General features: G+C 41.3%; 12 protein-coding genes across 16 annotated transcripts in view; 5 read left to right on the top strand and 7 right to left on the bottom strand.

Annotated features, from left to right (window-relative positions):
• Nucleotides 1-6,868: 6,868 nt before the first annotated feature.
• foxo6b (forkhead box O6 b) lies at nt 6,869-49,149 on the bottom strand. Its single transcript, XM_061093228.1, has 2 exons — nt 48,652-49,149; nt 6,869-8,566 (listed from the first exon to the last, which is right to left on the bottom strand). Exons 1-2 carry the CDS (start codon nt 49,147-49,149, stop codon nt 6,869-6,871), a joined length of 2,196 nt encoding a protein of 731 aa, XP_060949211.1.
• Nucleotides 49,150-66,473: 17,324 nt separating this feature from the next.
• LOC133026415 (replication protein A 32 kDa subunit-like) lies at nt 66,474-70,564 on the bottom strand. The gene is made up of 9 exons (XM_061093312.1): nt 70,561-70,564; nt 70,319-70,362; nt 70,111-70,212; nt 68,337-68,450; nt 68,173-68,244; nt 67,953-68,060; nt 67,553-67,645; nt 66,969-67,066; nt 66,474-66,558 (listed from the first exon to the last, which is right to left on the bottom strand). The coding sequence occupies exons 1-9, from the start codon at nt 70,562-70,564 to the stop codon at nt 66,474-66,476; spliced, it is 720 nt and encodes a 239-aa protein (XP_060949295.1).
• Nucleotides 70,565-71,637: 1,073 nt separating this feature from the next.
• On the bottom strand, nt 71,638-89,040 carry pdik1l (PDLIM1 interacting kinase 1 like). The gene is made up of 3 exons (XM_061093073.1): nt 88,959-89,040; nt 86,584-86,879; nt 71,638-77,096 (listed from the first exon to the last, which is right to left on the bottom strand). The coding sequence occupies exons 2-3, from the start codon at nt 86,866-86,868 to the stop codon at nt 76,356-76,358; spliced, it is 1,026 nt and encodes a 341-aa protein (XP_060949056.1). The 5' UTR covers nt 86,869-86,879; nt 88,959-89,040; the 3' UTR covers nt 71,638-76,355.
• A 5,037-nt stretch (nt 89,041-94,077) lies between these two features.
• Nucleotides 94,078-104,678, bottom strand: LOC133026414 (protein lin-28 homolog A-like). Its single transcript, XM_061093311.1, has 4 exons — nt 104,669-104,678; nt 103,464-103,609; nt 100,230-100,408; nt 94,078-94,300 (listed from the first exon to the last, which is right to left on the bottom strand). The coding sequence occupies exons 1-4, from the start codon at nt 104,676-104,678 to the stop codon at nt 94,078-94,080; spliced, it is 558 nt and encodes a 185-aa protein (XP_060949294.1).
• A 6,632-nt stretch (nt 104,679-111,310) lies between these two features.
• Nucleotides 111,311-121,091, top strand: maneal (mannosidase endo-alpha like). The gene is made up of 4 exons (XM_061093272.1): nt 111,311-111,815; nt 112,745-112,854; nt 119,202-119,278; nt 120,455-121,091. Exons 1-4 carry the CDS (start codon nt 111,311-111,313, stop codon nt 121,089-121,091), a joined length of 1,329 nt encoding a protein of 442 aa, XP_060949255.1.
• Nucleotides 121,092-128,324: 7,233 nt separating this feature from the next.
• On the bottom strand, nt 128,325-136,811 carry sf3a3 (splicing factor 3a, subunit 3). The gene is made up of 17 exons (XM_061092656.1): nt 136,613-136,811; nt 136,446-136,493; nt 135,767-135,819; nt 135,488-135,593; nt 135,327-135,399; nt 133,847-133,938; nt 133,665-133,747; nt 132,882-133,020; nt 132,708-132,776; nt 132,534-132,601; nt 131,373-131,480; nt 131,208-131,277; nt 130,926-131,090; nt 129,068-129,178; nt 128,829-128,919; nt 128,684-128,739; nt 128,325-128,587 (listed from the first exon to the last, which is right to left on the bottom strand). The coding sequence occupies exons 1-17, from the start codon at nt 136,706-136,708 to the stop codon at nt 128,510-128,512; spliced, it is 1,506 nt and encodes a 501-aa protein (XP_060948639.1). The 5' UTR covers nt 136,709-136,811; the 3' UTR covers nt 128,325-128,509.
• Nucleotides 136,812-138,403: 1,592 nt separating this feature from the next.
• On the top strand, nt 138,404-200,410 carry LOC133025546 (ubiquitin-conjugating enzyme E2 E2-like). Its single transcript, XM_061092235.1, has 6 exons — nt 138,404-138,553; nt 141,370-141,567; nt 147,538-147,588; nt 187,753-187,885; nt 194,340-194,487; nt 200,243-200,410. Exons 2-6 carry the CDS (start codon nt 141,377-141,379, stop codon nt 200,338-200,340), a joined length of 621 nt encoding a protein of 206 aa, XP_060948218.1. The 5' UTR covers nt 138,404-138,553; nt 141,370-141,376; the 3' UTR covers nt 200,341-200,410.
• An 8,962-nt stretch (nt 200,411-209,372) lies between these two features.
• ube2e1 (ubiquitin-conjugating enzyme E2E 1) lies at nt 209,373-225,450 on the top strand. 3 transcript variants are annotated; one of them, XM_061092233.1, is made up of 6 exons: nt 209,373-209,436; nt 210,344-210,505; nt 210,914-210,964; nt 222,341-222,473; nt 223,412-223,559; nt 225,059-225,450. In XM_061092233.1, the coding sequence occupies exons 2-6, from the start codon at nt 210,351-210,353 to the stop codon at nt 225,154-225,156; spliced, it is 585 nt and encodes a 194-aa protein (XP_060948216.1). In that variant the 5' UTR covers nt 209,373-209,436; nt 210,344-210,350; the 3' UTR covers nt 225,157-225,450. The 3 variants fall into 3 exon arrangements, with proteins under 3 accessions (XP_060948216.1, XP_060948217.1, XP_060948215.1); XM_061092234.1 differs by lacking the exon at nt 209,373-209,436 and adding an exon at nt 209,534-209,747; XM_061092232.1 differs by lacking the exon at nt 209,373-209,436 and having other exon boundaries at nt 209,974-210,505.
• Nucleotides 225,451-227,801: 2,351 nt separating this feature from the next.
• Nucleotides 227,802-230,183, bottom strand: nkiras1 (NFKB inhibitor interacting Ras-like 1). 2 transcript variants are annotated; one of them, XM_061092231.1, is made up of 4 exons: nt 230,044-230,183; nt 229,733-229,833; nt 229,131-229,372; nt 227,802-228,044 (listed from the first exon to the last, which is right to left on the bottom strand). In XM_061092231.1, exons 2-4 carry the CDS (start codon nt 229,824-229,826, stop codon nt 227,802-227,804), a joined length of 579 nt encoding a protein of 192 aa, XP_060948214.1. In that variant the 5' UTR covers nt 229,827-229,833; nt 230,044-230,183. The 2 variants fall into 2 exon arrangements, with proteins under 2 accessions (XP_060948214.1, XP_060948213.1); XM_061092230.1 differs by having other exon boundaries at nt 229,733-230,183.
• Nucleotides 230,184-232,867: 2,684 nt separating this feature from the next.
• Nucleotides 232,868-235,831, top strand: rpl15 (ribosomal protein L15). The gene is made up of 4 exons (XM_061092229.1): nt 232,868-232,926; nt 233,802-233,983; nt 234,076-234,212; nt 235,481-235,831. The coding sequence occupies exons 2-4, from the start codon at nt 233,812-233,814 to the stop codon at nt 235,784-235,786; spliced, it is 615 nt and encodes a 204-aa protein (XP_060948212.1). The 5' UTR covers nt 232,868-232,926; nt 233,802-233,811; the 3' UTR covers nt 235,787-235,831.
• Nucleotides 235,832-244,386: 8,555 nt separating this feature from the next.
• Nucleotides 244,387-253,038, top strand: nr1d2b (nuclear receptor subfamily 1, group D, member 2b). The gene is made up of 8 exons (XM_061092225.1): nt 244,387-244,790; nt 247,036-247,245; nt 248,134-248,222; nt 248,753-248,897; nt 249,619-250,334; nt 250,683-250,868; nt 250,992-251,202; nt 251,492-253,038. Exons 1-8 carry the CDS (start codon nt 244,772-244,774, stop codon nt 251,686-251,688), a joined length of 1,773 nt encoding a protein of 590 aa, XP_060948208.1. The 5' UTR covers nt 244,387-244,771; the 3' UTR covers nt 251,689-253,038.
• Nucleotides 253,039-256,317: 3,279 nt separating this feature from the next.
• thrb (thyroid hormone receptor beta) overlaps nt 256,318-288,358 on the bottom strand; it is a 110,888-nt gene continuing 78,847 nt past the window's right edge. Inside the window, exons 3-11 of one of the 2 annotated variants that reach the window (XM_061092226.1) lie at nt 282,763-282,835; nt 280,884-280,934; nt 267,273-267,373; nt 267,028-267,175; nt 265,982-266,187; nt 264,787-264,873; nt 264,297-264,443; nt 263,475-263,733; nt 256,318-262,792 (exon numbers count right to left, since the gene is read on the bottom strand). In XM_061092226.1, coding sequence (XP_060948209.1) covers nt 262,551-262,792; nt 263,475-263,733; nt 264,297-264,443; nt 264,787-264,873; nt 265,982-266,187; nt 267,028-267,175; nt 267,273-267,373; nt 280,884-280,934; nt 282,763-282,769 — 1,248 coding nt within the window. In that variant the 5' untranslated portion in view covers nt 282,770-282,835 and the 3' untranslated portion in view covers nt 256,318-262,550. The remainder of the gene's footprint in view (nt 262,793-263,474; nt 263,734-264,296; nt 264,444-264,786; nt 264,874-265,981; nt 266,188-267,027; nt 267,176-267,272; nt 267,374-280,883; nt 280,935-282,762; nt 282,836-288,358) is intronic. The other variant, XM_061092227.1, reaches the window with a different exon arrangement.

Below are 288,358 nucleotides of genomic sequence, written 5' to 3'. Positions count from 1 at the left end.
ACCACTATTAAGGTATATTATACTGCAAGTAACCATAGCAACAATGCTTCTAATTGAAGTGAAAGTGGCGATCCTTCTTTCTTTTACTCTCTTTCTTTTTTTCTAAGTAGCCACGGAATACACTCAGCAGAAGTTAGTTACAGTATTCTTATTGTAAAGTATTCTGTGAAATATCGCTCACTGAGCTTAAGTAGTTTCTATACTTGAATTTCAACAGTTTAACAAGCTCATAAAGTGACGACATGCAAGATTCATTCTCGCCTATACTCGAGCTCCCCCTACAGGTGGGATACATAATTCATACAAGTTGCGATCTAAAGATCCCAATGATCCCAATGAAATGCTAACCATCTAAACCTTTATTGAAATAGGTTTACCTGGCTTATGACCATTACCTAGCAAGTTGGACAATTTCACCGTCACAGCCCAAAGTTAAACAACCTTATCTTTTCCTTTTCTTTGATTGCTCCGATAATGTCCTGAAGCTAGTTGTCTCTTATATTTACCTGCTTGCACCGGCTCTGGTTGCTGGTGTGAGACGTATGCTGTAATGTTCCAACACGGTACACCAGAATTACATAGTGCTGTGCGGGAATACAGGGGGCGCTGTGGCATTGAGAGAAATGCCATTCTCCCATTTATAAGTTTGTGTGCCATCAAAGTAAAATACCGTCCTGCTTCAACATTACTTTTTACTTATTTAATCTGTTATGAAGTACATGATACACATCTGTGATTTCAAATACTTACTCCATGTTTTGAATTGCTGACACTATTTGGACTTGTTGAAAAAGGGGCAAAATAACCACTTTACATAAACAGCCACGCTGAAGCAATGACAATGGGGTTCTTCTTTCTAATGGGGATGATATGCAATAGCTTTAGAATCATTTAACATGTATGTTTCGACAAAAAAAAATGAGGAGAGTTCTTTAGGCACTTCTTTAGGAGTCTTTATTCTATATCATAAATGTAAAATATTGTGTATAACAAATTAGCTCTGAAGTCAAAACTCTTAATTTTGAATGTGAACCAATTTACTTCAAAATATGTTTTGATTTCAACAGTGAAATTTTTTTGGCTGAATTAGCATTTAATACATGCAGTTACAGCAGAGGTGTGATTTCCTGCTGTTACAAACAACAAGCGCACACAGCAAAAAATCTCTGTCTACAGTCATTCAGGACTGAAGAACCTCCAGTCCCGCTCTTAACCATATGACATCTACCTGTCATCACACACAACTGGTCACAACGCATGAACTGTACGCAGCAACACAACGTTCAGTGACTTCATGTGTGGAGACAAATGCAGTTAAATGATGGTTAGCTGCTGGCTAGACCATCCTGAGCACGTCATCAACACTTTATCATGCTATGGAGGGAAATAAACAGGTGTATACTCTTCTCTGTCATTAACTCAGAGCTTCCTGGTGATCAACACAAAATGCCAGGTGCAAAACGCATGCATTTTTATGTCTGTAGCTTTAATTATGAAGCACAAATGACTGACTATTGAGACTGAAGACAGGTGGCTGTTTTTGACAATTTTAGATTCTTTTTTGAAGCAGTTTGTTTTGTGAAGTAATGAAACTAAAACGAGTTACAGACATTAAAGTGGACAGAATAATGACAGTGTATTAAATGTGTGGAGATTGATGTGATTCGATGTGAGAGAATTATTAGCACAGTACAGCCGTGTTTATAGGCAGAAATTAGTGCTTTGTCCCTCTATAGGTTTCTCCTGAGAGCTGAAACCTCCCAACCTACAGGACAAAAACCGTGAACAGAATAGAGGTTTGAGTTTTTTCATTTAATGTTGGTAATGTATATTCATGATCTTTTTCTGAAAAGATGACAGAAGAGCTGTCAAAGAAAAGACAGTAAAACAGCAAATTGGGTCTTTGTGTTTCAGTATTTGTTTTTTTCTGTTGTAAGATTATAATCATCAAACGTGCACTATAACAATCTCAACATAATTCATTTTTTTACATTCATTTATTAAACTACACCACTGGATTTCAATTCCAAAAGAAACTGATTTTGCAGTCACAGTCTCAGGTTTCAGTGAAAAATTATTCGTGTTCCTCTCTAATATTTACTGACAGACCCTCCACATTATGCAGCACCATACAGTCTATGCAGATGCAGACACCAGAACAGAGCTCGCATATCAGCCTACAACCTTTGTCAGATCACAAAATGCCATATCCTGTGAAATATGGGGACGTCTCTGAACTAGCTGCTGAGGAACTTGGGAGATTAGGGAGGAAAAGTGCATTAAGATGCTCCGGTTGTAAATATATACGAGGAGGGAGCGAGTGAGAGGGAGAAGGAGTGTAGGTTTTTAAGTTGCTGTCACCGGGCTGTCACCATGTCTGTCAGAACAGATCCATCACGGCTCTGACACGTCGAGCTTCACATTTGCATGGAGTGCAGCAGGAGCTTGTCCTTATTATGCATTCTGTCTCACACTAACCTCCCTCTCTCTACCAGATGAACTAACTAGCATCCGAGAGGCATATTTTATAGGATGGCATGAGCTGGGGATGATGGAGAGCTGTTCTTGGTGTCTGACAGCGTGTGAGTGTGTGTGTGTCTGTGTGTAGCTCTGAAGGGCGCCATCTTCCCAGGTGTACAATGATCAGCCATCTTGTCAGGTGAGCTGCTGCTAACTAACCATGTGGAGCTGTGGCTCTCTCTGTGCAGGCTGACAGTAACCAAGGTGAGGGGGCGGTGAGGACACAGTCATGTGTGTGTGTGTGTGTGTGTTTGTGTGTGTGTGTGTGTTTATGTGTGTGTGTGTGTGTGTGTGTGTGTGTGTGTGTGTGTGTGTGTGTGTGTGTGTGTGTGTGTGTGTGTGTGTGTGTGTGTGTGTCTGTGTGTGTGTGTGTGTGTGTGTGTGTCTGTGTGTGTGTGGCACAGTATGGCAGTGCAGATGCAGTCAGTCCCTCAGTGAGGAAGCCTCCACTGGGACAGACACAGCTGTGGCACGGCATCGGGTTGCTAACGAGCCTTATCACACAGGCGCTAGACTAGACGCACACACACACACAGGATACACACACTGATACACACACACACACACACACAAGCACACACACTAATATACACTCAGATGCTCACAAAACTGAGGCATGGGGTGATAGTACACTGGTGTGTTAATCACATACACATTGATAACACAAATGCATGGAAAGAAACAAACATGCATATATATATATGCCAAAAACTGCACATCATACACACACTAACACACACTTGCACATTGTCTCATCAACATACATACACACGCTCAAAAAACACCCAATTACATGCAGCTATGCATACACTCAAACCCGGTTACATGAACATACACACTCATGTAATTAATCTATATACAGTATCGATTTAGTTACACATATGTAGACACTCACCTACACTTTATGTGCACACACATGCATACACACTACAACTGATGATGAACCCTGTGCCGTATCACAACCACTGAGTCAGTTAAGTCAATACATCAGCTCATAAAGTGTTAATGGGAAAACAACAGGACCTCAGAATTCACATTCTTTAATATAATCCCATTTGATCTACAATGTTGTTTCTCCCATCATTTCTTAATGCAATATACCACTGTATTCACAAGGTTAATTGCAAAGATCTCGGCAGTAGAAGGTTGTCAGTAAAAAATGTAAAATGTTCAGAACAGGTTGAAAACAGACCTCTGGATTGGTTACACTTTCGGCAAACTGTGAAATTACTACTTAAACTGCTCATTGTAAATTCACATATCACAGCCTGGAGTCTTTGTCAAACTGACCACAATACTGTATTTTTAACACATGAAGTTGTCCTGAGTGATTAAAAATCATTCCAGAATGTTTAGGTTCATTCTGTTTCAGTGTTACCTCCAAATAAAGTGGTTGGGACAAAGTGGATAAAGGTAAAGTTCACCGAGAAATGAAAATTTACTCATTATCTACTCATCACTATGCCGATGGAAGGATGGGAGAAGAGTTTGAGTCCACAAAACCATTTTGGAGTTTCAGTGGTTGCAGCCAATTCCAATAAAATTGACCTAAGAGTTGATTCTCTATGTAATAAAACATCACAAATATAAAACAATAAAATACCTCCATACTGCTCCTGTGGTGTCATCCAAGTGTTCGTAAGCCCCAACCTTCAAATTCAACTTGAAATTACGTCATTACTAACTTTGTGATGTATGATTTTGGCTGCATAATTATCAATAAATCTTACTTGACATTATGTGTGCCTGATGGAAAACAAGTTTGGTAAGACTTCATTTACAGGAGAAACAAGGTTTTCACCTCACAGCAATGCACATCAGGGTATGAAATAACAGAGACCCACAAAAAACATTTATGTTCTTATTTGTTTTTTATTTTACGGTCACCAGATGAGCAGATACATCATTTTAAAAAACAACTTGATATTTGCAAAAAAATTATAATACAATTTTTCTCAATATAGAATATGTACAGAATGAAATGTAGTCAGACTGAAAAAAGCATTCTGCCTCTTTGTCAGCGAGAAGAGAAAGCAGTGAGGGTCCTCCAAGACCAATCTCCCTAACCAATAAATATAAACTGTATATATTAATGTATGCTGCACTCAGCCAGGCATGGACAATACCAGGGCAAGTTAGTTCTCAACAATATTCCCTTAATCAGTTCTTGTACATCACTGTGCTACAAACGCACACACACTCGCACACCCACGAGAAGCTTAACACACAAATGCACACAGGCCAGAGAACAAATTACAGTTGGGTTACAATAATGGGCCATCTTAACTCATGAAACAGAAAAAGAGAAAGCAAAAGAATTGTGTATGGAAATCCTCCTCATTGTCCTTGATCAGGAGGGAGAAGTGGCTTTCTTGTCAAAGCTCGATGGAGCTGGCTGAGTAGCACTTGACATTTGGCCCGATTCAAACAGCCAATTCTACACAAAGCTACCGAGCTGGAAAATCTCTCCCAGTCTCATAGATCCTGTCGACTCATCTCGCTCCCTCCCTCCCATTCACACTCTCACCGTATCTGTCTACCTTTCTTCTCTCTCTTGTTCCTATTCTCTCTATGTTGAGTGGGACAGGTGCCAGGACAAGGTTTGGCGATTGGCCAGTTTGCCCGTTTTCCCCCCCAGGGAATCAGGAAAAAAAAGATGCACAGGAAATCTCTTATCCACGCTGTATTGGAACAGGACAGACAATTGCACAATCACGGAACAAGCACCAGAAAAGCCAACAGCAAAGAAAAACTACGACCTGGACAGGGTGGGTAATGCTTGTTAAAGGGGTTGCTTGAAGGACACTGTAAGCACACCGCTCGCCAGCCGCTTTACCTTGTCACTGGGCACCACCGCTCACAAACTGCCCTCCTTGAGCTTTGTAGGGGGAAGAATTATGACTTTGTGCCAATGAGCGAATACACACACTTGCATAAATCATCCATCTTGTTTGGCGGTTAATTACTCTTGTTTACCCTCCGAGTAACCTCGGGATTGGGCGGCGCGATAGGAGGGAGCCTGGGAAGAGGAGATAGCACCAAATAGTAATCTGCTGACGGTGTTCATCAGTGTGCAATTTGCAGGAGTAAAAGCACATAGCGGGCTTGAACCTGGGTGTTAGTGAATTAGACAGGGTTGCCTGGGGTCTGAGGACGGCAGCTTCATCAACATCCTGGCCTGACCACTGCTGCTCACTAAGCTGTTCTGGGGTCAGCCGGTGAAGGAGTCTTGCTGAGGCAGCCCAGTGCAGGCCAATCAGAAAGCTCCTCAGGATGTACAGCAGGCTCTGATCGTTGCTTATTTCATTATGGGGAAAGCTACATAAATCCACAAAATGGAGAGGAAGAGGCACTGAGGGAATATTTGCATTTCTCCTCTCCTATCGTCTCCCCTCAATGCCCCCCCCCCCCCCACCCAACTACCTCTTTCAATCCCTCCGCCATTTAGTGCAGAGTGACTTTAATCATCACTTTCGCCAAAACACATTAAGCTGGTGTGTCCGGAGCTGACGAGAGGGAGGGGGGGTTGAAAAAACACAAAGTGGCGCATTAGATTTGCAATAGTGATGCATCACTCTGGCATTACTTTGGAGATTAAAGAAGGGACGTTGCATTTCAATGGAGTGGTGCTGATGGTTGCCTGATGGATGACTGTCCTCCTGCCCGGGAACAAACAGGAAACACCACTGTCCAACCCAGGGAGGGAAGTCACACTAACCCCGGAGTTTGCTTCTTTGCTTTACTTCTAGTTTCTTCTTCCTCTAAATATCTCCTTTTTCTTCATCCTCAAACCTCAAAGCCTTTTAACCCCAATCTGAGAACACCTCTACAATGAGAGATATTTATGCAGCTGTTTGATCATGTTCCCAAGTCAAAAACAACACCTCCTTTGTAGGAGGAGATAATACTGTGAAGTGGATTGCATACATTAAACTTAAGCCAACACTCAACGTGACTTTGCCTGTTCTTTGTGTTACTGCATCTGTATGAAAGGATGGATGTAAAGTGCTTGAGAGCTTAGGACGAGCAGGACGAGACTGAGAGGAGAGCTTAAAGAAACAGAAGGAAAAAAACTGAAGGGCATAAACAAGGGGTCTTTAGCACGAGGCTCATTGGGGGCAGGTTCAATATTGAGACAGAAAGCTTTATAAACAGAGAAGAAAGAGGAAGAGTAGGATGTGTGGTTATAGGGAGTCCCCAGGAAACGAAATGACAACAAGTATTTTGCTCTACAGTCTCAGAGAAACAGAATCACAGTCAGTCAGTCCAAGGGTAAAGCCCACCAGCAGCCTGACCCAGAGGGTGAGCTTTCCAGTTAATATGTTTATCCAAATCCCTGGACCAGGGTTCACCCTGGCACCCAACTCTGGTTGCTGTGAGCTTGTGGAGGGCAAGCAAATGCCCCTAAGCTCATGCCCATCCCCATGCCCACACCTTGGGACAGAGAGCCATCAAAGTTGAAGTCCATGCCCTCATTTTCCATAAAGTCATTGAGCAGGATGGAGTCTACATCACAGTCCAGGCCATTAGGTATGTTCTCCATCTCCAGGTTGGGAGCCATTCGACTATGGGAGTTGTGCTGTTGTCCATGGTAACCAGCATTCCCCTGCTGGTGGTTATTGTGGTAGTAGCCATGCCAGGAGTTGGTCATACCCTGATGGTGAGCTCCTGGGTACGGCTGATGACGGGGGTGAGGCGCAGATGCCAGGCGACAGGGATCCTGGGGAACGTCCATAAGCCCAGCAGGGTTGGGGGGCAGGGATGGCGATGTTGGGAGGTGGGGTCGGGGCCCATAGTGGTTGGAGGTTTTGAGGCTATAGGGCTGCAGGATGTCAGTGCTTACCCGTGGGGAGAGAGCCTGTGGGGGAGGACCACCGGGCATGGGGTTGTGGGTGTGCATGTGACTCTGGCTGGAGCGAGGGTTGTGATCATGGCTGGGGTTAACTTTATTCCTGTGACCATGCTCATGACTGGCACCATAGTCATGGGCAGGGTGGGGCTTGTGGCTGTGGCTGTATTCGAGGCTGGCTTGGTGTTTGTGACCCTGATTGTGGTTCTGATGGTGGGTTGTGTTCTGGTCGTGGACGGAGCCATGGCCATTGTGTAGACTGGGATTGTGAGCATGCTCTTGGCTTTGATTGTGGCTACGATTCTGATTGTGGTTGTGCTGGTTGTGAACACCATTGGTTCCCTGTGTTATTAGTGTGTGTGTTTCCCGTCCCTGGCCTAGTAGTGTGTCTTTGTTGCAGTACGCAGGACCTCCGGTGAGTAGACTCTGCAGGGCGTTGTTCTCTGAGTAGCCTCTCATTGGGCGCTGGAAGCTGACTGGCTTGTTCTCCTGGATGGTCTCCATTGGAGTGTGATGCCTGAGCATCCCCAGGGAAGGCTGTCCATACATGGGCCCGCAGTAAGAACCCTCCGCCTTGGGTCCAGGCACATAGGGATAACCGTTGCATTTGATTGGTGGTGGCTGGGGGTAGCCACTCTCATCGAGACTGATAGCACCAGTCAGATCAGTCAGCTGGGGCAGCTCCACTGTGGGGCAGTGGCCCCCAGTGCCCAGGGCCGGGGAACGGGTGCTGGTGGGGCTGGGGTACAATCGCGGGGAGGCTGAACAGGACAACCCACCCTCCTCTGGTTCATCTGCCTCCGCCTCAGCCAAGATCGGGGACAGGCAGCCACTCAGCGTGGAGGCAGAGGAGGAGGTGCGGGAATGGAGATCCGTCCAGGTGTCATACTCCTCACCCCCCATGCCCACACCTCCTTTACCTGCTGGACTGCCATGCTCTGGGGAGCCTTGCAATGCTGGTCCACCGCCCTGACCGTGTCCCCGTCCAAGGCCTATAGCCCCTGCTCTCTTCCGGCTGATTCGACCTTTAGTCTTCAGGTAGCGAGTCCCATTGTCTACAGAGGCTGCACGTCGTCTGGGTCCCTTTCCCATCTTCCCACCCTCTGGGTTCAGCATCCACCAAGAACTCTTCCCTGTCCCTTCATTTTGCACCCGTATGAAGCGACTGTGTAAAGACAGGTTGTGTCTGATCGAGTTCTGTAACAAGAGAGAAAAAGGGAGAGAGAAGTAGAGAGATTAACATTAACACCCAAGGGAACATTTAGGGTTAAATAATCATTTCTTGAGAACACAAAGTCATTTCAAATTATGGCAAAACTATCAGAGCTGCATGGCAAGTGAGAAAAAAGATGGATAAAGAAAGAGAGGGAGACGGAGGGGAGAGCAAAGAGGACAGGGAGAGTAAAGGATCCAATCGATACCTCCCCTGACCAACCTCTCCTCTCCACACGCGCTCACTGAGTCATAATATGGACATGGGTGCAGCCTCCACATCAAACCATCACCAAGGTTACAGAAATTAATCACGCGAGGCAACCCAATCACAGACAGCCTGTATCGATTGCAGGGCCTCCAAATATGAGAGCCTGAGATCCCGCCAGACACAGGGAGGGAGGGAGGGTTCGAGTGAGGGTGGGGGGGTTGATTTGGCAGGAGAAGCTCTGGAAGAGCACAAGAATGAAAAAAAGAAACACTCACACATAGGCCTGGAATAAAATAGAGGGAGAGTAAACAGGGGGAGGCAGGAGGGGAGGGACATGCTCATTTAACCTCTTTTAAAAATCATGGCACAATCAACATAACTTGAGGCAACGGTGGCATTATGATGAAGTCTTCCTTATAGGTGCTTTGAAGGGGGGGGGGTGGCAGTTGTGGGCGAACCTAGAATGGGTGTCGGTGAGGGGGGGGGGGGAGGTGGGGGGCTGGGATAAGCCTCTCCAGACCCCTGTTTAAGTGTCTGAGTGACGGCTGTATAGTTAATCCAAGGCTCTGCAGCAGCATTTGAAGCTAGTGCCAACCTGGAGTGAGCTGATGAGATCTGAGCCGGCCTAAAGGAGAGCTTAGCAGGGATCCACATCCTCTCAGCTGGCCAAGTTAGTTTAAGTACAGCATGTTCATCCAAATCGTTCCTGTTTGTGTCATTATTCACACACTCGCCAGCCTTCCGCCCATTGCTTTCTCGCCCTCACTTTCTTTCACTCTCTTTTACCTTTTTTTGCTTCTTTTTTGCTTCTCTTTTGGGAGAAACCAAGCACCCCCCCCAGCCCAGCCCACAACTTCTCCCCCACGCACACAATCGCTCACTTTTCCTTTTTCTCCCTCGAGATATCTATCTATTTCTGCCTTGTTTATTACCTGCACATAGCTCACAATCTCTGTCTCCCGATATCTCGAGCCATTCTCTATCTTCATTCACCCCCCGCCTCCTGTCCAATTTTCCAGCTCTCGGCCCCATTCATCTCCCTCTCTGAGTCCCAGCGTCTCTTGATCACGACATTGTTCATTCTCTACCTCTCTCCACATCCATCCTCTCATCCCCTTACACAACTTCCATCCTTCCCCCCTCCCATCATTCTTTCAATCAGTCATTCATTCTGAATGGAAGATGGGAAAATATCAGGAAAAAAAACCCAGCAGGAGATGCAAATCTGTGTTCAGTAGGGGGCCAGCTTATATTTCACCCTACAGCGCAATCTATACAGTTAGCATATGTACCCCTCCACCACTCCTTACTTTGGCAGCGTACAGAGCCGCATGGCTGTGAACTGGACAGCCAGCTGAAAGAGGTGACGGCTCTTTGTTGTTGCAGCTTACTATGAAAAGCACAGCATCCACAACATCAGGTAATAGGTTTCTGGCAAAATGTTTACAGGGGGAATTCAGCTTTAAGTGGGTTTCAGATCAGTCTGGTATCTCGCTACTACTCTCATTCGTGTAGAAAAGCCCCCTCCACATGCACCCATCCCCTCAGCATGACTCCAAACAGGTAATTTCATCCCGTCCTCTATTCAAATCACACTGCTTTGGCTAGATCGCTCTTCACAGACTTGGAAATTGGATAGGAAGGAGAGGTGGTTTTTTTTTGCTGCTACCATTCAGAAGGGTCCACTCCAAAAAACCAGGTCGGCAAAATTGCACATGCTCAACGTTTGCCGACAAAATACACAGACTTCACTTCTCAGCTGCGCCACGCCACGGAGCACAGACTTAATCAAAGCCAAATTGAACGATGACGCTGTGTGAAAGAGGCCGCCAGTGGAGGCGACCTGCATCAGGTGATCTGAGAGCGGCACCCTGACAGGTTCCTCCTCAATGTGAAGGCTCTGGCTGGGCGTAGCCATGGCAACTGAGTAAACCAAAAGAGGGAGAAATGAAGAGAGTGGAGGTGATTGTGGGGGGAGAGATGGGAGTGTGGGAGGGGAGGGTTGATGCTGTTTGATGCTGCAGGCAACTCCAAACAGCCTTTTATCTGAATCTGTCAGATTCCTGCTTCCAATCCACCAGGGAGGCTCAATCACCAGTAGTCCCAATGCCTCACTACCTGTACCAAGCTGTGATTAGCAGCAGTGTGCTTGTGTGTTAGTGTGTGTGTGTGTGTGCGTGTGTGTGTGTCTGTGTGTGTGAGTGTGAGAGAGAGAGCTTCTGTATAACTACCAGAGCAACAATTATACCACAACTGCTGTTCCTTCACCTGCTGATACAATGTAGATAATATAATGTGGCATATCTCTGTATTAGTATATAATAATATGAAACTTATGTAGGTGTTTGGGCTTCGAAGGACATTTCTGTTTCTGAAACCGTTCCTAGTGTGAATGTGGTGCTGACACTCACCCCCTAATCTTACAATTTCTATGCCTCAATATGATTTCCAATGGTCCGCCCCCGTATCTGAACACATGAGTGCAATAAGGCTCCAATGAATCATTAACTAATTAGCAAAAGGCATATGAATACGATCATGCATATGAATATGTATGATCGTTTTGGAGGATGTAGCTGGTGTTGCTGTTGGAGTGTATGGCATTATACTAATTATTTTCTAGCTAGTTTAAATCCTTGAGGACAGGCCAAATAACTGAAACCCCTCTCTCGCATCACTCCACTACAGGCATCTGCCAGGCAAATTAAAGTTTGTGCATGAGGTGATTCAGCTCTAACTATAATTAAACAAAGAAAACCCGATTAAGGAACAAGGCTGGGTCAATAGAATAATATGAGGCATGGTCAGTGTGCAGTACAATGGATGGGCTGTAGAAGAAAACTGATGTGGAACCACCTGAAACAATTAAAGCTAAATCTTGCTTGTAAACTTGCTAAATGCTGCTAGTTTGCATAATAAGCCAATTAACATATTGATGATACCGTTGCATTGTATCAGAATTCTGGCTGGTGTCAGATGATTTTAGTCATTCATGTCTCTCATACTGTCTGTGCTCACGAACCTGTTGTCAAGTACAATGAGTCTTTATGTTTCTATTGTTTTCTACGCCTTACACTCTAATCAGTGGTGTAACTTCAGTCAATCACATGGAGTTGACCAATGATCTGTCTCTGACTCAGTCAAGTCAGTCAGTGATAACGGTTCTCTTTTCTATACTCACTAGCCCAGCTGTTGTTCAGACAAAAATAATGTAACTCACCATAAGCACTTTGTGGCCAAACTACATGTATCTTTTCTTGATTTATTTAGGCTATTATGAGTCATTTGAATGTCTCAAGTTTCAGTGGTATGCTGAACGGAATATTGTTAATAAAGTTGACACTATGAACTCACTCACCAAAAATAAGTTCCAAGCAACGATTTATAAGCAATTAAGTTAGTTATAACGCAACTGTCTCTATGGACTATTCCTCCCAATAAAAACAAAAGCATTCGTGACAAAGAGCAGCTGTGGGAGCTATGTGGTGGTTAGATGGGTCTACAATTCGTAGGACACCAGAAATGACTGTTATCCCATTTTCTACAGACAGCCAATGCTGGTCTCTTTTAACCAGGACCACAATTTCTCCCTAACCTACAAAGAAGTTCCTATAACCATGACAACAAACATTCCAAAACTAAGCTGCCATTTTAACCCAAACCAACAATCAGTCCCCGACCGTAACCATGTCCTTTTTGTCCCTAAACCTAACCAACCCGATGTGGCACGAATGCTTCTATTTCTGCAATGGTTCAAAGGCACAGACACAAGATATTGTCTTGTCAGCACTAATGTAAATTAGTAGAAATTATGTATGTAAATATATGTCTCATTGTGCGGGATGGAATCTAGAGCACCTATTGGTAAAAAGAGCCCGTGGCATCTGTGGCGAGAGCTGAGGAAACAATTAGCCACAATAAGCTGGTAAAGATGTACTATAAGTACTCATTAGCGAACAGCCAATAACAGCAAGTTAAATAAATGAACCTAATAGACCAAATAAACATATACAAGGATGTTATTATTCTCTATAGTGTTTGACTATAAACAACATACACAGTGTTTTGTGGCTAAGTGCAACAATAAAGAAAACAAAACAAGGTAACAGAAAGAAATGTGGCTATTTGCGAGTTCTGAACTAACAGAAGGAATCAATTTAATTGGCCAAAAATAAACATTAAGATGCGGATTTCGTTATTGACAAAGTCAAACCAACTATTTTAATTCTGGTTAGAGGAGTGAGACCAATCACACACTGGTTTCATCATCACTGTGTATCTGTAAAACAAATTCTAAATTCAACAAAGTAGTAGTAAACAACATCTTATCTTGTCTAGCATATAGTAAACCCATTGGGAAGCTCATTGATGAAAACATCTACTCCAGTGCTGTTTATGAATATTTTTCTCCAAAAAAGGATCAGCAAAAGAAAAAACTTAGACTGGAGTTTATGACTTATAAAAAGAGAAAATGGGTAATGCAATGGAAGTTTCTATTATGATGCTGATCCAGCATCAATCACTATGGATCCAGTTTCGAACGGTATGTTTGATTGATTGATTGAGAAGTATAATTTAAGCATTTGGCGTGTTAGTAATAAAAGTGCTGGATGTCCTCACTGAGTTTAATCATAATTCCTCTAAGACAACTTGAGTTATGGCCAATTTCTTGTCAGGCCTCTTTATTTGTTAGGTTTGATTGATTGCCATGTTTATTTACATATTGCTGCTCTATGGTTGAATTGTCAATTTCAGTCCAACCAGACTGTATACCAAATTTGGAGTTGATTCAATATGTCTATGCCATTTTCATACTATGCAAATTAACAAAAAACACAATGCTGGCTTTTATTGTACATTGAGCTGAGCTTCTGAGTAAAGTTATTGATTCCTTTGAAAATTGTAGTTTTAAGGTGTAATTAGAGTGTCATAATCTGCCAACTGGGCTAGTGTTTTATTTTTTTGTAATATCTTTTTTGTTATTTCAACAGTTGTGGCAGACAACAAATAATGGTAAGTCTAATTGAAGAAAGGTCATATATCAGCTTGACTTGTTTGCAGGATTGGAACATCACATGTGATGTGGATACTCCAGGTTATTATAGCAATCAAAGGCCATGTCGCAGGAGATGTCACAGATTAGCACAGTGTCAGCCACAGTGGAGGAGCTGCTCAGTGAAATCCTCCAGTATACTCTTTGGCTGGAATGAAACCTGCGTCGTCTCAGCCCTCAATGGCACAGGGCTGCCCGTCTGGGCTTCAGTGTACATATTAACTTGTCAGAAAGACTGATTCTGAAGTGGAGAAGCCTGTTCCCACTGCTCTCAGCCTTTGCCTTTCTGCTAATGCAGCAGGAGATGGACTGTTGCAGTGCAAACGGTGACTAGACCTGGCCTCACATCCACCCGGCTCCTCTACAGGGAACCAGCTGCTCTGTATCCGTCTCCACTCCTGTATTTCACACATAAAAACTGATTGAGTATGATCTTGACACAGTGCTGCTTTTACAGAGTCCGGGGATCATCAGTCCACTGGTTGGCTAATGGCCCGAGGACAAACAGATCTGTCGACACACTATATTCTTGCACATTTTTTAAAAGGCAAGGAAAAATGTATGAACGTATAATTTCAACAAATCAAAGGATCCATACACAACTGAATAAAAAAATCACAGCTTTGGGGTCAGGACCATGGTCAGGACCATGGGCAGAGTGAATCGATAGTGACATCATCACCACCTAATGTTACTATTTCTGAGGAGAGCTGGAAGTCTGATGGGCCAACTTTATGCATGTTAAAGGTCCAGCGTGTGCAGTGAATATAATATTCAGAATTTTTCCTAATTACGTTTTCACTAGTGTATAAAAGGCTGCAACTAAGAATCAATGTGTTTTTATTCGAATGTCCCCTTAATATTTACATGAGGAGCAGGTCTTCTTGCAAAGAGTACACCATGTTGTAGGATCATGTTTCTGCGGTAACCCAGAAATGACCAACACTAACTCTGGAGAGGGACTTTTACCTGAAGGTCCTCATAGGTTATTATTATAGTTATTATTATTAAATTATAACTAAATTATAACTGCATAATGATAAATTATGCCACTAAATCCCTCACACAACAGGTCTCTCTGAACAGTATTCTTTTCTGAAATGTATCCCTTAGTTGTGCATTCAGAACAAAGTAACAGTAAGCTACCCAAAATTTTTCCAGGATAAAATATTCTCCCTTTAGAGACGTAAAGGTTGCTGTAAAATGTTTGTGGTTTGTTTCTTCAAGAACACATTAGACAAAATGTCATCAGTCCAAACACTCATAAATGTCCCTAAAAAGAAAATAAACATAATGCAAGTTCAGATTCTCAATTTAGTTACAATTTAAAAACTTGTGATTGTTTTTGACATTTAACAGTTTGTGATGTGACATTAATAACCAGACACTTGCTGCCAGTTTAAACATTCAGACACATTTCAGATTTGACGAAAGTGCTTCCTTTCTTTTCTTTCCCTGATGTTTGTGTTGCTATGACGGCAGCAGCAGCCTCAGAGTCCAGCCTGGCCCAGCCACAGGCCCAGCGGAGGACAAGCAGGCCTCCAGCAGCTCTGACCGTGGACTCTCTACAGTGCACACCATGTAATTATTATTATTATGATTCACTGCAATTATGTGTCAGCCAATAAAAGAAACTGACACTTAGAGATGGAGAAAAGTCTGAAAACTGTTGGGTTTCTTCTCTTTTCCCTGTCACTCATTTTTCCATCGTGTCTGAGCTGTGACGTCTACTCAAAGCCGTAACCAGCACTCATCAGTTTTTAGTGCTTGTTATCTGTGCATTGGATTTTCTGTCGCAGCCTATGATTCATGTCTCAATGAAAAGTTCAAGTTAGTGTTTGAAAGTAATGTAAGAGGTCCTTTGTGACAAATTTCAAACCAAAAAATGCAATAACATTACAGATCATTGTTTCAATTCCCATTGTGTTTTCACATACAACACTAGTTTATTATCAGTAAATGAAAAATATATTAATGTATAAGCATAAAATTACACTTTTGCCACAGTCAACGATTCTGATGTTAAAGGTTCAGTGTGTAGAATTTAGTGATATCTAGTGGTGAAGTTGCATGTGGCAGCTGAATACCCCTCACCTCACCCTCCCCTTTCAAACATGAAAGAGAAACTATGGTAGCCTTCAGTTTTCATAAAAACTCAAAAGGTGTTTAGTTTGTCCAGTCTGGGCTACTGTAAAAAATGATGTTAATATAAAGTATTTAAATGTGAAGGGCCCATCCTAGGGTAAAGAAAAAAAACAGTTTATTTTGAAAGTTATTTATAGATTTAAATAAAGCAGCATTTCTTTTAAAACTAACTCTACCCAAACACAAAATAAGCTCCGTCATATGAAAATAGGTTAGGATTGCCAGACATTAATTAAATATGGATGATGTGCTAGGCTACCATTAATGTACCCTTCACATTGTTCATCCATATCCATGTTTTGTGCAGCCCACTCTAGACGGGCAGAGAGAACTGATGGAGGTCCTGCAGCCACAGCTTCACTCTCAACAAACCTCCGATTTCTCAGCTGCGCCGGGTCGTTGTTGTGTCTGCTGCTCTGAGTCAGTCAGACCTTTAGTAGGAGACTCTTTCAGCAAACCACTGGACCCTGGCCTTCACACAAGGCTGACATTTCTTTGTCAATCATTGACTTTTCCATCTTCACCAACCAATTAGCATACGACTTAACTAAATGCACATGAGCAGTTATCATGTATTTTATTTTTTTGTAAAGCATAAGTCGTAGTACATATATTGTCAAAATTTAAGCAGCAGATACTGACTTTTATCCAAAAAATATCCAAAAACAATACAGCTCCTTTATTACTTTTTCTGATCCTTCCAGAGCCACATAAAATAGCACACAACTGTTGTACTCACTGTGATGATTAAAAGAAATGTCATGTTGTGTGTGTCCTCTTGACCTGAACATGTACAGAGAACGCACAAAGTAACATGTGGGGACACACGTTCTTTGTTTCAGAATGTGATGAATCTGTGTCAGAGTGTGAGAGGCTGACTTCTCTCTACGACTGAACATTATATTACACTATGAGTATTTGGGACCCGCACCCCCGTACCTACATTTGTATTGAGACCCTGTCTACAAAATTCTTTTTTAAATGATCACTAACTGTATGTTCTGCCCTTAGTGGGACACATTGTGTCTCATCCTCCTTTTCAGAATAGCAAAGTCAAAGTTTCTTGATTATCATTATTTTAACCCCACTGACCCCTTTTCTTAGCTAGTTAGCTAGCTAATATTAATTACATCTTTTGCAAATTAGCAAGTTTGTTGCATAGCAACAAGAATGATTGAACCCATTGCACCCGTTTCTCTCTTGCTGTCTCTCTGTTGGTAGCGACTCTCCAGACACAGCTTTGTGACAGATTAGAGAAAAGCCTCCATATTAATTATACAGAACAACTTGTATCAACATATCTCTGGACAGAGTCAAAACAAAAATAAGGTTTTCAATTATAAAATCCGACTACAATCTTAAAACAGTCCATCTATAACAGTGGTCAGTCCTCTCCACATTGATTAGACATTCATTCAGTTTAGACTTGTGTGCTGCATCTTTATCCATTATCACGGTGGCCCTGCCTGGCAGCATTGAGGCGCATTATTCCCGCTGATCAACAAGAGACTCTGCTCCTCTGCTATTTTCTAATCACTCTGATCTGCCCGTCTCTGCAGCTAACAAATACTGATAACCACATGTATTTAGTTATTAATCGATGGTGTCGGATCATGAATCCAGATCATTCCGGTCACTTTAACCCTGATGTCCTGATCCTGAAGCAGCGGTGGTTATAATTATGCAGCGGCAGGACATCTCTAAAAAGATTAACGTTGCGGAAAACATGAATCGATCAAGTTCAGTTTCTGCATCAATGCTGAGCCGTCCACGTCTTCATCGCGATGCATCTAAGCATCGAGAAATGGCCACACCTCTAGTTCAGACACTACTGCACACACAGACAAACCAACACACACACACACACACACACACACACACACACTCACACACACAACACACTATAATCAAACAAATGGAACCATATATACAGTATTTCACAACTTGACACATGTTCACCTCGATGTGCACGCACACACAGACTCACACACATCGCCCCCCACCCACCCCAAACTGGCAATCATGCTTAATCCCTCTCCAGCCTGAGTAATCCCCGACAATCCAAGGCTAATCCTGGTTAATTCTGGGCACTCCTCAGCTGGGTTTCACCCTGAAACCACAGAGGCAGGGTGGGGATTGGTCGGATCATGGCGACTGAGGGTGGGCGCGGTGTTGGTAGACATAATTGGTCGGGCAGTTATTGGGAGCCAAGAAAAACAAGCACAGGTTTTCACAGGCCTTCAAAATAAATCTGGATTGACCTCGTCCACGTCACATCCCAGCCTCACTGTTGTCCCTGCTCCTGATAGAAAACATGTTTTTCACCAGAGTACTGTGTGTTTGCGTGTCCACGCTCTTACAAGGCCGTGGAGCTTTGTCTGACTGCTATGAGAACCTGGCCTGAGAAACAGATTGAACCTTTTTCTTTAATTTAAAGGAAAATAAATAGCTCAAATAAAAACACAAGCAATATAGACAGTATGAGACATTTCTCCGTTGTTAAGGGGCTTCTGAGAAGTCATTAGCCTCTATTCAATCAGCTCTACCTATCGAAGCTCCTAGCTCAATTCTTCTTAGCGGCTATCGATCCTGATTCCAAAATGAAGCACTTAAGACGCCTTGATCAAGCTGCTCCTTAATCTAGCGTTAAGGAGATTGAGACCTTTTCACCTCTTGTCGCAGACGTATTACTTTGGCACAGGGATACAGTGACAGTCAGAGCACACGCACAGCCTCACTTTGGGTTTTATAGTCTGTTTAAGCCCCTTTGGTGCAGAGCAGGCGGCAGGAGCACTCTTACTCTTTGCCATTTTGAAAAAGCTGTCAATATACACAAAGCCAAGAGTGTTAATGAAGCAATATGCCAGTGACAGGGGTTGGATGGAGAGGCTTTGTTAGAAACAAGGAGGCCTCTGGTATATGCAGGCCCAACTGTGTGCCTGTTTGACTGAGTTTGAACATGCAAACTGCAGGATAAATGGGCCCGAACTGTTGATACGTCCCTTACAGGGGAGTCTTTAGGGGTTTCAGTGGAACATCATGTAGTGGATGTTTAAGTGCTTTCTGCTTCACATTTTAAGGAGCCCACCTCTAATCTATGACGCATTCCGAGGCACATTCAAGAGGAGGGTCGCGTTTTAAATCCCGCGCAGCACTCCATTAGATGTGGTCCGGCACAATTCCGCCGAGCGTGGTGGGGATTTGTTCTCAGCCGCCTTGTCGAGAAGTAGTGGGACGAGGCAAAGCTGTTTTCTCTCCTTGCTCAACCATTATTTATTAATCCATTTCACACAGCCAGGAGTCATTATGCACGGTCCTGTCAATGGGTATCTCTCTATGCTGCACATTTATTTGATAATAAGCAGGAGTGGGGGAGAAGATAAAAGCACTGACTGCGCTCATTGTGGAGCGTTTTCTGCAGGCGGGGAGACTTAAATGAGAGCAGCCAGGCTCTGTGTGGGAATGGGTCTCGTCTGCTAAGCCTGTCTGGAGGCAATCGATGGAAATTAGTCAACGCTAAAGATTCACTTCCTGTGACTGATGTCACAGGCAGCGCTTGTCTCTTTGAAGAGAAATAAAGAAGTGGGAGGCTGAGGGATTAATGGGGTTGGAGAAGGTGTGAGCATGCAGAGTTTGGGTGGGAGCTAAGCTGGGAAAAATGCTTTCCTTTTGGTGGACTGCAGGACAATAATAGGTCACAGCATCCAGACAAATAGTGTAGCTATAGGGACAATTGCGAGACAAAATAACATGTTTGGAAATAAGCCCAGCAAAGGCACAGACCAATCATTTGCAATAAAGATGTGCAGTCACATTTTCACATACATGGTTGTGCTGCAGCTTTTTAAAAACCATGACAGACACAGTGTGGAAAGTTGAAAGTGATACAACTACTTAGATTGTTAGAGATGTTTTGTTGCTGTATAACCTGCACCAGAAAATACCAAATTAGAAGATGATGTGTTTTGCAGTTTGACTAAAGACTGAATGTTAAAAATCAACAAAGAACTTTTGTGTCGGAACAAATCTGGAAATATATTTGTAAAGTGTTTTAATTGGTGGTTCTTTAAATCATGATGGTGTTAAAAGAACCACAAACCTCATCAAAACATCTTTAAGGAATGCTTTTTTATAACTACCTATGATAGTGTTTCTACTACTAGCAGCAGCAGTTTCAGGTGTACACTGGCAGTAGCTGTGACAGCTTGATCAGAGTTAGTGTCTCAAGTAGTTGTACTGAGGCCGCCTCCTAAAAGGTGCACTAGTTAGCTTCTCCTCAAAGTACAGCTGAGGGACTTGAGCCTTCCACTCCCCCCTTACTCCCCGTGGAGCTCCAAGCTCAGGGGGAAAAGGCAGAGAAGCGAGGCAGACAGGAAGGGAGGTGGAGGAGAGGCAGGGAGCGAGGCGTCGTCTGGGGCTAACCTGAGAAAGGTAGACGAGGAGTGAGCCTGAGGGGCCAGGGGCGGACAGCAAGCCAAGTCCCCAGCGGAGGGGCCTCTAATTGGAGCTGCCGAGGCAGCCTCTCCCTCTGCGGATGGACATAAGGAGTGAGTGAAGGCGGAGAGCCCGGAGGCGGGAGAAGAGGGCAGATAAAAATAGAGCCGGCAGATTAACGAGCATCTGAAAGCAGGGCAGGGGATCGGAAAATCCTCCCTGCGTGCCAGAGATGCCCGGTCCTCAGGCCACAGTCATCTCTGTGGAGACTGATGGACTCAGAGTGGACAGGACTGGTGCATCCTTTCTGTTGCCTTTCCTTACATCACGATCACCGGGGGGGGGGGGGGGGGGGGGGGGGGGACACCGCTATGTCCTGTTCGAGGACTTTATTTACATTTTAATGAAGCACTTAAGTCATCAATTTGCTGGTTAAAAGTTTGGACTTTTAATTCAATAGAATGATACCTGTCTTGATCTTTTCACTAATTTGAATAATATTCTCAGATATCATAACTGTACTGGTTTTATAGCAAAATAATAGATAAGAGATGTTTTCCCTCATGCCTTCCCAGCTTAATTCTGTTGGTTTGAAGAATCTCTGCTTGTTTCTTTGTGAATAACTACAAGCAAGCTGAATACTGAACCGGAGAATTAAACAATATACCTGAAGTTTTACTTAGTTGGTCACTTTCAGTGCTGATTTTACTGATTATTTTTTCCATTTAACATTGCGAGGCAGCGAGATTTAACACATTAGGAGGCCATCTTTCTAAGCTTCCAGCTATTTGTATCCAAACCACAGTGGCTCTGACCAATCAGCGCCAAATGAGGGAGGAAACACTGGCAGCAACGGGCCTGTAATAAACTTCTGTCACACCGACATTAGTGGGTATACAGAGGTTTTTAATTCAGGTTAACCAGTTGAAAAAAGGCAATTGACTCCTTTTCCATTTCAAGTAGGAAAGTATGCTTCTCTTATTATTCCCCGAATGCATTATGTTTTTGAAGTCACAAACCAAAAACCAAGGCACTCGCCCACCTTGTTGTGCCAAATGAGCACGTTCATCTGGGTGTCTTGTTTCCTTGGGTGCCAGATCAGATAAAACCCTTATTCTACTGCAGAGCTATTTTACCCAGGAGTGAATAAAGATAAAGGTCAATACTAGTGGGTGTTAGTGGCTTCTTTGACCAGTGGAAAAGTTGCTGTAGTTATGATGACAGTCAGAAGCAACTGTCCTAAAGAGGTTAGCTGAATTGAAAACTGCGATGGACAATGATAGAGAGATATTTCATCCAATCAAATACTGAGTATTTTTGGAAAGCACCTGTCCTTTCCCATGAAGCCTCTCCAGATGGTGCTGTGTAACAAACCATCTGGAGCATCAGACAAATAAAAATGCTCACACTTTTTGTTCTTTTGTTTTTAGCTATCGGGCGACTTCACGAGGAAAAAGATAGCAAATGAGACCGACAGCAAACTAGTCTTGTTCAGCCCATTTGCTAGCGAAAAGCTTTGTGAACTACCCTAATAGCTAAATGATTAATACCAAAATTCCATTTTTTTACCTACAATAATAATTAATTGGCTAATTTAAGATAAGCTTTGGCTATTTTACTACCATTTTCTATAATATCATGTATGCTTGATGCAGCCAGTTTCTGAACTTGGAGAACAATGGTAAATGTAGTTTGTCACCTCCACCTTTGACTCACACTCATAAAAAGGAGTCACCCCCATGTCTCCCTCCCTCGGGAGCTTTCACACGCCAGGTGGAGCATTGTGACACCTATGGGAGCCAAAGGAGAAGCTGACAAACAGGCCTGATCACACCTGCCATCGGGTCTCAGGGGCGCACCACCCGCCTCAACACTCAGCTGTCACATCCATCCAGCACACTGACGCTGTGCGACACCTCCAACAAATTCACTGATCCACAGTCAAAAGCTGATACACTGGCAGAAACACCGGTTAAGACATTCTGAATGGCACATTAATAAGAAAGGTTAGGTTGACTTTAGCTGGAGACATCACAGACACTCACAAACGCCAAACAACACCACGCAGCTTGTTACAAGAATAACTACTACTATAACAACCCAAACCCTAACAGTTCAAATCGTTTCCACCTTTGCACTTGGTTGCACAAAAAACATCAAATAATGACAGTTAGTATTCAACACTATTCATTATTAGTTTGTATATAATATACAGAAAATTAATTCATAATCAGAGCTCAAAATCTCGATATATCTGCCTCCAAACCTTTGCTTGATCTACCAACCTATATAAATCTTCCTGTTGGTCAAGCAGGATGGACGTTTGGTTTATTTATTTTCATTTAGTGTGACATTGTGTTAGCAGGATAATGTTTGGATAATTCATCAAAATAAATTATGAATTTCTGATCAAATACTGTAATTTATGGGAACACCTCTTGTAAGTGTGACTCTGTAAGGCCAAAAATACATTTTAAAGAACAAGGCCTGTGGCAAATGAAGTTGGTATTTTCTTTACAATATTTGGTACTAAATCTTTTCTTGGACAGTATTTCTCTGTTAAGCTGATGTGTCCGGTTTACAGCAACACAACATCGACACTCAACTGCTAGGAGAAAGACAGTCTCTCAAGTTCACTGCTGAGACTGCTGCTCTCGTTGGCCTTAGTGGCCGAGGGTCTTTCCCAAGTCACACCTTATAAATGCTACATTTCCTTTCCGTTCTTTCAGATGCTGACCATTCACTGATTCATGGAAAGGGGCGACTGAGTATAGGTAAACAAGTAGGTTTATTGCAGTAGCAAAACACCAGGAAATATACTTACACAAACATAGCCCCCAGTTTGACTATGAGACTGTCCATCAATGCCTTTATAATTTTAAAAGTATAATTTTTGTCACCCATTTTGCTGTAGTCACTACATAGAGGTACTGCTTCCCAACCTGAGGAGTCTAGGGTCGACTGAAGCCATCAGTAGCTCTGTCAGCATACATCTGGGTATGTGAGGGCTGTTTTTAAATGGACATTATAATGTAAGCAGTAGGGATGGGCTTAATTAATCGACGATCGATTAATTGATCATTAAGAATTTCGTCGAGGAAATAATTTTTTCATCGATAAATTTGGTAATTACACATTTGACCACGGGGGGCAGTGTTTGAAAAAAACGCCACAGACCTACTCAGTTACCTGCGAGTTACCGTGTTACCATTTCCAAAGTAAACACGAAGAAGTCACGGCGAAGTTTAGCTTGGGACCATTTAGAATTAAAAAGTGAGTTGGTTCACTGCAAACACTGCGAAGCTGTGTTTAAGAACAACTCGGCCACGACTCAAATGATGTACCACTTGAAGAACGCACATCCGACCCTGGTTAATGGCGGCGCGTCCTGCTCTCGGTCTCACTCTCAACCTAGCATCAACTCGGTGTTAGCACGGAGGAGCTGCGATGCACAACGAGCAGAGACAATGACTTAACAGGTGGAAGGTGAATTGAATAAGGTTCCCCAGGCTAGCCAAGTTAGCACGGAGCTACCTGTGTATCACGGCGACGTCAGTCCTCTCAGAGCGAGTTGTTTCAGCAGCTGGACTGACGGTCACCAGGCTGTGTTCGCGTCTGACTCCAGAGCATGTTAACATGTCATCTTTCTCAACACAAATCAGTAGGCTGGTGCTGAAGTTGTATGTGAGTTACTAGTTTTTTTTATGAAGCTTTCTCGACTAGGTCCCTTGTTTGATAGTTTTGAGTTACATGTGGCAAAACCTGTCAGACCTAAGTATTATATATTTGTGGTTAAGTTATTGTTTAACATGATTGTTTTTTATATTATTAGTGTTTAGTAGCACCGGTTTCTGGCTGTCGGCTCCGCTGCTTGAGATTACGGCAGCGCATATTTTGTTCATCTTGTAATAAAGATCTGAATGAGGAAACACGATTTGTTTTTTTTTATTTTCACTGCATTTTAATATAGCCTATAAATAGTGCATTTTTGAATATAAAAATATTAATGATTAATCGAAAACTCGTCATTAATTCTCCCGACGATCGATTAAGACAATTTAATCGAATGCCCATCCCTAGTAAGCAGATAACTGCATCATGTTCACTATGCTTGTCATCATTAATGTGGCGAATTTTAATCCAATATGATTCATAATCTATTGCAGATCATTGCAGTTGGAAATGCTGCCACTCCCTTATACAATTGCAGTTGTGGGCAGCGATTCATAGATCTGGAACCAGACTTTAAAATCACGTCACTGCACTTTAAAACTTAACATGTGCCGTCTTCTTTATCAACTGCCACGAACATCACAGGATTAATGACCTCAGACAGAAAGATTTATCAAAACAAAATGTTGTATTATATATCAGTTAAACTTGGTTATTGTCTCCTTTCACAATGGATCCTCATTAGTTTAATCTTTAATTGTTTCTTAGTAACCTGACACCTGCTTTGGGGCCCACAAATACCAAAGCAAGTCATTATAGCTCATTTATGGCAATCATACACAATCACTGCAGACAATAAATGCATCAAAGTTTTGTTTGATTTAATTAGTCCTTTTTTGAATTCGGACCAGCTTTGGTGACATTTTTCAAAACTCAAGGGACTGCGACTTGAGGTTAATATTTTTTTCCCCAGAAAATGCCAATTCCTCGGGTCACACCCTATGATAATTCAAATCTCTTTTAAGAGAAACACATCTCTCAGCAGATGTGCTATTTTTAAGTATGCCAAGAGTTTTTTTGTTTATTTTTAATCAGACTCTTCTCTACATGTGCTGAGTGTTCATTATTCCAAGACAAGGTTATATATTCCCATTCAGCAGATGCAAGCTGGGAAATTAAAGTGAAATTGATGAGAGAAGACATGGAAGGGAGCGGTGTACATATCCAGAAGTCATATACATGTATTTATCAGAAGTTATCCTGTACCACTAACTAACATCTGAGCAGAAGTCAAACCCCTCACTGACAGTGTGCACTCACACACACACAGACACACACACACACTCACACACGTACACACAGACACACTCACACACACACACACACACACACACACACACGCACACAGACACACATCTCGTGCTTCACTGGCATGGCATGCTGGGCCGGCTCATTACAACAAAGCCAAGCTACTAGTTGCTAAGGAGACCTGAGGGAGAGGGAGGGATCCTGTTGCCATGGCAGCAAGCCTGCATCCTGCCAACTGTCTTCCCCCATGAGACCTGACCATCGTAGACAGAGAGAGAAAAAGCGATGGGGAGGAAAAGTGAGGGCAGAATGGAGTAAGGAGAGAAAGGCTGGAGGGGGTTATGGTTAAGATGTTGAAAGAGAGGGACTTGCCTGCGAGGCATCAGGCTTGTTGCAGAACCACAGAGACTGTTGAAATAATGCAAAGGGAAAATTGATGGGGTGAGAGCAAAAGAGGGAGATCTTTAAAAAGAAAAACGCTTAAAAGCGCCAGCGTTTTCCCATGGCTAATGTGGTCGCAGCGTGGCCAACCACAACTAGATCCAGGCATTGACAAAATGACGTTAAGTACCCAGACACCAAACCCCTTCTTGACTCCCACAATCCCCACCCCATAATGCCACGCATGTCCCGGAGTGAACCGCCTGCCTCTCGGCTTTTTACTACTTGAGCAGAAGATCTGACAGAGCTTTTGGATGAGCTTTCACAGAGCCCATCCGTCATGGAAAGAAATCTGCTTTGGTGAGAGTGAGCCGTAATGAACGACCGATGGGAGGGAGTGAGAAAAGAAAGCGCGAGAGAGAGAGAGAGAGAGAGAGAGAGAGAGAGAGAGACAGCGAGCATCTGGGAGGGATGAACGGAGAGAGATTAAACTGATTGGGGAGCGCAGAAGAAAGGGGACGAGGAAGTCATACCAGGCGAAAGAAGAGAGAAGAAGTCCTCAGTCTCAAATTCAAATTAGCCTTGTTGGTTTCCAAGGACACTGAATTGTTTCCATCCTCCATCTCTCTCTCTCTCTGTGTTGCTGTCTCTCCCCCACCATCCCTCCTCCCCCCCTTTGCCTTCTTCTTCTTTTTCTCTCTCAGACTTCACCAGCTCTCACTAAATCATTCTTTTCATTGCCTACGACTGGTCTGTCACGTAGAGGTGTACATGTGTGTCAAGGGAGCAATAATTGCGGCGCTACAATATATTAACACCTGAAGCTCTTACCTCTCGCCACCCTCTGCACACACTGGAACTCTTCTACCTGATGTGAATTCAATAGTCTGAAAGGAATCTGAGGTCGGGTTTGGGTCAAACAGAAGTACTTCATTTCTTTGCCCAAGGCTTCTAACTTGTGAATGAATCTCTCTCTTCAATCAGCAGTGCCCAACCTGACTGTCACACAAAACGCTCATGATAGACGGTTGCACAAAGCCAAAGTCCAGAAAAACATTGGAATTTGATTAAAGATCTATTTATTAATGACTAATGTTAATGTTTTTATCTTTTTCACATTATCTGGAGGATATCTCTAGAAGGTACGCTAGAGACATCAGGCCGTATAGAACTAATAGTTGGGTTGAATGATGTAAAAAGTAACTATGACAAAACAGTTATGTATTAACTCATGGAAAATTGGACTCGGTGGTCCGCTGATAAACAAATGCCGTAGCCAACTCAGGCGACTGATGACTGGTGGACACAACACACCATTGGCACCCGACATTTTCCACTGAAACAGTTTTAATTTATTTAAAATGGTCGGCCTGCTGATGTGTCGCCAGCTAATTTGTCGAGCATGTTTGTAACTGTGCTGCAGCGATGACACATCGCACAGACGTGGGTAATTGCGGGTCTTTTAGTTTTCTTTAAAACTTTCCACAATACTGCGGTTACTCTGCGCCTCCCATTCGAGAGCGTGATGCATATTGAGTGTGAACCCAATCGACGCCGGATACAAGAGGCAACTTTCATGTTAGTTAAAGTTAAAAGCAGGTCTAAGGTTAAAAAACTGACAAAAATCGTGTTCTTCCAAATTGTTCAACATCTCCTGCTCTGCCTGTACCAACCAGCATCAAGGCACCACAGTGGACAGGAGTGAGAAACAACCCTGAAGACTAGCACTATGTTAAAAATAAAGAGATAGAACATGTGTATTAAAACTAGATATTTTGATGTAAAAACTGATCCTGCTCCCATTGACCTTTTTTTAAATGCCACATGATAAATTTGGGGTTTACTTTCAGCAAGAACAGAGAGATTCCAGTTGGGATGAGTCGGGTCTCAGCTTGAGGCGTTTGCAAATCTGTAACCCCCTCTAACACACACAGCACATTCCCACATACTTGCTTCCAACCAATTTCGTGCAATGTGCAAACATGCTGTAACTGTCCCGACCAATTCAAAGCACTCCTCTCTCATCCTCTGGTTTTGATCACTCGTCCTCCCGTTTTCTCGAAGTCTGTTTCTCACTGTGCCGGAATGTGGAGTCTGTCTCATTGTCACAGACACTGGGAAACAATAAGCCTCATCACCCTGGTCACCCTTATCCTCATCTGATGCTCCCCTCTCCACCCCCTTTACTCTGTCTCATTCACACACACACACACACACACACACACACACACACACACACACACACACACACACACACACACACACACAAAGCACAGACATGTCTTTATTGACTTATTCATGCATGGGTTTGTTTCGGGGGCAGAGCTCCTGTCTGACAGTCTGACAGACACCCAGTGAACGCTCAAGACTCCCCTCCCCATCATCCGCCGCTCTCTCTCTCTCTGCGCTCGCACAATCACACAAGCGAACATCATCCCATCCTCCGTCTCCCCACCCCCCCCAGAGCCCCCCTAACCCGAGCGTGGCACAGGGAGTACTCATGGAGCAACCAGGGTTCACTCAGGTTTCTCCTCCGTCGTTTTCCCATACTCCTCCTCTGTTGTTTCGCTCCCCCTCCTCCTCCTCCCCCTCCTCCACCACTTTTTACTTCTCTTTTCTCTCTATGCCGGGGAGAAGGTGAAGGTATGCCCACATTTCCCAGAACAAAGACAGCCCAATTAAGTCAGTTTGAGTTAAGGTCTGTGTGGCAGAGAAGGATCGGAAGCGAGGAAGCTAAAGAGAGAAAAGCGACGGCAGAGGAGTAAACGGTGAGGAGAGGGGGAAGAGAGAGAGAGAGGCAGTCTAACGAACAGGGAGAAGAGGGGGTAAGAAAAAAGTAGACGAGAAAAAAAAGAAGAGCGCAAGTCACTTTGTAGCGGAAGCGGGTCGACTTCGTTTTTAGCTCCTCAATAGGAGACTATGAAATATTAATAACTGCTCCAGCCATATACTTCAGAGGCCTATGGTAAAACTTAAAGTCTAATGAGACGCCGCTCATGAATTGCTAATGGGGATGCTGGAATGTGTGTTTTTTGTGTGCATTTCAGCGTCTGCACATGTGTGTGTGTGTGTGAGTGAAGAGGGAGGGGGGGTCAAACTGGTAGCTGGGGGGGGGGTGGAGTACACCGCAGCGTTCAGTCTTTCAAAGAGCAGACGAGAAACTTCATTAGAGGCTTGAAGTTCTGCTGCCTGAACATTTAAGTGTCGTCGCGTTTTCTTGAACTGAGAAGTAACTCGGCTGTTCTCCACCGTCCAACCGCAGCGCACAGAGTTTGAAACCGTCCCGTTAATTGAAACAAAATGGAAATGGGTTGTGGTTTTTTAACTGTGGCTGTGTGTCAATCTTTTGTAACATCTCCACTCTTTTATTTGTGGTTAGACTCCCATGTATGTTTGAAGCAAAGACATAGCTGAGAATGTAGTGATGTCTCTTAACTCCCTCATGCTGCCCTTCGCTAAGGGTTTTCCCCACGTTGCCCAAATATTTAAGAGATTCAAGCTTTAATAGTTCCATATGCCTGAGTTGTACCCAGTTTTGCCAAGAAGGGATTTTACCATCTCAATTTGGATTGTTTGAGTGACTGTCGGAGGTCTGAGAAGGCAAAATAATACAGCACTCGTGACTGCCTCTTGGAAATGTGCCTGTTCCTATTAACAAACTTTTCCATTTTCTCAAGGACCACTCATCCAAAATACTTCACATCGCTCTTCGTTGGGTCCCCAGCAAAACAACCCCCAAGTTTGAAGTCGCTCAGATGAGAGAGAGAAACACAAACAGATGACATTTATACAGTTATTCATATAGTCAGACTCCCAATGAGCAAGGATTAGGTAGCTATTGTCTCTGCAAGGCTATGTTGATAACCATGCTAACATGCTGATGTTTAGCAGGTACAATATTCGCCATGTTCACTATTTACAGTTTAGTGTGGCAGTATGCTAACATTTGCTAATTAGCAGAAAAACAAAGAGTCTGGCTGATGCTGAAAGGAATTAATTGATCCAGATGTTAACTTAAGTTCTTATAATTTAAAAGAAATATATATATATATAAGTTTGAAAAATTAATAATCATTCATCCAAAACGCAAAACTGGTGATTCTGGGGTTTGATACAGTTAATGTCATATTTTACTATGTGTTACAGAGAATGTATTAACTCTCTATACATTTACTCACCATTTTATTCACACACCTGCATTAAAAGTCCTTTTTGGTGATGGCATTGCAATGACATAGAGGACGATGCAATTGCATTAGGGACAGTTTTGTGATCTGATCGGCAAAACCACCTCCAAAAGGTTATCAGGGACGAATAGTGACAACAGTGAACATTGTGTAAATGTCCATTTGGAAAGTATTGCTTCCAAAATCAGCAGTTCATTCCCAGTCTTCCCCATCTGCATGCCGAAGTGTCCATGGGCAAGACGCTGAACCACTCAGAAAGAAAGAATGTGTGTGTGAATGGGTGAATGGCAAAAACTGTACTGTAAAATGCTTTGCTTCAAGACTAGATCAGCACTATATGAATACAAAGCATTTACCATTATCACCAGTTCCCCTCAGCAAGGAGGTTTATAATTTGTATGAACTAGTATTAAATATTAATTATACATTTACTAATGAGTTATCAGACAATTAGTCATGAATACCTGTGGTGGTGCAGGTCTTCCTACATTGTAATTTTACCTACAGCGCATCCAGACCACAATGCACTGCTCTATTTACTTTAATTTTCTATGTAACTCTTTTTGAAATACTTCTTTTTATATGGTCTTTTTATTCTACAATTTGTCATGATGCCTATTATATTTCATGTAAATGCATTTTTATGCCTTTTTGAAATGTGCTCGCCATGCCTAAAAATTACTTAGGCACCACCTTAATGAAAACGTGTTAATGGCAGAATTTGTATTTATTGGCATTTATGAATGATTATTTTAATTAATACCTGACTTGATGCTTGTATGAAATCGAGTAACTCGTGAGCACCTAATGATTTGGCCGTCAATGACTTAACAGAAAGAGATAACTTTTAAAAACCTAACAACCCAAACCTTTAATTAAAAACGTATAGCTTATCTATAAAATATTTATTAATAAAGACTCTGTTACAGCTTATAAACCTTTAAAGTGGGCCTTACTGTATAAATTAGTCGTTCCAAAACATTCCACTAAATAAAAATACCATCCACACACCAAGTCAGCATGCTCTGTGTTCCTCTACCTCTAAGGTTGGTTTACAGCCCAGTTATTTTGTACAGCAGTGAAGTACCTGGCCGAGTCTCCTGGTCTAATCCGTGCCAGGGCCTCATGGAGCCTTGCATAACTGAGTGTAATGGCAGGGCTTAGCCATCAGCTGGGGGATTGTGGGCCATGTGCAGGCTGGGACTGAGGGGAGCCCAGGGGTGTCGCCCTGCACCGCAGCATTGCTTACTGACCTCATTTCTTTCTTCCCTGAATCTCCCCTGGCAGGGCAAAGTGGTGCGGGCGGACTGAGCTGAGCACACTTCAATAAATTGTCATCCAGTGATATATTGGATTGATTACATATTTGTTATCGAGTTGATCAATACCACCCTGGGAATCTGGGAATAATGATGAGAATAAATTACCCTGAATTGATTCAAATAAGTTATTTTGATCAGATATCCATATGCATGACTGTTTATTATTAGTAAGGGCCAATTAGTAATTAGGAGCAGGAGCAGCAGGAGGATACTGTGTTAGTGTTTGAGCGTGCTCTAATGAAAGAAGGGATTGAAGTTATTACTTCACTGAGAAAGTAGGCTAAACCTGTGAAGTGGCTGCGATTTATTTCTGAGCATCGTTTCCAATCGAGTATCGTTTGTATTATGTTTAGTAAAATCTAAACCACATCCTTGTATAAACCAGCAGGTTTATACAAGGATGTGGTTTATTCATTCAAACAGAAAACCGCAGAGAATCGGTTAAGTAAACCAGATAAGAGTCAGTGTGAAAAGACCTTTGTGGATGTAGAAACTATTAATTTGATTTAAAGGGAAAGACAAATGCTTAAGAACAACTAACAGGAAACAATTTGATTTTTTTTTAAAGCAATAATAATCCATCAGTGTGACTCTAAATCTCTTATGTTTAAACATAATATACATACTAGGGTTGCAGCTGATGAGTGTTTTTATCAGTCAATAACTTGTACTTATAGGGTGTAAACAAACATGTAATGCACAGCCTAGGACTCAAACTACTATGTGAACTTTACCAACTAATGTGAACCTACCATGTGAATCCTCAGGAAAGTTGTGTTGAAATGTATTTAATACTAATTGTTGCACAGGTTATCATGTAAATCCTGAATCATTATTCATATAACTAATACATTCCCTGCTACATTTATGACATTATTTATTTATTACTAATTTCTATATCAACACAAACAAAAACATTCTTCCTCAACTAAGCCAAAAAATATATTTTCTGACACTGTGGGAATTTCATTAAAATATGCCACTCTCGACTCTATCTAATTCAGCGCGTAGTAATTTGCATAAAAATGCCATGGATGGTATAAGTCAGTTGCCCCATTAGCGTGCTATTGTATGGAGGAGGAGGAGTGCTCGCTGTGGATAACGTATACAGTGTGGTCTATTTGTGTGTTTGTCATCTGCTCTACATATATGTCTGTTGACATATGAGCGAACAAATGGGCGTGATTTGTTAATGTGGATCTATCTATCTCACCGTGAGTGCTTACGCAAGTTGGCGTGCATAGTGCATGTGTGTCACATATGCATAGTAAATATGTTGGGCTGGGATGTGTAGGAGTTCATTACTGTGTGTGTGTGTGTTTGTGTGTATGTGTGGAGGGGAGGAGGGGTACAGCCTTTCTGCATGAGTGGGGCTGTCAGTGGGCATCAGTCAGCCAGGCAGCGACAGGCGGAGCAGATCATTAGCAGAGACGGAGAGGGAAGGAGAGGGTAAAGGAAAGTGGGGAAGGGAGAGGGCATGCAGGGAAGAGCGAGGACAGAGTGGAGGGAAGGCCACAGCGCTGCGTCTCTAATACTTGTCTTGTGAGTATCGCACAGACAGGCCCGTATGCTGCACAGTCACGCGAGCCCACCGTGCTGTATGACCATCCTGTCCTCCTCCATCCTCCCATCAGCCTCATGACTGCAGGCTTCAGCTCACATCATATCTGCCAATATCTCAGGAGTGGAGCTGCAAATTGTTTTTGATGATATTCAATACTGCTCAATTTTCATGTCAAACCGTTTCCAGGCTTTTCAAAATTACATCCTAAATAGAGTGAAGAAAAACCTCTCAGTTACGGCATCTGCACGGTAAAGCTGAGCTCCACTGAAACAGATACAATAATACAGCCCCTCATTTCCTTAATGCTATAATAGAATCTGGTCAAAATCCTTTACAAGATTAAGATCTTCCCAACAACATATGATAATGATTATACAAGAGATCTACATCCTTTTAATCAGTGAAGACGTATTCAAATTATTGTTGTTTTCCTATAAGCACTTTAGCAATACCACTACCTATAAATGTTCATTAAAAGTAAAAGCCCTGAGTTCTAAAATAGAAGTCCAGGTGCATTGAGCAGCGATTGAGTGTTTCACTTTAAAATCCTTGATCAATTCCATGAGTCCATCTTTTGTTAGACCTTGTCTGCCTTGTTAACACAAACGTGTCACATAACTAGTCTGAAATGCAAGTTTCCAATAAAATCTGTTGTTCCCGATCCCCAACTGACCTTGATGACATCATAATGACATTATCAGGGTCACGACATCATCAGCTGGCAAAACTCTTCCACAGCCACAAAATTATCTTTGTGAACTGTTTTCACAAGATAAATCATACAAAAATAAATTACTAACGATGGCATGTACTTGTTGTTTAATCTATTTTACATATAGTTAGCCAGATATAGCTTGGAAATACATGAAGCAAAGTAAAAACTTTAATATTTGAACTGGTGAAGTTGTGTAATAGTGTAAAGACGTTGTACAACCTAGAGGTCTGGTATTTGAAATCTTTATTAAATACAGATATGAAAATAATCTATTGAATAAATGATATGATCAATTAATATTACTGATGTTTAAGGAGGTAAGCAGAATTGTGATGTTTCAGCTGGTTGACATGGAGCAAATTTCACCTATTGTGTATTCTGCTTGGTAATTAAATCTATAAAAATGCATCATATTTTACGAGCTCATAATTATGATCACATAAATTGTCCGAAAATGCAGTGGAAAGTTATAAAGTTGTATGAAATGGACAGAAAGTAAAGTATAAATACCCCAAATAAAGTAATTGAGTAATTATATTTAATTACACTTCACCACTACACACAAATGAGTAAATGTAATATTTCACCACTGGTGTTTATCCTAACAGAGGTAGATAACACTTGGTGGCATATAGTACATGATAAAAACCTTTTATCATCGTCCCAATCTTAATCCTTATTCTTGATTATTCATTACCTTATTTATAACCACAGCCAATTAAACATGACGACGTCCTCACTGGGCCTCATTACCAAACACCTGAGAGAAAAACCTGCCACAATGTTGACTGTTGTGGGAAACACCTGAAAGAAGGTGTGTGATATGTAGTCTAAACATGTTTCAGTCTCATCCGCTATGACAAGAAGAGAAATGAAGTTACTTGTGAAATCCTATAAAATATCACTTGAGGATGAGTTATTGAGTATTTTCAATGAATCAGCAAAGATTGAAATATCACCTCAGACATGCGTTTAGGAAAACGCCATAACCGGTGACGACCCACTGCAAAGTTTGACAGCACTGTCTGAAACGTTTTAATTTCACATGTTCAGTGACGGACTCGATCTGTCCTCTGTCCCGCGCAGTGCACAGGAAAGACCTTGTTTAATTCCACCTCTCTCCTCCACTTCTTGACTATTTTGCATTTTGCCCTTTCATCGTTTGCCGGCTGGGCCTATAACTCATCTTTTAGTGCCGCGTCTTGCCGTGGCCACCTTCCACTCAACAACACCATTAAACAGGCAGATTAATGCTGCCATTAAATCCACACATCAACTTTGGTGGCACTCATCATAGACAGTATATATGACTGGCCGTATCAAGGATTTGATGAAGTCAGACTTTCAGAGGGCCAATAAATCAGGTGGGGAGGCTCAATCTCACAGTTCACAAGGTAGGAGGCTAACAAAGAAGGAAACAGACACTGGACAAATAAGGCTTTGCAGACAGTAAACATAATAGACGTGTTTTGGGGCTGAGCAAACATTTAACCTAATAGTAACACTAGCAGGTGCCTATGCCTCGGAGTTCTCTTCAGGAATAAACAGACATGATCACTTCCATTGCTGTATAGGTGAATGTTCATGGCTGGATTGAACTGTGAGGAGGCTCTGGAGCAAAACTTTGTCATTGGGTCCTTATTGACCAATCTCTGTGCATCGTATAGCTTTGGTCAACCAATATACGTGATAAGTGTATTTATTTAACAGTTAGTTTCCTATTGATTAAACATAACTTTATTTAGCAGTATGTACCATGTGATAAAAACTATAAAAAATGTGTAGTTGAGGCAGAAGAATGGTCTTTCTCCAACCAGAAGGGATTCCCCATCTGCACGCAGAAGTGTCCTTGGGCAAGATCCTGCTCATAGATGCACCGTACATGTGTGTGTGAATAGGTGAATGGCCATGAATGGTATTGTAAAGCGCTTTGAGTGGTTATCAAGACTAGAAAAGCACTATATAAATGCAAACCATTTACCATAAAATAATACCTAGCATAACTAGCTTTTGGCACACTATATGAGACCAAGTTACCTAACACTGCTCAGTGCACTGTAGTTGTTAGTCCGACTTATTGGTGCAGATTTCCTAGCAAATCTGCAAGAATTAAATCACAAAAAAACAGTTGACATGTAAGTGAACATGGGAATTATTAGTTATTTATTTCATGGCCGATACACGTAATTACAGCAACTAATAGGTTAATCTGCTTTTCACTGCGTTGTATAATCATATTTCCCAAGACATCACAGACACTAAAAAGCCATGCCAGTGGCCATTTAAGATAAAAAATCCTATTAATGCCAAAATATGAAAGTACTGGCCAGTGCCAACAGCATTATTATGATCTGAAGAGTCTTAAAATAAGGGGTTGAAATATAGTGTTTATATCATTATAGTAATATAATTTTTTTTCTGAGGTTGACACTAAAAGAAAGATCATACACATATCAAATACAGTACACAAGTACAGTACAAACGTGCATTCATTCATCCCCTTGGGAGAATGAAAGTGCTCAGCAAATTTCATTTAAATATAATTTCATATAATTTTTTCTTTGAGACCACTTTTCATTCACCGGAATCGACAATGTGGTTTCGATTATGGGATATATTACTTCGACAAACATTAAGCGAGGTAGTGTAAAAGCAAAGCAAAACAAAATCATGCTCTAGTGAACAATAATGTGTTCAGGGAAATTTCTGACTAATATGTCGATTAGCTATTTCATGTGTACAAAAGTCATACGATTAATTAAATCATTCAAATTGTTTATAACCTTGCTAAATTCTACAGTAGCTTGGTTAGCTCTTGTTGTAGCGCTCTGGTGCAAGCAGAGCAGAAACGAGTGTTAGCTCAATAGCGGCAAGTCCCACAATCGTGGTTAAATGAGCTGTTTGCTAATGGCCGGCAGAGAGAGCCACACATTCTCAGTCGAGCGTGTTTTGAAGGCTATGAAACAACCTTTTCTTCTGTCAGGGTAATCTAATGGGAAACAAATCAACCTTATCAGAAAATTCACTTAACAGACCTGACCTCACAGCAGTTCTTTCACTTATCTCCCCTCGCTGTTAGCTTTATATTTACCCAGTGTGTGTGTTCAGTCGATTCTCCACATGCCAGAGTTGGTTCCTGTGACTTAATCGCCCCGGCTCAGATGTAGCTGAACATTGAACTGGCTCATCGCTGAGTGAATTCACCTTTACGAGAGATGTCTTTTAAAGCATGCCAGTCATGAGAGAGGATGGCCTGCTCTGTGGGAGAATAATAAATCAAGCCCTTCTAGAGGTGACCAAACATACTGTGGACCTTATGCTAAGCTAGGTCCCTACTGGCCACAGCAGAATTATTATCCTTGTATAACTTTATAGTCTATTTTCTTTCTCTAGAAAGTGGGACTACAATACTCAAAAGTACATCTAAATCAAATACATTACACCAGATGCAGTCTATTGTGAATCTCCGCACTGGAGTGGACTGAACCTATGGCCACAGATTAGAAATGTTTCTACTTGAGGCAGAGGTTCAACAGCGCTGGGTTTAGATCCCAGGGACAGACAGAGAGAGGGGGAGAAACAATGAGACAGGAAAAAAAGTCTGGGGTTCATTCGAGGGTACGGCTGTCGCCAGGCGCGGCGTCAGCCATCACATGGGCAGAATGCTAAACGCCAAGCTCTGAATCCTGACCTATTTTCATCAAAATGACACAGAAATCCACCGAGGGGTCGTCTTATGCTGCTAACCTCTGTCTGCCTCCTAGACTGCCCTCAGCAGGCCATGACACACACACACATTCACGCAGCACAATTGTACAATTAAAATAATTAAAATTTGCTTATCTGTGATTTAAGTAGTTCAATGATATTTGATTAATAATTTCAGAATACGACTTTTTCTACTGAGCTCCAGCTTGAAAGGCTTTCCCTGTAATTTGTCCAAATATGTCGCAGGGCTGATGAATATTCATTAGTGAAAACACTCTACCCTGACCCTTCTTTGAGCTGACAATAAAACAGTAGGCATGTTGTTCTCTTTCTGTGTCTCGGCTCGGCTTGACATCGTAAGCAGACACCTTCGCGGGTGTAGCGACGGCTCTAACAGACTTTTTACAAAGACAATGAAAGAATAGCTCCGGCTGAAACACAGCAAATGATCTTGCAATTGAGACACTAATGGCTTTAATATTCTGCGGGGTTTTATCAACAACGATCTGAGTCCAATTACAGACGTCTGTAATGAAAATGGATTCAATCGCAGGAAAATGAGTGTTGCTGAATAGAACCTAAACTACACTGAGAACAATAGGCATTAAGGGTGACTAATAGCACTGTTGAATTATGGAGTTTAGCCTTTCACAAATATGCTCTGTTATTCTTTAATTATTGCAACATTCATTTCCCCCTCCCAAAAAAGGAAATAGTAACCTTTTTCTTTCAGCTCACCACACTGAGTGACTGTGTGCTCATGAGATTTGATCAAAATCAATACCACAAATTGCTATATACAATAAGTCTCCCTGTTCTGCTCCATTTCTGGGTACGTTACATTCATAAAAATGTCACCTTAATGTCATAGGAGGACATTTTACACCACCAAGCTTCAAACTCTGCTGTGGGAAATCTTGGGACATGAACGTAGTGAATTTATTTTGTGGCAGTGGTGATACAAAGGGACCTGAAACAATTAGGTTATGTTACTGTAGCTGTCAATGCTGTGTCAAATCAAAGTTCCATGCTGACAAAAATAAAGGATTGTTATGGCATCATAAATAAAAGTAATTTTGAACAAACATTACTTTGAATGTTGACATTTACTGCTTTGAAGGTTTTGACAAATATTTGAGTGATTCACATTAATGTTTCCCTCGGGATAATTTGCCATCACTTGGACAAATGCTTAACTCATCCAGAACATGTTTAATACCAGAGACTGTATAAAGATTTAGAACTGAGTCTCCACTTCCTCCGACTGTACAAAAAATAATTTAATGGCATTTGGAGCCAAACTCTGCAGAGTAGTGGAGCCACACTATCGAGGTTGTGCTGATTCACCCACTTAGCCGTCAAATTTGACGTTTCATCCCCTATTTATAGCATCAGATAAATAAATGTATGTACTTTGACGTTAGGCCATTTCCTATTCATTCACATTCAGGATACACCGTTTAGGACTTATACTGTAGCCAGCCAGCAAGCAGGGGGAAATCCATATTCTTTGGCTTTACTTTTGGGAGCTTCCATGTCATCCATCTTTATAGTCTATAGCCTGCAATGATAAACACTTGTCTTGCATTTGCAATTATATAACACTAAGGTTAAATGGTTAATAGGGTCAACGTTAAACCTGCCTAGCATCAGTATACCAGCATTGTCATTGAGACTCAAGCATATGAATATATCAAACCAATCTATTTGGTTTAAGCCCTCATCAAACTCCATTTGAGAACATTTCTTGCTTGCAGCACTTAAAAAGGAAGACCCAGTGAGTGCACATTGAAAGCTCTCTCACCTCAGTGGGCGGCAGGTCCACTGAACTCCCGCTCCTCTTTCTAACTATGTCAGAACTCTAACTCAGAGAATCCACTGTGCTTCGTGTCCGCATTATTAACAAACGAAAAAACCCTATACTGAAAACTCCCTGGTGAAAAACACAGGTCCACCTTTCATGACTGGATGGATTTGAAGAGCAGGAATACCATCTCCAAGCAAATATCCATCTTTGACTTGACAATCACAGGCTACAGCTGATTACTGTTTCTATGAGTGCAAGCTGTGCAAAGGCTATCCTCAGCAGCAGTGTGGATACAATATTGTTCATTCACATAAATCTTACCTCAGTATGACCAACACATGTTTAAGTATTTAGATATTGATAAGTTATGGCAGGTCAGATTATACTCCATCTGCGGAGGAGACTCTCATTCCCACCACCATAGGCATTGCATTGACTATATTGACTATATGTTCAGTGTGACTAAATTTAATTCTGGCATCTGGTACAATCACCTGTGGGGGAATCGCTGAACGGTAAACTCACTGTGAAATACTCGGGTATTATTTAAATGCAACACGAGTGTGATAGTACTTGCGACGCAGCAGCAGTTCTCATGTTTGTACACGCCCCTCCTCGACTCTACAGAAATGTTGGGGTTGAAAAGCCGTGATCCAGGGCATCCAGTGTGGCGCTGAGAGCTTCACTCTCCAGCAGCATTAATCACAGAGCGGCTGTCCTCCAACTGATTACCTGCCATCAATCTTAGTTTGTTGAGTTCCCCCCCCCCCCCCCCTCCAACAGCAGAAAATCTCTTGTGAAGATCTGATTAAAACTGTAAGTGACTCATAATATGAGCACGTGCGTGGCCCTCAGAGTTGATACTGTGTAGTCATAATCTCTGAGTGGGATTTATCTACTCATCTCCAAATGCCCATTCACCTGCTCCAGCCCTGATCTCAGAGAGGGGACCTGCTGCACCGTGGTGGGGTCTGGTGAGATATGTGTGTGTGTATGTGTGTGTGTATGTGTGTGGTAGTCATTTGCAGCTGCAGACGGGAGGGGGAGTGACTTTGAGAGAGTGTCTGAGAGGCACATCCTGCCTGCAATTAAGGTGGAATCAGAGAGAGATCTGTGCTGCCTTGGTAATGAGCCTCATCTGAATTATTAACTAGAGCTGTACCCCCCGGACCTGGACTCCCATCAGGCCTCGCTACACAACAACAAGAGCAGATGCACGCACTCACACACACACACACACACACACTCACAGACACACACAGACTCTTCAGATTCATACAAACCTCTATCAAACCCATTTTAGAGTGTGCAGGAACTCAGAAACTAATCCCATTTGCGGTGAAAGAAAAAATAAGGGCAACACATTACTTGAAGTGTTGCTCATAAGGCATTGCATCAAAAGCCCATTATAAACACACTGTGAGTGCGTTATGATTTATTAAAATTGGTACATAGTATAATGAGAACAATATGCAGAAAGTTAGGGGGTTGAATACTTTATGAGGCGACTGTGTCATTAATCACATTAAAATTTAGTGCAATTTCAGATGCATGATTACATTATAACTTTTTCCTCCTCTGATACCAGTGGGACCACAATCAGGTTGTTGCTGGTGTAGATTGATGGATTGGGCTTTTGAGGATAAAAGTATTTCAAATGTAACTCCTTGCGTGACATATGACTGTAAAGGTTGTAAAATCAAACGATCCCCATGTTTTTCATTTTTAAGTACAGCAGAAATATGAAGAGACCACTGATACATTACATCCCTCTCATAGTTTTCATACTATCACTATGGGAATGAGCTTTGTCTACTTAACATGTACAGTAGGCCTACATTTAATGTAATTCTAAAATGCATGCTATACAGTTTTTGGCAGCCATTGGTTTCTATTATTTCCATATGGTACAAAAATCAATCAATCACATGTGCTTTGCATTACAAGCAGATTTTTTTTGCAACCTAGGCTGTTGTACTGTATGGCAACTACAACCTCAAGCAGCCATTGTTCTCCAATTCATTTCCATACGATACGAAAATCAATCACAATTCCTTTCATCACAAATTGCAAGCCGCGCTGTCATGTTTTAGAAATTGTGTTGCCTTCGTTCCAGCGAATCCTTTATTTTCCATTCATTTCTGGATGAAAATGATTCAGTCACATAGACTTTGGATAAAAAGCAGCCGCTCTGCAAACCATGCAGCTGTGTTTTAGAAATTTGGATGAATGTCATCAACTGATCCAGGCAGCCATTGTTTTCCATTTGTAACCATCTGGAAAAAAAAGTACTTGGTGGTAGAATCGACTTGTAAAACTTTCTCAGGTCACATTATCGGCGAACTTCATCTCTACACCAGAGCGCATCTCTTTTTGTTCAGAATTCAAACTGAACTCGTTGTTAGCAGAGTCGTGTGAGATAGATAACCACGACCCAACACCAACTAAAGGTTGTACACAATGCAATGTCTGCAGGCATTTTGGATTTGACACCTGACATTACCACGGCATAGCTGAAGTCACCTGTTACACACTTGTTCCCCCACTAAGGCAGGGAAGACGTGAATGCACTGAAGACGATTAGTCTGACGTAATTAAGGGTAATTAAGGATATTGTCAGTGTTCTATGTGAAGTCAAACAAATTCAATGTTAGTTCTCATGTGTTCATATTCTAATTTTCAGCAATTTTGTTCCCATTACATTATCTTTAAAGGATCTTATGATTCACATTCTTCTGAAACATCTGTGTTGCAACAATACTGTTCTTTTCGACCAATGATGGTTGGATTATGTAATATAAGCACGTTTCAATATTCAGCTTATAAATCTTTTGGTTGCCTGAAGGGCAGAAAAATACATCACAAAAGTAATCCAAAAACATGTAGCATGCATTTTAAAATAGTTATCTACCCTCTTAATTCTACATGACTTGTTGTAAGGTTGCAGAAATGTGCACACACAGTGGTAATATGATAGAATGGTCATATATATTTTGTATTGAATTATTTATATTCCTTTAGTTGTGTGCAATCATGCAACAAGGTATAAATGACCGTGTTTGATCTCATTCTTTAAAATTCCCCTCAAACACAAATATGACTCAAGGAGTTTCTGTAATGGATTGAGTACGTTTCTGCTGACAGATTTTCATATCGCATAGAAATGAATGAAAGCTTGTCAGGCCGGCTGCCTGGAGCCGTAGACAAAACACAAACTAATTTCTCAAACACAGCAGCACGGTTGTCAACATGGTTATTTGTGATGTAAACTGTGTGTGATCTGCAGAAAATGAGCAGAGATGAAGGAGACACCCAGGTACGGTCCTTTAAGGCCTTGATAGCAATGTAGCGTCAGTGCGTGCTGACCCGTTCCTGAGTCACTGTCTGACACCACTTCAGACGTCCAAACCAGACTCACAGAACATTCTGCGGCCCTTAGGTCTGGGAGACAACATGGAGAGACTGCGTGCCGGGCCGACATTTTACGAGACACCACCAGGCACGGTTCCCAAGATCCGCCTGCCTCTCTGCCTGTTGTGTGTCTGGACTCGGTTTTCTCTCTGGAATTTCCGCCTGTACAGCGTTTCTCAACATTTTATTCCAACTGATTTATTCCAACTGATTGAAGTGTGAGGGCTGAGGGCGAGAATATTCTGTTCTATTCTAACCACTATGACTCATTTAGGCAGAGAAACACCCGCCTCCACTGCCGGTGCATCCCTTGTTTACATCCCAGCCCTTCTTCAGATTGAAGTGCTATCTGCCCTCGTTCTATTCAAATGCTTTTTTGTAGCTCGCCATCAACTGACCAGGCCACTGATCCGCCACGGCTCAAAATCTGTCTATCTCCACATAGCCTCGTTTCCATTCAAGACCTCAACGACTCTTCCCAACTGTTTCCTCTCCATTCACAGGACTGATCAGATGAGGTTTACCATAGTCTCTGATTCGACAACCAACCCCCTTCTCCTTCCAAATTCCTCTTCCTATTCCCCACCCCCAGTTAACCCAGCGCCAAGCCCGCCAACTCAAGAGCTGCCTCTCCTTCTGCTGCGCCTTTGTGATAATAACAATAACTGTGTAGCGGTACAGAGGGCTTTCTGTTGAGCCAGCGCCAGGCCGGCTGGCACAGGGAACCCTCTAAGCCTGTTCCACCATCTCCAACCAATTCCCCTCTGTCTCGGCTGGCGCTGGAGCATCACAGGCATTAAGGCTGCTATCAATGTGCTCAGCAGCAGGGGCCACCGCCACCACTCTCACGCTCACTCTATCTTTTCTCTTTCTGCCTTCATCCCTCTCTCCCACTCAATTCTGAATCCAATTCAGAAAAGGTTTCATTGGCAGGAAAAATAATACCTTTGTTCTTCAAAATGTGTCCTTGCCTCCTTTTTCCCCTCTCGCTATCTCTCTCTGTGCTGTGCACCTTATTTTCCATCTCTATCGCCTGCGAGTGGAATCTCAGCAGAACAAGGTGATGACCATCAGTGTGGGCGGTAAAGTCTGTTGTGGTGCATTACAAGCAGATTAGAAGCATATTAGAGGTAAAGATTCACTTTTATTCTCGGGGATATAGAAGAGGGTAAACCAACCTCAAGTCAGTCAGACTTAAATCTTGTAAGACTTTCGATAACTTTAAAATAAATCCAATTAACTTTTTCACCATCACAAATATTACTCATTAATTATTATTAATTTTGTCTTTGTAAAGATGTCAGAAGCAAGCTCCTGCTCCTAAATTCAGAATTTATGAACAAATAAGCAGGAAATTGAAAAAGTTTACGCTTCAAAAACAAATGAACAAACAAAAAACATCTTCAGGTATTATTTGACGACACCTTCTTTCAACTGAGTTCAACTCTCTTCAAACCACTGAGGACAGATATAGACAAAACACAAAAATACAGAAATCTCTCATGCGAAATCACTGAAACAAAACCGTTCTGGCTTGTTTGTCAGCATATTGCAGGACCCCATCACTTGCACTACGAAAGCTGATTGAAGAAACAGGCTTTCGGGCCCTTTAAAATTCATCCTCGTCAGTCAGGCGTCTTGTTTTCTCTTACGCGACTGACTGCTTGTCCTGAGGCTTGGTTGATATCCTTTCTGTATATTTACAGTAGCAGCTACTTGATAAATCTGCACTATATAAGTGTTGACGGTGTACAGAAGCTTATGTCCTATAATACAGTTCTGCACGGACCTAAAACTGAGACCCTAACCTGACTCCTACTCACAGCTATATATTTTCTTTATTTCATCCACTACCGACCATTAGCTTAGCAGACTAATGAAAGACCTTGGCTACACTCTTGGCTGGGTCTGAAATCACTCCTTTTTGTTTTTTTACTATAAGTGAACTATGTTTACTTCCTGCCATTTCATTTGAGTGTCAGAGTGTAAACTTTATGCCCTTTACAATAACCTCTAAAAAAAGACTTGTGTACAGCTCTTCCCGCTAACAATCCAACAATGCCACGGGTTGCATTTTATGGATGCAGAAATTACGGTTGTGCGGCTCCACAGCTGTCAGGGAGGATTCCAAAAGGATGATGATTTACAAATGCCTGAAATCTCAATGTACAGCTCATTATAGAGTTAAGTTACGTGTTACTGTTGCAAACAAAGCTGTGAGTATGGGGAGGGAGAAATTATGACAGTGACAGTTTTTTTTATTCTTCCCGCTGGGCATTGTCACCTCTGTGCAACATAGGATGCACAGAGGGAGAGCGACAAAGAGAGAAACATTTTAATAAATCACATCTGAAACATACACACCATCTCACAGCCAACTGGAAATCTGATTCTCAGAGGGTCAAAGGGTTTAGGTTGTAGCAAAAATCTGCTGTACACAGGTGTGAAGGGATTATTGTTATTATTATGTCAGAAGCATGTGGGGACATGCAGCTAGAAACGGATGCAGATGTTTCTCAGAGCGATGCATTCATGAGAAAATATGCAGTCTAGCAAAAGAAAAAAATCACAATTTAGATTATGTGATGCTTAAAACATGTTTGCAGCCGTCTTACAGGTGTGTGACAATCCTGCAAAACTGACCAGGTTCTGCAAATCAAAAGACCGGATAAATGTATACTGAATTTATAAGTGGTCCTTATGGGTATTGCTGCCTGTCTGTCTCATTATATCACAGCCTGATCACACCGGTCTAACACCCACACTGTGCCTTTAACATGCTGCTCTGTGAAGCCTACAGGTAGAGTCAACCAGCTCCCACAGTACCTGACTGTGTACAGTACAGCCTGCAGACAGGCCGCAGCTCGGCACATCCATTCCCACGCAGAGCCACTCGTCAAATCAACAGAGCGGTGTGTGCGTGTGTGTGTGTGTGTGCGCCGCATACCCTCTCCCATTCCCACCCCCACCATGAACACCTACAGAAGTGAACTTACTTCATTACTTCATAAGACCAAACACAGTCTCCCACCTCAGATGCAATAACAAACATGGCCAAAGCACTTGACCGCAATCACTGAACCACAGTCGGAGAAATCCATACAGTAGCCATCGTAATGGCCCGGCTGCCAGTACACTGTATATACACTCTGTGTATTTATGCAGTGGAGGTATTGCTGATGTTGCGGGGACCTTAATCTGTTAACACGCTGACATTATGGGGACTTGTCTACCTTACGGCGACAAAATGCAAAACCCTATTGATGTAAATCCTTCAATTTTAAGGTGAGGTCTTGTTTTAAGGTCAGGATTGGTTGTGCAATTAGTATTAATGGTTAAGATTGGAGTAGGTGATATCCTCTCAAGCCATGGAGGGACTGTGGTGTGTGTGTGTGTGTGTTTGTGTGTGTGTGTAAACACAATCAAAGAAAATCCATAAACTACCTCTGTAGACAAGAAGTGGGTGAAAGATGTGAAAGAAATCCAATCCATCGCTGTAGCCTTTGCACTTCACACTTAAGACAAGTGAGAGACACCTCGAAAGTGTGTGGGTACAGTCTGTGTTTGAGTCTTTGTGTGTGAGAGGGGACCTGCTGCACTGTGGTGGGGTCTGGTGAGATCTGTGTGTGCGTGTGTGTGCGTGTGTGTGTGTGTGTGTGTGTGTGTGTGTGTGTGTGTGTGTGTGTGTGTGTGTGTGTGTGTGTGTGTGTGTGTGTGTGTGTGTGTGTGTGTGTGTGTGTGTGTGTGTGTGTGTGTGTGTGTGTGCGTGTGTGTGTATGCTTGCGTGTGGTATTGAGAGGCAGGAGAAAGCTGCTGGCCCAGATGAAGACAAAGAGCCTGGCAGCCGAACTGAGCAGCAGCGTTCAGACAGGATTACACAACGGCTCTTAAAGACAGCTTTTAATAGCAGGAGTCTGACTGGATGTTGTTTCTCTCCCACTTAACCCATCCATCCATCTCTCCATCCATCCATCAACCCATAGACACCCCCATACGGAAACAAACAGGAATGTACAAGGATGTATGGTTTGTATATAAAGTACTGTGTGTGTGTGTGTGTGTGTGTGTATTTGGTACCTCTGCGTTGAATCTCGTTAAAATCGCTGCCAAATGTTACAGTTCAACATGTGCATGCATGTCTCTCTCTCTCTCTCTCTCTCTCTCTCTCTCTCTCTCTCTCTCTCTCTCTCTCTCTTTCCCGCTTTTAATATTATTTTGTTGTTGCCGTTGACGAGTGTTACACTGTGATTCAATCAAGTTGTTTTTCGCCTCGACTTGGAGCCTCTCTTTCTGCCAATCAGCTCCCATTGACACACTGGCCAATCAAAACCTCTGCACAGAGCTGGAATGGGAGCAGACAGCAAGCTGGGCATCCCTGGGCAGCACAAACAAGGCCTCGGGAATTAAAGCCCACTTTCAATCCAATTTTTAAAACCCCACCATACCGTAAAGATTGGACAGGGGTTGTTGCTGCTCCGCTCAGACCTAAATCAAATGGTGATTTTATTGAGATTAATCATTTTCCTAATACTGCTCAACTGGAGGCTGGTGTGGAGCCAAATGAGATGTCAGGTCCGGGGAGAGTGTTGAATAAACATTGTGTGTGAGGGAGGAAAGGATGGAGACAAATATTCTATGAGAAGAATATGAAAACATAAAGAGAAGCAGATAGATGATCAACTCAACTTCAAAATGCTTATTAATCCCACTGCAACACTTGTGTTGCCGCTTTTCGTGTATTGCTGCTATACAATCTGGAGGATTATGTGGGATGCAAAAATGAAAATGAAATACCCCCTGTGTGTCTGAAGATGGATTTAAAGTTTTAAATAACCTTGATGATGTCACAGTGATGTCATCAGGGTTCTCACCCTGGCCTTAAGATTTAAACATTTGTAAGGATCTTGTGTTTCCGGAGCTTGAACCATACCCATGACTGAAACTGGATATACTGCTTTGAATTTGACCATTCTTTTTAAACGTGCCCGTCTTCATGAATTGCTTGAGAGACGCTTTAAGTATGTTCCCTGACCGTCTTTAACATTATTATTATGTTAAACGGCCCGTGTCCTTTTAAAGGTCCCTCAAGAAGAAGTGCCTGCTGTCAAATTTAACAAGAAGGGAGTTACCAGGGCTACTCCTGTTCTGCTGGACTCAACTATGTATCTGTCGTGAAAATTCAAATTAACTACTTAACTCTTTGGTTAAACTCCCACTACAAACAAAAAGAAACACAGCAAAGATACGAATGTTTAACTATGAATGTTTACATTCAAGTAGAATTTCTCCCTGAGCAGCAACTGATAAGGAATATTCTCCTGCCTTTAAATAGGTTCAAATAGCAGGCATAAGAAAGACTTTGTCAAACAAAAATAAGAGTGTGAGCTGGAGCTACAGTAACGGGACTTGGAAACAAAAGATGTTTAATCCTCATAGAATGAGTGGTAAATTTAAGTAGATTACAACAACCAATCTATTAGATTAACCTCATATTAATTTGAATTTAAGGGATAATCTGTGGTTACATCTGTTTGCTGTGACACCCCATGTCATCATCTCTTGTTATTGTCCTTTTAAGCCCCTCGTCTTGTGCCATGCTTTCGCCAGCCTGTGCGTAATTCAACGTGCGCACAATGGATGGCAGAGGGGGGTGGGGGGGTGGCTCCAAACGCTTCATCCCGAGCGCCCAACCGGAGGCGGGGGTGCACGCTCCAGCCGCGGAGCTGCGACTCGGACCGGAGGCACACTCTGTCCCCGGTGTGACCCGGTAACGCACAGAAACACACGCTCGAAACCAGACACTTTACCGATGCGTCACGGCGCGTAATAGGTGCCTTTCCAACGGGAACCGTGAGGAGACGGCGTTTTGACTCCGTGTGGCTTTCCCTATGAGCACAGGCTGCAATCCCCAAATACGATGAACCCAGTGAACCCTCATCCAGCCACGCTCACCGCCCCTCTCCACACACCGCGCTGTGGAGTGACACGGGGACACGCCGCTGACATAAATTGTTGGAACCAAGGGTCATTTATGTGGCTTTCCAAATATGCAGAAAAGGAGTTTTGCTGCAGACTCTGAGGCTAAATATAGTGCAGCTCCTCCACTCAAACCTTCAGCATGTGGTGTTAGAGAATTCTTTTATGTGGCCTACCTTCCATCCGGCTGAACTGTTGCTGTCGCCTTTATCCTTGAAATAAGGAACAAAGCGAACCATCCAGTCGTAAATCTGGGACAGGGTGAGTCTCTTCTCCGGGGTGCTCTCGATGGCACGGGTGATGAGGTCGGCGTACGACAGGTTCCCCCACGCGTTCCGCCGGGAGGACTTGGCTTTGCGCAGCTGGCCGGCCACGTCCAGCGCAGCCCCGGACATGCAGGCGGGAGCGGCGACCACCGGGGCCGGGGCGCCGGCTGGGTGCTGGAGCTCCGCCGGCGCGCCGCCTTTCCGCTCGGCCCGGCACGCAGGCACGTTGTACCGCTCCACCTTGACCGACGCCAGGGCCAGACCCCGGCTCGCCTCCTCTCCCCCGGGGAAATCCTCCGGACACGGCAGCGGCCAGGTGCACGGCCGCGACCGACCGTGGGGCTCAAATTCCGAATCGATATCAACCTGATGCGCCTCCATGCCGCTGTTCTCCATCATCATCAGCATGTTGAACTGATGTCACACCCGGGCAAGGTCACTATAACAACAAAAGCACCGGGGACGTGGGCCAGTGAGTTCAGAAAGCCCTAAGTGGTCCCTTAATTGCGCAAAGAGAAAAAGAATCAAAATGTGTTGTTTCTCACACACAGAGCTGGGGAACCAGTGTGACAGAGCCGGCAGCGGTGTGGGATATTATCATTCTCCTCAGCGCAACAATGTGGCATCCCATCAGGACAGATGAAGGTGTATCCGAGGCACCAACACCAGGATCAGTCTCTCTTCCATGTTAATTGCACAACGCCGGCTGTGAGGCTGCGGTCACACATCCATGAGGAGAGGCAGAGCCACTTGGAGAACGTGCGGGTTGCGCTCGCTCCGGCTGCAGCAACAGTTGATCCCGGCTGACGGATGAGGTCCAGGGCAGGTGGAGAGCAGGGCGCATCCAACTCCCCTCAATTAATTGACTTCGCAGTTTCCCTCCAGCCACTGGTCCCAGCTCCTGCTGCACACTGGCTTCAGCTGAAACTCACCGTGAGCGCAATTACTCCCATGGAAACGTAAGGGAAGCGCAGGAAGCTAATGAATCATTTATACGGTGGTGCCGTGGATTTCCAGACGGGAGAAGGAGCCCCTGGTGGATTTGACGTGGAGCATCCTCCTCTGAACGCAGCCAGACGCTCTGCCGTGCACACTGGAGCAGATCTCTCTCTACCTTTTGTCTGCAGCTTTCTGTTCACATGTCACATGGGTGTATCGCCTCTGCGCTCACTGCTCTGCCCTCACACTTACAAGCCGTGTGTCTCTGAAGGCTTCCTGCCACTTAACTGGAGCCTGAAATAAAGTGGAATAAGTGCTGCCTCCATATAATTGGACGCCGCCTGGATCAAGTCACTCCCTCCAGAACAGGTTTCCAGAGGAGGAGGAGTGTGTGCGTGCGTGTGTGCGTGTGTGTATGTGAACACCAAACAATACAATTTTCCAAGCTACAGTCATTCATATTGAGACAAAGTCAGCCAAATGCTTTCACAGAGCGTTTTTCTTGAGTTTGAAATCACTTGTAATCAGTTTATTTCCAATGCTTTGTGTGTATTCTTATACGTTGGGCTAGTCAGCAATAGATTGTGCATCAAATCAATCAATAAGAGCCTGTTCAAAGAAACCCTTGGCTTTAAACATGTCTGAACATTTGAATTTCTGCCTGACTTTGCCGTGAAAGAAACTCCAAAAGCAAGAGCCTGCACTTTATCAGCAAACCCTTAGAAGGTGATATGTGGTTTTTCCATGCATTTTGGTTTAATGAGGCAGCCTACAGCTACATCAGATGCAGCCTTGAATTATGTTATTTATCATTTATGCCGACCTTTGGTCAACAGTAATGAGTTTTCTAATGTAGTAGTCCATAAGCAAGGCATGGATCCATGTGTCCTGAATGCTTTCTTCCATTCAGAGCCTCTGCCAGGATTTTAAAAGATCCTGGGGTCATGAGTCCTCAGATTCACCCCATCACCACATGGAAGTTCTTATTTTCATATTTAATTTATTCAGAGTTATATATTTATACTTTTTCCAATGTGCAAATGCTGTTTCAAAGCCTTCTCCACGCTCATAGGAATATGCTTTAATTTGTTTGACATTTAGTTAGCCTAAAAGATTCACAATTTAAAGATATCCAGTGGTTGAGAATAGGGAATAAGTGTATAAAATACTGTGAACATTTTTACTGACAAGAACATCAATATTGAATAAAACCCTGAGGTGTGATCTCTGATGTGTTGTCCCGTTTTTCAATATTCACATTTATTATAAGTGCATTGATTAAAGATTTTTTGTTTTAGACATTATCTGCACATAAGTATATAGTCAGGTTAAGGAGACTAAGGAGTGGTCAGGGATTAAAAATACTTAGTTAAGGTGAGAGGTTTTTATTAGTTAAAAAGGTAAACATCCGTTGACCTCCTGAACCTATCACCCTATGCTAAAATCTGTTTTAATTTAAAAAAAAATAAACATGTCCTTATCATCCTCAAATGTTCCTTTTTGATCACATATGATGGAATCGCAGGCACAAAATGAAGGAACCAAAACTCAAATTGTCCAGTTGTGGTTTGAGAGATCTTCAGCGTTGCAGCTTAGTTCCATAACAATCAAAAAGTACCAGCTTCCAGAACCGGGCCCTTTTTTAACCAAAGAACTCTTGTGGAGGGACTTCATGTTTACCCTGGTTCCTCCAATCAGTAGACTAAGTGGAAGCTTTCCCTACACTTTCTCTTAAGCTACTTTCAGACATGCACTGAACTCTGGATTATTCTCCGGAAAAACGAAAAAAACAAATATCTCAGGATAAAAAGACAAGAGCTGTACACGTGGAAGACAGAGACAAAGATGTCAGGAGAGATTTTGTTGTGTGAATGCGTCTGAACCGAGAATCTACTGCTGCATTGTTCATGTGAAAGGCCGCAGAATGTCCGCGGAATTGGGTCCAGACTTGAAAACGATGTCTGATGTCTGAAAACATCTTTATCGTCTCCACTTTTCCACCATCTACATTTTCAACACATTTTACTTGCTTTATACCTTTGTACTGTTTATTATTTGCTTTTTTCCTAATAATTATTTCAAGTTCTCTCAACACTTTAAAATAAATTGTGCAAGTCAACTGTGTAAAATCAAATGTTGCTTCCTGATGATTTAAAGTCAGAGGGTCAAAGACTCAAACTACTGAATCCCACTTGCCGTCTTTGTCCCACACCATTTCCTTTGGTGGGTCTGAGTCCATAAAGCCAGGCTCCATCAATAGTCGCTCTGTGTGCTGTAAGCGCTGGTGGAAACCCCCAACATTGATAGAGGCTGCCACTCTCTGACAACCGGTTGTCAGTGACAACCATAACCTCAGATGCACCTTAATGGAATGCTTTCATGAGGGCTAAAAGGGCCAATCGACACGAAGGCGGCGGACGCTCAGTGTTCAGTGTGTGCATGTGTCACAGAGTGAGAGAGATGGGACGGAAGAAGAAATGGGGAGAGAATCTGTAAATGGAAACAAACAGTGGGAAAATTCAAAACACATGGCTCTGCGGCTTGGAGGGGAGATTTTTTTATGTGCCGCAGAGAAGTTGTAACAGGAATGTGGTGTGACTCCTATCATATGGAATGAAAACACTGAAGCCGTGCCAGCAGGGTGGATGTAGGGTGTTTGGAGAGAGCCCTGTGGCTTACAGCAAAGTCCTCCTCATCACGGTGAGGTGATGTGCCGCCGCAGCGCAAACACGAAAAAACATGAGTCACACGGCTGGACACGGCATGAGGTAGACGCAGAATTATGTGGTTTCACACGGGGGGGGGGGGGGATGCGTGTGGGGTGCGGGGTGTATTTGTCAAAGATATTGTGGCCATTTGAAAAAAAAAATGAAGTGACTACAAGAAGAGCCTGAACGCTCAGTTCATCCAACATGTCTTTACAGCAACGTTTCATTTCTAGCCAAGCCATGATTTGTCAGATTAAGTGCTTCAGCCAACTCGATTTGTGCTGAGATTCATGTTTATCCATTGTCCCTTTATTTTCCCAGCATCTAGTATTAATGATATGCATATTGACTGTTGCTGCCGCCTCCATCAAGAAGCCTCTTTCCTGTTGAGCTCCACATCCACTGATGCCCAAATGAAGGGGAACAGTGAAGAGCAAATAACCCAACACAGCAACAAACTGTGTACATATGCTTTATGATGGAATAAACATGTTTGCCACCAAACCAACAGTCAGGCAAGAAGAGTGGTGTGAAGGGCATTTTTACATCTAGTGCAAACATTGTACAGGACCAGGAAATGTTAGCTTAGCATTGTATAAAGACTTAAATTAAGAGGAAAGTGTTTGTGAAAATCAAATAAAATGCCAGCTTATGTCTTAAGTCAGGCGTCTTCACTCAACGAGAACAACAGCATCCATTGTTGACAACAATCTAAGTTTATGTTCACTGGACGAGGGACGTCTTGTGGTCACACATAAAGACTGACTGTGGCATAGCGTGACATGGGGCCATAAATGGAGCGACGCCTGCGAGCTAGTTCAGGCAGTCAATTCGAGCTGCGCTGCTCAAACCATGTGACATACCTCACTCTCCACAACCATCTATAATACACACCCACCTCATGAGGCGGTCTATTCAAGCAGAGAAAAATTTCCCATCACCCTCTTTGCTTGCCCTGCTGCTATGTCAGTATTGCTAACAGTTGCTTCAGTATTTGTTCTACTGTTGCAATACACATTTAGACATGAGTTGTCTGACTGAACATCACTAAAGGAGGCAGTTGAGGTGCATGAAGCAACAGCATCTTGACTAAAGCTTCTTGTGTCAGTGACCATGATCTTTTCTGAACGTTAACCAATTATGGCTTTAGATGCGCAAATGGAACCAACCACAAAGCTTCAATAAACACTATTTTTTATATAAGCAATAGGTAACATGACGGTGTGTGCATTGTGAGAGGGGTCACACAAAATGAAGAACCCACAGAGAATTGTCACCCAATGTATGTTTTAGCTCTGCTGGTTATTCCCAGATCACTGACGGTGACCAGCGTTCAGAGTTGACATATCTCTTAGTTTCCTCTACGAGAAGGACTCCTCTTTCATCCTGACACATTTGTGTTTTCTTTTCTTTGTTAGTTCTTTTCAGTTTTAAATCTATCACGACTTAGAAACACCAACATACACACTCAACATTTTCCTGCTGTATTCTTGCATGGGCTCACTCGAACATTCTCTGGATGTTTTGCCATAGAAAATTAGGGCTGTAGAATTTCCTGAGCAATTGACGCGGACATTTGCTTTCTCACATACAGACCCTCTCGAAAATTCCAGGAGATATCCAGAGTTCTGTGCATGTCTGAAAGCAGCATTAGAGTCACTGGGCCTTTGCTGTTAGAGCCCCCAAAGTATCCAACAGTTTACCTATTGAGATCAACCAGGCAACATCCTCAGTGCCATTCTCTGAACACTTTTAATTGGAAGGTTTTCATGAATGTCTACCGCACTAATTAAGATGCCAACCACCAGTTCATGTTAGTGGATAGGGACATATCTTCAGTTGCGTAACATTACATTCTGCATCCTCCAATTTTCCTTCTTTTCAGCACTTTGTAACTGTTCAGAAAATGGTCATATAAATACATTGTATTACAAGTTTATTGTTATCAGCTCTTTCAGCTTCCTTCAGCCCATTGACTGGATTTCCACGGCTCACAACATTAGTGCTTTGGTTCAGTCACATCCCTCTCATGAACCTTATTTTCAGCTGTTTTCAGCAAACTCCAAAAGTCCTGCCCACAAACAATATGACAAGAAATTTGACAAATAGCTACAGACTGTTGACTTCAGTGAGTTACTGTCACTCCAAAGTATTTGCAAATACGTTCACCATACCAACTTTATAAGGTGATAATATGTCATTGTTGTGTTTATGGCCGACTTAGGTCCACACCAGTTTTCCACTTCTGCAGCTTTAATCATAAAGGTGGGAGATAAAAAAAAACGGGTAACATGACTTGTAAGGCGCTGACATGACCCACTATGTCATGTAAGTATGGAAACTTGTGAAACCCAGAAACCACAGTGTCTTAAGTTTACGTAACTGTCTCTCCATCGCACGAGAGGGGAAGCTTTGGAGTTACTGCGAGGCCTGTTTTTATACTCCAGGCCCAGGCTGTGTTCCCCTGCCTCCAGTTTTTTGTGCTAGAGTTTGGCTCCCAGCCCTGAGCATACTGCTGCATAGGGATGAAGGGTTGTCCAGGGCTACAGCTACTTTGTTCCAGTGTTTCATAAAATTATATCTGTCAGTACATCTCAATATCCTTGTCGATACTAGCCTGAAATATCATAAATATCAAATGTGCACTGGGCATACACATGAAGAATTTGGTTGTTAGTTGGAGAATTGTCGCAGGTTGCTCGATTAACAGCTCTTCTCCTTCATTTAAATAGTTGCATCATTGTAAAATGCTAAATTGAATTGCACATCAGCTTTTAGTAAAGACAACAGGATCAGCGACGCTTGTAATTGATTATCAATGTTGCGTGCTCAACTGGTAGCTGAGGGTTATGTTTGTTGTTTTCTTCGGGAAGTCGGTCATGTGATAGGAGCCTGACAAATCTGCAAAGTTTACGTCATTACTGGAAAGACTCAATCAGCAAGCCTTTCTGTCTACGTCATCCAAACATTGTCATTCTGCCCATCCAGACTAACATTTGATTGAGTTTTCAATCTAAAATGGAGCAAGAAGTGTTTCCAATCTTCTCCGTTTAAGCAGCTGTAAAACTCTAGTCTAATATACAACGGAGCAAGCACATTGACATTAAGTATCATTTTATTAGGGACAATGTGAACAATGGAAAGTTTATTTTGGAATATTGTCCTACTGAGCAAATGATTGCTGATGTCCTGACGAAAACCAGCTACTAAGCTGAAGTTAAAAAGATTTGCACGAAACATGTTTGGTACTTAAGAGTGCAAAGAGTATTTTGTTTCTTTGAGTATCAAGGATACCACATTCTGTTATTTTTGTTTTGATGCAACCTAATGTGATAAGAGCGAGTGGGGGTGTTAAACTATCATTATAGAGAACGCTCTTCTCATTATTTATGGTAATAGTTTTGCCCGTTATATAAGGGGTTTTACGTTTTTCTCGTACCTGTGTGTATATGACGTGTATGTCGTTACATCCCTTGTAACCTGTGCATGAGACGGGTGAACAGAGCCGATGCACATGTGTGAGAAAAAAATATACTTAATTAAACAGACGCTCCGCTTATACTTTCACGCTAAGTTACACTGCGCAAGTGAGTTAACTTAACAGACATCAAGCCTATCCACAGCAGTGTGGATATAGCCCAAAACATCTCACCGTTCCTTTAAATTCATAGTATTGTGGATACTGTCCAGCGTATTTTTTATCAACGACTTATAATTGGTTCATAAAAGGAAAAAATTCACTTCTTTCTGGGAAACTAATTGATTTTTCTTTTACTTGACAGGTTGTCCGTCAACCTGCAGGATTATTGATGTGTTTACTGGCGGAAGGGGGGACGCCACTCCCTGCCTTGGGAAACCCTGAGGCTTTCAACTGTTGAGTAACACCGTCTGCTGCCACCGGTGGCTTCAATCAGGAGAGTTGGGTTGTGCACTTCTCTGCTCATAATGAAGCAAAACCCAAAGAAAGAGGTTTGGACTCACTTAATTTAATCATTAAGCTGGGACTCAACTATGACTTGTAGATATCTCCAAGGAAATAAATCTGTCCAGAGCTCTCCAGAAGCTTTTCAAAGGAATTTATTCAAAATATTTTGACCATCATTGGTAATATTAACACAATGCGCTAATGAATTACAGAGACCTGAGAGTGCAGCAACATCGCTTCAGAGAGATCATACAAGTCAAGAAACATGTATGCCCACACAATTAGACAGGTTGTAAACAAGGTTCAGCTCTGAGCTAAAAACATTTTTTCTTACTCTCGTCAAGAGTTAAGTGCAGAAGATGTCTCTATTAACATTAACCAAGCCCTATGTCTTATATGTCCTACATGAACTCGAACCCAATCTTTTCCCCAAAAAGTTGATAATCTGTAAAACTAACCAAACCCGACCCAAACCCAAATATCATTACAAAAGTTTTGTCTGAACCTAGCCATCCACAATCTCAGATTTCAGATGTCAGTTTCTAATTTCTTTGACCTTCTAGGCTTTCCACAGATATGGAATCATGTTCCTGCCCAATATCCAAAGGAAATACAGTGTGGTAATGCCTATACTTCAATGGGGTAACTCTCGTTTGGTGCAATGTTGGTAGCATACAGTGGTTTAAGGATAACCTTTGCTGCTGGAAACAAGGTTGTCCAAAAGATAGTAAAACGCTTCCTGGAGCTAAACTGAATTCAAATTCTCACAGGGGCCATTGCTATATGTGATCACTTTTTTATATAACACAAAGTAAAGTGACTAGTTGGTAATGTATAAATACCAATTAGTGCAGCTTTAAATCTTTAAAACAATGATGCAGCTGCAAGTTCTAATGAGCCCTGACAAAGGCTAAAACATGATTCTCATTTCAAAGACTACAGCAGCAAGTCATTAATTAGCACATGTGCAACCAGAGAGAAAAAGACTGGGACTTGAATCACCTGCTGGAGAGACTTTCTGTAATGAAGTCCTGCATGCTGAACCTCCATGGCGCCTATTGGGAGCCTCTAGGATGGGATATAAACTAGCTTCGGGAAAGTCAATTACAGCACTCTACTTTGTTTCAGTCTCCAGCCTTAAACAACCTCCCATCTTTTCTCCCTTCTTTTTCTTCATCACTCCATAATCCTTTCCTCGAGCCCTCCCTTTTCTTTACAACCAACCCCGGTTACATAAGAGTGCTGGAACTGTTTGCTAGCGGGACACACTGCTGTGTGCGGAAACTGTGGGAGCAGAGGGATGGGCATCTCAGCTCGTACTCTGCCGAAGGCCATCCCAGGAATGCATCCTCTCCATGGGTCTGGGCCACAGCCAACCATGTGGCCTCCCAATGTCACCGAGGCGCTGAGACAGAAAAGAGACGGAGCACTTTTTGAGGTTTTTCCTCCCCCCTAAAAAACTAAAGGCTGCATTTTGCTCCCATATTGTCAGTACATGTAGAGGCTGTCTAATACTGCACTCGTGGATTCTTTCTTCTGCTTTTTACAGGTAGAAACCACAACCCTGTGTGCTTCTCCTGCCTGCCTCACAGCCCTTTGATGAATACAAATACACTTTAAGTAATATTTAAAGAATCCCCCTCAAGCAGAGTTGTGTGCTGAAAGGATTCAGCCGGATGCAATGACAGACTTCTCTCAGCCGTACCTGACATAAAGTGGTTTAGCTAACACTACCCAACACCTACTGTTAATCCTATTTCAAATTGCACTCTCAAGCATGAAATCCACTCACAAGAGGGGAAAAAAAATACACAGTGATACAGTGCAGACGTGTTACAAAGATAATCTTTTCCCTGCCACTTTCCCTCACTGGCTTTGAGGCAACAAAAGCAAGCAGGTACAATTAAGCACGTGTAGGTCTTCTGAGGGAGAAAAGGCAAAGAGATGAAGGTTTTAGTGAAATTAAGTTATGTGGGAAAAATAAAACGGGAAATAGTATCACACTGTGTCAGCGGGTGGTGCCAGACATGTGGCAGACATTGGTGGTAAGGTTTTTCTTTGTGCCAAAGCTTGATTTGACCCAGTACTTTAAAGCTTCCTGATGGTGGTTGCAGAACGTTAATCACATGAACTCTTCCAGGCCTTGCGGTCTGCTGACCCAGCACTGATCCCAGAAATCAGGCGTGGGTCTGGCCAGCCATTTTTTCCAGTGCAACATGGCCTGTGCATGACCGTCATGACTGAGAGTTCACAGAAAGGAGCAACAATAACAAGGCCTCTGGGCTAGACGACAAATTAGGCTGAGGTTCAGAGCTCATTCTTGACCTTGGAAATGGAAATCGAGAAAAGAGCTACAGTGTTTAGTATCATCTCTGGAGCCTTCAGTGATATCACATGATCCTCATCAGCAAATGGAGTCTTTATGAAAACTGGACAAACTTTATGGAGCACTCTATGGTTGTGGACTTAAGACTCACAATTTGTTACCAATAGTCTATTGGTGTTGAGTTTAAAGATGTGGGCATTCATCAGTCACTGAGGGTTTAATGAAAGACTATATCAAGTGTCTGTCTATCAGTCTTTCTGTCTGTATGTGCCTTTGTTCAATTTATCGACCTCACACTTGGCTTGTGTATTCTTGATGACCCAGGAAAGTGCAGTTTAGAAATATGTGCTATTTGGACGTGTGATACTTTCAATAGTCAAAAATTGAAAAAACTTCAGACCTGGGACCTGTAGCTGTCAGTGAGGGTCGGGCAGTGTGCCTTCAATGTGTGGAATGAGCGGAGCATGTCTTCTTCTAAGTCCTCAGATAAACCCTAATATAGTCGACGTGCAATTTATGAAAAAAATAACAACAGTTAAAGGTCTAGTGTGTAAGATTTAGATGAAAGGGATCTATTGGCAGAAATTGAGTATAAAGTAATCCAAGGGATGTTTTCATTACTGTGTTTCCTCTAAATTGTAAAAAATGTTCTTTCTTTACCCTTGAATAGCCCCTTTATATTTAAGTATTTAATATTTACATCTGGAGTGGGTCCTCTCGGTGGAGGCCGCCATATTACAGTAGCCCAGACTGGACAAACTTAACACCTTTTGAGTTTTTATGACAACTAAAGGCTACCAATGGTTCGCTTTCATGTTTGGAAGGAGGGGTGAGGTGAGGGGTATTCAGCTGCCACATGCAACTTCACCACTAGATTCTACACACTGAACCTTTAAGTAGACCATGATTTTATAAAAAACATTGACCATGAGATCATCACTGCAGAGGAGTTTTTTAACTTCACTCTGCACCATAGACTGCTTATGAAAAAAGCTCTGCACACAATGTCCAGCACTTAACAAATAAAAAGTTACATTATATTTTAAAACTGTTTGACAAGGACTCACTAATGACGAGGAATTGTGAAGTAGCTTGTGAGCATTAACACAGGTTAAGTAAACAGGCAGGTTTAGAATGAGCACTATAGTTATGGTAAATGTAGTATCCATAGTCATTTGAATGATTGAAAGAGAGGGCTTATCAAAGAAACAAACCCACAGATTGTTCTAACTTTGTTACTCACCAAACACATGAAGGCTGTTAGTTTTCTGGCAGCTTCAGTTCCGCAAATAAGGGGTTAGATGAGAGAAGCTGATATTTTCGGGCTGATCCTGATGATCTGGAGCATTTTAATGCCAAAAAACTTCACAATTTTTTATCAGTTTATTTTTGGCAAGTTTAACAGTGACTATAGAGAGCACTCAACTTGTAGATCAAATTCCAGTACTGGCCCAAAACAGTTGTTTTCCATGCAGAACTTTTACATTTCTGACTAACGGATGTCAAAAACTAGCTGAAAATAACTCGGAGGCAGGGTGGATTCTGTCCGGTGAGGGGGCCACAGGCTGACAGGAGGCAGGAGAGGAAGGCGGCAGACAGAAGGGGAGGCTTCCTGTGACAGGGGAGGCAGGGTGGGTGTCACCGGGTACGATTCCCCCTGTCTCGGTGTATCTCAAGAGTTTCGGCTGGCTGATCAGGGACGACGGGACCGCTGCTCCCAACCTTCAGTCAGCTGTCACGCAGGGGTCGCAGCACAAGACAAAATATGTGAGTCACACGCTGTACAGGCCAGACACACGTCGGAGACATGCTTCGGCATTCAGTATGGGCACTTGTGCTGCATGTGAAGTCTGACACCACCTGTTCACTCCTGCCCGGGCGTGCATGGGCCAGCAGGAAATGATGTGGTGCTGAATTTAATTTCCCGATCATTTCTATTATCTTGGCGGTCACGGGTTAACACCGGGGACTTAAGATGGAGGAATAAAAACACAACAACTTGGATTAGAGAGGAAAAAATGAAGGAGTTCACAGGGTCGTATATCATTAAGCAATTGAGAAAGTTAATTAGGCAGCTCTGATAATTATTGCCATGGCAACCTGAGCGCACTCATGCAGATTTGATTAACGAGGTGCCATTTATCTGTACTGGCGAGGCAGCAGGGCTGCGCAGAGCTTGAGAGACCCCTAAAGGTGGAAGACATGTAATGTGCGCCTTATTTACAGCCACAATGTACTCTTATGTTTCATTTAATGGATGCAAAATACAGACTGCAGCCTCCGGTGTAGAAAAAAAGGAAGATAATCTGGCACGGTTTATTGAATCACTCATATTAAGTGGAAATTTGAGGTGAAACAAAGCTGTAGATTTCTATTTACCCTGATTCTCACAAACCACTGAGAGGTAATTTGTAAAGTGAAGCTGCCAAGGAGGTTTCTCTTCATAATAAATGACATTTCTGTATCAATAAGAGTCTTACAGTGGCATTTAGTATTGAGAAGAAAATTGTAGCAAAAAGCAAGGATGTGATTTGCAACCAGACTGAGTGTGGAGCGAAGGAGAGTCAGGGGGGGTGTTTGTGGATTACAGTACATATGTTGCCCTCTGGTGGAAAAACAACAACATTCAAGCTTGCATGCTTTGCTGCTGAACGGGCGTCTGGAGTCCTGCTTAGCAGCAGGCAGCATATTGTCTGAAACAGAGGCACTTCATTATGTGGTGGGGACAATTATTAACGGCTGTTACGAGAGCACAGCACAGCAGTAATGTGAAAAATAACGCAATAAAACAAAACCCCACAATGCATTTAAACCAAGCCAAAAAAAACAGCTGAGCCGAGCGATTTCAAAAGAAATACCTGTCACCAATCAGGATACAATTCAAAAAGAAAGAACAGGTAGGTGCTCAGAATCTTCAGAGAATATCTTCATCAACGTGGCGAGAAAATGACACATTGAGCATGTGCTGGAGACACGCTATCAATATCAGTTTGCAAAAAGAGAAAAAAAACTTAATTAGCATTCTCAAGAGGTTTTTTTTTGTCATAGATGGCATCCTCGGCAGCATGCAGACAAAAGTGAATACATGAAAGTAAAGTACGCTCAGTGTGAGATTTCTCCAGGGACCCGCTAATCCTCATCCACATCATTTCACACGCAGCAAGTGAGAGGTATGGATTATAGTTTATTATACAAATATCAAGCATAGTCGTTTTCTAATAACAGTCATATCAATTACAGCTCTCTCACTCTTAGGGTTTTATAAATATCTGACAGTGGCAGTTTCATGGAAAGCCACGTTCTGGTGTAAAAATAGAAGAAGAGGGGGGGGGGGGCATTGATTTTACTGTCACAAATACCAGTTTCTTTATTGAGTTCATTTGAAGTCAATCTTCACCCACAGTTCACGGCCTTGTCACCGTCTATTACAGCCATGTCTGCTTTTCTGGTCTGTGACATTTTCTTTCTTTACTTTTATGAGTAAATCATCTGCTCACCAAATAAACCTTAAACGAAGAGGAATCCGTACCGTCCAAGATGAAGAAAATATACAGAAAGTACAGAAAGAAAGACAAAGAGTTTGAAGAGTAAAATGGAGAAAATGCTGCAACGACAGTTAGAGTTGCCCCACAGTGGCTAATACAGTGTGCACTAATCACATCACATTTCCAGTGAGACATAGAACCTGCATTAATTAAATAAATGATAAATAAGTAGGAGAAAAACTAGAGCTATACAAATTGATCAGAGCTTTTAATGATCTGTTAAGGAGGTTATGATTTTATCCATTTGTTGCTTAATTGAATAATTCATGATGAAAAAAATCAGATCTATTCAGGGAACTGATATCACTGAGTGTGTGAATTTCGGTGCAGCCTGACTGAATTTCAGAGGACTGTTGGGCCTTGGCGGGTATACGCGCTCCACTGAGTGCCTGTCTAGTTTCCACAGTGAATGATGACAGACGACAATCATCAAACTCTGCAGTTAGCCTCAGCTCTACGAAGCCTTTTAGCTTCTTTCAGCTCACTGGTGTGTTTCTGTTTTTTGTTTCCAGTCCACAATCTCCACAGCAGGGAGCAGTTTTCTAGAAACTGAATTGGTGTTGACCAAAACAAAGCTAAAAGGCGAGTGAACATTATATATTACTTAAATGTATCAGATGGCCTCAAACACTATAACCACATGAAAAGGTTTAACGAGTAAAAGTAACCTTTTGTCAACACACACACACAACATCTCGATCACTTTGAGCACAGCATTATCTGGTCAATAAGGAAAACATATTTAAATATATATATAATAATATAGGTCCACCTCATAGACAAGAGGTAGATTAAATGTTCAAACTAAATACACTTCGTCTGCCTTTTTGAAATCCTTAGGCTAGTTATAATTTTCTGGGGATGTTAACTTGAATCCCTCTCCAGACTGAATGGACACAGATTTAAATTCACAGATTAATTTACCCCTTCTGATACCATCATCTATCAATATTAGTATTCACAATTTGTGAAAATATTATTAAAATTCCACTGATGAATGTATTACTACTGTTTTGACTTTTCTGTGCATTTAGCTGATGCAATCTCAAAGCAATGGTAAATGCGCTTTTTTTAGTCTTGATGACCACTCAAATTGCTTAAGAGTACAGTTTTTACACTCACCCATTCACACACACACATTCACTTTTTTGTTGTTGTTCTATAAGGGCCAAATCAGGGTTCAGCATCTTGCCCAAGAACACTTCGGCATGCAGATGGGAAAGACTGGGGATCGAACTACCGCTCTACGCCTCAGCCACGGCCGCCCAAAGTTCATGACCTTACTTGGTAATCACCTCCTGTTGACCTTTATCTGTGCAACTGTGTGCTGGGTTTGATTCCTCTTTCTGTAACAGTCTTGCTAGACAGCAGACGTTTCCTGTCTTTCTGTTTTGTTTCCTGTTTTATCACATTGTATTAAAAAAAACCTTCTCTGAGCCAAGTTGCTGACTGTGTTTCCCTCTGCAGAGCTTAAAATTAAACCTCTAAGACAACTCCGGTCTGAGAAACTCATGTTTTCAAATCTCATGATCAATTTCCTCAACAATATACTGCACACACATTTTATTATTGACACTGTGTACATAAGTTAAGAGATATGCCATATCATTATTGTTCACGACATCAGCTGTATAAATGAAAGTTGTAACATCTTGATATCAACCTTCTTTTTATTTTAACAGCTGCTGAGGACTTGGCAAAAAAAAACTTGTAGTTTTAGAGAAATAGGTTTTTTAGATGCAAACATTAACCACAAGATGAAATCAGAGGCAGATAATGACCAAAAATATTGTAATCTTATAAGCAAATAGGGAAATTGAATCACTACTAAAATATGAATGCTTAAATCTAAATTTCCAGTACATATTCAGGCCTCACAAATAAAAGAAAATACAAATGTTCAAAATTTAAACCCAATATTCAGTTCAATTTAAATTAAGAACAATCGAGTTTCTCATGTTTCACAAAGTTTGAGCCTCACAAGTGCTAATTATCTTAGCTTGTCTTATGACACAGTTTCCTTTGCGTTTGACTGCTTTCTAAATCCAGACATCCTAAAAACATAAAATTAATAATTCTATCAACTTGAGAAGCTTGACAATACGTATTTTTTTTCAAAATAAATTTGGAATTATATTAAAATTTGTAAAACCAAATTGTTTATTCTTACTTGTTAGACCTTGGATTTTGCTTCCTGAGGCAACTGCCTTCTGTTTAAAATGAAAACCGGCTCAAGCTATAAATTATTAATGTCTACAGCTGTCAATCTTCAGCTTTGTCAGATCCACAGATATGCAGTTTTTTTTGCAAATGCTTCTGGAGTTTGGGGCTGATCACACAGAGTCGTTGCAAAGAAAAGAGGGATTCCCCTTTGAATCCACAATTTTTTTAACACCCTGCTGAGAGCCAACTTTTGCAAACAAAAGATTGAGGCCATGCACATCGAGTTCCGTCTCCTCTTCAGGCAATCCCAGCAGGCCTTTCTGCTCCTCATCCTCCCCTGCCTTCAGCTCCCCCTGGTGCAGCGTTTCTTTGGGTCTGGGGTTTTTTTTCTGCAGAACATAGACCCCAGAACTACATGGTGGAGTTTAATGGGACCTGCTGGGGCCTGTGTGGTTCCAGGAGTATTCGTCCCATGAAAGTCCCCTGTGCTGAAAAAGAAACATCGGAGCCGAGGACCAGATTTCATTTCTTATGACATTGTCACTTGGCAACTCTTAATGGCAGAGTTGCTAGATTGAGAATACAGGAGGTGGGAAGAAAAAAGTAGGTGAAGCCTTTTTGAGGGTTCAATTATGCATGCATTTAAATTTATTTTAAAATATGATCAGATCTTCATTTAACTTACATCTATCATTAAATACAATCCATTTTACATTATGTAAAAATGTATTCAACAAAAGCTAATGAGTCAGGAGTCCAATCAGTGCAACAAGCGGTGTGGATGAGAGCTACGATGAAGAATTGTCATTTTCATGAGACTGGAAAAGGTTACAAAGTAATCTCAGAGTTTAGATATTCATCAGTCCGCAGGCAGACAAACTGTCTGAAATTGAAACTTAAGTAGGGTGGAGAAAGCGCCATAATACGGCACTGTGTTGCTGCCTCTTGGCCCAGGAAGCATCATGGAGGGGAAAATGAAATCCCATGTTTATCTTACAGGATAATGTGAGGGTGGCTGTCCGCCAGCTGATGCTCAGCAGGACTTGACGGTGTTGCAGCAGGAAAATGATCCTAAACATTGAAGTAAATCTTCCAGTGAATGACAAACAAAGAACATCACCCTTCTAGAGAGGCCCAGTCCGAGCCCAGGTTTTAACCCAGCTGAAATGTTGATGGGAGAGAGAGCTGTTCCAAAATTATTGCTGGATGTTGTTCAGGTCTGATCTGCTGGTCCGAGATTATTGGAGGCCAAAGGAAGTTTGACCAGGTAATAAATCTAAGTAGCAAGTCTGATGTGTACATGTTCAATAAAAGAAAAATGAAAGTAGTGAGTATAAAGTAAAGTAAAAACTATAGCTGTGTCTCAATTCAGGGGCTCCACCCTTCAGAGGGAATGAAAAACGCCTCCTTTGTGTTGACCATGAAAGACAAATCGAAATGAGATGGTCTGGTCTACAGAGGCTCTCCGTGATCGGCATTACCAACCCCTCCCGCCCTCATTTCTGTTGCCTAGCAGCAGCGCTGAAGTTTAAATGACAAAACAATTTTAATGCCCCTTGGTTTTATTAATATGTGTCCCATTAGCTGTTCAGTTGAGTTGAAGCCTGATACTCAAGCATTGGACGTTTTGAAAAGCATTTTGTCACTGAGGTGCTTCAATCAATCGGTCTTCAAATGCATGAAAAAATCCTCGTTGGAAAAATAGATTTAAAGGATAATAATACAACCTGAAGTAGCTTTTTAGATGTATAGGGCCTGTAGTTAAATGGGGAAAGTAATTTAAATACAAATGATACAAGATATGAGTTAGTTATGATTCTTTATATGCAGCTTTCATTTAAGGGTCCTCAAAAAGCAGAGTAAACTATAATAATATGGTTAAACAGAACAAAGCCTGAACATCCATCACAACATGCAGGAGTTTGAGAGGCAACAAATGATTCACTATAATAAACTATATGAGCTTTAGACCAAAGCCGACAAAGCCATTAGCTGCAGTGGCTCATAAATAATGACTGAATTTAGCCAGAACAACAATTCAACCATGAGATGGATTTACATTACATTCTGATCAGCTGTAGTTTCAGGCCAGCGATACCTTGATGTTTCACTGGCCTTTGGGCAGCCTAGTTATATCCTGTTGTCTTAAAGTGATGCTCATCGATGGTGCAGAAAACATGGCCTTCATTTAAGAGAAAGGTCAAGGAGGATCTGTGAGCACAGGGACAGATTGAAAATATAAGCATTCCATTCTGGTTTTCCTCTTTCAGACGATTCACATTTCCCCCGTATTCCCCAGACAGATGCTGGTTCTTGTAAACCCCTTCTAACAATTAAGTTTACAGAATCACCAGTGATGTGAGGCATACAAATTAAAATCGTATGCTCTTACAGCAAGTTTGATCTTAGGTCAATCAGAATCAAAGCCCTGGTAAAAAATAACTGAGTGCAAGTCAAGCTGTAATTTTGTTTTAGCTAAGTAAAAAATAAAAAAGTTGCCTTGCTTTCATTGCAGTTAGCTTGGATGTTGTTATGGTCATTTATCGCCTAGCATGTTCAATGCTTCAATATTAGCATGGCCTAAAACATTCATAGGAACACATGTGCTGGTGAGCTAATACCTGATGTCTGTCATTCTGAGCAAATGCAGCTGAGCCTTCAGGTCATGCAAGCTGATGCCTTCATTATGGTCAGAGGACTTCCTGATTGCATTTAACACCTTAGACAGGAATCAAGAAATTACTTCCCAAACACTGTTAATTGATCATTGTATTGACATGTGTGTATATAGACATATATATGCATCAACTAATAAACCCATCAAACATTCCAAGATCCCAAAATGACAACATCTACGTATTGAGTGGTTCGCTGACTGAGACTTAAAAACATTGCTGTCAACCGTTTTCGGTCTTTCAACGTATCTTTTCAACTAAATATTGCTATGTATTAAAAAAATTATAATTCAAACATAGGTGTACTTCATAGGAATGAAACGTGTATTCCATATACAGGGTCCCTGTATTGCTCATGCTGGCTCACTGTTACGGATTACAGGGGCACTTGAACAGAACACAGTCATTGTTAATGTTATTAGCAGACACATGTTTTTCTTACTTAGGTTAGAAAAGGGACAACAAATCAAAAGGGAAATAATAAAAATTTGGATGAGTACGATTTGAAATGACCCTTTAAACCCACTGACCTGGTCCTGGATGGTGGACAAAGCTTGAGGATGTCCACTGCTTAACCCCTCAGGCATCACGGGAACAAAGGTGTTCATATTCACATCATACACCTGGAATTGCAACATGAACACACATGAGGAAATGTTGATTTGTGAATATATATATATATACATTACATTTAATTTAGCTGACGATTTTAGCTAAGGCGACAATAAGTGCATTAAAAAATGAGGATACAGCAAAAGTCAAGAAAGTACAATTTGCTTCAAAGAGCCAAACTACAATTACTTGTATTTTAACTTGAATTTTTTTAAGAGGTGGCAGTGTTTTATTAGACATCATAAATATATAAATAATACATATGAATCAAAGCATTAAGCAGCCTGTCACTGTTCAGACTTCCACAAGGTCACATACCTCCCCAGTAAGGTGCATATGGGCTTGTACCACCTCCAACATGTGGGATGTGATCTCATTCATGTCCTCGATGCAGCGGATATTCATTGCCATCAAATACCTTTGAGCCTTAGGCAAAAAATTAAATAGAGTTGGTTATATATGATGCCACACATCAAAAGAACCTCACTGATTCTCCTTGAAACCAATCGTCTTTATACTTGTTCTTTATGTTACTCACTCTGAAATTACGCAGACTTCCAGTCACCTTCACGTATGTTCCAGGAGAAGCATCGGTCGTGGTCGCACAGTCCTGTGAGAAATTTGAAACCGATCATTAACCACAACGGTGCAGTTTGCAGTTTCCATTTGTGGCCCTGAACAGAGCGAGCTGATGCCACTGGCCTCTTTGTTGACCCACTGCTTCACATTTAACGGTGGACCCGTCATGTCGTCCACAGAGTACTGGACGATGCTCTCGAAGGGGGAACATCCTCGGATGACGCCCACAACAGACACCTGCAGCAAGAGAAGGGCAGCAAATACAAATCAAGTAGTTCTACTTTTATTTTCCCTTTTAAAGATTCATATGGCAGGATTGAGAGAAACACAGCTACAGAACCATGTCACATGCATCACTAAACATGAATGATGAGGATCTGGGGCCCAGTTCCAATCTCAGATCGTGGCTATGAAGTCCTGAGTCAAACTAATCCCCAAAGAGACAATTCTTTGTGTTTCATGTCACTAAACAAGTCATTTGAGTTTCACCGTCTGTTCATGTCTTTCCATCTCAGCTCTAGATGCATTTAGAGGTTCATGGTTGAATTTTTTAACGTCACATGAGTTCCAGTTTTTAATAAAGAACCGTCTTTGTAAAGTCGGAAAACAAATGCACATTTCCTTCCTGCACACACAACAGAATAGTCTGAAGTCACTCACTTAAGATTCATTGACAGGAAGTTGCTGCACACTTTTTTGAAATACCATAATGATAGAGAGCAGCTGTTTCCCATTCATTTTATCCATCAAGGTATCAGAAAATCAAGATAAAAATACTTTTAAGCCTGGAACCAGGCTGACTGGCATTGAGACGAATCCTGATTATAAAACATTTGATTCAGAGCAAAATTGTTTTGGAAAATGGAAAAAAGAGGAAAGGTTAAGAATGTGTAGCTAATTATTTTAAGAGTGAAGGAACTCCTAATAAACCATTGCTCATGATCTCATTCCAATGACTTCCAGTGCACTTCTTCTTGAATTTAACCATGTTAATATAGCGTTGGAATATATTGTAGTTTGAGTTTGGTATGTATATATATATATATATATATATATATAAGGTTTCATATAGTGTAAAGTAGCTGTAAATGATGCCATCTCAATTGCAGCAGACATGATTTTTGCAGTTGTGGTAAACATTTCCATGGTAACAACAAGCTCCACCAATCAGAGATGTAGCTACTTCACCTGAGGATTGTGCATTGTGTAGTAATTCTCCTTGACAGCTCAATTTAAAACACTTATTTTAAACGTAGTTGATGTCATACCGACTAGTGGCTTCTACAGAAGCATTTAACATTGTTTCCTTATAGTTTATGGTATGTTATTATAGCTGATGATCAAAATCTCTATTCACAAAAGGGAATGGGATTTTTTTCCTTCCAGAACCAAGCAGTCAGGCTCCATTGTAAGCCACACTAGCAGAATGGTTTTATACATCAGTCACTTGGTCACCCGCTTTGGTCTTGCCTTGAATATCTCAAATGCTATTTAATGGATTTACTTTATATTTGATACATTATATTTTAAACACCTTTATGGTTTTTGACTGTCTTTGCTACATTTGTAGCTCGTAGTATTCAATGGTTTTTGATCTTATTTGCTGCATCTATTTGGGAAGTTATTTGTTTAATATTAATGATCCCCTGACTTTCCTTTCTAGTCATTCACACAAACACTCATACATCACTTCTATACACAGCCCTTTTTCTATTACATACGCTGTCAGCACAGGGGCAACAAAGGATGGACAACCCTCTACCTCCCGATTCACAGTCCCCCCCCCCCACGTGATCCCGTGGATGCTTCATCAGTCAGGTCAACATCCCAGTGAGTCCATTACTTTGTTAACGACCAAAAACCCGCAACACACACAGCGTTCCACTTGTCCTCGTACCTGGTGGAGTTCACGCTCACAGATTGCAAAGGTATCATTGTTGATTTCAGGTGCGGACAGAAGCTGCGACACTGTGCAGGGCAGAATCCTAAGAGGTGATTTCTGTGGCGAGATCAGAGTGAGAGAATGAATTAATCGGATCTCACTCAACACATTGAACACATTTCCCTCAGATCCTCTTGTAGTGTTTCAGAGAAGATGGACACACCTTCCACTTCCCTGCGGTGAGTCTTGGTGTCCCACTGACTTCAACTGTGTCAAAGGAGAAGTTAAAAGAAAAAGACATTATGGAGTTAGAAAGCAAAAAGGGATTTTTGGATGCAAAGTAAACTCACTTTGGTTCCACATGACAAAGTATGTCACTGTCACACGAGCAGCTGAAGGGGCCAGCAGGTAAACAACACTCAGGTTCGTTAGGTCTACTCAGGTGATCTGTATTAACACAAATACCCATGGTGCAATGCAGGACAAAGGAAAATAGCCTGAGGAGTAATTAATCAGTCACAATCCCATTCACATGCTTCATTTCAAGTCAGTTATTTCATTTCATATTTTGTTTTATAAAAAATCCATCAATTCAACAGTGATTGACAGATGTTCAGAGCACGTTTGATCAACTTCATTGTATCCCTTCAAAATATCTTACAATGACATGAGAGCAAAAACTGTTCATACCAATGTGAGAGTGGACAAGTGTCTGTGACACAGATCAGATCCGAAGTGTGTTTTTCATCTGACACAGGAACACACACTCTGTCGTTTCAGCCAGTGAGCAGATGATACAACTTGTGGAAGAGAAGTCTGACCAGATGGTTGGCAACGTATAAGGTTTAGGGACTGTTATCAATAAGGGGCCAATAACATTCCCCAACATGGTTTACTGGGCACTAATTGTTTCCATTCATGTTTTAACTATACTGTTTATCCTTTGACGGCTGGAGCCAATCAGCCGAGAGGCTCACCCTGGACAGGTCTCCAGCGTAATGCAGGGCTCGCATTTAGAGACAACTACTCACACCTACAGGTAAAATAAGATCTTTTCAATCTCAATACAGTACAAATAGATGGCACAGATGTTTTTTTCAACAAGTGCAGTGCAACTCTGCAGCAGCACTGACTCCTGCCCCTAGTGGCCAGGGGCTGTTGTGTTCATCAATACAGTTATCAAAAGGTGAGAATGCATATTACATTTGAGCATATTTGATTAAGTCACTTTTTCAATGCAATGAAAAGATACAAATCAGGCCATATTGTTATAATTATGAACACATGCCTCATGAAAGCCAAATAACTGTTTAATTAAAAAGTTATTTTTAATGGGGTGTTAAATTGTCAATGTGCATTGTTTTAACCAACCTTTATCAGCCAGAAGACACTGAAATATTTCTAAATCAACCATCCACACTATGTGATGTGCATGCATGTTGCTTCCTTAATATAGTCTGTGACCACCAGTGACAGCACTGAGCATACTACTGCCAAGTCCCAGTAGAGGCGAGACAAAAACAAGTCTCTATGCTTTTTTTTTTTAAAGGTTTTTATTGAATGTTATGTCATGATTACATCTTTTGTACTGAGCTTTTCTTCACAGTCACCAAAACAAAGTGCCTTCCATCAGGTGAGTTCTTGTTTTTCAACATATTTAATGTAACAAATTCATGAGCCACACAGTGACTGAAACATCCAAGTCCCCGGACACAGCATGAGCAGTGCCATGGTACATTATGTGATGGTCCTGGATCAGATCTACGTACAGTGGTGAATTTGATTCACGTCCCAGAATTCCAAATGAGACTGTTCTATTTCCAGATAGTCCAGTACCAGACAGAAAAGACGACAGAGTTGACCAAAGTTGTATACCAGCTTTGCTTTGACAGAAAATCACAAAAAATAGGCCAATGTAAAACATACAATTATCACTAGCACACCGACATTATTAACCTGGAAATATATCACAACTTTTTCCATGATTGAAGTAAACTGAAGCGCAATTAAGAGCTGAAGAAAAACCGATTCCATCACAGCAATTTACAAACAAGTCTGGCTCTTGAAAACAGAGCACATCCAATCAAATGTACATCACCCTTGTTCATCCCCTGTTTATCATATACAGTATTTACACATGTGCAAAGGAATTGAATACAATAAATCAAAAGGTTGAAATCTCTCGATACCACAGATCTAGCATTTGTTTGGTAAACCTCACAGGAACTGAAATGCCCATCCCCCCTTTTTTTTTTCTTTACAAGGGATAAAGTAAGAAATCAAATCGGAAGTGACTCCACCCGTCATTCACTGCTCGGCTTTGAGCTCTGATTTTATGTGTGACCTACTTTGTGTACAGGAAGACACAAATCACATACTTGAAGCAACGCAGCATTGTCTGAAGCAGCGTAGAGGCAGGCGTTTTAATACTGATTCTTGGTATTGCTGTTCATACCAAAAAGCACCTCGCTGAGTCAGCAAAACCGGTTGCGTCTCAAGCACGACCTCTGCCAATTCTGTGTTTGAGTATAATATTGATGAGGGCACTCTAGTGTCAAAATGAAAGTGAAATAAGGCAAATTTTGATCGCATCATGAGGAAATAAAACTATTACAGCTACGGGGAGAATTTAAGGCCCTGTATCAGATAAATGTTGGCAACAAGTCGAAGGGAAACCTGATCTTCTGCCAGAGTTTGAGAGCGAACGAAGAAGCCAAGACTGTTTGTTTTTTACAGGGTTTTGTCAAATTTGCAAAAGTGCACAAATTATGTATGACCTGGAAGGCAAAAGGGGTCCCGGGCCTGATCCTCTGCCAAGTGCTGCAACAACTTAATAGGCTTAGAATTAGCCTGTCGGAAGCATGAAGAAAGGGATTACTGTAAGATCCAGAGCCCGAGGAAACGAGGAGCAGTGACACAGTGAAAGGAGATCAAGTTAAACACAACAGTATTTTGTGTCAAAGGATAAAATGAAAGCAAAAAAAAGAAAAAGAGCAGAGATCATCTAGCTCATGGAGGATTGTGCGAGCTGGTGTCTTCTCTCGCTTCTTCCCTGAAGGTGAGAGGCACTGCATGCATAAGTAGACTGTTGGCTGACATTGTGTTTGCCTGATAAACAAATAGCAACCCAGTTATCACACGCAGTCCAGCCTCACAGAGCTCCTCCATATGATGCAGACTGTAGTTACTGGGACTAAATATAAAGCCCCAAATCAAAGTGCTGTCACTAAACGCCTCACCGCTTTCGCTCAATCAGGTCTAAATGGACGAGGGACTGAATATTCATGTCCCTGCTCTTATAATTCAAGCGGCTCACGCTTCACATGATTTAATGTATGTTTAGGCAACATAGCAATTCTGTCATCATGGTTGTTTGCCATGTGTTGGTGAGTTATCTGAACATAGAGCACACTTCTTCATTGTCGTGCTCGCTAGGTTTAAATTTTCATCTCATTATTATTGATGATTCTGGGCTTTTCACACTTGTGGACATTATTTCTACTGGCTGAGATAACATCGTATTTATCCTACAGAGCATGGTACCATTATAATCAAGACAGATGAGGCAAAAATAACAACCCAAAAATATGAACAGGTCGTAAACTCGCCGACAAATTATAGAAAAACACTCTGAGGTGATACGGAAACAAAGAGTTTCCAAAGTTATGGTAATAATAATCACTCATTACGCATAAGAAGTTATCATGTGCACAATGACTATTATGGTAGGCCAAAGCTGAACCAGGAGTTTAGTCTGTTACCTGTGGTGGATGTTTACAACACTCAGTTTGGGTGACGCCTTTGTTTTCTCTTCCAGTAACTAAAGAGTCACGCAGTAGGTGATTCCCATGTATAAGTATGTGACATGGATCAATGCCACATACCTCAGCATTTACAGCCTAAACTTGTTTGCAATGATCACCATTCCCTCAGTATATTATTATGTGGGGCTTCATTAGTACATTAGAATAAGCCTTGTTCACAGCTGATACATTCAGTGTGAGAGTCTGTGTAAAACAGAGGCTACTGTTTCAGAGTTGTTTTACTGAATTTAAAGAAGTTGACGTGAAACGTTTCAACACAAGTCGCCTGGACTCAGATGTCACACTGATGATGTGTCCATGTACATGCTCGAGTAGATTTATGAAAAACTTCAATTCTTACAATCTAGCAAAAGTTCAGCTGTCTTACAGCTGAATGGCAGTATCTTTGTTTGTTAAGATTTTTTTTGGATTATAAATAAAATATTAATACATTTATTATTAACTCTTCTAGTTATTATTGATGAATCCATAATGAAGATTAGTGGAAAAGTTCAACAACAGGCTTTTTGCAGTTCCCCAGAGTCTAAAGTGATGTATTCAAATGTCTTGTTTTCTTTGATCAAGAGTCCAAAACCCAAATACATTCAATTTGTAATCAAACAGACTCAGGAAACCAGGCAATATTCGTAATGAAGGAGATGGAACTGGAAAATTTGGGCATTTCTTTAAAAAACTAAACAAATGAAAGATTTATCTGCAGCTTAAGTTTGTTTGATTATGTTGTACAGAATAAGTATTGTAAAGGCTAAATCGTGGGTTCTCCATCTGTAAAACATTAACTTCAAGAGGTGCAGCAGCAAAAACTTAAGTTAAGTGGGGGGCAATTAACTTTGGGAATATATTGTTATTATCAATAGGATTATTGGCCAAAAGCCTGAAAATGAGGTTGCCCAAGTTGAGACAAACCAGATTCATCCTCACAAACTGTGTGAAGTGCTTTGTCATTATGTTGGGTCTGTTTGCGTTTAAAGGCCGGCGCATGCTTCTGCGTCGTCAGGGGCCCGCAGGCACGCAGCTGTAACGCAGGACTCGTTGTCATTCATGGTTCTCCAACCGTTGCGCGTGTTGCCATGCAATTCCCCACCAGAACACTAGGCGCAGTAATGTTTTTTGTCGAAGTCGGCTCTTCTTCGTGTGTTGCACGAAGAAGAGCGATTTATTTACATCGCCACGGCGGCTCCGCAGAGCCTTTTTCTGGCGGAAAAATCCGCCGGTTAGTGACGGGTTATACTAGTGGACATAGTGTCGGATCTCTTCTGCCAAGTGCTCTTCTATCTGGTCCATATTCGTTCTTCTAAATCTTCCGTGGTTTCCGGGCATGAACCGGAAATGCGACTCCGGAAATGATGTAGTCAGCAGACCAATCACAGCCCTCGCGGCCGGGTGACGCTTGCGGGGCTTTGCCGTCTAGTTAGAAAAATTGGCCGACGCACGTAAGGACGTAGGAAGGGCCGTGAGGGGCCCGGAAGGGCTCCTGCGTCTCTGTTCCCGTGAAAACGTAGAAGCATGCACCGGCCTTAAGGCTCTAAACAAATAAAGGTTGCCTGTCGCGATCATTTTACATTCTCTAGTTAGGGGTGTGTCTTGGACCAATCCACTTATCTTGAAATTTGCAATGGGGTTATAGAAGAAAACGCCAAAACAAGAGCCTGCAGGTTGGATACTAACTGATAAACCATCCTCCACCCACACAACCAACGGAAACTATTTGTTATCTTCCAGCACCGAAGTTTGGTTTTCTTACCCCCTAAGTCCAATCTTATCAGTAGATATTTGTCTACAAATACCACCACACTGTATGTTTTTATTACCTGAGCATTCAGTGCATATCTGCATTTGATGCCAAAACAGGATCAAATCTGGATGTACATTTTAGTGCTGGTGGTGATGTCCAGGCAGAAAACAGTTTGTAACTCTGGTTCTGTTAAAGCCACACACAGCTTCACAACATTCTACATACTGAGGTGACTGGGTTTTTGGATAAATGTACACTTTAAAAATCACAGGATTATGTCTCATATTGCATTTGGTAACAATTAGCACCGAGTCCAAGGTGGTATTTGTAGACAAACGGTTTTACTTTTACTTCTAAATGAATCGAAGACTTTTGGGGTCATTCGCCTCCTTCATCATGCTTGAGTGGAGCTGTTAGGACGAAGTGGAAGCTGTGGTGTGATTAGCCTGAGACTAAGCTGCAGTTTGAGGAGCAGCAGCAGCAGCAGCAGCGGTTGGTGTCACACCTCTCCTCTTCATTATAAAGACAAAGCTAGCAGAGGACTGAATGCTCTTGGAAAGTGGATGAGGTTTCAGCCACGATGCAATGATTATTCTAGTTATTGTTCTCTAGTTAAAAAAAAAAAGACCATCTAGGTTAAGAGTAGATGATGTGATGTGTACATGTGCTTGATTGACTGAGTATGTGGTCCATCACATCCATCACGTGTCCCAGTCCAGTTCTCTGCAGGCAATACGGACCAGTCTGAGCTCCAGCTCAAAGGCGTCGGGCCGTTCCTGAGGGTTGGCCGCCAGCATGTCCCTGATCAGCTGCTTCATGTGGCTGTTCATGCTCTTTTTCCTGGCGGGGATCAGCAGCTCCATCTTTGGGTTCTCCAACAGGGCTTCCCCTAAGGGTATAATCTCTGTGCCCTGCAGCACATAGCTCCCCAGCAGCTCCTTCTGGGTCTCCACATCCACAAAGGTGATGCGCTCCACCATGGCCCAGATAATCACCCCCAGGGCAAAGATATCTGCCTTGGCAGTGTAGTGGCCTTCCCAGACCTCCGGGGCCATGTAGAAGTCTGTTCCACAAGCTGTGGACAGGAAGCACTTGTTGACACTGGCTGGCTCCTCTGGGTTGAGCCCGGAGGTGGAACAGACTTTGCTCAGGCCAAAGTCGGCCACTTTGAGGATGGGCTCAGACGACCCGGCTGGTGTCCAGGCCTGGGAGATGAGGATGTTGTCCGGTTTGAGGTCGCGGTGTATGATCTGGTTGCGGTGCAGGAAGGCCAGGGCACTGCCCAGCTGGAGCATGAAGCTGGTGTTGGTCTTGCGACTGGGCTTGCGAGATAGAATGTAGGCGTTCATGTCACCCCCATCACAGAAGTCCATGACGAACCACAAGTAGTAGGCACAGCACGGGTCAAAGGTGATCTCGCCTTTAAGAGACGTCTCCACCAGCTGTGGAAAGAAAGACAAAAAAATAAGTTATGTCACTGGTGATGGCTGAGGAGAAGGCAGCTTCTGATAGTCACACATGTTTGAATGAACCAGTGGCACGTGACACTGTAGCCCAAAATATCATCATAACACAGTTTAATTTACTTTTGGCACGCATTGCTGAAATCCTAATTTGGGAGGTGAAATATTGTTCAGTTATTCAGTTGACACCACGAACCCGCATTGTACTATGCAATGGAATTGACAGAAAATTTCCTTGAAAGCCCGTGGTTGTAAAGGCTCATATATACATCTACGTATCCGTTTCTCGGAGAGGGCTCAGCGGGAGACGAAGAGTCTTTTTGATTTTTACTTCTCCGACCACTGTACGTCGAATAAAATTCACCGCCAAACCCATAGGTGGCGCAACGGAAGACGAGCTCAGAGAAGCCTACCCCAATTATCGGAAGAAGAAGTCCACTTGTGTTTACATTTCTCTGTCAGCCTGCTTCCCACACACTGAACCATGGCAACTAACAGAACTAAATAAAGTGACACCCAGCGGGTCAAGATGCTGATGTTATCGTTTCTTAGCGCAGCGGTTCCCCGGTCTTGTTTCCGAACTGTGTTGCTGATTCCACAGCTTGAATCTGCTTGAGGCTACACAGAGCTAGCTAGCTCCCCTCCCAGCTAGCTTCAACCTCAGCTTCCACACACAGTCAGCAGTGACTCCCGACACTAACTACTACCCAGTGTTTGCTTCTAACCTGGCGGTATTATAGAAACAGTGTCATGATAGAAGTGGAATTAAAGTCGTGACGGCGGGGTTATGCACTGTTACCACCGCAGTTAGCATGGTTGCTAGCCCGCTAGCCTAGCCTGCTAGCGCCGTTTTGAAAGCTCGTTCTAACCGTCTGTGACCGTGCACACATGTCGTCAGTGCTCGAACGTCACATTAATCGTAGATTGTAGTTCTGTATGTGTTTATTGTGAATCCGGAAGTTACAGGTCCGGAAATGACGTCGAACAGAAATGACGTCGTACGGAAATGACGACATACGGAAATGATGTCGTTTGCGGACCAATCACAGCCAAGAGCTGTCCGCGGGCTCTCCGACACAACACGGAGAAGTTAGAAAAATCAGACGTGTACGAAAAGCTGTCCGAAGCACTCGGTGAGGGCGTTTCACGACGTATAGGGCGGTCTTATCTATCCGTTTTACAAAATACGCTCAAGCATAAATTGGCCTTAAGAGTTGATTATTTTGAATGCTTTACTTCTCAATTGATGTTCAAATTTCCTTCAGATGTTAATGCTTAGAAACAAATAAACAAAATTAAAACTGTCCACACACACAGAAATGAACACCACATGTCCTCTAAATAAGTGCAGTTGATTTGTCTCTTCTCCTCCATTGGCTGGCTGTTCGCCCGGGTTGATCAAAAACATGCAAACGAAACTTTTGCTACCAGTGAAACCGAAACTGCAGAAACTTAACGTGCAGGAATGTTGGTAGACAGAAGACTGACAAGGAGCATGGTCTGCTATCCCCTCCGAGTATGTTCTTCCTCCATTTGACCAGGAGTAAGGTGCTCCCAAAGCATTGCTAATGAAGCCAGTAGCATCACCAGCACATTAACTGAAAATGTATTCAATGCACACGTGTCTCTAGCAAAAATAAAGGCTGATATGATCCTGCTGAGCACATGAGAAAAATAATCTATACAGCCAAAAGTAAGCTGACAACTTGTATTAACTCAACAGAAAGGGCCGAAACAAGCACAACCTAAATTATTGTATCATGTTAGGTCTGTAATAACTTACACGTTCACTGATACAGTGCAAAGCTCTACAGTATGAAGAGAAGAACTCACACCTAGAAAAGGCAGACTGCTGTAGCTTTGTATTCCTAACATGTCGTCTACCACCTTTTATTGTGGGCCATTTTTTAAGCTGCGCGAGAGGCCTCTCATCTTTTATCCCCGCCGCAGGAAGTGAGTTCATTTAATCTCCCTCTTTCACAGTGGACCACAAATCTGTGACGCTTCATCCATCTCACATTAAATTAAGATTAAACGGGACGTGATTGTGGAATGTGATCGATGGTGTTTTGGATGCAGCACAGAACAGCTACAGGTCTGTAAAACAATAAATTAAACTTGAATATAAATATCTGTGGAAAGTTAGATTTTGCTCACAGGAAAAATCAGAAAATTGAAATAGCTGAAAAAAATATATGAAGTTAACGTGACTAATGAAATAAGAGAAAAGTTGAGGTAAAGTGTAAGTGCAGAGTAAAGTTGGTTTACAATAAAGAGTGGATAATAATAGCGTGTGTAAACATTTAACAAGAGTTTGGAACACAGAACATACATGTAGGGGTGTGCGTTATATAGCGAATATACTGCATAATATAATATAATGTATCCCAGGCTTTTTCCACGTGAGATGTATTAAATGACTATATCGCAACCATCGAGTATAAATGTACTTGTCAGATCAGAGTGGCGTTAACGTAAAGCCGGTAAGTGACTTTGTTGAAGAACAGTGGAAACAAACAGTGAAAATATAGAGTTTTCTCTGGTCCACAGCTGCTCATGATCAGAAGGTTGGTTTGTACCGAGCTGGAGTTATCGTGTCCTCCTCCACTCTCCTGCTGACCTACTCTCACTCTTACTAATTAACAACCATCAGTTATTAGGACCTGGTCAGTACAGGAAGTAACTTAGTGTTTGTTTGCACAGTCACAGCCCTGACTTCTGCCTCTGGTTTGCACACAATACTATTTAAAAATTATTTAAAGACCTGATGTTACAAACATGATCAAACAGAAAAAGTGCACTTAAACTCATATGGTTTTGAAATATCTTTTAAGGGTTTGAGAACTAGGCCACAGTAAGAAGTCTTACCTTAATTATTTGAATTTTTAAGCTAATGAGTGCAGCTGCCTGGTTCATAACAAAACGTTTGCTAAATGTAGCTTGATTGTGATTTTCCCCTTTTTGCATGCACATGAAAAAATTAAATAATTTAAAGAGAAAGCGAGTCCAATCTGTCGCCGAGGACACCTGACCTGAGCCCAGTCTTGGTTCAGATAATAATTTGGAAATTATGTTTGGATTTCGGTCCTTTTTTTCACGTCGGCCATAGAACATTAGATGTTTGTGTTAAAACAATCTACCTGTTGCAACAAGGTGCCACAAGCTTGTGAGGAAAAGGTGACAGAGTAACAATAACTGCATCAGGCTTGGGTCAGGGTCGGACATAAAAAACAGAACAGAAGTTGGGTTCAGGTCAGGCTCGGACAGAATTATGCAGCACTGTTAAGCAATGCCTTGTGAAAAATGGCTGCAGAGTGTTTGATAAGCCATTGGCAAAGGAATCATCTACCCAGAAAGATTAGGTGCAAATTATCCCACAGTTTGTGCGGTCAGATAATTCTGCCCCATTATCATTTGCTCTTCTGTGAGCATGCACTGGAACGTTACAGACTAATTACAAAAAAAGAGCTGGAATAAAGGGAGTCCGGGAAAGTGTCCAATGCCAGCGCTGCAGAAAATGGAATGAATGGTTTGACAATAGCACCGCGTGTTTCTGAGAGACTATAATCAGGCACTGGCTGAGTGCCTGTGAGGCTACAGGCAGGTTGGAGGGGGAGGGGTGCCTCTCCCAACTATCTGCACCCCCAACTCAAACCTGACAGTACATTCGTGAGACAGTGGGGAACATGGAGGCCATAGATAACACTAATCAACAAGAAAAATACTCATATTTGTGCTGATATTTTAAATTTCCAGTGTCTTTTCTACCTTTGGACTTGTTTGACTGAATCAAAATAACGGGTTTGAAAGGCGCCTCAGACCAAAAGTCCGACCAAAAGAGGTGGTCAAAATGAGCCATAGTTTGATTTGATTGTCGTGTGAAAACACTTATAGTTTTCAGGAAAGTTGTGACAGCATTAAACTATAGAAGAAGGAAAAAGATGCAGGATCCTATGATTGCAGTCTTCTCCTCATAATGTCTGAACCACTAGGACATTCATTTTGCTGGTAGTAATGCCATAGTCATGTGTGGCAATGAAATGAAATAAACTGGTTCATGTGTTTTCTCCATTCAAATCGTCTACAAACCGGTCAGTCAAGTACAGGTAGATGCAGCCCAATTAGATGATGATGACAGGACATACGTATCAATAGTCTTTAGTCCGCGCCTTAAAAAAAAACAACATAAAACCAATCTAACCTCATGTAAACAGGGTAACAAAGATATGAACCTTGGTTTCAGGTGTGAAAACACCCTCAATTTGCTGCAGAAGAGTCACTGAATTACAGTATAATTAAAATAACGATAATATTTCAGCAGTAAAAAAAAAATACAAACAATATTTTTATAATCTAGAATATGTTGAGTCACAATAAGTGCATCATGATACAGTGGGTAAATCAAAGCAGACTTCCAATCCATTACATGAATTACAGTGTTAGGTCTTTACACACAATGGGCATTTTTATCATGTTATTAAAGTCAATATATTTTTTAAGGAAATGTTTTTGTGACGAATACTTTCATGACAACAAGATCATTATCACTGGATGATACTGAAAGCTGGTGATTTTTTCTGAGCTGGCACGAATCAATTAAAAACTTTGAGCGTTGTAACTAGGGCTGGGCAAGTTAACTCGTTTAATCGAGTTAACTCAATTGATGAGTTAACTCGATTAATTATTTTATCTCGCATTAACTCAGGTTTGAATATTTATTGTTTTATTGTGAAAGTCAGGCTTTTATTTTGTGAAAGTCTGTTGCTGACTGCTGCAGAACAGGAAAAAAGAAAATAATTGGCGGATAAACAATCGAGTTAACTCATCGCTTGAGTTAACTCGATTAAAACGAGTTAACTCGTTTTGTTTGTTGATGTTTTTAATAATGTTATTTTCCCTGTCCTTTTTTGTTAACACGAAAAATGGATACTTGATTTTTAATTTATTTTTAGTACCAGCACTAGGCCTGTTCTTGGTTCACAGTAAAAAGGGAAACTTAAATTTAAATTATTTTTTTTTATTAGCACTTTGCCTGTCCTTAGTTTTAAATTGACAAAAACTTGATTTGTCTTTGCCTTTGTGTCAACAGTACCCTTATATGCAGCAAAGTTTATTAAAAGACTTTTTTTTTAATGAAGTATCAATCTTTATTGTCTTTATTTTCAGTCATCACATGCCTCGAACAACCTCAAACTAAATTTAAAAGCTGCTTGCTAAATAATAGCAATTGAGAATTTGTGTCATTCATAATCCGATTAGTCGATTAATCGTTTCAATAATTAAAACGAGTTAACTTGCCCAGCCCTAGTTGTAACTGTTGCAAATTCACATCTCTGCCAGTATTGAAAGTTTTGATATGAAATATTTGCAATAAGAGTATTTGTCTATTCGATGTGGTTTATTGGAGATGTGTAAAGGCATTTAGTCTACTTTAAGAGAGGGCAACATGTTACCAACCAACAAGTATTGTCTCCTCCCACTGAAACCTGTGACTCGAGGACAGGAATGTTTGTGGACACGCTGGCAGCAAACAATGATTTCACAGATGTTTACAAGATCTGACTTTGAGACGACTGTAATGTAAACGATGCCCTAATGTGCATCGTTTACATTGTCAGTGATGTCAGACATCAACTCACTTTTTCGTTTTTTTTCCAGTTCTGATGGTGTTAAACTTTTATCTGATTTCATATCTGCCATTCTGCTTGCTGTTTCTCTCCTGGACTCAACAGACTGGTTGTCCCTCCTAAACCATTATGGCACCACACCTGCTCTGTGTGTGAGTGTGTCTATCTGCACGTTTTCTATTTGAAATATATTACTACATTAATACAAGTCTGGCAGTGTGTCCAAGTATACATTTATCAGCTAAAGAAGTAACACATAGGCAAATGAGGTGTAAAATACTCAAATGACAATATTTATAAGAACTTAAAAATGTCAAACTTATCTTGATAGACTGACACACAACAAACAATAGGTCCATTAACTAGGGGTGCAATGATTAGTCGACGTCGTCGACAAAAATCGATGACAAAAATAGTCGCCGACGAATTTACTCGTCGAAGAATTGTTTGTGACGTCATAGTGCGTGTTTCTCGTGCCGCGCAGCGGAACTAAAGGTCGTTTTACCGGAGGTGGAGTGAGCCATCTCGCTCCCTTCCTATCTCTGAAAGTCGCGCATGTGCAATAGCGACGAAACATGGACCAATGGCAGCGTCGCTGCCTCGCGCATAGCCTCGCGCACCAGGAAGTAAAAAGTTCGGGAGAACTACACTGTTAACATGGCCCGAGAAAAACTACCTGCAGTATCTGTGCGGCGGACCTGCTCTGCATGGCAGCAGGACACGCGCATGTGAGGAGGAGGCACGTGTGACATCGTAACGGAGACGATGCGGACTCGCCTCTGTCAGATGTTGTATATAGACGTATATACCTGCGCGCAGGATTCTAGAATCCATTACAAAAATACGGTTTAAACTTTTTTTTAACGAGTTTAAAAGCGAAATGTTATATTATTGCCTGACAAACGTCTTGTTTTAATCACAATTATTTAGTCCAAAGAAGACTGTAGTTTTGTTTGTTGATGTTTTTAATAATGTTATTTTCCCTGTCCTTTTTTGTTAACACGAAAAATGGATACTTGATTTTTAATTTATTTTTAGTACCAGCACTAGGCCTGTTCTTGGTTCACAGTAAAAAGGGAAACTTAAATTTAAATTATTTTTTTTTATTAGCACTTTGCCTGTCCTTAGTTTTAAATGGACAAAAACTTGATTTGTCTTTGCCTTTGTGTCAACAGTACCCTTATATGCAGCAAAGTTTATTAAAAGACTTTTTTTAATGAAGTATCAATCTTTATTGTCTTTATTTTCAGTCATCACATGCCTCGAACAACCTCAAACTAAATTTAAAAGCTGCTTGCTAAATAATAGCAATTGAGAATTTGTGTCATTCATAATCCGATTAGTCGATTAATCGTTTCAATAATCGGTGACTAATCGACTATCAGAATAGTCGTTAGTTGCAGCCCTACCATTAACAGTAAAGTAGCACAACATAGAGGAAACCCCCCTGCTTATAGCTTTTGGTAAAACAATATGAATTTTTTTTAACCATTATTAGAATAGGCTCTTATCACAACAAACTCTCGGCATCTTCGTCTGCATTTCTGCATTCTTTGACTGGTGGTAGATAAGAAGCATTATACTTCCGAGTTTACATCACCCCAAATTATTGGAATTGTAGTTCTAAAACTTAGAGTGGGGCAGGGGTGTGTCAAGCCCCAAGGCCAATTGTGAGATAGTTCATGAATGAAAAAAATATGTTATAAAAATTCTAATGACAGCAAGCAATTTTTTTCTCTGACAAAGAAAGGAACATCAAATAGTGAACATGTCCTTCAGGCTGGTTCCTTCCAGCTGCAAACCTGTCTGCCTGGCTATGATCAGGGTTTACTCAACAAACACTGGATCTAGTTTGGTTCAACTTGGTTGTAGGGATGAAAAGGATCCGTCTTATCTTTACAGCTGGAAACATAATAAACTGGATGAATTGCAAGAACAAATGCTCTTGGATAAAGATAACGCTCTTTTGCAGAGTTTATTGGTCAACACACAGCTTGCACAATACCACTCCTGACAATGTTACAGAGGCAAGTTTTGTGGTGACCAAGCTAATAGCAATGCTGGTGAAACCTAAACCAGAAGGAGAATTTGTGAAAGAGCCGTATTGCTGCTGTGGAGCTTCTAAAACTAGACAAAGTGAACATGTTCCAAACTATCAGTTGCGTCAAAGAATCTTTGCTGAGTGGATATTTGATGTGGTATGGCCCGTAATGAAAAGACAGACATACCTACGTTTTGTGCGTGCGATCATCGCAGAATTTTGATGGAGGAACTAATGTTTCTTGTGAGCAAGACTGTGCATCAAGACTAACTAGCCATGCAAAACATGCTGTGAGTATCATCATCATCATCATGATTACTACCATCAGACGCCAAAGAGAAGCAGTGCCAGCCCTTACATTAGACCGGTTATTGTGAGACTTGTGGCACGAGGATGCCATTAAAACTGAACTGACCCTTGACTGGAGAAAGGTTTCCAACTCCAATTTGTAACATGATTGTGGCCCAAATTGAATTTTGACAAATATAAGAGTAAAAACGTCCATTAACTTTAACTTTTTTCACAATGTAGTATAAACTATCTTATAAGGCTCGATATCTCATCAAAATTGTGTTTATAGTAGGGATGGGCATTCGATTAAATTGTCTTCATCGATCGTCGGGAGAGTTAATGACGAATTTTCGATTAATCAATATATTTTTATATTAAAATTCACTATTTATGGGCTGTTAAAATGCAGTGAAAATAGAAAAAACACAGCGCGTTTCCTCATTGAGATCTTTATTACAAGATGAACAACTCTTGTGGCAGTTAAACGGGATCGTTCAATGGTTACACTTGAAAATATGCGCTGCGGTACTCTTCAGCCCCGCTGAGAGAGCAGCTAGCCGCTGAGAGCTAGCTGGACTCTGCCGCCCTCGACCTCCTACTCCGGCCGTTGTCGCATCCTCACTCCCGGAACCCCTCAACCAGACCCGGCCCTGTCCGGGTCAGAAGGGGCTAGCTGCGGAGCTCGGCTTCATGTCCACACGCGGACCCTCAATCTACGGGGAAGGGAACCCGGAGAGACCCGGGTCTGGGTGAGGGGTCCTGGGATTGATGACATGACAACAACCGGACTGAGAGGTCGAGAACCGTCAAATCCATCTATCTCTCAGCGGCCAGCCGCCGGTCCCCCAGCGGAGCTTGTCGAGTAACTCCGGGCTGCTTCCTACAGCTGCAAACGTCATCACTGTGCTGCTTTCAGGCAAATCGGATATTCTGCCCTCCTACTCATGCGCTCATGGAGACGTATAGCTTCGCAGTGTTGGCAGTGAACGCAACAGAATTTCGTCGAAGACAAAATAATGTCCTCGACGAAATTCTTTATGATCAATTAATCGATCGTCGATTAATTATGCCCATCCCTAGTTTATAGTCCTAAACACTTACGCTCTCCTCTATCCATTAGAAAGGCAACACAGCTGTTCCAGGGTTGTCAACTGACAATCAGCTCAAAAATATTTTCTATACTATTGGAGTTTTTTCTTGGTCAATCAGAAAAGAACCAAACAGAAAGAGACTTCCTTTTAAAATCCATGTGGAGATAATGAAATCCATTTATCATACATTCCCAGGTAGTTACCAAACCTTTCAAAGCAAAGCAAAGCTCACTTCAGCCCCAGCATCACTTGAGATAGGGAAAGGGGGGCAGATACCATTGCATGAATCAAGGTAGCTTTGTTAGGCTTTCATAGGCACCTACATTCAACCATTCACCTTTAAGAACATCGAACCAATACACTTGTCCAACATTGATCTCCCACCAGCCCCAATCCAGTGAATTCTTTGTTCTCACCTCCAGGTAGAGCGGGGAGCTGGAGCCATGGTTCATCCTCTGGGCCAGCTGGTCCCGCTGCAGGATACACTCCTCCAGGTGGATGACATTGGGGTGCTGGCTTTGGATACTGCTTAGGGCCCAAAACTCCCGCAGAGCCAGCTCCACATTCTCTGGAGAGTGACAGCGGATCTTCTTCACCGCTACTCGGGCCCCTGTGCGCTTCACTACTGCTTCATAGACCACGCCGTAACTGCCACGCCCCACCTCCTGGATCAGCTCGTACTTCGGCTGGCTGCTTACCATCCTAGTCCTCACTGTGGAGAGAGAACATGGGTGTAAGATTTTGCATTGTTTCGACTTCGGTTTGGTGGACTTTAAATCAAAGGATGATTTTACAAGACTCAGTGAGGCTTATTGTATTGTTTCATAGTTGGGATGCAGGAGGAACAATAACACAGACACAAACAATGACTGATAATTGCATTTAAAAAAAAAAAATTTACTTCACACATATCCTTTAACAAACAAAGCCTTTCACCATTTTTTGGTATCAAACTCTTGTGACACCTCAAATCACTCTAATTGCCGTTATTTAGGCATCACTTCATTAGCAATCAGCATCATGCTTCAGTGGAATATTTCAGTGAGTTTATTTTCTCAGGGTCGATAATTGCCAATAATGATCTACTGGAGATTATCCAACATGATCTTGTTATTGCTCCCTCTTGTGGACTAGTAAATCATTATGTCATTATTCGGATATAAAGGCAGAAAAACAGCAGCTGTTGGGATCCCTCATCCACATTTTCAGTATCGTTCGTCCAAGGTGACCACAACTAGTAATACTGCTCGTTACACATGCACACCCTTACTATGTATTTGAGTCACAATAATGACCACAATTTGACGCCAAGTATCACAAACTGGTATCTGTGTCAGGGTCGTTATGTTGTTAATGTGTTTACGAATGTGTGTCACTGTGTGTGTACATATCAAACCAACACGCAAGGCTTCCCTCAACTTCACAAAGGTTCACATTATTACATTCATCCCTATCCTTGATGTGTAGATAATGGGAAGCAATTTGCTAATAATTCAGTACAGCGATTGGTCAAACATGGTCATAATTTAACGCTAAGCCGAGTACTGACATATTTATACCTAGTCCTCCTTTTTTAATGATGTAGGGTTCTTGATTAAGTGTCAAAATTACAGGATATGGCGAAATCCATCACTGCCAACCTGACAATAACCTCTTGAGCAACCTCTTTTTGTTTGAATTACTTGGAACGTGGGAATCTCGGTAAACACTGGCTTATATGCAGGTTCCTCTTATGAACTTTGATATAAAATGAATATAAATATTGTAAAATGTAGTAAATTGCATTACAATGGTCAAGGTAAGGTGTGCATTATTGTAATGGATTACTACATGCACCTCTAGTAGCCTTTAGTTACAGGAGAGATACAGGAGAGAACACACCTGTCATACTGCAGTAACTGTCATTTAAACAATATACACTATGGTGTTAAGATACACAACAGAGTTCAAATCAAATTTAAAAAATTAAGATTATTACCAGGATATTTGTTGTTTTTTAATCAATTTCGGTAATCGTGGAAAGTGTGACTTTTTATTGATAAATTAGCTGGATAATACATTTTTTTAATTGTCAATTGCCATTGTTATTTTCTTAATGTTAAATAATGAAGGGAGTTTTATTTCAAATCTACCATAAATATTAATTTTCATTTATCGTTAAGTATTTACAAGTGGAATAAATAGCTACAGCATCAGAGTTTGTTATGAAACACAAGTTAACACAACGAAATCTGAACTGCGAAACTGCCATTGAAGAAAGTGACAGTATGAACTACCTGCGCCTGACTGATGATTCACTTCATCGTGAAGTGAACACACTGGCAGGTGACAAACACGCGCGCACACGCACACACTGACGGCGAGCGTGCTAACAGGATAATTAGTCATCGCTGAGCTGATTGGCTAACAGGCTAACAGCTAAGTGGCCTGGCCCGTCAGCTCGCTGGAGTGGCTCAGCTAACGTTAGCTGCTGTTAACGTGATTAGCCAACGTGAGCTAATCACGTTAACAGCAGCTAACAAAGAGTCCAGCACGTCCGCATCAAGCTAAGAGCACTCGAACCTGTGACCCTTCCGCTCCGTGGCCCTGCCGCTGGTGCGCGGAGCAGACACACGCGTGTTAGGTAATGACAGTTTATTGTCCCGTGTGCGTGTGTGTGTCCCCAAGAAATCCAAGCAAACCCCCCACCTGCCAGCCCGGTGGACCAGCGGCCCCAGCGGCACAGACACTGGTGTGACCGTGGGAGAGGCCGCGGGTCCGCCGCTGGAAGTTGACATGTTTTCAGTCTCACCTTAGGCTCGCTTGTCGGGGCTTCGTTTGTTGTCTCCCTCCCTCTCCCTGGCAGCCATTACCGCCGCACACGTCCTGCTCGCTCAGCCCGAGCAGGTTCACTCTCTCACTGTGAGGCTGCAGCTGCCGAGCGGCGCAGCGGCGGCCGGAGGACGAGGCTTCCGCTTCCACCTTTCAAAATAAGGTGCCTCTAACTCCAACTGGGCCTGACTAGGGTGGACAGGTATCTGTCATATGTCATATTCCAGTCATAACGCTTTCTGAACCGCCTGTCAGTATCTGAGAATATGGTCCTGATTTTTTACACTAGACAGGTGTGTTTGTATGGTACACTTCAACGACAAGGCAATTCAACATGTTTTGCATGAAATAAAAAGAGCATCATAGCAAATGGTAAAGTCAACTTAGACAATACAAAAAAGAAGATTGTAAAACTAAATTAAAAAGAGTTAAGTACAGAATACAAATATTAAAGTGAAATTAACAGTAAAATGTAACGATAAATACTATGTATATACCTATAAACGATATCTAAACAAATCAGCACATCAATATATTGAATATCAAACATTCTTCACAAATGGCCTTTTAAATGCTTTAAGGTCATAATCATCCACGTAAGCCAACTCAAGCCTAAACTTGTACAGCAAAGTATCTTAATATTTCAGTGATGTCGATAATGAATCAAAGTAATCCCATCACTGCTTTTTACCTACGTTACTGTAATGTACGCTAAGTCAAACCCATAATTTGATCATTTCACCCCATTTATAGTTTTACTAAATGATGACAGGTCATTTGCTGTTGGTCGGCAAATTACAGCAAAGCTCAACATCATTTCACAAATACCCTTTTTTCCCCACTGATAACGTCTCACCAAATGTGGAAACTCCTGATTTATATTTTGAAGGAAGATTACCCATTTTCCGGCCTCGCTCCAGGCTTAGTGTGACCAGCTTCACATGTCTGATCATTCCGCTCTCCTCCCTCTCGAGCCGAACTGACACTTGCAGGGACACAGGACACAATGACACGAACATCTGTACTAATCTTTGCTCTACAATAAAATGGCGCTGCAGCTATTCCAGTACCTTGAAATTAAAAAATATTGGTCGAGATAACAAAATAGAAGTAGGATCTGTTTGGCCACTACAAGAAATGTTGGTTAAATCGCTTTCTACATATTCTGTGGTATTACTGACTTTCTCTGGTATTTGAAAGAGATCAAATGGAGTGGTAATAACTAACGGCTGAGAAAGTTTATTTTGATAATTTCTTATAACTGTGGAATATGTGTATTTAAACATGTATTATTTCAGGTATTTACCCATTTGCAACAGCTTATGTGCTTTTAGATAAAGATCATTGGAACAGTTTGATGGGATCCCCCCCATTTGTGTTGTTTATTTCAACATAAATATGGATATTTGAATCTAAAGTATTTATTGAGTGTTCATACAACGAACAATAGTCACAAACCTCCAATCAAATGTTTAGACTGAGCATGAAAGTTAAAAATAAATATAAACTTCACTCGAGGTCCTCAAAAATTTCAAATTTGTATAATGTTCTTTACCGGTGGAGCTTGCCAACTTGTCATGGAGATACCTTGAATGATCTAATGATAAGAATCTGAGTCATTTCAGTGTCCATCTCTAATTTTATTGATTGAAGGTTTTGTCAAATAAATTATCAATACAACACCACACTAGTTGCCAGAAGAAGATGTACACACATGTATGCTTCCAGATATGTCCTATACTGAATACTACTTTTGCAATTACTGCATAAAATAAGACTCAAACGCCATCAGCATGAAGTGGAGATACAAGAGACAAACCAAATCATCTCGAGTGTTGATCATTTATTTGCCATTGTTTCGCAGCACAAATCATTTCAGTCACAGGCAATCAGCAAAGTGAAACCATCGTCCATATGCAGTCATATTCTAAAGTACATTCTGACATAAGGCTGCAGTGTGTTCAGTAAAACCCTGAGAACAGAGTAAAGATTCAACCTACTTCAACACTCTTAGTCTGCAATAACATCACCAGATTGACAAAAGGTAGAATATGCCTCCTGTTAAGTAAAATATGGGTGTTTGTTTGAAAGATGCTCTTTTGTAGCATCTACATGTCTCTTTTTCTTGGAAATAAGCCCAGGCTTCCTTCAAAAGTACCTCTTTGGTCTTAAGTATGATGTATCTTATTATTTTGGCTGTGACAATAGGCATACAGATATCAAAAGCTTTGTGATGTGGCACATATCACGCTTAAAATAAACCGTTTTAACAAAGTTATAAATATTTTAACAGAATACTAAGTTGAAAAAATGTGCAATGCTTACAAAACAGTTTTTTGGACATGCTGCGCTCAAATTGACCGTATTAAAATCAACATCAAAATCACACCTGAGGTAGACTGGTACACAGGAGAGACAGAAAACCGTTTCTCACACATAAGAATCAATACATCCAACACAAAGCACGACTAATCACAGGAACTCCACTTGGATTGAAGCGTTATAAATGGTAGATTAGACCCCATTGTGCTGCAGCATAGGGAGCATTACGGTGAGCTCAAGTACATAATAGATACTTAATGATGATCAATGCTGATGCTTTGAAACCTCTTTTGTGCTCTGCCTTCACTAGTCCCGGTCCCTTTCACATGAATATAACTAATCTATCACTATACTTATTATCATGCAGACTCATCATGAACATTATATTAATACTGTGAAAAAGAAAGTGAATATATACAATAAAAATTACATCATGATCACATTTAAAATATATTGTTTAAAAATGAGGTGAATGGATAGCTTCAGTGTGTAGTCTGACTGACCAGTCATTGTGGTCTTACCATCGAGTGAGACTGTTAAAATAGGTCAGCTCTCCCAGAGAATTCCCAGAGTTCTCTTGGCTGTTTGCACACCTTCATGTATATAATCAACACAATATTTGGTCCTTTTCAGGGATTATTTTCCAATGAATTGGTGTAAATAACTTCAGACAAATTAACATTGTCTGTGTTATTTGTCCTCATATGAAATATTAAAAAGCACAAACTCTACCCTAAAATAAAATGTATCTCATGCTGACAGATGTTTAGAGTGGATGGTTCCTTTTATAAACATCACTTGCAGCTGTATTTGTTCTGATAACAACATACAGATAGTACGTGGCTCATTTGGCAAACAGTGCCTTGGGTCTTCTGACTACCCAAGAAAATACATTTCAAGTAATTGTCAGAAAACATCTCCCTGAGTTCACAATGAAAACGCTCAATGAACAGAATGTAGATTGTTATCACTGTGAACATTATTTTACACATACAGATTTTACTTTGCATTGGAATGTCAGCAAACAATTACACAGTAATAGAAATGTCAGAGTTTCCTGAAGTCTATGTGACCGTGCTGAATCACAGCACGGGCCAAAACAAAACAATTTTAGCTCTGACATTATCACTCTGCTCTTGAGCTTAAACCAAACACAGAGAGACAGGTTTTTAGCTGGTACAGGTACAATTCGGAATAAATAGTTGATATGAAACAGATCATATCGATATACATTTAGTCACTTCACCAAGACTAGTAGAGGATAATCCAAAACAAAATCTATGCCTCAACTCAGTCCTACTCCATTTCCTGCAGCTTTCAAGTAAACAAACTGAGAACGTCTTGTCCAGTGGAGAAATCCCTGATTTATATATGTGTTTTGCAGACAAAGCCTGTCTTTACAATCAACACTGGTCTTGCATATAAGCTTAAATGATCAATTGCAACTCGGTATTAAGACATACATTTCACCACTAATTGAAAAACATAATTATTTTTCACGTGTGAGAGTGTAGTGAGACAATGTTGTTTCTGAAATCTGGCATTTGAAAGCAGAAGTTATGGCACTTGTGTTGTTGTAACATTCATTTTTCACAATAAAGCCTGATAACATTTCATAGTATTTGGCAGCTCAGGGCTTATTTATCTCTTTACATTCACATGTAGGATTGTGTACTTGGGTTAGCTTTTTCTAGTTTCACCTCAAATCCCAATGAGGCCAAAGTAACTATCTCAATAGTGTAACTAATGGAACTATAGAGTCCATATGAGGGATCCTCTGTTTTACTCAGCAGTTGTAAACAGAGATTGTATTACAGCTCTGAGTTCTTGGATTCTGATATAAGCTACACTTAATATCCACTTTATAAGGTAAACTTACATACAATCCCCTGTCATAAAGTCTAATTTCATAATACCTATAATGGTCAGTTTGTGTTGACACTGTCATTAAGGTGTTAATTCAAGTATGTTATAGCAGTGAGATCATAACTCTTGGTGCGGTTGTAGGAAACTACATTCAAATCAGAGGTGTTTCTAGTATTCTAACACCCACACACATCTTATACAGACTAAGGTCGAATTCGAAAACTACATTAATTTCTGAGAGGGATTTCTTAGAGCTTCAGCCATAATTTTTCTGTAATAGTAAAACAGGTTATAGACTAACCTTCTTTGATGCTGTCCCATCCTGCTTTGCCAAGGCTACTAGCTTAGATGACTCCAGTAGCACAAAGAAGTGATAGAGCCAGCTACCTGGCAACTTCAGGAATGAAGCTGCAATGTTGCGGCCTGATTTGCAAGTAAGCAGCTGCTAATGCTAACTTCAACAGCAATGGCAAAATGGCCATATAGCTGCAAACCCATGTATTAGTCAAACCCATTGAACTTTAAACCACTCAGAACAACTTTCCTCACACCCTGTACGTATAATGTTTTGGAGGGTCGTCAACCAGTAAGACTTTTTTGTTGGCATTTTTGTGTAGAGGCTCAGTCGGCAGAGGCACCTATCATGTTCGATCAGTCCAAACATGGATGATGAGGCCGCTACACGACCGAATCAACAGCAGCTCTGATTGTTTCATTCCAAAGCTAAGACACTTATCTAAGTCAGAAAAAAAAAGTAAAAAAAATAAATAATCCCCCCCCCCCACAAAACAGCCACATCACATCGATACTCATGTGATAACTCTGTTTTTCAACTCAATAAATAAAACCTGAGGTAAAAAGTAGCAGTGTTCCAGTGAAAAATCTCCCATATTCCCTGAATGACCGAGGTTTCATAGGCCGGCCTGGCTGTGCTCCTCCTCCTCTTCCTCCTCATGCCTCGGTGAGGTAGCTGATCCCTGAGAGCCTGGAGACGAGTGATGCTGCTGCTGCTGTGCCTTGACTGGACAGTTGGCCACCATGTGGGACACACTCTGGCAAAAGTGACACTTTTTTGGCTGAGGTGGCAATTCGCATTCTTTGGCATGGTGGCCGGGTTCTCCACAGTTGTAGCATCTAAAGTGACAAGAGAAGATGCAATTATTGCATTGTTGCGATAGCGTTAGGTAAGTAAGCAAGTCAGTAATTTTTTTTTCAAATGATCATTCACCAAAATGTGCCCAACCCACATGGGCTTACAAGAAGCTACAAAAACAAGTGTACAGGCAGAATCCATGTCAAAGTGTCACAACTATGTGACTTATTATTATTATTATTATTATTATTATTATTATTATTATTATTATTATTATTATTATTATTATTGCAATTATTATCATCATTATACTTATTATTATGGTCGTTACCATATTTATAATAATACGATTTTTGACATGTAGTTGTTAAATTGTCTTATTTAAACAGCCCATCTGCAGTGAAGTAGTTTCTACCACCAGGGGGCAGCAGACTCTGAGCTTTGAGTCAGTTCACTTAACATATCTGTCACCATTCATCCACATGTCGGGACCAAGTGGTCAGCAGCTGTGAGAGGCTTAAGCCAAATTGATCTCCCTCCCTCCAGGGACAGTGTAGGAGTTTCAATGACAACCATCTCCTTTTCCTGCCATTCAGGATTAAAAGGTGAACCTTTGCTTTAAAGTTTTTTAGATTATTGCCCTTTTGGGAGAAAAACCTTAGCAGAGGTAATTTAACTTTTAAAATAAAGGTTCTGTATTAAAACAAACCCTTGGGGAACATCAAATAAATGAGCAACATATTATACATTAACCCTGTAATACTAATTAAAATGTGTTTTTTAATGTTTCTGCCAAATGTAGATTTTTGGAAAATATAACTGCACTTCAGAGGTTTATTAACTATTTCTTTTGAAATCTAAGTGACATTGACAATGTTTTCTATAACAACTTGCATTTGTTTTTCGTAGCATTATCTCTTTATGAATGTGCAAAAGTATGTTTCACCTTTTCTTTGCCACATACATTGTATTCCTTCCACTTGTCATGAGTCTAAAACACCAGTGGTTGTGGTCTTTTGTCAATGATATAATAATATATTATATTTTTTATATTAAGGTCTTTCTACCTTGCGTTTTATCTTAATTTAATTATTGCGTTGCTGACTTGTGCTTTAAAAGTGTTTAAATTCGTCATTTAAACACTTTTAAAGAGAAATAAATAAAAAGATCTGTAATAACTCAATGTGATCATATTGATATATGAACATACTACATACCTCCACTGAAAATCAGTAGACACTAACAGTGAATCAACATCCAACCCCAAATGTATGCATAAAGCATCAATTTCACAGAACAGTTGTGGCTCCAGCGTCTATCATTACTAACGCAGCAACCCCCCCTCCAGGCTGCTGTTTGTTGGTCTTTCAGGTTAATGGGTATTTCATCAGTAAATCTATGCACAGAAAGCTAACGATCAGCAAAATCCTGTGGGTGAATTCATTAGTGCAGGATAAATAAGGCAGGTGAGGCTCCAGGACTGCTCTGTGTGACACGAAGCGACACCGGCTACTTAAACAGTGAAGCAAAAACCATTGATTTCATTGTTTATGGTCAATCTGGTTTTCTCCTGGCTCCGGCTTTTCCCTTTGCTCTCCATCTGGGGTTGAACAAGTGAACAAATGAAGGGAGCAGTGTAGTCAGCCCTGCCTGTGCACTCATATACAACACTTTGACAAGACTTCTGGAGGATTAAGATTCAATAATTCCATACTTAGACGTGCACTATTGAGGTAGAGATGTTTGTTGCAATGCCAATCACACAGTTAAAACATTTTCTTGATTTTACTTTAATATGAAGATTATGAACAATGTGTCTGTGGTTTAAATGAATCTGGTGGAGCCTCTTTTTCACAGCAAGGTAAGTAGATGTTCTAAAAAAGGATGTTGACCGTACATCACTGGCACAACTGTAGAACTGAAAGAAGGCACTCCCTTCTTTAAAATGTCACTGGAGCCTGATCCTTACATCTGCTTGGCTGATATGTATTTGCATTGCAGAGGTTAGGATTTGTTCATTTGTTAATTTTTTTTACTATGACCAATTACTTATCTATCTTCTAACTTATCAAGCAATATTTGCCTTTTTCCAGATTCAATAAATTGTTTTTTTGAAATGAATTGGGGATTATGAATGATTAATTCAATATGACAAAATGCAGAAAATTGAAAGTGTCCATGGACTGAAGTATAAATACAATTTTCGAGGAAACAACTGGCTGATATTGAATCAACAAAAGTAATCAAAAAAAGTACAGAACTGAGGATTTGAGCAAATGTTACACAAAGGTTTTGGGTAAAAATATTTTTAGTGTATTATTTCCAGGTTTAGTGGTGGGTCATTTGGTGCATCTACAACAGCAGTGTGTGTGTGTTTGAGTCAAACTACATGTTTATGTGAGTTTAGGGAAATGAAAGTTTGTGCAACGGAGGAACTCTTTCTAGTTTTTGGATGACTAGTATCTATTTATTCAAAACCTGCCTATTTGATATGAGCTGTTCTCTTGTCCTGTGTTAATGCTCCGGAGAGACTTCACAATTATTCCTTTGTTATAGTGAGTCCTCCTCAAACTGTTCTACAATATACTGTCGTTTGTGAGCTGGACGTTGTGTAGAGAGGTTTTATAAACACATGGTGCAGAGTGAAGTTAGAAAACTATGTGCTTATCCTACCTGGTTTATCTGCAACGAAGTTTTCAAGTCAATGTATGAATGGACGCATAAGAAGATAAATTCAACTCAGTCCACAGGCTGAAGGCACACTGCCCCGCCCCCACTGACTGCTACAGAGCGCTGGTCGCCTGTTTAGTCAATTTGTTTCAATATGAACGTATCACATTTCCAAATTACACCAAATTCCACCCTGCATTTCCCTGAGTCATTTACAACACACATACCAAGTGTGAAGCCAATAAGATGAACAGTTTCCCAGCTATGTACAGATACCAAATACAGATGTTTGTGTCATTAGTAGGTGGATGGAGCTCTGTCTGATGCAGGGTTAAACAATCGATCAGGTGATGGTTGTTTGAATTCCTTTTCCTTTCCTTCCTTTTGTTTTTTGTTTGGGTCTTTTCATTTGTTGTAAAAATAAAAAAATGTAGAATATCATTATCTTCATTCTTTGAAGCAGTAGAGTCCTGGATCATCTCACCACTAACCATCACTTCCTTCCTCTTGTTCTCCCCCCTCCCCACCCCACCCCCCCATCAGCGCTCAGTATTGATCAGCGTGGCCACGAGGGTGGCAGAGGGAGCTCCTTTGTTTCAGTACTCCTGTGACCTTTGAACCATGACCCGCGCTCGCTTACCGCCCTTCCTCCCACCCTTCCACTCTACCTCATTTGCACACCACATCCCATTGTTGCCATGGCAGGGGTGACCTCTGACCTCTCTCGGGCACCTACATCTGTCATCAATTAAACGGATAGGATCCTTTTCCTCCTCTAAAATACAGCATGTATGTTTGAGGGAAACAGAGGAACATGTGAATGCAATCAAATCCGCAGCGAGTATTTCAGGACAGGAAGCTGTGGGATTATTTTTATCATTGCTTAATTCCCACCATGATTAATGAAGCTGAACCTAATAAAAATGCCGTCAGCGATAATTACTTTGTGGGATCTTAATGGCCTCCAACCAACAAATCAAACGCTTGTATTCTCTTGACTGCAACATTCACGTTTGGGAAGCAGCAAGAGGAAGAAAGTCTGAACATCTGAATGCAATCAGATCCAGACCGGAAGATGTGGGACTGCTTTTATCACTGCCATCCATGATTCATATGGTCAAACCTAAGAGATGCTATCAAATTAATAGCCTCACAGGAACTTCCTAAACAAGCATCAAAGACAAAAAAAGAGGGATTGCAAGTAAGTTGTATTTATTGCTTTTGATTTTTGTTTTGTAATCAAGAGACTAACGGATGAAGCTGCAGTGTTGGCTGCACCGAAGGCGAAAAATGAGCACTGGGGGTCGGAGAAGCCTGAGATCAAACAGTCTATTGATCCAGATCAGCCTGCTTCTCCAACACATGTAAAAATATATCTTCTGTTTGAGTGTCTTATTAGCTCTACAGGTAACTTTTATCCATGAGATGATGAACTGGCATCACCTGGAAACGTTCATATTGGAACGCTGTAGAAACTTCTTATCACAAGCCCTGATATGTATGTAACACACTAATATTTTAAATGGTCACTTCACGTAATTAGAATTTTCAGATTTTACTTCCGGAGTATTTTTCAAACACATTGACTTCTGTTAGAAAGATGTTGAAATGTATTCAGTTCACTGCAGTTGTTTTTTCACATTTAAGGTTTAACCCCGATCCTAGATTCAAATGATTGTTTCCCTTAAAAGTGATAAGAGATATTCATATTTTTCAGTTTATTACATTATTCATGAATGTTAAATGATGTTAAAAGGAAAATACTTGACATTTATTTCGGTAATTTAATGAACAGGATTTAAACTTTACCAGTAAAGACAACGGACTAACTTGTATCCTACAGCTTGAGACAGTGAATAACACACAGTTGTGTTTTAAAGTGCAGGCAACAGTGAGAATATTCATCTTTTGGATCTTAAATGTGTGAAACTCAATATCATGAAATCTGAAGCATAATGAGACGTCCTGTGCTTTGTCCTGCTCTGACATCCTGCAGCAAACTGCTTATTATGTATATGATGTACTGACTTTTCAGTTCATCATATAAATGATGCAAAAATGTCTCACATTGCTATAAGGAATACTTAATGGAGTGGTTGAGAAAAAAGCCCATTCACTTTCTCCCAGATGGAGAATAGAGAGGTTGGATTAAATTAGGAGGTGGAGTCAGGACCTGGTCAGTCTAGATAATAATTAAGACTACAAGCAGGGAGAAACTGTTTGTTTCCAAAATTTAGAGAAATTTAGCAATGAGCCATTATGGCCTGAGACAAAGAAACCTGCTGGACGTATATCCTGTTGAACAAAGGCCTGGTGCTGTGTGCAGCCTCCGTAACCACGGTTTGATCCAGGGCTGCCCCGGGCTAAAGATGACCAACGTGAAAGAAACATGGCGATATCTGTGATCATGACTCTGAAACAGTGGTGGTATATTGCATTGTGAGAGAGGGTCCTTGTTGGGGTCTTGTGACCAGTTGTAGCCTGTGGCAAAATGATGACAGTGTCAGAAACCAGCCAATAGGAATGCTGCATGAAATGATAGACTGATCACCACATGTTTACTATTGCAGTGGTGCAGATGGATGATGCACACTGATGACCTTTTTCTCGTATGTTGATTTGCGTCATAGCATCAGTAGGTGTTGTCATTGTGTGTCTACATATATCAGACATGATGTCATACCCAAGTTTATTAGATCTATGTCACACAATGGCCGTGGAGTAAAATTATACAATTGCTGAAAATGCACCTTAAATCTTATCAGTAAGTTTCGTACTTTCATGACTGTGCAGAAAATAATTGGTGTGCATATAACAGAGAAATGTCAGATAGACAAAATATTTTAAACCAACTACTGCATTTGAATTATTGAGCATTGGATATTTTTTTACTTAGGACAGAGCTTCACTAACTGTTCAGGTCAACTGCACAGAGTCCTTTCACAGAAAAGCAACATGGATGGACAGATGTTGTTCATCAATAAATAATTCCAGCACAATTCCAACTGACCCTAATGAGCTGGGTTCATATGACGTTTTTCTGAGGACCATTCAGAGTGTCGACACAGCAGTTATCATTCATTCCTTCATACATCACTTGTATCCACGTCGAATCTCTATCACACATCCCATTCACACACATGATTTGAGGTTCAGCTTCTTGACCGAGGACTGTTGGACATGTGAGCTGAATGAGGAGCAGATCAAACCACCGACACTCTGTGGATGACATGCTCATAAAGTGCAAAAAATATGACCTGTCCCTTAATTCCTATGTGGATGTGGTCAAACTGGACTTACCTGTCCCCTTTGGAGCGTCGTTTCTGGGCACTCTTCGGTCTTCTCTCATTGCCCAGACATGGTGCCCCGTTGGGCCCAGTTACCGTGACAGACTCCAGTCCTTTAGATGATTTCTTAAAGGTGAACTCCACAGCCTCACCCTCTCTGAGGCTGCGGAAGCCCTCCATGTGCAGTTTACTCTGTTAAGTAGAAAGAGGGATGGTTATTGGGAGGTTAGCGCAGAATGCCAGGATGGTGATATCAGAGACGAAGTGTACAGTTCGCTCTCATACAGAAAATCAGCAAACCAGCAGGTTATTGGTTAGCTATAAAACATTGCGGGATTTGTGATAATATTGCACTGCAGTTTGTCATATTTTAATTTTTTGATATATTTTAAGAATGAAATACCTTTTTCTTGCATTTTCACTTATTGCCTTGACCAGCAGCTTGTTTGTTCTTTGTTTTCACAAAACTCACACTGATTTAAAGATGGAGATTAAGCACACATATATTTGGGGAGAACATTTAAATGATTTTTGCAGTTTAAAAAATCAGTAATTAACATAAAAAATTATTAATCAGATTTTGTTCAGCCCTAGACTTCGCAACTAACACACATTTTTGGGGGAGAAGGATACACCATCACAAAAGAAATAGAAAAGTCACTGCCAGTAGGAATTTTGTAGGGGATAAGGAGGATGAAAATGACCAAGAATCCTTCCCCTTAACCTGCCTATTCTGCCATCCTCTTTCAGCTACCCATCATCACTGGGGAGAGGAAGAGCTCTGTGTAAGCGTAGAGAATTTGTGTGAGCAGGTGAGCATCCTATAGCATTCGCCAGCTCCTGTGAGATGTGCTTGGGACCCAAAGCAAAAAACTGTAGGAGTTCAGAGCAGAGCTGGAAGTAAACTGTAAATACAGACGAGAATGACATCGATAAGAACAAAAGGAAAGTGCTCCTAGCTTCTGTTTCCATTAAAACATCCATACAGTTTTTACCATCTTCTGCAAGCAGGGAGGATTCAGCAAAAACTCCGTAAATATTGCTTTCAGTGTGCACAAGAACCATACAGTTCTCTACAGCAGGTGTCGTCCGCCATCCCCGAACAATGGTTATGTTGTGCACATACACTGAGGTTAATGAAGCATGAATGAGAACCGTTTAGAATCAACAAAGAAGAAATCAAGGTGGGAAGGCAAAAATAGGTACAATTGTTTAGGTGCCGATGATGAAAGAAACATATCACCAGTCTGTCGGGGAATCCTCAGCTCCCTCATGAAATATCTAATCCTTTAGACAGCCCTGTTAAAACCTCAGTGCTTTTGTGCTCCCCTCCTGCTCTTGTGCCTCCTGAACCTCAGCACCAGCAAGACGCAGCCACAGATTCTATCAATCAATGAATCTATTTGGTCAGAACCAAAGCTGACCACTACACTAGAGGATGCTGGGTAATGACACAAGGGGGGAAGGGGTGCTTTCCTGGCGACCCTGTTTCCAAGAAATGACAAATTGTACAACCAAACTATTTATTTTTCTATCTATCTATCTATCTATCTATCTATCTATCTATCTATCTATCTATCTATCTATCTATCTATCTATCTATCTATCTATCTATCTATCTATCTATCTATCTATCTATCTATCTATCTATCTATCTATCTATCTATCTATCTATCTATCTATCTATCTATCTATCTATCTATCTATCTATCTATCTATCTATCTATCTATCTATCTATCTATCTATCTATCTATCTATCTATCTATCTATCTATCTATCTATCTATCTATCTATCTATCTATCTATCTATCTATCTATCTATCTATCTATCTATCTATCTATCTATCTATCTATCTATCTATCTATCTATCTATCTATCTATCTATCTATCTATCTATCTATCTATCTATCTATCCATCCATTTTAAGGTCAGTTAATCATAATGTAATTATGATGTGCAGTATTCTGACCTCAACCACATTATGTAGACATGTATACATGTTAAATACATAATAACGCCCTATTGAAGTTTTCACAGCATTTTAGGACATCAACATACGACAGTTACCAAACTACTTGACGGCGCATGCCCTGGGTTTAAGCGTAAACAAGATTGCTGGCGCTACGACAAAGTCACATTTTGGCAGTGAGGGAGAAACCGTAGTTATGCTACCTTCGTTATGTTTTAAAAGAAAAAGATATGATGACGTTTTTTAACGCCAAGATAATAAAGGTGTAGGGGATGTAATGCTGATGTGAATGATTATCGGACTATACTCTGTAACATGTAAACAGGAATATGAATGGAATGCTCTATTGATATTGTTGGTGTAAACATAGTCGATGACAACACAGCTCACTGTGTCACGTTTCATTAAACGCCTGCTACCGGACTGACACCCACATCTCTCTGAAGCACATATCATGCCAGGTATTCACATGATTTACGGCTTCACTGGGGCAGAGAAACCTGAGGAGAGGTCTTTCCCACAAGGCTCCACATGTGAGGTGGGCCTGAGAGTCGGGGCTGGGTGGGCTCCCTGATGCTTTAATGACTTTATAACAGGAAGCAGGGCTGGATAGGGAGAGGAATGAGCCTTGTTATTTCTGCTTTAGCCTCTAAACCCTTTTCAAAAGAAGCGTTTGAGCCCTAACCCCAAAAGTTGATCCTGCACATGCATTACTGTGTGTTGACTACAATATTAGCAGGGTAAAGCTGATGTGTAATGTGTAAATATGAAGACGCTGCTGCCTGCCGACAGTGGTACTTTGTCTCAATCTTGTAGCTGATAATGGTCTGGAAAGGTTAAAGCATCCGTGTGATGTGAGGTTGTATGAAGTGTCCTTGTGTGATGAACATACAAACATGTAAAACTCACCTTACTCAGCAAAACAGCTTGAGAAATTAAGTTGTAGAAAAGTGATTGACATTTTGCTAAAGAAGTTGTTTGGTATAAAAAAATGTACATTATGTGCTAATGAACTGCATTTAGGATTCATCATGAAGCTTAAACACCTCTTAACACTTCATCATGATCCCAAATCTGTATAATCCTGATCTAGAATCATCCGTCGAATGACTTTTCCGTGCTTTTACCTGTGTTCCACTTTGCTGGATTTGAAAACAAACTGAAAAACTGTCAAATTGTAACTGAAGACTCATTCACATCCATCTTAGCAACTGCATCACATTCATTCCCTCCACAGTAGTGCGTGTCAAACACTAGAGCAGCAGCTTGGTCTCACCTGATGGACGAACACATCCAGCGGCTGCTCCAGAGCTGCTCCGTCCCTGCTCTCCATGGACAAGAAGCCGAAACCCATCCGCACGTTGAACCACTTACACACCCCGCTGCCCCGGGTCAGGGCCGCCTCCTCCTCCTCACACCCTCCTGCACAACACACGTATGATATGATATGATATGATATGATATGATATGATATGATATGATATGATATGATATGATATGATATGATATGATATGAACACACGGACGCATCTTACTTACTGCGTAAAATGTAATTTAAAAAAGAAAAGCATGACAGGCCAGTACTGGAATATTGTTAATATCTAACATTAAATTATCAGATAGTTACCCACGAGATACAAAGGAATTTGGTAGATGACACAATAATATGCAGATTATATTACCATGAATTAATCGACAGTTCTTTCGATAAATCAATGAACTGGGAAAATGTTCACAGCCTAGAAGTATTCCATCTATTACCAAATAAAATGAATAAACAAGCAAATATTATATAATGAGAATATGCTAAAACACACCAGTGTGTGGCTTTTTTTAAATTAAAATAATTTAATTGATCATTTTATTGGATAGTTTCTATTTTCTCATCATCAGAAGAGCTCGCAGCATGTAATTGCTTCTACAGATGGAATATGCGAACCATAAGAATGCAAAGTAAACTTGCAATACAATAGGCTGTAATCATTAATGTCTAAACATTAATCAATTAATAGTTTCAACATAAACAAATGTTGACAATGTAATACATTGGATTTATTTCATTAATGCATAAAGAGTAACTATTAAACTATCCCTCTAAATTTGTACGATGATAGAAGACATCAACTAAGCTTATTTTTTACGCATGGGAGCAATTTGTTTCGATTTGTTTTGGTGAAAAAAATTCTCACTCAAAGTTTGACCTGTCACTAGAAGTGATGGTTTTAAAGTCTCTGCTCTCCTCCAACACCTCCAATACCTCCTACACCTCCTGCAGCTCTACTCTACTGTTCCCTCAGCAAAAAGCAAAAGCTCTGCACACACTTTTTCTGAATAGACAACCACACATCAGCCCTCCAGAAAGAGAAGGAAAAGACAAAATGAAGAAGAGCCAACCCTTATCTCTCCTTCTCTCCTTCTTTCTCTCTTCCTCTCCTTCTCCCTTCAGAGCATCTCCCCTGCAGCTCCCTCCTCTCCTCCTACCTTCTGCCATGGTCACAGGTCCCCTCCGGCACACACTGCTCCGGACCACAGGCGGTTACAAGGACTCAGTTAACATCATGATGGTCAACCGTGCACGTTCTCTCAGTGAGTTGCATGCATGCGTGTGTGTACAATCCTTCAGGAGAAAATGTGCTCCCCTGCCTCCTGCTCTCTCCTTTCACAATATTCACAAGCCCTCTGACCCTCCCACCTCCAGCAACCCCCACCCCAAACAAACACACACACACACACACACACACACACACACGTACACACACAGATCTCCACCTTTTCGGTCAAGTCCACGTGATTTCCAGTCTCAGATACGTCACACATCCAATAAGAAGGAATCAAAACAATAGACAAACTGACCAATCAGTAATTTGCTTCCAATTGGCCTATGAGGGATGACACAGTGCCTTAAATTATATTTTTAACAAATAAATTTGAATGAATGAAAATATTCAAAAATAAATCAAATACTAATAATTTAAATTGGCCACATAAAATTGAACCCAATCCTTTGTTAAAACCATTGATGTACCTAATTTCCTTTTATCTTTAACTCTAAAATCCTTTAACCGTGTATAAAACTTCTGATTCTGCATTGCCCCACTGACTTTGCACCATGACTGAATTAAACATGGTCCTTTCAAGTACAAATTCATAGTAACCCAGTCATCTTTAATATTTATGATTTACATTTTAAATGAGATGTAATCTGCAGAAAACACATAAATCCTTATATTACTGGCCATGAATATATTCACATTCTTTTCCAAATCTGGGCTAAATCCAAGTAGCTGAATAGTAATCTCTCAAAATATCAGGATATTTATGGTGTAGATATAGTTTTGGCAGGGTATTTTATGTCAACCCTTCAACCCTAAATACAACTTTAAAGGACTTTTAAAAAACTATGTTTCAAATTAATAGAGGGGATCTTCAATTAAAGTCGGATTTACTCATAGTTTTTCACAGGATTTAGTTTTTGCCTTTTCAAATTAAGGGTAAAACCAATTCAAAACCAAAGTTTTTGCTGTCTTATAGGGAACGCTTCAATCTATCCCAAATTCTGGATGATAACCTAAAATCTATCAATGGACAAATAATCAGTGATCGAAACTGCTGTATTGCAAACTAAGAGATTAAGTTTGGAGAGCAGCTGGTATCTCCCTCTTCCTTCTGACCATGATGTTGAGGGGAACCTGGGCGCTTTCTCTTTGCCGAGGTGAACGATGAAAAGTCACCTCAGTCACATCTAATTAATGGATAATTAGTTGCTTTAAAGTTTGTTGCACTTGCAATTTATACTGCATTTTGCATGTGTTTGTGTGTGTGTGCTGCTGCCTGATTAAAACCAAATGACTTGCTCCATTAATGCATTAGTCTTACAGCTTCCAGCCACACGCCCTGCTAAAGTCACCATGGAAATCGAAAGGCCACCCTGAGGCGACCCGGGCCGCTCAAAGGAACAAAGCCTCGGCACGAGCGTGTTCAGCTGCATTCAACATACTCACACAGGCTGCTGCCTCACACTGACTGAAAAGATGCAGCTCAGAGAAACACACACAGTGGGTCGTTAGACACTAAGAAACACTAAGTAGTCTGTGTGTGTGTGTGTGTGTGTGTGTGTGTGTGTGTGTGTGTGTGTGTGTGTGTGTGTGTGTGTGTGCGTGTGCGTGTGCGTGTGCGTGTGCGTGTGCGTGTGCGTGTGCGTGTGCGTGTGCGTGTGTGTGTACCACAGTGTAGGATTTAAAACACACTTTGGGAGTGCCTGGGCCCTTGTGTATTAATGCCGGACAAAATCAGCAGCGGCCGCACTGGGAGGCCTGTCAGCTCACCTTTCACCCCGCCTTTAGAGGGACATCAATCAATAAACCTGATCAATAGCAAATCTATAATGGGCTGCCATGTTGTGACAGATATGCCTCCCACAACAAGCCCCTAGGTAGCACAGCCTGCTGCCGGCCACCTCAGGCCCAAACAGGCAGCAATGACAGGTGGGAGCCTTGCTTTTTTAGTCCCAGAGCAGCTGATCTGAACTAGTTCAGTCATCTCTGACTGTGTTCACTCAGAGTTTAGAGCGTTCCTGGTGAAATAAAATCCTAAATTATGCTATTCACCAAGAAGTGGGAAATTTGCTATATTAAATCCAGTTGGAATCCAGTGGAAATAAAAATATTAATAAAAGAGTCACTACGTTATAAATGTTAATTCAATATGGTTCACTTGACCAATAAACTGTATATATAGATGGACGACATCCCTAACCCTAACCCATCCTTCAGCCATTTCATGGAAATCTGAACGGAATTTTTATTTGTAATCCTGTTGACAAACAACCAAACAAACAGTACACTGGACAGGGGCAGGGATTATGCTGTGCCATAGTTTGAGTCAGTTAATAAATACCCATAGGGTTGAAATATTTAATTATAAAATCAGTGAGTTCATATTTTTCATAACTATATATATATATACATACTGTATGTATAACTAAATGTAGTGTATTATTATTACATTTCCCTCAAACCTTCACATAATATTTGATATATTTCGATATCCGCTTTTACAATATATTAGTATCAGAAATGTTTATATCTCCAGAAAATGTCTCCAGTTTGTTGTGTTGTGTTTATGAGGCAATGTCTGTGGATGTACCGATTGATATAATATGCAAACACATCTTCTATAGACTGGACTATGTGGGTGATTCAATTGTATTTTGTTTGTTCTTTTTTTTCTGCATTTTTCCAAATATCTTATTCTTACCTTTCTTTTTTATCTTAATTTGTTGTTAAAACACACACTTTACTTGTACTGTTTTGCCTCTAAACATGTTAGCTTGGGTTGTCACTCGATAAAAACTGAATCTAAAGTTTGAAATGACCTATTTACCAAATTATTTATATTTATGCAAAAATATCCAAAACAAAACAATGTCTGCTGTCCTGAGTAATTTATTCCATTGGAGGTACACAGACTCCATCTTCAGGCGACACGTGGTCGTGCAGTGTTCACACTCACATAAATGAGTCTACTCTCTACGTTCAGTGTACAAGGACAAACATTCATGCTCATGATAACTGCACCATATCAAAAAAAGCTAAAGGGTAGACATTGATGAACGGTTACTCTGGAAACTTGATTCAGGATTTATAGGCTGTGTCATGGCTGAGTCAAGACCGAGGAACAACAACACTGAGGTCATATAAAGCAATATAACATCAATGAGCCCTTTCTCCTACAGAGTATCCAGGAAGTCAAGCAAAACAGATACCTGAGCTGTCAAACATCCACCAGCAGAGAGAGAGGAAAACCATGTAGAGATCCACAGTGACATAAAGTGGAATTTAAATATGAAAAAAAAAATGATTCAATGGGCTAAAATAAGAAACATCAGTCACTGAGTCAGTATGTAACCATGAAAATGTATTATTAACTTGTTAAGAGTATTATCTAAGTGCTTACTGATTAGACTGATGATTATACATATGTAGGAATAAATACAAATGTTTTAAATTAAAAAAAAATTACATTTAAAAAAATCTTTTGAATTCAGCTGTTTACTGGTAAAAGGAAAAGTGAAATAACTTTGGACACTGAGGAAAAGTGAAGTACCTGAATTAAAATTGAGTGTTCTGATTGGTTCATACGATCCCTGCCCAGCTTGTCAGGGGAAATGATCTGATGTATATGTTACGTTTTTTCCCCTGTAGTAGTTTTTGTGTAGATTTTCCTGACTTTTGTTGAGGATGAAGGGCAGAGGATGTCAACTTTGTTAAGCCCTTTGAGACAAATTGTGATTTGTGAATATGGGCCCTACAAATCACAATTTTATTGATTGATATTTCCTAATAAAGAGGTAATTTAAAATGATCTAATGTAGGATATCCAAGGGCTGGCAAAAAAAGACCATCAGAATTGATTCTCGCTGCATGGGGACACTACATCACTTCAATTACGAATCCTAACAAGAGCAACTCTACTGGAAACCAATCGACATGCCGGCAGTGCAGCTTTAAACTCCAACTGAAGACAGCGGCACAGCTTTGAGCCCAGCTGTATGACAGAGGGACCAGATGGAGACTCCCTGATCGGCCAGAGGGTCTCAGCGAAAGGCTCGCTGCAGTTATCCATCCTCTTTGACTTCCTACAACATCTGGAGCTGTTGATGATCATGATTTTTGGACTTTTCCTGCCTGTAATCCTATTTCTCAAACTCCAAGTATCTTATAGGTTGAAAGTGGGCGGCTGTAGCTGAGGGGTAGAGCAGTTGTCCTCCAACCTGAAGGTCAGCAGTTCGATCCCCAGTCTTCCCCATCTGCATGCTGAAGTGTCCTTGGGCAAGATGCTGAACCCGAATTACATAGAACAACAAAGTGCTGCCATTAGATGCACTGTATGAATGTGTGTGTGTGAATGGGTGAATGTAAAACTGTACTGTAAACAGCTTTGAGTGGTCATCAAGACTAGAAAAGAGCTATATAAATACAAAACCATTTACCATTTAAGTACAATAATGACTATCTATGAAATGGACAGATTATATTGATTTATTGAAATAGCCGTTGTGTTTTTTCATGTATAACATTTTTTACTTTCTTACTGCTGTTGTTTTCTTCCAATACGACTAAATAAGGCACATTAGTTGTATATAGTGTGATGATTTCCTTTTTTTTGTGTGTCAAGTCTTTTTGTATCAAAAGGTTCCCTTAAAGTGCCTCAGTAATATCAAATTTCAGATAAGAAGGAAACAGTTGGATAGATCTCTTTCACTTCAGCCTATTAGTTTTATGATCATAGCCTTGTTCAGGTGTTCAGTTGGCAGGGTAAAGGCATGAGGGCTGAGTAACACTCCGGTGACTCCCACTAGTGACTCCAGTGACTCCCACTAGGTGTCACCTCAAGCATACATTCTGTGAGACCACCCACGAGTCAAAGAGCAATAGGGTGATTGGTGAATAATGCAAAGAGGGGTGTATGCCTCATACACAAAAACAAATACAGTAGCAAATTGAAGTTTTTGGTATCGCACACAAACACCAATTTCAGATCGATCACACTCTAATTCCTTTTTTATTTTAAGAATGGTTTTGTGGAGCAGAAACTCTGACACATTAGGGCTTTGGCTCTTACTAGTCACTACTCTTACACGTCTAAGCTATAAAAACAGTAATAAAAACAAGGTTTTAGGTATTTTATGGTAATTTAAGACTTTTGCCGATGAGAATCTTAAGTTTCCTTTCCATTGAGTCCCACTGTGTACGACTTCAAGTAGCCATACTACACCCAATTAATTTCCTCGTTAATATATTTAAATATAGATAAACTGGCTACTGCAAACTGTATCATGCTTGAAGTAATAACTAGTTTATAGCGGAGGGGAAATTACGAAAAATCCAAAAGGCGACAGTTTAAAAAGAGAGATGGAAGCAATAAAACATCAAGCTCTAAGTCTTTATTAAATGACAGATAGGTGTATTATCTGTGTCTTAATTTGGTGGCAAACTACATCTGTGAACTAACTACAGTTAATTAAATAACTAAAATACATTTGAATTATATTTTCCAAAAGAAGGTGAAGCATGTATGAGAGGTGATTAGTGCCACAGTGACTCGGGAAGGAGGAGATAAATATTTAAAGAAAAACATTTTGGCAAAGAAAGATTTATTTGTACACAACATTTAATATTTTAATCAATAAGACATTTAAATGACTTTACATAAAAAGCAACACATTGAAAATATGTTTGTATATACTTCACCCTTCTTCCACTGACACCAATGAAAATACTGAGCATATTTGGTTTTGAGCGCTGTAATGAAATTGAATGAATATTCTTAGGTTTAATCATGATTATGAATCACTTATATTCGTCTACAGTAGACTAATATTCCTCCAAATTCATAATAATGATTGAATTCCCACAGACAGACATCGAGGTCCACCTCTCGCTTCTCTGTGGCTTTAATCGCCCCTCATACATCTCTTTCCGGTGGTCGGGGTTAATCCCACCTCCCTCCTGCCATCGGCACAGACACAAATGTTTCATTCTTTGCTCTGGTCTGAACATCCAGGAAAAACAGTGTCTCTCTAATCCAGCACTGTTTCTAGGGACAGATCCAGAGACAGGTGTGATGAGGTTTGGGTGAGAGGAGGAGGAAGAGGAGAAGGGGGAGAAGGAGAAGGAGAAGAGAGGAGAACCGGCGCTGATTGGATGGCAAACAAAGGTAACCACACTTGGTTTGTTCCAGCTTTGACAGAAACCTCCGAGCAGCAGACAGAGACATGGGGGAACTGTTGAGCGACGTGTCACTTCCCCTCTGAAGACAAACGATGGAGAGGAAATCTAATCCGACATGAGCGTCATGGCTGCGCGCAGGCGGCCAGGGGGAGATGTAGCGTGGCAGCGACACAGAGCAGGAAGCCCTCGGGTCGTGCTGATGGAAGTGATGTGAGATCCCTTTAGTTGTCGTGGGTTTCATAAAGACTCAACTACGCACCAGCGCTTCCTCTCTTCCACCTGCTCGATGCTGAAAGACCATCCGTGCGCTCCCGGGCTGTAATTAGGACGAAGCCGCATCACTCCTCCCGCTGGCTGCTGTCGTGGCTCCGCAGCACCACGGACAGCGACCATGACGCGCCTCCGCAGGAAGGCTCTCGTCGCGCTCTTCCTCTTCACGCTCTTCATCTTCGGCACCATGATGGGGCTCCGGACGCTCAAACCCAGCGACGGCTTCTCGGACATGGCCCCCGGCATGGACCTCATCGTGGAGCGGTCCGACAGGCTGCGGCTGGACGGGAAAGACGTGGCTGCGTCGCCGGGCCAGGTCCACATGGGCAGCAGCGACACCAAGGTGGTCTTCAGCAGGTCCGACCGAGACTACAGCATATTCTACGATGTGCACATATTCTACTACCTGTGGTACGGCTCCCCCAGCATGGACAACAAGTACATCCACTGGGATCATGTGCTGGTGCCACACTGGGACCCCAAGATCGCAGCCAGTCACGCTCAGGGAAGGCACACGCCACCAGAGGACGTCGCCTCAAGTTTCTTCCCTGAGCTGGGACCCTACAGCTCCAGGGACCCAACGGTGCTGGAGTCACACATGGCCCAGATAGAAGCGGCTGCAGCAGGTAACAGTTTGGGCAACGCTGGCTCTACATGTTTGGCTTGTTGTGGTGTGTGTTGACTCCACAGGGTGGACTCCCTCCCGTGGCTGGAGGCAAAACTTAAGAGATCCTGGACTAGAATGTTGATATTGCAGTAAAATGCAAAACCTTTAAATGGCATCATCTCTGCGGGAAATGACATATTATTTTATAACCATCTTCAAACATCAAAATTATGCACCAAAGAGTTTGGTTGTAATCACTACAGCCTCAAATGTACAGTGTCATTTGATTGAATGAATCAGATACCAATGGCGTTTATTTAGTCTCAAACTAAAATAAATAAATATTGCATTAACAACATCAGTGGTAAATATCATCCACAAAGTTTACACTGTAAAATGAAAGGGCAGGGAGTTAAAAGATGCCTTTCCGCTTGCAGGTATTGTTCTGCATGCTTGCAGATATGTGTTTTTACTCTAAATGATTGTCCTACTACTGATACTTAAATGTATACACAGCAGAAGAAAACAAAAGGGGAAAGGGGGAGCAACAGTAGCCTGCTTAGAAATTCATCATATTCAAAGTGTTTTGTAAATACTGAGTACCTGTGGGGTACGGCAGTGTGACGCAAAGCGGAAGTTTGGGAGAATGGGTCTTAACAACCTTGGTCTTCCAGTATCTGTAATTAAACAGTAATTGTATGCTTAGAAAGAATGGGGTAACTTCACTTGCCATTTTTAAGTTAGACTACAACTACATTTTTTGTAGAATGAATACGTAAATATAAAGTAAACATAACTTAACTCTGTCAGTTGTATTTGATTACCTCACTGTTTGAGACAATGTTCTAAGATCTACCAGGTTGAGATGGAAAGAAAGGGTCGATGGCGATATTGTAAAATAAATATTCCTCTGGATGTCCTCCCCTCCTCTCCATGCCGGTGCTGTAGGGGTGTTGGTGTTGTCCTGGTATCCTCCTGGGGTGGCCGACGACCACGGGGAGCCCACGGAGGACCTGGTTCCCGTAGTCATGGACGCTGCCCACAGGCACAGCATCAAGGTAACTGGTGAGACAACCGGTATGTTTTTTCATTTATGATGATTTACTGAATGAGTGAATGGCTTGCCGGTGACAATGAATTGTGTGGTAGTACGTGACAAAGCTGAAAATGTTCATAGATTCAGCATGGAAATAAGAAAGCTTCTTTTATATAATTCATGCTGGTTGTAATATAATATAAATATGAGTCTAAAAGTCATAATCTGACATACAACTAACAGGTCATTGATAGGTCACATGCTCATTTTGAACAGAGGCAATACAATTTTTTAATATTAATGTTTATTTGACAAAAAGTAAATCTTAATTGTGCCAAGACTGGGCCAGTGTAGGCTTACAGGACAGCCTGATACAACCAGCAAAGTGAGTATAATGAAGATGACAAAGAAGTGGATCTAGAATATACTGAAACAACTATGAATCCATGTTATTCCAGATTAATATTGGATATTAGTTCCATCCTCGAATAGATACAAAGACTAACTTGAAACATCGTGTTGAATCAAATATAATCATAATATAAAAATCACAGCTTTTTATAAAATTCACCTGTATATATTTATCATAAATCCATTTTATTTTTACCTGACTAGTACAGCATACATTACTAAAGACATTTGAACAAATATATTTGTTTTGTTCTTCATATTAAACAGGAGCATTTCTAAAGGAATTCTCAGACAAGTACTGTAGGTGAGAGCAATAGCATAGAAGCCTTGTTACATAGTGATGAATGAAGTGTTTGTGAATGTTGCCCCAATGCGTTGCTTCTCTTTAATATCTCTGTGTTTAAAAGGCTTCTTGCCTTGCCCACTAGTTAATGGTTAGCTGGCTTGTCAATAAACTACTGCGTCTGGGAAGCTATTCGCCAATAAGTCACAACAAGCAGGCTTACAAACTTACTGTCAATTACCAGTAGGGCTCATAACATTCTTGCTGTAAATTACATGTACATGTACACAAAATGGCTGCGTATCCTGCGTCCATTTGGTGCATAGGTTGGGCATGTCTCAGAAATTACTGCAACACATACGCAAGATACAATACCAACATATAGGTCGGGCAGTAGGGAGTCCAGGGGCACGTCATTAGCGACAGAAATGATGGAGCCGCATTGGCAGAGAAAGAGAAGTAAACCTTTTCACGATGTGTCTGATTCAGGTTTCTGAGATATGTCCCTTCGCTTTTTCTGTCTTGATCTAATCGTAAGCCAAATGTTGATCTCTTTCATCTTTGTGTTTACCGCTTGCACGTCCGGAAGTGGCAGAAAGATTGGTCTGAGTCAAAGATCGTAAGGCACATTGCTCGACAATCTTGAGTCTGACTTCTGTGGTCTGCCCTCGATAAGAAATTCTATAGTAACACGTGTAGTATCCAAGCAAGTATGTGAACACTAATGTTCATGATGCAGCCGGTTGCTGAAGCGTCCACTTGGTTAAACAACAAGTGTATGGCGGGCCTAAGCTAAGTGTTAGCCCACTGTCAGTTAGCAAACTACAAACTTAATTAAAGAAACATATCTGTACAATATCTGTCTTAAGAAAGAGTTTAGGATTTACGATGTTGTAGACTCTGTACCATTCATGTTTCATAACTGTGAGAAACCCAGCTCCATTTTTATGGAGCAGTTTGTATTGAATCACAGCAGAGTTACATAAAAGTACAGTGAAAAACAGCTAAAGCTTAAATACTTTCCTTTAAGTGGGTGTCTTTCCTTTTAACTTCAACAGATTTTTGAGAAATTTGATAAAAGAAAATAGTTATTTATATATTTCTATCCACTACTCATGAAAATCAAGGACTTTCTTTGTCAAGATTAACAGCTGGTGGCACAAAATCTCCAGTTACATGCCATTGAAATATTGCAGAGGTGGACACAGTCCTGCAGAGAAAACAGATCTGCCAGCGCACAACCACACCTTATTTTAAGACACGCGAGTAGTTATGCAATTTCAACAATATGAGTGCTCTTTCTGGAATTAGCAAAGAGACTTTTATCATGAGCTGCTTTGCACCGGGTCTAAGATAAGGCCCGATGTGTGTCAAGCCCTTAATTCAAAACACAGAGTCTTGCAGCTGCATTGCCTTCTGCTCGACTGAGACTACTGATGATCAAGAAATGTGTCCCTGTTTCAATGTTGAGGCTCTGACCTGAAAACCTGACATTTAAAGTTCTATGGACGTTGCAGAGAGATGGAAATGTTGTGCTATCAGACTCATTCTAACTGAGCCAAAGACTTAGAGTGCTTTAGGGTAGATTTTCCCTTTCAGTGCACAATTCCATCTCACATAGTCGTTTGTCCTTAAACACTGAGGGGTTTCAGATACCACAGAGCCACAAGATGCTGAAGGTGCTCCAGACAGGGGCAGCAAGACAAGCTGAGCACAGGCTGTAGATTGAGCATCGACAGGACAGAGGAGCTTTCCGTCACTCTACTTTCACGCTCCTTATAAGGAAGTCTTAAACTGAGAACTGGGTCTCTCTGTGTGTCTCAGTCAGACTTACACAACAGTGTGTATCTCACAGCTGACCCGAAGGCTAATACTCCAGTGTTTCAGTGCACCAGAGCCGCTGCTGACAAAATGCAGGCTGAAGTCTGTGTGTATGAGCAGTGATGTGTGTGTCTAGCCTTCCTCTGCAAGGGTCATACATTTATACCTTCAGACATCACCTCGTTGGATAAGGGGATTTTGACACAGATTCAAAAGTGGGTTGAGGTGTAAGGATAGAACATCCTTGTGAACTGCATCTAAAGCAGGCCACTGGTGTCAGAGAAATCGGGCAGCACATCACAGATGACAGACAGGAGGACACGGGCTGATCTTTAATCCCCTCCAGTCCCCACCCTCACTAATTAAACATGGATTGACCCCGTTTGCTCAGTGAAAAGCAGACAAACTTTAAACGTTAGTCGAGCAGAAACGTTCTAGGTTCTAATGACAAAATCCATCATTTTGACAGCAGAGAGCCTTTCACTATAACAAGGTAACAAGGAATCTCTTTGGTTTTAATGATGTTACGCCTTTAATACAACCTTTTCGACCATAGATGAGATTTCAACATATACAGAGTAATGGGCCTTATTTGCTTTGTCAATCCACAAGATGTGCTTTTACTGAAAACAAGTGACTGTCATTACCACCAAGTCTTGTGACAATTACCTTATTAACCATGTTCTGACCTCACACACCATGTCTCTTAAAACCATCTGGAGTTGTCCCATTGTCGTCTATATCCACCATCAGTCCTAAATGAGCAATGGTTGGATCTTTTAGCACAGCAGACATCAATTGAAAATCATCTGTGATACAAAGAAACCAGTTCCAAGAGTTCAATAAAGTCACCTCAACAATCCTCAAATCTATCCTATTGCCGGTGAGTTAATACTACGACATATATGTGACAAGTAAAGCAATTTAAGCATTTAACTGGGGAGGAATGAAGAGACAAAAAGAAAAGAAGCAAAGCAGAGAAGAAAAAGAGAAAAAAGAACGAAATGGAAAAATGTATGCAAGTGGAGGTATGTATATAAATGAATGAACAGAACAAAATGCAACACCCATCCTGTAAAGCCCCATGAATGCATACAAACAGATTCTACTTATTTTTTACCTCTGATCATTTTTCGTTTGTCTTGTTTGTTTGTCTCTATATATTATATTTTATATTATTTGTTTTCTGTTTATTTTATTATTATCATTTTTATTACTATCATGATTTATTTGTTTAGTTTGTTTGTCTCTTTTTACACACACTTTGTCCTACTATCTATCAAACCTTTGAATGTTAGCTCTGAAATTTTGGTCATAGTCTGGATGGACAGAATCAGAGACTTTTGGAAATAAAGACACAGAAACCATTGCTTCCTTTTGGGTCTCATCAGTCACAATGTTTTCTTTCCTGATTCATCATGCTCTCTTTTCTATCATTTTATGTAGTTCTCATCACACTGATGTAAGTTCAAGGTTTGATTTTTCTCTCTTAGATGTTTAGTTTCAAAGTTATTTGATGCTATAAAAACAGGGTCATGATTTACAGCTGAGACTGACTCACGATTGGTCGGGCGGTTGTACTGGTGCGACCTTGATGCCACAGCTCCACTCCCGGATCACTACAGATTCACCAACACAAGATGGCAGTTGGAGGAGGTGGAGACGCATTGCCCATGTTTAGGTTCAGTCATTGGTGTGGATGGAGCCGGAGCGTCATCTCTTTAACTTTATGTCATTTCAAGCCTCCATGAAAGCAAAGTCGCCGTCTGCCATGACGGTGTTTTTCATCTGCACTTTTGAATTTATCATCACAGTTGATATAATTAGCTGAGCTGACTGAATGTAGCACAGACCAGTCTAATGCTATAACATTGCTTCAGGTGAGGGTTCTTCATTATCTGAAGAGCAGCCAAACATTGGTGAAAACTGTTCAGGAGGTTTGTTTGCTGTGGCAGCATGTTTACACCTAAGGCTTGGAATGTAAATATGAGTCTGTCAGCATCACACCACATGGGGGGGGGGGGGGGGGGGGACCAAAAAAAACCTTTTTATCTGAATCCACCTCCGGCTTTATCGGCCAAACGGGAACAGATTGAACTGCATCTTACCTCGCTGGTCTTTCATAATTTCCAACAAGTAGTCGAGGCGGCTGACAAGCCCGAGCAAGGGCGCCAAATGCTGCCACGTTGTCATGGAAACTGTTTATGAAGGCCTTGCAGCCTCTTTTGAAAGATAGAGTGGGCGTTGAGCTTTCAGTGTTTGTGGCTCTACAGCTCTTTCAATGATTTACTGTGCTGCAGAGACCTTTCCTCTCTCTGTGACTGAAGAAAACAAGCCTACAATAGTTTCCTACAGCTTTTCCATTGATGACAATGGCCATCCTTCCCTCAACTCTCCAGTCCTGTGAGAGAACATAACGCTGTTGTCGATGAACACCACTGGTTTTATTGATTTTGTCATGGATAGGAGCTAAAATTCCCTCTGGATCACTCAGCAGATGTTCTGTTAATTTTTCTGTTGTCCTGAGAGTCGGCTAAATCTGGATTTCTGAGACACTCTGAGTCAGTGGAAAAGATCCCAACTCCTCTCAAAGTGTTGACAGATGAGATAACAATACGGGACACGGCTGCAGGGATGGTGAGCATCTGCTTCACTTGCTCCCTGCTCCACCTCCCTCTCACCTACATTCTCCAGAAATCCTCAGTATCCTGCAGGCTGCACTTGGTCTCTCGCTGCCCTTCTGTCTCTTTCCATTATACCACAGGAGAAAGACACAGTTTGCCTGCCTGTCTGTGTGCATGCAAGAATCTAAAGCACACTCAGTCTGTCTTCATCAAATTCAAAATTGAAATAGTCCCCATGCAATGTAAATATTCTCAATTTAAAATAGTATGTCTAACTGTGTAATTCCAACCTTGAACAATGTTGAAACGATTTAGCTTTTTGTGCAGTGCAGCTGGAGAAAGACTTTCCCCCTTATATCTTACTGTGGTGCACAGCTCTGACTGTAGGTATATGAACCCGACCAGTCAGTGCCACACTCTCATATGCTTGACTCAGCCTGGCGTGACTCAGATGACACCATCTCTCATACATTCTCTCTACCTGCTGCACTTCTCGTACAAACCTAACTGCTGCCCGTGTGTTGAAGAATAACAACGAGTAGAACAGCAGACTCAGCATATGTTAGTATGTTGATGAGGATATTATTCCTGATACCTTATGAATCTCATCTCACAGTCATGTAGGGACTAATTTGGATTAAATATGAATTCAGTGTTCTTGCATGCTGAGATTCCACATGTGGCAGCAAAGCACCTAAAGGACCTAAATAGCATTTGCTATTTAAAAAAACAGTGTGGGCCCTGGACAACTGTGCCGGTCTGAATCTACGTCTTGTTTGGCATTAATTTGCACCGCTTTGGGCTGGGTGTAAAATAGGGTCCTGTGTGTAGGTGGAGGAGTTGTATTGGCTTCTTTTCAAACTAGTATAGACTGTTCCTGAATGGGAGCAGATCTGTCCACTGTCTTATATCTTGATCTCAATGCTTTTTGGATCTGGTTCCGGCCAGAGAAAACTCCTCACTCAAACCTGTGACGGCACACTGGAGTTTACAGTGAGCACGACACTGATCCATAAAGAGCGTGGTGAAATTATTAGAGTTGTCCACAGACCATTAATTAAATATTCCCTTCATACTGGCTGTCCATCAAAACAAATACTATGCTAGGATAATGAGCAGCAAGATTTGAATTTAAAATTCAATGCATGGCCTATTTATTTTGCAGCTCTTTGTGTATTAATGTCTATGGTCTTTAATTCAATATCCATGTTCGAATGTATATTTTTCCAGGTGGCCTTTCACATACAACCATACAAAGGACGGACGGACCAGAGCATGCATGACAACATCAAATACATCACTGACAAGTAAGCTGTGTTTTTCTGTATCCACTGTCCTCTGTGTTTGATTTGATGCCTTTCCTTCACCAAAGGGTCGAGCTCTGCCTGCTGTCTCAGTGGCCGCTCACATCAAACGTGTAGTGATGTGGTGAAACTTGACGCCTGATAAGGGAAGAGGAGGAACAGGTAGTTAAATATAGATGTCTCCCTTGTGATCCTGCTGTAATGGATCAGCGGATATCTCCTGCTCTGACTTCAAGCAGCCTGATTGTGTGTCAAAGGGAACTTGTCTCTTTGTCTATCTATAAAAATAATTTCAACGTTCTCGTTTTTTACTGTAACTCAACTGATGTATAAAAGATTACGGCTTTAAGAGAGAGGCATGGAGAACGGTTTGGAGGTTATTCATGAAACATTTCATCTAATACCATATTCGTCAGTGGACTGAAGAAGAACAAAGCGTCTCTGATGCCGTGTTTACAATGATACAGGACAGTTACATTAGAGCTTGAGTTATGATGTCTGGGCTTTATATTGCTGCCAGTATGTTGACTGGCCATATGAAGCTAAGATAAAAATTGGAGAAATATAAAGACACAATAATTTCAACGTCAACCTGTGAAATTTTTGCTGTATCAAACGTGTTACAGTCTCAATAGACCAGAGTCAATATCATCAAGAGTGTCTATAGACCTCTTATCTGGTTGTAGCACTGACTCTAGATTCAAGGTTTATCATTACGAGCAGGTGAACCTGAGTTCACACACAGAGTTTACACAACTTTCAGAGTCATCTGATCTCACTCTACACGACTTGCTGTCTTGTGAGTGTGTCAGTCGTGACCTCACACTACATGATTGAGTGGCAACAGGGTCACCAAGAGAAAATTATCATGTGTCGTCCTACAACAGAATGACACATGGTGGAGGAGAGGTGAAAGATCAATTGTAAAGAATACAGATCGGCTTGGGCAACATTTCTTTGTCCAAACCCATCCGAGCCAGAGAGAAAACCGAACCTGAAGCAGTTAACATAAGCTCCACTGATTTTGTGTTTTAATGTCCCTTACATGCATTTCCAGAGTGCAAGTGTTTTATTATGTGTTGGTTTTCTAATCTCATCAACTTTTCTTATATGATCTGCACAGTTTCAAAATGTATGCAGAGAAAGCTGGAACATTAAGTCCTCTCTTCTTTCTCCAAGGTATGGAAAACATGGCGCCTTCTATAGATTCCGGTCCAGCACAGGTCGGGTCCTGCCTCTGTTTTATGTCTACGACTCCTACCTGACGCCGCCCGAGTCCTGGGCCGAGCTCCTGACAGCCAAGGGCTCCCACAGCATCAGGGGCACACCTTACGATGGCATTTTCGTGGCCCTCATCGTCGAGGAGCGCCACAAACATGACATCCTGGCCAGTGGCTTCGATGGCATATACACCTACTTTGCCTCCAACGGTTTCTCCTTTGGTTCGTCCCACCAGAACTGGAAAGCCATCAAGGCCTTCTGCGATGGAAACAATCTACTGTTCATCCCCAGTGTCGGCCCAGGGTACGTAGACACCGCTGTTCGGCCATGGAACAACCATAACACCAGGAACCGGGTGAATGGACGATACTACGAGACATCCCTGCAAGCAGCTCTGTCTGTCAGACCAGAAATTGTCACCATTACTTCCTTTAATCAATGGCATGAAGGAACGCAGATAGAGAAGGCTGTGCCCAAGAAAACAGTGACCCGTTTGTACCTAGACTACCAACCCAACCAGTCTGACCACTACTTGGAGCTAACACGTCAGTGGGCCGAGAACTTTAACAAGGAGAAAGACAAGTGGTTGATGTGAAAGTGGTTTTATTTCCCTGGTAGATGTACCGGGGGGGAATCGGAAATGACAAGACGTCAGCTCACACTGTAGAAAAACAACTTTACATTTGTACATCTTCCTGTTTTTCTCCACTTCAGAACATCACTGATGAGCTTTCTCCCAAATATCCACTTTGCCCACATTGTTTTTAATCACTAACATTTTTGTAAAGGTAAATAAGTTCACTGGTTTGTTGAATCGACAAGGTCACAGTGAAAGGGAATCATCCTTTTGAGGATAACAAATCAGTATGTGTTGTGACATCAATAAAGTGGCTATGTACAGTAACTTTGCTCTTGGGGGGGGGGGGTTGGGGTTTTATTTTCTTATGATAGGAGACTGTTCTTGTCCTACGAATTCCCTGTATTTCCTTAAGGACAAATTAAAATGTGTCTGTTTACCAATGGAGAATCACTGTTTGATGTTTAGTGGTAGCAAATGTAATTGATGCAATAGAAGCTACTGAGTTGTAAGCAAAAACGTGTCTGGTTTTAACAGTGGTACTATTCCCTTTAGGGGCTGTGGCTCATTGTGGTTGAGCTGCTGTCTCCTGGGTGGAAACCCTGATTGTGTCAGAGATTTCCCCAGAGTACAACATATGTCAAATTAAATACGTGGAAGGAGATCCAACAAACCAACCTCTGGTGGGAGCAGCTGAAAGACAAAAACAGTTCTAGTCAATTCCCTCTGACACTACTGATAAAATAATACACTTAATACATTTTATTATCTAAAATGGTCTGTGCAGAAAAGATGGGACGACAGAGCTGTACCTGACCAAGAAGCTTATAAGTATTCATCAGCATTCGTTTGTCTGTTAGTTAACAGGTGGTATGAGTCCGGAGAGAACCAATTTAATGTTGGTGCTGATCTGGATCAGGGGGCAGATCAGGTCACTTTTTAATTTCTTAAATTTTTCTCTCTCTCTCAAGTTCAACACTTCTTAGCCGAAAATAAGGTTATTTTAGAGCCTGACCGTGAAGCTGCCTCCTTATCACTAGGACTCCCCCTGTGTCTGTGGAATGATTTTACCCCTGAGATTGGAAGCACTGAAAGAGAAGAAATGAACGTCTCAGTGACTAACAAGTAATAAAAATCACCACTGGAAGAATCTCCTTCTCATTTCAGAGGGTAGCCCTAAATAAGACAAAGGTAGAAGCGCCTACAAGTGGCTCCCTGTGTTAAATAATGTGTGCACTAGGGATCTTCTTTTCTTATACTTTTTGTTTTATTTTACGTTACACAGTCCAGTTATAGACCAACCAACTTCTGAAAACAAAAGTTACAGAGGTCATCAGTGAACATTTCTGACTTTTGCCCAAGCCACACTGGCGCGGTTACGCCGCGGAACAGCTGCGGAACGGTTTGCTTTTCATTTCCATGTTAGCAGATTAGAGCAGCCACACTGGATGAGGTTCAGCTGAGGTTAAGTTGCAGAAGCCGCGCTGCTCTTCTACAGAACAACTTATCCAGATGGACTAAACCGCATTATTTGGAAATCTGAGTTCAACTAAGATACCCATGATGATCTCATAAAGTTAGAATAAGCCATGTTAATTCAATACACTTTTTGTCAAATTCTGTTAACATATCCTTCCAGTCCGCTAGCTGTACTTTCTGAATGTGCTCTGGAAACAAATCGGATTTAAATACAAGCGCTGGCTCTGTATTTGCAGATGCTGTACTATCCAAACACCACAACCCTGTTCAAACCAGTTGGCAACAGGGGTCATGCACAAGACTGGGATCAGAGAGGGGGCAGTGGGTAACAGTGCACGAATCCTCTTTCTTTCTTTTAATAAAACAAGGACATATCACCTGTTACATCTCAAACAAGAGCATGTATTCATTCCTCTGTCTTCTACTGTCAAGGGATGGGAGGAGGAGCTGAAAATATCAGTTTCAGAACGAAACAACTACTGTCAGCAGGTGGTAATGCATTTTCACCATAGTGCTTAAAGTGCTAAGTTTTGAAATGTATATCACATGTCCCATGATAGCATCTGTGAGCCGGAGGAGAGATCATCTTGAATTGCCTCCAGATTGCGCTGTGGACTGCAGTGACCACACGCCGGTACGTAATGCCTCTGAATGTTTAGTTTGTGTGTATTTTGTCTACAGAATGCTAATGTGTGTGGTGGCTAAATCCAATATGTTGAAATCAGTGGAGTTTCTGAAGGAGCAATGAAGGCAGGGGTGTATTTGTTTCCATTCCCAATAACCCATTACCCGTTACCAACAAATTGTAATATATTAAAAATAATCAGCTCATTCCTGAACAAAGATGAATGCAGTTTAGTTTCTTGGAATGACAAGTAAAGTGGAGTGGTGGGTGATGGTCAGGCTGGAGGGATGAGAGTGTTGGGTGGCTGAAATGAGGGTTGAGCATGAGGAGACAAATAAAAGGTCAAATGGGGATTAATGGTGAGCCACGTGGTGCAGGTGGTGTCGCTGCAAGAAAGCCAGGTGCAGAGGCCCAGGGTGGGGGCACATTTTAATGAGGCTTCACACAGCTTTATCGTTCCTCATGTAGTTCATGTAATTAGAAAGAATTAAGACCAGAGGCAGAAAGTGGGTTTGGAAAGAAGGTCTGAAACAACAGAGACAAATGGTAAGGAAAGAGCAGTGGATTCCCAGACGCAAAAATGAAAAAAACTAAAAGAAAATTAATATCTCCCAGTGAAAATGCGACGAATCACACGTAGAAGACACAGATGATTGTGTCAAGAGAGTTTGTGGAAATAAGAGCTGGCGACGGTGTCAGTGTGTTATCAAGAAAATCATGTGATCTCTGCAGCTGAGTTAATGCGTCAGTTCCTGCCTCTGCCTGCTGCACCCGGCTGCTCCACCTATCGCCTGAAAAATGCGGATAATTTGTAGCTGTTGTGAAGGCGCCTGTGCAGAGAACCTCCCGCTGTGTTGTGCATTCATGAAAGGCAAACTCTATGTCAGCTCCACAGCCAATTCTTCGGATTTTACCCGCAGGCCATGTCTGAAAACGGCTTACTGTGAACATAGGCTGTTTTCAGACATGCACTGAACTCCGGATAATCTCCTGGCATTGTCATTCATGTCTGAAATTTGCTACACAGTAATAGTGTGTCGACTGTGTTGGTTTCCCATTTTAGATGGTGCTGTTCATGTGAAGCAAAAACACATACCTGTCAATTTCTATTAAGACGGATTGTTTCTCGGTTTTGTTAGATTCTCAAGTATTCGTATTACTAATAAAACCTTGTATTTGGGGTTATGTTCCCAGGACTGTGTTAGCGGTAATTTCAAGCATCTCATGCAAGTATTTTAATGAAAATGGCGAATTTCAAGAGATTGCATAAACTTTCCAGGGCATGTTTGGTGGTTGACACTGCCATAACACTTGCACATTTCAAGCAGTGCTCGTCAGAACTTGCCATTTTAAATCCTTAAACCCATGGAGCAGTTTTCAGTGTGCAGACTTGACTTCGGTTATCTTACAAGGGCCAGCATGTGTAATTTACCAGTGAGACCTGAGTAAGTGCCTGTATGTCAGGAGCTTGGAAGTGGAACACATCAAGCATGGTGACCCAACCAGCGGCAGAGTGGTCCGGCTGCAGCCCTCATGTGAATGAGAAATCACTGGAGCCAAGCAGATCCCTCATGACACTCTAATACCACACTTTGCTGGCTCTGCCCCCGTAAAGCCTGTGCCCATGGGAGTCACGTTAGAACCAGGCTACCGGTAGCTCTTTTACAAATGTCAGGCCTCGGAGCACCTAATAATTGTTGATGTTTCTTCAACAGCAAAGCACAGAGAATTTCTCTCAGAATATTCCTTTCAGCCTCTGCAATAGAATTCAGCCTTCACCATAAAAACAGAGGATAATATATTTTTATCACTTCTGCACAAGTACTACTGATAATTTGTGCCTCTACTGCAACTACTAGGGCTGGCATTGTTGGTTGATCAGCACAAATGTACCAATAGTATGACGAATTAGTATTATGCTGTCACTCTCTATGTTACATGTAGGTGTTCGCATCCTATTGGATAGTTAAGCATAGAGTATGCATTCCTAAATCACATTGTGTCCTTATGTCTTCTCACTGGTGAAATATGCAAAAGAGTTAAGGTTGGTGTTTCTCTGTCTAGACCATCTGAGTTAGAAAGGAAAGTCCCTCAACATAGACACTACAATGAACTATTGTTTGGCCCTTTATCTATAAACTGACCTTGTGCTGCTCGGAGAGACAAGGGAGTATCTGTGGAATTAGACAGGCACTATTCTGCTGTACAGATATAATATACATAACATCTAATGGCATATACAGTAATGCGTGAGGATGGTCAAAGATTCCTAAACAGGTTACATCACTTTTTTTTATGTCAAAACTGCCATATTTTAAAGGTATAGAATTAACTTTTGTGCTTAAGTTGAGATCAGTATTTGTCCAGCTGCAGCAGTAACAAAGGGGAAACTGCTCAGACTGTGGTGAGCTGCAGAGTGAAGGAGATGCTGCTCACGTCGACAACACGATCAATATCTATCAGATACATTGTGAACAAGAAAATCACCAACAGGCGAGGGAGGAGTGGTTTTACCATTAGATAGTGATGTAGGGACAAGATAATGACTGATATGATGACTGAATGTATAACAAGCATGTTAATCTCATCACAACTTTGGGAGAGTAAGGGAAGATTGATAAAGCATTATTTCCTCAGTAACTTCCCTGACACAGCAGCTGGTGCTGGTGAGATATTACCCTACTAACAGAAGGGCCTAAAGACTAACTCTCACCTGTTACCTGCAGTTAATTCAATTTCCTGTCGGTGTTCGCGGTTTTAACCCTTTCAAGTGGTGCCACTGAAATGAACCTCTTAATAAAACCATAACTACTAAATGTTTATCCAATTGTTGTGTTCAAGTCTTTCCCAGTTTACATGAACACTCCACTAGGAAAGTAATTATATATTAAGTCATTAGTCAAACATAACTAATAACAGTATTTGGAAGTGTATTTTCTTCAATGCGCGGGTTTTAAAATAACAATAGCCTAAATGCATGTTTCACTGACTGCTACTGAAATGGAATGTAAGAGATACTTATTGTCATCCCCATATTAATACTAAACACATTTATGAGGTTGTTTTATCTTCAAATTTGAAAGAATATGATTTGAGCCCCTTTTTATATATATTTTATATACTTGTGTGTGCATGTTTGTGTAAAGGATATTATGCTCATTCAAAAATAATATTGTTACTTTTTTATATTATTCTGTCATTACACATAACAAGTTGTAAAACATAGACTTCATAGTAAATGAAGAATATATAAATCTGAATAATCCTGAAACCTAACTCAAGTGTAGTACTTGAGTACACCTACATAGTTACTTTCGACCACTGAAATTGATCAAAATTCACTTTCCCTTTTGTGAGACAATAAATCTGTAGATTACTTTAATAGAACAACTATTAGGTATCTGCTAAAATATGCTGTATGCTTACAAAAAGTTTCGTAATTTCATGTAGAAATTCAGCCAACAGGCTAATGATAGTAATATAGATAATGTTTCTTTTTTTTTAATCATGGAAAGAGTGAACATGCAAATCAATGTATTGGAAAAGATTTTTATGATGGTTATTATTACACTGATGTTGATACACTGATGTTGGAAAATGCTAATAAGAGCATCTGCGATCAAAATGGTTTGCACAAATAATTACAGCAGGGCAGCTGTTTGATTAAAAGTATATGAGGGTGATAATCCAACAGGAAGTTAATCACCAGGGCGTCGTCATCTGTTTTCTCATAACCTCATAGTTCATGTTAGAACTGTACCTACACTGCAGAGTCTCTCTACCTGAGCACAGTCGTGTCCATCCCACAGGTTTTCACCAGAGAGTCCTGGTGTGGCAGCACCATCTGCAGGCCTGGATTGGTCGTAAAGAACTAGGATGCAGCATGACCACAGGTATAGATTTTGAGCAGATACAGTATTCTGGATTTTCCCAGGATTTGTTGCACCTCGTTCCAAGGGACTAGTGCAGCGCCCGTTGTAAACCTGCATGTTTAGGATGAGCTGTTTGTTTGGCCTGTTGTAATGCCTCGCAGCCTATATCAGAATTATTAGTGAGTACTAATGCCAATGAATAATTTAAAATACAACATGCCTTAAATATACTATAATAACTTTCAAAGCTCAACACAGGCTGGCTCCTACTAACATTTCGCAGCTCTTGACTCCCTACAAACCCCGACTCAACCTGAGATCTTTCAGCCTGTCCCTGTTAGCCGTCCCTAGGTCAAGGCTGGCTACTCAAGATGACTGTGCTTTCTCTGTCACCGCCCCGAGGCTCTGGAACTCCCTGCCTGATTAGACTGGTTTTATTCCTTTTCTTACTTTTTTGAAACAGTTTCCTCAATATCACAGCTTTTGACTGCTGCCTATGAGTATTTAGTTTAGTTAAAAAAAAAAAGCATAAAGGTAATGATGCCTGATCTACTGAGAGGGCCACATGGCTTTCATAGCACTGCCATACAAGTCAGAAACCAGTCAGACTTATCTTTAGCCTCAGTGTACCCTCGGGGTTCTGCTTTAAACGTTATTGGGATTAAAAGGCTGAAATACCTGATGATGCCAAAGTGCTACTGAAGAGTATTATTATTTTAATTATAACAACCAGTCTGCCAGAGCTCAATTGTAATGGTTACACAACTGTTCCTCGTTTCTCTCTCCTCTTTTTTGTGAAGCACTTTGTAAGCTTTTTTAGATAAGTGCTATAAAATCAAAGTTATGATTATAAAAACAGAGGTTTTTAAATATGGCCATCCGATGGGGCACTGATTATTGATCTGTTCAGCTCGTCCTCAGTGCTGTCAGAGATTTGATCCATTTCTGCTGGAACCTCTTCTTTAGTTATCTGATTGTTCTCTCACTGCAAGGCTCTTGTCTTCCAGAGAGGGTCAGGAATGTGTGTGTCAGGTCATCCTTTTACATGAAAGCTGTGAACTAGTCTGGCACCTCAGCTCTGTTTTCTTATAGTATCATCTTACTGTGTCTTAACACTATTTAACTCAGAGTGGTCCAAGATCAAGAGTGTTCTCAGTAGATAATGAGTCAACAGCACCAATAAATCAAGTGCTCTCTCTGCTCGGTCACTGTTACGTCTGAGCAACACTGATAGAATACATGATTCAGTAGAAAAGTAATCCCTCACAAACAGTATGTGATAAAGTACTGAGTTTATTATAATAGTCAACGGTTGCCACATTACAAAGTTATCAAATGGAGGAATGAAGGATGGGACACAAGTCTGTAAAACAACATTAGTACTTACAAATAAAAACAAATCAATGGTAAAAAGTTGCGCTCGTTATAGAGGACGCTCTTTTGATTCCCTCTGTGCTTATCTACAACAAGCCTTGTCTCTTCAGATCCTCGTAGGTCTTCTTGTTCACCACATTTCCAATTGAGTCCTCATACTCTTCCTGAAGGCAGAGAATAAAAACACAAATAAAGGAATATTAAAAAGGACACCGTCACTGAGAGACATTACTTCTCAATCATCTGTGCAGATTCCTTACCTCTGTGTCTGGCTGCCACCGCTCTAATGCCTTCTGGGACTTCAGTTTTGCCCACACTGTTGAAGAAACAAAAAAAGAAATGCTTATTTAAAGAAACTCCCAAATTACTGCAAACAGCCAGATTTTGCTAATTCTGCATTCTTACGAGAGACGGCGTCCTCGATCTGAGTGACGTTGGCGAAGTGAGCAGTGTTGGGGATCCCGAGACAGCGCATCCCGTGAGCGTGCCTCCATTCCTACACGACGCAAGACAAAATACACTTCAGTTTCACACTCTAACGTTTGATACCACAGTCTGTACCATGTCTCCTTTTGTGTTTTTGCCATTACTGTTGTTTTATGGAATCTAATCACACTCTGTAATATCAAGACATAACAACGTACCGCAAAGTGTCTCTGGAAGGCTTTGGGTCCTCTGTAGGTGTAGTTTCCACAGATCTCACAGTTGTAGTTGATGTTCAGCCCGTGGAGTTTATAGAGCCAGTATGGAATTGGCTGGAGAGAAGAAAACAGTCAGCACTCATAGACAGTAGCTTAAGTTAAGACATGGAGGTCATGACTGAATTTCAAGATTTAGAAGTGCAAGTTCAACTGACGTTTGGAAATATCCAGCCAGTATGGGACAGTCAACTCAAAATAAACTGACTTAAACATGAACAACAAGAATAATTACTAAAAAAACGAATTCAGCAGAGACAGAAATATCTGGATTTACTTCCTAGTAATGACAACTTTAGAGCCTGACTCATTTATCAGTTGGCTGATGAATATCAGCTCATATGAGCTTTTCACAGACATTGTTGAAGGAAATTATATTAATTATGTGTTTTTGTCATGATTTGTGTTTTATTTTAATTTATAGGTTATTCATCAGAATGTTAAAGGTAAAACTGTAAAATTTGAAGCCTCAACTGCATTTCTATTTAAATGGTAACAACATCTTAGAAATGACCAATTAACTAGCATTTCAAATAATGGAGCGACATTGAAGCAGCGTTTAACTGATAAAAATAATGAAAAAGAGTCCGAGGTTCAGTGGGAGAGAAACATATTTGAGGAAGAGGAATGGTATAAATTAGGGCTGGGCGATATGGGAAAAAATGTAATCACGATATGTTTTTCAATATTGATCGATCTCGATTCTTAACACGATATATAGTTTTTGATCAGTTTCCTGAAGCCGTCCCTCTCCACTGTGCTCAGGGGCATCATATCTGTAGCGAAGCAATAAGTAATAGCGCTCGTTATATTTTTTCCCCGCTTCGATTGTTTTCATATGGGGCAATGGCTGCAAAACACGACTGGATGGACTGTTGTTTTGCTAACATAGCGATGCTAACGTTAGCGATGCTAACGGGAGACGTAGTGGTCTTGCCTGTCTCTTTGTTTGGTGTCGTGCAAACTTGAGCCCGCAGAGTCAAACTCTCTGTGTAATCACTGGGATGGTGCCGTCTCAGGTGATTGAAAAGGTTTGTGGTGTTTCCCGTCCTGGCTGGTACCGACCGCCGGCATATTTTGCAGACCGGCTTCGTCTGCTCCTCGTCCTTTTAGCCGTATCCAAACCACGTCCACACAACTGACGTCGCGTTACGCTTTTTTCCGACAATGTCTTCGGTTCCGGGTGATGTAGTGATGTCGCTCTCACATTCGGCATTATTTTCGCTGTCCCCGACTTCAGTTTCACTCATTTTTTCAACTTCGTTCTCTCTTGTTCTCTCTCTCGCAACTGCAGCAGCTCTCACGATGGGAAGGGGGCGTGTCGTGTCCTGCCTGCAGCCGGCAGGCTCCGACACTGTTGTTGCGCTTACTTTTGCCACGTGAGATCGAATACATGTCACGAGGAGATAATCGAAATCGATCTAAATTTTATCGCGATCCCGAATCGGGATCGAAAAATCGCCCAGCCCTAGTATAAATATATCTTTCAGCTTTTCGGAAACCCTCTAGTTTTATGTTGTTTTCAAACAACGGTTCGTTTTTAGAGTGCGTTTTTCAGGTCCTTAGATCTTAATGGGTTATATTAATTTATTCTCACAGTTTATTAACCCACTTATTCCTTAAAACTTTATCTTGGAGATCTTCTCATATTAGATCAAGAGACCAAGAGAGGCAGGAATGTCAGTTCAGCTGTTATAGTCCACCAGCTCCACTCATGTGGCTTCATGCTTGTTTAAAATTGTGATCAAAGATGTGAACTTGTGTTATTTAGTGCAGGAGAACTGAAGGACAATCTAAATCTCACCTTGCCGTCCCAGCCCAGTGGCAGGTTCTTAGGGTTGTAGATGATTTCATTGTCATCGTCTTCGCTCTCGCTCTCACTGAGCTGCTCGTCCTCCTCTTCCTCTCGCTCCTCGCCGGTCCTGGCCTGCTTCCTCTGCACGTTCTCATGAGTCAGCTGCCTCTGCTCCTGTAACCACACACACATGACATGTGTCACATCTGAGTCCATGCTGTCTAAGATTAGCTCTGCAACACTTTCGAATGAATTCCAGAGCAGAGTTGATCTGAGGATATATTCACTCACCCCGAGGATCTCCACATACTCATATACTTGAGCCTCCAGGAAGGCGATCTCCTTGTTTCGCTCTGTGTCTCTGCAGAAGTGATGGATGCAAATTGTGATGGATTATATAATAAACTGCATCATGAGTCAGAGTCAGCGCTTCACTGAGTCTCTGCGCCTACTTACTTTTTGGGCCCTTTGGCTTTGGGATTCTTAGCGAACAGTGAAGGGTCCAGTGATTCCAGGGATTTGCCTTTAGTGCTGAACAGCCTCTGAGCTCTCTCCTCCAGAGTTCTGCACATACACACACATTGACACATCAAGTAAGTTACACTGTCCTTCATGTTCTTTGTGCAGCCTCCACCTCTTACCAGGGAGGATGATGAAGTGATAGATGTGTTATCAACAGTTATTGCGGGGGTGGTGCGGCTTAAAGGTAGTATAACTACAGTGCTATGTGTGTGTTTCTGTTTTTTGTCCTGTGCACCTCCTGCAGCAGGTGGTTTAAAAGCACCTGATTCCACCTCCTCAACATGGTCTGAGGTGTAAAGACCGGGAGGGGAGATGCACCAGAGCCAGTGGGTCGTTTGGCAGCTTCCAGGCTGTGTGTTGGTGTGGGCTCGTACCTGGACTGTCCCTTTTTAGAGGGAGACTGGTTATAGTGTTGGTTTCTACCAATAGGTATCTCTCCCCCTCTCTCTCTCTAGCTCTCATATTCTGCAGGATCAAGATATGATACTACTCAACAACAAATATCATGTTTTATGACAGATGCTGCTATCATTAATATTATCGTCACATGAAACATTTCACGCTTATTAATTTCATTATAACAACCAGTGAGTTAGAACTGAAATTGATGGTAAGTTTTTGGTCTCGCACTGATCGAATCAGTTTGCACTTTGCTAAATGTAGCTTTGCCAGTTGCAGATTTAGACAGGTGGTGCTGTATATAGCTATAACAGCTACTGGCTGCCATGTTAAAGACTCAATGATCATGTGATAGAGCTTTAGATTTAAAATCGGTTCAGAAATCTTTTATAATGAATTTCTTGGGCACAAAGGGGGAATAAATAATGACAAAAACAAAACAGCATTGGCCTTGTATTTCAGTCGGAGTGTGTCTCTACAAGAACCACACAGAGAGCATTGGGGACAAAAGCAAAACTCGTCACAGTGGCTACATGTTTTGTTATGTTCCTAGAGTGAAAAATGCCTCCAGGAAAGCTACAATATCAGAACTGTGTCTATTTGCAAAGTTAATTCTACATGTACTCATAGTGTGCATGTTTTTCATTACTGATGCTTTAATGTTACAGTGTTTCTAAATATAAACTACATGCTCACCCTCCACACTTCAGTCCCAGCGCCATGAGAGCAGACTTCAATCTGTCCAGACCCAAAGAGGCCAACTCCTGTGGGACGGAACAAGGCAAATATACATCAGCAGAGGCATGAGAGACAAAACTTTGTAATAACATTCACTGATCAATCATCTTAAGTGTCATTAGTTTTTCTTACCTCCCAGGAAGAAAAGGCTGAAAGGTCCAGATGAGCTCCAGCGTGTGTCATGGCACTGCTGGTCTCTTTCTATTGTCCAGAGAAGCAGATGAAGAAACAAACATCAGGTCAGACAAGGTGAATAAATAAAACCTGAGCCTTCTCACAAATTAAGAAGCCGTCAGTGGAACTTACAGGCCAGCCTGGGAAGGTCCCATTCTCCCACTTCTTCTCAAAGTCCAACAGCACTTTGCCGTACAGCTCGTTCTGGTCCAGCAAGGGTTTGACCCTGTCTGTGTAGTCCTGCAGGTATTCCAGCAGCATCTCTAGATACCTGCACACACACAGAGCATTATATGTTAGTGTGACAGTTCTCCACATCTACATTTTCATACACAATACATCATCTATTTACAGCTGAACAATCTTGTCTCAACCAGTGACTGTGCATAGATCAAATGCACAGCTCTCAAAATGAAATATCAGCTCTCAAAGGTGAAGCCAAAACATATGATCTCTCCCTGGTGGCAAGATACAGTATATGTCACAAATCCTGCCCTCTTCACGAAAGAGACTAAAAATTCAATGTTTAAATTTAAGGTAGTTCTTATCACACTGATGTATGTTCACATGTCCAAGTTTCTGATGAGTTTGCTTTCAATTAGAAATGGAAATTTCATGATTGACAGCTGAGACTGACTCGCGGTTGGTTGAGAGCATGAATCGACTCAAGGATCATTAATGCACTTATTCTGGCTCCGGAAATTAAGTCACATGGTCCATATATACAATCAGGCTGTGGTCTCAACAGCTGGATTCCATGTTACTGTTGCTTAGCAGGGGCGTTCACACAACTCAACCACCTGGACCCAAGGCATGCTGTGTATACCACAACCCACAAGCTCACTAGTTCCATTTTTTGGGAACAATATTTTCCACTCAGATGTCAGCAGATGGGAATAAACATGATGAACCTACTTTTTGTATTCAGCATTTTTTCTGTCCTTGGGGATGTCAAAGAGCTGGTCGAACGCAGACAGGTACGCAATATACTCGGGTTTCTGCACAAAAACACAGCAGAGGCATCGGATTTTAAAAACCAAAGAAAAGTTTAGTTTGAAGGTGAAGAGGTAAATGATGCAGATTTAAACAATCATTACCTCAGCTCCCTTCAAGTTGATGTACTTCAAGTAGCAGTCGTGGAGATCGAGGTAACGGCCGTATCCTTCCTCGTCTGTGAACTCCACCAGGTCTGTGGAAGATAAACAATTTCCCTCAATCGTCAGCATTTTGCTAATATTAACTAGTTTACTGTAAACTAGGGCACATTCAAATGATGGTCACCTAACCTGCTACAGAGCTGTTATCTAAAGCTGTTTTCAGACATGAATTCCAGGTAAAATCCTGAGAACTGGCTACTGATTTTATCAGCAGTCTGACTAACATCTAACTTTAAACACACACGTGAATATATACACAAATACAGAATATATATATACATACATATACACAAGTACGTTCTTTTTGTTGTTAATATCCTGTTTAATTACAGTCATAATTGTGGTTATTATTATTATAAGCATGTGTATGAGGTACAACATTAGTCATATCTGCCTAGAAAGGCTTCATTGACTGGAACATATAACTTATTTTTGATCACAGTGCTATTATGTCGTGCACAATTCAAGTGCTCAATTATCCTTTACATAAACCTCAAGACCACATAAAAGAAACTGTTTTGGTTAAAGTTGTGTTAAGAAACAGAACCTACTACAATAACTTTATAATCAGTGTATTAGGGCTGCTCAATTAATCGAAATATAATCGTGATTACGATTATTGGGTCAAACGATCTCCAAACTACTATAATCGAGTTGAAACGATTATTTGGCATTTTTTTCTAAAGAGACGCGCATGCGCAATTCAGTCCCTCCCCCAAAGCATTCAGCGCGGCCCCGCTGACCGGCACTCACTCTCAAGCAGCTGTGAAGTGAAGGAGGCGAGTTGTGTGTGTGGGGCCCGGAGGTATTTAAAAAACAGCGCGAGTGGAAAACGGCAGAGTGAGGGCAGCCCCGTGTGATCGACTCTTCGAATCCGACGAGCAGCAGCACCACACAGTGTAGCAGCCGCGCGGCGCGCAGTGTCCGCTCTACAGCGCGCAGCCGCCGGCTGTTCTCACCGGACCCTCGCGGGTCAGCTCGCGATTCTCCGCTTGTTGTTGTATGGAACCCGTTCAATGTCGGGGTTCGGGGGTAAATGATGATGGTCCTCATAGCCCCCCCCCCCCACCTCTCTCTCTCTCTGTGCTTGTAGTGGGGGGGGCAGATGGGGACATTTAATAATGAGAGGAAATTTCAAAGTTCTCAGTTACAAAGTGTTTTTATGGAGAATGTTGCCATCATTAAGGGTTTGAATAACAAGGCACCGATATCCTGCATGGTTTCACGGAGGAATAAGACACGCAGCCGTAATCGGTGTTTACCGGAACCGGAAGTGACTGGTACTTCCGGTTAGTCATTAAAAAAAATAAGGGCACATATTAATAATCGTTTGAATAATCGTGATTTAGTTTTTGTCCAAAATAATCGTGTTAATGATATTTTCCATAATCGAGCAGCCCTACAGTGTATCTAGACTTACTCTGAGCCTCCTCGCTGGGGTTGTCTCTGGCCTTCATCAGCTCTTCGAACTCCACGGACATGGGAATGGAAATCTACAAGAAATCCCCACAACAACGTGGTTAATATTCAGCTTCTAAAAATTCACAGAGCAGAATTCACTACTCACAAGGGGTGACCTACCTCATTCGGATGCTTTCTGTGAAACTCCTTTATCTGCTTCAGTCTGTTGTAGAACTCTGCAAACTCATTTGGTCCTGAGATGGCAGCAAGCTCATCCTTCCTCATTCTGTCAAAATAAATTAAATGGAACATGAAAAAAAGAAAAGCAACTGATTGTTAAAAGGTTCAGACAACACAACAGATACCGTGTTTAACATATCAAATACATGATACTAGAGAAAACCTTTATACACATGTGACTTTTAATTAGACAAGGTTAATCATAAAGAGAAGACTTACCCATCTTTATCTTCGTAGGAGTCTCTGAGATTTGAGCTCACTTCCATAAACCTCTGAAATAAGATAAACACACTCAGATTGACTTCATTGTCATAGTGAATGTTAACAGTGGCCATAACACACTTAATGGAGTCATACAGGTTTGTTTTCCTGACTTTCACCCTCCCAGATCACAGCACTGTTTCATTTAACACAGGTTTAACTCCTGATCACTTGGTGTCTCAGTACTTTTCTGTACACAGTCCACAAAAAAGTGTATTATTTAAACGATTTACAGTTTTTAAACTTAAAAGTACTGCAGTGCAGGGATCAGGGGTTAATCAATCAGACATGGACAATTCACTTCCGCTGTTTGGTGGATCACTTGCATGACAAATATCCCAGTAGATTCTACAAATGCGTACAAAGTTTACAGTATTATACTTTCAAACATACTTAAGATCTTATGTTGAAAGGTGCATGGAATTAGTCGCTTTTACAGAGGAGATTCCTGACTGCACACTCTTCTAGTAGCTATATTATCACTTGATAAGCAGTTTTATCCAATAACATGCTACTGGGTAATCATTTAAACATTTGCATTTAAGTTGTAGTCTAAGAGAAGGCTACCTCTCCAACTTGTAGCCAGGGCTAGCGTTAGCCAGTCGGTATTTAATACAAATAAAAAACTCTTGCTTACATCCAACATGGCCCTTGTTCGATGGTCGGAGTTGATCTGTTCCCGCAGCTGTAACGAAAAGAAAACATGTGATACTTTAAAACCCTCCTGGAGTTTATAGACGTCTCTTGTGTGTGGAGTGTTAGGTTAGCATTCGTGCTAAAGCTAGCATAAATAGCTCATCTTACCGTGGACTTCTTATGTAGCATTTCTTTAGTTTTAGCATCCATGAGCCTCTCCTTCTCCTCGTGGTAGCGACGCTGCTGCTCTAAGATAGTCTCCATTTTCTCAGAGAGTGTCGGACCTTTATTTCGGAGTAAAACAGGCCCGAGGACCGACTGCTTGAGAAATGAAAGAAAGTAGCCGCTGCCGTGAGGGCTGCGTTTATTTTCAATGGCGGATGCTAGGAAGCTAGCGTCCGTCAACTTTCTCGGAGTAGGGAAACATAGACCACCAGAAAATAGGTTCCGCGGCTTGGTCGAAAAAAAGACCGGGGACAAATAAAGACATCGGAATTAATTAATTTGTTTAGCATTATTTATTTGCGCAAGACAATCAAATAATAATAGAATTTGAGGAATTCAACTTAGATATTTAAAAATACTCAATTATGATATTGATGTGTTTACTGATTAATTAACAAGCCCCAGTGCTCTGAGTTGATTGGGTAATGGGGTCAACATCTGCCCGCGCCCTCCATAGCTGTGTGCCACCAGAGCTCAGGCATGACCAGCTCCATGCTAACGGAGCCACATTAAACATGTAGCAGGAGCCTCTGGACTCTTCATGCACACTTCCAGGATGAGGCGGGTTGACAAGCTGCATGATCTCCCTCTCGTTTCCACTTCCTTTGTAGTCTACTATCATCAAAGGCTGCCGCGACGCTCTGCGCGCACTCGTCTGGGAGCGCGCACGGCGGAGGTCTGCCTGGTCAAGTTTCTGTAACAAAGAGACAACCGGAAATTGAATTTCTCGACCTGAGAATAAATACTTTGTTCGCTTAGTTTGGTTTAAAAATACCAAATTGGGATTGTGTGGTATTTGTGTTTTATTGCGGCAAAATTGCAGACAAAGAAATTCTTTCAATAATCACTTCCCTCTTGATTGCAAGTTATTTTTGATTCTTTGAGATTGAAATAGACAAAGTGTGCCTAAGCAGAATGCAAATGTTGTGCTTTAAGTCTTTTTTTTCTACAACAAAAAAGACTGAACTATAACTAAAAAAGATTGAGGAGAGTAGTGTAAATTGACTAAAATGTTCTCTTTAAGATGTTGGATCAGTCAACAGTTGTTGCTCCATTTAGATACAACCAGCCACTTTATTAATCATTATTTCCAGTTTGCCTATGCAATGGTATTTGGTGATCTGGTTCCCCATACAAAAAACAAGTGTGTCGTTTGTTGAGGATAAAGTAAAATTTGTGATCATGTTACAACAGGACCACAATGTAACAATATAAGCTATTAAGTAAACAGCATTCGAAAGATATAGACTTTATATGTTATGCTATTAAAATGAGCAGATAACATATGCTTTTTCCATCCTGCATATAGCTGTGCAAATATGTATATCATAAAAAGTATGTCAGTGGCAGATCTAGGATTTTTCTAAATCAGGGGACATGAAGGGGCCACAATTTACATTTGTCCTACATCCATGCACAATTCTTGATTCAGTATGGTGCACAATAATAGCCCAAAGATATTAATTCCCTACCCCTGTCAAACGGAACCACTGGTCCCCTGATATCCTAATACGTCTTCCACTGTGTAAATGAAATTCCAAAATTCCAAAGATATTGGAAAATGTTTTTAAGACTATACATGAGACTGTTGGACTAAAAGTGCCTCACCAGTCAAAACTGTGTGTACTGTGTTTCCCTCTAACACTCGTTTTTCTCGCGGGCTTTTATTTTTACCAGCTGCAACCGGAAACGGCGCCTGTAGCCTGTTGTAGCCTGACGGCCGCGGCTCGGCGCACATTTTCCGGCAGCGGCAGCAGCAGCGAGTGAAGGCAGCGCGGACACGGGGAGCAGCGGACGGCCAGTGAAGCGGACTACGGAACAAACTGTGGACATTGAACACTTTCCCTTTCTCCTGCCGCTGTGCGTCCTGCCCGCTTTACACAGGTGAGCCACCCGCCGTCTTCCGCTGCGCACCAGCGCAAGTCTGCCAACGGAATAAAAGGTGTATTACGTTATCTTTGTGGAGGGAGGGAGGTAGGGGGCGGTGGTGGTTGGTCGGGGAAGACAGAGCGAGAGAGGGGGGGGGGTGGGGGGGGGAGAGGAAGAGGAAGAGGAGGAGGGGGGGTGGGGGGGGGAGAGGAAGAGGAGGAGGAGGGGGGGGGGGGGGGGGGTATCTATTCTGTCTTTTGTGCGGGAGCCGATTTTGCGGTGGTCACCGAGAGCTCCGGGGGTCGGGCTGTTCTCACAAAGACGTTCCCTGTTAACTGTTGTTGATGAGACCGCAAGAAGAACATGGGACCGGGGGCTCCTCGACAGCTTACACCCCCCCACCACCACCACCTCGACGTGTGCCTTTCTGCTCCAGTCCGAATCCTAACAGCGCCCCCCCCCCCGAACTCCTTCCAAATATCAGTGGATTCAGAGCCTTTCTCCTGCAGACACGTTGTCACGCACTTTACGGCAACACCATCGAAGGCTTCTCCACATCATTAGCTGCCACCGTTTAATTCGGTGAACACCCACTGCAGCAAACTGCACTCTAATCCAGGCCGATTGAAACTTCCCGTCCATAGCTGCCAGATAACACTCTAAACACAGTGCAAACCTCTCTCACTTCAATAGGTGAGTTTAACTAATAGTTTGCGAAATGAAAGAGTTTAAATGTATTTATTTTTCTTATTTATTTATCCACAAAGGACTGAAGTGAAATAAAGAATGTTTGTCTTCAAGCAAGCAGCATTTTTGCTAATTTCCCAGCGATAAGGGAAGTCGACCTGGTGTTCTCCTCACATAACAATGTGGGGATTACCCCCCCCCCCCTCTCTCTGTGGGGTGTGATATTCTATCAGGTCTGCTCACTAACACAGAGAAGCCTATACTGGGGTTGGTAGTTGTGATTGAGGTGTTTTTGACAGTTTCACACCTGAAGGGGTAATAAAACAAAAACATTTGCCCCATCGCTAGGGCAACAGCCCGGGGCGACACAGTACACTACTGTGTACACCTGACACCTGGAGACGCATCGTTTCCCAAACAGTTATCATTGTTCTAGTTTTATTGACTTTGATTATTGACCTTTACAGTACAAGTCACATTCACCCATTTACACACATGTATGCATTTGTCCATCACACGTCATTTACGCACAGCTGACATAGCCGTCAGGGGCAATTAAGGATTCAATGTCTTGCCCAAGGACACTTCAGCATGTGGACTGGAGCTGGGGGGAATCGGACCACCATCCTCTGCTTAGTAGACAATCCGCTTCCGGCCCAGCACACCATGAGAGGGACTCCATTACCCCGGAACACACAGGAGTCCTAACCTTTGGAACGATGCCCCGTGTGTGCTATCGTAACCCACATAATCCCCCCCCCCCCCCCCCAATTATCAACCCATATCAACTCACCACCAAATGAAGTTAATTGCATTAGATATGGCTCATGCAGTGGCTGTTAGTCAATGGTCAGAGGCAGAGTGAGCTTGCCAAAGCCGCTGTCATGTTTATCGAACAGTCTGTCCTCACTTCTGCCCAATTTCATATTCATCTCCGTGAAAACGCCCTCACAATTGCTCATCTGCCTCGTATATTTATCATACGGCCGGAACAGGCATTGTAAATACAGGCCTTCACCTTGAGGTCCACGTGCACACACACGCACACACACACATGCACAGAGAGAGAGAGAGAGACAGAGATGGGGGCATTGATGACCTTCTTTTTGTCTTACATCATTGAGACAAACAGATGCTCCACTCAGGTGATGCTGAGGATGAGGAGTAAAAGGTCTGTGGTCTGTGTTTAACATATAACTCAGTACTTCTATAGTTATCCCTGTGGAGCTGCCACTAATGACGGCTTTCATCATTGATTCATCAGTAGTTTATTTTCTGCATTTATGAGTTATTCATCGTTTGGTTCGTAATATATCAGCTAACGGTGTAATATGCCCCTCAGAAGCTGGAGAGCCCCTGGTGATTTCTATTCTATCAGCACTAGGTCTCGTTTGTTTGACCGAAACTAAAGGATATTCGGCTTGATCTCTTAAACCATTAAGAAACCAGATAATGTTGGAATTTGACAGGCTGGAACCAGGGAATATCTAGTAATAATTTCCTGACGATGGATTAATTGTCAGATTGCCACATCCCGGATCCTCAGTTTAGCAAATCTCCTTTTTTCCCCTCAGATCGCACAAAAGGTTATTGTGCAAATATTCCCTTTTCTTTTGTGAAAACATGTGCAATTTTTGAATCGATGTGTGTCTTGCCATCTGAGTTTTTAGCTCTGGGAAATTGCATTTGGTATCTTTTATATGTATACATCAGAGCATGATTCTCGTTGTCAACAAAATAAGCTGCAGTATAATTCTTAATAATATAATCATGACCCCTTAGTTTGTGTTCATCCTCCTAATGAAAAACTATACACAAGGGATTTGCTACAGTATTAGCAGATGGGGTGATGACATTACCGACATACAAACAAAGACTTATTTAATATAGATTTATGCAGTAAAAAAATGTGGGGAAAAGCAATACATAGATTATTAATGGCTTATTAATGTCAGCAGTAAGTTAAAATCATGTCAGGGCTCATCCCTTTTGCTTACAGTGGATTCTGTAAGAATTGCAGAAGGTGTGAGAATTGACCCATCCTGATGATGGACTCATCCCTCTGAGGAGATGCTCCAAAACCTCTCAGGTTGTGTGTTTTTTCTGTCCACCGCATGTGCTTTACGCTGCCTGTGTGTTTGCAGTGTCAGCATGTCCAGTGAGGTGCAGCCGAGGCCGGACGACAGCCCCAACACCAGTGGGGGAAGCTCGGACGCTGAGCAGAGGGAGGCGGCTCCTCCGGAACAGTCGGGCCCCGAGCAGCGGGACCAGACCCAGCCCAAAAAGAAGGAGGCCAAAATCTCCAGCAAGACCGCTGCCAAGCTCTCCACCAGCGCCAAGAGGTACAGTCGCTGCTCTGATCCTCGTTTACTCTGCTCTCTCTGCTGACTGGTCGGCCCCAATCGCTTTGTTTCACCGCTCACCTGAGATTTGCTTGTTCTGTCATTATGTGTTTCAGTCCTCGCTGCTGTGCTGAGTTTTGACTTTGAAAGAAATCCTCTCTCAGTGGGAGCAGTGAGCTTTTAACTTGTGATTTACTGTGCTTGTACAGAAAAATAATCAGAAACGTCTCTAGTTCTTTATCACTTAAGTAATTTATGAAGCAAGAATACAGAATATTCCTCCTTATCTCAATAACTCATAGCAGATTTGCCAGGGAGGAAGAACATTTCTCGGTTTGTGCACTTTCACTTTGTACGTAAACAGTGTGTAACATGCACAGCGTACACCCTCCTATGTCATGTATGTGTATCTTACTACCTTGATAATGTCCCTTTAAAATAGCTGTGAAATAGTGCACGCTTGACTACAGAGCAAGATTGCTTCGGTCTCTTGTGCTTGTCAGATGGAGGTCATTGACATGATTTGTATGATGTGTTATCCAACCGCCAGAGGTGTCTGTAGTTCTTCCAACCAGCCACAGTTGAAGGCCTTCACAGAGATGGGGGCGAGGTATCGTTTCTCATTATAACTGAGCACATTCTCAGTGTGTCTCTCCTGGAACAGCTCTATAATGAATGGAAAAAGGGAGAGCCTGAGAGAGAAGTTCAAATCCTGTTCTCCTTTCTCATCTCTGCACTGCTGGCCATCATGTTGGTTTTCTAAAGTTAGAGTAATGGTTGGTCTCAGCTCCTCATTTAATGATGGAAAGGTGACTGGGTGGGGAGGGGGTTTCCAAAGCTATTTGACCATCAGACAAGCAGTTGTAACAGTGTATACTGGCACCGCAGCAGATTTGAACATACTTGTGCCAAAGGTCAGTTCTGTCAATGGTATTAACATATTACCATCCTGAGAGATCTGCTCACAGGTGGACAGTGCCATGTTTGTCTGTTCACACCTGATATTAAAATGGGTCCTGGATTTGTCTCCTGTGATTGGATCTCTCTTCCTCGTCTATATGCAAATAATCACCTACATTATTTGTGTTCCCCAAAGATCAAATTATGTTTTTACCCAGTCTGACCGTTGTTTTAAGTGCAAATGACACAATCATTTGCGCCGTTTACACCATTTGTGTCATTTGTGAGAGATGCAAAATTTGCATCTATGACTTTGTATGTAATCGCTTGGAAAATGTGCGTTGGGTTTGTTGTGAATACAGCATAAAGGCCAGACTAGGTTGAAACAGACAAATTGTCCAATGTGTCATCTACGTTTGAACTGTTCCACACAGCCACAATCAGAAAAAGGAAAGTGCTCGTTTGTATGATGTGTTATCTGGCCTAAAGTCTGCTGTTATACAAATTATTCAGATGTGCACACTTTCAGAAAATCTTTACTAGCAGGCATTCCTAGTGCTGGTTTATAAACATGATATGTAGTAGGTGGTAGTTTATATATTGAAAGAAAAGAGTCTGAGAAAGGTCTTAATGAAGGCATTTTCCTTGCTGTGATTTAAATTGGCTCATCAGCCCACTATTAGCTGCATTTCTTTTTTTTTTTACATAAAGGACTTCATTTTAACCTTTATTTTTACACCAAAGCTATTGTCATTAATCAGAACAATTTGTTTTCACCGTAAATAGTAGAGGAGTAGGGACACGCAATACTGATTTATTGAATTGTACCAGCCTCTGAAAGGACCATAATAGCAAACAAAGGCTCACTTTAACAGAAAAACATAGCGCTGCAGAAGTGTCTACATAAATCTGTTACAGAAATTTTAATCAAAGCATGAGATGAGTTCTCTCTCCAGACTGCAGCAACCTGAGGGTGTTAACATTCAGTGCCCAGGCATTGAAGTGGTAAAACAAGAAAGAGCTATCGTCATGAAGAAAAGAAACTTGAACACAGCAGTTGAGGTGGCTGCTTGCCATCCCCTGTGGCTGACACGTCAATAGCAATGTATTGCAATATTGCCGATATTGCGACAGCTAGAAGTCAGACCTCCCCTGTTTCCAACATCTTTGTGAACGGAGTGATTGTTGGAAACAGACCCCCCCCCCCCCCCTCAATTCTTATATTGGATAATTTTTTGAGAGTTTCAAGACCCTGTTCTACCACATGACAAGCATTAGTTGAGGCATATCGACTTTATGGGTAATGTAAAAAACAAATGCCCCTCTTTTCCCATCACACTGGGAATATTTGTACAGTTTATTTAAATGGTGTAAAACTATATCCCAACACTACATTTGCCATCATATAGCTCAGTTCTGCAATGACTTTTTTATGTCACAAACTTGCTGGCTCCTATAGGAACACTTTAGAGAAAGCCTCTTTATTTGCTCTCGCTAACATTCTGCTCCCGGTATTTCTCCTCTGGCTCAAAGGATGTGATGCCTGCGCTTAAACCTCCAGCCACATCTGACAGCAACGACTTCTTATCACCAGAGATGGTTACAACATAAAAGAATAAGGACCTCAAGGGTTACAATTTTATAGGAGGGTTGACAGGCATAGTTGTTATTTAGCTGTTCTCTGTGCTAGTTCATGTAATAAATCACTGGCTGCAACACAAGCCAAAGCTTTTGCATTCCATTATAAGAGATATGCTCAGATGATATTGACTTATTTTTTGAGGCATGCAGAATGTAATAGTTTGGTGCTTGCAGTGTCTCGAGGGATTATCAAATGCAATGAGCTGTGGAACATTTGAAAAAGTAAGTGTTTGGTTAAAGAGGCCGTGCAGGAGCAGGGTGAAGCCACAGTATAAGCAGGGCTTTCCCGTTGGATTCCCAAGGCCTCATTCATTGCAGAACTCTCCCTAACAGGTCCCCAGCTTCAGCTGTCAAAATGTGCCACCTCAGGAAATATTGCAGATAAAATTACACAGCAAGCATTCATGCTGAGAATGACTCCATAACTGTGGAGATTGTATTACAGGCTTTTTGCAAATATATGTCTTTTTTCCCCTCCTCTTTCCCGAGTGAGTCGTGTGCAGTCACAGCAGCACAGAGGAGATTTTAAAGGAAAATCCATGGACACTCATGAAGTGTGGTAATTGACTATTTGCACATTCATTTCTTTAGCTGGTTTTCTATTGTTACAGGGTTTTTTTTTTACATTTCCCAAAAGCAGTTTAGTTCCTGTTGTAAACCTGCTGTGGTGATGCTGGTTACAGTTTTTTATGTGAAGCTGTAACAGTGACCTGCAGCAATAAAGCCGCAGCAATAAAGACCTGCTGCTGGACTCAGTCCACAGACGCCTGAAGCTGCACCACCACTGCTACACAAAGAGCTGTTCACCTGTTTAGTCAAAGTACTGTGAAGCTTGACTCCCTCTACGCAGAACTTGGAACTGGAGAATCAGTTGTTATTGCATTTGTCGTAAATGCCCTGCATTGTTGTGAACATGCTGTTGTCGTGATCAACAACATCACTTATGTTGATGAGTTCAGCCGCCACTGCTACAGAGCACTGGTCATCTGTTTATTCAAATATTGAAAGTATTGCATGTACACAATAATGACACCAAATTCAACACTGGATTTCATGGGTCCTGAACAAAACATGCCAAGTGTGAAGCTAAGTATGGATTCTAGAAATATATTTAACATACACTTACTGACACACTGAGCTTTCTGGAATTTAGAAAGATTAGACAGACAAACCTGTTACACACTTTGTTCACAAGACAACATATTAAACACAATATACCTACAGTGAACCATGAAGCAGGCGTTATACTCCATCCGAGCTGCTTGGTTGGTTGAATAATTTATAGTTAGCAGATTGCAACTGCTGATGTGTTGTTCTCCTCAGTCAGAACTGCTGGTAGGATATCTCAATACGTTTGTAAACCTCAGCTCTCGATACAGTTGCAATGTTGGACAAGGGAACATTGTGTCCATCCGTTTTTCAAGTGTCTGAGAACAGATCCAATAACCACTCCAGGTTGTGATTGACCAGCTCTGCGGAGATCAGAAAGCATGAGGTTACTGTTGTTATACTGATCTCTGTCTCATGATTCTTCTTTTGTTTACCTCTGCTGAAGAGGTTATTTTTTTGTCTGCGTTTGTTTGTCTGTCTGTTAGTTTGCAGGATTACACAGACAAATTAAAACAAACTTGGTGGATGGGTGTGGTGTGGTTCAGGGAAGAACCTAAGTTTGGTGCCAATCGAGGAATTATTTTTTCACTGCAACATTGCGAGACGCTGAGAAAAGATCATGGATCTTGATGGAAAAAATCTGGCATATTTAGGGGACTGATTTTATGAGTGTTTGCAAGTTGGTGCAAATACAAATACAAATCTAGATCTAGTAGATTTAAATGTGGTTTCATGAGGGGACTCTTGGGCCTTGGTAGAGGTATGAGCTTGAATGTGTGACTTCCTGGTTCCAGATGAAGTGGTATTGGTAACCATAATACATCAATCTTTTTTATTATTTTGTTGATGTTAATTGTACATAAGAAACAAGTACAAGAAAATTTGGTTTTCCCAGCTCTACAAATTTATACAAGGACGGTTCCATCCTCATGCCTGTGGTTCCCAGGGAAACGGATTATAATTAAGATGGTAAAGTACCATGTGAAGCTAATTATTCTGTAATACGGAGTGAGTTTGTCCCTCTAATGTTCATGCTATAACTGTGTTCACATTGCCTTGATACTTAAACCCCCCCTGCAGACACATTCAGTGCATTTTATTTCCTCAGTGCAAATAGCATTTCAACACATTTGCAGTAAGAGTTTAGTGTATTGTCAGTAAGCATCACATTGCTATCGCACAACCCTTCATTGCCATGTCGATGCAGAAAAAATACATCATGTCATTCCTTCTCCCTCTCTCTCGCAATAGCAAATACTTTTTTATGAGCCAACTAACAAACAGCTGAGTGAACAGACTGCAGGATCAATAAGAGCAGTCAATTATTTCCTTTTTTTCCTTCTTTCTTATTATTGCATCCTTGAGCATTTTGAGTTATAGCAGGGAACTGTGAAAATAAGACACAAAGGGAATAGAGGGGGGGGGGGGGGGGTAAATGGAAATAAAAGAAAATCTCTCAAGGTCTTTCTCAGCACAGAATATGCCGTGTTTGATCTTGTGTCCTTGCAAACTTGGCAATTTGGATTCTGGAGTCCAGACTTATACCAAGGGCCTTTTAGTAGCTACTCTGAGCTCTTGATCACAACTTGTGATCTTCATCAGTAGATAGAGTTTGCCAAGTTCCTCTTCAGCAAACCGAGGTGGACGGCCAGCCCCCGAAGGGCTCAGAAACCTGGAAAGTTGCACATTAGAAAAATCTCCATCGCTCCATTTCTTCCCCTCATCTGTGAACCTGACCCCGACATTCAAGCTTAAACATGAAATGCATCAGATGTGCTGGAGGATGACAGCAGCATTTAAAGCTGATTGGCTGATAGTGAAGTATAACACCTGGCTACAGGATCCTTGCAGGCAAATCACTGGCAAAGTAACATAATGAATTGAATTAACCGGGTAAAGAATGTCTTTTCTATTCATCAAACCTTTTTCTTATGTGCTCAGTGTGGACAACAGCCAACACCTTCCTGATAGCATGATGGCTGAGACAGCACGGTGATCAGCAGCAAAATTAATTTACCCTGATATATCAGATACGATTCCATTATCCGACATGGCCTTTTGACGTCAATATCAATTTATGTTCACGTGGGGTAGAAAATGGCAAATACTCAGCCACACATCCCCGTGTTGATCTTGTGTGACAGGACTTATTCCCGTGTTCAGTCACAGTGCTGTGGAGCTCATTAGAAAATCAATGAGGTATTCTGTGTGCACACTCACAGATTGATTTTACAGTCAGGATTTATACAACTGTCTTTTGTTTTGTGTGCGTGTGTGTTTGAAAGAGTGACTATAACATAGATCTTCATCTCGTTTCAGAATCCAGAAGGAGCTAGCAGAGATAACCTTGGACCCACCACCAAATTGCAGGTAGGAGCCTGTTGATTGTGGGTTGTTAAAAAGACCATTTGCTCTGACACCCGAGGCACTTTTGTGTGTGTGTGTGAGTCACATGAATGGCGCAGGTAGATCACTGTGCTGTGTTTGCACCGCTATGTGCTCAGGCTGAAGCATAATGAATGGCCCCTGTAAGCAGTCTGAGACATGAAAACAGGGTGAAAAATAAAATAAATAAATACCTGTGCGATGGACCTGATTGGCAGTGTTTACCGTTGTGATCGCTGTAGCAACAGTGTTGTGTTAGCTCACACTCCCTGAGGATGGGAAAGGCCCTCCATTGTGGCTTGACTGGTTTGCAGGCTTTATTTTGGAGCGTGGTGAAAGACAGGGGTGCCTCCTGCCAATCAAGGTTTGAGTAATGGCATTCATTGTGTGGGGCTTTCTGTTGGGTCACTGTTTGTCACCCTCTTTAAACCGAAGGCTTTTGGGAGCACTGTTGGGAATGCGAGGAGGAGGGGAGGAGGAGGGGAGGTGTCGCAGGCAGCGAGCAGTAAGTTACCAAAGTTCAGACATTTCCTGCAGGGCTGAGAAAGCAGGGAGCAGCTCAGTGATGCATGAAAGCTCTCAGGCAGAGCAGCTGGGTTTGTAGTCACTCCAAACAGAGTTACCCAATCCAGGGATTTACTGATCCAGCATTTTTTCTCTTCCAACACCAACCCTGATGCTCCAGCTCAGTGCTTTACAGCTCAAATAAAAAATCTGCCAAAGTTATTGGAATCAATATTTTTGCTAATTTTAATTATATTTTTCTAGACTGGCGGAGTTTGCATTTTCTCTACGTCTGCCTGGGCTTTCTGTGGGTACTCCCGTTTCCTCCCACAGTACATGCAGATTGGATTAGGTTATTTGGAGAATCTTGAACATTATGTGTAGGTGTGAGCGTGAATGGTTGTTTCTCTCTGAGTGTTGGTCCTGTTATACGCTAGTGACCTGTCCAGGGTGTACCCCGTCTCTTGGCCATTGTTAGCTAGGATTGGCTCCAGATTCCCCTGTGACCCTCAAAGGATAAGCAGCACAGATAATGGATATGTCCAAGACTGTTGAGACAGATTCTTTTGTTATAGTAACTCGGTTATATTTGTACCATATCCAGACCCGAGAGCAGATGCCCCTCCAATAAATGCCCCATGCACAGGCTGTCTATTCTTGTGATAGACACATCTTACAAACACAAAGCACTGAGCGGCTCTGATGAATGGTGATGCATGCAGATGCTCATTGTCCTCTGGGTGTCCACAAAGAATAGCTCAGGCAGAAGGTATGGTATTTAATCAGTGTCTGGATATCACGCACACATGAACACAATGCTCATGCACGTAATACGATCCTACAGAGCAGTATCACATGCACGAGTGAGAGAGCATTCTGCTCTGTGTGCACAAATGAAGTCTCTTGACCAGGGGACTGTGATGAGGGTGAGCTTGACCCTCCCTACGCGCTCGCCTGCTCAACATGCATTCAGCCCCTTTTTGAAGCTTTGGCAGGGACTGGGACTGATATCTGCTGTTATGATTGGTCTCTTTCTGGCCTGGAGAGAAGCCAGAATCCACGCAACAGAGGCACAACTGAAAGAAAACCATAACAATACAGATATCTCAGGATATAAAAGAGGAGCCACATGCGTAGAATACACAGACAAAAATCTCAACTCGTAAAGACGAGTTGAGATTTGATAAGGGCTGACGCCAGTGTCGATATGCTGTGCACAACAATATGTGGTTTCCACCGCTGCATGTATACATCATGTTCAGTCTCTTGCATGCTCTAGGTGGCAACCCTGTGAACAATCCGAATATTTGGCTCTAGTTGTGAATTTATCAGACCAGGACAATCTCTTGCTCTTCTTCATATTTGAAAGAACAATGTCTTGTGGAGTTCATGTCCGAATATAGCGTAGGTGACAGCTTTGGATGATACATAGTGACATTTTCACTATAGTCAACATGTATTTTGGGATATTGTTAACCTAAATCACCTTATGTATACCTGGAATGTTTTTCCATTTTGAATACGTGATATTAACATTATGACTGGTAACAACTGGACTGCAGATACATTATTTGAGAAATCCAGCATGTTGCTTCAGTTTGTGCTATAGGGAGAGCTGGCATGGCGGGACATGAGCCGGAACTGTAGTGTGTTATACATCACACCTGTGATTCCATAAAGCTGGCCATCTTTCTGAAAGAATGCACTGGGGCAGAGTTATTATGATGGCTTTGCTTGTTCCAGTGTAATCAGGCAAATGCAGCATATAGAGTGGTCTTCCTAACAGCAATGTAGACCCTATAGATCATTTCTGTATGGTGTTTTAATGAGACATCCACTGTTCTAAGTTTCTTTTCCAACATTATGATTTGGAAACTCACACTGCGTAACAATCTGACACCAGGCATGTTGGCCAATAAATCAGTATTATGAGCTGCATTGCTGTGGATCTGAACATTGAGTCAGTTAATGATGTTTCTGAAGGAACTGTATTTAATGTGGAGTGCCTCTCTCGGTTTTCTTAATCCAGTTACTCAAAGGTCATCATTACTTTTTTCCTCTCCTTTATCGACTTTAACTAAGCATTTAATGAGGTCTGACATTATTTTCTCCGTACTGTGTTTCAAAAGACCTTAAGAACTAAAAATGTGGAACATTTCTATTTGAGAAAACCAGTATAATCACCTCCGGCTCCTTTGTACAGGCCTACCATTGCCTGTACTTTGAAATTTGCACTAATTGCAAAGCACATAAAGGAGGTGATGATTAACACAGTAAAACGACCTCTCTGCTGCAGATCAAGAGTGTAGAGCAGGGGAACTACATTTAGTTTGGATGTGGACCTTCATGTTAGGGCCAAGGTCAGTCAGGGGACGAATCCAGCACATCCAGCAGATGACAGCTGTGAATTCCAACTAATCACAGTTTTCACACAAACCTGAGATGGACTCATGCATATAATAAATACATGCACACACAGTTAATGCATTGTTCAAGCCTGAACAACCCCTTAAGGATCTTCATAAACATTGTTTGGGTGTTTTTTTTTCTTCATCATTCTTGACATTGCTCAGCACTTGCTGGTTTAGTATGTTAACTCATCAAATGGACTGAGCATTTTGACAGGCATAAAACAGCCATTTCACCTTTTGAAAAGTTTCTATCAAAACCTTTCACAATAAAACCATTAATCTGCCACAGCTGCTTGAAGTGTAATTAAACAGCCACTGTTTTTATGAAGGGACTATCTGTCACAGTCGGAGAGATCTCTCCAGCAACTGTCGGCTGTTTGTCGGCCCTTTAATATCAAACACAGCGCTAAACCTGCTGAAGCAAGCCATTATGTTTCCTGACAAGAGGACCAAACAGCAGAGGGGGGGAAAATAAATTTCACGGGCAGACACTTGTATAGTAAATGACATTTTTGGTGTTTTTCCTTGAAGAATGAAAAGGAGTCCTCGTGACGAATGGATTGAGCTCGGCTGCAGTCGGGAAACCTCAGTCATAAGTGAAAAATAAGGCTCAAGCCGCTTGAGCATTTTTCAGGGGGAGTCAGACACATAAGCCACCGCAGGCGTGGTGCTGCTTGAAATGTAGATTCCAGCATTTGTATGCCCCTTAGGGTATTTGCCCCACTCTTTAACAGTTCCCAATTCCCCCAGAATGCTGTCACATCCCCGGTGTTTGATTTAGTCTACGCGTTTCACAACAACAATTCTGTTTCAGCCTGTTCTTTTGTGTGAAAATCGAAGCACAATTGCACATTGTGGGTCTTAAAAAACCCCTTTGTCGAGATGAATTCCATCCAACGGTACTGTACCTCCTCACACACAGTGGCTGTTTGAACAAAAGGCTCCACATCTCCCCAGCCCTTTCTTCACCTACTAATTGATCTGACAGTGTTAAATAGCCTGCGATCGCAGAAAGACATCAGATGTGAGGGGTTATGAACGGATGCTGTGATGCAGCTCATTACCCTACAGGCTTCTTTTTTTTCTCCCGCCAGAATAAAGCACAGTTCATGATCACAGCAGCTCCAGCAAACATCCTCTTTGGCTCATTTGGCACATTCCCTTCCTCAGTAGCTCAGTAGCGTGAATGCTACTGTAATCCCTCTCGGGAGTGAGAGAAAAAGAAAACACCTTTAACTTTTACCAAGACATGCCTTGTTTCCTTTGGCTTCACTTTAAACAGATTTAGTGGAATTTTTTTGGAGCCATATGAGGGAATATTTTTCATCATTCTTTTTAATCATCTTTGTCACACTGCCAGAGAGTAATTAATTGAATGTGACAAGCACTCTGGCAGGGTATGGAAATAGCCCCCACACCAGACATATTATATTAGCCCATTGCTTGGTGGCCTTCCTGTGTGTGTGTATGTGTACGTGTGTAGGTGTGTACGTGTGTGCCTTTTCCATAATTACCATATCCTTTCATGATAGTCCTGGCAGCATGTTGATAAGAATCCCCCATCTCTCTCTCTCTCTCTCTCTCTCTCTCTCTCTCTCTCTCTCTCTCTCTCTCTCTCTCTCTCTCTCTCTCTCTCTCTCTCTCTCTCTCTCTCTCTCTCTCTCTCTCTCTCTCTCTCTCTCTCTCTCTCTCTCTCTCTCTCTCTCTCTCTCTCTCTCTCTCTCTCTCTCTCATCCCAGTAAAACTGTGTGTGTTCCAGGGGAATAACTTCCCAGTGAATAGCTGTATCATCTAAACACTGAAATTAATAAGGCAGAAGTGTCAGTGCAGAATGGGTTGGAATGAGGGAAAAGTATATTGATCCGTGACTATCAGTCTGTAGATAGGATTGACTCAAACAAAACTTTAATTGTCATCTGAATTCAAGCGCCGAGAGGAGGCAGATGCTGATGCCAGCGTGATTCTGCATTTTCATCCATCATGTGGCAACAAACAAGTGATTAGCAATGAGCTGTTGCTTTGCACTGGAGTAACTAATGTGTACTTAATTTCAGGCAAAAAACCCTAAGAAATACGCTCAGTATGGGATCACACAGGATCAAATCTATTCAGCTAACATTGCTCTTAAACTAAATAGCCAAAGCAAGTCAATGACTGATGGATGATAGGTCTCCCATCCACCCTCTGCACAAATGTGAAACCAAAGTATCCAGGATATGGGTGCCGTCATTCCGCACTGGAGATGTCATTCAGCGCAGTAGTCTGCACAGTAGTGATCGTGGAGTTGACATTGAGGTCTTGACTGATACATGCACTTTACCTAATTACAAAACAGTCTCAGCGGGGGACAGCTCACCTTTTTTTTAATATCAAATTATTTGGTCATTCAGCTCAATTTGGTTTTTAAAAGCACAATACAATTGAACATAGTATATATGGCTGCAGCTAATGATTATTTTCATTACAGATTAGTCATCCAATTATTTTCAGTCATTTGGTTAGAAAAAACATTTCGAAATCAATTCTTAAGTCTGGTCTTGTCTAACAAAAAGTTCAGCTTTTCACATTGCTGTAACGTATTAAATCATGAAAAATAAATACATAGTTTTGAAATTGAACATTAATTTTATGTGTATATATGAGGTATTTCACACTGCAAACAGCAATGACAGTTATCATGGCTGTCATCTGTTAATAGCATAACCAACTGATGAAATGCTCATGCATAGAATGTGAAATGATGCAAGAAAAGAGAATCTAAGTTTGATTTCACTCCGCTGCAGCCATTACATAAACAACAGTCGCTTAAACACTAGTAACCACACTTAAGTGAGCCATGAAATCGAGGAAACACATTTTCATTATGTTGTCAGTCATAACCTTTCTCTGGTGTTGAGGAGGATGATTATCAAACGCATGTAATATGCAAACTGCTATGTGGAAACATTTTAAAATCGGTACTTGTCACCTTTTATAGGTGGTGTTTGATATTAAGATTCTAAACAAGAGTCACATAAGCACATGGTAATGTACTGCATGTTGTGTCGGTATGTCGGGGAAAAGGTTTTTCATCTGAGCTGTGGAGGCACACTGTGCTCTTACCAGTGACTCGTCTCATATGTCTCTCTCAGAACTGTGTGTTTGGTGTGAACCATCAGTCTCTGAGCAGCTGTTACAGCTGTGAGGACAGTAATACATCAAAGTCAGAAGCAGGAGTCCTGTATCGGCACCATCAAAGGGTTTTGAGTGTCCTAACACTGCCACAAGACGACATTTAAAGATGTCAGTAAAATGTGCAGTATGAATTACATTCCTCGCACTTTGCCCACAGTAATCTCTCAGTGATTGACAGGTGGGAAATTAGTGGAGGATGTTATTGCCTACAGAGGTATATGCTGTCTGTCAGCTCTTTTCCAGCTGTAATAAACGAAAAGAAGTGGAGCTTTTACTACACAGATGATAAATCCAAAAGCCACCAACAGTAGTAACAGTGTCCCACTGTAAAAAAGTGCACTTTACGTTCTTGGCCATACAAGACAATTAGGGTTTTATTAACTTGAATTGTTATTTAAAGCATTTAAAGGACGAATTGAAACTGTGCCAACAAATGTGGTTCAGCAAAACTACGATAGTTCTGATAACTGAGACTAATTAAACCCACTATCTGAGATACATGACAAAGGGAGAAAGTTTGGCTTACCTGGTGTTTGTCTGATCAAGTTTAAATTATTAAGTTACTGCTTTCAGAAACAATAGTCATGAGTTAAGCAGATAAAATGTCCATTGAATTGTTTACCAAGGTCATGGATTTAAGATATTTAGTAACATTGTTAGCTTGTTCGCATCTTTCCAGAATACATTGCATTAAGCTTAGAATTCAGCACAAATCCATTTTTTCCTAATATGAGAGAAGAGGTTGGTTCCCTCTGCTCTAAACAAAGTCAAAACAAACCATGATGAAGATACAGTAAATCAGACGCTTCTTGTAGCACTTCAACAAATAGCAAAAGCTGTCATGTCTCATTTGCCATACTCATTTATAAACTGAAAATGTTAAGTGCACAGCACCCAGATTTCAGTTTAACTATCGGATTAATGAACAAAAATTAAAGTTCTGAGTTGCAATCGTCGAATATATTACCTTAACTCAACAAAATTAATTTGGCTTAACAGCCGAAACCTCAAATTTGAAGGAAGTTTGATCATTACAACAGCACAGAGTGAAAGGAGAACAAAAAACAATTCAACCACAGGCTGCTCTATCAACCACCATTCAAGCAGCTTTTAAAGTGTGGATCTAGCAGATTAAGTGGCATTGTTAGCCTCTAGCACATTGGAATGACTTCTGACTGAAGCTGTTAAAATGAGCTGAGTGTAACTAACATTGTCGTGATTGAGGTTTAATCATACTTCCCTGAGAAGCAGGACTTATCCTTGGAAACACAATCCATTCAGAAAACAGTTAAATACAATTTAAACCAAAAATCTGTCAGAAACATACATCCCATCAAGAGTTCATATATATCGGAGTGATTTCATTAATTAGGAAAAATTTGCCATGTGCAGTAATATAGAAAATTGATGAGGTTATACATTGATATGCATTAAGATGCTTTGAATGGTTGACAGGTGCATGGTAATCGAATTGTGAGGCAGATTCCCACCTGTAGTCTTACTGAGCCTTTAGTTTTTCACCCCATTAGCTTCCAACATTTAAAGACTTAATTAGTAAACCCGAAGTCTTTCTTCATGAGCCACACAGAAGTGTGTTGACACTTTTGAAAGAGAATGCATCTTTACAGCTAGAACACAAGCCAACATTTTTCAAGAGCTGCTCGGTCACACACTTGACAGAGGCATCTTGTCTTTTGACCCGTCCCTTGTGTGTGTGGGAAGTGGTCTGGCTGTAGTTCAGGTCTGCAGTCCGACTCTGCAGCAGCATCCCAGCATTCTACTTCAGCTGTAGCTCTGTCTTGTCAGATAAAAGGGAGGAAGGCTGGTTTGTTATTAGGAAACATCCTGCAGTGAAGCAGCCGTCTGGTGGGCACACCTGCTGTTCCGCCAGCCACTCACCGCTCACACTGAAAGTCGCCTCCTTTGTTCACACGAGCAGCGAGAGAAAGGAAATGATGTGCGATCACAACAACAAATAGAATATGTTTGAAATGTTGAAATCCAACCGACGTGCATTCAGTGTGAGGCAAAATGAGCTGGGGCACTGTTTGTCTTACAGTGCAGAGCCTGTGGTTCCCCGGTGATGAGGGTGGTTCATAATAATGACAACAGCAGGCTGCTACATGATAACAATGCATTGTGACATGATGAAATGAGATGTCTCTGTTTCTCTGCTTCCTTGTCACTGATATTCATCACACTTCAGACTCAGAATAGCAGGAACATTTCTGTCTTGCCGCCATGCTGTCAGAGGTGCCGTCCTCATTTCAGCTCAAGGTTACACCCTCTGTGACACCTTCGAGGACACCTGCCCGTCACCCTCCACTGTGTAATGTAGAGTTACTGTTGTAGTCGTCTACAGACGACCAGATCACATTTTCCTCAATTAAATGTATTATTGTCATTTTTTATAAACTGAAGGGTTTCTACAAATTAAACCATAGCTCAAAAGTAAGTTAACTACCCAGTTAAGTCATACAAATACAACAAACTAAGTTTAATGTTGATATAAAGTAAACATAACTTAAGACTAATACTTCTATTTACCCACTCTCCCCTGTTTTACTGAATGTATTTTTCCCAGTTTGGTATCAAGGAATTTGGTTGGGCTGCACAGAGCCCCGACCTACCCCCCCTTTGGATAAACTGGAACACCGGCTGCGAGCCAGGTCTCTTCACCCAACATCAGTGTAGGGTCTGACTAATGCTCCTGTGGCTTAATGGGAGCAAATCCCCCCGGCCAGCTTCCAACATCTGGTGGAAAGACTGAAACCAAACGGAGGAGGAAGAGGAGGAGCAGCAGAATAGTTTTCACATGACATGTTACAAATCACAAATAGGTCAGGTGCAGACAATACTTATGGCCCCTACAGTGTAGCGCAGACTCTCTAAGATAATTTATGTATCAACTCAATAGACCCTAAAGGAAAAAGAGTGTATTCTGCTCTGAAGCTCTAATAAAAACAGAAGATAATTCAGTTGTACTTCCACAGTCTCGTTAGCACCAACTCATGATGTCCTTTTTCCTGTTCAGTTGTGCAGCCAGAGAGATTTGTGAATTCATCTTTTTTTCAAAAAGCTACCAAACAATAGTGTATTATGTGTTAAACACTTGCCCAACTCTATTTTACTTTCTCAGTAGATAGGGGTTCAGTTACATTACAGTATATCAGGTCTGTTCATTTCGTCAAAATAGTTTCAAATCTTATTCAGATCAGGTGCTATCAATGTTTCGCAATCTATCAGTTTGTTGTTTAGGTTGTTATTTTGTACAATACATACATTTGTTATGTACATTTTCTCTTCTATCCAACACACATCACCCGGATCAGCCCTATCACATCATCCCAAATATCACAGTCTGTCACAGTGTCCTAATTCAGGGGCCCCCTCCTTTTGTGAGCCGTGTAGACTGCAAAGGCCGACTGAAATGAGACGGTCTGGTACAGAGGATTTCCTTGAGCTGCATTGCCAGCTTGTCCCGCCCTTATTGCTGTTGCCTGGCAACAGAGCAGCAGTTGGACACGACAAGAAAGTTTTAATGCCCCATGGTTTTCTAACAGGGGAGTTGTTCAGTTGAGTTGAGGCCTGATACTCAAAGCTTTGGCTTGTTGTTTGTCGGTGCCCTGACCTCTTTGAAAAACAGTTATCACCAAAGCACAATGAATCTTGGGATAGTTTGAGCCGAGAAGGATCCACACATTGGAGCCTGGCAAGGAGCCTTCAAAATGTGACCGCCTGGTTGCACCCCTCTGATGCAATCAGCCTTTCAATACATCCTCTGAAGGATGCAGTCATTAAATCGAGACACCTTGTGTCTTGTCTCACTTATTATGTCTCTTCTCACTTAATAATAAAAATGTTAATGGCATCTGGTGCTTCCAATATATCCTGCTGACTAAATTTCTAAATAATGAATGCAGCATTTAACGGCACATTAATGAATGTTTCCAACTTGTTGCTCGAACCTGAAAACAACATCAGCAGCAGAGCATTTGAAATGCTGCTGCAATAGATGTCCCAAATAAAAATAACAGGTGTAGCCTCCTATTTCTTTGCACCACTTATTTTGCTCCATCTGCCGGCTCCAAATGCCGGAAAAGACTTGAGGAGATGGATAATTTCTTATGAGAGGAGTTGCCATTTTTCTTACTGAACAACAAACGCCCACAGTCAACCGTGCATGGCTGTATAGAGGTGTTACTGACTGACTGTTATTTCTCTCTCCTCACAAATACGGTGTTAGGCTGCAGATGCCAGTCTCCACAGACCACTGCAACAGTTAAGTGGTTCAGTATCATCGTTAAATTAATTGCACCTGACAATTTGCTATTAATTTGTCATTTTAACTGGCAAATGGGATGATCCTGGTAAAATAAACTAATGCATTTTGGAAAATGATCTCAATGTGTTTCATATCCCATACTTTGCCTGTAACAAAAATAGAAGAAAGATTAAAAAAAAAGTTGAAATTAGACGTTTTTCCAACCTGTAATTGCTTTTCCAAACCAATTATCAAGTTTAGAACCAATCCCTAAATCTGAGTGACGGACATGCAGTGTTGTCTGGGCACCAAATCTGGACCTAATAAGTCACAGTGGTTTCACTATGAGTAATCACAGGTGCTGTGTGTATCAGGTAGTCATGTATCATGGAGGCAACGGTTTGGGGTCTAAAAAACGTGGCCTTAAAGAAAATCATTAGCAGTAGTTGGGACGATGTAACTGGGACAGCAAGTGAAATGAAGTGTAGTCCACGAACAGCCTTGACTCTCATGACCTGTATCGTGGCCACAAAATGGTTTAGTAGTAGTGAGCATGTAATTTTACTGAAGATTTCTATATGGAATGCAGCTGTCCCTGTCTGGACGTGAGGGAGCCTTAACTGCAGCTGTCTGATTCATTCCAGTGACTCCAGCAGGGGTTGTGTGGTTGTAGGTCTAATGGAACATTTACTACAGGAAGTTGCTGCTTAGGGCCAATTTGTTCTCCTGTAAAAGATCTGAGCACGGTGCTGAACTGACAGATCAGTGCAGAATTGTGCACAGTGGGGTCTGCAACACAGGAACAAATCATTCTCCTTCATCCTCACAGTTTAGGGAGCCTGTCTTTTTAAATCCCAAATACAATTTCATTTGTATTTATAAATACATTTTTCTCTCTATTTTTTTATTGTTGTGATGCTGGGAATTCAGAAAGATCTGTGCTGATGTTTTTGTGGCCTGCTGATCTTATGTTTCAACTTGTATCTTAAAGTTGAAATAAATCAAAGCTAGAATCAAGTCTTGTCAATCATCACTTTCAATAAAGAAATGGATGAACTGTTCCTGATACAGATCCATAATAGTCAGGACAAAGTTATGTATGACCAGATCACGTAAGATCATTACTTTTCATTTTCTGGTCAGGTGAAGTTAAAACCTGTGCTATAATTATTCTATCAAACTGTACTGTATTTAATCTATAATCTGTCACGGGGAATATACCATATTTTTTTGAACTGTTACACTATTGTTATATTATAATCCCATAGCTATTTTTAAAAATTTTTGTTTTGTTGGTCTGTCTGTCTGATATTAGGCATGATTATGCAAAAACTATGTATTATGGATGTATTACCATGAAAAGCGGTGGAATGATGCATTATGGGTCAGGGAAGAACCCATTAAATTAGGGGAGCTGGATCAAATTACATTGGCAGATCCAGGAAAACGTTCTCTACAGCATTTCCCACAGAATTGGACGATAACAACTTTATGAATGATAGCTGTGTGCAAGCATGCAGCTAATAGCTCTGCACACAGCTATACAATGCAGTAACAGAGCAAAGCACCAAGTTTGAGATTGTTTATGTTAATATGAGAAGTGTAAACATTTCTTTGGTACAGTGTGAAACTGTGGCAGGACAAAGCAGAATATGCCATCTGGATAATTAATGGGAAACACTGCTTGGTCGAGGTGAGGCCTTGGCACTCTCAGAGTACCCTTCAAGTTCAATGAGCATCAATGCTGAACTGGATTATGGACATACAGTGTGTCTTTCTCTGTTTGCTGTATCAACATGTGGAACTCCTTACCCTACAGCACTCAAACTACATGAGTGTGACCATTGCAAACTCAATTTGTAACAGAGGGAAGAGTCATAGAATCAGGAACAATCCGCTGCTTGTATTGTATTTTGCATCTTTTAAAGGCCGGCCCTCTGATGAATGTTCAATGTGATCGATCAATCACCTACTGAGCCCAACCGCTGTCATCTAGTTACTTGATAGTTAAAACAGTCTCCTCATTTATTAAACATGGATCCTTTGATGAGGGTTTTAACACCATTGCCTGTGTTCTCTGCCTTTGTCAGATGCCCCATTAAATCATTTACGGTGATATTCGGTGCTGAAATAAAAATGTTCTATTTTATTATTATTAGATCAGCAAAAAAATCAACCCGCGGCTATTTTGACAATTACTTAACAATGTCATTACATTTTTTAGTCCAGCTCTTAAATTGTGATGCTTTGCCTAGATCCCTTATCACATTATTATCTGTAAGACATCAGTTTTTCTTTACAACCATTTTTGTTTTCTTTTTGCTTTGTTTTTTCATTCTTGCGTCTGATTCGTGTTGGAAGCACAATTATAAGTGGCATTGATACATATATATATATATCAAGCCAATCGTGTTGTTGCACCAACAGTGAACAGTGGTTTTGACTGATGGCGGGGCAGATTTTTTTAAAACCATAGAAGACAAAATATGTTGCAAAACAAAAATCTGTTTAATGCATCTACTTTATTGATTCAAAGAGCGAAAACTCATTTGTTCAAACACTGGTGAGATGTCGCATCACGGCACAGTATGAAAAACCTGTTAGATGGAGGCAAGGTCACCACATTTTATAATGTTATTTATCAGATTTGAAGGTGCTATAAATGACAGGGTTTATGTCCTGACCAGTGAAAGTACAGTATTAGCTCTTCCCCCATTCACTTAGATAGACGCCTCATCTTGTTAGCCTGAAATATCTGCATTGCCAAGATGGCTGCCAAGTGGCGAGACTTGCCTAAAGGACTATGGTGTAAATCTCCTTTATTCCGATCATGTTGCTGCTATTCTACTGCTATTTTCCCCTCGTCTGCTTCTGCTCCTCCTTCCTCATTCATTTAATCCCTTCTCTTGTCTGCAGTTAGCTACAGCTGACTAAGCCTGTCTCTGCAGTGGTGTGTGTGTGTGTGTGTGTGTGTGTGTGTGTGTGTGTGTGTGTGTGTGTGTGTGTGTGTGTGTGTGTGTGTGTGTGTGTGTGTGTGTGTGTGTGTGTGTGTGTGTGTGTGTGTGTGTGTGTGTGTGTGTGTGTGTGTGTGTGTGTGTGTGTGTGTGTGTGTGTGTGTGTGTGTGTGTGTGTGTGAATGAGGTCATCAGTGTGTATATCAGAGATGCACATCATGTCTCTGTGTTGGATGAATGATTAGCCTTTCACTAAATATGCTATCCTGGTCTGTAGCTGAAGGACTGCAGTATCCTCCTTCAGAGCGGCTCAGGCTCGACAGAAAGCCATAAAGGCAGTTACACATCCTCTCTATCCACACACACTCTCTCCCACGCACAATTCACACATACAGTAAATGTACCACTTCCTCTCCTGTGCCTCAGGAAACTTCCTTCATGTTGGATACACACTTTCACTTCCTGAGCATTACCCATTAGGACTAGACTGATACATCCAGCAGTTACTGGCCTGTCTTGAAACCTTTTATCAAAGACATAGTATCTCGTAGACCTGTTGTCCACCTGTGATGTGATGGCCGCTCCCGATCTCTGATCAGCTACATTACAACACATTCATTGAATTGTCAGGTAGCCTTTCTTTGATATGAATCCTCTTTTCTTCTTTTATCAGTCTGGGTTTTAAGTGGGCAGCTGTAGTTCCTCCGGTTGTTTCACAGGCTTGTATCCACTGAAATAATAAAACCGACTGAGTGCAACTGTTTGACGCGTTCTGCTGTGTTTAATGTTCAAGTTGAATTATTCATATATCAAGTATCAGCTTACAAAAAACCCACTGTGGTTTATACAATTCTCAGCAATGAGTTCACTCAAAGTGTAGGTTATTTGATCTTATGAACCCAGCTGAGGCAGTCTGTTTAATGCACTTGTAATACTTCCATGTGAAGACAGCTCGGAACACACTCATACACACACACACATACACTCACATCATAAACACACACTCTTACACCATTAAGTCCATACATCTACTTCTAAAAAAAATGTCACTTCTCTGACAGTCAATTTCTCTGACAGTCAATTTCAAGGAGGCAAGGAGAGGAGGAGAGAAAAGAACAAGGAAGAAGAAAACAGGCAATATAGACGGATACGAACCAGATTGGTTTGTTATTACACGATTCAAGCCTTGGTCACACACAAATAAAAAAACACAAATACTGTTCTTAAAAAAATGGAGATTTGTTACAACCTCTAGATGCTCTGTAACATCCCATCTCCACCTGAACCATCATGCTGCAAACTTTAATGTGAGCTCTTATACATCAGCTCTTGTTGTCTTTATAGGAGCCGCTGAGTTGTGTCTTAGCTGGCTGTTTAACCGCTGCAGTCCCCCTTGTCATCGCAGAGATAAAACCAGCAATGGACAGACAGGAACAGTCCGCCGTGTGTCTTTATCTGCCCGCGTTGTTACGGCTTAACTCAACCAACCAGTTGTGAGAGAGGGCAGATAAGGTGAAGTCGGGCTTCTCTGACAACAGTTGTCATGCATACCTGAGGCTGATACTGCTGCAGGAGCCTCAGGAAAGCCTGGCAGAAACACGACACAGCCTGAAGTGACACTGACTGGTGTGTTCCTCTTTTCCTTGTACATGTATAAGCTCAGTTATTGATGCCTTACAAACAAGTGCATCACTGCTTTTCAGGTTCCATTAGCACTAAATATATCAGTTTTGTTATAAGTAGATTATTTTGATTGACTTAATTAACATGCTGCCATATAATCTCGCCTACGCCTAGAAGTGTACCCTGCACAGAACACTAGACAGTACCCTGACAGGCACCTCCCCGAAGATTTAACTACCCGTCGCGGCGACGGCTGTGATTAGTTGCTTTCTGGCAGACAGTTTTTCCGGAATCTACTGCTTTGTCTCACTCAGTTTAATGGTCACACACAGACAATCTCCTCCGACATTACTTTTCTTCTTTGCAGCTCTTTAAGAAAAAGTAATTGCTCTTCATCATCTAACAGCTTCAACATGATAACACTCGTCATTGTTCTGAAGTAAACAGAGAATTTGTAAATAAGTGGAAGGGAAACCTACGCACCACAATGAATGCCCACAATGCGGTGGACCCCATGTTTTGGCTACGTACGTACCTACAGCGTAGCTTTGATGCAAAACCATGAATCAGCCTGAATGAGACTCTAACGTTCTCGGATGGGTGTGTCATAAGAGTCAAAACTGAACTGACTGCTTTTTAATCCACCTCCAGATGCAGAGTGGTAAATCACTACATTCTGCACGCAATAAACCTGCATTAACATGTTTTTTTTCCAGATCATCTTCAGTAAGAATGTTAAACCGAGCCCATCTTAAAAAGCATCTAAATCTGAGCATTGAAAAAAAACTGAAACCTGAGGGTTTTCTGGAAAATCATTGCCTTTGTCACAGAGACTGGATATGAATTCTTTACAACCTATTAAAGCTGATGAGCATTAGGGCAAAGGCAATGATGACCAATAAAAGCCCAAAGGTTTACACTCTGAGTTACTTATTATTTTATGATCATTCTTTCTGCATCAGAGGCTGAGAAGTAATGATTCTAGTGACCCTGTAGCACTACATTGTCAGACAGGTTGATCTTTACCTCTGGCTTGTGGCGACACTGACTTTTACTCACTGACATCCTCCTCCTCCTCCCTGTCCTCACATATGTCTCTTACCCTGAGCCTCGGCTCAGCATACATGTCAATGTCTGTGTTTGAGGCCATTGCTCTTTTTTCTGCAGCTAGGCAGCCGGCGTGAATGGACATGTCATATGTTTTTTTTTATTACTATTATTCTGATACGGAGCTAAACACTCAATGGAGCGGGTTTTTTTTTCCGAAACGCAATTTTAACATTAAGACGTGGATAGAGCCTGAATCCTTTTGCGCTGCTTGCACATCAGTGTCGCTCACCTTGTTCAGGTTATCAGCATTTGTCTGAATGCAGAAATGTACAGGCCAAGGCAGCAGAACAAAAAACATTTCCCTTAATGCATTATGCCTTCCTGACAACAGTTTTAATAAATAGTGAAGCACTGTTGTGTTTTAAAAAGCAGCATATAAAATGTGGGTCATCTCTTAAGGGAGACGCATGTGTGGGTTGCATCCAGTCTTAATGGGATAATATCAATCTCCCCCCACTAGTTTGTAAGACAGACTATCTGTTATTTTGTAGTCTCCCAAAGCCTGAACCAAGATCATGGCAATTCCGTCGCAGAGAGGACCCACAAAAGAAATGTGACCTGTTTTCATTCATTATGAGTTATTTAACCATAGACCGCACATAAAGATGGACAACATAAACCTTACCAAAAGTGAAGCCAAAGCGACTTGATCGCCCCCTGGTGGGTGTCTGAAGTACAAGTCATTAACCCTGCCTCTTCCATGTTGGTAGAAGGGAAATGGACCCATAAAAAAGCCAATCAATTTTTTCCTCAAAGATGATTTCTGTAATTTTGGGTAGTTCTTATCACATTTATAGATTTTAAACACGTAAGTTAAAGTGTTACATTTTCCAGTAAGTTTGGTTTCAATTACTTATTTAATGCTTGTTTTTCATCTTCTGATCAATTTGAAAGTTGGTTTGTGTTTGATTTGAAGTGAGTTTAACTTAGTGAATGAATCTAAGAAGGTTGCCAACATTGATTTCCACTGTGAAGCATTTACTATTAGATAGTTTAAAAAATACAAGAGTTAAAAGACAAAGCGAGACATTCCTTTAAAGTCTTCAGCTGTGGGAAGGCTTTGGACTCTCACCATGAATCTGTTTTCTTTAACTGATTCTGGGTCTGTTGGGCTGCTCCCATGGTGCTCCCACAGATCCCACTTGGGTTTCTCTTGTTTATTTTCCATTTCTCAAATCCAGCCAGTGCTTCACTAAACTGCAGTGTTGCTGAATCAATAGTGCAGTGAGAGCCAGGCTGCACCCACACACTCCACTGTAGCATACACTTCACAACCGCCTTTAAATCCAACCATAAAGTGTTTCAGTCAGCAGACGGCAAGCGTGGGAATGATGATTTTTTTTTATCACTTTATGTTCCAAATCATCCCTTCTCTTTGCCTCTCAGGCAGCTCTGATCCCTCTCTGCTGCCTGTCTGAAAGGTTTTTGAAGCTCATATCACCAGTCACCATAGAGTTTTTCCATTTACTCAGACGTCTCTACTGTCCTCACCACACACACACGTCTGCCCTTGATAAGATTAATTAACAGCTCAGTGCAAAGACGGTTGGAGTTTCAATTCGTAGCTGCTGCCGACTGCAGGTCACCTGCATGCCAGATGCAGCGATATGGAGCCTGTGGGAGCCATTCACGCTCCTCGCCTTCCCGTTCTGATGCCATCACTGCAGTGGCAAGGCCCCAAGCTGCCATTAATCAGAGAGGGTGTTACGTAGGAGGCCACAGGGGGAAGTGGCAAATTTCCCGTACCTCGCAGGATCATCCTCCGCACAGTAAATCTCTGGTTAATTGTCTCCATGCATGCCTCAGTTGGTTTTCCAGCTGATGTTGCGGCGTTCGCTGTTGAATTCTTAATGTGCCCTTTTGCGGTCCGCTTTCAACCGCTACCACCTTCAAGTCTCAGCCCTCAATGGGGGTTGTCTCCCATTTTATTTTCAAGGCTATTCAACAAAGGGGAAAAAAGCATTAATGCTGTTTTAAAGAGAGCTTATAGACCAGTTTAAATTGCTGCCGTGTGGTTTCCACTTTCTTTTCCCTGAGTGTCTGCAGTCCTGTGAGGATGATTGACTCTCCCTCTGCAGGGGTGCTGGGTAGCTCGTACCCGAGGGCTCATATGTAGGTAAACACTGAAAACTTGGCAACAGGACAAATGGTTCTGACACAGAGCGACGCTACCGTGAGATTCCATTACTGTTTTGGCAGGGGGCTTAGAGAGTCGGGCTGACTTCCTGGCCACCACACACACAGAGGATCAGCTTCCTGCTCTGACTTTTGATTTCATTCAGGTGACGAATCCCCTAAAGTGAGAAGGTGATATACCATGTTTTAAGATTCAAGAGTTTATGGACATACAGTATATCATCATTCTGATAAAGCTTTGACAGTGAACTGTCTTTATCTTAGTTTATTATGTTTATTAAGTAATGAAAAGTCTGTGCACGTTGAAATTGAATAAAATATATGATACAAGTATACATACATCTGGCTCAATATTCTTTTAAGTATTTTAAAATAATATAAATACTAACAGATGATAATAAAGGGAAAATCCAGGACATGACAATTAAGTCATTTCCAACTTGCAACACTATGATGCATGCCAGTAATAAAGCTGCTTTCAGACATGCACTGTACCCATCTCCAGAGGGGCTGAATGTCAGAACGCAAAAGATCTGAGTGAGAGCCTCCGGACTTTCTCAGGAGTTTCTTCTGCCAGCCCCTGAGTAAAAACTGTTGGATGCTGTGGACAACCAGTTGGAAAGAAAAGCCCTTCCTGCGTTTTGGTGTGTTTTAGTCCACACAGTAAAGGCTACCTATCCCTGACTAGTCAAAGCCAAATTATTATTAGACGGATTTAAGAGTGAACATTCACTTTGTTATGTTTTTTAACCAATATGTGGAACAACATATACACTTGACCATATATAAGTTACTGCAGGAAATTCCATTACATTATATTTTTTAAACATGATTTAAGGGCATCTGACATCAGGTTGCTAAATTCCTGGACCTGTTTAAGTGTAAAATGTACAGTGTAAGTCTGGGGGCATTGCAACATTTTCCTTACATTACATTGTGGTCATGGTGGTTATAAATCTCCTGCCCAATTATATGTCATAAATCTTCAGCATTACGTGTATGCAGCTTTCACTGGACAAAAAATTATAATAATTTAAAAACCTCTACCTGGACAGACTTTATCAGGCATCTCAGAATTGCCTCCACAGTTTGTCACAGCCTGATTCTGGGCTTCTGCAAGTCATTATTTTAGAATGGATTTGGCCAAAATCTGCATAATGACAGCAGCTGTAGTTAGGTTTTCCCTCCAATACTTTTTATGTGCATTTTCAATTTTCAAAAAAGTAGAAACACAGGAAATTCTCAAAAAATTCTCAACATATTATTTTATCAACAGAAGCTAAATGTGGCAAAGTGCAATAGAACCAGACTCTGTAAATAAATCATGATGTAGATGAAGAGGTCCACTGAGGAGACTGGAAATAGCAGCAGATGAAAACATCAGACGTTGATAACGCTGTTCTTTCATCATGTTTTCTACATTGATTTCAGGCTCCTTTAATTGCGCCATCGTCTTCTGCAGGAGCTTTAATTGCACCTGACTGGAGTAATACGACCACCAGCTGTTTATCTTGATCAGCAGTGGATTGAAATGTGAATTTTCTCAAAGATCGGTTGAGAATGTTTGGATGGAAACCTTCCTATTAAAGATGACTGAGCACAGACAGACCTTTCACAGATATCTGAGAGACCTCTGTTGAAGGACTGGTGAAAAACAAGGGCTGTCCATCTGGGTTTGAACTCCATCACAGATGCAGCCTGTGAAAACGGAGAGTACCCGGCTCCCACAGGTCAGCTGCTAAATATTGTGCTAGCATTGTGGCTCCTCCTGTCTTTTTTTTTAATAGAGTCGTTGTGGGACATCTATGAGGTGGACTTATGTTTGAAGCCCTATAAATCCTTAAAAAAAGGGCTTTATAATTAGCCCTGAAACACCGTGCTCCTCTTACATGGAGCTCAAAGCGGGATATGTGCAGGATGGAGAGGGAGACCAGGAGTGAATTACAGATGGACTAAATGTTTCTGGGTGTGAGTGATTGCAGTCTATGGGAGTGCACAGAGTGACATATAATCAATATTCAGAGTGCAACCTAATCAATGTTGCCATGATGATTGTGGGGAGGGCACTGAGGGATTGTTTTATTTGGTTCGACTGAGAGGTCACCCTGTGTTTCCTTTGATCCCCCCCCCCCCCACACTCTTCTTCACATCAACCTTGTCCTGCTTTGTTTTATAATACTGACGTCATAGTGCTGCAATTTCTTGACAGCGTTGGGTTGGCTCACCCGGACAAGTCAAGGTGTTTCTTCTCTTTTTTTTTCACAGCAACTTGGCAATTTTTCCTCAGACATTTAATTTTGTCCCTGTAGAGAATATGTGAATTTCGGTGAGAGCGGCCCGCCATCAGCTCTGCATACGATAATGAGAGAATGCCTGACAAGTAGCTCAGGACATTCAGTCGCAATAGCGAGCTGAGTTGGCAGGTCTCTGTGACCTTGGTGTGTGGGTGTGTGTGTGTGGGTATTGGTGTGTGCCTCCTGAGGACGATATAATAGCAGAGTCAGGACTTGCGGAGATGCCAGAGGGAGGAACTCAGATACACTATTGAAACGTTATTTAACTTCATCGAAGACTTTGTCTGGCAGAGAGTTAGAAGTCTGTGATTGCAAGGCATCAAAAGTATATTACAGTATGAACACGTAGCAAGTGTGAGTCGTTTAATGTAATCAGAGGATGGCGTAAAGCACAGAATCCAAATGAAGTGGAGGCGTGTCGGGAGAGTTAAGTACTGGGTCAATTTCAAATCGTATAGTGTCATAGCTCAGCTCATTGACTTTTCTCTTTTCTCAAAAATCTTTTTATAAACTGCTTTTCACTTCCTGATGTATTAAACCCAGCACTCACCTGCTCAATCCCATGTGGTCTGGTTTCTATGGTTACCTAATCTTGAACTTGCATATTTATATAATTTCCTTTTGTAGATCACTTCACATTAGGGGTGCAACGATTAGTCGACGTCGTCGACAAAAATCGATGACCAAAATAGTCGCCGACGAATTTACCCGTCGATGATTCGTTGGTGACGTCATAGCGCGTGTTTCTCGTGCCGCGCAGCGGAACTAACGGCGTTTTACCGGAGGTGCTGATGGAAGTACCTGAGGAGTGAGCCATCTCGCTCCCTTCCTATCTCTGAAAGTCGCGCATGTGCAATAGCGACGAAACATGGACCAATGTCGGCGTCCGCTGCCGCACGCAGTCGCGCACCAGGAAGTAAAAAGTTCGGGAGAACTTCACTCTTAACACGGCCCGAGAAAATCTACCTTCAGTATCTGTTGCGGCGGACCTGCTCTCCATGGAAGCAGGACACGCGCATGTGAGGAGGAGGCACGTGTGACATCTGACGGAGACGATGCGGACTCGCCTCCGTCAGATGTTATATATACACGTATATATCTGCGCGCAGGATTCTAGCATCCATTACAAAAATATGGTTTAAACTTTTTATTAACGAGTTTAAAAGCGTTATGTTATCCTATTGCCTGACAAACGTCTTGTTTTAATCACAATTATTTAGTCAGAAGAAGACTGTAGTTTTGTTTGTTGATGTTTTTATTGCTGTTACTTTCCCTGTCATTTTTGTTAACAGGAAAAATGAATACTTGATTTTTAATTTATTTGTTTTATTAGCACTTTGCCTGTCCTTGCTTTTAAATGGACAAAAACTTGATTTGTCTTTGCTTTTGTGTCAACAGTACCCTTATATGAAACAAAGTTTATTAAAAGACATTTTTTTTAATGAAGTATCAATATTTATTGCCTTTATTTTCAGTCATCAAATGCCTCGAACAACCTCAAGCTAAATTTAAAAGCTGCTTGCTAAATAAGAGCAATTGAGAATTTGTGTCATTCATAATCCGATTAGTCGATTAATCGTTTCAATAATCGGTGACTAATCGACTATCAGAATAGTCGTTAGTTGCAGCCCTACTTCACATACAGTTCCTAAAATTGATACATGAATCAGGTAAATGTGAGATTAGTTTGGCTTGAAATAACAGAAGTATAATTTTAACTCAGTTGTGAATAGGGATGCACCGATCCGCTTTTTTCACCTCCGATACCGATACCGATATCTGAGGTTTAGTATCGGCCGATACCGATCCGATACCGATACTTATTAAACAGTCGGATTCCCCTGGTCCGCACCAGTTCTGAGTCAGCTGCTAGGCGCCAGCCGAGGCGCACCGCCGGAGGGGGCCCCCCGGACCGGAGGGTTCCCCCAGCGGGCGACGTAGCTGAGGTGATCCCCGAGAAGGGCCCGACACACGTCCAGAGTCGTCGCCGGTGCGGAAGGCGGGCCGTCGGAGGGGACCGGGTACGGCGGTCGGCAGCGGCGGCGACTCTGGACGCGTGTCGGGCCCTTCTCGGGGATCACCTCAGCTACGTCGCCCGCTGGGGGCCCCCCCGGCGGACACCACCCCGCGGTCCCAAGAAAATGAGAAAAAGCCCCCCGCACCAGCGACGCCGTGAGGTGCCACCAGACAACCCCCCCCCCCCCCCCAGTGTGCTGTTAAACTCATAAGTGACACGGGGGAGCTGATCCTTTCGCTCGCTGCATTTTGTAAACACGGCGTGTTGCTTGCGTATGACGTCACTCACAGCGCACAGCATAGAATTACACTGAATAGATCCGCCGATATGGATCGGCCCATTGTCACCGATACCCGATCTAGAAATTTCTTCAATATCAGTACCGATACCGATACAAATATCGGATCAGTGCATCCCTAGTTGTGAAGATGGTACACAGCAGTGAGCCTCGTTTTTTTGTCTGAGTGCAGTTGTTTGGTTTTAATGGATGAGTTTGATTGACAGATCTCACAATGTTCCAAATGAGTTGAACTAAGTTGGCAAATGCTGCCGTATTCATTTGAGCTGCAATGGCCCAGTAACCTTCAAGGCCATATCTTAAAACCTCAATGTAACTGGACTGGAAAGTTTCACCTTTGTCTTTCTATGCTCTATCTCCGTTTGTCTGTGCTATACGCACAAGTTGTCAATCACTTCACAGGTAGATATGTCACACCAAAGATGTTTTTTCTGCAGCCTTTTGAAAAACCTTCTGCCACAAACATTTCATGCAGAGTACATGTTAACATTTTGAAGTCACTGGTGCATCTAGCACATCAGGGATTGAGCTGCAAGCAAGAGTCTGTGAACACTGATATATGACACCCGGTTTAATGCGCTAATGTGGCAGGACGGCGAGGTGAGAAATTGCCTCAGTTTTCAGTGCATTTTTGATGTTGAACATGATGGGGGAAAAAACTAAAAAGCAAATTCCTCTACTGGCAAAGGGAAATGAATAAATCACCTTTTGTAAAGGGTTTATCATGTTTATAAACCTGTATATGTATGTACCTGCTAAATTTTCTGCTAAGGATTTTTTGGCTTAATTCAGGCTTTAGTGGACCATGAGTGGGGATGGTTGAATTAAGTTTTAAATGTCCAAGAATGAAACTGCTCACTCCAATGTTTTTTGGCCCCTTTCTAAGCATCATGTTGCACATTATATTATACCCTTCTGAGGAGTGTGACAACAATTTTAACTTCACCTACAGGGAAATGTGATTGAAAATTCCAGGTTCAAGCCTGAGTGAGGATACAAAACACACATTGATTTGCTTTGTTTGGAACATGTAAAATGGAAGGGGCCCTCTTCCACTTTTCCCACCTTCAAAAGCAGTACTGACTGGGTAAACAGTTGTACTACTGTATGTTGCCTGTGTCTCTGGACAGATTAGTATAAATAATAACTCTGATGTGGGCTTGAGGAGAGAGTAATAAGAGAAAGACAATAATATCTCCATAGACTCTACAAGGCCAGTGTTGTTCAATTGGGGCAGAAAGTCAAGATGTCGAGGAGTTCAAACCCTGCAGGGCTAGAATGATTTGCGCTGTAAAATTGTCTTGTTTTCAGCATATTATGACATTGGTTACATTTTTACCAATAAAAAAATGTTTATTGGAAACATATCTGCAGCATAGACTTCACGCTTATAGACAGGTAAGGTAATTTGTGGAAAACGTTTAAATAATCTGTTATAGTACAGCGTAAAGTTAAATTGACATTTTGGAGGTGTTACTATAGTAATGTCCATTCATGTGTCTAATCATGTGCATTGATAATTTGTCGAATTGATGAAGGGTTTCCAAAAGAGAACAATAATAAACTGTGTGTAAATAAAGTTTGGCTGTTTAAGGGTTGGGTGGTAGATGATTGTAGAACATGGTTGTTTTTAGTTAATGATCTTTATTTTAGATCTCAAGACTTTCAAGAATATGACACATACGTGTTTGTGTTTTTGTAATGTCAACTTACGGAAACATCATTGTTATTATATTAGGTGCCACAAAATGTTATTTTTGGAAATTGTTCTACTGTCAGTTCTGTCAGTCTTCTGAAGGTGATGTTTATTTTGTCCCATTCAGCAGTGAATGTACAGACTAGGAATGTGTGCTATTAGTCGAAGTGGCTGCAAAAGCCCTATCCTCCCTGTCCTATTGCTTGAATGTTATAAACCACCAACTTGGAAAGTGTCAGCCACACTCAGCAAAACAACATAAGCAGTGTTCTGCAAAGGCTAAAGAGAAATTATATGGTCTGATCTATGTCGGATTTCCATGATCAGCATCACCAGCTTGTTTATCCCTTACTGCCCCCACCAAGCAAAAGCGCTTCAGCTAGACATGACAACATATTGCTTTTGTTTTTGTATGTTAACAGGTGTATTATAAGCTGTTTGGTTGAGTAAAAGCTCAAGGCCGGTGCATGCTTCTGCGTTTTCACGGGAACGGAGACGCAGGAGCCCTTCCGGGCCCCTCACGGCCCTTCCTACGTCCTTACGTGCGTCGGCCAATTTTTCTAACTAGACGGCAAAGCCCCGCAAGCGTCACCCGGCCGCGAGGGCTGTGATTGGTCTGCTGACTACATCATTTCCGGAGTCGCATTTCCGGTTCATACCGGCGGAAACCACGGAAGATTTAGAAGAACGAATATGGACCAGATAGAAGAGCACTTGGCAGAAGAGATCCGACACTATGTCCACTAGTATAACCCGTCACTAACCGGCGGATTTTTCCGCCAGAAAAAGGCTCTGCGGAGCCGCCGTGGCGATGTAAATAAATCGCTCTTCTTCGTGCAACACACGAAGAAGAGCCGACTTCGACAAAAAACATTACTGCGCCTAGTGTTCTGGCGGGGAATTGCATGGCAACACGCGCAACGGTTGGAGAACCATGAAGGACAACGAGTCCTGCGTTACAGCTGCGTGCCTGCGGGCCCCTGACGACGCAGAAGCATGCGCCGGCCTTTATTCACCACCATTAAGTTCAAGCAATGGACATCTGGTTGCTTGCCAATGTCATTACCTCTTTGAAAGACGGTTTGTCATCGAAGCACAATAAATCATGGGATAGGTTGGCCTGAGAAGGATCCATCCATTGGAACTCAATTCTGAATGTTTATTGTATTTTCTGTCTAAAAGACCAGTCAACTGGTCTGAACGGAAATTGTCTATTTAATCGACTGGAGAATTAGTCTTTAGGAACATCCATAGTACAAAATAACCCCTTAGAGTCTTGGGGTTCTTCACACATACAAACAGTGGATTTTAATAGTCTGATGTTCCGACAAAACTGAGCACAGAACAGATCCATAGACACTGACACTATATGCAGTTTCGGGTGTTGAGTTAATATACATATAAATTGGATATGGATAGCAGTTACTAGATGTGTGTTCTGGGTTTAAATGACTTGATGTCTGTGTTTTATATGCAAAGATGAAAAACAGACTTTTATTAGAACAGCAAATTCTCTAACTTACTGCGCACTGCAAATGCATGTCTCATGATTGGCCGATTAGGGATGGGCATTCGATCAAATTGTCTTAATCGATCGTCGGGAGATTTAATGACGAATTTTCGATTAATCATTAATATTTTTATATTCAAAAATTCACTATTTATAGGCTATATAAAAATGCAGTGAAAATAAAAAAAAACAAAGCGTGTTTCCTCATTCAGATCTTTATTACAAGATGAACAAAATATGCGCTGCCGTAACCTCAAGCAGCGGAGCCGACAGCTAGAAGCCGGTGCTACTAAACACTAATAATATAAAAAACAAGCATGTTAAACAATAACTTAACCACAAATATATAATACTTAGGTCTGACAGGTTTTGCCACATGTAACTAAAACTATCAAACAAGGCACCGAGTCGAGAAAGCTTCATAAAAATAACTAGTAACTCACATACAACTTCAGCACCAGCCTACTGACTTGTGTTGAGAAAGATGACATGTTAACATGCTCTGGAGTCAGACGCGAACGCAGCCTGGTGACCGCCGGTCCAGCTGCTGAAACAACTCGCTCTGAGAGGACTGACGTCGCCGTGATACCATACAGACTATGCATGATACACAGGTAGCTCCGTGCTAAACGTGCTGTCTAACAAGGACACTCGATATAAAATAAAATGTTATCTATCCCCCTTCATCATGAAGTGCCCTTGGCAGTTGTAGTAAATGTCAGAACTGAAAAACTTAGTGTAAGCTCAGAAATCTGTGAGAAAAGTCAGTTTCTCATCTCAGTGAGATTTGATTAATGTTACAGCCTGCTGAATGAACACTGGATATGACTTGTAGACAGAAGCAGCAGTCAGTGTGCAGCAGCCCCCCACCCCCGCTCCCCCCACACACACTAGACGGGTTAAACAGCCAAACTTTATTTACACACAGTTTATTATTGTTCTCTTTTGGAAACCCTTCATCAATTCGACAAATTATCAATGATTAGACACATGAATGGACATTACTATAGTAACACCTCCAAAATGTCAATTTAACTTTACGCTGTACTATAACAGATTATTGAAACATTTTCCACAAATTACCTTACCTGTCTTAGCGTGAAGTCTATGCTGCAGAGTTGTTTCCAATAAACATTTTTTATTGGTAAAAATGTAACCAATTTCATAATACGCTGAAAACAAGACAATTTTACAGCACATGTTATTTTCGAGGCACAGATGATACCATTTCATTCACTGCTTGTGTGTCAGCTGAGAGACACAAAAAAAAGAGAGAAACATTTATTAAACTGAGAAATGTGGCCAACTGTGTGTTTGTTTTATCCATCCCTTTTCATTCCAGAGTGAGTTTTTGCATCTGCACTCTTTTTGTGCCACTTTTTCTTTTAAGTCCAAGTCGAAGATTCAGTTTTCCTCTCTCAGCGCAGAGGCTTGACACAATTTGTCTGCACCATCAGAGACATGATAGGTCTCTCTTAGAAACAGATTCAGTCCAGCTCTTTGTCTCAGAGTTAGCTGATGTCACTACAGGCGTAATGTAGCATGCTTCACTCCAAACTCAATGTAATTAAGCAAGATGATGAATTTGTCATCTAGGTTAGGTTAGGTTAGGTTAGTTTATTGGTCTCCACCAGGGAGAAATTTGTCGTGAAGACAGGGAACATGTTGCATACATGAAAACACATACAGTACAAATCTAAGGAAAATTATAAATAAAATGGATATTGATTTAACTCATTAGTTTATTTGAGTCGCATAAGTGATATTTTATTGTTTTCGTCTTTGGGTCTTATCTAAGTGACACACTGTTAAGCGCTTGGAGTGGTCAGAAAAGTGCTATACACCGCGTTCCACATTGTTATGCAGATTACACTTTGCTCAGATTTTCCTAAATAGTAATGCACAGCCAGTCAGTATATTTTTCAAGTCATCAACTGTTAGAGTATAATTCAAATTTTATTGAACAAACCTCCCAATGATAACAGTATTTTTTTTTTAAATAAAAAACTCAAAATGCAGTGTTCCAAATTATTATGCAGTCTCTGAGTTTCTGAGTTTCAAGATATTTTATAGGTTGTAAAGAACTAAAAATTGTCATTTGTTGAATTTGCAGCATTAAGAGGTCATATTTACTGAAATCAAAAAAAGGTTTTAATCAAAAACATCTTAACAGGTCAAGTTACATGTCAACATAGGACCCCTTCTTTGATATCACCTTCACAATTCTTGCATCCATTGAACTTGTGAGTTCTTTGATAGTTTCTGATTTAATGTCTTTGCAGGATGCCATAATAGCCTCCCAGAGCACCTGCTTGGATGTGAACTGCCTTCCACCCACATAGATATTTTGCTTGATGATGCTCCAAAGGTTCTCAATAGGGTTAAGGTCAGGGGAAGATGGGGGCCACACCATGAGTTTCTCTCCTTTTATGCCCATAGCAGCCAATGCCCCAGAGGTATTATTTGCAGCATAAGATGGTGCATTGTCATGCATGAATATGATTTTGCTTTGGAAGGCACGGTTCTTCTTTTTGTACCACGGAAGAAAGTGGTCAGTCAGAAACTCTACGTACTTTGCCGGGGTCATTTTCACACCGTCAGGGACCCTGAAGGGGCCGACCAGCTCTCTCCCCATGATTCCGGCCCAAAACATGACTCCGCCACCTCCTTGTTGACGTCTCAGCCTTGTTGGGACATGGTGGCCATTCACCAACCATCCTTTACTCCATCCATCAGGACCATCAAGGGTTGCACGGCACTCATCCGTAAACAAAACAGTTTGGAACTTAGTCTTTATGTAGTCCTGAGGCCACTGCAACCTTTTTTGCTTGTGAGCTTGGTTTAGAGGAACGAATAACAGGTTTAAGGACACTTGCAAACCTCTTGAGCATCCTTCATCTTGAAGTTTGCAAGACTCCAGAGGCACCAGCGGCTTCAAACACCTGTTTGCTGCTATTCAATGGCATTTTAGTGGCTGCCCTCCTAACCCTACGCATTTGTTTGGCAGAAATCTTCCTTATTTTGCCTTTGTCTGAACGAACCCGCTTGTGCTGTGAATCAGTGACAAATTTCTTCACCGTCTGATGATCACGCGCAATTCTTTTGGAAATATCCAATGTTGTGATACCTTGACCAAGGAATTGCACTATTTGCTGCTTTTCAGCAGCAGAGAGATCCTTTTTCTTCCCTATTTTGCCTGAAACATGTAGCTTGCTTAATAATGTGGAACATCCTTCTTAAGTAGTTTTCCTTTGATTGGGCTCACCTGGCAAACTAATTATCACAGGTGTCTGAGATTGATTTCAATCATCCAAATAGCCCTGAGACACAATACCATCCATGAGTTTAATTCAAAAACTAAAAAATGAATGTTTTTGACCCTTATATCCAATTTGCATAATAATGTGGAACGCGGTGTATATGTATAAATAATAATAAAAAACATTTTTTTCACTCTTCGTTCTGTATTTTCTGATTTCCAATCTTGAAGCCGTTTTATTGGCTGCACTCTCTCACAGCTGGAGGACAGTTAATGAATTACCATTTCTACTCTGTAATGGCAGCCATTAACGGCTGCAGCTACTGCAAAGGTTATCATAAACACATTTTCCTCCCTTTAGTGGCAGAGCGTGTGAGAGGAAGAAGGAGAGGTGACTCACTTCCAACTGTATCATTTGCTTAAATTGCCAGTGTGGATTCAGTGTAATATGCTGCATGGGAGACATGCCAACAAGTTATTGAGAAAGTCCACACACCGGTGTAGATGAGTGGAATAGTGTTTTGATTTAGCACTGCAAGAGCTAACGTGAAGAATTAAGACGTATCCACCGTGACCATGATATGACAGATGATATTCAACATTGCATCCACATACTGACATAGAAAAATGAGAGACTATGGTAAGGTGGTCCTTCTCATCATGTGCAATGTTTTCTAGACCAGGGCAGGGTATTTCTAGAGATGTTTTGACTTTGGGAATTAAAATTAAATATGCTGTTTTCAATACTTTACTAAACAAAAAGATGCCAATCTTTTCAAATGTTAAATGTCTGAATAGAATAAGTCAAATGAGACTTTAATATAAAGACTATGTATATAATAAATCCAATCTTAAGATATTTCAGTACTCCATGCTGTGGATTTATCTTCACAAGGTTTGTCTTCCTCAGATTGAAAAGTGGTTAAGCAGTTAACCAGAACCATTTTTGATCATGACGATTTTTGAGGTGCCTTCATATGTGAGCTTGATCTGACACTGCAAACCAATGAGAGAGAGGCTGTTTCAGTGGCAGATGTCCAATTACAGGATAATGAGCATCTTCCTTTCATCCTTATATCTGTTCTTCACTTCTTCACCTATCTATCTTGTCGTGTTTGCACTTGAACATGTTCACATTATTCAGACTGTGGCTTGTGTGAAAGAGCCAACGGTCTGTCAGATTGTTTCATTAAGATAAGACAGGAGGTAACTGAGTTGGGAATGGTGAGCTTTTCCCATGACTGCACTGTCAGCGCTCACCATCAAAGCAAATCATGTACAAAGCCTGAATGGCCTAATTCCTTTCCAACTGCTCTATATTGATGAAAATCTCATTTCTTATTTGAGGCATCATTAGAACGAGCAAACGAGGAGTGTATTAGATTTGATGTCTGCCCATGAGCTGTCACTAATATTTAGGAGGTAATCTGTGTCTTGATTCTCCTCATATGATCTTGTCGTCTAATTTAATCGCTTAATGTCTGTTGATTTGTCCCTGAAGGACCTATTTGGAGATTATGAGCCATAAACAAAGATAAATGTGTGAGGTCATGCATTTGTTCTTCATGTTTATCCAACAGCATCACCAGTTGTGAATAGATTTTTGTTGTTGTGTCCGCTTGTACAATTGTTGTTGTTTCCATGGAAATTCCTCTTGCAGCACAAAATGCACACACACAGTCACGGCAAGGATGTTATGTTGCTAGGCAACACTTTCAAGACAATGGAGAAGTGCAATTGGTTTAGTGCTGATTCAAAGGTTATAGGGTGTCTGAGTTCCGCCAAGCTTGACCTTCCTTCAATCAGCCCGTCTGCTGCCTGTTCATGTCACCCCTGCTCTCAATGAACTTGTGCATTGTCAGTGTGTGGCTGAACAGAGTGCAGAGGGACATTGTCTGCACAGGTCAACACTAAGTCTCCCTAGCTGAGGCAAACAATAATTCAAAAGCGCCTTTATTTCAAGGAAGTATTTCGCCTCTTTCCGGAACCTTGTTACGGTGGATAACTTCCTCCGAGACCTTGCGCCTGCCCTTCAATAAGAGCAGTCATGATGATGCTGGTATGTGTTCATTAATGAGGCTTTAAAAGCCTGTTAACCAGCAAGGGACATTCTCTAGAGATTGTGCCTTAATAATACCGGCTATAGAAAGTTGATGGTTGTCAATATCTGCACACTGCTGAGTTTTCCTTGAAGAAATGTAATCTTAAGAAGCTCAAGATTTGCAGTTGTGATTTATAAGAGCAACTGCAAAGGCGCTTAGACAGTTCACTCGGATGCCAAATATAGGTTAGGGGGGTTCAACGAACATTCAGGACTAAAAGGCTCCAGACTCTTAAAAAAATAATGTAACAGACGGAGTGTTGTCAAACCACTTTTAAAAGAGAAACGTTCTCGAAATGGCTACATTCAAAAGCAGGGTAAAAACCCTGTCGTCATAGCCCCCACCTGACTGCATCACAAAGTGTCTGTCTGACAAACTTTTATGTAACTTTGTTTTCATGAATTGTTTAAATATAAACAATAAAAATAAACAGAGACAATTTGTCTATAACAGAGAAATAAGTGAGTCAGTCAGTTCGATGAACACTTCTATGTGTTCTCGAGAACAGGTACCAATCTGGGACTTCTTCGGAGGACTTGTTGCACTCAATGTTTTATCAGGTCATTGACAATCCAGAAATGAACTTTGACCACAGCAGAGAGACATGATATATTAGTGCTGTGCAATAAGTAAGATTTCATTTCTGCATGGCTTTGCACTGGTAGCTCACATTCGACTTGAGGTAGTGGTGGTAGTGATGGTAGCTGTTAATGAAAAGTCATTAAAGTCCTCAGAAAAACAGGCGTTTTAACCCTTTCAATGTCATAACATGAAAAACATAATCTGCTGAAACTATTCTGTTGTTTGATCAAAATTGGTCAATTGCAGTGTTGACCCTTCTTTTTCAAGACCTCTGCAATTCACCTTGGTATGCTGTCAATTAACTTCTGGGCCACATCCTGACTGATGGCAGCTCATTCTTGCATAATCAATGCTTGGACTTTGTCATATTTTGTGGGTTTTTGTTTGTCCACCCGCCTCTTGAAGATTGACCACAAATTCTCAATGGGATTAAGGTCTGGGGAGTTTCTTAGCCATGGACCCAAAATTTTGATGTTTTCTTCCCCGAGCCACTTAGTTATCACTTTCGCTTGATGGCAAGGTGCTCCTTCATGCTGGAAAAGGCATTGTTCCTCACCAAACTGTTCTTGGATGGTTGAGAGAAGTGGCTCTCCGAGGATGTTTTGGTACCATTCTTTATTCATGGCTGTGTTCTTTGGCAAAGTTGTTAGTGAGCCCACTCCATTGGCTGAGAAGTAACCCCACACATTAATGTTCTCAGGTTGCTTTACTGTTGGCACTGCACAGAACTGATGGTAGCGCTCACCTTTTCTTCTCCAGACAAGCTTTTTTCCAGATGCCCTAAACAATCGGTAAGGGGATTCATCAGAAAAAATGACTTTACCCCAGTCCTCAGCAGTCCAATCCCTGTACCTTTGACAGAATATCAGTCTGTCCCTGATGTTTTTCCTGAAGAGAAGTGTCTTCTTTGCTTCCCTTCTTGACACCAGGCCATCATCCAAAAGTCTTCGCCTCACTGTGCGTGCAGATGCACTCACACCTGCCTGCTGTCATTCCTGAGCAACCTCTGCACTAGTGGTACTCCGATCCTGCAGTTGAATCAACTTTAGGAGACGGTTCTGGCGCTTGCTGGACGTCCTCGGGCGCCCTGAAGCCTTTTTAACAATAATTGAACCTCTCTCCTTGAAGTTCTTGATGATCCAATAAATGATAAATTCAGGTGCAATCTACCTGGCAGCAATATCCTGGCCTCTGAAGTCCTTTTTGTGCAAAGCAATGATGACTGCACGTGTTTCCTTGCAGGTAACCATGGTTAACAGAGGAAGAATAATGATTTCAAGCATCACCCTCTTTTTAAAGCTTCCAGTCTGCTATTCTGTCTAAATCAGCATGACAAAGTGATCTCCAGACTTGTCCCCATCAACACTCTCCCCTGTGTTAACAAGAGAATCACTGACATGATGTCAGCTGGTCCTTTTGTGGCAGGGCTGAAATGCAGTGGAAATGTTTTTTTGGGGATTAAGTTCCTTTTCGTGGCAAAGAGGGACTTTGCAATTAATTGCAATTCATCTGATCACTCTTCATAACATTCTTGAGTATATGCAAATTGCCATTATAAAAACTGAGGCAGCAGACTTTGTGAAAATGTATATTTGTGTCATTCTCAAAACTTTTGGCCACGGCTGTACTCACTTCTATGCCGATGGAGGGGTTGGTTAAGTGTTTAAGTCCACAAAACACTTCTTCAGACATGATAAAAGAAAGAAAAAAAAACAGAATATGCGTCCATACTTCTTCTCGAAATTGGAGGAAATAATTCCATTAGGTGGGTGATGGGCAGATGAGTCAAGCATAGGTGCAGATTCGGATGTGGTTGGGACCGATCCAAGCATCTCTAAAGGAGTGTAAGTAGATAGTTATTCTGCTGGTCAGGTTTCATCCTCTGCTGTCCTCTCCCCTTTGGTCCTTTATTTTACTGCTGAGGCTGAGTTAGCATTGCTGCCAATTACAGGTAATCCTGGTCTGCTTTAACACATTTTTAAAAAAAGGACCAAACTCTGTTTCGGATTGATTTACAGCGCAGAATGAATCGTTCACACATTGTCGAATACACAATTAATATACAGGACTCTGAATAAAAGGACTGAACTCCCTCATTCGTGCCGGTGACAATCTCTCCACTCGTCTGCTGTCTGTAAGCTGCAGTTATTTATTTACCTGTTATGTTTGTAAGAGTTTTGTGTGGTGAAGCCTCTCTGTACTCTCCCCGGTGAGTCACTGACATTTGCGCAGTGCCCTTGAGCGTAGAAACATGGCTGAGGTGCTTGTACAATAATAACCGTCTGTTAGTGGGCTAGATGTTGAGGTGTCAGCCGAGCCGAACGCACTGTGAGCAAACATACATAGAGCTGTGTAAGACTTGTTTCACAACCAGAAGAACAAAGAATCTTTGAACGTTCTGGTTTAGACAATTGACATAGGAAGAAATATATATTGTTTAAACAGCAAACACAAACCTTCGTTGTTGGATTACTTTTATTCCTGTTTTAGGGCATACATACTGTATATCTATATAGGTGATAGAGTTTTGAATGTAAGACAGGCCTTTATGGATTTGTGAATTCCAGCTTTATAAATATGATTATCATATTGATGTTTTCATTAGTGTATAATCACCTGAAAATAGAAATTTGCTTTAGCTTGGAAGAGGCTCTTTACTTCTAGGTTGAGAACCGATCCTCTTCTACTGAGTCCATCATAAAGGCCACCCAAGGTTCTTCTACATGACTGGAAGGAGAGGGTAAGGAAAGGGGTAATCACATGTTAGGATCGTTTTTCTTTAGTTTGAAACAAAAGTTCTTTGGAATTCAAAGGGTTCCAAATAAAATTGTTTAACATATATAGGTACCCTTATTTGTCAAGTATATAATTCAGAAATAGGCCTCTCCATGTGCACATTTTATATACACTTAGTTTTCCTTATTATTGTTATTATTACAGCATTTGCCACATCAGATACCTAAAGATGACATGACCTGTTTGTGGATTTGGGATCTTGGTCATATCACAAAGACCTAACTAGAACAATGAAAACTATCATTATTAGGGGAGGTGGTCATTAGTGCAACTGTTCATGAATACCTCCCCTTAGTCCCTCCCAACCCTCTAGCTTAAACTGTTAATGTATGTGACTTGACAGAGATGGACAGTCTGTCACTCTACATCATTAGCTAAATTGATTAGCTTATGATGCAACTTTGGGTGCAGAAGTCACTGAGCCACTGCTTATACTGAAGAGACTGCTGCTCTAAAAACAGGCCTAATAGTTTTATCGGTTGTTGAAGAGCACATACACTGGTTTGAAACACCATTGATGTTTATTTACATATCAGGGAGGTTTGATCTAATCACAAGTCATCAATCGAGAACCATGAGCAGATGGATTCTGATTTCAAATTCAAGTCACGGATGAACTTAATTCAAAAGATTTGCGCAGATTTACAGTTGCCTTTAAGCTCATCATCCACTTCTATCAAGCTGATTTCCCCATGAATAGGTGTCATTTTAAAGCTGGTGTAACTGAGCCTTTGAAAGTCAGATGACAGGTCAATGCTAATTAATGTACTGAAATGTATATTTTTATCTGATGTTTGATTCGATCCCATACAGTTGCTATCAAAGAATTTTGGAGAGTAACCGTCCCTGAGTGGGATGTTGTATATTTGAAAACTATACTTTTGCAGACTTAAATAAAGCAAACCAGTAGAAGCTTTCAGGCAACCAATTAGCATTTTACATGCATAAAATATAAAACGGATTTCAGTTTAGCCTACTACTAACTATTTAGCACAGAGTAAATGTCTTTTGAGGACAAAATGCTTCTGGCTGTCTAGGACATGTTCATGGATTTTTAACCTTTTTGCAAAAAAACAAACAAAACCCTTCCTCGAAGGAGTTTTTAAATGAATATATTAGCGCTGTGCAGTGCTGAGGGGACCGTCCTCTTTGTGCCGTGCTTGTTTTTGGCTGTAGACTCGACATTTCTTTCTCCAGTGGTCAGTTTAAGGGTGTATAATGAATTCACTGTTATAAGGGAACTAGAAGATGCAGAAACAACCATGTCTTAATTAGGGATGGGCATTCGATTAAATTGTCTTAATCGATCGTCGGGAGATTTAATTACGAATTTTCGATGAATCATTAATATTTTTATATTCAAAAATTCACTATTTATAGGCTATATAAAAATGCAGTGAAAATAAAAAAAAAAAAAGCGTTGTTCCTCATTCAGATCTTTATTACAAGATGAACAAAATATGCGCTGCCGTAACCTCAAGCAGCGGAGCCGACAGCTAGAAGCCGGTGCTACTAAACACTAATAATATAAAAAACAAGCATGTTAAACAATAACTTAACCACAAATATATAATACTTAGGTCTGACAGGTTTTGCCACATGTAACTAAAACTATCAAACAAGGCACCGAGTCGAGAAAGCTTCATAAAAATAACTAGTAACTCACATACAACTTCAGCACCAGCCTACTGACTTGTGTTGAGAAAGATGACATGTTAACATGCTCTGGAGTCAGACGCGAACGCAGCCTGGTGACCGTCGGTCCAGCTGCTGAAACAACTCGCTCTGAGAGGACTGACGTCGCCGTGATACCATACAGTCTATGCATGATACACAGGTAGCTCCGTGCTAACTTGGCTAGCCTGGGGAACGTTATTCTCTGCTCGTTGTGCATCGCAGCTCCTCCGTGCTAACACCGAGTTGATGCTAGGTTGAGAGTGAGACCGAGACCAGGACGCGCCGCCATTAACCAGGGTCGGATGTGTGTTCTCCAAGTGGTACATCCTTTGAGTCGTGGCCGAGTTGTACTTAAACACAGCTTCGCAGTGTTTGCAGTGAACCAAGTCATTGTTTAATTCTAAATGGTCCCAAGCTAAACTTCGCCGTGACTTCTTCGTGTTTACTTTGGAAATGGTAACACGGTAACTCGCAGGTAACTGAGTAGGTCTGTGCCGTTTTTTTCAAACACTGCCCCCCGTGGTCAAATGTGTAATTACCCAATTAATCGATGAAAACATTATTTCATCGAGGAAATTCTTAATGATCAATTAATCGATCGTCGATTAATTATGTGCATCCCTAGTCTTAATTATACGGCTCCTCTGGTGGGGCACTCTTACTGCTCCAGGCTCATTATTAGTGGCTTACAGTGTGGAAATTGACACCCGTGGGAAATAGCCAGGTCCATCTTCGTCATTCAGTCTTCATTATTAAAAGCACTCTTTTTTTTTTCTCCATTATGTGTTTTGAAGCACATCCCAGATTCTACGAGATAAGTCCCCAGCAACAGAAAATAAAGTCAACCTTGGATAAATAATAGAGCGTACCCTGAGGTGAAACTCAGGTCTGTGTCCTCTATCATTCTGACAGGCCTCTGCAGAAATATAAGTAAAAACACAGAGCCCTTCTCTACCCACTCTTAGAGTGGGTTGCACCAAGCTGCAGGAACAGAAAAGCAGGCGGTTCAGGCCATGAATATTTCCAGATGCTGCAGAGTTAACTGTGGGAATTCAAGCGGAGAGAAAAATCAGCAGTTGGCCGGCCTGAAGAGGCCTAGAGGATGATGTGAAACATTGACATTGCAATAGGATTTGACTAATAATGGGTTTCTCAAAGCCGACACTGGTAGTTTGTGGATTGAGCCCACCAAGAGTTCCCCTCTTGTACTCGTACTCATTAAATTTAACCAGGCTCATGTAACAAAGTTTACGTAGTGGGTGGTTCACATAGGGCACATTAAACACAATTGAGCAGATTATAAAAGCATTATTTTATTTTAATGAAAAGCTGCGTGTGCATGTAGAAAAGCCTGTAAAATACCAGTTATGATACACCCAACACTGATAATGGATGGATATCGTTGGATATCGTATGTATCCATTTTTTTATTGGTGCACAACAAAAACTATAACTTAAGGTAGCCAAGACTAAACAAAGTGGTTAAAAAGGCATATAAGCACATGATTAGGCAAATAATAACGTGAAATAATAAACTATCATTTAACAAATCTATATTCAAAATCCAGGTGAATCCAATAAAATAAGAAGGCTATAATAAAGCCACTAACAAAGGCAAATTCTAACTTTACAGGGCTATTAGATTCCATGAATTCAAACTAATAATGTTATGGCTGTAACAATGGATGTGTGGGAGTGTGTGTATGTATATGGCTGCAGGCCCAAAATCACTAAATCTGCCTACTGCACCCATAACTTATTTATCAGCCCATGTTTATATTATTTAGTTAAGTGTGTGTGGGCTCCAGGCTGCTTACTGGGGCAACAACAGATGAACGACATGCTGGGCAGTTGAAAACTGTGCATTGTATGCAATGAACTATTTCCAGATGTTTCCGCAGGTGGCTTGCTCATCCGCCCCGAACTGCATAACACAAGTTGTACTTGTAGCAATGAGGTACAGAAGTTCTTCTTCTGTAACATGGAGTAGAACCGTTTGTGTTGGACTAGAAACATGTGGCTTTATAAAGCCTTAGGTGATGTGTTGTTTATCACGTGTTATATTGTGTGTGTTTGTAGAAAGTGAGTGACTCTCATGATGCAGGCTTCACCCTGGCCTACGCTGTCATAATGCTGAACACAGACTAGCTTGCCATTACCAGTATGTCGGAGGTTTCAATAGTGGGAGGCAGGACTTTCCAGGGGGGACTCTTAACCGTTTCAGGAGAGGATCAGTGAATGGGAGTAAAAGGATATGACATTAGTTACAAGTTCTTATGTATACTGTGTCGACTGAATTCAAACTGTAAAGTTAGTAATATTAGGCTGTCTTTGCTTTTGCCTGTTGAGCGTCCGTGATCAAATAAAATAAAGATTTAGCAAATCTAAGCAAGTCCAGTGCATGAAATGAGTTTTAGTTTTCATTGTATTCATAACCACAGCCCTAGAATCAACACTTATATTTTGTTCTCCTTCCTCTTAAGATTTGACTTCAGAATTCAAACTTAAAGACCCAAAATCAGAGCATTTAAGGAAAAAAATATTCCAGAGACTCTCACTCAGACATTATCCTCACATATTTTTCTGGAGAATCTGCAGAGGATCACTGGAGTTCAGTGCATGTTTGAAAGCAGCTGAAGTATGTTGTGGTCCAGTTTAGTGGTGGTAGAAGCCGATTAAACATTTTCAAATGTATTCTTTGATGGTAATGTCATCAGCTGCTAAAGACTTTTGGAAAATGTTGTAAAAGCGTGCTTTAAATATTCTGGTGCAGTGCCAGAGTGAAGAGAGCTGCTGATAATAGTAAGACCAATATCGGCACCACATTGTGGTTTAACTAAATCTGACAGCTGTTGGCCTTGAAAAGCAGTTTGACACACAAACAAAGATTTCCCCTCTGAGTCACATCAGGCCACTGCATCACACCCAGCACAGGGATTTATTGGCTCTCTTGTCCCCCTGTCAGACCCTGCACACTATCACTCTCCCAGCTATTTTTATCCATCCAGGAGAACATGTTGGCATCCTTTCCCTATCCTCCCATAATTCCTCCCTGTGTCCAAACACACGCTGACAAGAAAAAGGTCTGCAGTGGCCCGGTGCTTTACAACAGGCTGCCGCTTCACATGAACAGCTCCACCCACACTCTCATCTTGCATTCATGTGCCTTGCACATGCTCTCACTTACTTACTTACTCCGCCCCCTCCACTCTCTCTCTCTCTCTATCTGGCTTTCTCTGTGTGTGTAAATGATGAAAGTAAAAGTAATACATGAAACCGACAGGGGCATCTGGCCTAATTCAAGTAGAAAATGGAATTGGATTAGTGCCTCTATACTTGCAGCTGGGTTTGTGTGTGTGTGTGAGTTCGGCAGCAGCCAGCTGCCCGACAGTGAAGCACAGAGCTGCTGCTCAACACCTTTCTGTGTGTGTATGTGCGTGCGTGTGTGTGTGACAGATCAGTCATCTGCATGACACTGCTCATCCTCATCATTTCTCCTGGCTTTCAGATGCAGTCTTTGTTAAATGCACTGTAGCCGTGTTGCTTAATCTTCTGATGAAGATAAGAACAAGTTAAATGGCAGCTCTGTGCGGCTGATAATCACACACTTTATTCAGTCACTCCCTTGCGGCTGCACAGAGAATTAAGTTACACAATTACAGCAAACTTCACTATCTAAATGCCTGCTGGTGGATTTAATTTTTCCCCTTCTTCCCTCTGTGCTTTATTTTTCCAAATGCAGTGCCGGTCCTAAAGGAGACAACATTTACGAGTGGAGGTCAACCATCCTGGGCCCTCCAGGCTCCGTGTACGAGGGAGGAGTGTTTTTCCTGGATATTGCCTTCACACCAGACTACCCCTTCAAACCACCCAAGGTGAGTGTTGCCCTGCAGCTATGCCCCCCTCCCCCAACTCCTCAAGCCAGAGCTTTGAACAATGCCACCACTGTCCCAGCAGGATGTCAGCTTTTCACCTTGTTGTCCAACAACAGTGACTTTTGTAAGAGTTGTGCAACGGCAGCACGTTTACAAACGGTGGCAGCAGCACAATGTTGTTTCAATGTTAACTTTCATACCTTGTGCATGACACTCAGACTCCTACTGAAACTATTATACCTTATTTACAAATGGGTATATGTAGTTTTTTTAAATACAGGTAAACCGTTTAACATTTCCTAATGCCAGCACTGAGGGGAAACTGAGAAGCTTTCCAACCTCAATTTCTTGCCAGTGTTGCAACTTTGCACCACAATAAGAGAAAATATTGCTGTTGCGTTTTGTTCCCATGTGTAAAAAACAATAATTACCTAAATGTTCATAGCCATTGATGCCAATGCCTGGTTCAATGCGTGTCATTATGTTGTGCAGGAAAAGGTGCAGCATTATCGTCTCGACTGCCAAAATAAAGGAGAAAATAACGCATTCTCCTGGGTGTGTCCATCAGTGCCAATCGAAAATGATGAAAACCTGTGTCCATTGGAGAGTCATTTGAGCCGGGTGGAAATGCTGATTGTATTGAAGTCAAAAGAAAAGAAAGAAAACAGGGCGGCAGATCCAAAAAGGGGAAAGATGTAGTTGGAGGAAATGGTGCATTAGGTACTATTTTCAGCCGCGGATGAATGCACATTTGGTTTTCTGCCGTATTACTGGCAGCATTAGCTCTGTGTGTGTGTGTGTGAGCGTGAGCGTGTGCGTGTGCGCGTGCATGCGCGCGTTTGTGTGTGTGTGTGTGTGATTGAGTCAAAATAAACTACAGCAACAGTGCGGGGTCCTTCATGAGATAAAATAGATTTTGGACAACACTGGAGCTCTATGACCACGTTTTCAATACAGACAGAGGAGTTGTCAGTAGGATAAAAGAAAGTGTTGGTTTTGATCGTTTGACAGGAAGAACAATATAGGATATCACAAGCCTTATCCTTTATCTGCTTCTTGTTATTGTGTCTCTTCCTGTTATGCATGCTGCCGGCATTCAGCAGCATTTGGCTCCCCTCCAGTGCAGCTGTGGGTTTGCGGGTATGTGTGTGTTTGTGTGTGTTCAGCTGATGCAAGTGTGTGTCAGAATTGTCACGGTAGACTGGCTGACAGCGGTTGCCACCTCCCCTCAGTTTGAGTGGTACCTCTGATTTTGCCCTGGGTTTTGGTTTACACTTCTATAAATACTCTTTTTCTAACCTCTGTCAGCTATTTAGAGAAGTGTGTTGAAAAAGTCAACAGAAAAAAAGGTAAACAGGATAAATGTGGCACATTTATCCTGTTTTTAACATGCAGCATTCAGTGTGGAGAAGCATGCATCTTGCTTTGTATCACCTTTGAGAAATAGAAGAGGCAGCAATGGTAAAAAGTTGCTTATGATGCTCTCTATGCAGAGCTTGTCCTGAGGGTGATGCCGCCATCAGATGGTCACTACATATATTAGGATGCGACGTCTGTGTACGTGTGAAAATTTACAATAATTGAAAAAAATCCAATCATCTGATTTTGAGATATTTCGATGTAGGGGAAATTTTGATGTGACCGTGGTGATAAGGAAAGTTATGGCTGTCTAAGTAGCTGGTTTCCTGCAGGTGTCTCATGCTGTCTGTCGTGTTGTCACTTCTCTCTCATTTTCTCACACATTCAGCCATGAAGGCTTAATTCACACGACTATATTTTCATTTGAAAACACATCAACTCAGCTACAGATACACCTGGCACCCATACTCAGGAGTTTTACAGGCGCCAAGACAAAGAAATGTGGAAATGCTGCTGGCCCTGTTTTAGTTTGAAAACGCCCTATTCAAACAAAGACGTAGTGGTTGGCAAATGTGTTTACGATAATACTGACACACTGAGTGAGGCTGGGTTTATTTTATTACATGCTGAAAAGAGTTGGTCGGAAAAAAATTTAATATTTCTCGGTGGGAGGTAGAAAGGAGTAATGATGGCATCATCAGTATCAGATTTCAGGCACCAGCATGGAACACTTTTCAAACAAGTAGAGGCTCAGTTCAAATGAGAAGTACAATTACAATTAGTTTGGAGGAAAAACAAGCTTCATATTTAACTTCTTAACTTTGATTGGATTCCCCAATATTGACTCTCCTACATAGTGCTCGAAAAACACTGAATATTGTTTTTTGTTATGGAACGGAATTGATTGGGAATTTTGTTAGACCCTTGTGTATTTGATCTGCAGAGTGGGGTGGAACATGACTCCCAAAAAGAAACAGTCTTCTCCTCATTCCCTCTTGACTGGCTGCGACGGCCTCAATCCTGGCCGCCTTTGCTGACTGGGGGCGGGTGGGGAGCTGGACAGAGCTCGTCTTAACTCCTGGCCCTCCTGCTGCCTTGTTTTTCCAGTCTGGCTGTGAGCCGTGCCATCCAGCAGCTCCACCGGCTCACAGCCACCAATCTGACAGCTGCAGCTGCTCACTGCGCTGCCTCACACACTAATGTTAGGGCGATGAAGCCTGTTAAGGACGACACTGATACTCTTAGATAAAGGTAGAGCGTGGCAAGGGCGCTGCTTCAGTATTTGTATTTTGGTCCAACATTTGTCTGTTACAGGACCTATTGTTGGGTCTTCTTACCTTAACGCAGATGGAGGTCGACCATAATTTCCTCATGGCTTTAAAGTGTATTGTGCGTCACACTTCATACGCCTCTGCAAGATTTCATTCTCATTTTCAAACCTCGGCTACGAGGAGTGAGCCTTCAACTTGTCAGCTTGATCAGCTATTTATTTCATTCCCTCCTTTAAAACATTCCATCTCGCCACATTTAAAATACGTCCCTTCTCAAGGACCTAAAAATGTTTCTGCAGTCTGTTGATTGCAGGTACTTGCACCATGGTCGAATGACCAGGGGAGATTAGGCAAATTAACCTGCTGTGGTATGAGCACACTGATTGCGGAATACAATACAGCAACACTACAAAAACAGTTACCATGAAGGAGATTCACTTTGGGCTTCTGTTTATCATAAAAAGAGTAAGACAAAGGCCTTTAGTAACAAAGCAGTTATCAAAACAACAGAACAACCTCAACATAGTAAGGAAACAGTTTTTAAGAGCTATTACTAATTTTGACCAGCAGAAAGGAGTACTTCAACAATAATATACAGCACTGCGAGTGCCACCCCCAGAGTTCCTGTACCCTCATAAAGTTCTACCTCCGACAAGCAGGGCCTCTTTGGGGGTTAAAAAGATTTCCCACTGGACATGATTGAGACCCTGGTCCTGCAAAGGTTCCTATTTCCTGAGGGAAATTTGTGCGCTGGAAACACAACTTCAGAGTGGGAGCCATGAAGCCAGAAAAAACCCTAACCCATGCAGATAGTTATTCACAGAGAAAGGCACTGGAGGGCCAGCCGGCAGGTTTGAACAGACAACCTTGTTGTGTGTGGATATCAGCCTTTGATAGACTGGCAACCTGTACAGGGTTAACCCCCCCCCCCCCTCTCACCCAATGTCAGCTGGGACGGGCTCCAATTAACAGATTACTCAGTTCACTCTGAGGTTAGCTAGTGTGACAGTATATTCATGTGAGACTATAGAAAATCATCTGAAAAAATTGTGCCTAGACCACTTATTCCCAGATAGCTGCATCATCTCAGGTTGTATTAGAACATCGTGCGAAGATTTTCAAATCAGTGACAGTGGTGATGTGTTTCTTTTGAAAAAGGTTTTGGGAAAATAAGGTTTCAGTGTTAAAGATCATTTTTGGATGGATCCTTCCACACTCATCCTCTTCAATCTGCCATGAACATTTGTGAAAATAATTTCTTAATCTACTAAGGTGGTCCAGGTTTACAATATGCGCACATTTAAATTGAGTAAATTAATATTTTCAGACATGACCTGAGGATAAACTCCAGAGAATTTGGTCCGGACTATTTGTCTTTCCCAAATGCACAACGCAACGGGGGGGTTTTCCCCACAGACGCATGCCCAACAGCAACAAATACTCCACATTATTCAGCCGAGGGGGGGAGCAGCCTGGTGCAGCAGACAGAGGCAGGAAGTAACATATTAACGTATTCAGCTGCAGAGATCACATGATTTTATTTACAGCACATCATCGGCTTTAAAAAAAAACAAAAGAGCACTCTGACGTTTTTAGAATTTTGGCATCAACTCGGTAACGGAGTATCGGTTCTCGTGACTTCCTCAGTGCCCACAATGATTGCTGTTTGGGAAAATACACAGACTCTCACTATGTTGTTTTCACCCATTGCAGGCAAAAGGGTATTGAAGGAGCTCTAATATATTCATTGTTCACTACAGTACATGCCCCGCCTCAAACAACAGACAGAGGTAGTTGGAGACCACCTGGTGAACATAATGGAGCATTTAGCTAAGGAATTTGTTGAGGTGATGGTGACCAAAAAAGCTCAAAGTAGAGACAGCATTGGATATTTTTATACATTTTATTATATGTTATAATAGAGACACCTCTTAGAATTTCATTGTACCTGAGTATGATGACAATAAAGATATAGAATGAATCTTGACTTTATAGGGTGCACAGAAAAGTGAAAGCCAGTGTTGATTCATGTCTGGAGCCATATCAGCATATAAGTTGTGGAGGTCTACTACCACGTGGGTTCACTAGTAGAACACATCCCTTTGTCAAGGCCCAACAGTTCACTTCAATTCGATCAAGCTGCACCAAATGCCACATACTCATTGTGAAAACGTTGAAAAACTATGTTAAAGACATTAGAATACCCGGATCCACTCCCTGATCCGGATCCATAACATAATTTTATGAGTTCTTCCCTTGAATCATACCACATCCCCTCCTCCAGGTTTCATGGTAATCTGTTTGCTTCTTTCTGTGTGCTCTTGCTTATAAAACAAACAAACCTAACCTTAATCTAACCTCCTTGGCGGAGGTAAAAAAGATAAATGTATCTTTGAGCAATGAGAGTTTGGTCTGTCCATCTCACAATTCCTCCCTGAAATACTGACATCAGTGACCCATTTGCTCTAGTGCCGTCATCAGACCTGAGCACATAGATTCTCTACAGCGGATGAAACTGTTTCATTCTGGACACTGATGAAGACTAATGGCTCTGTTGCCATGCCGTTTGCTTTGGATATTCATATTTAAGTGTTTTATGCGCTGAATTTTCTCAGAAACACAAATCTGCAAATCAGAATGAGAGCGGCTGAGACACAATTGAGTGTTTAGGTTGTGTTAAGAGTCTGAGGGATGACACTATAATACAGAGGGGGTGTAGGATTAGACCCATAGCTTTTGTTATGCGGAGGCAACATCATAATCTATTAGCGTCAGCCATGATGAGATTACAGCCTGTTAATGTGACCACACAAGCTAGGCGGGGATCTGTTTCATGGCCGCTGGGCCGGTTGCATTAGCATGCCACTGCTAACCAAACACGATGCAGTAGAGGACATCATCAGAAGCTAGACCTGTCCTCCACCAGTCATGATCAATCCCCACGCTCACCTTTTCCTGTCACATCTCCCTTAATCCTCACATGCAATGGAAAGCGTCCTATTTGTTTGTCTGTCCATCACATGTCAGCCACCGTCCCTCTCCGTCATGCCAGCGTGCCTCGGCTCCGCTCGCATGTGAGGGATGTTTGTTTCTCATAAGAAGGAGATGTGAAGGGAGAATGGATAGTTAATGAGAGAAGATAGAGGAGGTAGGTAGGGATAAGGGGGGGGGTAACGACAGCAGACTGCAGCCACAGAGCAGGCAGAAAAGGGAAACAGAGCATGTCCGGGCTGCCAGTCCTGGTCAGCATCATCGATCTTAAAGAAAGACGGAGGTCAAAGGTCACTTCTTAATGATGTTGTGCTCCTCGTGCTGATTTTGGGCTCTGCTTAGTGCTGCAGGCTGCTTTCACTTCACTGTTGACGAAAGACGATCCTCAGGGACTGGCAGGATCACCTTGGTTCTGTATGGATCGACTACAAAGTGTGTGTGTCTCTGGCTTAGTGAGAGCAGCAGCCGTGGTCACTCTCAGTCAATGATTTAATGCACTGTATTGACCTGTGCATTTCAGTGTCCTTGTATAAAGGCAGATGATGCATATTACTGCCACGGCTGCATGTTTGAATGTTTTGTTTTACAAATAGAAAATGTTCATAATGGCCATCTGCTTTTTCATACTGTGATGGAAACTCGTAAGATGTGTAGACAGTTGAAATCATCATGTTTTTACGTGAACAATGGATCAAGTGACTAACATGGAGTGTGGAGCTTGTAGCTCTTCAGTTCCCCTCAACTTTACTTAGCCTCTTGGCATGTTACAGCTCATTGTTTGCATTTAAAAAAAAAGCTGTTTTAATGTAACTTCCCCACTTTCTTATCTCCAGGTGACGTTCCGCACCAGGATCTACCACTGTAACATCAACAGTCAGGGGGTGATCTGTCTGGACATCCTGAAGGACAACTGGAGTCCTGCCCTCACCATCTCCAAGGTCCTGCTGTCCATCTGCTCCCTGCTCACTGACTGCAACCCTGGTGAGAGCTGCAACACAGACACACACACACATTACTTCTCCTTGTCACAGCTCTCCCCAGCTTTAGCTGTGACAAGTTGACTGACATGTCCATTCTGTGTGAATGATGTATTCAGAAATGTGTCCCTGTGAGGAGTAAAGCCGGCTCTGTGTAGTGCAGCGGGATCCGTAGAGGTTAGACAGGCTTGTTGCAGTGATAGAAACTCTGCTTGTTGAATCTTCAGCCCTTTCAACAGGATCTATTGACTTAATTTGCTGTGTCAACATATCTTTCCACTGCAATTGAATGAGCAGGAAAAGCCCTGACTCAATGAATCAATCCCTGTTCCACACAGTTCAAGTGGAGGACCTTATTCAAGAGCGCCTGAGTTAAGACTGTTCAATGTTTTATCGGAGTGTCTCGGCGAAAAATGTCTTTTGTTTGTCTTTTGTAGTCTTGTTGCAGTTAATCATACAAATGGGGGAAGCAGTCACTTCTTGAAATCATTTGTGGTCTTACAGTCTGTTGTGTAAAATGAAAAAAGTGTGAAAATGAAGAGAAGCCTAACCTGCAGTTTCTCAAGAGGAGGTGCATGGGCGAACATAAACGTCCGAGTGAGAGCCTCCTGAGTTTCTGGGGATTTTCTCCGCTTGGCCCCCCCCAGTATTAAGTCTGCTCAAAGTCCACAAAAGTCAATGTGAGAACACAGCTGGAGATTCCCCACTGGATTCACGCGAGAGATGATTTCTCTTCACGTGGTGGACACAAAAATTAAAAACAAACAAATAGTAAACGGATACCAAGAGAGTTTGTGGTGATAGGAGCCGACGCCGGTGTCAGTGTGCTGTAGACAAAACGGAATTAATACGGGTTAGGGTTAGGGTCACAAGCAGAATATCTCCTGCTGCGTTGTGCATGTGTTAAAGGAAAACTGCGGAGAAAGTCCAGACTCAATTCTCCGGAGTTCCTCAGCAGGACATGTCTGAAAACAGCTCTACTCTGACTACCTTCACATCTCAATCAAAAGTGTCTGAAGGTCTCAGCCCCTGCTGATTACATGGAAAGAGGATTGCACTGATTGATTAATACTGAGGCTTTTACACAGCAACAGATATCGCTCTTCTCTTCAGTAACCACTGCTGCACTTGGTGTGAATGTGTGGAATGAGAAGCATAAATAATGATCGGAGCATATTCATACCATTTGTATCGCCCTCTTGAAATATTGTGTAGTAAAGCACGAGCTGAGACTCTCTTCATTATAGTCCAGTCAATATATATCGGGGAGCGGCTGGCTAAACACAATCCTGTAAACAGATGACACCATTCACTGAGACGTCAACATTTTTAAAGCTAATTAGATCCATTATGGCCCAGTTTACCAGCAGTGCCAAGACCACAGCTGGAGGAACAGGGAATTCAATCTGTCTTTTATTGACCAGTTAAACATGGGTCCACTGGGCCTAAGGTACAAATACTGTTAATGTCTCTTGATATAAAGTATTACATTGAGCAAGCAGAGGTGATAAAAGCATCAATACCAGTGTGTGGGGGGAGGGACAAAACAAGAAAGAATGTGCCAGTGTAGAAGAGAGAGAAAGGTAAGAGAAGAGGCCAGGAGAATGGCAGGTGATTTCACATGTCAATAGCAGGGAATGAGCACGGGGAGTAGTGCTGATAGTGAAGACCTCTGATGATAGCTTGTTACCTCTCTGTGAGGATTGCTCTTTGATAAATGTAGCAGCGGATATTCTTCCTCCATGGGCGAAAATGAGAATAGCTTTTCCTCCACCACCTTAGCGTTTTCAGATGTTCCGGAAATTCCTTTTAAGTATGATACAAAAAAAGACTCGATCATCACCCCATTCCTGCCAAAAAAGAAAAGAAAAATCCCCATTACCCCTCCTCCCCATTACCCAACACCCCCACACCCTGTGCTTCTTTCTGCCGCTTGCCTCATCAAAACCTTTTTTTTTTTACCCTGCTTCAAATGTTGAACGTGGTCGCTGGATCTGAACCACCCTAAAAATATCTCTCCTTCACTCTCCACCTCCGCCCGTCTGACGACTGCCTCTCCCGTGCAGGCGGATATCATTGGCATGTAGCTCATTAAAGCAGGGGGGGGGGGAGTGGATGGAATGACAGTTAATCAACCCTCCCACAGCTGCCGTTCCTGTCGTCATCCCACACTGAACACCAGCATCACGGACCCTCAAGCTGGTTTCTACCTGCGGCTTTCTCGTGGCTCATTTGGGGTCGAAGCGTGACCACGGCTCAACTCCATCCCTGTCGCATGTCTTCCCTTTTTCTCCTCGTTTTTTTCTCGCTCAACTTCTGCAGAAAATCCCAACAGAAAATGTAATGCTTTTTTTTTTCAAACCCTGAGGGATTCCTCCTCATTGAATTCTGCTGGTGCTGTGTGAGTGAGCTCATATTTCTGGCAGATATGAGGACAGTCTTTTATATTAAGGTGTCTGCTTTTTGCTCCTCAGTAGCTTCAGGCTGTCAAAGCCGTAGTAAAACCTGCCTCGCCGTGCCTTTAAAGGAGGCTTGAATATCTGGACTGACATCAGATTATGTGAGATAAAAACTGTTTGGCTTCTGTGTTATTACCAAAGTGATCGAAAAATGTGTCCTTATGTGTAAGAGAAAAGACTGAAGTTGACAGCATTTTAAAATCCAAATCCAGTGTAGAATCCTTACTCAAACCTAATATACTGTTGAAGTCATGAGGTTAGATATTATGTGGTTCCATTCTACAGAGGATCAAAACAAGTCTGGTTGTATCCAAGATGTGTCTCATCAAAGGACATTTTGTATCAAGTCGCAATGTCCTTTCTTGTATGATAAATGACTTCTGAGACTTAAGGCTAGGGTTGGTAATACTTGAGAAGATAGAAGGATAAGGCTACACTTTGAAAAAATGCAACAGATACATCCCACCGCCTCCTATCGGCCCTCTCATCAAATCTACACCAGCTTTTCCTTTTTTTTTTTAGACAACTTTATTTATTGATGGCTATCAGGACATAAAGAGGATTTCAACAAAAAAGATAAAGGTGTTTCAGACACAAATTCAAAATGTCCATCCACCTGTTTTGTGCATGGAAATGGACTCTTTTACCTCCTACACAAGAACTGTGTCAAACAATATTGAGAAGGTTTATAGATTTGAGTCACTAAGGAATTGTTATGTGATCAAAAGAACTCCGATGATGTCGGAGGATTGACACAACGCATTTCAGAGAGTCATGAAACTGGAGGCAGGTAACATCTGTGATTGCAACTACACTACAAAGATATGGGGCCAGTTTGCACAGTCGAGAAAAGAGTAACGAGAGTCATGACTAATGACAGGTATCGTTATCTGGATATGAAATGTCATCACAGCCTTAAGGCCGGCGCATGCTTCTGCGTTTTCACGGGAACGGAGACGCAAGAGCCCTCCGGGCCCCTCACGGCCCTTCCTACGTCCTTACGTGCTTCGGCCAATTTTTCTAACTAGACGGCAAAGCCCCGCAAGCGTCACCCGGCCGCGAGGGCTGTGATTGGTCTGCTGACTACATAATTTCCGGAGTCGCATTTCCGGTTCATGCCCGGAAACCACGGAAGATTTAGAAGAACGACTATGGACCAAATAGAAGAGCACTTGGCAGAAGAGATCCGACACTATGTCCACTAGTATAACCCGTCACTAACCGGCGGATTTTTCCGCCAGAAAAAGGCTCTGCGGAGCCGCCGTGGCGATGTAAATAAATCGCTCTTCTTCGTGCAACACACGAAGAAGAGCCGACTTCAAAAAAAAACATTACTGCGCCTAGTGTTCTGGTGGGGAATTGCATGGCAACATGACAACGAGTCCTGCGTTACAGCTGCGTGCCTGCGGGCCCCTGACAACGCAGAAGCATGCGCCGGCCTTTACTTTAAATGGGTAACAGTCTCCTTAAATACATTTATGGGGTTGATCAAAGTAAGTAGTTGGGTTTTGGGGCAGGTTGAGTGGGACGTTCACCAGTCGCAGGGTCAGTGGTTATATTTCCTGCTCATCCAGTCAGCATGTCAAAATGTCCTTGGGGAAGACACTGAACCTTAAAATGCTCCCTAACGGCTGTGCCCCCAGCATGGGAATGAAATGCATGACTGACAGACAAAGGGCAAAGGGCTCGATGTGGAAGGGCTGCGTAATGAGTGAAAAGGCAACTGTGATGTAAAGCACAGTTTCTATTAAGACTGGCAAGGATCAAATAATACAGTCGTGATATGATGAGTAAAATAACTGGAGAAATTCAGAAGAAATTCAAGTAGACGTCTTTACTGAAGTCAGATGCTTCCAGCCACACCATTATGACATGCAGGGAACCGTTCATCCGTCATCAAATCTGGGTATACGCCTGTGAAAGCCCCTCATCATTGAAACTCTAGCAGGGACTAGTGCGGGGGGGGGTGTTTGTGCTGTATGCTCAGCCAAGCTTATCACACTGCTCAGTCAGCAGGCCAGGCCCCACAGGAGACAGAGCGAAGCCAAGCAAGAGTGGACGAGAGGCTCCGGGAATTTGTTTCTCTCTCTGTCACCTCACTGAGAAATTGACCAGCGGCACAACGAACTGAGCAGCAGCACGATCAATAGAGGAGCCGGAGGGAATTCATGATGGTGGATGTTGACCAATCGGACGTGTGCAGTGTATCAACAGACGTGAAGGCACAGGGCGAATGCTCCCGCTGCTGCCAGCCCATCGCGATCACCTCAGATTTATAACAGCATGTGCATTTTACTTTAGCGTCGATAAAGGTGCTGTACGTCATGGGATACAAGCTTCACTTCCGACCACAGGAATGATAGAGCCCTGCCTGACTTATGCCTTTTCTGTGGTTTCCACTGGTTGTAATACAACTCCCCATGCATGCTGAGGAGCTGAGGTGACTGGCTGCAGGTGGCTGCCACTTCAGAGTTTGGCAGGTACATCTGATGTCAAACAGCTGCATGGCTGCTTGTGTAAACCTTAAAACAACCTTTGATTGGAAGGTGTTAAATAATAATGAAGACACCTTGTAGAATGTTAGGTTAGTATCCATCCTCTTCATTACTGAATAGATGATTGGACTAGTTTAAAATTTAAAAGTGCCTGCTTGTTTTTTACAGTAATGATTAGAATCAGTGTTTCTTACCAAAATACAAAGAGGTGAGTTTGATGTGTAACAGACCTATTACTTTCCTTATAAAGATTTTCTTTTTTAGCTCTTTCTTAACTGCCGTTTTGCGGTTACAATATTTTTCCGTTTCTTGGCACATAACCACCAGCAAGTCCATAAAGTTGTTAGCATCCACGCAGACAGTCAGTCAGACCCCTTAGTTTTAGCTCAAGTTGTGTGCGTAGCTGCAAGTGGCATGAAATGTAGTTCTCTCTCTCTCTCTCCCACGATGACCTGTCTTTCTCTCTTTAGTCTGTGTAGCTGTCAGTCGGACTCTGTTGCGCATGAGAGCGATGTTCCTACGTGTGCACGTGCACCCTCCCTACTGACATAGTTAGATTGAATTCTGTGGGAAACGCTGCAGAGAAAAGTGAAAGAAACTTCCTGTATCCACCCATTTATTTTTCTATTCACACTAGAATTTAATGACCTGACCCATGCTGCAACCTTTCACCAAGTTATGTGTTAATCAGTCCTGACGTTTTTGACTAACAGACAAACAAAACAAACATTTTACCTAAACCAAAATATTACTTGTTACAGTTGTTATTTGTTGTCTCATTGATTTCACTTCTCCTGTGTTACAGCCGACCCTCTGGTGGGAAGCATCGCCACACAGTACCTGACCAACAGAGCTGAGCACGACAGGATAGCCAAACAGTGGACCAAACGCTACGCCACATAGATCATCTCAACTGCACCAGGACCCCTCCACCCCACCCAACACACCCCCACACACACACACACGCACACACACACACACACGAACACACACACACAAACACACACACACACACACACACACACACACACACACACACACACACACACACACACACACACACACACACACACACACGAACACACACACTTCTGACATCTCCCCTCCTCTGAAATCTATGGAAGCACACCCGCCCCTGTCATCCACCCTGCCCCCCCGTCCCTGAGAAACGAACTGTTATTTGTTCCATGCTGACTTGAAAAGCTTCTTTTTTATACAAAGAGTCTATTGGGATTGTATTTTCCAATACACTGAATGTTGATATGGTCATGAAAAGCTTTAATACTGTTATTGTTCTTGTTGATGTTGTTGTTATTGTTATTGCATTGTGTATAACATTGTTGCCACCCTTGTCATCTTCTCTATCTAATAGAGCTTGTGTATTCTTCCCATTTCATGTGATGGTTTCATGTAAAAATGATCATACAGAGTGAGTTTGTTTAGTTTGTTTCCCTCCAGTGGTTTTACAGCTCATGGTTAATATTAGTGCATGGCATCAGGATATGTGTTCCTACAGTGGACATGTGGTCATGGTATTATTTCTGTCCCGCAGAGTTCAGAGTTCTGGCATGGAGTGAGCCCATCACTGTGTAAGATGATAGTGGTAGTTTGCTGTACATTTAATGCCTTGTAAGAATACATACTCATTGAATACTCAATTAAACACTGGCTGTAATGTGACAGATCCTGTCTCCATCTGTTGCTTCAATATGTGATTGTGTGTGTGTGTGTGGTCCCCATATTTCTCATGTTAAGGTTAGGTTGGACCTAAATCTGTCTACACTGTCATATTATAGGGGCTGTTCTTACTTATGATGACAAAAAGCAAGTCCACATAGCGTCAATCATTACATTTTAAGGTGAAGACATGTTTTAAGGTTACATTTAGGTATGCAATTGGTCATGGTTAATTTTAGAGATCAGGTTTTCATTAGGCTGTGCATATGTGTCTACATGTGTGCGCACACAGACCACTTCCTGTTAGAAATAGGTCATTGAGGGCTCACCACAGAAAGCGGAATGATTAGATGAAGTAAGGTCAAGGTTTCTCTTCCTCTAAAATAAAATTATGTGATTTTGATATTTTTATATATTTTTTTCGTATTAATTTGAATTCTTGCGAGTTGGACATGCAGTGCAGAAGTCATATAAATGGTACCTAAGTAGTTATGAAAACTCAAAGACTGATAATATATTTTTTTTATTGATTCATCTAGTTCAGGGGTTTTCAACCGGGGGTCCGCGGCCCCCTGGTGGTCCGCGACGGCATTGCTGGGGGTCCGCAAAATTCGCTTTGATATTTAAACACATTTCCAGATTACTCTTGAATATCGTGAAAATATCTAAAATAAAAAAAATATGTCTAAAATAATATAAAGGTGCTGGTGATCATGAGGTTAAACTTAAGTAGGCCTCAATTGTTCGTGTGATAATGTATGATTATCATTTGTGACATATTCTGCATTACTTTGTCATCTTTCCTCTTCAGTTGCCCCAGTTTATGTTGATTGTTATTGATCACTGTTACTTTAACGTTCTCTCAACATGACGGCTACATGTCTGTACATTTAAGTCATGAACGTTATATATAGATGTACATATGGTTTTGAAATGCAGTACAACTACAAACTGCATTTTAATTTTGTTTTCAATTCTTAAGCACTGAAAATCAACCGTTTTTGTTGTTTTTTCACAGATTTTTCTAGATTTGTTTGAGGTTTTTAAATAAAACCAACATGGAAAACCAAATGTTAAAACTTCCTTAGGCCCGCTCGTGCGAAGGCACATCAGTGGGCCGCGGATTACTTTCAAGTCAGAATGGTGGTCCCTGGGACAAAACCAGTTGAAAACCCCTGATCTAGTTGAAAGCAGTCGATACTGAGTTAGGAATCAGAGTTTCCTTGCCTTTGTAAAACTCAGGCCCTGTTCAGACCTGATATTGACATCAGTCCTGAGACATCCAAAGTCGGTGTTAATGAAGACCTGGCAGTAACACAAGTAGGTTTCAGGCGAATAGGTGAATAAAAAAAGGTGTTTCCATGACTTCAGAGGACATTACATTGCCTTATCCTTACCTAAAACTACTGCTTTCCTCCCTCTTAACCTCACATGTCTTCACCTTAAAATGTTATGATTTACCTCCTGAGGCTAAGGAAGATAAGACCCCACAAGTACGTCCCCAGAGAGTTAGTATTTATCAATATGTCAGATATAAGTAAATTGTATAAGTAAATCCTGCGCAGAATTTATTGTTTTTGAAAATTATCATTTGAAACTGTGCAGATGCTTCACAAATCTTTGTAAAGCTCTCTGAGTCAGAATTAAATCATACCTAAGCTGTCTGAAACCTTTGAAGAAACCCTAGAAATAGAGTTGCCAGGTTGTCTCAGTCAGACAGTAAATGTGACTGTGAGTCGGAGTAATAGATCCATGAGTTTGAAGGCTTATCAGCTGTCAAAATACTGCACAGTGTTTATAATACCATCACAAAGGGCCACTCTGCAATGTTATCACTGCAGCAGTCATTTTATTCTCAGTCATTATGATTTAGCACTTTGACGTGACTAAGTAATCTAACAGGAATGTGCAGATACACACTTCGCAGCAGTGCACTGCAGCACACGGTTTAATGCTCTGCACCGGCAGCCCTCACTGTTCCTACACAGTGTTCTGATTGAAGTGAATGAGGGGGTTGTTGTTTCTACACAGCGCTCTGCTCTGTGAACATGACCTTATAAAAGCATGCAATTTCTTTTAGGCGAGGATTCAACAAAACTAGAGATCCTCTTCAGTGGGGGCGCTGAGCCTGGAGTTAAAAGAGGTTTCATTTCTTTGATAGAGATGATAGATAACGTTTTATTTGCACATTTAGTGGCTTGACGCTTTACTGCTCTTTTGTTTCTGCCTCTTTCGGAGGATATTAAGTAAAGTGCTGATTCAATTAAACAAAAAAAACAAGCAGAGGAGGAGCGGATATTGTTTCCGCTCTGAAAAGTGTCTGCAGACGTTTATTTCAGGCTCCACTCAGTGACATTAACCTCTACAGTGCTGCCTGTAGCCTGAAGGGAATAATCTAGGACAAAAAAGAAGTGCATGGCTCCACTTGCTGCTCCTTCTTGTGACCAAAATCCAGTGGGCTAAGTGTACTACTACAGGGTGGCCAACAGGAGGACAGGAAATCAGGATGGTGGCTTTGTGCAGATAACCTCTAGGAGCTCATGTGGACAGCAGCTGTCTCCTATCTGTTTTTCCATGTTAACACCCTGATCACTATTGTAGTAGAGTTGTAAAACCTGAGGTATGAGTATCGAGTCCCCAGCGTTCGAGTCCAAGTCTGAGTCAACAAATAAGAGTCGAGGCCCGTTCACTGAGTGTGAGTCATGACGGCTGAATCTGTGAAATCTGTGAAAGCAAAACACATGAGCCGTGGCCTTTTTACATCATCATCTCAGCTCTGACTGTTACTGACAGCGGTCGCGTGCATCTGCAAATAAGCTGGTGAACACATGTGCCTGCACCTCGTACAAAACTAAATCCTGTTACAGTTATAACGTAGCTATCTATAGATTCTGCCAATTTCTCATGACCTGTTACAAAAGACTAAGTCAAGTCACAAGTCACAAGAAGAGTCAAAGGGAAATGGTAAATGCTCTGTATTTATAAGGCACTGTTCTGGTCTGGCCACTGAGTTATTTTGCCATTCATCCATTCACACACATACTTCTATGTGCAGCACCTTCTCTATGAGAAGTGGCTATTTTTGTGTTCAGTATGTTGCCGACAGACACGTCAGCCTGCCGAATGAGGATAACTGGGATCGAACCGCCGACCTTCTAACTACAAACAACTCAGTTTAGCAAATCAACATTTTTTATACTTGCTGGACCGACAGTGGTCAATATAGAACGAAGAAAATCAGTTTCGATCAATAAGGGACAAAAGTGAAATGTTAAGGGTTGGTTTCAGACATGAACTCCTTAAAATTGGTCCCGGAAATGTTCTGGAGTTTGTCTTCCACATATGTAGAATGCAGCAGAAAATGTTGCTGGTCAGACGTGTTTATACCACCTGTAAAATGCCTTTTTTTTAATTTTCACTGTGTTGTTCTTTCATTTCCCTGCAGTGTACAGCCCCTTGAATCTACCTCTAAGGTCCACCGGTGTTGGCCCCTTTTGCCAAACATTCTTGAATCTCATCTTCTTTCCATGTTGACATATTTGTCTGCGTCATCTATGTGACACCTCTCTTTCATCCTGAGATATTTGTGTGTGTTGGATTTTTTCCAAAATTGCATCCATCGAATGTTAGAAGCGTCATCAACAGGCCCACGCGCTCACTGTGACTTCTGGCAGGAAAAGAGCTGGAAGATGTCAGGAGCAACTGACTCAGACATTTGCATTCTTACATACAGCCCCTTCCAGGAACATGTCCGGACTTCAGTGCATGTCTGAGCAGCTTATTATATGTGTGGACAGCTACAACTGTGACTACTGTTTCCAAGTTCTTTCTGATGAGACACTTTCTAAGGCTGTGTTCAGCACTGTGTGAAAAAACACATGCCGCTTATTTCATTTCAATGACACCACTGTGTTTGCACAGCAGTGGTCCCAGCACAGGGCTGCAAATACACTGGGTCTTCTTTAGCTCTGACTCAATGCAACATCCCCGAGCAACGCAAACAATCAAACCCTGTATGTACAGGCTAACATTTCTATTAGATTACTGGATGCTGTTACAGAAACTTAGCCCTGAGTGAAGCTGTAAGTTGAGCTGAGGTAAGATTTAATGATAAGTGCGTTGTTGAGCTTTCTATCAGCTCATTTCATCAGTAGAGATAAAGTTGGCTTTAATTAATTAGATGATCTATGTTAAGTCAAAAGGTATTTAACCCCGTTTCTGCAGTTTCATTATATCCTCCTCTAATTTAACAAAACCCTCCTGCACTCAGAATGTGTTTATAATTAAAGTAGATTACCAGGAGAAAACAACTATCCTGACTGGCAGCTACAGAAATTTCCATTACGTCTGCAGCCATGAGCCAAAATACTGACAGGCACTACGTTTACCCCCCCTGCTGCAGAGACACTATTTCAAACACAACTCGTGTGGACAGACAGTTCACATGTAATGTGTTGCAGGTTTTCATGGGAACTCTGTAGATCTTAAAGCACCTGGACTCTATACTGAGGACATGAGAGCATGAGAGGGTTTACAGAGTACATCCTCCTGCCACAAGCTGTGATGACGTTAAATTCCTCCCCTGGCTGCGGTGGAAAAACATAACAACTCAGAAAAGTCTGTGGTATATAGTAACCACAAAGCAGAGAGAACAAGAACTTTAACTTTTAGTGTGAAAGTGTTTGCTTAACTGTTTTCAGACATGAACAGCAACATGAGGAACTCCGGAGAATCGGGTCCAGACTTTCCGGGCAGTTTTCCAACTCATCAGCACCAGCATCGGCTCTTTCTTGACGTCGTTGTCAGTGACTCCTTCGTGAACATGACTTTTCCACCTGTAGATATTTCATTTTTCTGTCTGTCATGTGTAAGAAGTGTCACCATCTCCCCACTCGCTCGCTCAGACTCCAGTGAACCCCTGCTGTGTTCTCACATTGGATTCTGCAAACTTTATACTCGGGGGACCAGGAGGAAAAAGACAGCAGAAGTAGTCAAAGCCTTTAAGTTGATCAAAATACAGGTAGAAGGTATTACTATTTTTTTGTTATGATTTATCAATAGATTTAGCTATTTGTCATTGTGATCTCCCACATGCTGCAGCAGGTTTTTAATTGTTGTGGCCATTAAGTCGTAATTTTGTGATTTCTACTTCACAGTGGATTGAGAAGCTGTAATAATGGCTGAGACATCTATGTACTTACATTCTTTCCCCAAAGTCCTGCAGCATGATATTTTTGTATCTTGCTCACATAAGATAATAACTTGTGCAGACAAGAGCGAGATATTACCTAATGTCTTGTTAACAAAAGATCAATATGACTTTAATATTAATTAACAGGAGTTTACTTTCTATATTTGATTGTCTTTTGTGAACAAAGTCTTGTATATTTTCAGCAAAGTTCACAAGAGTTATCTCACAGAAACAAGATATTTGATAATATATCAACACAACTTAACACAAGTTCACACAAGCACATTTTACACAAACAAGATATTAGATGGCTTTTATTTTCTTATTTGATTTAACAGGCCGGGGCAAAGACACTGAAGGGGCTGAATAACTAGCAGCAGAGCATTGGGTTAGGGTTACTGATGCTGCGTGTGCTGCAAACATAGCGTGCACGTTACAGAACAAACTAACACTGGTCCATGGCCCTGGTTGCAGCAGCCGTGTCTGAGGGGGGGGGCCGCGGCGCTCGGCTGTGGTTTTTAGTCTCTGGCTGAGCTGCAAAACCAGCAAAGTGGAGCAGCAGTGGAGAGTTAATTATAGTTGACACACCGGTGGGGTGGAGGTGAGAAGGGGGGGAGGGGGGGGGCAGTCCTCATCCTCCCTTCCTCACACGCTGCAGGATAATAATGGATAATAATGGTCCACTTGCACTGGTAAGTGATCAATAGGAGAGAAACGGCCAAACTGGCTCTGTGAATCAAGGTGTTGTGTTGGAGTGGGGGAGGGGGGGTCAGTTATTAGACACATGCTGTTATAAGCAGGTCAATATGTCAAACAGAATTAACAGTCTCTAGACCTAGACAGCGTGTGGGTGATTTATATATTTTTATTACATTTTAGTGGCAGACGCAGGCAGCATGAGGAGTTGTTCATGAACTCATACAGTGCACATGTGTTAGTTAACCCAGTCTGAACCAGTGTGTGGACTCAAGGGCTTTAAGGTGACACTTGCAATACTCCACAATCTTACCTCCAGAGGGGCCTTGCATTAAAACATGTATCTAATTTGAAAACCCTTTATTATTTCCGCATTATCTGGTGGACATTCCAACATAGATAGGACCTTCTTACTCCTTTTCAGACACTGTTTCTTTATTTTTGAGCATTTGTTGTTTAAGCTCACTTGTTTGCTGTGCCTTTTCCATATTTGCTAATATAGATGTTCTTATTTTTGCTCTAAATAAACACATAACTAACTATCTAACTAACTCTCTGCAATCAAACTACCATAAACTAATTTCTACACTAACTTAAACACGCACACACAAACACACACACAGCTGTGGGGAAGCTGTGGCTCAGGGGATAGACCGGGTCGTACTCTAAGCAGAAAGTCGTTGGTTAGTCTTCCCCATTCTGCATATCCTTAGAAGTGCTGCCTATAGATGAACTGCAAACACTGTACTGAAAAACACTTTGAGTGGTCATCAAGTTTAGAAAAGTGCTTTATCAATACAGACCATTCACACACACACACACACACACACACACACACACACACACACACACACACACACACAGTCATGCCTCCATGATTTCAGAGGACATTGATTTCCTGGAGACTTACTCTAAGACTCCAGTTTCTATCCTTCACAAAATGTTATATTCCCATATTCTGTCACATGAAGACATAATAATGAAAATAAACTCAGTGGCTGACAGTTCTCCAAAACCTTCTCTTGCTAAGAAGCTTTGCACTGAGCTACAGCGACATGCTGTGAGAAGTCAATAAAAGGGCCACGTTATTACTTTGTTTAATGTTTATTTAACCTGCAACAGATGTCATATGTGAGCTGTAAAATGTCATTTATAAAAGTGTCACTCGTGCACTCGGCCGCTGTGTTTATTGCTAGACAGTAACTCCGGCTGATGGCTAACAGCAGCATCAATGTATTACTTCCAAGTAATGAGGAGGCCTGGTAATGATGCATCCTCCACAGAGGAGATGCTGGAGCATGTCTGTGTGTTCTATGTGTGCAGCTCTCTGGTTGACCCTGAGCAGGAGGAAGATAACATCTCATCTCCAGCAGGAGCAGAGGATCACACCTGCTGCAGGTGGGTGAGGTCATGGAGACACACAGGAGAGTAAATGAGGCATCAACCTCACAAGACTTTAGCATGAATCCCTTCAGGGCCTACAATGGTTGAAGAGTTTTAGCTCCTGTGTGTGCGTGTGTGTGCGTGTGTGTGTGTGTGTGTGTGTGTGTGCGTGTGCGTGCGTGTGCGTGTGCGTGTGTGTGTGTGTGTGTGTGTGTGTGTGTGTGTTTGTATGACGTTGTCAGGAGGTCCGTCTGCTGCTGGAGCAACACTTCCGGCGAGCTCGTGTTCATCGTGCGCGATAATCCCGGAAAAGGCATGATTGAGCTCTTCAAAATAAAGGCACTAAACCTCAGTGGAAGACTTGAGAGTTTGAACCCGACCACAAATGCTGACATTCATCCCGACAACTGACCACACTTCCAATATGGAAAATTATATTAATAACAATAATAATAATAATAATAATAATCATCATATTAAAAACAGTAATAGTAATAACACATTCATCCATCTATCACCTTTATCGCATATTCTTTAACGGTCGCAATGGAGCTGGACAAAAATGGCAGCAAAAAAAAACAAACGACAAACAATTTATAATAATAATAATAATAATAACAATAATAATAAAGGTTTAAATAGTTTTTAGCTATAAAACTAAATTGACAATAATGATATTAGAGTCTATGGCATGAGCTATTACTCCTGTGCATTTCATCCCTTAGATATTGAGTTTTCTACCAACATAAATTCCAAATATAGAAGATATAATATTTAATAAATATATAAATAAAAATCATAAACAAATTAGTTGAATAAGTGTTGTGTTCAGTTTTCATTTGGCAGATATACACACTGTGTGCATTACAGTCACTCATGTGTGTTGTTCCTGTACTTTCTTCTGCTTCACACAATATCTTTTTGCCACCGCTTGTACTTTTATTTTTAAGACATTGACCGGAAGTGTCGTTTCTCTCCAATACAGGTGTGTTCACAGTGGTGCGTCCAGGCGGCGGAGACACACACACACGCACGCACACACACAAAGAAAGGTATCCATGTCTGTTTGTATTAGAACTCGTTGTGTGTTTTCACAGTTTGTGTGTTCTAGGGGGCGCGCGCACGTGTGTCCGTGAGAGGAGTGCGTGGTTACGGTTCATCCTGCAGCTTTAAACCCGAGGAGCCTCCGGCTGTCTGCTCCCGGGGGTCCGGTGTCCGGTGGACCGGGGGTCCGGAGCTGCTGCTGCCGCCGGACCCGCTTCCTCTGCTGGGTGAAAGTTTGCTTCCTCCCGGAGGCTGCGGAGCGGAGCTGGAAGTGTCGGTTCTCTCCCGGCAACAACTGCGACATCGCCCCGCCGTCGAGGTGCCTTCTCCGCCTTCTCCTCCGTCTCGATCCGGTCCCGGTGTCCGGTCCCGCCTCCTCTCCGCCGGGCCCCTCCGGACCGACTCTTCCAGAACCGGATCGTTTCCTTTGTCGCAGCCCGACGGCTCTAAAAATAAACTGTGCAGACACGAGACGGATCAGAATTCAGCGTCATGAAAGAGGAGGAGGAGGGGGTTGGGGGGGGGGGTTGATCCTCCGATAAACACCCAACACCCGCTGTAACACACACTGGTCGATTTACACTGATGGAGCCCGGGTCAGCATGTTGTCCAGGCCTGCTGGTTGCAAATGACTGGGAACTGTACGGAGACTGGGATGTGTGGTCGCAATCTATAGCATTTTTTATATAGGAACAGTGTCTGTTGTATTGCAATGTACGTGTTGTGTAGATTTAGATGAAACATTAATTGACAGCAAGTTGTTAGTGGAGAAAAGACGATATACATTACAATTTACATGCAGATTAATGGGAGTGAAGCCTGTTCAAGGATCTTCCAGCAGCCTGCTAACGTGGAGGCTTTACATTGACCTCTTGACCTTTCTTAAACTCTTGTGTTCCTGCTTATGTCCCCCAGGCTGGGTATGTCGGATGAGGATTCCCGTACCAGCACCGGCTCTTCCTCCTCGGCGTCCTCAACTCATCAGCATCAGGAGGAGGACGTGACCCCCCCGAAGAAACGAGAAAGCAAAGCCATCATGAGCAAGTCCTCCAAGCTCATCTCCACTAGTGCTAAAAGGTGAACGGCCTGATGGCGACCAGGTTTCAATGACCTACACTGCATTAGATTCACACCACTCTACGTTGCTATGATGGTTGAAAGGCTCATAGATGTACTTTAGGTTTTTAATATCCCCGGGCCTGACGTTCACTATGTTGAAAGTGTTCTTATCTATGCCCAACATCTGGAGACAAGGTCAGAGTTCTGGGTACAGGAAGAGATGGACACCAAAGGTCGTCAAGTGCATCAGTCCAAACACTCTCTGTCAAAAAGGGCTTTTCACAGGTTCTCTGAGGTTTTATTCACTAGCAGAGCAGCTCTCGCCTTGTGTCCGTCAGGTGTGGATCTGGGCTCCTGAGTGTGGATCCACGTTATTTGATCAGCGCTTCCCTTTTGACCCTCGCCTCTTTGTTTTTGCCTGTGCAGAATTCAGAAGGAGCTGGCGGACATCACACTGGATCCACCACCAAACTGCAGGTGAGTGTATCAATCATAGTGGAGAATGTGTAATGTGCCATTCGAAGCATCTGGGCTATTGACGTGTGTGTTTGTGTGTTTTTTTGTTGTTTTTGGTTCTGAGGATATTTAGAGGTATTCATTCTAGGTGTCTTGAATGTGATGTGAAATCTCTTTTGAGTTTGTGTCCAGTCAGAAGAAGACAAACGTATCTAAAAGATTCTTAGAATTGTCCTGCTCATAAAGCTACTAGAAACCTCAGTTAATCATTTCTTTTTGTGTTTTACCACCTCTGCCAAGGATGTTAGGTGTTCAACCGGCCATTTGTTTGATTGTTGGCAAGATTACGCAAAACGACCGGACAAAACAGATTAAAACTGGATTTGGTGAAAGGAGGCCGTGTGGGTTAGGGAAGCGCCTGTTACATTTTGGTGCAGCTCCAGGAATTTTGTTTATCACTTTCTTTGTGAGATAGTTCATTTTTTTGCCATTTTCACTGATTTCCCCAATCAATAATTCATGGATCTTGATGAAAAAAATCAGGCATGTTTAGGAGAGTGGTCTCTATGGGGGAAATTTGGTGCAGCTTGTTTGAATTTTAGGGGACGGTTGGGCCTTGGCAGAGGTATCCGCTCTAGTCGGTCCCATTCTAGTTTGATTCTTTTAATGGACAGTCCAATCAAAATGTTCCAGTTTTCGATTGTCTGACTGAATTCCAGTTCGCTGCTTTAGTTCTGTCCAAAAGCTATGAACAAACACCACTGAGCTCCACTGTTACACTGGGTGACTTCTTTCTTTACAATGTGCACACGCAGAATGGTCACTTGAACATGAAATCTAATATTTCACTTATCTGTCTATGTGGAACGTATATCTGGAGAACCAATCATCTTAATAGCTTTAAACTTGGCATAAGTATTGTTAAGGACCAAAGGAGGTGCAGGATTGAATTTGGTGCAGTTTGGATACGTTCAATATTAATACATTTTGAATAAATTCGCGCTCTGAGATGTTGATGTTGATCACAGGACGTCAGCGTGTTCACAACCGACGCATTCACAACAATGTGAACGGATTCTCCGGTCTGGAGCTCTGCGTACAGAGGAGAGCTTCACTGAGCTCTGAACAAACAGGTGAACAGCTCTCTGTGGAGCAGCTGTGGCTTCAGGGTTCTGCAGCCTGAGTCCAGCAGCAGGTCTTTACTTGCTGGCTCAACCGCTGCAGGTCACTCTGGCAGTTTGAGAACGAAAGCTGCAACCAGCATTAACACAGACCGAGAGAAACAGCCCATTCCAAACACGCAGGTTTACAAGGGGCACTGCACTTGTGTGTATTAGTCCACAAGTGAAAGTAGTCCCCAGTAAATGCTTTGTCTCCTCCTGTTTGAGACATGTTTACTCAAAGCCACAGTGGCCAACTGGTTTAGGATAATACTGAGCATTTTTTCTTTAATGAAACTGTATTTTGGTGAGCCTGTGTTACTTCATCAGGAATGACTGAGGGCAGACTGCATCATGTCAGGTATGACTCCCCTTCATGTTAGGAGCAGGTGATTGAGCAGTTTTCTAACCAGCTGTTGCACTGCACCTGTAGCGCGTCTTTTTTTCAATTGTTGCCTTAATTCATCACAGTGACGGCCGTTCTTACTGCACCGGTTCTCCTGGAGGATCATGGGAGTGTGCATTCTCGAGTGTCTCCCTTTGGTCGACATGGTGACACCCGAGTTCAGAAGACGTAGCTCTCACCTGGCCATGAAGGAACTGACTTAGTGCTCCACATGTGTGTGTGGTGGGATTTGTCTTATCTTTAGCAGGCATCATCTTTTCATTTAGTTTCTTTCCCCTCTAGAAAATCCTCCACTCAGCACCACTGACAGTGCACTAAGGGAGTTTTTAAGGGATTGTTTAGCTCTATGTTCTTCATTAAGCAGGGAATCTGCTCATTAGGGGTGTGAACAGAGCTGGCTAGCTTCGCCTTGCAGGTGCCGTTTAATGGATTACACACCGGTGAGTCAGTGGGTTTGGCGTCTTCGGCCTGCTCCCTTTTTCCAGACTAGTGCCTGTCAACATCTGTTCTCTGTCGTATCAAACTTTATCTTGCAAACACTTTAAGGCAGTGTCTTTCATCTGGCATTCATCCAAATCCAATTACACACACAACTCAGGGAATGCTGCGCAGGCCCTCTTTTATTTGTTTACAGCCTCGTTGTCACTGAAGTGTGAAGTGCAGACATCACAGTTCTGCCCCTCCCTGCATTTCCTTATGTTTTATCCCTTTTTCCTCGCAAGCAGCTATTTCATTAATTGCTCACATCCTGATCTTTGTGTCTCCCAACGTCCCGTTTCCCCGGACACCTGAAGACATTCTCACAGATTCCTGACATTGCATTGGTCAGAAGCTGAAGAGGAGGGTATCTGCTAGTGCTGATCAGGGTTGGATGATTCATTGATGTCTTAAGCTCGAACCATTTGTAAATCACGTAATCCTTTGTGTCTCTTTTGGGCTCTCCTGATGTCGCGTGCGTGCGTGCGTGCGTGCTGCCTCAGAACTCTCTCTTTTTGCTGTGAGCACACATACACACACACACCTCTGCAGTGTGTTACTGGCTTTGCGTGTTTTAGACTACTGAGGTTTTCTCAACAGTTTCTTCATATCTATAAAAAGCCTCCTCCCTGGAGAGGAAGTGGCTGGCCCGTACAATGCAGTTACTTCACAAAGACCTGAAAGCAGCACTGAGCTCTGAGCTGCTGCTGCACAGATGGAAGTTTGAAGAAGTTCCCCTCCTACGTGGCAGGTTTTAGTTGGGTAGCAAAGGGGAATAGAGGTTCCATTTTATCTCCCGTCAGCTGTAGGTACGGCTGAGTTTGACTTCTTTCTGCCAACTGAAATGTGTGTGTGTGTGTGTATATCTGAGCATCCAAGATCGAAAATTCTTAAACGTAAGTTATGCTCACATCAGATAGTTCCTGGTTTACAGTAACCAGCCACAAGTGGTGATTAATTCTGTTGGGCTTAGACCTTGGACGGGTTTCTTGAAGAAAACAAAAGTCCAAAGCAAAGTCGATCTGTGTAGTCCCACAAATTGAGCTGAAATATTGCAGAACAATGTATATTCTTCATGATCCAAAACAAACACATTTTGTACTCTGTGTACAATCCTCACTGAATATTGGAAATTAACTTTTCAGTTTAGACCAATACAAAATAACATGTGTGAAACAGTCCCGACCAATCGACCAAAATTAAGTCTGACCTAAAGAGTTGGACTCGGATCAAACTAAACCATGGCTCGGTTTTTTGCAGTGTGTTCAGCCTTTCTGAGTAATTGCAGGAAGTTGGGACATCATTAAAGGGCCCATATTGTTTCAAATACATTTTCTGGGCTTTTGCTATCTGTAATTACTTAGAGGGGGTCAGTAGGGACCCTCAAAGTATGAAAACAGTCACTCCGCGGACTTTTTTACTCAGTCCAGTCTAAGAAATGTATTATCGAAACGTCTCCTTTTGTACTTCCTCTACGTATGATGTCATTCGGGATCGCACTCGTCTCTTGGCCCCACCCAGCCGGTACCAGTCCAGCCTCCGAACCCACCATCCATTAAAAAACTTGGATTTTTGAATTTCAATCTGCAGAATCATTTATATATACAGACTTTGTTCCACATTCATACGCTGACAGTTTCTCAGTGCTCACCTTTAAATACACCTGCACATAGAAGAAGACAGCAGACTGCTCCAACTTGAAACTTCATGTGATGTTGAAACTTCACCAGTGCACACACACTGAGAACAGAGGCTTCCAGTGAAGAGGGATGTAGTGCTGTTTGTTGAACTTATGACTCGTGCACATGCATGTGCTCAGTAAAGTTGTGGCTCATCCCTGAGGTTATGTAACAGCAGCTCCTACAGTGGCAGGTTAACAAACATTGGTCAACTCTAACTGAGAACACAATCAGACTATACTAATATTAGAGTGGTTGTATTTGTGTGACACTAGCAACAGGTTAACAAACACGAGTGGTTTTGGATTTGAATTAATCATTGACAAAGCAAATGAGGCTGCATCGAAAGCAACATTCTAGGGAAAAGTTGCAGTGCAGGTAGAGGTCAGGCTCATCTATGACAACATGGCTTTTCATTCTCAGTAGGCACTTTGGAAGCAGCACAAAATGTCCTAGTTTAATAGACTGAAAGCAGCCAGAAGGATGAGGGAAATGCTGGAGTTGATGTTTCTCATAATTTCTCAATCAAACACCTTCAATTGTCAATATGACAATTTAACCATTTGTCTTCAATCACTGTCTTGCATGACATACCACTCAACGATTAAAATGATGTGTATGGATTTCAACTGGACCCCTTATTAGCCCCCCCTTGTATGCATTTGAGAATTGTCATCTATTCACATCTTTGCATTGAAAGTCCTGCAGGAAAATGTCACATTTAGTCTGAGCAACCCATTAGTCTTCCTCGTGGGAATGCTGCGCCGCTGCCATCACATCAGCTCTGTGTGCAACAGAACTTCCCTGTGCTCAGCCCCCTGGAAAATGTGATGTCATGGTCCAAGTGAGGGATAAAGAAATATTGAGCGGAGGGATTAAAAGCAAAGATGCAGTTTGTTGTCTGGTGGTGTACTAAATAAAGACATGACACACTCGGACTGCTTTTCTAGACAGAGCATCCGTGCCTCTGTTGGCCGGTTAATCAAATGGCTGAGATTTCACCAAAACAGGGAAGATATCCTTGAATTAATCATCCTGTCTGCAATTGATGTAAATGTCAAATTAGCATACATCCATATATATATTATAAATCAGATTTTAAAATGTTTTTCTTTGTTGAATCTGCTCTTACTGATTTCTTTCCTGTGTTGAATTGAATCCTTCAGTTCAGCCTCTAGAGACCATGTGGGGGGGCTTCAAAACATTCAATCTTCCTCTCAGTTTAAACTGGACAATGCAATGTCCAGTCGCTGCTTAACCAGCAGTAAAATTAGTACATTCAGACATTTCATGCAGATTTATTCATCTGGCAATTAACACAGTACTACCATATATTGACCTGCAGTGGAGTCATGTTTTGATGATTTTGTCAGACAGTAATCCATAAACGTTGAACATATTTAACCCTGATGAATATAAATTAGTTTATTTGGGATTTTACTTCTACAAAATTGAATGTTATGATATGAGAATGTTTCTTATCGACATTATTCTGGTGGTTTTCAGCTGTTTTGCTCAGCTCCAGTAATAAGACTTAATATTATGTAAAGACTGTTTGTTTCAGTGGAGGAGTATGAACCATGTGATCTTCATCCTGCACTGTTCTCAAGTCGCACTGAGAGAACCTACACAGGCTGATTGCCATGTACTAAATGGGTGGGGTGTGGTTGGGGGGGGGGGGGGGCGGTGGTGTGTGCGGTGCTCTTGCACAGATTCTCCGTGGCACTCAACTGAAGTGGAGTCATTACATTGTCTGAGTCAGGCAGATTATTACAGTCTCTCTCCCTATCATCACAATAGCATTTTAGGCAGGTAGTGGTGATTGAAAATGAGTCTGCAGGCAGTGTGCACATTGAGGTCCACAATAAAGAGACGAAACTTGCACAAAAGTGGTTTGAGAGTAACACGCATTGTGAAGCAACACAAAGTGTTGAATGGATCCATTTACAGATGAAAACACAAATGTGCTTAGTACAGAGAGAAGAATAGAAAGAGAGAACCGATGTATTTTGATCTTTTCAGCTCTGAGGCTTTTACACTGAAGGTAAAAGTTTTCTGTTTTGTTTGTTAAACTGTAATTACTGACAATACAATAATAGTTGTTCTTTCTTTGCAGTTTTAACAGCGCTTTGTAATTTAATTTGGTTGGTGAAATTTCTGTGCGGGCAGCGAAGCTAGTGGTGCGGTCTGCCCCGACAATCGAAAGTAAGGATTTTTTGTGGGGTTCTCGCTCAGGTAATTGGAAAAAAGTGCAGAAAATATCAATACCGTTTCTATCTGTTGAGTGGGTGCAGCCTGCAGCCCACCCCCAAAGGCTAACACTGCCCACCCCCTTCTTCTGGCCAGTCAGGCAAAAATCCACAGAGCATGCTGAGCGTTAATGATACCTCAACATTTACCTGGTTCAAGTGCCGTAAAGCATCATATAAACTCCATCAGGCTCTAATTAAGTGTTCATAAGTTATGTTCATGGTAATAGTCACTGGTTCGAGATGGTCATTGGACACTGATGTTACTCCATAGAATAAAATATCTTCTGCAATCATGATATCATTTGATCATAAATCAGAATTGTGGAAGGTAAAACACTGATCCTATGGGAAGTAAAGCCTGACTCTCACTAAGTACACTGTTAAGGCTCCATTATGCTTCTACGTATCCGTTTCTCGGAGAGGGTTGCACGGAGAGCGGAGAGTCTTTTTGATTTTTACTTCTCCGACGACTGTACGTTGAAAACAATTCACCGCCAAACCCATAGGTGGCGCAACGGAAGACGAGCTCAGAGAAGCCTACCCCATTTGGGAAGAAGAAGTCCACGTGTGTCTGCAACAACTTACCTCTGTCGGCTGGCCTCCCACACACTGAACCATGGCAACTAACAGAACTAAATAAAGTGACACCCAGCAGGTCAAAATGCTGATGTTATCGTTTCTTAGCGCAGCTGTTCCTGGGTCTTGTTTCCGAACTCTGTTGCTAATTCCACAGCTTAAAGCTCTGTGTAGCTTGAAGCTAGACGGAGCTAGCTAGCTCCCTCCCAGCTTCCACACAGTCAGCAGGGACTCCCGACACTAACTACTACTATCCAGTGTTTGCTTCTAACCTGACGGTATTATAGAAACTGTGTCATGATAGAAGTGGAATTAAAGTCGTGACGGCGGGTTTTTGCACTGTTACCACCGCAGTTAGCATGGTGGCTAGCCTGCTAGCCTAGCCCGCTAGCGCCGTTTTGAAAGCTCGTTATAACCGTATGTGACTGTGCACACATGTCGTCAGTGCTCTAACAAGCCACCGTCAGCCGGACAACTCCGCTGGCTTAACACACACGTCACATTAATCGTAGAATCGTAGTTGTGTTCGGGTTTATTGTCAAGCAATAAACCCGAACACTTCAAGCAGGAAGTTTGAGGTCCGGAAATTACGTCGTAGGGAAATGATCGGGAAATCACAGCCAAGAGCTGTCCGTGGAGTCTCAGAAACAAAGACAGACAGTTCGAAAAATCAGAGGTGTACGAAAAGCTGTCCGAGGCGCTCGGAGAGGGCGTTCCACGACGGATAGGGCGGTCTTATCTATCCGTTTTAGAAAAGACGGACAAGCATAAATTGGCCTTTAGCGTTGACTGTCAACACTTACAAATACAGTGTTTCATTTAATTCAGTTCTATTCAATCACCAAATGACAACATATATTTTACATAGCAAAATTATAGAAAAACCCAACGGTTACCAATACGAGCTAATTTCAAAGTCTAGACAGGTTTTAGGTGAAAATATAAAAAAATTAAAATAAATAGTTTTGCACCTTAATTCATGTTTTTTACATTGTAATCCTGATAATATTGTTTTGTGCCTGCTTAACTTGTTATTTGTTGCTGCCTGTCTTGGCCAGGACTCCCTTTTTAAAAAAAAAAAAAAAAGATTATTTTTTTTTATAATCCCAGGGGAACCTTTACTGGTTAAATAAGGTTAAGAAAAAATCCTTAAATGTAATGTGAATTCAAGCACTCTTTTAGGTTTTCTCCATATGTTTGTATGAATTACCCAAAATACTGCACATTTAGACCTGAACATCTCCACAATGGAGCTGATCTTATCTGCAGCAGATGAATGCTGTCGGCTCAGTGAACATATTCAACCTCTGTTCTCCTCTGCAGTGCTGGGGGACTCAGTTTTGGGTAAACTGCTGTGTGCCTTTAGGTTAAAAGCTTAGAAAAAACGGAAACAGCTGAAATGTCAGCTGTGTGAGTGTGTGTGCTACGGAAGACCCCCCCCCCCCCCCCTCCTGATATTGAAGTGAATGACCACAGTGATAACATGGCATATTACTGGCTCACAAAAAGCACTGGGTGGCCTCTCTATCTTTCTCCTTCTCTGTCTCACTCTGTCTCTTTCTCTCTATCTTTCTCCTTCTCTGTCTCCCTCTGTCTATTTCTCTTTCTCTCCCTCTGTCTCTTTCTCTCTCTCTCTGTCTCTCGGTCTTTGTCTCTTTCTCTCTGTGGCTTGTCTGTGAATGTTAGACGATTCTGTTGTCAGGCGGAGATAAAAAACAACTTGGTCTTGTTGAATCGGTGGCAAATGATTCATTATCTATTCTGGGTCCTGCCTGAGATCTTGTGCTGTGGCCAGTAACATGTATATCATCCACCCCCCCACCCCCACCCCCAGGTCAGGCGTCCCCCTGCAGGAACGCTGCTAACACAGTGTTAATGAAGTGCATTCCTCAAAGGGACGTGGTATTTTTTGTAGTGAGCGGGGGGGGGGTTCCTCCCCTTTTACTTTCACATGTGGGTAGGAGTTGCTTTTGTTATCAGTCTGTACTCTTTGCTTCAAGCCATCACTTACACTGTAGTTAGAAGTGGGACTGACTTTTTACATCTTCGTATTATATAACCATTACATGCATGAAGGTTACGATCACTTTGAGTTGAAATGGTTTTAGAGGTTTCGATTCGTGTGTGTGGTGATATTTGAAGCTGTAATTTGTGATGCTGCTGGAGTTCATTTACATTTATACAGAGAAGTGTTCTCTGTTCTTTTTCTGTTCCCTCGCTGGTGGACATAATAATAGAACCCTACAAAACTAAAGCTTGTATTGATCAGAAAATGATGCCGAATCGTACGAAGTCATACGATAAGTGACGCTATGACAAAATGTATGTGATGCAAAATTTAAAAAATGCATTTTTCCTGGAATCTCTGCAAACATGACCTAAAGCTTAAAGACATCTAATTATGTTCACATGGTTGGATAATGATGCAGCAGGACATCATTATGAAAATAAACATGTTAAAATGGTCTGATTAGGGTATATTCAGCCAGTATCCCTCTTATGCTTTTCATTTTTATTGGTGCCATAAAACAAATATTTTTCAGACACACTGGTGTGATGTATTGTAGCATTAAACTCTGCTTCACTTCAGAATCCTTAAATGTCACAAAAGTAATTCTCATAAAGAGAATACTATCAGCTGTAGAGTTAAACAGCAGTAAAAACTGAAGCGTGTTGGTTTGGGCTGTTAGAAGAAGTCACAGTGTAGACACGGTGGAAATGAGTGACAGGGAAAAAGGGAACAACAAACTCAACTGTTGATGGTTTTTCTGTGATATTATTTCTAGATAATCTCAAACCGTCTGTACTGAACCTATATATCAATCAGTGAACTGCCTTGACTGATTTATCTGCCTTTTAATTAAGCCTTTAATTCTACTGGTCAATCCAGACATTTCTTTTCTGTTTGTTGTTTAGTATAGAAAACATCAGAAATGGTGAAAATGCTCATTATTAAAGAGTATTTGTTTCAATGGATTCTGTTGATTGACCAAGAACTTGAGGAAAACAATAATGAGGCGAGAATTTAGGAAACTTGAACCACCAATTTGGCAGTTGATTTTTGCAAATTAACTTAATTGATTCCTGTTGTAGTTAATTGATAAAAATTAAATTGCCATTTAATTAACTTTCTGGCATCTAATTAGATCATTGATCAACTGTTTCAGCCCAAAGCACATGATTCACAGAGAGTATAGTTGTTTTCTGACCTCTGGATGATGTCTGTAGTGAATCCAGATGTTTGTCTTTCACACACGAACGACGCAACACAGAACTCCCTGTAAGATTCAGACGAGTGCTGGTGCTGTGAAGATCACATGTTTTTATTTACACCGGCTTTGGTCTTTACCACTAAAAACTCTTGCCATCTTCATTGTGCCTTCTTCTTGTGTGGCGTCCTTTTTTCATCCTGAGATATTTGTCTCCTTTTTGATTCATTTTTTAATCTTGCGTCTGTCGTGTGTTACTAACATCATCAACGCACCCACTTGCTCACAGAGAATCCAGAAGAAAGTACAAAGTCCAGAGGCTATCAGTCAGACATGTATGTTCACACAGGTACAGACAGCCCCTCAAGAGAAGCCGCCATAGAGATGTGCACAGGCTCACACCTGACCCTTACCCCACTGCCCCCTGGTGTGTGTGTGTGTGTGTGTGTGTGTGTGTGTGTGTGTGTGTGTGTGTGTGTGTGTGTGTGTGTGTGTGTGTGTGTGTGTGTGTGTGTGTGTGTGTGTGTGTGTGTGTGTGTGTGTGTGTGTGTGTGTGTGTGTGTGTGTGTGTGTGTGTGTGTGTGACAGAATACGATGTTTGGCTGATATTAACCTCTGCAGACAATAGTCAGAACATACGACCTGCAGAGGAATCAGTGTGTGCAGTCAGAACTTCGCTGGCCTGTATTATTCTTGGAATTGCTGTGACTGAATAATGTAATAGTTTTGTTTGTTGAATAATACATCGTACTTTGTTTGTTTAAATATTCAAATAGTTTCTGTCTAAATATATTGCTGTACACTGTGTTGTGCATGTTCTGTTTTTCACTTTCATTTGAATGCCTCTAACGTGCTGTAAGAGCTCTGCTTATTTAACAATGGTTATGTGAAACAGTAAAGTGTCTTTTTTCTGAGCGCTTCATCAGACGCTCAATTATGTGACAACTTCTCTGCTGTCAAAATGCAGAGAGGAGCTGCTGTGGACTTTCTGTGCTGCTGCTGCACATTCAGTCCTGTTAGGATGCAGTTTTATCTCCACAGGAAAATGAGGCTATGTTGATCTTTTTTTTTTTTTTTTTTTTATGACTTCCCACTGTGTGCATGATTACGCACATGGGCCATTGCACTTTGTCTATTGTATTCCTGGCTGCAGAAAATATACATACATTTTAGTGATTGAGCAGATGTTGCATGTCAGAATACAAGTTTATCTCAATTTATTTTTTCATAAATGTATTTATTCTCGAATATAAAGTGACTATACATATATTTCAAGCCTTTTTTTGTTTTAATTTCAATGATCTCGACTCGAAAAAAGGTTAAATCCTTTATCTCATAATATTTTATTATTTCCAAAGATCAGTCAATCATCAGAAATTAAATATTCTAATATGAGATGTTTTTTAGATATAGGCCTTAATTATGAAATTCTAAAAAATGTTGGAAGCATTTTATTGTGCGTATAAGGAGTCTAGGATATATCGTTTTTTTTATTGAAGACTGAGGTTTCAAATGAATCACAGTCCCTTTGTGGTACAGGGGAGTTACCTCAGTTGTTTTCTAGTTGCTAGAGACACTGTCTGATCTCTGTAGCATCCAAATGTTAAACCAGAGTTGATTTTTCCTGTGTCTTGACAGCGCCGGACCTAAAGGAGACAACATCTATGAGTGGAGGTCGACCATCCTGGGCCCTCCAGGCTCCGTGTACGAGGGAGGAGTGTTTTTCCTGGACATCGCCTTCACACCAGACTACCCCTTCAAACCCCCCAAGGTCAAACTTCTCTTTTAACTGGATGTCCGTCAGTTCGTGGCAAAGCTTGTTTTTGTGCATCATGAGCTGATGGAGCTCCTTTGGAGAGGTGTTATTTTCACATTTTTCACTAGAGGGCACACAACCAAGTTAAATCTGCAGTTCATACATACAGTGGCATTACTCACATGGTTGTAACCCTTTCAAAAAGTGCAGAAATGTACTGTCATCTCATGTTTTCAAACATTTACACTTAACAAAATATGAAATTAGGTCTTTTTTTTAATACCTAAAGTTCTGCTCTTCATTTCTGCACAAGTGTAACCTGTGGATCAGCATTCTTTAATTTCATTGTCTCCTCATTTTCTTCATTCTGCATTTGTGATGCAGTTGGTTTGTGCACACTAGTTTGTAAGAAATTAAACTTTCAGTGCTGCTCAATGGGTTGATGTTGACACTGCAGTTCAGTTGTATATTTTCCATGGAGTCTGGCAGACAAATGAGAACATAACGTTTTAAAAATCTGTTTTGGGCGAGTTTTTTATGAATTATGAAGAAGAGAGAGTGGAAAGGGCAACTGAGAGGAAGGGGGGGCGGAACACTTTTTTCCCCTCTAATATTTCTCCCTCTGGCAGATATGGTCAAACTGTCTCTGCTCTTCTGGCCTCTCATACCTTCAAATCTACAAAACAGTGTACACTTATACGCACGCACGCACTCACCTACAACAATAAATGGATGTAAGCCAAACATAATGACCCCCCTCACTTCCTTGTTTAAAGTATCTTTACTGTGTTTTTTTTCTTTGTAGTTGTAAATGTTGATGCAAGTCTTGTTCTCCTTCTTGGTTTTTGCTGTGTATTTGTGTTGGTCACCAAACTGCATCGCACTTAAGTAAGTAATTTAAGAATAAATCTGTTTAGTGATTTTGATCCTCTTGTTTTGTGTGCGTCGTCCAGGTGACGTTCCGCACCAGGATCTACCACTGTAACATCAACAGTCAGGGGGTGATCTGTCTGGACATCCTGAAGGACAACTGGAGTCCTGCCCTCACCATCGCCAAGGTCCTGCTGTCCATCTGCTCCCTGCTCACTGACTGCAACCCTGGTGAGAGCTGCAAAACACACACACACACACACACACACGCCCAGTTAGAGCCTCTAAATCACCTGAAAGCTGATATTTTTTTCTGACAACATTGATTATATTGGGACTTTCTTCTTTAACAATAAAAAAGAGTATTTTCCTCTTTCCCATCTATTTTTGTCTGCAGCTTCTTATTATTATAACAAAACATTGCTCCTTAAAACACAAAACTCTTCTCAGCCTGATCTCCATTTCCGAACATTAGAGGAGAAATAATGAGATTCTCATTTAGGCCCTACAGGACTTTACTTAAAGGATCTTAAAGTTACATTTATTACTCTTAAATGTGCTCTGTGACTCCAGCTCATATTACAGACCTTTAAATCCCCTTATATCACCAGGCTAAGCCCTTGTGACTGGAGACGGAAACACAGCGCTTGTGCTGATACTTCCTGAGGAAAAGCATTTAATAAATCTTTCTATTCTTCTGTTGTGAAGGTTTACTGCAGTGTAGTTGCTCTTTAAATGTAAGCACTGTTCTGTGGGGTAGTATCGGGGACGATCATATACAATGTGTGATTATTTAAAAGCTCATAATCAGGGGCGGTTTTCTGGCAATCATGGACTTACAAGGTTTTTGGAGTAAGTGTAATGTGGCACCTTGGTAAGTTATTCACAGATTCACTATTTTATTTAAATATATTTGTTCAACTGTTTTCTTAAACTAAGAATAATGTTGGGATATTTAATTACATGTGCAGTGATGGAGGATTTTGTCCATATTGTCGGCTCCTGTTGTGGGGAAGTTTTTTTGTGTATTGTCAAAAAAGGGGCAATTAATATTATTTTTTCTATTAGAAAAATAACCAGAATGGATACACTGTGTGTAAATATCTGATCAATGGGCCTCATGCATTTACATGTTCGTATTCTTGTACATTGGTTTCTGTGGTGAATTTGTGCAAACATGCCACAGCAGGTTCAAGAAAAACTTAGAAAAGTGTGGCGATGACGTGCGTAAACAGGATCAGTGCCACCTGTGTGTATTAGTGAGTGCACAACAATAGTTAATTAGCATAATAAAGGCCCAAATAATAGCTTTCTAAATGCTTAAAACTAATGAAATATATGTTCCATTAGTAAAAAACTTTATTTGAATAACAGCAGACTGAGTTTTTTGTGACTCCTAAAACAGATCTGGAGCACTGGTAAATTATGTTCATACCTTTTAAGAAAATGAGAAAGAAATACAAGAAAATTGGTGAATGCAACAATGCCATGACTCGTATGGACAATTTAGAACAAATCTGTTCGTACAAATGGTTCATGAGGCTCATTATCCTTTATGCAGGGGTAGAGCTGTCACATTTCTTGTGACCAAAATAATCCACAATTGCTTTTTTACTGTGATATCTGTAGAAACAAAGAAAGACACATTAGGATATCGAATAACAGTCTGCAAGTCCTAAAAACGCTTGGACAGATTTCTAATGCCACGTTTTGTCTTTGTGTGTTTTCAGCCGATCCCCTGGTTGCCAGCATCGCCACACAGTACACAACCAACAGACCTGAACATGACAGAATAGCCAAACAGTGGACCAAACGCTACGCCACATAATCACCAGAGGGGCTGCTGCTGCTCGGGGGGGCGGGGATGATTTTTATCTCAGAATTTAAGTCTTAACTCTTAAGATAACTTTTGTTGTTGTCATTTATTTTATTATAACTATAATCAAATTTGGCAATAATGCGTTTAATGTTTTCTCTTGTTTTGTTTTTTTTAGCTTGAGCTTGAAGGATGAATGTAAATACTAAATGTAATGTAAAAACTGTTTGATGAAACTTGTCACAGCATGATCCCCGAAAGTCAATATAAATTCTCACATGCATTAAAGGTTCTTGTTGAAGTTTGCTTCTCCCTCCAAGGTGTTTTACACATGTAGACACGTTTAGATATGGATGGATCCTGATGGTGACGTGTGCTCCGTTCTGATCACAAGTTGTTCACTCTCTCCCTTAAACACTACGACACGACCAACTGAAGAAGCCTCCATCTTGGTTTAATCATTTCCAACATGTTCCCTTCACCACAAGAATAACGCTCTGAGAGGATTTGTTATGAAGAGGTTTTTATTTTTATGCAGCACATTTTAAGACCGATTAGAACAGTTTTAGGGTTAATTTGACTGAAGTCTTGATGTCACTACCTCTGTTCTACTAGCAGCACATGAAATGTTTATACTCAGAAACACTGAGGACACAGAAAACAGCACAGGTCATCCATCACAGTCTCTCCCTGTTTAGTTTTTTTTTTCAGTCAGGGAATGTTGCTCATTAAAGTGACAAATATAAATTAGTTAAAAAATAAATATTTCCTCTCAACACAGATTTCTACTGTTAAAAAGGCTTCTACACAAACACACACACACTCTCACACAGCTTTAACCAGGACCCTATATGATTATAGAGGCTGGACGACACAGGAGTGCAGCTAAGGTCAAACATTATGAAATCAAACAAGTTAAAGTAGTACCATAAGCGTTATTGCTGAGCCATATTTACTATTTGATACTAACCGGGCAAAGGACTGATGCTGCGTTCACATCAGACGGGAAATAACGTTTCAGGTCCTTAAACTCTGTAAACTCTGTCTATAAACCACTTGAGGTGTTTGATGACAGAGTTTTGAAGAGAGTTTCAGATTTCACAAGTCAAGCACATGTTCAGCTGCATGTCTATAGATTTAAAGGTGGCTGTAGTCATGTACCCTGTACTGGTCGTGAAGAGATTCAATCCAATCTCCATTTGTTCAGTGCATAAATAGATAGAGTGGATTGTGAGTCTGTTTGCAGAATGGCCTCCGATTGGATTCTTCTCGCTGCCATGAACGAGATTATATAACTCTTTGTATTAACTTGACTTATGAACTTGTCCTTCAACTTGGGAGGATACACACATTTCAAATGAAAAGAACAGTTGAGGTTGCACATTAATTCACGACCACAACTAAAATGCCAAACCAATCAATCTGTGTTTGAGTCGTCTGGAATCTTTGGTACTAAAGTGCTTTCTTTTTTAAATGATGTTTTTCCCATGAGAACAAGATCACCTTCCTGTTAGTGTTGAGCACTGTATGGAAAAGCTTTCTTTCAAGGGTTAGTGATTTAAGGAAGGTTTTGGTTTGTTGTAAAAGGTGAACTACAACATGAGCCCTCATATTAAGAGGTTCAGCATTTCAGAAAACTCACTTATCTAACCTTTTTTCCAGGGTCAGTGGAGACGATCAGTAACATTGTCTGTGCGATAAGTGTGGAGCTAGCTACTCGACTCATTTAGCCTTAGCTTACAGTGCAGGGAAGCTGCTAGCCTGCTTTTCATTTATTTTCTTTTATTTAAAGTGACTGCCTGGCATTGAAGGGACAGAACAAGTTGTACTCTGTATTCTGTTAATTACAGCTGGACAGTCCATTACAACTGCTCAGCCATAAACTCTACTTTTATTATGCCTTTATGGTAGAGGTGTAAACTCAGTTATATATTTTAGTGATGATGTTAACACATTTCTGCCAGTGTGGGTAAAAACCGGCTGTAAAAACTGTTAAATGTTTACGTTGCACTGAATAAAGTGGCCAATGAGTGTAAGTGGGAGCCGTTTGTAGCCCAACAACAGTTAACTTGTCACCAGCTGCAGCCTTGGCTGCCAGATATGGTTGATGACGTTGGTTTTACTATCGTCCAGACACAGTGGCCAGACTTGGCAACATAAGTGTGATGACATGATTCCAGAAGCAGCAGATGTTTGCTCTTTGTTGAGATGGAGCTCCAAAGAAGTTGTTTTTCAAATCACAATTTCTCCTGAAGTGTTGTCATCACAGTGACTTTGCCTGATTTGGTACCATCATACCATTGTTTTACATTTATTTGCAAGGAAAATTAGATGATATGTTAAATAGAGATCTTTAGAGACATCTCACTTAACACACAGCCATTATATTGATCTTTTCCTCTCACTTTCAAAAAGCAAGTTGAACAGTGAACTACCCACAATGCTGAGCTGTCCATAAATGATACAAATATTGCATATACGTGAATGAATGTGTGGAAATGATCAGGTGTACACAGAAGCAGTTAAAGTCATGTTGCTAAGCTAAAGGCAATCCTTGTTGTCCTGCTAGTTGTTCCCATGTGAGGTGAATGCAGCCTGTCCATATAGCAGGAGCAGAGAGGAGTGCTTTTAGGGGGGGGGGGGGGGTCTTGAGAGTTTCACATGTCGTTGGACGGAGTGCCTTTGCTTTTGCGCCCTGGCAGAGGGAAGGAGGATTTGCTCTGAGGCTGGGTGAGGCGGCTGGTCAGCTGGGTGAAGGGCTCGATGAGCGAGTTGCGTTCGGTGACGCTCACCTCCCACAGCTTCACCTTCTCACCTCTCGCCCACTGCTGCGCCACCTCCTGGTCCACCTGCCGACGCTCCCGCAGGTCCGTCTTGTTCCCCAGCACCACCACCGTCACCTGAGGACACCGCAGGAACACCGCAAGCAAATACGGTTAAGTTCATAGTACATCAGCCAACAGTTTAAAAACCATCAGATCATATTAACATTAGACTTTCTTATTAAGCTTTGAGCTCTTTACCTAGTACTGGACAGTAAGAAGTTAAAATATTGAGGTATTTCTCACCAGTCAAACTGAAAAAATGTAAAAACATCTTACATGTTCAGTATTAAATGACCATATAATTATTATAGTGACTGGAAATACTAAGGACATTTAAGGGTCATAATTGTAACAAATATCCACACAGAGGACAGAAAACCAACCAGAAGGACAGAGCTAATGTGGAGATGAACATGGCATCTTGTTACTTGGCCAGAGCCCTGGTTTTGAATAAGGTGGAGAAAAACTGGGCTGGGTAATATGGTTATGAAATATATTGAGATAAAAATATAGTCGATATATAATTATCACAATAAATGTCACATTATTGTTTCCTTTCAGTTTAAAATAGATTTTTGCTTCAGAGGGAAGGTTTTAAATTATTTACGAGCAGAGAATGAACAAATATTATACAAATCTTACACAGATCAATTTTGTGTTATGCTTCTCACTGTGCACAATGTATGAGCAGTCGATATTGTTTAATTACCAAGCCCTACAGGAAAAACCACCCGTTTTTCAAGGTGAAACTACAAAAGTGAAAGTAGATCTATAATCAGTTCTTTGAAATAGCAACCGACTGATTGCTATTGATGATTTGTGATACATAACTTGTCTTCAGGGTCACATGTGGCTGCTGCTCTCCTGAGGTTTGTTACTCATAACACTCTTGTGTAAAAAGACAGTTTCAGGTGTTGTTTTTTTCCAAGCTCTGACCTTCAGCTCACTACAATTAAAATACAATAATGGCTAATAATAATGGCTACTACAATGAAGTGCATACACTCTGAACCTGAAAACAGAGAAATCTGTATTAGTGTCAAGACACTTCCAGTCTTGTGATATGAAGCGGCACATTTCAGGACAAAGCTGAGCTAGACAGACTTCAAGAAACAGCACATACTAGGAAGGATACTAAAGAATACTTTGAAGCAGTTGCACCTCTTTTTTATCTCTGGATTTGTCGATTTCCTTCTTCAGAAAATCCACCTTCTTGAAAGACTCCAAGCTGTCGACGCTGTAGACGAGTACGAAGCCGTCTGCCACGGAGTAGTAGTGCTTGGGGAGGTCTTGTCCATCGTGGAGACCCTTTGTGTCGTAGAGCCTCAGCTGCTCCTTCACACCGCGGTCAGTTTCCACCGAGGCCACGTACACGTCCTCCTGGGTCTCACTGGACTCAGAGCCTGGAAGACACAGAGGACACAAGAGACATCAGAACCCAGACGTTCAGACCCACATACACATAACAAATCAACAGTATCTCAACTGAGAGATTACCTCAAAAGGTAGCAACATGATCATGGAAGCCCTTAACAGCACATTATGAGAAGTGAATAACTCATTTCATTAATATCAGACTGAAAGAACATCAGTTATATTCTGTATTATACTTACACAGTTAACCAAGGTGTTGAATATCAAGATCAATGGCGAGTCTTATTCTGAACCAATTAATTTAATTAATTCAAATTAAAACATTGAAATCACAGGATGTCTGATGTCTCTGATCTGCTGTCTCCAGTCCTTCCAGGTGCGTCTCTTACCTACAGAGTGATTTCCGTATAGCAACTGCTCCAAAATGGCAGTTTTCCCAACTGCTGCCTGGCCACACACCACCACTTTACAGCCTTTCCCCATGTCGAGCCTGTAATGCACCAGCACACCACGTCTCGCTGTTTACACCCCGCTGTGACACGCGTTAGATGTGTGTAACGTTAACACGGACCCGGGCTTCTAGAAAACAACAACAACTCGGAGTGTAGCCTTTAGCTTTGGCAGTGACAGCATTGTGTTGTTTAGCCTGGCTAGCTAACAGGTCAGCCGGAGCACGTCATGCCGCGTCGTGTGAACACACCAGGTCGAGTCCAGCTGTGAAATCACTGCGCGTCAGTCGCTGCACATCCGGGTGAAGTGTCCTGCTCTGATCAGGACGCTAACATGTGTTTATCAGGTTTGGAGCGTCACGTCCATTCTGCCCTGCTAGCTCTGATTATCCTGACGCTGCGCATGCGTACTGGCTAATGATGCGTTCACGGACAACGATTTTTAAGAAATTCGTCGTAATACCCTGCTGCATAATACACTACATCGTGTAATAAATGAATACTTCTGAACGGTTGTGACACATCATTAAACATGTGCGTATAATTCACTGTGTTCATGTGACTGTCTGTTTTTTTACTCCATAAAACAACAGTGGAACAGGATATTACAATGTAAACAGGTGAACAACTACACAATTAATAAACATGAACATGTGTGAAGTAACAACTGTGGAGTTATTTAACATCACTTCTACTTTTGAGCTTTTTTGCCTGTAATTATTCATTGTTTGAAAATGTATGAGAAGATAGTGTATTCATGCCAGACGCAGGTTGTGTTGAAAGTTCAGGGGGAAACATTTTTTATGCGTTGATTACATAATTCCTTTGTATTTTGTTTAAGGTATCAACACAAATTGTACTAATCTAACACTAATACTACTGTAAGCTATTTGAATTTTTTGGCTACACACCAACCTACACCCTGCTTATGACAGGAACTACACACCAATCTTCCATAATAAAGCCACTAAAAAGAAAAGCTTAGACTACATTTTAAATTAAAGATACAATTGTTACTCCTGAAGTTAGAAACATAATGGAAAGATTTGGGATATACATATAAAATAAAAACAACACATTAGGTCAATGTAAATTACAGTAAAAATTAAGTTTGAAAGGAAACCACTGTATATTATGAAGTTGCTGCGGTTACATTTCTGGAAGGAGCATCAACTCACATAACTCGCTCCCACGGAACAATTTTTTTTACTCTCACAAAATCCAATACAAAGTCTTGGAATTCTCAGGGTGTCTTTATTTCATAGAAAGGACTTATAGTTTCTTAATTATAGTTGTTTGAGGGCTGCACTCAGAGTTTAGATTTGTCTCTTCCCAGTGTGTCTCTCTCTCCCTCTGTCCCCCCGCCCTCTCCCTCGCTCTTCTCTCTCTCTCTCTCTCTCTCTCTCTCTCTCTCTCTCTCTCTCTCTCTCTCTCTCTCTCTCTCTCTCTCTCTCTTTCTCTTTCTCTCTCTCTCTCTCTCTCTCTCTCTCTCTCTCTCTCTCTCTCTCTCTCTCTCTCTCTCTCCAGCTCTCTCGCTTCAACCAGCCAGTCTGTCTCTCTCCCTCTCTCTCATTCTCTCTCTCTCTCTCTCTCTCTCTCTCTATCTCTCTCTCTCTCTCCAGCTCTCTCGCTTCAACCAGCCAGTCTGTCTCTCTCCCTCTCTCTCATTCTCTCTGCGTTTCTCTCTCTGAGTCTCTCTGGGTCTCTCTGTGTCTCTCTATCTCTGCATTTGTTTTATATTGAATGTTTTATAGATCAATTTCACCGAAATCTTACACACTATTTCATCTTGTCATCTGTGTGTCTCTCTCTCGCCTAAACCAGCCAGTCTGTCTCTCTCCCTCTCTCTCATTCTCGCTGTGTTTCTCTCTCTGGGTCTCTCTGTGTCTCTCTGTGTCTCTCTATCTCTGTCAATTGTTTTATATTGAATGTTTGATAGATCAATTTCACCTAAATCTTACAGACTATAACATCTTGTCACCTGCAGACGAAAGGCATTTGACTTCAAGATCCAGATAAGACTTCTTCTGAAAATAGAGCATCAACTGTTCCTACAGCTTCATCAACCAATAGATCTGCTCTCTGTTGTAAACCATGCAGCAACCAGATATTGTGATGAGCCTCAGAGCCGAACTCCTGCGAGCCAACACAGAGATTTTGGCTCTTAAAAATGGAACCTTGTCTCTGAAGGAGCAGGTGGAGCAGCTGGAAAACCAACTTAAAGACAAAGATGATGTTATAAAGAAGGAGACCAAGAAACGGCGTGCCCGCTTCAGGGCCTACATTGACTGCATGGCTGAGCTCACTGACTGTGAGGCCAAGTCCACTGTCAGGAGAATGAGAAGGAGATCCAGGCTCTGAAAGAGCAGGTGGAGCAGTTGCAACATCAGTTGAATGACAAAGATGGTCTCATAAAGAATGAGACCACAAAACGGCATGCTTTCATGGCCCTGATCAATTAACACAGTGTTGGAGTGAATTTAGTTTGCTACTATTTATAGCAACAGAGCACAACAACAGAAGACAAACAATGTTTCGAACTTTTTTACATTTGGTCTAATCTATATATTAATTATGACAACAATACAATAATAACAATACCCAGAATACGAATAATTTTCACCACTTTCTAAAGAATTTGAGCATGTTAACTCAAAGTAAATTAATTTGCCTAAATAATAATCCTTATAATTTCCATTTTGCCTCACTGCCTGTCAGTGCCCGGGCCCAAACTATCTATTTATATATCAAAGGACACAAATGCAAATACAGAGTGTTATCATTTGACAAACAAAAATACTTTAAAGAAAATGTTTAAAGCTTTACAAGTTCCTGCAGTTTTACTGATTTTATATTTTCAGTCAGGTTGAGGACTCAAACAATGTCAGATTTTTTAACTGTTTGGTTGTATGGTTCCCTTTTCGTTTTATTTTTCATATAAAATAGAAAGTCTTCACTATCAATATACCTCAAATAAATGTTTATAACATACTGCAAAATAAATTGTCGTTATCTCAACTAAAAGAACCAAGCACTACATTTCCCACGAGCAGAACACAGGAAGTGCGTCATCGTGGTTTTCATAAGGCATGCTGGGTAATTGAGCTCTCTCTTTCCGGCTTGTACGCCATCATGTAAGCGCGATTTTTTGCACTTTTGCACCGAATGAAATCCACAATAATCTTCTTTGTAATTCCTCCATCAGTCTTTTAGAATCGGGACATTGATCATCGACACATTCATCTTCCACACGACCTGACCATTTTTAGACTCATGTGATTAAAACCACAGATTGGGCTCATTCTGAACGGCGCGGAGCTTCGGTCCACCCGGGAGCCATTGACGCCGCTAGTCGCTGTAGGAAGCTAATGTGTCGCTGCTCTGATGACTTGATGTTTCAGTAAAACTTGAACGGTTTTAGCGTTTTACTCCTGTTGATACTGCTTTGTGTAGTTTCGTTAGTTGTGAGGTGTTTGTATTTACATTACTGTGAAGTATTGAGCGAGTGGCTACGGGGCTAACGTTAGCATGCATGCTATCTAGCCTGTCGGCTCCTCAGTACACATGGGCTGCTTGTATTTTCCACTGTACTCTTGTGTGTTCGACTCCTGGCTTCACATGCTTTGTGTGTTATGTCCGTGGAGAGGTCACTAAGAAAATCGTGCATGTGGTCGCCTCATCAGTAGCTCGTAGTGGCTCCACTCGTGCACATGTACTCAGTCCCAGTGGTCCGGAACCATGTGTCGCTATGATCAGAGTTCAAGTTGATGTGGATCTCTAGACAGGTTCACTTATTTAGACCTTGTATTGAGACGCCAGATTTTCCACGACTCCCAACTCAACAATATTCATCTGTAAATGCTGCTTGGTGCTTATATGCTCAGCTTTAGTGAATCTTAAACTCTACAGGCTGGCCTCATGTCTCGGACAGGCAGTTCCTTAATGGCAACATGTTATCAGACGTCACCGAGCTGTCACCTGGCTCATGATCCTATTGTTTCTCTTCCAGATAAGTCAACATGGGAGCATATAGGTATATGCAGGAGTTATGGCGCAAGAAGCAGTCCGATGTGATGCGCTTCCTCCTCCGCGTCCGCTGCTGGCAGTACCGCCAGCTGTCCAACCTCCATCGTGCCCCCAGACCCACCAGACCTGACAAGGCCCGTAGACTGGGGTACAAGGCCAAGCAGGGTGAGTGCCGAGCCCAGACCTAGAGCCCGAGTGTGAGATCTATTTTATCTGCTCCAGGTCAACTGATCATGTTTTATGTTTCATTCAAACAGGCTACGTCATCTACCGCATCCGTGTGCGCCGTGGAGGACGCAAGAAGCCTGTGCCCAAGGGTGCCACCTACGGCAAGCCAGTGCACCATGGTGTCAACCAGATCAAGTTTGCCCGCAGTTTGCAGTCAACTGCTGAGGTGCGTTCAAGTCACTCATTACGCAGATGCTTTAAGTCCAGGAGAAATGAGCTGTGTTTATGACAGTGATGCAGTTTATATGTGTAAAGCTGTTGTGATTGCAAATGGTTATTCAGGCATCAGCTTTAAACAGTTCCACATTTGGAAAGGTTCTAGAAGCCGTCCAAGAGCCTAGTGGATTTTCATCTGATCTGTGCCCAAGGCATGCTCCTGTTGGGTCACCTGCGTGACACACATTGGCTAAAGAGTCCAGTATCCCATGTTTTTTTTTTTTTGTATGTAGTAGCACATACTGTGGCATAGCATGCAGGGCACCTGTTTGAATTTCTAAAGATCCTTATTGGTTGGATTTTATTAAGGGGACGTTGACTCCAAAACAGAGTTGGTGACTTGAAGAACTGCAACAAATTGTCACTCAGTTAACCGATAATAAATTGGACTCTGAAGATAATGTTTGGATTGTTGGCCAGATAAGAGATGAAGATGCCACTTTAGACACTGCAAAATATCAAAGTGTTGGATGCATTTACATTTTTTTGCTCTGGTTCTGAGGAATGGTTTTGTACAAGCTGGCTCGCTGACTGGACATTAACCCTTGATACTGTTCAGACTGTTTCCTGCTATGGGGCAGAAAACCTTCTGCAATAAGTGGTTAATGAGGGCTATAATTGGTGACATTTCCTACCTAGAATGTATAAGGGTGGTGGGATACATGTGGCGGTAGTGGACTTCTTAGATTGTCTCCCATCGTATTGCTCAGGCCACGAAGGAAAACAGTAATTGCAGCAAAGTAGTTTTTATTTAAAGATGGTTCATGTCCTCGTGTGGGTCATTGGCCTGTTGGCACAGATAAGTCACGACATGTTATCTCCATCTATTGTGAACACCTCAAGACAAAACTTAAACAGAATTTGATGTTGTACACTGGCTTTTCCTCGAAGTACCGTAATACCCTACTCAGACAACACTTGAGTGTTGACCATCATAAAGACAACACAAATCTTTAAAATAAATGATTGCTTAGTTCATGTTTAAGAAAAGTTCTGCTCATATTAGCTCAAATGTCTAATATAGATGCTTTTATAGAAATTTTAGATAGAGTGGAAAATGTCTAACCAAGTTCACAGGTGCCCACTCTGAAGGATGTAGGACATTTATAGATGTAATTATGTAATATAGATCACCAAGCAGCAGTTAACTAATGTTACTGTTTTGTAACATTAGTTAACCAGAAAATCATTCATTAAATATGCCTCTATGTTTTCCAGGAGCGTGCTGGCCGTCACTGCGGAGGTCTGCGAGTGCTTGCCTCCTACTGGGTGGGCGAGGACTCCACCTACAAGTTCTTTGAGGTGATTCTGATCGACACCTTCCACAAGGCCATCAGACGCAATCCAGACACCCAATGGATCACAAAGGCTGTGCACAAGCACAGAGAGATGCGTGGGCTGACATCTGCAGGAAAGAAGAGTCGCGGCCTGGGCAAGGGCCACAAGTTCCACCTGACCATCGGAGGCTCCCGCCGCGCAGCCTGGAAGAGGCGCAACACCCTGCAGCTGCATCGTTATCGTTAAAGCGCGTCTGTACATTTAAAGAAATAAACGGCCTTTTTATGGTGACTAGTCATGTCTGTGTTTCATTCAGAGGTTTTGTTAGAGAACCTGTTTTTGGGGGTCTGAGTGAATTATTCTTTTATATCCTCTGGCTGTTGGTAATGCACTGCTGGGTGGTGTCAGGCCAAGACTACACATGCCTACTGGTGGTTGATAAACTGTGGACTGGTACAGGCTGCTCCTTTACCCTCCCTGACTCCACACTGTCCTGCTTGTGGCACCAGGTCAACCATAAAATATACCAGCATGTAGACATAACCTGTTAGTTGAGGTCCAGTGGAGGGTTACTTTACAAGTTGCACATAAATTTGCCAAAGTTTATCCATAATGTTCTGACTTCTTACAAGTTAAATGGGTTAGACAAATTTGAAAAGATTGAAACTCAATAAGCATAAAACTTTTCAAAGTTGAGAAACTTATCACACAGCTCTAGTATTGATCAAGCTGGTGTCATTTGAATTCAAATTTAGCAAGTTGAAGGTCTGCTTCATTTAACTTAAAATGTATATTTGTTTTCTGTTTCTCCATGGGCTCAGAGTGACTATTTAGGCACGAGATCAGCAGAAACACATACTCTCGTATTTCTTCATGACGTCCTGTGAGAGGGATCCCTCACGTGGCTCTGAGTTTTATACAATGTTTCCTCTTAATGTGGGTTTCTTTGGTTGTTTTTTCTCACTCTTGGCGAGGACAAAGGATGAAGTGGAAATTCTGACAGTATCTCCAAACAGCCACTCATGAGGTTTCCAGTTTCAAGATCTGCACAGGGTACAATGTCCAATATGACAGTATAATTCACTAGTGTGATGAATAACCTAATAGAGGCTTGTAATAAAAATACAATATAGTAATATACACGCACCCTGTCTGTACATTACACACTAACACTGAACATTTCTAAGAAATTTAGGTTTACATACAGTGCAATTGGAGACTGTCCAGCAAGACTCAATACTTAGATCTACTGTCCCAAAGATAAAAAATCTAAACCAGGCCAGTCCACCCTGCTGTCTGTGACCTGTCTCACTGAGTTCCTTCTATTTAAAACTACAGTGAGATGTAATTTGTGATGTGCCTCACATGAAATCCTCATTTTTATATTAAATCACTGTCAAGGAGATTTGGCACACAAGACCCTGTTTACTTTTGCTGGTTTCTCGTCCACTGGCTCATTCCCCTGCCGCTTAAAGAAACCCATTATGGGTCCCTTTGTACTTTGGAACTACAGACCTACTTCTAAACCTCCACTCGTGTTTTAGGGTGTCTAAAACATGGGGACAACGTGATGTATCCATCCGCCTTTCTCTTGAACCTCCATCTACTCTATCACACTGTAGCGATTTATCTTCATCATAATGACAGACCTTTCCCACGCCATGACGTTCGAGCAGTGCACTTCCTTCAGAATCAAGGTTCTGTGGAGAGGCAAGGTCAATATTATCAGAGTGTGTAGTCAAGAGTCTTTGTTTTCTCTATTGATAAATTCACTTGGAAACACTACACAAACACACACAACTGATTCTTATACTAAAGTGAAGGTGATCCTGGCTGTTTGGGGAGGGGGATGTGAGGACATGTGCAGTCTGGGAAAGATGATATCCTAGAGGTGTTTGGGTGTGACGTGTTTAAGACTCGAATTTGTGTGACTAGGGCTGTTAGTTCTGCAAATTTATAGACAATGCTGGTAGATTTTCTTTTGTCAGCAAATCCCCACAAGAGAAGATAAGCTCCTAGACTATAACAGTATCTTCTGTGTATAAATATGACAAGGACTCAACTTAGAGTGCCCATATTATACTTGTGTCATATCTTTTTGTTTATGTTAAAGTACTTCTAAGTTACAAAGACCACAGTCTGTTGCCATGGTGTCACAGAAAACTCCTCAAGGTCCTGACACTTTGCGTCACAAAGTAACATGTCCGTCTACTTACTCTTTTTACTGTGTTTATGTGCACAAGTAGGTAAAAGAGACAAGGAAGGCAAAAGAGAAAGACATTTTAATTCATTATTTCACAGTTTGTCCAAGGTGAGACATTAGATAGCAAATTAATTATTTACATTTACAGAGCAATAATCTAGTCATAATGACTGAACACTACAGGTCACATCCACGATTCATATTGCGATTCTACATCTCTCATAAGTTCACATGGTATCTTAGGTAAGTTGTGATTCAATGTCTTGCCAGTGACACTTTGACATCTGGACTGGACAAGCTGGGGTTGATACTGCCAACCTTTCGATTCAGGAACAACTTGTTATTCCTTGTGAGCCACAGTCCGGGGAAAAAAACTGAAGAATTTGGCTGGTGACCAACTTTCATATAGCTTTCTATCACTAAGTTGCTGTTGATTGTTGATCCTGTTGGACCAGTATTATGAAGCTGGCTATGATGGAAGAGCTGAATTGTAAACTGCTCACATAATCAGAACCGGACTAATTATCCTCATAACAAGCCCTCCACACACAGTTAACCACACTTTGTGTTGCACATAATCATCATCAAGTGAAACCTGAATGTTCTTAGGGACCCTGTTCCCTGAAATACCTTCTCTGTGCCAAATGCAAGACCACAGGGCATTATGGGAAGGCCTGATTCTCGGTTCAGATGTTTGCCTAGAAACATTTTAGACAAAGAAAAGTCAAGTTAACTAAAAGGTGAGATTACTATTAAAAAAGCACAAATAACTCGAACAATTGAAGAAGTTTCAGGGACATTTCTTTCCATTATACATTGAAGAGATTTTTAGTTAATTCTATCAATCTGATTTCTGACTTTTATTTACTAACACCCCAATATCTTATCCTTTAACTTAATAAGTACTCCAGCTTTAAAATACATCACATTTTGAGGGTTATATGCATATATTAACATCAAAGCCAGTATGAAAACAAAAGGTAGTATTCCTGCACAGATTCACACTGAAATAATAATGTATAATCTACAGACTCAGTATTCCTCCCAGACAATCCATGGGTTTTTGTCCCAATTGATTTATTTATTCATGAAGTAACTAGATGTTAGATGTTATAGGTCACTTGGCTATAGGTTGAATCAGATAGTCATTCAGCCACCTGCGTTTTAGAACATCATTAATGTTTCAATTCAATTTCAAGTTTCAATTTATTTGTATAGCGCCGAATCACAATATACTTTATCTCAATGCACTTTATATATTAAAGTCGAGACCATGAAAATAAATAATAAAATAATGACAGGTAAAGGTTTTTCCTCTGCACCTTTTTGATTATCTTTGGAAAAACTAACAGACTGTAAAGTTTGAACCCAAACAGGTCATTCCAGTTCACAGTGAGAGTTTCCCTGAGCATCTTAAACTGAAATTAGTAACACAACACATCCTCCAGATGCATTTCTACATTTTTGTGACTTGTCAGATTTGTCTCTGTGTAAAAGGCTGACGCTTGTTAAAAGGATCAGTTCATTGCTGGCTTTGGTATTTGCTGACATAAAGATAAATCCACAATATTACCAGCCCTACCTTTACAGATATAGCCATTTTCCCCATTTGCATTAGGGTTGACATGTACTCTTGAAACAGAGGTCAGATCCAATCCCATATTACCACCACTTCTAGTAATAATGAACATTTTTAATCTGAATCTACCTGAGTTTATTACAGTTCATTTTATCCACAGCTTCGTCTGGACTCTAAAGATCAGTCTGGTGCTCTTAAAGGTTAAAAGCTTTAACGGATGCCTGTTAAAATCTAAATCAATTGTACATATCTCACAATGATGCAACACATTCATTCTTTTGAAGGCCCACCTACGGGGACACAAAGTAAAAATCTATTTGTATTACAGTGCAGGCACTTCTAACAGCATTACCATACACAGCTGAAGAAACATTGTGAGTTCAGCAGCTAACTAAACTCATTTATTCTCCAAGCTGTGTCCAGCACAAGAAGGCAATGCTAATGCTAAGTTTGGTTTTGCTTCTAATTCAATCACGTCTCTGCTTCTATCGAAGTTGACCAGTTGGTCCCAGTCCGGCTGGCCTACCTTGTAATTTTCTGATAATAAAAGTGCCTTTCAAAGAACGGAATCTCATATTTTATGCAACAGGCTGAAGCCCTCTGTCAACATCCATCACCACCACTCTTTCCTGGAGAGAGGCTACTCTCTGTGGCAGAGACAACGTTCATGTGGTGCCTTTAAAATCAAAAATCTCCCTCAATTTTAAACATTAATTTGCATCTCAAGAATCACTTGGAGCAGTGCTTTCTTTTTTAGGGACAAAGTTCAAACACATTTACACTTGGAGGAATCCCTGTAGAACTATAGCTGATATTATCAGGCAGATCCACTGGAGCAATTTCCGTTTTGCTGTACATTATCATTGATTTTAAAGATCTAAATATATCAGAAATGGACTATCTGGTTGAAAATCAAACCAATAGTAAGGATATGTAATTACTTTTTAATGTTATGCTTTACTTTTTAACATCATCAGTGTCCGATAAAAGATGAGCAATACCTAGTGTTCAGCAGACATCGTGGGAGGAGCTCAGATGGTGTGATCACTGGGTTTTCAGTCATCTCCCTGACCAAGGCCAGTCTTGCTTGGTTCCGCGTTTTACGCTCCAACTCTAGAAAGAGTCCTGGTGGTTCTAAACTTCTTTCATTTCACAATTATTGAGGTCAGTGAGCTCCTGGGAATACTCCCATCTTTAGAAATGGTTTCAAACCTTTGTTCTGACCTGTGAATCACAACCATTTTTATCACAGGTCTACATCGAGTTCCTTGGATTAAGTCCAAGGAACACCATGGCCTGGTTCTGATATGACATGTAGCAATAGTTGAGAAAACTTTCTAAATTTATATGTCCATTCATCACAATTCAATATATCTGTACAGTCACATGTTAAGTTGTTTAGTGTTGTTATAAATATCTGTGTTACTTTAACTGCTGTTTAATAAATGAATTAATAAATTGACTGGGTCATGGTGACAACATATTCCAGTGCTTGTCTAAAAACAGCATTTCCCGGAGTCACAGAGAGAAAGGGTCAACTGAGAACATGGAAGGGTGGAGTGAAAACAATGGTCAACTCTCATGTTACTCCCTATCTATTGTGTGACCACGCATTGGTCTGAGGGGCAGCAGCAGCTCCTGACCTGCTCTGCAAAAATCCCAAAGAAGGAAAGTGGAGAACGGGATGGTAACGTGAGGGATGGCTTACTCCTAAAAGGTCTCATTGTGGCCAGGAAACATTAGCTGGGATAGAGTTCTTTGGGGAAATGCCTTGTGCAGTTTATGGAGAGGAGGTAAGCATTTTTGTGTCACGTTAACCCAATAAGAATTTGATGTGGGAGGGAATATCCTAAAAGCCTCATGACATTAACTAGGAACCAGATGCACTCGTTGCTGTATATCATTATCCACAGTTTAATACTGCTGTGTACTACCTGCATCTAATAATATAATATATATTATTAGAGTGTTGTATTTTAACCATGAAGTCAAAGAAAGCAACTGCTATCCAGTAGGTCAAGCTTTAACAAAGTTTAAGCATTTGGTTTGCTTTCACTACGAGATGTTTTCAAAGCAGTTAAGTCAAATATTAATATATATCTATATAGATCTATATATATCTATATATAATATATGCTGTGTGATATCTCTGTTGCATGCGTAGTAATAGCAATTATGTGAACAATTAACGATGCATCTGATTGTCCACACAAATATGACCGAGGTTCTATCCATGATCCATGTGGCTGGAACAGTGGATTTGGAGATGTCCTTAATCGACTGCTCCATGTTAGACCATGTTATTGTTGTTCTCAGAGGCCCAGATCTGATTGTAACACTTCATTTTTTTTGAGTGATTTTGTTGACCATGCTTTATATGCAATTGTTTTATAAAAAATGACTCTGCAAACGTCTTTGTAATAAAAAATGACTTAAAACACAACTTTATTTAATATTATGCCTGTTTTCAAAGTACTAGGTTAAGAAAATCACACGGTGAATCTCGTGCATTATAAAGATATAATAAAAGAGGCCTTGTTCTTTGTTTCAATACAGTTAAAGACATGAAGGGCCTACAGCTTAATCAGGTTCTGGTCTTCACTACAGATTCTTCAAGACTTCTGCAGCAGCAGTGATTAACATTACAGTACTGGAAAATACACAGAATAACTTTCCTTCTGTAATATTTTTAAATTCAAGTTACAGTATAGACTAGCTACTGCCTGATGTACATGGCTGATTTTGAATAATACTCAGTATAAAGACTTGTACCTACATGTACTTCTTTCATTGTGTGCGTGAGTGATTAAAGCAGAGACAGCTTTGTGTTATTGATCTTCTCCATAGTGCAATTTAATGTGCTGTGCTTCAAATTTAGGTCAGAGAAAAAACACAGTCCTGCGCTTCACACGACTTGTTGTGTGTTTCATGAGGAACACACTGGGAACACACAAGTTGTGTTTTGACAAACTGGTTATACTTTAAAAAGAGAAAAGAAAAACTGTTTACTTTGTTTCATGTGCAAATCAGATGTTCTGCCAAAGCTCAAAAGAACACAATGTGGTCTGAACACCAAGTGAAACGATTTTACATAATAAATCATTTACTTGTAAGTACATATACTGTAGCAATGACTTTGGCCCAGGGAAAAACGTCATCACTAAAAGCAGATTCCATTGTATTTACTATCTACTTGTTTGGGTGCAGCTTTCCTAAAATACTGGATCCAAAAAACTCAGCTCCTCCTCCAGTAGCTGCAGGTCAGACCTGCACAACATTCAGGAGGAAATCCTGATCGCTCTTCCTGTGAAGCAGCTTCAGTTCAGCCACATTCTTAGATGATTCTCAGACCTCGGTCAGACCTGGGATAAGCATATGTCCAGAGGGATGTGCTAACAAGGGTCTGCATGCACAGGTCTGAACACACCCCAATGTGTCAGATCCAAATGCCTAGACCATGTTGAGAAGTGCTCTGGATGTGGCCACATTCTTTTTTCACTTTGTAAACGCAAATGCATCCAGGGCCACATATGAAGGAGCACCTACTCAGCCGACGCCCTCTGACCTGCTATAGTTTCAACATATTTTTTTTCTTCTCTGTAACCATACATTGATTCATTGACACAATGACTGTTACTCATCTTATGCTGGTAAAATCTTTCTTCATAGCTGCACACATTTATTCATTCTGCTCCTGACACTGTTCACCCGCTTTCTCCCTCTTTCTCACCAACACATAAACCTTTTTATCGGACACACCCAAAGTCTGAAGTCAGGCTGGTAAAGAATGGTAAATGTTTTTTTATTTATGTAGCACTTTTCTAGTCTTGATGACCACCCAAAGGGCTTTACAGTTTTACATCCATGCATTCACACAAACAATCATACAGTGCATCTATGTACAACATCATGTCTTCGTAAACACAAATAACAGTCACGATATTTGCAATTACAGCAGGGAAGTGAGATTCACTCTCAACAGGAAAAACATTCAGGATACGTTTTAATGGCAGGTGTGAACAGACAAACTTAGTACTGTCCACTTGTGATTGGATCTCTCATGTTAATACCAGGTCTGAACAGGGTCTCAGACGATGTGATTTAAGGTCGGAGCTTTAACTGTCGTAGTCCACAAAAGTGTTTTGGTGACTAAAAAATTCACCCATCCTTCCATCGGCATAGTGATGAGTAGATAAAGAGTGAATTTACATTTTTGGGTGGACTATCCTGCTAGGGTAAGGAAAAACTTCACAAAAAATAACAGCACATGAACGAAATAACAAGATTTGTACACACAAATGTACAAAATTCAATTTGGATTCAAACCAACCTGTGAATAAATAAATGTAACTCTACTGTAAGTGTTGTTTATGCAATATAAATACAGTTCACTTACCATTAAATCCCGTACAATTAATAAAAGGTGACAAAAGCAGTGTTGTCCCAATGCGATTAAGTGGACACAGGACACAGGGTGAGCTCACCTGTGGCTAACTTACACCCAATGACTAAAATCCTTCAGCCAGTTAAAATACGGTAGAAAACAACAACAATCTAAAAGATGTATAATACAATTGTGGCTTAAAATGGATAAAGGTTCTTTATGTTTGCTGGGATACTGTCAATGCATAACTCACCATAAACAATCAAGTGGGTTTTAGCCCATATTCACAAATCCCAATTCTCCTTATATGGTCTTACAATCTGTACAAGGTGTGACCCCCGCCTTCCTCAACCCTCGACTATAGAAACACAGTGGTTAGGTATGAGAGTAAAACCTGTGTGGCCTGTGTTTAGAAATGCCTGTCCAGTTATCGTTGTCCTATAATCATAAACATATAAACATAATCACATTTGGATCCACACCAATCTGTGATGGGTGAAGGTGTGTTTCGGACGCTGGGAGGTCTCGGTGCACTTTCACTGGTGGAAGTATCTATGGGTGGAAGTATGTCAGTGGGTTACATTGACACCAGTGCAGGGCTGTGGGGAGGGAGGAGCCGACGAAGTGGGTCACATGGTTTACACACTGACGTCACTGCAGACAGACAGAGCCGTCCTCCATATTCAGCGGAGCGGCGCCCTCAACACACAGCCTCTGAATGGAGAACAGAACATTCTGCCTGTAACCGAGTCGCAGTGAAACCCGAGGAAGACGAGACAAACATCCGAGGAAGAACACTTCACAGAAAAACCTCGCTTTGATAGGCAAGATTTGTTTCCCAGTTTTCCTGTAAAAACTCGTCGTTTTTTCGGGACAACCGACTGAAGCCGTGACCGTCTTCATCGGCTCGATCAGCCCTGTTCATCTATCAATGTTGTAGCGATACCAGCCTCTTCCCCCGGGCTCATTCAGCGACTCCCCGGTTGCTGAGCACTCGACAGAAACACGGCTTGTGCACCGAGGTAGCAGAGGAGGAGGAAACACCCCCGGCAGCTCTCACAGGACATGGACGCGACCAAAGCTGGTGAGTCAGAGTATTTGTAAATAAAGCTGGGTACAATGGCAACCAGAGGAGCTAGTGTCACTTCCTGGTGTTAGCTCAGTGAAACTAGTCCCGTGTTAGCGCTGCTAGCATGGACACGACCTGGTGTTTATCATGTTTTGACGCTTTGAAGACGTCCCACTCGTGTCTGGCGTGTTAAGAGTGGGTGAACAGCGTCACTGGGGTGTTGCCATCACCTCCCCAGTTGTCAGTGGGAGCGCTGCAGTCGTCCTCTCCTCACATGGACCCGTCAGCCTAGCCATGTGCGTCTGTGTTTACGCTCCCCGTGCGTCGCCGCTGATTGGCCGAGCGGCGCAGTGACGCGGACGTTGCATAATTTCTCGCAGGGAGACGTGCGTGGGCGAGTGGGGTCGGGCCGCGGATACACGTGCAGCTTCCTGCAGCAGATCGCGGTGACCCAGTTCTTTTCCCGGGAAAGAACAAACACACTCCACGTGGGGGCGTGTTTAAAAAAAACAATTAAAAGTTCTACTGCATTCAGATCCTGATATCTCTGTAGTTATTATCCTTGGGTACATTTAAATTGTACGATCCAATCGAGATACGTAAAACTGTAAAAAATATATATATGTAAATGTAAGCACGAACAACAACAACAATAATAGCTGCAATAAACTATATACTATAGTAACAATTAAATAAGTAGGTGGTTTGTATTTATATAGCGCTTTTCCAGTCTTGATGAAATAAGGCATATAAGCTTTATGGCAAATCGAAATAGAATAAGTCATGTATTAGTATACAGAAAGTAGAATGAGGATGGGTTATTCTGCAGGTCTGGTTAATTAGCCACATATCCTTCTTTTTAGCTGAAAGTAGTTCCAGAAATGTAATATGTGGTTTTAATGTTTATTCTTCAGTGAAATGATAAAAGCAATGATTTGTCAACCATTCATCATTTAGCACGATTTTCCCCCATAATGTCACATTATATAACAAACATACACCTTTATTAAAGGTCCTCAGCCCATTCTGATTGGTGTTAATGCTTAATATTTGTTATAAAATCCTTAAAATGAAACGTGAGCGTGGGCTGGTTAGATGTGACCCTTTTTGATTTTTTTCCTACTTGATCCATCTTTGATGGAAGCTGTGTTAGTGCCAGACTACCTACTACACACACCCTGGTGAGGCTGACATTAGGTAATGGCTGTTACCTAATCACTGAGAATGGCAGTGGAAGACATCAGGTCAGTCTGTGTTGAGCACGGAGGAAGGGGGGGGGGGGGGTGCAGCAGCCTGTCGACCTTCTCCTACCGGCTGGGAAAGCTGTCGGTGTATGATGATCTTCTCTGTTAATGTTGAGCCTATTGGTTGCACTGTAAAAAAAAAAGATCCATTGTGAGCCGGTTGTAAAGTTACATTTCATTTGAAGGAAATTAGATAGTATTAACAGTGAGAGCCACCACTCTGAGCAGAGGGTTTGGAATTGAATGCTTAAAAAACACAAACAAAAATTAAGATTAACCTGGAAAAAATTCAATATTGTAGCTTCTTTAACCTATAATACATGTTGAAGATGCATCTAAGTGATGCAGCTGGTGTCATCTCTAAGGACGTTTTGAATCAAATGCAATTGATTCAATTGAAGATTCTTGTTTAATTGTCGTTTTTAGTAGATTATTACAACTATGTAAGGTGTGTGGATTAATCCACAATTGGTGCATTATGGAGTATTTGACATTTATGGATCAGGCTAGTGTTAACACAATGGTTAAAAGAGCTCAGCAGTTTCCAGAAACATTTCGTCATGGTTGTTTTTAGATGTTACTGTAATAGGGGAAATGGTGAATTTATTTTTAGGAACGCACCACATTTTCTGCACCAGTGAGTATTGACGGTATTGAAGCTGTATGACACAGAGGAATAAGGTGTGTGTGTGTGTGTGTGTGTGTGTGTGTGTGTGTGTGTGTGTGTGTGTGTGTGTGTGTGTGTGTGTGTGTGTGTGTGTGTGTGTGTGTGTGTGTGTGTGTGTGTGTGTGTGTGTGTGTGTGTGTGTGACTGTGTGTGTGACTGTGTGTGTGTCAGACACACACACAATGCTTGTGAAGAACACATTAGACTATGACAAACCTAATCTTTTAAAGGAAAAAATAGACACATCACTTATGTTTTCCAGCTCAGAGCTCTGCTCAGAGCTGAACCGCTGCTGCTGTCCCTTTTGTCATGGCCTATTTTTTTCCTCTTCCCTGCCATTTACCACCAGGAGGCGTAATAGCCTACATCAGCTCGTCCAGCCCGGAGTCCTGCATCAGCGACTCCTCCGGCAGCTACCAGTCGTCCTCCCCACCACCTGGCACCTCACCAGGCTGCCGCCAGCTCGGTCAGCCGGCTGACCCCACACTCCCTGCCGGTGGCCAAAACAATCCAGCTCCAAAGACTGGACGCTCCTCCTCTGTAAAATGTGGGATCACAAGTAAGACAACTATTTTTGTGTGTGTGCAAAATATAGTCAGAAGCGTATTGAAAATGCCTTTTTTCATTACTGATCAAACTGTTTTATTTAATGTTAAGGTGTTTGTTTTAGAAAGAATATTTCTATTAGAAACTAATGCTTGAGGTGGAAAATATTTTACAGATAGTGTTATTTAAAAAGGGAAAATTCAATATGAATTACACAGTCGATACTTTTTTTAACTACCAACATTGATGTCGTAGCCAAGTAACCAATAAACTAGTTTCAGCTAATTTCAGTTCACAATGACAATTGATGGTGAACCACAAACAGATCTCAAACCAGTTTAGTGTCGTGACTCACTGTGCTGTGTTCCAAGTTCAATGTTATGATCTCATACGTCCTCTAATTGTGCAGCCACACACCCATTGAATTTTTCTTAATTACTTGGAATGATTGTGTTTTGTATTTATTAATAGTGAATTTGGTAAATTTTCAATTAAAGTTGATCAAAATTTGTTATCTCAACACAAAGGCACCTTTTGTCTTTCACTCTGACAATAATTTTTGTCTCAATAATACAATGGTTATTCTACTTTTTAATTTGAACCTAAATGCAGTTTAATTTTTACTTACAATAATAGCACATTCCAAAAAAAATCAAATTTTCATATGGTAAATCATATATTTCACTCGGGTGTGTTGCATTTGTGGCTTCACAGCATTTGTGAAACTGATGTTTTTACATTAGTATTAAATGTCAGATGTGATATAAATATGATGAATTTACACACAAAAAATCTGCCTATAAAATACAGTTAAATTGTTTTTGTGAACTGTTAAAGGTAACTTTCACATGTTGATCAAATCAACAGATGATCTGTAAGAATGCGTTTTTGTATCAATCAGAAATCAATGGCCTGGTGCTGCTGTGTAAGGTCTGCGGTGATGTGGCGTCTGGTTTCCACTACGGCGTCCATGCCTGTGAGGGCTGCAAGGTAAAGACAGATCTGCAAATAAGCACCACACAACCACACACCCACACACACGGCTAGCATGCTGCACACACTGAATCAGTCATTTTCACCGCAACACAGCAACGTGACTTTGAAATGGAGTTGAATTGGGTCACTGCAGGCACAGCCATCTGCACAGCTACAACAAGAGACTCTGAAACTAGTACACTCTCCCCATCAGCCCCCCCCTCCCATACTTCATGTTGCTGTGTGGCCTAGTTAAGTGTGTGGAGCAGTGCACAGTGACAAACTCACCACAGAACACCTTATAGGAAAGAGACACACACACACACACACACACACACACACACACACACACACACACACACACACACACACACACACACACACAGGTGCACGCTTGAGACAATTTTGTAAAATTATACTTGGCTCCACTGATGATGACATGTACACCCCTCCGAACATAACAGACCCTCGCATATGCTTGAATTCACACAGTGGGTTCTAGCCTCGGCCATGACACCGTGCTGTTATGTTTTATGAACGCACAGGGCTTCTTCAGGAGGAGCATCCAGCAGAACATCCAATACAAGAAGTGCCTTAAGAACGACAGCTGCCCCATCATGAGGATCAACAGGAACCGCTGCCAGCAGTGCCGCTTTAAGAAATGCCTGATGGTGGGGATGTCCAGAGACTGTGAGTATCTGCTTCGGTCACTGCTCCAGCCTCATTAGAGCTGCACTCATTCCCTCAGTCTCTCCAGAGCGGCAATCATCTGCTCCATCACTTTGAAAAAATGAACAGAGATCATTTATACTTGTTAATTGTTATGGTTACGTTGTAGCTCTGTAAATTGAGGAGATATGGGGACCACAGTTGTTATTGTTATAAAATTATAAAATAAATATCCTTGTTTATAAATACATTTTAAAATCAATATTATTAAAGATGTTTTTAAACGATTGTGAAAATTGTCTTGATGTTATCTTGAGGTTATTGGATGATTTAATAATTCTATGGTTTTATAATGGATTTTAAATTTTTTAATAATGGTGTATTCCTAGAACACTATCTCTGTTTTGGATAAATAAAGACACATTCAGTCAATAAAAGATAATCGGATCCAAAATCATTCAGTTTACTCTTACACTAACCAGAATTCACCTTATTGTGTGTTATTGTTACATTGACAGTGAGGACTTTGGTCAACAACATATTCTCAGAATGAGGAAGTCCGCTCGTAAAATAATTGTGATGAGTGTCCCTTTACATAAGTGCATCTAATGGTTGTTATTTTATAAATGCATCTTGAAGTAAGCTAACTCAGCTCAGTGTGAGTGAAGTCATAACTGTCTACAGCACTGTCAAATTCTGCAAGTGAAAGCATCTCTGATAGTTTCCTCTCCTCACTGTTTAGCCGTGCGCTTTGGCCGAATCCCGAAGCGGGAGAAACAGCGCATGCTGCTGGAGATGCAAAGTGCCATGAACAACATGATGAACAACAGTCAGCTGCAAAACCAGTTGCACAGCAGCCAGACGCTACCTATCGCCAAGCCGCTGCCGGCCAGTGCCACAGAACCTACCTCAGAGCACACCGGCCCCGGCCCGGCCCCCTCCCGCTCTCAATCCTCCTTGCTTTGCTCTAGCCCTTCAGACTCCAGCTCAGACCCCCAGCCCACCGTGGCTATGGACATCAGCCCCAGCTCAGCCTCAATAAGTGCGCCTGACAGCGGGGAGGAGGAGGTGATTGGAACATTGACCAGGGCCCACCAGGAGACCTTCATGTACAACCAGGAGCAGAGTAACCTAATGGCCGAGGCCCCGGCCACCACCGGCCCCCTGGATAGCGGCTCTGATCAAAACGCAGCTAACTGCTGGAAGGAAGAGCAGCAGGAGGCCTGGAACCACCACCACAATATGGCCACCATGGCAGCACAGGACCCCTCCTCCAGCTTGGGCCCCAAGGGTCCAGAGGACAACAGCACCAACCAATGTCCCTTCAGACTGTCCAGAAGCAGCTCCAGCCACTGTCCAGCCTACGCACACGGAGCCTTCAGAGCTCCAGTTGCAGAGGACCCATCCAACGGCGGCCCCAGTGGGCTTCAGTGGAGAGAAGGCCGACGGATGCATCTGGTGAGAAACAGCTAATTAAAGACTAATTAAAAAAAAAAAAAAAACTCGATGAGGGTTAAGGGGAGAGGATGTAAGATCCTGTTAAGCCCTATGAGACAAATTGTGATTTGTGAATATGGAATATACAATTACAATTTGATTGATTGAAATCAAAACATATTAAGCAGAGGGACTTTGGGAGCTTTATTTTCTAAAAGATAAGCTTCCTTCTCGGGCTGAATAAAGGTATTTGAAAAAACTGAATTCTATATTTGATTAACTCTTTTTACCCTGATATTTTAGCATTAGAAATAGTTTTATGTTTGCTTCAGCTAAAGAACATGTTGTATTCCTCTGTCCTGTCCTCAGGTTTGTCCGATGAACACTTCTCCTCACGTGGACCCACAGAAATCTGGCCACGAGGTGTGGGAGGAGTTCGCCCACAGCTTCACCCCCGCCGTCAGGGAGGTGGTGGAGTTTGGCAAGAAGATCCCAGGCTTCAGAGATCTGTCCCAGCATGACCAGGTCAGCCTGCTGAAGGCTGGCACGTTTGAGGTACGCCCTGTTTTAATAGTATTGATAATAATAAACTTTATTTAAATTAACATTTCTTAACAATGTTACAAAGGGCATTCACAAAAAATGAGATGAAATAAAAGCCTGGCACGTGTTCTGCAGGTGCTCGTGGTCCGTTTCGCTTGTCTCTTTGACGTGAAGGACCGAACCGTAACCTTTCTGGGTGGGACGAAGTACAGCGTGGACACTCTGAGGGCCATGGGCTCCAGCGACCTCCTCAACTCCATGTTTGACTTCAGTGAGAAGCTCAGCAACCTGGGCCTCAGTGAGGAGGAGATGAGCCTCTTCACTGCCGTGGTCCTGGTCTCTGCAGGTAGGTTTTGTGACGTTTCTAGTTACTCATCCATTTTCTTTGACAGTACAAAGTCACAGAATGGTTCTTTTTAGCAGTAAAAACACCCAATACATACCACCCGTCCCCTTCATTTGTATAATTGTATATCTTTATATTTTGTGTTATCTTTTGTGTCATCTGAAGCACTTGGCTATATATTTGTATTAAAGTGTTTTATGTCGTCAGTGTGACCCCTAGCTTCTCGTCGTCTGGACTTGAATGCCGTTCACCAGCCTTACGCTGACCCTTGTGTCACTCACCCCTCCAGATCGCTCAGGCATCGAGAACGTGAACTCTGTGGAGATGCTGCAGGAGACGCTGATCCGTGCACTGCGGAGCCTCATCACCAAGAACCACCCCAACGAGTCGGCCATCTTCACCAAGCTGCTGCTCAAACTGCCCGACCTGCGCTCGCTCAACAATATGCACTCAGAGCAGCTGCTGGCCTTCAAGGTCCATTCCTGAGGTTTGCTTGAATACTTGATCCCCACACCCCTCCCTCTGCCCCCCCCCCCCCCCCCACGGGCGGAATGTGAGCAACCTGAACTATAGCCCAAACATGACATTTAAAGGGGGAGGAGGACCATGACATGTTATTGTACTGTACTGTAGGGCGTAACTGCCTGTGTGATGGTAATGCATACATACAGGAACACTGCTTGATGTACATGTTTCCTGTGTTTGTGTGTAGCATACTGTGCGTTTGCGACCGTGCAAACGTTAGAAGCACTTTTGTGTATAGTGTAGGCTGGTATTTTTTGCATTCATAGTGCAATATGTGACTGCTTTTTGATTTGAGCTGTATAGTGAGAAGTCGAGAAGCTTGTGTACATGTGTTCAGTGAAACACATGAATTTGAAAAGGTGCTGTGCTGATGTGATCAGTGGAAAATGTAAACCTAAAAAAAAAACAAAAAACTGTCGAGGGGGTATCCTCTTAATAAACCACGAAGCAGACGACAATTAGAGGAATGTGGACGTGAAGCTGCGTAAATGTCTCAGCTTCACACTTTGGTCCTATGAGAAATCAGAGAACGTTTCATTTGATTGAGATAAACAGAAGAAGGCGATGTCTCATTTGAAGCTTTCTCTCATGCAGTTGTGTTTGTTCTATGCTGTGTTTGTGTCAGTTACAGGATATTTTTCTAAATTATTTGGGAATTTTGACAAATCAAATGTATCAGTGCCGCTCTGTTGCTTGGTGACACAGGATTTCTATTCACAGATCAGTGGAAACTCTGAACCATTGAAATCAAATTTTGGACTTAAAGTATTTTTCTAAAACAAAACAAAAAAACATATTTCTGAGATTCCAGTGTCTGCTGTCCTCCTATTCCTGGGTCATGTTGAGTTTCCTGGTCAAGCACCTAATGCTGCTGACACTCCCTGTCACCAGCAACTTCCACTTGCTTGAATGAACTTAATTACTTTTGCATTTAACAAAACTGTACAGGCTTTAGTTGAGCATTGTGAAACTTAATAGGTAGGACTGTTCTACATAAAAAAAAAAAAAAATGACTGTAATATCACTGAAGTGATTGTAGCTTAAGATATAAGCTGAGTCGAGGTGATATCTGAGTTGCTGGTGTGAAGACTTTTTGTGATGCCATCTTTTCGTTCCAGTGTAATTTTCAGAATGTCTGGTGTTGGATATCCAGAGCTTCGGTCTTTGTGTTAACATTGCTAAAATGTGTCTCTGTTCTCCTCTGTGAAAGGATTGCAGTATGCATAGATTTCTATATAAATATATATACATATACTATCATACATAACTGTATAGATGAATATATCTATATGAATAAATTTTCTAAATGCAGTTCATGCTGTGGAGTGGTTTGTGTCTGAATTGAGTAAAATCTGTTTATCACATGTTCAAATAAAAAATTGAAAAAAAAATGTATACATTTTGCAAGTTTAAAAGTCTTAAAAGGCGCAAATAATAATTTATTTATATAAATGGACGACATGTCTCCACTTTCTCCTGTAGTGACGTCTTACTGATATACGCAAGTTAGGCTCAGCTCTCAGATCTGTTTTTGTAGCACAAATAACTTATTAAAACCAAACTTACTGACAACATCGATGTAATAAGAACTACGTAAAATCATAGAAACCATCTTTGGGAAAAAATTATTTAATGTCTTCTTTGACTTTTAGTTTGGTCCATGTCCCAAGATTTACAAAGAGTAGATGAGGTTTATGACCTATACAGCCACTAGGGGGTGATCGAGATCAGTCAGCTATCTCAGCTTCACTTTTGGGGAAGCAGTCATGTCTTCCATCTTTATTGACAATCTATGAGGGTGGTAAGCAAGATTTAGCAGCCACTTCTGGAAAGATCACAACAAAACACAGACTAACTTTTAGCGTAGATCAGGGGGTAGATTTGGGATTTCTTTTCAATTTCTTTAACATTGTAAAATACGGGCGTTTGTAGCAATTTTTCTCTGATTTCTCAGGGAATAATTCATGGATCTTGATGGGAAAAAATCTGACATATTTAAGGAATGGATATCTAGAAGGGTGAGGAATTTAGTGCAGCCTGATTGATTTCAAGTGGACTGTTGGGCCTCGGAAAAGATATGCGCTTAACTGAGTGCCATTCTAGTTATCAACCAGAAATACTTCACACCTCCACTAACCAGTCAAGTTGCAGCTTACATCAATGTCTGTCCTGACTTATATGTCAGCCCTAAGATTTTTGATTATGGCCAAAACATTTTTATGAGGTCACAGTGACATTTTACCCTTGACCACTACAATCTAATCAGTTCATCTTTGAGTCCAACAAACATTTTTGACAAATTTACACAAATTTGTTTTGAGATTCACAGGAATGGGACAGAAGGTCAACCTCAAAAAACATAACGTCCACACAGCTGCTTCCAGGGTCAAACTCCTTTTATGTGATCACATCACAATAAACCTGATTCTGATGAAACAAAGTGTCGGTAGACAGTGCTTCAGATATGGATGCTGCTGCAGTGTATAGCCGGGACAGTATGTAGGGGGTCACTTATTATTAGTGTGGCCAGGTCAGTGTCTAACCAGACATGAAAACATGTTCAATATCACTGCAGCGTTGCAAAATAATCAGAAAAGAGTTTCTGCAGAGCATGAAGTCGTCACAGTGAAGCTGACCTTTGACCTCATTGTTTTATCCAAGGTAATACGCATTAGCAATTAGCAATGACTTTGACCTTAAATGGTCTGTGCTTATATAAAGCTTTTCCAGTCTTGAGACTGACAGTTTTGTACATTTCGCAGCACACCACTGAGAACTGTGAGACGGTGAAAATAATGATGTGGTGATTTTAGATATGGAGAAGAAAAAAATCTCTCTGCAGAGCCTCAGTTGGTTTAAAAGCAGATTTATAAAGAGATTGTTGTGCTGTCAGGAGTCCCAGCTCGTCACGAGTGGGACTGTGGTAGTGTCACTCTCTATCAGCAGATGGCAACAACGCAGCTTCCACTGTGTCTGTCCACTCGCTGCCCCTCCCTGCAGCTCACACGCCATCTGCAGCTCGGCTCCGCTCTCAAAAGCAACTCACACACTACTGCAGGAGTCAAAGTCTGATGTTAACATGCTCGGATTTGAGCTTATAGAGTTATTATGGTCTTCAATATTGGACCTATAGCAGTGAACACAGGTAAAATGCTACAAGAGGGCACACAATGTGTTGATTGGTGTAATTTGTACTAAGGTTTTGGTTTGCATTTCCACAGGGTGTGTTGAAGTGATGCTGCCCACAAGCGTCACCACATAGAGCTGATGTAACCCAGGTGAAGAGCACCACCTGTTTTACACCAGACACATGTTGTGTTTACAGTATTTTTGTCACATCTGACCACACAATCTTTTCCCTCAGGCTCAGCAGTGAGCATCTAAAAATAAAAACTGTGTTCCCTCAGTTCAGTTTTAACTGGTGGCCCTGACCAAAGTTTCTGAATTTAATTAAAAATAAATGATTTCAGTCTTGATTTAACCTTTATTTATTCACTGGGGATATTTTAGTCCAGGCTGTGGCTATTTTGGGGAATTGCAACATCAGTTCCTTTATATGTTGATTAAACTTGGTACAAAAAACACTTGCTTTCATTCTGGGGCCCTTTCTGGTATAGTTATTACCATTTTCGACCAGATTCAATTATTTTCTCATATTTAAAAAGAAAAGAAAACCTCTTAGCATTTAGTTTTTTTAAAATTTAACAGGTTGGAATCCTGAAAGAAATAGATATTTTTGTGTGATGATCAGGACAATGTTTGGTGCAGTAGGTCGCTCTCTGTCTCAATTATTCTATCAAACCAAAAGAATCCATTTAGTCCTGCGAATGAGATTTCTCTACTCACTGCATGAGTTTGTTTGCTGAGCGTCCAATCTGTTCTGTCTCCCTCTCCTCCCTGGCTGTGGATTCGTTGCTCCAGATGGTTCGGATCTGGATCGTCATCCTCCAGCAGATTCAGCCTCTGTCCCTCTCTCTGTTTGTGTGTTTTTCCCTTGACTTATCAATGTGAATGTTGAGCTTCTCTCGTGTGTGTTTCTGCTGATCTTGTGCTGGTTCTCCACGCCAGAGAAGAGGTCATGTGTCTCCGGTTTGGCTGCACCATGAAGTTCTCAATGTTTCTATCTATAGTCATTCATTCTTTCCAGGCTCATCGACCACTCAAGGCACCCTATCAGTATAACATGCTTTCACCCATTTACACACACATTTATTCACACACTATTGGTACAGCCATCAGGTGCAATTTGGGGTTCAGTGTCTTGCTCTAGGACACCTCAAAGGTGAACTGGAGGAGCTGGGGATCAAACTACTGACCTTCTGGTCAGAAGACGACCCTCTCTACCTCCTGAGCCACAGCCATGAGCCAAAGGGTGGTTTATCACAAAAATTACAAACAATGAATTACCTCAACAGCAAGTCTGGGAACATAACGGTGAGCCCATTATGTTCCCAGACGTGAGCAAGAGAAACAGGGTGTTATCATAAAAAAATATATATAAAAAGTAAAAATTAAACAACATAATTTAAATACAAAGTATGAAAATTCCCCCGAAAATTAAATTGCAAGAGAAGTAAACACACAACCAAGTTTCTCTCAAAACCATCTTTATTCTCAAGAGCCAATTCACATTAGCTGCAATCATCGTCAACCATGAGCAACGCATTTCACCTTCAAGTCCTCCGCGCTCATGTCAAAGCAACGTCCACATCTGGACAGTGCAGTACTGGACCATGTTTCCAGTAAAATGCAGAGTGCAACAGAGCAAATTAGCAACAGAACCTTGTGCATCTTGTGGTTTGACGCCACAGGTTCACTCCTGCGCCTACACACACTGAATCCCTCCCTTCTGCGACGGTTTTCCTGTACGTGTTGAACAGATGAGTTGAATAAGAAGACACTGAAACACACAAGGAGAGAAATCGGTGTCGACGGTGGATTACTTTTTTCTTTCTGATGCTGGTTACACTTTGACCAGGAAGATGTCTTCAGCTGTGTTCGTGTGGAGCTGTGCTGCTTTATACTGACAGTGAAGTCAAGACACAGTAATAACTTTTCTTTTTTTTTTTTATTGTGGAATTAATGCTGCACTAATTAAAGTGTTATTTTTTTTTTTTTTGTAATGATTCATATTATTTTGCTCATAATTCTTTTGTAGACGTGAACATGGATTTGAGAGCAAGACGTCATTTTTTTTTAACGCTATGCAAAACAGTATGTTCATATTAGGCTAACATCTGTAAAAAAAAATCTGCAGTCTGAAAATATACATCCTTTTTCCTTTGTACTGTAAAATAGCTTTTTCTATGGTGCAACTCTTGTTATAAGTTTATAACTGAGTAACTTTAACAGTAACAATTCGTGGGAGAGATAAGAGCGTACTGGCACCTCCTCAGGAACAGTAAACATTTTCCGAACCAGCAGTCAGTGTTGACTATGTTTGCATGCACCAGCACCCCCCGTGAATATGACCATTCAAGTAACGATGATGATGTGATGTACGAGTCATTTTGAGCTGTTTTCCCAGGGCACTCATTCAGTTTATACGCACTGTGCAAGACACACATCACATTTGTGTCATAGATGTCGACGATCCGAGTTAGTTTCGTACTGTTTACACTGGTTTTTGTTTAGATTTGAGTTAAAGCTGCACTAATTGCATTTGATTCATTCTTATTTCAGTGGACTACCTGTAAAGTGAGGGGGGTCACAACCAGTGTTGAACCCATAGGGAATTATCATGGGACCCATCAACTCTACAGAACATTTTAGCACCTTTCAGCTCATGTTTTGGTTTTATGGTTTCACACATCCCGTGTTTGATCCAGACCTTCAGACTAAACCAACAGGTGTGAAAGGTTCCTCAGACCACGGTCCAGACCAACGGACCAAAGGTATTCGATGTCTCAGTCCACATCAAATGAACGATGGTTCAGTACGTTTGCAGTATGAAAGCTTTTTTTTTAAAAGTTCGCACAATACAAAAAGAAAAGATGAGTAAGGGGCTCGCAGGATTGCTTTTAGTCTTCACCTCCAACAATTTAATGTTTGACCGACTAGGACTTTCAGTGGCAGCATTGGAAATAGTGTGGAGTACTGCACCTAGAGTTGGCAATGCTGGTAGTAATCCCATGATAATACTACAGCTCCGACGAAGACTATGATGAGAACTGGTTCATTTATTTACTATTAATAACTGACAACATGCCAACGTCAAGGTATAGGCAGTCGCAGCCGATGTAGGTGATGACGACAGGAAGTACATCTGTCACACGAAAGTCTTTTGTCCTTCAATAATAATGTGAAACCAAAACTAAGCGGATCATATCAAAACAATGTTAAGATTGGGTCGGACCATGGTCTGGACTTTCAGGTGTGAAAATGCCCTTAAACGGGCTGCTGTTATCAGCTAAAAGCTCAGCTAACACTTCCTACCCAGCAACACACAGCAGACATCAAGTTACAATGGAGGGTAAACAGGAGCAGCTGAAGAGCCGGAGACTGAGGTCATCAGGTCAGCAGACACACAAAGAGGTGCTGATTTAAGTAAGTATAGGCAATAGTTTATTAACCTGTAGCAACTCTATAAGGACGCAATTTGCAAAAAAAGCGAGTATCAGCTTCTTGTGGAGTTTTACCATCAAACAGCCGACTAAAACTTGTTAATACAACTTTGAGGTTACTTTAAATCATTTTAAGTTGAGGTTCTGGTGTCTGAAACCAGCCATCCATTTCTTTCATATAATACATGTTCTCAAATGTGATTTTAATGAGAAATAAGTTGAAATATATTGACTTTAGCACACTGCTGTAACACAGGGCTTACTAACTAAAAAGTTAATCTCTAAAACTTGGTGAGTTCGACAGTGTCAGAGAGATTAGTTCATGCTCTGACTTCACAGACAGGCTTTTGATATAACTTCAAGATCTAACTCAAGGTTAAATTCTAGACTTGTTATTTAGCAGTCTAATCGTTAAAAGTATGCACTTGTGTATCTCCATTTTATACTCTACATATACTACACTATACTCACTGCCCATAAGCAGGCAGGGAGAGAGCCTGGTTACAGTAATATTCTTGTCTGTACAAGTCCACAAACCTGGATTCAGACTAAAGCTTAAGAAAAGATGGCTCACTCAAAGAAATTGTGCCGAATATATGCAATGGGAAGCAGAAGGTTAAACAGCCGAGGGCGGTGCTCAGTTAAAGAGCTCCTATTAAAAGCTGTGAAAGGCTGCAGCTAACTCAACACCAATATTTTTTAACGTTTATGTGAAAAGGACCACAGAGAAGTGTTACCAAACTCTACACCTCAACATAGGCCTATATTTAGTGTTTTATAGCTCACTGCTCTCATTAACTCAGGATGTTTCCACTGTGTGCTGACTGGTGAAGAAAGCTGAACATGCAGCAGCTGAAAGGTCGGAAGTTTCCCCCGGGAAGTGGCGGAAATCAAACAATGACGAGACAAAAATTGGACCCACATTTCCTTCCTAGGACATGAATGCCCTTGAATAATAATTTTTTAGTTTTTGGTCGAATTCTGCCACGAGTGGCAATAAAGAAAATCAATTAATGCAGCTTTAAAATTACTCACTTTTTTTATTTTGTGCAATAGTTTTAGCTCTCATTGTGACCTTTTACCTATGAGGGGATCCAGAAACATTTACAGTCACTCAGGAACATTTTCAACCTCAGGAACATAGTTCCAGTTTAGGTTCCCAGGCCACAGTGTGCATCCTCCAAAAGAGGCCCCCACTCCTGAGGTAGTATGTGGTGCTAACAGTACTGTATGTCAGTGACAGGTCAAACACAATCATACAAACTGCTACAGCACGTGTGTCTGTGTGTACAACTATCAACCAGACTGCAAGCAAGCAAGCTACAGTTGGTGCCAGCATAATGGGGCAGAGCATGGGATTTTGTTGATGTTTAAAGAAAGTTATGCAGCCAAATTCCTGAGACTAGTGTTAAAGTCTAAAAAGTTTCAAAAAAGAGGTAAGAGTGATAGAGCAGTGTGGTTACATACTAATGTAGAGCTGTAAACAGTCATGAAATCGTAAATTACAAAAGACAACTGGATGAATTTAGTTTTCTCATTACATAAAAAAGTATCAAACAATTGTTCATTTTAGGTCTAATTTGCTAATGTGGAATTCAGATTTGTACGGCTCTTCAGACGCAGTTGAAATACAACACATGTGTACTAAAGAGACTTTTAGGTCATAAACGTTCCTGAGTTTAGCTCCTGGGATTGTTTGGTGGTTAAAGGCCAGAATACCAATCTAATAACAAAATATAGGACTGATCCAATCCTATAAATCTGTCTGTTATGGTTGAGTAAGTCGCTCCTGCTTGTAATAACTGACCAAATCTTTTCATTGATGTTTTTTACTGGCAGGCTCAGGGTATCACATGAGTTCAACAGCACTGTGGAGGTGAGGGGTGCATGCAAACATAGTCAATGTTACTTTTCCAAATGGCCGTGGCTCAGCATGGCCCAGCCCGACCGGACCGCCCGCCTGAGTCTGGGTGCCTGTTCCCCCATTCGTCTCTCTCCCTCTGATTGTCTGTGCATTTATATTGAGTCTGTACAGTTTGCGAGGTGTGTGTGTGAGGTCCGGGTCATTCAAACACTGCAGCAAGTCTATTGCTTTGATAAAAAGGCATCACTTCACAGAAAAGAGAAAAACATAAAATAAACACATGCGGCTTTGAGGAGTAGTGTGAAGCTCGGAAAAGCGAGATATACAAAGCAAATGTATTTTTTGTCACATTGCAAACAACAAGACCATTGAGAAGCTTTTAAAACAACAACAAAAAAAGAAAACATATCGGTTAAAATAAAAAAAAAACGGATAAAGCGCTACGATTTCACAATCTCAGCAGCTCCCTCAGTGTACCTTGCTGATGATGAATCAGGTTTCGGGCCAGCCAACTTTCACTTGGCCTCCGAGTCCCACTGTGTGGTCACAGTGTTGGGGTCTGACCTATGTGTGAATGTAGGCACATGCATGTGTGCATATACTGTATATGTATGCGCATGTGTGTGAAAGGTATACTGTAAGTATGTGTGCGTGTTTGAGTGTTAGTGTCTATGCATGCCATCATTAGAGGGTGGTTGGCTGGTACGTGAACAGATAATGTTTGTCTCTGCACGTAGATAACGATACAGTTCAATCAGCCATTTCCCCAACCCACCATAGCACCATGACGTCACTGTTTTAACATACGGCCTCCCGTCTGCGGGGAGTCGTGCTATAACAAAAGAAAACAAAAGAAAAAACGGTTGAAACTGTACGTGTGACTAGTGAGCCGCGGTAAAACACTTAAAAGCTGCTAATGTGTCGTTGGAACAAGTCTGCGAGCGACGCGCATACAAATAAGTCAAGTGCCGGAGTCGCAATGAGAGCCCGAGCAGGGATTCAATAAGGAGGGCATCATTCACTTGGTTTTGGCACAGCATGTGGCATTGTTACACACACAAAACGAATACAACATGATTGTCTTCTCATGACATCAGCGTCATTGTGTGCTTAAGTTAGTCCTGACCAGTTTGTGGCGACGGTGACCAGGCTCATTTTTAATGCTACCGCTGCATTCCTCTCAATGTAGGAAGTCGGGATCGAGAGTATGTGTGTTTCATGGTCCACGTTGTAAAAATAAAGGCAACAGACACGGACACAAGACTTTCTTCACTCAAACGCAGCAAGGACAGACAATTTGAGCCACAGAATAAGAGAAACCAGTGCCCTGCTGCTCTTCCGTCTCACAGAGTGCTGGCTTATGATGCAGTTGCTACCAACTACTACCATTATAGATGGATCTACTGTTTATTGTTTGATTATTTATTTAATCATGTGGTTTATACAATTTCCACGATGTTAAGATACGGTTTGAGGGAGCTCCATATAACATGAGCCTTAAAGATAACACTCTTGTCCTTTGGCCTGAACATGCTGTCGTTGTGCAGAAGCTAATGTTGTCCACCAGGCTGGAACAGTGCATGTTGCTATATTTACCGTATGACACTGAATAAAAGTGTCCCAGAAAAGCTCGGACTCGTTTCTGACTCAGACTTTCGTCTTAAGCTGCTGTTCTGTATGTTCAGATTTTCCCGACACCTCCGAAACGCTGCATGGCGGTGGTAACATTGTGAAAAGTGGCGACGTAGAGACGAACCAAGGCCCGTGGAGCTGCTGTCTATTACAGTGAGTGAGAGTTGCCGTTAACGTGTCATAGTTTGATAGCGAGTAGGTGACAGACTACATGACGGTTAAAAATTCAACCAACAAAGGGGTCCAATAAAGTCGAGCAGGCAGGCGGGGGGGGAGAGAGACTAACAAATAGCTGATAACGTCCTAGTTTTTGTGTCGGGTGAGCAGCCATATTGAAATTGTCAACATAAAGGAAGGAAAATACAACATTTGCATTGTTTCTAATGAATAAACAAGCGTTGATAAAAATCACCATTAAGCCAACTGTACAATCATCAACACATATCCGAGGTGAGAGGTTATATCCACAATAATAACAACAACAGAACAAAAAATGTACCCGCACTGTAAGGAATGGTTCAATCCAAAACTAGACCAGAGAGCTAATCCTAACGTACGGAATGAAGTGACACTCAGTAGTGCTAATAGAAAGTTCAATGTGACGGCCATTCTGCTGGTTCCACCCCTGAGACCACCAGGGTGCCCAGACGCTGACGGATGCACACACACATACACACACACACACACACACATACAGACACACATACATACACACATACACACACAAGGACACATACACGCACGCATACACTTAAATCCATTGGTCAGTCCTCGAAGACCTCCAGGAAGAGAGGAGGGAATAGCTCGGTGGGACACTCCACTTTCATGTGGAGGAATCGGCTGGCGTGGCAGGCGCCGATCATCCGCAGGTCCGTCACCTTCATTAGCAGCTTGGGCCAGAAATGTGCCAATTTGTGTTTGCGGTAGTTGATGTAATGTTCAAAGGCCAGCAGGAACTCCTCTTGGCAGCGCTCGATCCGCTCCACACTACTCAGACCGGGCCGATCTGAAGGTAGAAGGACCCTTAATGTTACCAGTGAAAATACAACAGGGAGGTGGAACATTCACAGAGGAACCGTTGGGCTCTGTCGAAGGTATCGCTCCACTGAGTGCCCTTCTAGTTTGTGTATGGATTATATACTCTGTTTTTATCTTGACATTCCCTGGAGTGCTTTTCTGGTACAAAGGGTTAGGGTCAGAGTGACAAAGCAGAAAATGCTATTGATTAGACCTCTACTCTAAGTGTGTCAGAAGACAAAGCAGATGGGCAGGTTAACCCCATGTCATGTCTCCATGTAAAGCACACAGCAGAAAAATATTGATCTCCAATGACATGCAGAGCGTCACACAGACAAATGGTGATGGAGGCAAAAACAAATTACAGTAGCTGAACAAAGCTCCTCACTATGATTAGGGTGATTTATTGATTGAACAGTGGGATAAGTGACCATTGTGATTTACGGACAGATCCTGCTTCTTTTGTTCCTGCTTTTTTTGTTGTATTTTTATATATATATATATAAATGAAAAATTATGCTTTTAAAGTCTCTAATACAGTTTTTACGCTTTTCTCGTCTGGTAACTATTGTCATTAATTAAACGGTCTACTGGAGTATAAGGGGTATGCTAATGGAGTAAAGTAAGAATAAAAATGTGTTCATCTGTTATAAATAGAGTCCATTGCTCACCGGATGAAAGCAGGATGACCGCCTGAAGAAGAGCCACCTCAGAGTCGTCCAAGTTAAAGGAGGACAGCGACACGCCAAGGTCGAAGATGGCGTCTGAGACAACGCCCAGGCCTCCGTTCTTAAGCTGACCCCGTGTGACCGCCATCTCCCCGTTCAGCGTGAGAGTCTCGCTCTCAGGATCGTAGCGAACAGCAGCTCGCAGCGACATGATCTCCATGCAGCAGCCTTTCAACAGAATGATCTGGTCTTCACAAGGCAGCTGAGCACAAGAAAACAGAGGAGAACATTGTTATTGGCAGGATGTGGCTCCTCTACTGCTAGCATGCACATAGTTATTTTTGTTTGGTCAGCTTCAAACTGGACATTTATTATAAAGTCTGTAAATAACTATGAATTTAATGTTACACTTCCATTTATTCTATTCCAATTAATTGCTAGACCCATCATGTTGAATCATATAAGCATATAATTCAACACTTATGAAGAAAATACAATCAACGAAAGTAAAAAAAACAATCAACATTTAATTAATTTACCTGTTTTGAAATTGTCATTTTGAATTATGGGCTGTTATAAGTAACTGTTGTCTTTGCTTCACTTTGACAATAAATTAAAACCTAAGTTTTTTCAATGATATTTATCACCTGAACTAAATTAAACTAGTTGCAATAACAGTCTCAACTTTGCATGTATTTTTCCTAATAAATAAATGAGAAATGCTAGGCCACTACCCTGACAATTATGAATACTCTAAAAATAGAGCTAGGGAACACGCATTTTATACATTTTAAGAAGCGTTGTTAAAGAAGCAGCGACACTTACCTCACAAAACATAGGCAGTTTTTTGGCAAAGTCCACCACTCGGGTTATGGCAGGGGTGATAATTTTTGTAAACTGACTGAAGGCTTCTATATCCACTTTGTTTCCTTCAGGTGTATTTGCCATGGACGCTTGACCAATTTCCTCAGGCTAAGAAGACAAGAGGGGAGCGTCAGTGTCTCAGCAGTCTCCATGTTTGTATGAAAAATTCAACAGCATGTAGAAACGTTTCTAAGAACATTATAAAACCTAGTTGTGAGAATATATATATTTATTATATATTTAGAGTATAAACCATGTAGTTGACAGTAATGTGATGTGTAGATGTAAATGGAGACGTTTCACCAAAGACATGTAATTATACAACTTATTTAAATGTGTTAAACATGGGAATGACAGTAAATGGTTGGGCATGAGACTACACACTGTATCAGGCTCCATTTGTTAGCCAGTTTAGCATTTTGAATATGTATGTTTGTCTGCTGTATCTCACCTTATCTTCCTTCACCCCCGCTGCACTCTGGTCAGAAGTATAGAATAAATTACATGTTATTTCATTAAGAAGCATAGCTTCCTCGACCTGTTGGATAATCAACAGGAATTGTGAAGTTTCAATGAAGAACCCGTCTCAAGCCAACTAAAAAGAAGACATGTTAAAACTGAAGACAGATGAGAGAGATAGAGAACAGTGGAAGACAGAAATCCAAGATGGGTTTCTATGGCGAGAATCAGGACAACGACTCAGAAACACTCGACCAACGACGACGCTGACATTTGTGACGACGGCTTACGCGACTTAAATCTGCCAAAACCTCAATCAGATTTTTTTAGAAAGTAGTGAATGCTGCTTTACAGTTCAATACCATCATGTCATATTTTGTTGCAAATACCACAAATTCATTCTTATATGAAAAATGTCTGTCTCAACAATAATCTCTTATCAAGACTGGTTAGAACAAATTTCCTATGCGAGCCGGGAAAAAGGTCGGAAAAGTACCGGCAGAGAACATTCTGATAGATTTCCAAAATGAAAAAATACTGTGCAGACTAAACATTGACCACAGGATTTTTAACCGCATATGACGAGAGGTATAAAATAAACAACTGACTAGAACAAGTAAAAAAATACAAAAGAACGGGCAGACAAACACTCTGCTTCTGAAACGCTCCTGGTGAGTTATGAGTGTTTCCTCTGATGCTGCCATAGAAACCCAATGTAAAGTCAGCAGCTGAGAGATTTTCAATCTGGAAACCTCACAGAAAGGAATACAAATTAGTCAAATAAACAAAAAGATTAGGTGAGAAATTGAAAAGCTGAAAACAGAAAGAAAGAAAAGTTAAACAGCACGAAAAAAGCAAGTTATTAGTATCAGCAATCAACGATCATCGCGCATAAAAAAAAGATGTTCCATTAGAAATAAGAGCAGAAACATTGAGGAACACACTTTTCTCCATCGTCCAGCTATTTCTCCCCACTCTACGAAAAACCCATGGACATATTAACACAGGGATCAGTGGAGCAGCGGTTGTGGTGGAGGCGGAGGAGACAGGGGCATGACTTGGAAGAGGTCTGAGAGGGGTGGGAGGCGAAGGTAGGGGGGTAGGGGGGGTGGACTGGATAAGGCAGGGTAATCGATACAATGAAGCCTGTGGTCAGAAAGGAGGGAGGGAGGAGGGCGATGTCTCACCAGGAATTTCCGCTTCTGCTTCCAGTGGTTTCCCTGGGCATTCGTGGACATATGGGCGTCAGTCACCATGCGGATGACGTCCCACTCCTCCTGGGTGGGCTCCAGGCGGTCCCACACCGTCTTCTGCTGCTCCTCCTTCCGACGGCGCTCCCGGTTCTCCTCGATTAGCTTGCGCTTGGCCAACCGCTTGCTGTCGTTCAACACCACTGGTGTGGAGGGAGGGGAGGCACAGGAGAAGAAAAAGGGAGACAATGAGAGTGGACAAGGAGGGAGAAGGAGGGAGAAGGAGGCATATACATGAACTGGAGGTATAAGTTTGGCAGAACTGAACTGTTCAAACAAGAAAGAAAATCACATTCAATTTAGGTGCACATAACCAGTGAATAAAATCAAAAACAATTTTCACAAGTAGCTCTTTACTTATAGGTTTAAATAGTTTTTTTGCTTGGTCAACTATTTCACTCTTACAAGAAACGATCAAACTTGAAAACCATGACTTGAGTTTTAGGCTAAACACATTTGATACTTAATAGTGATACATCCACCCGTAGGTCTATATTGGGAATATCAAACACTCACTACAAACTTGAAATGTAGCTGATTTAACAAGTCCACGATGAAAGATGCCTTATTGTACCTGTTGACTTTTAAATAAACAGAATTGTTGCAGTTTTGAGTTGGTACTGGAGTCAGATCAATTTCATTTCAGTTGTGAAAAATTCCTTTGTGTTCAAGGTAAATGTCCAGAGAAACTTCCTAAATCACCTTTACAGCAAAATAGCAGTCAGGTTATTTTCTAACTGATTAATTATTTTCTTGATTTATAAATTCAGAATTTGCTCTATAAGATTTTTCATTACAATTCATTGATTTTCAAAAATACTTTTATTTCATTGGCCGTAATTAGGTAAAGTGCAAATCTGCAGGCTGATGTTCTGCATTAGAAGAAAGAAACAAACACCAACGAAGCAGACAAAACTTTGAGAAGCAGACAGGGCAACATTCATTTGTCTCAAGCACCATTTGACTGAGCTCATTAAACTTACAGTCGGTCGCCATGCCCACCACGATGCACTTCTTGAAGCGACATTCCTGGCACTGATTCCTGGTCACTTTGTCGATGACACATTTCCCCTCATACTTGCAAGCATAGGTCGGGTTGAGATTCTTCTGGATCGTCCGCCTGAAGAAACCCTAGAAAAGCAGACGGTCGGATGCTCAGAATGGTTTTCAAACGATGACGACGAGTGCATGAAGCTGCCGCTACGATCCACTGAGACTCTCACGTTACCTTACAACCTTCACAGGTAATGCAGCGATAGTGGTAGCCTGTGGCTTTGTCCCCGCACACTACACATAGCTCATCCTTGTCCAGGTAACTTGGTATGTACCCTGTAGAGAAGAACAGATGGTCAATGTTAGATTTGATTGACAATAATGTTCAGATGTTCAACCCGATTTTAAATATGTTACACATTAGATGGTTAATTAAGGTGTTACTGTAATAAAGCCTTAATGGTTTGTGCATTTAATAATTTAGCTTCAATGTATTAGTATTTGTTTTGCTTTGTTTTCATTTTGTGTCATTTGTAACTTCTGTCCTCTCGCAGACTTGTATGGAAATGCTGATGTTGTGTAAAGTCACAAAGATAAACTGACTCCAGGACGACCCCAAAATTGAACAGCACTGAGTTCCACGTACAGCACTGTTGCTTCCAGATGTCCCACTGAGTTAACACCTGGCCCTTATTTGGGATTCAACTTAATGAGATCAGTACTTTGACCTCTGAGACTGGAGGTTCAGAAACTGATCAATACTTTTTTGGGGGGTTTGTGAAGAAAGCAATAATTCCTCTCTCATCGGCCTTCTGTTGCTTCTACATCAATCAATAAGAAACCCCCGGCCGCCTGAAAAAAACTCCAACCATCAGATGCGCCAAGTGCCGCTCACAGATTTGCAACCACATGATGCTTTAAGTCTTGGATTTACACTAATTGGACCTAAATTGAAAATGCCAGACTTCATTGATTCATCAATTAAGGAGGAGTCTTCCAAAACTATTCCAGGGAACAACAAAGACACATCGAATCCAACGTCGAGAGACCATGTAACAATGGAAGCCATTCAATCACTTAATTCACAACTGAAAACCTTAAAAGTCTGCATGCAACAGTTTTGCCTACAGAAAATATCTCGTTCTCTTTGACGATGTAAACAATCAGGATCAAATGTCGTACCTTTTCTGTGTGCAACCTGCATCCACTGCAGGTGCGAGAAGTCGGGTTTGATCTCAGGAAAGTACTCAGGCTGATGGTGGCAGTGACTAAGTGGGATCTCCATGTTGCAATACTCGCTCTTAAAAACAGGCGAGCCACCAGTGTAGGAGCAAGAGTAGTGCTGGCTGGGCCAAGTCTGCTCCATGCACGGCGGATGGAGCAGGGGCTGGGGCTCAAAGTGTCCGTACCCGGGCCCCTCACCTGAGAACATGCAGTGTTCCCCACTGCCCTGCATCGTGTAGCCCCCCATGCCAACATGAGGCAACTCATACATGTCTGGTATACAGTAGTTCATCATGGAGAGCCACAGAAGAGCAACATAAAAAGTTCTGGGTAAACTCTTTCTCAAAAAAAAAAGAGACAGAGTCAGATGTAGAGCATCAAGCCACGTGAGTGACAGTTTGAAGCTCACGGTCTAAAAAAAAAATCCTGCAGAACTTTACTCTACGTAGACGCACTAACATTTGTCCAGGATATCCAAAGACCACGGACGACACCTAGCAACTGTCCCACCTGCCACCATCCGGCTGAATTGAGGAGCAGAGATTTATGACGACGTGGAGCGCTAATCTTCTGCTCCACAAATCCTAGATGTGCCACAGCCACTGGTGATGTCACAGATTAAGACTTCGCGTGTTGTTAATAACATGCCCTCAAGTGGAAGAACAACTCCCTGGACAGCAAAGTTCCAAAAAACACTTGATGAAGAGATGAAAAATAAATACTGGCACTTTATATCCTCTAACAACCCTTAGTTCTCTCACTGCTGGTATCTTCCCTAACCCCCTAACCTCTAACCTTTGTGTATAAACCCCTGTGCTTATCCTGTCGGTATTTCAAACTTTGCTTAGAATACTATTTAGTGAACATTATGACACTAAAAAGGTTTGAAGGAGTTTGACATACACACATAACCCTGACCTCTTACAGTTAGGACTGTAATATGTATTTAAGCTCTATAGGACCTGGCAAAGCTAAGGCACAGACAGCAAGCAGGAAAAGACGGAACACTTCACTGCATTTTAAATACGAATTCCTGAGATGAGGTAAGACTTTCTAAAGGAACAATAACCAAAGTAACTTCAGTTTAGATTACTGGACAAATCAAATGAACGAAATAAACTATTTTTTCAATCTTTTGTATAATGCATACAATATGTATTTTGTGTAAATCCAAATGTACAACTTAGCATTAAAGTTGAAAAACAACAATGTTCTATCAAATCTTTTTCTAAAAATATATATTTTTAAGATTATATCACATTATTTCGTATAAAAATATATTTCATCATTAGCGTGCTAATGACACTTTTCAGCCTAAAATAAAAAAGGTTGTAATTCCCAAAGAAATCTATATTTTTTCCCCAAAAAATACAAGACACATGCGCAACGCATTGATTGACACACGGCGTGATCTGTTTTAGATAATACACCGACTCAGCCATATTGATTAGGCCTCCTGTTCTATAAAGATGGGATAAGCCTTATGGCGATGACGTCTATCTGTTTCGATTCATTATGACTTCTTTAATAATTATACTGTTCTTTATAGTTCACTATTACACAGTGTTCTACAAAGTGCTTCCTAGGAATGCTACTGCTGCTGCCGATGTAAACACAAACAAACACACACACAAAATGACGCCCAACCTTTAAGAATCCAAAAGGAACATCTTCGTTGACAGGTTGTTGATTTAAAATTATGACTATTGATGCAGAAATCATTGCAACAACAACAATCTAATTTATCGTCTTTGTGAAAATGTGCTGTTTACTTTTACTTTTTATTCACACCCGTACTTTCTCTGATATTTTGAATATCTAGTGTTCTGTAAGAATTAAGAGCCAAATCCTTACATTATTTTTAATTACTGTAAAAAACTATACAGAGATTGCTGTATAATAATTTATGTAAAGCTCTATCTAGCATATTTTCCACATTTCATTTCATATTGCCTAATTTCGTAAACATTCATTCAAAGCTAGACCATTACAGTTTTATTTGAATGACCAACCATGATATAACTATACTATTATATACTAAGATTCTCAATAAAGAGTAAATAAAAACACACGTATTTATTTTGCACCTAGAATACAGACACTCAGTATCTGTTGAATTCAATTTACTTCCCGTCGAGAGCAGAGGCTTTTGTGGCATTATTTAGTTTTTCTATTCTGAGACACAAGGAGGGAGCTCCAAATTGATCACAGAAGAGCAAAAAATAAAAAATAAAATAAAAGACTACCTTTACATAATTATGTACTTTCAGTAAAACTATTACCTGCTATTTAGTCAGACTTTACCATGTGTTCGTGCGTTCACATGTCTCCATGTTGGTGGCCCACCTTCTTCTGTTACGTGTTGTAGTACTTAGACTAGCAGTTTGGTAAGAAGATAAAAGACATCTGCGTGATCAAGAAAAACATCCAGAATAAGATCTGTTTTAATTGTCTGTCGCTTCAATTCTTGTTAAGAGACAGTTTAGGTTAAGATCTGATCACGCAGATGTCTTTTATCTTCTTATCAAACTGCCAGACTAAGTACTACAACACGTAACAGAAGAAGGTGGGCCACCAACACGGAGACATGTGAACGCACAAACACATGGTAAAGTCTGAGTAAAGACGCGTGCAGTTTTGGCTTTAAATTCCCTGCTGCTTGCACTGATCTGAACTCCCTGAATCGCAGTCAGTCTGCAGGCTTGCAGCGCACGATCAATACTCTTGGTGTATAAAGGATTATAGAGAAATACAGATAATCAGGCCTCCGATGTACATTTGACTGCAAAAGTTGACACATTTTGAAATTTTGTTTAAGATGATTTACAAATACATCGGAGTTCCCCATCTCACTCCATACAGTTTGCCAATTGGGGATGTTGGAGACCCCCCCCCCTCGCATTAGAGTTAAAGCTACTTCTTAGTTTTAGCCCTAGAGGTGTCACAGCCACTTTATTCACGTATCACATCCTAAATTAGTCTTCCACATTGTTGTTTTTTTTCCCCACAGCCAACCACCTCAGTGAATTTGACTGTGAAGTCGTTGTTAGGTCCCACCAGAGGTTTGCAAATATGAGTGAAATTACTTAGCTTGAATACTTTAACTTACAGAAGAGCTTTTCTTGACATTAAATAACATTACTTTTATACTTTACATGTGTCAATATGTAAATGAATTATACCTTTATTTCACCTTAACCTATTATTATAGTCTTCTGCTTTGTCCTCTTTTGTTCACAATTCTGAGCTCTGTGAATAATAAGACATATATCAACAATCAGACAACACATTTTCTATGGTTGGAGCCGTTAAATATTTGACCTTAGCTGTGCAAAATCAATATTATTTGCCATATTTATCCAGTATCATTTACTGCCTGTTTAGGTCATATTCAGCACACGGTTTGTGATAATCCTGTAATACAGGTGGAAACCCAGAGACTACAAGCCAGAAAAACAGATTACGTGTCCTGATATATTATGACACTTAAAGCGACTTAAACGTGTCATCCTACAAGTGACAATTCTGTCTTTTTAATCTCATTAGATGTGGAGATCTGCATGGCAGAGATACATTTATGTACCATGAAGCACGCAAAGTTTTTGCAAAGATCTAAAAAATACGGAACAAAATCAAACAAAAGGGCTACTGACTCGTGAAGCATTGTGGGATAGTCAATGTACATTATAACCCTAGAAGTCCATGGTTTCCCAATTCATTTAAAACTAAGTCATTAATGTGTTTTTGAGGACATACATCTGCCACTATGTAAAGGTAAAAAAAACCACTATATACATATATACATACATAAACATATTAGGTATCAGGGCCACTTAAAAGGATATGACATTTAAAGAATAAGGTCGAAATATTACGGGATTAAATCATAAATGTACAATAATTTTGTAGAAATTAATAAAACTTTAGAAGAAGCCGATAGATAATTGCCTGAGACGATAGATAATTTTAGGCTTCAAGCCATGTTAGAGGAGGGAATTTCAGAAAAACAGACTCATCTGCGTTACAATGAGGAATGTGGAGCAATTAACATGTTGAGTGTTCAGTTCTTCTTAAGTATAATCTCACCAATAACAACATACTACACAATCAGCGCCAAATTATTGCATCCACATCAGTATCAGATTGTGAAAGAGTCTTTTAGAGTAAGAAATGACTTGGAGGAAGTTGCCTCTTCTGTGGAGGAGGAAATGTTGGTTTGATCCGTGTGCTGGTCAAAATGGTAAATGGTTTTGTATTTATATAGCACTTTTCTACAAAAGGGTTTTTGTAGGAATAAGACGGTTCAAAGTTTTGGATCCAGAAGGAACAGAACTCACCTGCAAACGACTTTTGTCTAAATTATGAATATTCTAATAATCTTATGACTTTATTCTCATAAAAATTATGACATTATTCCTGAAATCTCAGATTTTTTTGACAGCACATATAATATATATGATATATTAAAAAATGTTATTGCCTAATCCTGAGTACTCAGCATTTCACATGCTTGCAAAAGCTTTGCTGAGTACTTTTAAAATAACTGCTAGTATTGTTTATTTATTATTATTTGTTCATATCATTCAGGCCTGTTCAGTGTAAATACAAATATTGTGTATTGTGAGTAATTTCTATAGCAAGCAGCTCATACCTAGGTATGTACTAACAAGTACACAATATAATTAGCTATTTTCACACAAATATACTGAACGGCTTATTTTATTTTAAATTTGGGTAAACGTTTTTTATCATGTAAAGTACTTCCATGTAGATTCTGAGCAATATGACAATATATATTGTGTGATGATCAGAAAGTATATACTATAATGTATTGTTTATTCATGCTGGCAGGAAAAATGCAGGAACGCAAGACCAACAAACACGGAGAAGAATTAATGTGACAATGTGGTAACTCTGAGCCGGAGAAATAGTCCAAACCTCCAAGACAAAATGAGGCACTCGTGTCTGAATAAACACTTATTCTGCTGTTAGATTATTTTATGTTTTGATATTTTTTACCATATTGAATTTTTTCCATGTTCCTATTTGCACTCTATACATTAATATTTTACATTTTGTTACATGATAAATCAAAAGTTTGCACAAAGGTTCCAAATAAAAGATGAAAAATAGTCAAAACTGAGTACCTTTCATTTGTCTATATAATAAATACAAGTATATAATTTAACTATTAATGTACCTTTATATTTTATATATTAGTTTATTATTCATTGAAATTACAGAAAATATTCTACACTGTGATGTGTATTGCATTTTAAATTACCTATATCAGGATATGTTGTTCATATTATTATACACCCAGACACGTCTGTAACAACCATTGCAAAGATTGAATATCCTCACGTAAAAAGCAGATCAAGTCATAATAGTTACAGCTAAATATGAATGTATACATATTGTATAACTGAATCACACATTTCATGTTGAGGCAGGTGAGCCGTTCACCAACACATAGAATCTGTCTACGTCCAACTTTTGATTTGTGAGTCGCTGTAAGATAAACCTTGATCCTCAGACTCCTCACGGCTTGTTTCTGTTTACTGAGGTCATCACTGCATCGTATTTTGCTCCAGGAAAGACAGTGAGTCTGATTTGTTGTTTATTTACCAGAATTTAATAAAGGATTTAATTAATAGCTTTATTCTATTTCATCTTTTTCATTACATTTTTTGGGTGCTTGCTCATTCTTAAGCACAAATATTGAACCATTATGAATTCAAAAATAATGTATCACTCCATAAAGCTGGACAGTGATTTAAAACAAACATTTTTGATGCATACTAATACTTTTTAGATTGCAATTCTTCCTCTGAATGCTGAGTTTCTTTTTTATCTGGAACATTTCTTTGACCCTTCTGTTCGACGCTTCTTCAATTTTTCGCCGTAGTCTCAGACACATCGTTGTTGATGCAGCTGACTCCATCTGTGTCACTCTGCTCTTCAGCTCTGGCAAACCGATTACTGCCGTTTGTGGTAAAAACACTACAAATGATGCACAGCAGGACAATGTTGTTGCAGACACCAGGTTTTGAACAGAAGGATCTACCTGACACTGATCGGGTTTAACAGCGTCGTGTTAACTTGTTTGGCGAGGGCGTGAATGTAACAGGTGCTCATATGTAAGAGTTCAGCTCTAACGAGTAATGCACTGAATTTTTTTCACTGTTTTTCTTTTAAACTCATGATGATGATTGACTAAATTATAAATCAAGATTTTGGTGAAAAACTGTTTTTTCTATTCAAGCCCAAACGTACAGAATCTGAAATCACAGCATCCGACAGACTTTTAAATCTCTCTAATTAAAAAAAGCTAAATTAATTCTTAGTCCTTTTCTTATTTAAAAACTGTACAAACCTGAGAATGAATAAATGATCAATGTATATTATCTGTCTGGATGAACCTTTAAAAAGGCTTAACAAGGGATTACTGACTCCATCCATTCATAAGTGTGAACATGAGTGTGGAACAAGTAGATGTGATCAACATGCAGCAGCTGGTTAGAGGCTGGCCCGATGAGGCAAATCTGCTTGTAAAGAGGCCTTGATACCAGTTTAACTTTTTGATGAGGTGACGTCCTTGAATTGGACTAATCTTGTTTGGAGTTTCTTAAACAACTGTGAACAAACTGTTAAGCGTCAGACAGACAGAGTCTAACGCGTCTCAATGCTGAAGCAATCTGTTGTCTGACTGGACAAAGTCCTGTGGGTTCGCCTCGGGAGGTTTTGTGGGATGTATCATTAGTCCACTGGTCGTAACCATAGTCGTAACAAGTTATTTCTATTTATTTTATTGTGACTTGATGAAAATGAATTTTTTTAGAATTTTTTGCAAAGTCAGCTAAAAAACTAATGGTTTTGCTAATAAGCATGTACGGTACAACTATATTTTGATTTAGAACATGCTAACTTAGAGACGATGTAAAAGATCATGTAAAGTTGTTGATATACATGTATACACCTATCAAACATTTCTGTATTGAGCAGGTTATTCATTATTTAAAAAGCTACAGCAAGTATACATTCATTATATAAATATGCTGGATCATAATGCGTTAGTATTCAGCTAATTTTATAGTCTATTATATTGCTATTATATGTACTAAAACAATTATTTAATTTAAACATTTAACATTTTCTTTCTTTACTTACCTTAAATTTTTAGGTTTTCTCAGATGTTTCTTTTTTCTTACCTGATCTAATAAAAAAAATTGTAATAGTATTTCCAGAAGAATATTCCACATTTCCTGTGTGAAATAATGCTGAGTAAATAACCACATATATACGGTCCAACAGCTTCCTCCAGGCAGTCCTGACAAACTGTCGAGATAAACCTTCCTATTTTCTGCCCGTGCAAACAGGAACATAGTTTCTCTATGGATGGCACCTCAGCACAGAGGCCCTGCAGTGGGCTTCTGCACAGATATATTCCCTCCCTGATTGATTACTTTAGGACTTGGGGTTCAAAGCCGGTCATGTACAATTTCTGGATGTGAGGGATCTCGTTTCCCTAAACTGACATGATGACCTGAGTCAGATGTCCCCGGCTACACTGGGTTACCTGAGGAGGGCACATTAGTTGGAACCTTTCCCCTTAAAGTGCATGGTAAGCTCAAGGGGAACAGCAGAAGGCTCCAATTGGCAAAGGTTAGAGTTTGAGAGGATTATCCTGAACTTTAGAAGGAAGGAGTCTATTTTAGATATACCGCAGTTTTTTTCCACATTACCCACAACCCAAGATTGTCATTCAAATCATTATATGTACAGTGTGCAGTAAATTATCTCATTCCTCCTATTACGGTCTTTGTTCATATATTCTGTATGCTGAGCAATCCATACTGTGAAATATTCGGGCATCAGAAACAAGGACTGCCTGACCCGCCAAGTGGGATTTTGGGCGGTCATAGTTAAGTGATGCAAAGTGCAGCTCCAGGCCCTTGACTGTACAGCACAAAAATGAATAGGTCCTAATCTGAAAACCTTTGTCTTATTGACATTAAACATTAAAAAGGAAATGCAACCAAAATATGATTTCTTAATAATGGGCTTTAAATGTGACCATATAAGGAATGAGTACAGGGAGCAGAATATGGAATGAATTATGTTAAATTAAGACAGAGGACAGAAGAAAACCGTGATGCATGTTTGGATTAAACATCATGGAAGATCAAATCAGGTGGTTCAGTCAAAAGGAAACACTCTCACAGCAGCATCACGTGTATGTTTATTCTGTTAACTCTTGTGACTACTGAAATGGTCAATTCATGACAGCCCCCTTATTCGTCCTTTTTGACTCTTCATACTTTGCATATACAGATCATGGACATTATGTTTCTGTTTCTGTTGTAGCCACTTAACCTAGTTTTTATTTTGTTTGAGGTTCATCTTACTTTGAGTTCCCTATGTCCTGCCTGGGATCTGCTGTCAAAGTTGACAACAAGCTTAATTCACATTTGGCCGCTCTTCTGCTCGCAGAAAATGTTTGTTTTTAAGTTTTTGAGTCGGACCAGAGATGAGTTGTTGGTTTGTGAAAAGCCCCCCGCCTCATCTGTTATCATCCAAGGAAATTTTCAAATCTTTAGTTTGAGTGAAATAATATATTTAAAATGCGTTCCCTGTAAGTCTTGCTCATGCATTAAAAAGTATTTGAATAGCCATAGACATAAACTTCTAGTCATTGTCACAAACAGTCCATCAGAATTGCTTTTGATCCCTTCACTGACCCCAATAAGAAGTCTATAAATTCACTACTGCTGAGAGAGGGATGTAACGAATGAATCATCACACAGCTATTTCTTGGGGCTAAACATTATTGAATGAGATCTCTCCGGAGACACATAGAACTGAACCTAAATTAAACTTACACACTACAACACACTGACAAAACCAGAACATAGATAAAAAGAAATTCTGTCAACTGTTCAAGAAAAGGTTCAAGTAGATTTGCACCAGGTCATTTTCCAGAGAGAATGATCAACATCATCATGTGATGGAGATCTTTTTCACCTCACTTGAGGATCAGCAGTGAGATCCACTGCCTCGTGCTGAAGACTGAAGGCCCAGTTTAGGACATATTTGGGGATATCGGGAAGTTAACTGCTTACTTCAACTGCTAACTTCAGTAGAAGCTGTCAAGAGTTTATAGCTTTTGGTATTTTTTAGTTCCTCTTGTTGAGGGTTAAGGACGGAGGATGTTTCACCTTGTTAGAGCCATATAGAGAACATTTTAATTTATGAATTTGGGCTATAAAAATGAAACGTGATTGATTTATGATTGAAGTGATAGAAACGAGAGTCAGCATTTGGGTTACTGCACACAGCTCTCATTTAGTAAAGTAATGTTTGTTTAATGGTGAACTTGAATAATCTTTCTAGACTATTAAGTAAACTGCTGTTAGTGCAAACACTGGCAAGTTGAAAGAGCAAAAAAGGTGCTTCAAGTCAATGTGGTTGATATATAATCTAATAAGGCTCTGTGGAAAGATGTAGAACGTGCTATTACAAACTGAATTCATACTATTGAGTGTCAGATTAGCATGTATAAGCAATTATCACGCCAATCTTAGAACTTTAAACTGCACTGAGATCTTTTTAAAAGTTTTATGCGGACAGTCATCAGAGAGGTCCAGAGACGAGTCTCATCCATTCACAGCAGCCCCCGACTAAAGTGTCCTTGAATGCACCAGTGACCATTGGAGAGTAGATAACAACTGCCAGCCATGATGGATGGCATAATGTCTGCCAGTCCTCCAGGTCTTTCGACTGTGACGTTTTTTGGATGAATGGTTCTCCAGAGAATTGAAAACATAGACATCAAATGACCTAAATAAACTCTACACAACCATCCAACTGACTAACAGTTGTGCGTTATCACAGTTATGACACAGGACTTTGACACCATGGAACATTGCACTGTGAGATCATAAATCGTGACAAACTGTGCCCATCAGGCTGGTTGTGTTCACAAGTGCAGTTCACGGTTTGAAATTAAACAGACAAATCTTTGTCTCTCAATTTTTTCGAGAACTGCATGTCTAAAATCGACTGACATCAAACTTCCTCTGGTTCTCACAGAAACACACACAGCGTTTAACGTCCATCGGATGAATGGTTGCCAGGTAATTGAAAAAACAGTCAAAGGAAGATTTCTTTTTTTATAGTCAGTTGTGACCACTCATCTAAGCAACTTCTTTGCTGAGCACACAGGGAAGTGATGTGTTGATTGTATTTTTTTGGGGGATGAGCATTTATTTTCTCGCAGTATCAAATATGTCACCTGACATGAATAAAAGATTAGGAGGTATGAGGGCAGTGAAGCATCAGGACATGCCAGGGTTTAAAAAAGCACCTCAACCAAACAATGGCCCTTCTACCCCCTCACACAGACACTATTACTGCAGAGAGGGTATCATTTCATGGCAGGTGTATCGCTCAGGACCCGAGAAAGTGCAGTGTTGACTTTGCAGTTATTTGGATGATACTCTCAAGAAAACCTCAAGAGGGATTACCTCAGGCCAAGCCATCAGCACCTCAGGCAATGCGCTACTAGCTTTTGAAATTGGCCTCCCTGTCCTTCAGTTTTACGAGGAGCTCTGCTGGAACTTTAAGTCACTGGTGGGTAAGACTGACGGAAATAGAGAAAGAGAGGGCAGTAAAAAGTATCCACTACATGTTTGCAATTACAATTAGGGTTAAAAATGATGAAGGTAAGTCTCTTCAGACTTTTAATAGAAGGTGTAATCCTTTATCCCAGGACTAGAATGCAGGATTAGGGCTATCACTAATGATTATTGTCATCATCAATTAATCAGCCAATTATTTTCTTGAAAATAGAATGGTGTAAATATACATAAAAATATCCTGGAGACTGGGATGACATTATTGGAACTGTCCAAACCCCAAACACCTAATTTATTATAATGTAAGACAAAGAAACAATGCGATTTAGTGCATCTGAAAACCTAAAACTGAATGTTTCTCAAAACAGTGACCAAATCACACACACATTCATACAGTGCATCTATGTGCACACATCACACACACACACATCACACACACACACACACACAGCTGTCAGGGGCAAGTTGGGGTTCCACGTGCTGGAGGACACTTCGGGTTAGTGGACGACCCGCTCTACCTCCTGAGCCACAGCTGCCCCACAGTTTGATTGATTACATGTTCACAGCATGTTAGAACCAGGCTACAACCGCCTCACACAGGTTACACCTTGCATGCTCCTTTTTGTCACTGTGTCAACACACACATTTGTATTCACGCTACTTTATCTTGATATTGTCCATGTCTGATGCCAGATAAACCTGATGAGCATGCTGCCCTTGTTCCTGAACACGACAGCATGGTGGAGCTCATGTTATTTGTGCTGTTGTCATTTGCACTGAGGTCTCATGGAAATCGGTTTACCCTGCTAATTAACAAACAAACTAACATACGTCAATGGAAACACTACAGAGTCTGTCAAGGCCCAACAGTCACCTAATGAAACCACATTTAAATTCACTAGATCCAGAGTGTTGTCTTGATCGCCATAAAATTGCACACACATATAAATATCTGTCCCCTAAACATACCAGATTTTAAACAAATCTGTAACTATGAATTATTTTCATAGAACTCAACAGAAATGTTCTCACAATGTTGAAGTGAAAAAAAAGGAGTCTGGATCGACACCCTGATCTGGATTTACCCCAAAATGTAAAGGGTTCTCCCCTGACTCACATCCTTCAGTCAAGTTTCATGGAAATCTGTCAAGTTTTTTTTTCATAATCCTGCTTATTCACAACCAGACAAACAAACAAGTACCAAAGAAAACCCCTTGCTGGAGTTAATCATTTTGGAAAGATTTCCAGTTAGTTGAGTTCTGCTTAGTTATATTTAGAATATTTTAATTCTTTATCAAATTACAAGTTTAAACTTGATTTTATTCGTCATGTATGTGGAATTGTGTGAATGTCTAAAGGCAACATTATTTGTTGAGCTAATCTGTTGCACAATGACAATAGACATGTAGAAATAAATCTCAGCACTTAATTGCAATTAAATCATTCAAATGTTATTACTCAGAGGAGATTATGGATTCATTAAGATTCATGTTGGACATAAATATTGTTGGATTAAATACATTCAATTATATTTAGCATTCATTTGTGGGTCTTTATGTGTTATCTAACCAACAACCAAATCTTGGCTCAGTCTTTATAGCTCTCTGTTAAATGAATACAATGTCTCAGTCTGCAGCTACTCCACCATATATCTACAATGAAATTATGATTGAACTAGATTTCAGTAACACATTCCTCATGAGCTTAGTGGATGATTTAAGTGATGGATTATGATTTTTGTTGATAAGAAAAAGCCCACGAAAATATGAAAAACCCTGAGAAAACATTTTTCCTCCCAATGACTAATTATCCACATCTCCTGATCTAAACAGAATCAATCATGTCATTGAAAGCATTCACCAGGATGTCAAGCAAAAGCGGAAGGAGGTTAGAATCAGAGGCAGCTCATCACGAGTGGCGCAGAGCACACACAAGACTGACAAGAGAGGAGGAAAAGCAGTGCTGAGAGGGAGGATAAATATTACCATTTTGAATGGCCTCATCTTTCCAGGGGGGGGAGCAATTTTCTGCTGGCTCTAAAATAGATGGGAGAGGCACTTTTAAAGAAAGCTGCTTGCTCTGTGAAACAGGTGGCAGAGGCAGACTGTAACTCCTCTGCCTTTTATATCAAACAAATGCATTCAACAGTGAGTCTGATAAAATGTCAGTCCTAACACAGAGGTATCAAAACATTTCTTTTTCACAGTGCTCTTGTCGTTGGTCTCATGGTTTTACAGAGAGTCAGTATTCTCATGTGATGCATGTGAGCTTGTGTCTCTCGTGCTGGATCAGCGAGGTCGATGGAACCGGCTTAATCTACACGCGACAGCCAATTCACTTGGTAAATTGTATCTGTGGTGTAAACAGAGTCGCTCAATTAATCTGTTACAACCTGTCTGAAATAACCAACCCTCGTCCATGATGAGCCCAGGGGGTACACCATGTCTTTCAAGGGCTTAACTGAACCAAACTGGCCTTGTGTGTACTGCACAGACTGTGATAAATGGATAATGGGGTAAATTGTGGTTATTTGGTGCACAGTGGCTTACCATATTCCAAACTCTCAAATCAAGCGAAAATTTGGCAAATAAGAAATAAAGTATTTTTGTTAAGTTGTTTTTGAATTTAATTTTGCTTTCCTGCGGCCAGAAACCAGTTTTCAAACTGATGTTAAATGAGGTCCCCTGGTGGTGAAGACAGTTCATCTTCAACCAGTAAAACCACTCAACACAAGTGGCTTTCAGGTGCTATGATGATGGTATGTATTCTAAAGCAATCTGCACACGATCATCGGTATACATGTTGCAAGAGCAGAGTTAAAATTAACGCAGTGAAGATTCATGTCACCATAATATGGCCAAAACGTCATTAAAAGCATAATTGATTATTACTGTCTGCCAGTAACAAATCTGGTCGGACTGTTGTTATTCAATAGAGTGGAGAGGCAGAAGGAGTTACTGTACTTTAAGTGTCACTGGTTTCATAAGTGAACCATCAATTGACACAAAACTCTACCACTACAATAATCTATACAAAAGATTGACAACTGGGTTAGGAAATTTCTACTAAAAAATAGAACATCAAACTCATCAATATATTTCTAAATTCTGTTGCATGTGGCATTAAGTATATGCAAAAGATAAAGATTATGCTAAAATAATCTATATATAAATAAACATAAGTAGATACGAGCGTTAGTTAATTGGATTTCAGTAAAATTTTATTGTAATTTCTTGATTAGTTCAACAAATGACAAAGCTGTATTTGTCACTTTTTTCTCAAGATGGCAGCCAAGGTTTGTGGGTATTGGTGTAAAGAAACACTGTGGATTGCTGTACAGAGTGGGGCTAACAGTTCTGTAACCAGCATCTCCTCCCACTTTACCAACTCTATCGTCTTCAAGCCAGGACTGTGGTTTGTACGGTTTTGAGGTTGTGTTGTACAGTGTTCTTGTTGCAATCATCAACACATTCAGGTTCTTCAGTTTTCATGGAACAAAACCATGTCATTCTGCCACTGATCATGTGTAGAAAGCATAAGTATTTTTTCATTTACTTTATTCAAATCTCCCTGCTTTTGTTTGGAAAAATAATTAAGATAAGACTGAGGTTATGTCTCTGTTTTATTTGTAAAGATGTGATTATCTGAGTAGCAGTGTCGATTTTAAGTATTAGAGGATGATTCCTAATGCAGTTTATTATGATCCAGGGGAAACATGGAGGGTTTGTTGTTTTTTACCATTTGAGAGTTTGAATATCCGCTTAATGCCACTATTATCAGCTCCACAATGGAGTTATTATTATTTTCTGTCTATAAATCAGATTTGGAATAAACCTTAGAGGTATAAATGCGAGTGAGACTTACCTGACATACTGGTGGGGTTCAAGGCCAAGACGTCATCCTCAGAGCCTCCTCAGACATCTGGGTACATAACAAGCTGAAATCACACAGAATAACTCATCAAGCACTCATCCGTCTATTCTTATTGTCTCTGTGTAGGGGGACATCTAGTGGTCAAATGTAAAAACACGCAACCTCACAACAGAGAGAGCAAAGTAAAGTGTCAGGTGAAACTTGACACTGTTTACTACAGAGTGCACTGATAAAGGAACAAGAGCTGCACATGTGGGATACAACTGTTCTATTCACAGCAGTATGTGGTGTTTAACCACGTAGTGGGAGATTTAAAAGTCAAATGTGATCTGCTGTACACACACACACACACACACACACACATACACAATACTGGATGCACTGCTGTGTACACATGTTTGTCCTGAAGCAACACTGCAGCCAGTGCACCAGTCAGCAGAATGACTTATCATAAATAAAGGCCACAGCAGCAGATACAGAGTCCATTCACCAGGATGGAGCTCACAGTCTCCCACTGCAGCATCTCCTCTGTCAGACTGTTACTGTATATGACACAGCAGCAACGTTTGTCTCCACAAAGTCACACTGTGCATCTGCCTGAACTATAACTGGCTGAGGTAAGCTGAGAAACCAGGAAGCTAAACGTCCTTGGCCGCCTGTCCTCGAGACTTCCCCCCTCCCACGCCACATCAAGAAAAGATGGGGAAGATGGGGCAGAGCAACACAACGTCTCACTGTGCACTAATCAAGACCCAGGTTCAAATTACTCTCTTATCTGTCCTGTTGCTTTTATGAATCGACCTGCAGCATTTGGATACATGCCCTACAGACTTCAGCATGGAACACTGAGGGCCACGTTTATTTAATTCAAGATCGTTTTTTGACCTTGAGTGTAAAAAGTGAAAGTTACTGCTCCAGATATGAACACAGGGCGACTGTGGATTTTACCAACACTATGTGAATGAAATCAAAACACTGTTGAAACTACTGAGCATGACATGGTTGACCTACCATTGATATTGTTACAGGTTCAGTGTGTAGGATTTAGTGGCATTAGTGGAATGTACAGCTGGCCTCCAAATGAATACCACTTGCCTCAGCTTTTCCTTTCCCAGAGTGTGGGGGGGCCTAAGGTGGCGGACTCCAAATTAAGACATAAAGAACATATTCTAAGCTAATGAAAAGAGCAATTATTACTGTCATGTGATTATATACGGATGCAAACATAAGAATAATCGATCCTCCTAAATCCTACAATCTTTAAATCTGAACTTGTTCAATGTTGTCTATGCCAGTACAGACGTTCGACCAGCAACTGTTAGTTTAGTGAAGCATAACTAATGAACCCAGAGGAACCTGCCTCACCCTTCAAACAACTTCAAAACTCCCTCATTTACATATTTTGATTCCATTTGAGTAGCTAGCTTGTGTTCTTACTCACCAGGTTTCAGTTCTTATAAAAGTAAGAGTTACGGCAATCTCATCCAAACCAGGGGAGAAAAATGGACATTCCATTTTTTGCTTTTCAATTATAAGTGTCTTCATGATCTACAGTATACTGTGTGCTCAGAGTGATTCAAATAGTTTTCCCAAGGGCGAAACCAATGTTTAAATCCAGTTCTTCCACAGATTTACCATACATTACATATCAGCGAGGAATATAGAACGGGACCGATTTCAACTTGCCCCTCAGCGAACAATTTGCCATTCAAGGACAAAAAGACGGTCTTTGTGAGACAGTTTGACCCTGACGGACGGAGTAACATATCTGAATTATTCACCATTATTATGTACTGTATGAGGCAATGTATGGGGTGCTGAGGTCACAGATGGGGCTAGTCAAAGAGCTAAGTCTTCATTGGATGTTTAGGAGTAAGACTGACACCACTGTTCTCCAGACTGCAAACAACACACATATTTCCTAGAATGCTGGACTATTCCTTTAAAAAATAAAATTCTTATTCTAAAATATTCATTTATTTAGACAGGGCTTACAGATGAAGTAACATAATTGAGGAAACTGAAAATCTTTTTAGCTCCAAGGCTTTTCTTTGAATGCTGCAGATGCCGTTATGGAATCTGACGGTTGGCCTGTTTCATCATGTTGAATCTCGTTACAATGGGCACAAGAAGCCTTTCAGAACTAAATAAATAAATTAAAAGGAAAGCTGTCTTTTATTTAAGTTAGAATTCTGTTGGATTGGGATGATTTATCAAAGCTGCAATTTAAGCTCTTTTATGTCTCTTTGAATATATCTTTTTACCAAAATGCAAAACCCTTGAGTGGTAGTTAACAAGGTCCATAGACAGAGGAAGAAATTAACATGAACCGTTCCTCTTTGTCAATCCAAAGACAGTATGCAGTTATCTTGGAAGATGTTAAATAAAATGCATTTACCCTTTATGCGTCCTCAGCTCACTCAGACTTTTCTTGTTAAATGTAATATTGAGAAGAAAAAAGGCTAAAACCAATATATCAACTATAAAAGTAGCCAAACACTGAGATGTGTATTTTCTAACTCTGCCTTCCGACAGTTTCCGTCAGTATACAGAGAAAAAAAAAGAAAAATAGATAAGTGTGGAGCTTTCATAATTCCTTTGCACTGGAACAACAGCTGGCTTGAAAAGCATTATGGGAAACTGTGCAGTGGTTTACTGCTTTTTACCCTAGAGAGCATTTAATATCCAGACATATCCAGCTGGTGAAATCCTGAAAGCTGGTTCATCCGTACAACAAGTTTCTGCAGCTCTAACGAGGACACAGACTGATAGAAGCCCGACAAGTAACTGGCGAGAACAAATGTAAAAACATTTGAAAAAAAAAATGGAAAAGAGACAATGTATGCGCTGTGATGTACACACTGAAACGAGAAATGATTGTAGGTCACAGTTGGGGCCTGAGATAATGAGATACAACAGATACCCAGCAGGGTGAAACTCCACATGGGAACATTTTTATTAATAACCCCCTATCGGATTTCTATATCATAGAGAGCAAGGGGGAGTCCATTGACTGGAGGAAAATTGTTGGCTCCAGTTACACCTGATGTTCAAGTGTCCGTCCCTAATTATTGGGTTCTCAAAGCTGTAATCGAGGTTCAGTTTAAAGTTGGTAAAAAACCCGGATTTTATCATTCTAGACATTAACTACACTCATACACCACATGGGAGGACCCTTTACTTCCCAGTTTCATTTAATTTATTTTCTATTTGACAGTCCCAGTAGACTCCTTGATGAGTTATGATTTGTGTTGTTGACAATAGTTTCCATTATTTCAAAGTCACTTTTGAGATACCCTGACTTTTTCCCCTTCAGGTGGCGCAACAGACTTGCAAGATAACAACACATATATGGAATATAATTACATGTATTGACAATTTAAAAGCCTTTGTTTTCTACAGTGTCTGTACATTTCAATTACAGTATGGCAACTAAACACTTTTAAAGGTTATTGATTGAAATTATGTTGTGAAACAAGGTAAAGCTGTATGTATAATTCTTGCACAGGGACATCGCTACGGTGAAGGTTGAGATTTATAGTTCTGTTCTTTGTAAATTGTAATTGTAAGTCATGTGCTACACAACCAGTCCTTTGTCCCGTCCTTTACAAACTAATCCCGTTCCTATGTAAAATGACATGACTACTTCAAACATGGTGAATGGATAATGGGTTATCTGGACTTAAATCTGAGGTTTGGAATAGTCCAGACATACATATTTTAGTAAGATAAAGATATTTAGACATATATATCTAAAGCGTCCTTGGCTCTCTTCAAGCTATATTATTATTATTATTATTATTCATACATACACGGAGGTAGCAAAGTCACAATGCTTGATTGTTGCCAAATTCACCCAAACACAGGTTTCTAGAGAGCATAACTTTAAGCTTCTACTTGCCATTAGCAGTGTAAACAGGTGATATTTAACCAAGGTGATAGAATATGTCATAGGGAGCTGAGTCAGAGTGAAAGACTTCCTTCTTACATTTTGATAAACAAGGGTTTGAATCATTGATGTTTTAAACCAGGAGAGTTTCATCCAGTCATCTGAAGTGCATCTCACCTCGCAGTGACCCGGGAGGCCTGAAACACCGTTTTCATACTTTACTATTTTCCTCATGTAAAGTTGATGTATGGCCTCTGAAGAAATACATTATCTGGACTCAAATATGATTTGAATTAGGACAACCTGATTCCATCAAGCAGGAGGTCCACAGATGGCCATTTATTTTGGAGGGGGAAAAACAATCTTACAGCTGAGTGCTTTTTGTGGCTCTCTAATTGAACATTAGTGTCCCAAATAAACAACAAGTGACAATAATGGACTTCCACCGCAGGCATAAATTAGCTGCAGTGGTGGAGAGCAGGGTTGTCCCAGTCCATCGTTTCCATTCTCATCGAGCTTTGGCCTATTTTTACTTTCCTGCTTGCTCCATCTGATGTTTTCATGCATTCAAAATAGAGAGGTTGGTTTTTGCTGGACAGCTGGGGTTGTTGAGTCCTGACTCTGTGATATAGCAGCTTGTATATTATTTTTAAATGAAAACAATACCGTTTGGTGCCAACTTCAGTTGATTTGAACTTGGTTTATACAGATTAACACTTGAGATCTGTCTGTGAAGATTCTTAATCATCCATCCATCAAACCTTCCCAAGCCAGATCACAGGCAGAGTTATGGTGTGTCTCTCATTTTCTCTGGTTGCACTGTGTGCACATATTGATTTCTATTTCCTTAACTGACCTGAAGGAAGCCACATTTTTCCAAGATGAGAAAGCGCTGAACATTTTAATCTGCAGGCTCTGTGACTGTGAAAATCGTGTGTCATGGTGTTTATGTAGAGGTGTTTGTGTGTGGGCATGTTTGTGCATGAGCTAGCATACCCCAGCCTTCATACTGGCATTGCTTCACCACATAGACATGCATAGAGGACCCTGTCTTAGACAAAGCTGTACCAAGTGTGACACCAAGGGAATCTGTTGGTTTCAAACAGAAGCAGTTGTTTATTTCACATCCAGTACCCGCTTTCTTTAAATAGCAAATCTTGTGCGAATGTTCTGAAACACTAAAAAATAAGATGAAGTCAGGCACATTGTTGGCACATTACTATCTTGAGGCAGCTGAAAGTGATCGACCAACAAACTCCTGGTCTGCAGACAATAGTGCAGTATTTCACTGTTGTTTTAAGCGAGCATTACCTAAATAATCATATGCAAGTGTGTGCAAATTGCTTATTACAGACAGATAGTCTGCTTGAGCACACAGACCCTCCACAATGCAATAATAACGGGCCTTGTTTTCAGTTCAAGTTATCATTTCAACAGTTTGTGGATGTGGAGTTTTTATAATGTTAGTAGTAGCATTTTGGAATACCACTGGAGACGTCCTGAGCTAAGTATCAGTATCAGGGCCAATCCGGGAAAGGATTGGTATTGACTGGAATAAACCTGATGAAAGTCTGCTTCCTCCTTTATGTTCTCTACTGTGTTCTGTTGTCAGGCTGTGTGCCCTCTGCTGCTGGAGTTTGCACTCTGCCAAAAATCTTCAAGGTAAGAACCTCCACTCTGTAGTGACACCGAATATCT

This window comes from Limanda limanda, chromosome 19 (assembly GCF_963576545.1).
Source record: "Limanda limanda chromosome 19, fLimLim1.1, whole genome shotgun sequence".
Lineage (NCBI taxonomy): Eukaryota > Metazoa > Chordata > Actinopteri > Pleuronectiformes > Pleuronectidae > Limanda > Limanda limanda.
The sequence above is the reverse complement of the archived record's forward strand: the minus strand, read 5'-3'. Positions and strand labels throughout refer to the sequence as shown.

Coding starts and splice junctions, on each gene's coding strand:
- maneal (XM_061093272.1), top strand. CDS start 111,311: ATGACGCGCCTCCGCAGGAAGGCTCTCGTCGCGCTCTTCCTCTTCACG. Junction 111,816..112,744: donor GATAGAAGCGGCTGCAGCAG/GTAACAGTTTGG, acceptor CCGGTGCTGTAG/GGGTGTTGGTGTTGTCCTGG. Junction 112,855..119,201: donor CCCACAGGCACAGCATCAAG/GTAACTGGTGAG, acceptor ATATTTTTCCAG/GTGGCCTTTCACATACAACC.
- sf3a3 (XM_061092656.1), bottom strand. CDS start 136,708: ATGGAGACTATCTTAGAGCAGCAGCGTCGCTACCACGAGGAGAAGGAG. Junction 135,820..136,445: donor GAACAAGGGCCATGTTGGAT/GTAAGCAAGAGT, acceptor ATCTTATTTCAG/AGGTTTATGGAAGTGAGCTC. Junction 135,400..135,487: donor ACAGAAAGCATCCGAATGAG/GTAGGTCACCCC, acceptor GATTTCTTGTAG/ATTTCCATTCCCATGTCCGT.
- nr1d2b (XM_061092225.1), top strand. Junction 248,898..249,618: donor GGTGGGGATGTCCAGAGACT/GTGAGTATCTGC, acceptor CTCACTGTTTAG/CCGTGCGCTTTGGCCGAATC. Junction 250,335..250,682: donor AAGGCCGACGGATGCATCTG/GTGAGAAACAGC, acceptor TCCTGTCCTCAG/GTTTGTCCGATGAACACTTC.
- ube2e1 (XM_061092232.1), top strand. CDS start 210,333: ATGTCCCCCAGGCTGGGTATGTCGGATGAGGATTCCCGTACCAGCACC. Junction 210,965..222,340: donor GATCCACCACCAAACTGCAG/GTGAGTGTATCA, acceptor GTGTCTTGACAG/CGCCGGACCTAAAGGAGACA. Junction 223,560..225,058: donor GCTCACTGACTGCAACCCTG/GTGAGAGCTGCA, acceptor GTGTGTTTTCAG/CCGATCCCCTGGTTGCCAGC.
- LOC133026415 (XM_061093312.1), bottom strand. Junction 68,061..68,172: donor GAAGTCTGCGTAATTTCAGA/GTGAGTAACATA, acceptor TTTTTGCCTAAG/GCTCAAAGGTATTTGATGGC. Junction 67,067..67,552: donor TGTCCACCATCCAGGACCAG/GTCAGTGGGTTT, acceptor TTCCTGTCTAAG/GTGTTAAATGCAATCAGGAA.
- LOC133026414 (XM_061093311.1), bottom strand. Junction 100,409..103,463: donor TGGATGTGTTCGTCCATCAG/GTGAGACCAAGC, acceptor TCTACTTAACAG/AGTAAACTGCACATGGAGGG. Junction 94,301..100,229: donor CGACGCTCCAAAGGGGACAG/GTAAGTCCAGTT, acceptor TTGTCACTTTAG/ATGCTACAACTGTGGAGAAC.
- rpl15 (XM_061092229.1), top strand. CDS start 233,812: ATGGGAGCATATAGGTATATGCAGGAGTTATGGCGCAAGAAGCAGTCC. Junction 233,984..234,075: donor GGGGTACAAGGCCAAGCAGG/GTGAGTGCCGAG, acceptor TCATTCAAACAG/GCTACGTCATCTACCGCATC. Junction 234,213..235,480: donor GTTTGCAGTCAACTGCTGAG/GTGCGTTCAAGT, acceptor TATGTTTTCCAG/GAGCGTGCTGGCCGTCACTG.
- foxo6b (XM_061093228.1), bottom strand. CDS start 49,149: ATGCTGATGATGATGGAGAACAGCGGCATGGAGGCGCATCAGGTTGAT. Junction 8,567..48,651: donor ACAGTTCAGCCGGATGGAAG/GTAGGCCACATA, acceptor CTCTTGTTACAG/AACTCGATCAGACACAACCT.
- pdik1l (XM_061093073.1), bottom strand. CDS start 86,868: ATGGTAAGCAGCCAGCCGAAGTACGAGCTGATCCAGGAGGTGGGGCGT. Junction 77,097..86,583: donor GCTCCCCGCTCTACCTGGAG/GTGAGAACAAAG, acceptor TTCTTTCCACAG/CTGGTGGAGACGTCTCTTAA.
- LOC133025546 (XM_061092235.1), top strand. CDS start 141,377: ATGTCCAGTGAGGTGCAGCCGAGGCCGGACGACAGCCCCAACACCAGT. Junction 141,568..147,537: donor CTCTCCACCAGCGCCAAGAG/GTACAGTCGCTG, acceptor ATCTCGTTTCAG/AATCCAGAAGGAGCTAGCAG. Junction 147,589..187,752: donor GACCCACCACCAAATTGCAG/GTAGGAGCCTGT, acceptor TTCCAAATGCAG/TGCCGGTCCTAAAGGAGACA.
- nkiras1 (XM_061092230.1), bottom strand. CDS start 229,826: ATGGGGAAAGGCTGTAAAGTGGTGGTGTGTGGCCAGGCAGCAGTTGGG. Junction 229,373..229,732: donor ATACGGAAATCACTCTGTAG/GTAAGAGACGCA, acceptor TGTGTCTTCCAG/GCTCTGAGTCCAGTGAGACC. Junction 228,045..229,130: donor AATCCAGAGATAAAAAAGAG/GTGCAACTGCTT, acceptor CGGTGTCCTCAG/GTGACGGTGGTGGTGCTGGG.